This window comes from Excalfactoria chinensis, chromosome 24, assembly GCF_039878825.1.
Source record: "Excalfactoria chinensis isolate bCotChi1 chromosome 24, bCotChi1.hap2, whole genome shotgun sequence".
Classification (NCBI taxonomy): domain Eukaryota; kingdom Metazoa; phylum Chordata; class Aves; order Galliformes; family Phasianidae; genus Excalfactoria; species Excalfactoria chinensis.
Window position 1 is genome coordinate 3,486,894 of NC_092848.1, and position 277,237 is coordinate 3,764,130.

General features: G+C 48.3%; 17 protein-coding genes and 1 pseudogene across 31 annotated transcripts in view; 10 read left to right on the forward strand and 8 right to left on the reverse strand.

Annotated features, from left to right (window-relative positions):
- The window catches only part of NMT1 (N-myristoyltransferase 1), a 10,344-nt gene extending 343 nt beyond the window's left edge, over positions 1-10,001 (reverse strand). Inside the window, exons 1-13 of one of the 2 annotated variants that reach the window (XR_011905824.1) lie at positions 9,792-10,001; positions 6,846-6,957; positions 6,142-6,286; positions 5,172-5,290; positions 4,894-4,985; positions 4,361-4,477; positions 3,787-3,957; positions 3,308-3,416; positions 2,544-2,714; positions 1,818-1,985; positions 1,527-1,664; positions 522-771; positions 1-333 (exon numbers count right to left, since the gene is read on the reverse strand). The exon at positions 1-333 is cut by the window's left edge and continues 329 nt beyond it. Coding sequence is in view for 1 of the 2 variants with exons in the window: in XM_072356531.1 (XP_072212632.1) it covers positions 751-771; positions 1,527-1,664; positions 1,818-1,985; positions 2,544-2,714; positions 3,308-3,416; positions 3,787-3,957; positions 4,361-4,477; positions 4,894-4,985; positions 5,172-5,290; positions 6,142-6,286; positions 6,846-6,957; positions 9,792-9,919 (1,491 nt within the window). In the remaining variant the exon portion in view is untranslated. Of the gene's footprint in view, positions 772-1,526; positions 1,665-1,817; positions 1,986-2,543; positions 2,715-3,307; positions 3,417-3,786; positions 3,958-4,360; positions 4,478-4,893; positions 4,986-5,171; positions 5,291-6,141; positions 6,287-6,845; positions 6,958-9,791 lie in introns of both variants that reach the window. The other variant, XM_072356531.1, reaches the window with a different exon arrangement.
- Positions 10,002-10,072: 71 nt separating this feature from the next.
- On the forward strand, positions 10,073-19,417 carry DCAKD (dephospho-CoA kinase domain containing). Of its 4 annotated transcripts, none has more exons than XM_072356532.1 (7): positions 10,073-10,212; positions 11,772-11,882; positions 12,185-12,302; positions 13,760-13,963; positions 15,470-15,557; positions 15,640-15,894; positions 19,218-19,417. In XM_072356532.1, exons 3-7 carry the CDS (start codon positions 12,191-12,193, stop codon positions 19,279-19,281), a joined length of 723 nt encoding a protein of 240 aa, XP_072212633.1. In that variant the 5' UTR covers positions 10,073-10,212; positions 11,772-11,882; positions 12,185-12,190; the 3' UTR covers positions 19,282-19,417. The 4 variants fall into 4 exon arrangements, with proteins under 4 accessions (XP_072212633.1, XP_072212635.1, XP_072212636.1 ...); XM_072356533.1 differs by lacking the exon at positions 10,073-10,212 and adding an exon at positions 10,331-10,464; XM_072356534.1 differs by lacking the exon at positions 19,218-19,417 and having other exon boundaries at positions 15,640-16,107.
- A 3,073-nt stretch (positions 19,418-22,490) lies between these two features.
- On the forward strand, positions 22,491-27,028 carry C1QL1 (complement C1q like 1). The gene is made up of 2 exons (XM_072356644.1): positions 22,491-23,375; positions 26,570-27,028. Exons 1-2 carry the CDS (start codon positions 22,818-22,820, stop codon positions 26,747-26,749), a joined length of 738 nt encoding a protein of 245 aa, XP_072212745.1. The 5' UTR covers positions 22,491-22,817; the 3' UTR covers positions 26,750-27,028.
- A 683-nt stretch (positions 27,029-27,711) lies between these two features.
- On the forward strand, positions 27,712-35,553 carry KIF18B (kinesin family member 18B). Its single transcript, XM_072356881.1, has 15 exons — positions 27,712-28,373; positions 29,354-29,511; positions 29,942-30,046; positions 30,233-30,343; positions 31,056-31,253; positions 31,329-31,505; positions 31,841-31,915; positions 32,057-32,145; positions 32,313-32,427; positions 32,616-32,719; positions 32,839-33,032; positions 33,405-33,903; positions 34,009-34,104; positions 34,225-34,310; positions 35,507-35,553. Exons 1-15 carry the CDS (start codon positions 28,058-28,060, stop codon positions 35,551-35,553), a joined length of 2,370 nt encoding a protein of 789 aa, XP_072212982.1. The 5' UTR covers positions 27,712-28,057.
- Positions 35,554-36,001: 448 nt separating this feature from the next.
- On the forward strand, positions 36,002-40,798 carry GFAP (glial fibrillary acidic protein). The gene is made up of 9 exons (XM_072356713.1): positions 36,002-36,696; positions 37,460-37,520; positions 37,691-37,786; positions 37,855-38,016; positions 38,138-38,263; positions 38,375-38,595; positions 38,729-38,772; positions 39,432-39,517; positions 39,671-40,798. Exons 1-9 carry the CDS (start codon positions 36,245-36,247, stop codon positions 39,710-39,712), a joined length of 1,290 nt encoding a protein of 429 aa, XP_072212814.1. The 5' UTR covers positions 36,002-36,244; the 3' UTR covers positions 39,713-40,798.
- A 709-nt stretch (positions 40,799-41,507) lies between these two features.
- Positions 41,508-43,581, reverse strand: FAM187A (family with sequence similarity 187 member A). The gene has a single exon (XM_072356714.1). The coding sequence runs from the start codon at positions 42,915-42,917 to the stop codon at positions 41,673-41,675; it is 1,245 nt and encodes a 414-aa protein (XP_072212815.1). The 5' UTR covers positions 42,918-43,581; the 3' UTR covers positions 41,508-41,672.
- Positions 43,582-44,141: 560 nt separating this feature from the next.
- Positions 44,142-47,547, reverse strand: DNAAF19 (dynein axonemal assembly factor 19). The gene is made up of 3 exons (XM_072356624.1): positions 47,173-47,547; positions 46,394-46,526; positions 44,142-44,649 (listed from the first exon to the last, which is right to left on the reverse strand). The coding sequence occupies exons 1-3, from the start codon at positions 47,313-47,315 to the stop codon at positions 44,191-44,193; spliced, it is 735 nt and encodes a 244-aa protein (XP_072212725.1). The 5' UTR covers positions 47,316-47,547; the 3' UTR covers positions 44,142-44,190.
- A 14-nt stretch (positions 47,548-47,561) lies between these two features.
- EFTUD2 (elongation factor Tu GTP binding domain containing 2) lies at positions 47,562-63,634 on the forward strand. 2 transcript variants are annotated; one of them, XM_072356621.1, is made up of 28 exons: positions 47,562-47,673; positions 48,446-48,551; positions 48,795-48,960; positions 49,128-49,206; positions 50,427-50,502; positions 50,771-50,836; positions 51,037-51,072; positions 51,974-52,064; positions 52,369-52,451; positions 52,901-53,067; positions 53,658-53,782; positions 55,419-55,482; positions 55,828-55,918; positions 56,313-56,448; positions 56,728-56,855; positions 57,363-57,556; positions 57,906-58,017; positions 58,226-58,366; positions 58,615-58,716; positions 58,931-59,013; positions 60,051-60,137; positions 60,406-60,532; positions 60,942-61,029; positions 61,223-61,341; positions 61,839-61,933; positions 62,021-62,174; positions 62,731-62,838; positions 62,927-63,634. In XM_072356621.1, exons 2-28 carry the CDS (start codon positions 48,447-48,449, stop codon positions 63,020-63,022), a joined length of 2,919 nt encoding a protein of 972 aa, XP_072212722.1. In that variant the 5' UTR covers positions 47,562-47,673; position 48,446; the 3' UTR covers positions 63,023-63,634. The 2 variants fall into 2 exon arrangements, with proteins under 2 accessions (XP_072212722.1, XP_072212723.1); XM_072356622.1 differs by having other exon boundaries at positions 47,665-47,684.
- Positions 63,635-66,363: 2,729 nt separating this feature from the next.
- On the forward strand, positions 66,364-79,815 carry GJC1 (gap junction protein gamma 1). 5 transcript variants are annotated; one of them, XM_072356800.1, is made up of 4 exons: positions 66,364-66,654; positions 74,682-74,795; positions 76,049-76,123; positions 76,249-79,809. In XM_072356800.1, exon 4 carries the CDS (start codon positions 76,268-76,270, stop codon positions 77,450-77,452), a length of 1,185 nt encoding a protein of 394 aa, XP_072212901.1. In that variant the 5' UTR covers positions 66,364-66,654; positions 74,682-74,795; positions 76,049-76,123; positions 76,249-76,267; the 3' UTR covers positions 77,453-79,809. The 5 variants fall into 5 exon arrangements, 4 of the variants coding, with proteins under 4 accessions (XP_072212901.1, XP_072212900.1, XP_072212903.1 ...); XM_072356799.1 differs by lacking the exon at positions 66,364-66,654 and adding an exon at positions 66,812-66,932 and having other exon boundaries at positions 76,249-79,815; XM_072356801.1 differs by lacking the exon at positions 66,364-66,654 and adding an exon at positions 67,101-67,143.
- A 6,384-nt stretch (positions 79,816-86,199) lies between these two features.
- On the reverse strand, positions 86,200-95,326 carry ADAM11 (ADAM metallopeptidase domain 11). Its single transcript, XM_072356556.1, has 26 exons — positions 95,131-95,326; positions 93,677-93,867; positions 93,399-93,475; positions 93,112-93,175; positions 92,405-92,490; positions 92,255-92,321; positions 92,112-92,160; positions 91,961-92,031; positions 91,527-91,601; positions 91,395-91,466; positions 90,879-91,036; positions 90,725-90,809; positions 90,532-90,622; positions 90,403-90,454; positions 89,868-89,967; positions 89,437-89,508; positions 89,273-89,365; positions 89,120-89,200; positions 88,799-88,849; positions 88,324-88,387; positions 88,157-88,256; positions 87,956-88,075; positions 87,188-87,356; positions 87,005-87,119; positions 86,823-86,913; positions 86,200-86,387 (listed from the first exon to the last, which is right to left on the reverse strand). The coding sequence occupies exons 1-26, from the start codon at positions 95,192-95,194 to the stop codon at positions 86,342-86,344; spliced, it is 2,304 nt and encodes a 767-aa protein (XP_072212657.1). The 5' UTR covers positions 95,195-95,326; the 3' UTR covers positions 86,200-86,341.
- Positions 95,327-95,793: 467 nt separating this feature from the next.
- On the reverse strand, positions 95,794-105,739 carry DBF4B (DBF4B-CDC7 kinase regulatory subunit). Of its 2 annotated transcripts, none has more exons than XM_072356640.1 (11): positions 105,532-105,739; positions 102,798-102,983; positions 102,004-102,054; positions 101,370-101,439; positions 100,552-100,616; positions 100,009-100,039; positions 98,762-98,807; positions 98,100-98,216; positions 97,805-97,913; positions 97,065-97,174; positions 95,794-96,937 (listed from the first exon to the last, which is right to left on the reverse strand). In XM_072356640.1, the coding sequence occupies exons 1-11, from the start codon at positions 105,634-105,636 to the stop codon at positions 96,256-96,258; spliced, it is 1,572 nt and encodes a 523-aa protein (XP_072212741.1). In that variant the 5' UTR covers positions 105,637-105,739; the 3' UTR covers positions 95,794-96,255. The 2 variants fall into 2 exon arrangements, with proteins under 2 accessions (XP_072212741.1, XP_072212742.1); XM_072356641.1 differs by having other exon boundaries at positions 98,762-98,804; positions 105,532-105,733.
- A 64-nt stretch (positions 105,740-105,803) lies between these two features.
- Positions 105,804-113,882, forward strand: CCDC43 (coiled-coil domain containing 43). The gene is made up of 5 exons (XM_072356561.1): positions 105,804-106,054; positions 110,198-110,285; positions 111,397-111,532; positions 111,833-111,891; positions 112,456-113,882. The coding sequence occupies exons 1-5, from the start codon at positions 105,833-105,835 to the stop codon at positions 112,641-112,643; spliced, it is 693 nt and encodes a 230-aa protein (XP_072212662.1). The 5' UTR covers positions 105,804-105,832; the 3' UTR covers positions 112,644-113,882.
- Positions 113,883-116,015: 2,133 nt separating this feature from the next.
- On the reverse strand, positions 116,016-130,954 carry MEIOC (meiosis specific with coiled-coil domain). Of its 2 annotated transcripts, XM_072356370.1 has the most exons (8): positions 130,880-130,954; positions 129,311-129,433; positions 127,607-127,764; positions 127,392-127,496; positions 124,108-125,923; positions 122,745-122,879; positions 118,939-119,119; positions 116,016-116,201 (listed from the first exon to the last, which is right to left on the reverse strand). In XM_072356370.1, the coding sequence occupies exons 1-8, from the start codon at positions 130,883-130,885 to the stop codon at positions 116,026-116,028; spliced, it is 2,700 nt and encodes an 899-aa protein (XP_072212471.1). In that variant the 5' UTR covers positions 130,886-130,954; the 3' UTR covers positions 116,016-116,025. The 2 variants fall into 2 exon arrangements, 1 of the variants encoding a protein (XP_072212471.1); XR_011905818.1 differs by lacking the exon at positions 116,016-116,201 and having other exon boundaries at positions 118,983-119,119; positions 122,745-122,869.
- Positions 130,955-133,553: 2,599 nt separating this feature from the next.
- On the forward strand, positions 133,554-188,198 carry NSF (N-ethylmaleimide sensitive factor, vesicle fusing ATPase). 3 transcript variants are annotated; one of them, XM_072356372.1, is made up of 21 exons: positions 133,554-133,684; positions 140,777-140,862; positions 145,763-145,862; positions 147,738-147,777; positions 151,301-151,467; positions 152,038-152,145; positions 152,766-152,841; positions 156,002-156,157; positions 165,033-165,232; positions 166,941-167,106; positions 167,367-167,441; positions 168,726-168,913; positions 171,461-171,556; positions 171,766-171,922; positions 172,470-172,603; positions 173,780-173,846; positions 173,986-174,065; positions 180,119-180,253; positions 180,756-180,869; positions 186,149-186,204; positions 186,713-188,198. In XM_072356372.1, the coding sequence occupies exons 1-21, from the start codon at positions 133,673-133,675 to the stop codon at positions 186,720-186,722; spliced, it is 2,223 nt and encodes a 740-aa protein (XP_072212473.1). In that variant the 5' UTR covers positions 133,554-133,672; the 3' UTR covers positions 186,723-188,198. The 3 variants fall into 3 exon arrangements, with proteins under 3 accessions (XP_072212473.1, XP_072212475.1, XP_072212474.1); XM_072356373.1 differs by having other exon boundaries at positions 133,678-133,803; XM_072356374.1 differs by lacking the exon at positions 145,763-145,862 and having other exon boundaries at positions 133,642-133,684.
- On the reverse strand, positions 158,455-160,000 carry LOC140262354 (oxysterols receptor LXR-alpha-like; annotated as a pseudogene).
- A 1,266-nt stretch (positions 188,199-189,464) lies between the features above and the next one.
- WNT3 (Wnt family member 3) lies at positions 189,465-210,946 on the reverse strand. The gene is made up of 4 exons (XM_072356613.1): positions 210,803-210,946; positions 197,303-197,544; positions 191,896-192,161; positions 189,465-190,614 (listed from the first exon to the last, which is right to left on the reverse strand). Exons 1-4 carry the CDS (start codon positions 210,880-210,882, stop codon positions 190,135-190,137), a joined length of 1,068 nt encoding a protein of 355 aa, XP_072212714.1. The 5' UTR covers positions 210,883-210,946; the 3' UTR covers positions 189,465-190,134.
- A 13,464-nt stretch (positions 210,947-224,410) lies between these two features.
- WNT9B (Wnt family member 9B) lies at positions 224,411-235,073 on the forward strand. The gene is made up of 4 exons (XM_072356732.1): positions 224,411-224,502; positions 229,286-229,542; positions 233,561-233,826; positions 234,597-235,073. The coding sequence occupies exons 1-4, from the start codon at positions 224,411-224,413 to the stop codon at positions 235,071-235,073; spliced, it is 1,092 nt and encodes a 363-aa protein (XP_072212833.1).
- A 23,964-nt stretch (positions 235,074-259,037) lies between these two features.
- On the forward strand, positions 259,038-271,374 carry GOSR2 (golgi SNAP receptor complex member 2). 2 transcript variants are annotated; one of them, XM_072356786.1, is made up of 6 exons: positions 259,038-259,144; positions 261,397-261,461; positions 263,078-263,186; positions 264,092-264,224; positions 266,093-266,233; positions 268,193-271,374. In XM_072356786.1, exons 1-6 carry the CDS (start codon positions 259,116-259,118, stop codon positions 268,352-268,354), a joined length of 639 nt encoding a protein of 212 aa, XP_072212887.1. In that variant the 5' UTR covers positions 259,038-259,115; the 3' UTR covers positions 268,355-271,374. The 2 variants fall into 2 exon arrangements, with proteins under 2 accessions (XP_072212887.1, XP_072212888.1); XM_072356787.1 differs by lacking the exon at positions 266,093-266,233.
- Positions 271,375-277,237: the final 5,863 nt, after the last annotated feature.

Sequence of the window (277,237 nt, forward strand, 5' to 3'; positions counted from 1 at the left end):
ATGGACACGTGCAGCTTTGGAAACCTTTGGCGTGGAGATTGAGAGCGATGGGCTGATGGAAACAGACGTCTTCTTGGGAAAAAGGCTTCCATGGAAGAATCTGATCCTGATTCTGAGCCTGTGCAGGAGGCACGCAGGTGGTGGGAGAGGCCGAGCCCCCAGGAAGGCTGATGGCACGTTGTAGGGCATGCAGACCAGACTTGGATGGCGTGGAGAGAAAAGCATCCAAGCACAGCGTGTTGAGGTGGCATGGGGTGGCAGATGAGGATGTGCTCCAAGCTGGGTCCCCTGCATCTTCGCCATGGTGAGCACTGAGGGTTTGAGACTCCGAGGCTGGGGAGGAGAAGGGACAAGGCATTGCTCGCACAAATAGCCCTTAAAACCAAACATCGAGGTGTTCCCGAGCAGGGCGGGATGGCACCAAGGAGCAGGTAGTGGCCTTCAGCAGCTGAATGCACTCGTGCCAGTTTGGAACAGGAAAGATTTAAAATATATATATAATATATACTTTTATTATTCACCCGTTAATTCCATTATATGCCAATCATGAGCTAGTTTCAGCAGTTACATTCCCTTGATCACGTCTTTAGGAGGATGCAATTAATTCAAAACAAAGGAGAGCACTGCCAGTGCCTGGGGATGCAGTCGGTGACATCGGGCAGGGCTGGCAGGGCTGGCTCACTTCCACGTGGGGCCACGTTCAGCCGGGCCAGGCTCCTCACTGACACCGCGCCATCCTCACAGGGTCACTTACTGCAACACCAGTCCGACCTGGGGAGCAAAGAGATATGGGTTGCAAGCAACAAGTGACCATCTGCTACCTCCAACCCAGCCCAGATGGATGCAACTCCCTCACTATTGCTGCTGGGAGGGCTCCAGCCCCAAAGCCACCAGCTCTCCCGGTGAGGAGCTGCTCAAACAGCTCTGCAGAGATCTCTGGGAGCTCAGTGATGGAGCTGCACTGAGGTGCGTGGATTTGTACCCTGTGGGTGCTGCATGACTCCGATCAGCCCAGAATTCACGGCTGCAGGAGGTGGCAGAAATCCCTAATTCCACACCTGTCAGACCCCACACCTCTAACGAGCTGCCTGCAGGCTCTCCTGCCTTCGGGAGGGCAGAGATCCTAATGAATGCCAGAAGTATTAATGAGCTGTCGCGATGCCACATGGGCAGCCTGCAGGAGCACGGTGCTACACAGCAGGATGGATCCTGGCTCTCCAGGGCTGCTCCCAGTAATGGTTCCCAACCCACACAGGACTCCCAGTGAGTGGGATGGATGCTGACCCACAACGCTGTGTGGTGGAGCAGTTCTGCTTCCTCCAGAGGGGCCCTTGTTGGTATTGTCCCACCATGGTGTCCTGCACCAGGCTGACACATAGCCCATAGCGCTGCACTGCGGCAGACACAGAGAAGGGACTGCTGTGCCCACTGGTGTGTATCTGCCAGCCCACAACCTCCTCTAAGCAGCAGATCCCCACCTCTGGAGCCTGTCCCATACGTCCTCTGGGCTGGAGGACCCCACTCACCTTCTCCGGTGCCATGCTGGGACATTTCCAATTGTACAGGTAATACTGCAGGTTCCCGTCCCCGATCCCAAACTTCAGCTTCTCCAGGAAAGTTTTGTTTTCCATGAGATCCAGTGCATTGAAGACGTCAAATCCTTTCTGCACGAGCAAAACAAAAAGCCATCAGCTTCTGTGCTGGTCAGTTCTCCCGTGTGTGTTTCACTTCCTGATCCCCCCCCCCCCCCCCAGCCCTCTGCACCCCAAATAATGAGGATGATGAGGCTCCATGCTGCCCAGCCCCGCTGTGCTCACCGACTTGGCGAGGATGAGAGCGTCGCTCATGAGGTCGATGAGAGGCGTTTTGGTGTGGACGTTGTAGAAGGAGTAAGCAGCTTTCAGGCTCTTGTGGGTCGGGTGGTTCATGATGGTGGAGGGCAGCGTGTAGAAGCTCAGGAAGTCTGTCACCTCCCCTGGGGCGCTCTGAAAGTCAAAGGTGTATCACCACAGTGGGTAAGGACTGGGTTAAAGCCTGCCCAGAGCCTTTAAACTATAGAATGGGGGCGCCGATCTGTTCTATCCTCTGCTCTTGGACCAGCCAGCTCCTTCCTGGAGGGGTGAAACTCCCTACATTTCCACATGGGGTTTTCAGTTTCAGACTGCTGTACATGTATGGGTGTATGGATGGGTTTGAAGTTACGGCCTTGGACTGGGTTTCATACATATCACTGCATTTCTGCCTCCTCTGCAAATGCCCTTTTAGTTTCCCTGCCATAAAAATGTGGAGATGTGGCACCTGGGGACGTGGTTGATGTACATGGTGGGGATGGTTTGGGACCTGGTGATCCCAGAGGTCTGTTCCAACCGTAATGGTGTTGGGAGTGGGCACAGTGGGGATGGGTTGGGGTTGGACTCAAACGGTACCATGACTCTAAGAGCTCACTGAGAGCTGGGGCAGCCCCTGCATGGGAAGCAGCACCTGCAGCAGCTCACACCAACACGACCCCAAGACAACAGCCCTGCCTCGTTCCCCCCCCTCACCTCCACCACGAAGGTGTCGATGATGTTCTCCTGAGGTAGGAACCAGTGCTCCACCTCCTCTCGGCTCATGACGGGCGTCAGGTGGAAATGTTTCAGGTACTCAGTCAGGAGCTTGTGCACTGCAGGGATGTCTTTGTGCTCCATCGGCCGCAAGCCGGGAGTCTTGGGGGTCTGCAGAAAGCAGAAGTCATTTGCACCACTTAAAGGGCAGCTTTGTCCCCAAAGGAATGCCTTCACCCCCCAGATGCCTCTGAGCTGAGATGTGGGTCAGACTTTCTGCTCAAAACAAAGAAAAACAGCCTTCTCCAAATGAAACAAGCAGCTCCCACAACCAGAAGGAAACAAACAAGGGCAGGGCAGGTGGTGGCAACCTGAATGCTTTGTTTGTCTCCTCTATCCAGATGGGGGAAGTTCCCCAGCAGGAGAACTGCGGTGACAGAACCCATCGGTGTGAGTGAGGAGTGAGGGACTGACCCAACTCCAGGTCACCGTGAGGCTGTTTGGACAGATGAAGGCTGTCACATCTGCATTCCTGTTCTACCAGGAGGACGGGATATGAGTCAGCGCGAAACAAAAGATCACAGGGGTCCTCTGGTTGTGAGGATTTGCCCTCAAAATGCAGGTACCCAGGTAAAATAAGCAATGACTCAATAAAACCCAGTGGCTTGATAAAGCCATTTACTACATAAGCCGATGCTATTTCTCCATGCAGAGGATTCAGCCTCAGCTGAGGTCTGTGCGTGCCCAACTCCCAGCTCACCCACCTCGGGCAACCGGTAAAGCTTCATGGTGCGTTGCATAGTCATGTTCCTGCTCAGGTGGGAGAATTTGACCTCGATGAGTTTCCGAGGATTCAGGGAGCGGTGCCAGTACCTGCACAAACACATCTGCTGGGGGAGATTGTTCCTGGGCAGCGAGAAGGAGCATAAGGTTCTCAAAGCTGCCATGAGAGGGCAAGCAAGAACACTGCAAAGGGGTTGGCCAGGAGTTGCCAGAGAGAAAAACAAGAGCGTGTGCAGCAGAGCCTCCAGCCTTGTGATAAAGGAGCAGCTTAAGCTTAAGCTGCTGGATTAATCCCCGAAGGACACTGCAGGGAGGAGAAACCTGGGCTGGGGTTGTCGTGTGCTGCCCCAGGGAGTCCCACACCGATAAGTGCAGCCATCCCCATCCTACGCAGCACGGCAAGGGGCGGTCTGCAGAGCTCTTCATCGGTCCTAAATCTTGTCAGAGAACTGGAGCTCACCTGCATGTCCCCACAGGCTTTGGCAGCACCACTCCTGCTGTGTAAACAGCCTGAAAGATCCCCTCCAGGTGAACCCTCCGCGTGATCTCGCGGATCAGGACCGGAGCCACTCGTTTTGAGCGCAGCTTTTTGTGGACACACAGGAAGTTTATCTCCACCATCTTCTTCTCTCTGAGGAAGGAAATAATGCAGAGCGTGAGACCTGACTGTGCTGACCGGGGTCCAACGCCCTGAGCAATTTAATTCCAGCTCCCCTGAGACACAGACGGGTCCCATGGGAGGCCAAGGGGAAGGCCTGGCTTTGGAGAGCTCTCCTTGAAGCTGCCACACAAAGTTTTCCCAGGAAATATGGTCTCCAACCAGCCCTGGAGGATTTCTGTAGGGCAGAGCTCCTCGCTGATCTCACTTGTGGTGAAAACAGCCCTCAGGGCTGATAGATACATGGCACCCTTGCAGCCCATCCTATATATCCCCATCTTGTCCTCCAAGCAGCCAAGCACCTCCATGGCTGAAGGCCATTGCCCTGGAATGCCACCAAGGGGCAGGATGAGAAACTCATCTGAGCAGCACTTACGTCTCGTAGATGTGGATGGTGGCAGGAATCGCGCTGATAAACCCAACCAGCTTCTTGCTGGAGACCACTCTGACACCACAGTGCCACTGGGGCAGCCAGCCTGGGGGACGCAGCGCCCTGGAGAAGAGACACACATCGGTGGTCACAGCACACCCAAGGTCCTACACGCACCTCCTGCTGCCTACGACCTCCCTGGGACACCCCAAAACCTGCTCTGGGCCACTGAGACACCCAGGCACGAGGAAAGAGGCAACCACAAAGTGACAGTGCAGGAACACTGGGAGGCATTCCTGCACCTTCTGGCCAAGGCCACCGGTGACACAGGAGGAAATCTGCATTCCTCAATTCATGAACGCCCCGAGGAAACAGCAGCTCAGCTGTAACAGGTCTCCAAGTGCTCCTGCTGGCAGCGTTACTTGGCAGTCACCTTCATCCTGCAGCTCTGGGTCACTGCAAAGCAGCTGCAGCGCCATGGCCGGGGTTAAGCCCGCAGCATCCTGCACCCCCTGCTCTGCGGCTGCTCTGCCACTCACCACAGCAGGAACTCAGGAGAGTAGTCGAAGCGGAACATGTTGTCATCATCTTCCACATAGTTCTCGTTCAGCAGCGTGTACAGCTCCTTCAGCTAAAGGAGAGATCAAGGAGGTCAAGTGAATTATTCAACCAGCACCGTTCAACTGCTGAAGCCAGCAGCCCTGAACCAGGACCCAGAACACTTCTGGTGTGGCTTCAGCGCTCCAAAAGTCACTTCCAGCTGTCCAAGCACTGAACTACACGATGGGGACTCACACACCGAGCTGCCCCTACTCACCACGCCTCTGTCCCCAAGGTCCAGCGCATCCCAGGTGAAGCCCTGGGGCAAAGTGTATGGCTCCTGGCGGATGTTGTCCTTGTCTGGTTCAACGGGGCCGTGGGTGTTCACCACTTCTCCTGCCGAAGAGAGCAGGGAACTATGAACATGACCTCCATCCCCACGGCATCTTGTCTGACCATCCCCACGGCATCTTGTCTGGGCACTCTGCACCTCAGGCAAAGCAGCCACAGCAGCGTGGCTGTCAAGAGAAGCACACCCCAGTGATGAGGAGCTGCCTTTAAACGGCACCAAAAGTTTCCAGGCAATGAGGAGGCCAACAAAGCCCACAGCAAGAACTGCTCCCGTCACATCTCTGCTTCTGGAAGCGCTCACTCGTGGCAGCGCCCTCTGCTTTGAGCAGAGATCTGAAATCTGGCCCCAAAAAGCTGCTTGCTACCAGACCCTGAACAGCCTTGTGCATGTAACACTGCATGCCTAAAACACCGAGATGGGCAGCGGGGCAGTCAGCCCGAGCACAGTCAGCAGTTTGGTGCACTGTGGCTGTTTGGTGCCTCTCCTTCCCCACCCCTCTCACACTGTACCTCCCACCTAATGGGGTTTACAGGCACAGAAGCGATGTTTGCCACGTCAGGATCCTCTGGTGAAAGGGGCAAACACAAACCAGGCTTTGCTGCCTCGGTAACCCCGTGCCTGCAGTATCCCACAATGATTCCCCAGCACAAGCACAAAAAGGGACCAAAGCTGGGTATCACTTCCAGCAAACAGCCCTTTGAGACCAAACAAAGCCTCGGACAGGTGCTGACAGAGTGAAAAGGGAATCAAACGCGGTGTCTGCAGCAAGAGGGGCTGGGAACTGCCCCATGAAGATCGTGCAGACAATCTGCAGGCACAGCAACTTCAGAACATATGATGCTCCCATCTCCTGTGAAGGCTTCTTGGGACAGCATGGGGGCTACAGGGCACGTACCGAGCTTGGGCACCGGCTGCGTGTCCCAGAACTGGTAGCTGCGCTTGCTGGCCTCCTCCATGGTTTTGGCAGGGCCCTGGCCTACAGAGAAGAGCTCAATGGCTTTCTGAATCTCCTGGATCCTCTCAGCGGGCAGAGAGTTGACCTGAGGGTAAAAAAAGAAAGGACAAAATGAGGATGCTGAGCTTGTAGGCCTGTGTCAGCTCCTCGTGAGGAGGGCTGGGGGATACCAATAGGGTACAGACAAATCCTGCACTCCCCACGCTCCTTCCCAAGGCTCTGGCTGCTAGTCCAGGGCAAAGCCAAGAGGGGCAGACAGCCCCTGCTGCTGTTCTTATGTTAATTAAGCAAAAATCAACACGGGGGAATGTCATCCAAGAGTAGGAAAATGGGTTTGTTGTGCTGGCAGCCGGGCTCGGTGGCACAGAGTGGCCGTTCCCTGCCATCCCTGCTCTGATTTCGGGAAGAGCAGCTGAGAGGCGCCAGTCTGAGCCTTTCAGTGGAGCTGGCTTTGATACCCAGCTACGGGCTGCATTCACCCTGCAGCAACACCTCCCGCAGCAGTGGGAATTCCCATGCACCGAGCCAGCAAATCGCTCTAAATCTGAAGGCTTTTCAAGCAGCCAAGTGGCTGAATACAACAACAGCAGGCAGTGTCAGCACTGGGATCACTCTGATTGCTCTGAAAGGTGTGAGCTGCTCACCTTCATTGGCTGGTCCTGAGCCTGGTCAGGCTGATCTCCTCCTTTTTCTTTCTTCCGTTTTGGTTTCTTTTTCTTCTTTTTGGCTCCGCTGTCATTCGCTGGACTCAAGCCACTAAGGAACAAAAGAAACATCACTGCAGCTTCTGGGTTGGTTTGGTTTTGTGTCTTTTATTTTGGGGACACTTACACGGTCTCTGAAACACCCAAAGGACAATAAAAGCTCCTTGTTCCATGCCCTGACCTCACAGCCCCCTTCCTTCCCTTGTCTTCCAGCTGAGGACCATAACATTGAGGTTGGTACCTCTGGATGCACTGTGGCCACCTGAGCTGGTGGCCAGGACCAAGCGCTCCCTGCCCCCATGGTTAGAGGCTCCAGCAGCTTCCACACCAGGAGAAACCCCATTGGCAAAGCCAAGAGATCTCTGTGTGTGGATACATCCTCAGTCCAGGGACCCACACAGCATCGCTCCAGTCCAAACTCCTGCTAATGAGTTCAGCCCCAGTGGCATCATTTAACCAACAGGTAGAAGAGGGGAGAAAATCCTCCCTGATTTATGAGTGAAGATGTTGTGAGCAGGAGGAAATCAGAGCTGAGTGTTCTGCATAAGCAGATTTCAGCTGGGAAATGAATGCAGCCCATCAGGCAAAGCACGGAGGAAACGTAATGTGGTGAATGGGAGCTATGCCTGAGTCCTTGGGACTCACAGCCACACTTGGAGGGATGTTCAATTTTAAACCCACTTAGCAAAGCAAATACCAATGGTTAGAGGTGTCGTCTATTTTAAAGTCCATTTAGCAAAACAAATACTGTGCCCAATCCCCTCTAACTCCCCAAATTAACCCCCGTGCCCTGCGGAATCGCAAACATCCCCAATCGCAGCACACAGGGCTGCTCTCCATCCCATCTGTCAGCCAACAGACAGCTCTGCCCAGAGCCCATGGCTCCCCCAGATGTGCTCACAGCCTTTTTCTTCTCCTATCTCGTCAACCCCAGAGCCGCTCTGACAGATAACATGGGTGGAGAAAGGCACACAGGGCTGCACTACCAGAACTATCTTAGCACTTGGGGATGTGGGTTACTGACATAGCAAGGATGGGTTGGGGTGGGACCTGGTGATCTTGGAGGTCTTCTCCAACCTTAACGACTCTTGAAAGAGATGTTAATGCACAAGATGAGGTGATCTGAGGCAGCCAGCAGGGTGTCACTGCGGGCACAGCCTGCCTGAGTGGTGCAGCTGACACCACAGAAAGGACTCCATCCAGAAGGACCTGGACAGGTTTCACAGGTGCCAAAGGCCAGGCTGGATGGGCCCTAAGCAGCCTGACCTGGTGGTTGGCAACCAGCCCATGGTAAGGGGAGGTGAACTGCATGAGCTTTAAGGTCCCACCAAACCATGATTCCATCTCCTCAAACTCCTCCGCGCTTAGAAATCAGAGGTGACAGATGAGGAGCTGTGTCTGTCCCACATTTAGACACTGGAAAATCCTCCTGACGAACGTGTGTGGCTAATTGGGTGCAGGTAATCTCATTAGGCTGTGGGGGCGGGCAGCTGGCAGGGACGTCACAGTGCAGGGCAGCAACACACCATCACCGCAATGTGTTCTGCAGCAAACCAGAAACAGCAACAAAACGCTGCTTCCACACAAAGGAAATGAGAATCAACATGAAAGTGCGACTCTCTGTTGGAAAATGAACTCTGTGCTTCACCAAAGAGAGGCACTTCCCAGCGCTGACACTGAACCAGGGCGGGGGATCTCAATTCCTCTTTCCTGTCCTTAAAAGGAAAGGAAGTGCTGCTATCGCTCAGTAATAGCGCTGGGTTCCTACAGCCCCGAGCCAAGAGCTGATGGCTGCGAGCACGAGCTGGGCACTGGCAGAGGGACAGCCCTGAGCACTGCTCCCAAACAGCCCCTTTGTGCCCTGTGCTGGGGACAGTGCTCACCTCGTGCCCTGATGTAGCACTGGGGGATACGGTTAGTGGGCATCAGGATGGGTTGAGGTGTGACTGGATGATCTTAGAGGTCTTTTCCAGCCTTAATGTTCCGTGAGTGGGCACGGTGGGGATGGGTTGGACTGGATGATCTTAGAGGACTCCTCCAAACGTAATGACTCTGTGATTTGCTCAGCAGCACCCAATGCTTCCTAACCCACGGCTCACCCATCAGCCACCATTCATCTGAACAGCTGGACTGGGAAACCACACCGAGGAGGCACAGTGAGTGGATGCCAATGAGTGGATGCCAATGAGTGGATGCCAATGAGTGGATGCCGTGCCTGCTCTCTGCTTGGCTCTGGTTCCTGCAAAGCTAATCACGATAGAGCAGAGCAAAAGAGAAACCTTCCCAAGCGTGGCTAAACCCATTGCAAGGAGACATGGTGCCACACCCAGGAGGCAAACAAAACAGAACCGCACATCTGTGCTGCTGCAAAACAGCTTCTGCAGTACGTCCTGCACGACATTTATTACCCGACATGCTGATGACGGGCAGAGAAAAGCCCTTCAGACGATGCAGGTGGGAGCCTGGCCAGGCTCGGATGCGCCAAAACCTCAGTGTGAATGGATTGAGATCACAGCCCGTGTCACCGCCATCACTTCGCACCTCGTGCCCCCCGACCCGGCCGTGCAGTCGGAGCCAGCAGCAGCAGCACGGCACACAGCACGGCACACAGCACGGCACAACAAACCCGGCACGAAGCCGCACGACCCCCCGAGGCCTCCGACCCCCATCCGGGCCCGGCTCCGCAGCTCCAGCACACGCTCTCACATAGGAGTGAATGGACGCCAAACGGCCCCGCCCCCGCGCCGATCGACAGGCGTCTCGTTCAATCGCAGCGCGCGATATTATCTGTCGGCCAATCAGCGCGCGCGAGGGGCGGAGCGGCGCCGACTTCCCGGCCGCTGCCCACCTCAATGGGCCCCGCCGCCGCCCCCACGCCGCGCTCACCCCCGCTTCGAGCCGCGCTCCGCTTCGTTCTCGCAGTCGCTGCAGTGCTCGTGGTCGTTCTCCTCCGCCGACGGCCGATGAGGCTTCGCCGGCGGCCGCCTCACTGCTGTCTCACTGTCGTCCGCCATCTTGAAACGGGGCCTCGGCGGCTGCCGCACCCCCACAAGAAAGCGCGCTGTGACTGGGCGGCGGGCCGCGGGGCATGCCGGGAGCGGTAGTCCGAGCGGGCGGGAGGGGGCCGGGCCGGGTGTGGGCGGGAACTACAACTCCCGTCAGCCTTTGCCGCACCCCGAGCTCTGTCTACCCGAGGGGTCGGACCGAGTCCAAAGCGGGCGGCGCCGATTGGCTGAGAGCAGTACCCTCAGTTCCTCCCAGCCAATCCGCGTGCTTGATACTGCGTGGCGCGCGAAGCCGGCAGCGGGTGAGTGCGTGAGGGGGCGAAGCTTTGGGCCTGGCTCAGCCCGGCGGAGGGGCTGCGGTCGGGGTTTGGCTGCGGGTTTCCACGCTGAGATCGCGGTTTATTTTGGATTATTTTGGATTATTTTCCCCTTTTAATTTCATTTTCTATCATCGCCGAGCGGAGCTGGGCTCGGACTGAAGTTGGTGCACTTTGGCCTTGAAAGCCTTGGCTGGTTGGGATGTTGGGCCTCGTTAGGCCTCTCTGCTCCGTGTGGTAAAATCACCCCCCTCCTTCTGGTTCTGGTTTCCCTCTCTTTCCTTGGTGTGGAGTATCACGACCCCGCGGTGCTGCTCGGGGAAGGGCAGCGTTTGGCTCAGGGAGGGATGAGCATCCCGTGTACAAATCAAACCTGTGTCGTTAAACCACAGGCCTCGTGTGGTCTCTGTGGCGGTACAAGCGCTTACAAACTCGGTTGCAAACAGCCTTTCGTGCTCCTTTACCCCTCAGTAACTCCCGCAGCTGACATAGGTCTGTAACAGAGGGGCAGTAAGAGGTTTGTTGGGGCTGCTAACAGGGGGACAGAAATAGATTCATTGGGATCACGTAGTGGGACAGAAATAGGTTTGTTGGGACCAGGTCCCAGCTGGGGCCACAGCTTGGGGCCACGGCGCTTAGAAACGCTGTATTTGCTTTACGTGGGCAGGAGAGTTTTGTGTTTCTAAACACAGAAGTTTCCTCCCTACAAAGCTGTGTACTCATGGCCTGAGCCCCTTCCTCTCCCCCGTCCTCTTCCCCACACCAGCCCTGCCCACCTCACGGGGTGTAAAATACATAGAACATCCAGGGCTGGATCCTAACCAGCTCTGAATGCGGGGGGAGGGAATGCCCCGTGGGGGTCAGTTGCTCGCTTGGCAACAAAGCTCAGGATTTACATCAGCTTCTCCGAGATCGCTGATGTTTGTTGTGGCTGCCCTCTCTGAATTCCCCCTTCTTGCTGGAGTTAACCCCGTCTGTTTGCCAAAAGGAAGACAAGAGTGCACGTGGTGCTGCTGTGGGCTCTGTGTGCTCTCAGCTGCCATGGAGTGAAGTTGCTGGCAGGTGCTGCTGGCTTTCCTCTCCCTGCTAACTCCCACTCCCGCTGCCTTCAGCTGCTGCTGAGAGCATCCAGCTCTCTCTGGGTCCCATTTGTAAGACTGAGTCGTGACACAGGTGTCTTTTTCTAGCAAAAGGAGGCACTGAAATCACACAGATCATCAGGGTTTGGGGCAGGTGCCTCTCCAGGAGAGGCTGAGTTTCCCCTGGTCTGGCCAGGAGGAGGATGAGGGGTAGCCAAGAGCAGCCCACCACTCCAGGAATGTGGTTACTAAGGGGATGGAGCTGCTCTCAGCTGATCAGATGAACCGGTTCCAGGGCTATCAGCAGGCACAGGGCTGTGTCTCTGGTGCCTCTTTGTGAGCTGACAGCCACGAGCTCACTGCTCAGAGCCGTGACTTCTTGCATCCATCGCGGTGTCCATGCGGTGCGTGCTGTCGATGACAGTGCTGGCTTCCAGGTAATGCAGAGATGTGATTTATTTGCAGGCTCCCGTGGTCTGCGTCCCGATTATGTCAGAGGTAGCTTGTCTCCTCTTGCTCCCCATCTGCTGAGATCAAGCAGGGCTCACTATCTGTCCTCCTGGGCTGAAGTGCTGGGTGAGTTCTTGTTGTCACTGATGCTGTGTCACCCTGCCGGTTGCACTGGGTGTCCTTTGGTTTGGGATGCTGTAGGTGAGGCACAACCAGAATCCCTACGCTGTGGGGAAGCCTTGTTTAACCTGGCTGTGTTCTTCAGCGTGGGCACCCAGCTCAGAGCGGTGCCAAGACTCTAATAATGTCTCGGTGACTCCCTGCAAATGTATGACCGGGCTCTGAATGAAGTTGCCTGTTGGTATAAATATTTGATGAACAAAACAGCCTCGTCCTGGCACGTTTTCAACTCTCTCTTTCTATTTCAGAGCACAATGTTCCTGGTTGGGCTCTCGGGTGGAATCGCATCGGGGAAGAGCACGGTGGTGGCCGTACTCCGGGAACTGGGCTGTGCCGTGATTGATGCTGATGTTATTGCCAGAGAGGGTTCGTTCTGCATAGCTGATCTTTCTCCCCGATGTTCCCCTGACAACTGGGATTGATGTGAGGTGACGCACAGACAGCAGAGGGTGCTCTGGGTACATTGGATCTGCTTCCCTCCCGTTCCCCCAGCCCATAGGGATGTGTGGAGCAGCTGTCTCAGGGGATTGGAACTGATATATTTCTAATTAAAAAAAAAATAAAAAAAAATCATGTCTTAACAACAGATGCTAGGGGAGATCTTGCCCTGAGTTTCCCTCTCCGGGAGTGCAATGCAGTCAGCACATCCCGGCTTTGAAAGCAAGCGGGTTCCATGGGCTGTTCCAACCTCCTGAGCCCCAGGACCTCACCCTGTAACTCAGTTACGCTGGGTGGTATCACTGAGCTGAAAGAATTCCCCCGGTGCTGTGTTCATACAGAGAAATCCATCCACGAAATCATTTGTGCCTTAATGTGCTCAAAAAGAAAAAAGAAAGGAAGAAAAAAGAGGCTACAAAGCTCTCAGCTCAGAGGGAATTCAGGCTGTGCTCCTGCACGTCTGCGCCTTGCTGCTTAGCAATCCAGGCGTTGGGTCTGCAGCTGAGCAGCGATGCAGGCTGTATCATTTCAAAGTGCTTTTCTGTTTGTTGAAGAACTTACCGTGTAGCCACTCGAAGCTGCGATGCTCTCATGTTTTATTGCACTATAATTCCCCTGGAGGTGCTGGAAATTTGCTGGAGGTGCTCAGAGCCCTCGTAGGCTGCAGGAAAACACTATGGATGCTTGATGTCAGTTTTTTACCAATCGCTTCGTTTTTCTCCAATTCCTTTTTTATGTGTGTGCTCTCACTGTATGGATCTCCCCCACCCCGAAACGGCCTCAACGTGAAATTCCGACGGAGAAAGAAATTGGTCTTAAAGACTTTTATTAGGTTGGCCCACGGTTACAACCTGTGGCAACGTTCCTGGATTTCTGAGAGGAAATTACATCTGGTCTGCCACTCTCTGTGGCCAGCCTCAGCTTGATCTTAATTACGGTTTTATTATTTCATCCTTTCTGTTGGGGCTTTTGATGCCCGTTTAACGTCAGAGTCCCCCCCAGATACCTGCTGGGAATTGATCTCTGAGACGGTTGCCGCATTCGTTCTCACAAAGAATTTGGTGGCTGAGGCTAAAAGCAGCAAAACACCTTTGTGACAGCCGGAGCCGATGGTGCAGCACGTCCGAGGCGGTCGTGGCGCTGAATTAATGTCCCCAAAGCACTTCGATCCCCAGGTGTCAGCCCTCGGAGGGACCTTGGGCTGAGAGTTTGCAGAGCGCTGCCTGCAGCGCTGGTACCAGGTGTCTGCTGGCGCGTGCTGGCAGGCAAATGCGCTCTCAAGCTCTGTTATTTAATGAGCAAACCTCATTTGAGGCCGATCGCTGATGCAAAAGCTGCCTGTGCTGTGCGATTGTCTCTGACCTCTGGCTGTTTAATGTTATCAGTGGTGCAGCCCCGCCTGAAGGCCTATCAGCAGATCGTGCGGTACTTCGGCCCTGAGATCCTCCTGGAGAGTGGAGAGATCAATCGCGAGGCGCTGGGAAACATCATCTTCTCCCACCCGGAGAAACGGCGGCTGCTGAACTCCATCACCCACCCCGAGATCCAGAAGGAGATGCTGAAGCAAGTCTTGAAGTACTTTGTGCTAGGTAAGGGCGTCAGGAGCTGCTGGCTGTCCCCAGTCACTCCGCTCTCCATGTCAATGTGGAGAAAGGGACGGGAAGGGGGCAGAACCAGCGCTGAGTGACGGCCTTTGTGCTCCTCCACTGGTGGCCTTTAGCATCGGCGTTTGGACTATTCATCACTGCCCTTCCTGCCTTTCACTGCTGCCCTTCGCATTCTTCTTCTGTGGTTTAAAGTACATCTGCAGGGCTTGAGAAAGGCATTGTGAGGCCTCTTTGGAGATTGCTCTTTGGATAATGTCATACCTTCTGAAATGGCCAAATATTATTCCCCGCTCCCAGCCTCTCTGGGCTTCGATGAAAGCTGCAGAGCACTTGTAGCCTCGATAAGGTGAGAAATGGGCTGACAGCTGTGCTTTCCAAAGTCCCGCTTTCCCCCCTGATAAATATAACAAATACAGCTGTCAGACTTGGTCTAATCAAATGCCAGATAAGATCACCAGCTGTTTTGGAGGTCTCCGTGTAGACAGAAGGATGTCTTAATAGAGTCGGTCTGGTTTTGTGGAGCTTATCATAGCTGAGCTGCATGACAGCTGAATAGGGCTGTGCAGGGACCCCACGATTTGGGGTGGAAGGAGCAGAAGGCAAGAGAAACAACAGGCAGGAGAGCTGGGAGCCAAAACACTCCGAGTTCTGAACCCAGGCTGCAGAGGCGGAAGGAAGACCCTGTCCTGCCCCTTGGCGAGAGTGCAGTGTGTGTTCAGCAGGCTGCTTTGTCCTCATTAGTCAGGTTTTAATGATTTGGGATAGCTGGATGCTGTCTCCGAGGATTGCTTTGTAAGGAAAGCTCTATTGATCAAGCCATAGGGCAGCGAGAAGCATCTCTATCTAGAGATGCTGGTAAAATGGTGGTTTGTTGGGGGATTGTGCCTTTGTCAGGCTTTAGTTGCCATGGCCTGGTTGGTAGGGGAGCACTGGCTTTGTTTGTAAACCAGCAGACCTGTCTGCAAGGATCTCCTTGCTCTCTTTGGGGAAAGTGGAACTGCTTTGCTAAAGCTTTCTGAAAGGGAAGAAATCTAAGCTGGAAAATGAGCCGGGAAACATCAGCTTTACTGAGTGCAGCCTGGCAAAGCCTCGGACAGCTGAAAGAGAGAAGAGCAAATTCTGCTGTGGGCGCTGCTCCCCTGGAGAGGTCGGCGACGACGTGTGACTGCTGCTCCTGCCAGCACTGCGCTGCCACTTCCATTTGAGCTTCTTGTTTCATCTCCTCATTATATTTCTGCAGCTTCACCTTTGGTCTGAGATCATCCAGGTTAGGGTTTGGGGTTTGTGTTGGCTTTTATTTTTTTCTCCCCTGCAGAAACTTGGAATGAAACCATTTCCTCTGTCAGAGAGGGAGGAGGGCTGCTCTTCTCTCGGAGCAGCTGCACTCACGGAGCTGCAGAGTTTCGCTGGAGCAGCTGCAGTGCACGTGTGAGGCTGTTGGGAATCCGTGTAATGCTGTTCCTTTTGGGGGTGTTGTCATTCCTGCAGGCTACCGCTACGTGATCCTCGACATCCCCCTGCTCTTCGAGACCAAGAGACTGACCAAGTTCATGAAGCACACCGTCCTGGTTTACTGGTAAGTGCCGTGCGAGCCGCAAGCGCTGGGACAACCTCCGCATCCCTCCGTGCTCCTCTCAGTGCCACCCTCTGCCCTGCAGCGACCCGCAGACCCAGCTGGCACGCCTGAGGAAGAGGAATGGGCTGTCCCAGGCTGAGGCTGAAGCACGCATCGCCTCGCAGCTGCCGCTGGATGAGAAGCGCAGGATGGCCGCTCACGTCATCGACAACTCCGGCGACCGCGAGAGCACGCGCCAGCAGGTGCTGAGGCTGCACGCAAGGCTGGAGGGCTCCCTGGACTTCCTCTGGGCACGCCTGGTGGTGGGAACAGCCGTGGCTGCGCTCGGAGGGTTGCTGTACGTCCTCCTCCAGCATTTCATCTCTTAATTCACCTTTTTAGGGTGTTTTTTTTTTCTCCTCGGTTGTTTTCCAAAGGCCTGGATTTCCAGGTTTGAAAAGGGCACTGAAAGGCCATCTGTTTTAATGAGCTTTGCCAGCTGAATGCAGACAGTGGGGTGAGGTTTCTCCTACTGACTTCCCAAGGTGAATGTGAGTTTTCCGGCCCCGTCTCCCATCTGTGTTCTTTAACTTTCTGCTCAGGGTCTGGTGCCCATCTGTGGGGTGGGAAAGGTCCCACAGAGGGGATGAGGCCTTTCTTAGCCCCATGGAGATGTGAATGGTGGCACTCCAACCTGTGGTGAATGTAGGCACTTGAGCCTCTTCCATGGCAATCTCTTTATGGGGGGAATAGTTGGGCTCTCAGGTCTGGTTCCGGCTGCTGGGTGTCCCCAGGTTGATCCGCTGGGATTGGATGTGGGATTTCCCCTTCTTTCACCTTAAATCTGTGGCTGGAAACCAGCAGCACGTCATTCCCAAGGGCTGTGTGTACGGCTTGGTGCTCACAGCCCCTCTACCCTGTGTTTCTGCAGCCTAAACAACCCCGTGAGCATTACCTTCCTAAGGGGGATGATGCACCCCCAGGGGGGCTGAGACCTGGGAGCTGCCCCATGGCAAGGGGAGAGCATGAGCCTGGGCGAGGCGGGTGCTGGCTCTTGGTGTTTGTTTTAATAAAGCACTGACCAGCAGACAGTTCCCCACGGCTCTGAGGTTTCTGGGCTGCAGTGCTGCTCTTTTCCTGGCCTTCTCCCAGGCTGTTCCTATGCCGGGGCACGGCTGTGCTCTGTAAAGTTCACTGTGTGCAAGCAAAGCTTACGAGCACGCTCATGCGTTCCTGATGCAGAGCTCGGTCCTGGTCCCAGGAGGTCTGCAGCCTCGGTTCCTGCAGGGCTGTGGCTCAGCCCTGGCCCTGAGCTCTGCTCTCAGCTCTGGGCTCCTGAGCACTCAGTGCAGTGGGGTGTCCGGGTCCCACGTTTGATGTGGCTGTAGGGCCATGTGGGTCCCAGCCCTGGGCTGCTTAGTCTGAGCATCCCAGCACAAGCAATAACCCTCCGTCATGCCCCTCTCCTGCTTTTTAATGTGCCTTTAATTGCAGTGGTGTTGTCGGGGCCGGGAGTCCCTCCCAGCAAGCCATAAATCAGGGCTGGAGCAGGACAGGCTAAGCCAGAGATAAGCACTGATTGCGTTCCTCCCTCCCGGCTCAGTGCCTGTGCGATAAATGGGGCTGCGATGAGGCTGGGGGGAGTCAGGCTGGCACAGTAATCACATTTGGAGCTCCGCTCCCGCCCCGCTGACGTTTCCCAGGCACTAATGAGTTTAGTAGGGCCGAGGGAGGGCTGATTTCGGGGGGGCTGAGAGGCGCAGCGCTGCCCGGGGTGGGGATGGGGATGTGCGGTGCCCGGCTGAGGTGGGCTCACACCTTGTGTCCTGGCTGCACGGCTGGCACCCGTGGGGAGGATGCCGAGCGCAGTGCTTGGCTTTGGAATTGGGTTCTGCATCCCCCATGGGGCACCCAACTGTGCTCCCCCACCGCGGGCGCCTTTCTCTGGCCACCATGTCCCTCAGCCTTGGGGACGAGCTGGGGACACACCTCATGGCCACATCCCTGACCCTCTCAGGGCACCCTGCACTCAGCGGCTGTCCCCACCGGTGACAAATGGCTCAGCTCTGTGCCATCGACAGCTCAATCGATGGCTCTGGAGGGAACCCGAAGGGCAATGCGCATCCATCCGGGGACGAGAGGCCTGCTTGAGACCTTCGTGCTTATCACACTGGTGGCTGCCACCCAGCGTGGGGCCGTGGGGACGGTGCAGTGTCCCTTTGTCCCCAGGCATGGGCTGGGACCCAACACCAGGGGGGTCCTTGGGGACAGGAGGAGGGGGCTGAGTGGTGTCACTGCGGGGCACGGCTGTGTCACAGTTGTTATCACCCCGCAGCGCTGCACAGTGTCACCATTGCCACACGGTCCCGCACGCGTGGCACAGTGCTGCAGCACAGCCCTGCAGCGTCACCGCTCCGTGGGTGTCACACGGTGTCACTGTCAGCATGCAGTGCAGGGGGTGTCACTGTCACTGCCTGGCCATGGGGTGCCACACAGTGTCACTGCAGCTCCCATGGGTTGTCACACAGAGTCACTGTCACTGCCTGGCGCATGGGGTGTCACACAGTGCCATGTCACTGCGTGGCCCACGGGTGTCACCCAGCGTCACGTCACTGCTGTCCCGCAGCACATCGCACAGCGTTGCCGTCAGCGCGTGGCCTGCGGGTGTCACCCAGCATTGCTGTCACTGCATGGCCCGTGGGGTGGCACGCAGTGTCACTGCACAGTGCCACGGCCACTCCCCTGCGCATCCTGTGGGCTCTCACCCTGTCACTGCACCGTCCCCAACCCTCTGGGGGATGCGTCCCCATGGTCCCCGATGCACTGGGGAACCCGTCCCCATGGTCCCTGAGCTGGTCCCATCCGCCCGCCTCGTCCCTGTCCCCCGCTGCCAGGCAAGCAGTGATTTTCCATCAGTCACCGGCTGTCTTGATCAGCCAGGCTCTAATTAAGTATCGGTGTTGGCAGCCCTTAATTGCCGAGCGGTGGGAGGGTGGTGGCCCTGCTGTGCCCACAGCCTCTGTAATGAGCGGCCGTGCGATGGGGACGAGCTTGGGAGATGTACTGCCCCAGCCTCACCCCAAAGCTGCGCTGGGGTCACCCCATAGGATGGGGGGCACTGCCCAGCGCTGGGCTGGGTATGAGGGTTAGCTCAGCTGGCCAGCTAGCTCCGAGTCATCCAGCTGGTCTGCTGGCCAGGTGACCACCCAGCTAGCCAGAAATCCTGATGGTCAGCTGGCCAGTTAATAAGCAGCCAGCGTGACGGCCATCAAGTCAACCGGACAGCTAACCAGCGCAGTGCCCAACCACCCACCAGCCAGCCAAACAGTTAGCTGACCATCCAGCCAAACAGCTAGTTGACCATCCAGCCAAACAGCTAGTTGACCATCCAGCCAAACAGCTAGTTGACCATCCAGCCAAACAGATAGTTGACCAGCCAGCCAAACAGCTAGTAGATCATCCAGCCACCTGCCGGCTAGCCCACGCGCTAACAGCCAACCAGCCAGCCCCACCAACCACCTCGGCCAGCTCCAGCCAAGCAGGAAACCAAGGAGCCAGTGGGGTGTCTGACCTGCAGTGGGTGCGTGGTGGCTGGGACCGTGGCAAAGGTGCTTAGCAGGGACAAGGGAGCGCTGTACTAGAACTGTGCCTCAGTTTCCCCTTCTGTTTCTTTCTCTCCAGCTCCGTGCTGCTGTCACAGTGCCCAGACACCACATCATCGCTCGTCTGGAAAACTCCTCATTAACACCTTCATTTAATCAGCTCCGCTGCCCAATGAGGCGGTCACGGTGCCCTGTCTCAGTGCTGGAGGGGCTGCAGGTCTGGAGGGATGGAGAGCTGGAAGGATGCGTGGTGGGATGGATGGAGAGATTAAGGTATGAAAGGATGGATGGAAGGATTGATGGATAGAAGGATGGATGGGGGGATGAATGGAGGGGTGGAGGGATGGGTGGAAGGATGGACAAATGAGTGCATGCATGCGTGGAAACGTGGATAGATGCATTCATGCATGGATGTATAGATGTGTGGGAGGATGGATGGATGGATGGATGGATGGATGGATGGATGGATGGATGGATGGATGGATGGATGGATGGATGGATGGATGGATATGCAAACAATATGGGGTTAAATTGATGCATGGCTGCATGGGTGAGTGGATGTGTTTATAGATGGCTGCGAAGATGAATACAATTGTGTGCATGGGTGGATGCAGGTAGGGATAGAGGGAAGTGTGTGTAAGTGGAAGGATGTATAGAAGGATGGATGAGCGGATGGAAGGAAGGGGGGAAGGGAGGAAGGAAGGAAGGAATGGTGGCCATTTGGATGGATAATGGATGGGTTTGTGGGTGGATGGGTGCCCCCAGGGCAGTAGGCAGCAGCAGGGGAAGCCCTACACAGGAGCTTTTGCAGCCCATTGGTCACATGCCCACCTCGTTGAGCACATGGGCATTGCACAGCTGTGTGCACATGTGAGCTCACCCATGCACACAAGCACCTGTACCCACGCACACCCACATGTGCACATGCATCCCCACACAAACGTGCACCTCCACACTTGTGGAGGGGAAACTGAGGCACGGAGCAGCTCCGACCCCATCCCACAGCCCAGCCACCGCCTGCTCTCTCTCTTCCCCAAATCCCAAATCCTCCCTAACGAGCTCCAAGCCGGCAGCAGGGCCGTGCCCAGCCCCATGCCCCCGCACCATCCCCGTGCCCCACAAGCATTGATTGTGCCCCACACCACCGTGGCCCCTCCGCGCCCCCCGGCCGCCCACCTCCGCCTCGCTCTGCAGAGCAAACAGCCGCGGGCTCGGCTGCGCATCGATTCAGTGAGAGCTGCTGTTTGCTTAACCTTTGCAGAGAGCGGCAGGCGCGCGGCACGAGGAGATGCTGCCTCTCAGCTTTGTCCTTCCCCATCCTTCAGCTGCTAATGGGGCTTTGCTTGCTTGGCTGAGGGGCTGCAATGGCCCACGAGCAGCGGATGGGGACAGGGATCACCCTGGGGTCTCGGGCCATTCAGGATGATGTCCCCACTCGCACGGTGCTGCACGTGTGGGGTGATGCTCCTGGTGCTGGCACCATGGGAACGTGGCACTTTGGGATGGTGGGTCTGCTACGGGATGGGGTTGTTTGGGGTGGTGGCCATGCTGGTAGGTACCTGGTTGTATGAGGTGGTGGCCGTGCCTTGGAGATGAATTGATTTGGGTCCATGGCCATGTCAATAGGGAGGAGGTAGTTTGGGCTGGTGGCTATGCCATAGGGATGTGGTGGCCTGGGGCTGGGGCTGTGCCAATAGAGACATGATGTTTTGGGGTGGTGGCCATGCCGTGGGGACCTGGTGCCCTGGGGTGGTGGCTGAGCCATGGAAATGCAGTGCTTTGGGGTGGTATCCATACCAATAGGGACGGTTTGGCTTGGGTGGGGACATGGTGTCCATGCCTGTAGGGGCAGGATGGTTTGGGATGGTGGCTGTGCCGTGAAGATGTGTTGTTTTGGGGGTGATGGCTGTGCCGTGGGGACATGCTGGTTTGGGGTGGTGACTGTGCCATGGAGATGCAATGGTTTGGGGTGGTGGCCATACTATGGGGACATATGGGTTTGGGGTGGTGAGTTGGCCTGTAGCGGTGGCCCTGCTCTGGGGACAAAGTGACATCAGCACGCCTTGTCTGCACACAGCAGAGTCCCATTATCCCTCTGCACGAGGCGAGTGCTGTGATTCAATCCGGGGGTGTCCAACGGGGCCCCTCCGTGGCCACAGCACCCCAGTCCCCATCCCCGTGCACAGCTCTGTGCCACCCGTGGGAGCGCTGTGCCGGAGGGTGACTCACGGAGCCCGTGGCCTCGCCGAGGCGTATTTTTAGGAGCTCATTAAAAAAGAAAAGAAAAGGAAAAGGGAAAGGGAGGGAAGGAGCGGGGAAGCGGCGGCGCGGCGCAGTTTTCCTCTTCGTGGTGACCCGCTCGTGGGGAAGCGGGGACAGCGCAGGGGCGGCACCCCGACCCCAAATCACTCTGAAAGCCCCCAAGTCTCCCCCAGCCAGCGCCACGGCTGCGTGTCCCGGGGCGGTGGTGTCGCTCTGATGGGTGTCACCGCTCCCCGCGTCCCCATTGCGATTCGGCCGCGGCGCCCGCGGGCGGCTGTCAGTTCCCATCGCGTCGCAATGCCGGCTGTGACAAGCGGGCGCTCGGCCCCGCAGCCCCCGGTCCTCGGCTGCAGAACGCGGGGTGACACGCGGCGGAACGCGGCCACCAAAGCCCCGGGCACGGAGCTGGATGTGCCGCAGGGCTCCGGCCTCGCCGTCACCGTCGTGGCCGCGTGTGTGTGTGTGTGTGTGTGTGTTTGGGGTTGGCATTGCTGGGGACGGTGCGCTCAGCCCCACCACCGGCGGCCCGTGTGGGTCACAGCGCGGTGCGTGCGTGGGGCTGGAGGGGGGGGGAGAGGTGTTGGGGTCGCGTTGGGGACGTGGAGGGATGGTGGCCGCGGAGGGGCAGCGTGGCACTGGGGCTGCATCGGGGTGTCCGCAGTGCTCCGAGCTGCGACAATGGGACGCTCTGGGGACCATTGGGGTGTCCTGTGGGGTGGGAGCTGTGCGGCGCTCAATAGGGTGGGCCTTGATGCTGGGGCTGCCGTACGTGCCCTTGGTGTGTGACCGCGTGTCCCCATGTACCCATGTGTCCCCTTACTGCCCAGCCGCGCGTCTCCGTGTGACACGCGTGTCCCCGCGGGCTGTGACCACGCGTCCCCACACGTCGCAGGTTGCGGTGCTTCGGGCTGAGCCGCCCCTCGGCCCAGCGGGGAGACGGATGGGGGGGGTGGGGGTCAGGGGCTGGCGGGGCTCCTGTTCTGACCCCCCCGTGTCACTCGTGGGCGCCCCGAGGCTGCACCCCCCATGGCCGCACCGGGTGGGGGCGTGGCAAGACGGGGGGCGTGGCTTTGCGCTCCCGGGACGGCGCTGAGGGCGAATCAGCGTGCAGAGGGGGCGTGGTCTGTGGGGAAGCGGGCGTGTCTCTGCTGGGAGTGGGCGTGGTCAAAGACCGCTCGGGCGTGGCTACAGCGGCGGTGGGCGTGGTCACAAAGGGCGTGGGCGTGTCCGGGCGCGGAGCGCACCGGAGCTCAGCGGAGCGGATCGGAGCGGAGCGGCACCGCCGATCCCCGAAGCCCACCGCCCTGCCCGCCCCCCAACCGGCACCATTCCGGCCCAGCAGCACCGAGCAGCCCCGGCCGGGCGTCGGCTCAGCCTCGGCCGTAAAACTTTGCTGGCGGCCGCCGCGGGCGTGGTGATGGTGCTGGTGCTGGTGGTGCTCATCCCGGTGCTGGTGAGCTCGGCGGGCACCGACGGCCGCTACGAGATGCTGGGCACCTGCCGCATGCTCTGCGAGCCCTACGGGGGCACCGCGCCGGGGGGCGGCCCGCTCCCACCGCCCTCCACGCTGGTGCAGGGGCCGCAGGGCAAGGCGGGCAAACCGGGCAAACCGGGACCGCCGGGACCCCCGGGCGAACCGGGACCGCCGGGAGCTGCGGGCCCGCCGGGGGTGAGGGGAGAAACGGGCAAACCGGGGCCGCCCGGGCTGCCGGGTTTGGGGGGTACCGGGGCGGTGAGCACGGCCACCTACAGCACGGTGCCGCGCGTCGCCTTCTACGCCGGCCTGAAGAACCCGCACGAGGGCTACGAGATCCTCAAGTTCGACGATGTGGTCACCAACCTGGGCAACAGCTACGATGCCGCCTCGGGGAAGTTCACCTGTGTCATCCCCGGCACTTATTTCTTCACCTACCACGTCCTGATGCGCGGCGGAGACGGCACCAGCATGTGGGCTGACCTCTGCAAGAACGGGCAGGTACGGCACGGAGGGCTCCGGGGGGTCCCGGGGGGGTCCCGCGCTTCTCCTGCCCGCGGGATGCGCGTTTTTGTGCAGCCCCGGCCGTGCCCCCGCGATGCTCCGTCCTTCCTTCGGTGCTCCAGGTCCCTCCCGGTGGTGCCCCGTCCTTCTGCCCATGACGCCTGCAGCACCCCGGGATGCTCCATCCCTCTTCCAGCCGTGGGATGCAGACCCTCAGGCTGCTCTGCCCTCCCAGTGCCAATGATGTGCCCCGGCCGTGTCCCCGAGGTCCTCTATCCTCCCAGGCTGCTCCATTCCCATTCCAGTTGTGGGATCTGCGCCTGCAGGGTGCTCTGTCCCTTTTCCAGCCATGGGATGTGCAACCCACGTTGTTCCTCCCCTGCCCGTGCTTAAGCGCATCCCCGAGACGCTCCATCCTTCTCCCATTGGCAATGATGTGTCCCCATAGGTCCCCTGTCGGTCCCTCTCCGGCCCCAGCAATGTGCCCTGCTGTGCCGTGGGGTGTCCGTGTGCTCCCTGCCGTGTCCCCTTGCTGTGCCCTGCGGACAGCTGTGCAGGGACAGCAGCTGTGGTGGCCTTGTGGACCCTGCTGGGGCTATGCAGCGCTGAACCCACATTGAGGGCAGTGTCTGCTGCTCCTCAGTCCTAGTTGGGCATCCCCAGCTGGCTGTGCACCCATGGGACGTCCCCTCTGCCTGGTGACACACGGTGGGGCCGCTGCCCCGGTGCTGAGGCTGCCTCTGTCCCCAGGTCTCCACCATCCCCGTGGTTGAGGCTTCCAGGTGATGTCGCATCCCCGCAACACAAACACTTTGCTGGAGCTGTGTCTGTCACACTGCAAATGTCACACTGCACCGAGGGGCTCCGGGCTCAGCGGGGTGACACCTCCCCATGCTCTGAGCCGCAGCTCTGCCCCAGCAGCTGGGTTTGCCTTTTGGCTGTTGGGTTCTCCCTCCTTTCACTCGCAGCCCCAAATCCGAGGCATTAGGGATGCTCAGCACTCAGCCCCATGGCGCTGCCTCTGAGCATCGCTGCACAGTGCGCACTGCACTGAGCATTGCCCCGGCTCCTGGATGGGGCTCTTCCTTCCTGAGGAGCCCCACAGAGGGATTTAGGAGCCCAGAGTCCAGCTGGGAATGGGGTCACCACCCCAACCCTTTGCCATCGGCATCTCCCTGTGATATGAGCCTTGCCTTTGCCCCACCAGTTGGGTTTGGTTTTCAGCTGTTGGATTCTCCCTCCCTGTGCTCACAGCCCCACATTCAGGGCGCTGGGGATGCTCCTTGCTTATCCCCACGGCAACAACTCCGAGAGCCCCACTCGGTTCCCATTGTGCTGAACATCCCCCCACCACTTGGATGGGGTTTTTCCATCCCAAACAAACCCCACGCAGTGATTTAGGATCCCAAAACGCAGCTGGGAGCCGGGTCACAACCCACCCCTTTGCCATCCCCGCTCCGTGGGCTCGTGCCGGCACTAACAGCCGCATTTCCCGAAGCTGCAAAGCTCCTGTCAAGTGTAAATAAACCCATTCGGGCGTGCGCCTGCAATACAGCTTAATCATCGTCGCGGCCGTCCTCGTCGGGCGCCGGCTTCGCAGCCGTCCCCACGCGCCGGGTGTTAATTGGCAGCACGATGGCCCGGCTCTAATTGGGGTTTGTGTCATTGAAATGCGGCCCCGGAGTGAAGCCGGGGTGCTGGGGTTGCACCGCCGCGGTGATGCCCCGATGTTTCCCTATAGAGAAGTGTCCATCACAACGCCGGCCGCTCCGCTCGAGTTAATGAGAGCCAGGGGAGCTGCTCCTGGTGATTAATTAGCATTAATTCTGATTATTTGTATTAGCTTGTCGCCGTTTCAGCCTGCGCCGGGTGACGAATCTGTGTTTGGAAGGAAGATGGATGGATGTTGTCCCTCGTGGTGTTGTCCCTCGTGGGGATGTGGGGCCGGTGGGGGATGGTCTCCAAGGTGCGGCCCCACAGAGGGATGTGTCCGTGGGGTCACAACCCGGCTGCACCCAAAGGTGACGAGTTTGAACCCAAAGGCACGGGGTGCCCCCACGTCCCTCTGCACCGGGTGGGCACAGAGCTGCAGTGCTCACAGTGGACACTGCTGGGAGCAGCTCCCAGCCATGGGGGCAGCGGGGTTGGTGTCAGCTCTCCCCCAGCTGCCACGTCCCCATTTTGGGCATTTCTTCACGCACCCTTTGGGTGCAGGGGAAGCTCCCAGCCATGGGGTTGCTTTTGTTGACATCCCCATTTTGGGCTCTTCTCCTTTCCCGCGGGCAGCACCTCGGGGATGCTGAACCTTAGAGCTGCTGCTCCCCATCTCTGCATCCCCTCCGGTCCTGGGGACGTGGCTGCTGGGACAACGCGGTGGCTCTGCTGCCATGGAGCCATTTATCTTCCCTGGTTAGCCAAGGGCTGGCGGGAGCGCGGTGACGAGGCGGCTCCTTAACGAGGGAAGACGGATGGCAGTCGCTGCAGCGGGGACGGGCGGTGTGCTGGGACATCAGTAGGTTCCAGAGTAAACAGGGGCTGATGGGTGGGATCTGTCACGGCCGTGAGCTGCCCGTGGGTTTTACTGCCTCAGCCCCGTTGGCTTCGGTGGTGGCAGCACCGCAGGGGCGGCCGTGGGGCTGTGGTTGTGTCCCTTTGGCTGTGGGGTTGGGGCTGCTCCCTGTGAGCCCGTTCTTGTCAGTCCTAATTAGGAGCTGCTTCTCCCTGCTGCGCCGCTTTGCATTTCACATGGGATTTTTTACCTGCCTCCTTGTCACTGTCACCCGGCGCGCTGAGATCTCGCTGCAAGGCTCCGGCTCAGATTTGATTACCCCAATAATTCCCCATCAGCTGCAGCCGCACTGACACTTCCCTGGGCGGCCGTGGGGCCGTTGGGTACGTGTGGGGTTTTTACAGATGTGGGTATCCCTTCCCGCCCCACGCCTGGGCCGTAACCCCACGTTCAAACCTATGGGTCAGGGCAACGCTTGCTGGCACCACAACGGCACCACCGTCCCCGTGCCAATGCTGCCGCTTCCATCCAGGTCCCACCATCCCTGCTATGGGTCCAAAGAAGCCCGGATGGAGCCGGGAATGGAGCCCGTGGGTGCCCCATGGGGTCGCAGTGTATGGGGTGACCGCAGGGCAGTGGGGCCGTGGGACGCAGTTGGGCTAAAGCCGTGTCCCCTGTGCAGGTTCGGGCCAGCGCCATCGCGCAGGATGCGGATCAGAACTACGACTACGCCAGCAACAGCGTCATCCTACACCTGGATGCGGGCGACGAGGTCTTCATCAAGCTGGATGGGGGCAAAGCCCACGGCGGCAACAACAACAAGTACAGCACCTTCTCGGGCTTCATCATCTACTCGGACTGAGCCTGGACCCACGGCATCGCCCCACGGCATCGCTCCATGCTCACCCAGCCCCACGGCGTCCCCATGTGCAGCCCTATGGCCGGCTGTGGGGCCCGGGAGCCCCCTTCCCCATCACCCGCTCACCCCATTGCTGCTAATTCGGGGCGGGGGGAGCACAGGGACGTTCCTCTGGCTGTGACCCACTCGGTGCCCCCAGGATGTGGGTCTGGATGTGGTGCCTCACGCCGGGGGAGCTGCCCGGCCCCGGGTGACTCCATGGTAAAGCAGAGCTGTGACCTCCCCTGTGTGCGTCTTTGTCCCTGCGCCGGGGGGGACGTGGCCCCATGGGGGGATGTGGCTCCGTGATGGGATTTGTCCCCAAGGCAGAACTTGGCCCCACAAGAGGATCTGTCTGTAGGGCAGCACGTGGGCAGACACGGCCCTGGGATGGGATGGTGGCCCCATGTGAGAGCATGGGCCCCATAACAGGACATGGCCCCATACAGGACATATAGGACATGGCCCCATAACAGGACGTGGCCCCATATAGGATGCAGCCCCGTAACAGGACATGGCTCCATATAGGATATGGCCCCATAAAGGATATGGCCCCCTATAGGACGTGGCTCCATATAGGATATGGCCCCATACAGGACATGTCCCCATGTCAGGTTGTGTCTCCATGGCAGAGGTGACCCCGCCCCCCCCCCCGGGCTGATGTGACCCTGGGGAAGGGCCGCGATCCCCCTCCCCCCCAGCCCCGCGGCACAGGACTACAAGTCCCGTGATGCCCCGCTCGGAGGCTGGATTCACGTGACTCGGATGAGCCAATGGGAGACAACAGACCTCGCGGCCAATCAGAAGGGCGGGAGGGGGCTGCCGGGAGATTTGAACGCGGAGGGCCGGAAGTGGCGGGTGAGTTGGGGGGGGCGGCGCGGGGCCGAACTGCGGCACTGAGGGGCGGTACGGGGCCTACGGGGGGCTGTGGGGCCTACGGGGGGCTGCGGGGCCTACGGGGGGCTGCGGGCCTCAGGGCCGCAAAGCAAGGCTGTATGTAAGGCCGCGGGGTCGGCCCTGGGCGGTGCTGTAGGGTCTGAAGGGGCTGCGGGGGCTTCGCGGGGTCGGCCCGGCCAACAAAGAGCTCGTAGGGCCCGGAGCGCGGCGGCTGCGGAGCGCTCGGAGTCAACGCCGGGCCCTATAGGCTCTAATTGGGGCTGTAGGGCCGTTGGGGTCGTACTTCGTGAGACCTCCTGCTTCCCGGCTGTGTCCCGGCGCTCCTCAGCCCGCCGCGTGGATCCCAGGCCGCGTCCCGCCGAGCCCACCGACCCCATGGCCGCGGACCCTCCGCCCGAGGACGGCTCCGTGGCCGTGGTGGTGCGAGTTCGGCCGCCCGCCCCCAACGAGCGGGACGGAGCCGCGCGCTCCGTGCTGCACGTCGTCGATCGGCACATCCTCGTCTTCGACCCCGACGAACCCGTTGGACCCCCCGGCACCGCGCTGCCCACCCGCGGCCCCAAACAGCGCGGCAAGGACCTCAAGTTCGTCTTCGATCGCGTTTTTGGGGAGGGGGCCACGCAGGAGGAGGTGTTCCAGCACACGACGAGGGAGGTGCTGGATGGAGTCCTCAACGGCTACAACTGCTCCGGTACGGCCCGGGGGGGCTCAGTAGAGCTGGGATGTGACCCTCGTGCTGTGAGGGACGTCCATAGGGTGGGAAGGAGGGTCTGCTGGCATCTCATACCTTCATTTTTGGCAGCGTGGTGGAAAACCCAAAGGATGAGCCGGGGATCGGGTCATAAAACAGCAGCGTGGGAGCGGACAGTGCTGAGCTGCCAACAGCACTGAGCTGGGGGTTGCAGGTGTGGTCGGGGTGTCCCTGGCACAGGGGAAACACAGTGAGAAAAGCCTGAGTTGCTGAGCAGGAGGTTGGGTGAGACGGGTGTGTGCTGGGATGCTCCGGGAGCTGCCGTGCTCCTCGCACATCACCCAGCCCTGCAGTGCATACAGACCGGGTATGGACGTTCCTTGCCCAGCTCTGCAGATCCTCGTGCTGCTTGCAGGCTGTCAGCAGCGTAACGAGCTGCACCGAGCCGGGCGCTGGGACTGCACGATGCTATTCCTGGCTCTGTCACCGTGCCCACCTGGCAGCGTCTCCCGTCTCTATCTGTATGAAATAACTCCCAGATCCTCAAATGAGACATTCCCAAAGCTAATGGGGAGAAAGGCTGAGGTTCTCTAGATTAGCGTCCTGTTCTGGTGCTAATGCCTCAGAGAGGGTGTTGAAGGGTTGGGGAATGGGGATGAGTTGCAAGGTCTGGAGAAAGAAGCTCCTTTATTGAGATGGAGACCTGGGGCTGCTCGGCTTGTAGGGTGGCTCAAACGTGGCCTCAGAGTGTTTGAATGGGTGACAGCACTGGGACTCGTCCTGTCTTTATCCGCTAAATTAGAGATGCTGACAGCTGAAATGAGGAGAGAAATTGCACTGGGGGATAGTGCAGAGAGTGCCGAGGGTAATTAACTATTGAACCGCTCTGCCACGGCTGCGAGTGACCCGCTCTGCTGCAGCCTCTGCTGCAGGGACGTCACGCTGCTGACAGTTTCAAACACCCCTCTCCCTCCTTGCAGTGTTTGCCTACGGTGCGACTGGAGCAGGGAAAACCTACACCATGCTGGGCTCAGAGCAGAGCCCGGGTATTATGTACCTCACCATGGCGGAGCTGTACAGGAGGATCGAGGCCAGGAAGGATGAGAAGAGCTGCGAGGTGCTTGTTTCCTACCAGGAGGTACGAGTGTCCCTGATGTGTTTTGGGGCTGGTGCTGACCCCATAGCACTGCGGTTTGTGTCCCTACTGTTTGGTGCACCTGCTGTCCCAGCTGGATTCAGGCTCACCAAACTGGTGTGGAACTGGTGCTGCTGGTTCCTCCCATCTGGGGAATAGGAAGTTTTTCTGCCTTACTGAGCTGCCGTGGTGCCTGCAGTCTGCTTAGCAATCTGAAAGGGCTGAGCAGGAGGAACAGTGGCACAGTGACTTGCAAGTAAAGCCCTGGAGGGCTGTCCTCTGCATTTAGAGCACTGTCAGCCTCTCCGTGTCATGCCTGGGCAGTGCCCTGCAGGGTGTTGGGGTGGGAGGGACTCATCTGATCAGGCTGTGTGACCCTCATGTGCAAAGCTCCTCAATGCTGGGGTAACAGGCTGTGTGTTCCCTGCTCCAGGTGTACAACGAGCAGATCCACGACCTGCTGGAGCCCAAGGGGCCTTTGGCCATTCGGGAGGATCCAGAGAAAGGAGTCGTGGTCCAGGGGCTCTCGTTCCACCAGGTGGGTGTGAGGAGTGGGCACAGGCTCTGTGCAACACTGTCGTAGCAGCGTGACCCTGAGCTGAAGGGGATGCCCCAGGGCAGCGGGATGCCTTGCATCCCCATTGTCATTGCTAAGTGCTGGGTTGTTGTGGGGGTTACGTGGGGCACCCAGCCTGCTCATACCCACCCCTCTGCTCGATTCCAGCCCCAATCAGCAGAGCAGCTCCTGGAGATGTTGGCCAATGGCAACAGAAACCGGACACAACACCCCACGGACGCCAACGCCACCTCCTCCCGCTCTCATGCAGTCTTCCAGGTGAGGTCTGAATCATAAAACCACAGCATGTTTGGCTTGGAAAAAGCCTTAGAGATCTTAGAACTGTGGAATTGCAACAGGTTGGGTTGGAAGGGACCCCAAAAGCCCCCAGCCCTACCTCTACAGTGGACTGGGTGCCCTCCACCAGCTCGGGCTGCCCGGGGCCCCACCTGTGGCCTTGGAACCTCCAGGGTTTATCTGCCCCATCGTCCCCCTCAGCGCAGAGCCAGGATTTATGTTCCCTGCTCTCTTTGTCCTCACCGTGTCACTGCTCTCCCCCACAAACCTTCCGATTGATTTCAATTCCAGCCAGGCCCTTCCCTGAATTAGCAGGGCCGTCACGGCTGCGTGGGGAGACTGAGGGCTCTGCCTGCAATTTCTGTGTGAACCTGGTGGCTGCGTGCAGGGGAAGTCCAGGTGTCTGGATGCCTTCCCAGCCGGGTGCGTTGCTGGGTGCTGGACTCCTGCCTGCTGCACATCCCTTAGCAGTGCTGGAAATGTGCCCTCCCTGCTGCTAGCTCTGCCTGCTGGCGAGCCTGGCACGGGCTGGTGAGGGTGCAGGATTGGGATACAACATGGGAACTGGGCTCGGCAATGAGAACGCAGCCTGGGTGCTCCCCAGGCACTGCAAGGCGATGTCCAGAGGACTCCACCAGTGTTGGGTTTGCCCGTCCCCGTTGGGTTGTGGCCTCACCAGTCTCTGTGCTCACAGATCTACGTGAAGCAGCAGGACCGTGTTGTGGGCCTCGCTCAGGACCTGCGGGTGGCCAAGATGAGCCTGATTGACCTGGCGGGCTCCGAGAGAGCTTCTGTCACCAAGACCAAAGGAGAACGTCTCCGGGAGGGCGCAAACATCAACCGCTCACTGCTGGCCCTCATCAACGTCATCAATGCCTTGGCTGATGCAAAGGTAATGCTGTCTGGTGTGCCCTGTGAGTGCCCAGGTGCCAAAAGCTGAGCAGCTCCTCACTCTCTCTTGTTGCAGAGCAAGAAAACCCACATCCCGTATCGGGACAGCAAGCTGACGCGCCTGCTGAAGGACTCCATCGGTGGCAACTGCCGCACCATTATGATTGCTGCTGTCAGCCCCTCCTCGCTGGCCTATGAGGACACCTACAACACTCTCAAGTACGCCAACAGGGCCAAGGAGATCAAGCTGTCGGTGAGGAGCTCATCTTCTGCTGAGGCTTTGGGAGCTGGTGGGAAGGGGTTGGGTTTCACAGCCTGCCCTGGTGTGTGGGGTGGGTCAGCAGGTGCCTCCATGCTGTGGGTTGGGTGATGTGTTGGGTTTTGTTATCCAGCCCCTCTGGCCAAATGAAGCTGAGGACTCAGTGTGCAGTCTGTGCCAAAGCCCCTCATCCCAGCAGGGCTGCTGGCAGGGACAGCAGATCCCTGTGCGTGGCTTGTGCCATCTGCAGGCTCTGCTCCAGCATTGAGGAGGGATGTGTGCTTAGCCCCACTTCTCCTCTGACCTCTTGCCCATCCCTGTCTCTGCAGCTGAAGAGCAACGTGCTCAGCCTCGACTGCCACATCAGTAAATACGCCATGATCTGCGAGCAGCTGAAAACAGAGGTGAGGTGCTCTGACTTTTAGCTGTGCTTCGGTTGGTGTGTGCACCTCTGAGCTCCTCTGTGAGCTGTGTGGTGGTGCTGCCTGCTGGGAGAGCTCTGAGCTCCGTGGGGCAGCCGATCCAGCTGTGGTACTTCTCTGCAGGTGGCAGATCTGCAGGCAAAGCTCCGTGCCTATGAGGATGCTGCCCGGGATGCAGGAAAACAGATACCAGCGCTGCTGCCTTCCCCCAGGTGAGGTTGTGGGGCTGGGGGGGAGGAGAGGAGGCAGAGTTGGGGTGAGCCCTGAAGGAAGCTGGGCTGGGAATCCCAAACGTTGATCCAAACTTATTGATCCAACCCCAAACCCAAACATGACTGTTTTCCCAATGGATTTTTTTTCTCCCTCCTCATATCTGTAGGATGGAAGGAGCCGTCCCAAAGAGCTGCTCAGCCCCGAGTGTTTGCAGGGAAAGTGATGGGGAGCAGCAGGAGCTGGAAGCTGGGCAGGATGCTCAGCTGGGAGGAGAGGAGGAGGTGAGAGGAGGAGTGGGAGAGTTGGTGATCCAATGCCCACATGGCACAGAGGGCAGGAGCTCAGTCCTGGGGTGCTGGCTTAGCGTGAGCTCCATATTGCTAGCAAAACCCCTCAACAAGGAGTTTGGAGGATGAGACTCGGCTCCCATTTGGGTCAGATAAGGGATCACTTTGGGGTATTGTTCCAGGTTCCCCCCAGCAGCCCCAGCCCCACGCAGGAGGCAGATCTCCAGCTGGGAACGAAGAAACCAAACCGCCTTCCACAGCGTTTGTCCCGCAGCCACACAGACAGGCGAGTCCTTCCTCTGTGTGCCCCCTCCTGGCTCAGGTGGCCCAAGCTGACTGACTTTGGAAGCTGAGGGGCTTCTCCTGCCCAGACCCATTTATCTGATGCTGTTCCCCCTGTCGCAGGCTCATAGCTGCCATTCTGAGCGTTGCCCAGAAGCAGTACTCCCTCCTGAAGGCTGCCAACCTCCTCACTCCTGGCATGGTCACTGAATTCGAGGAGCTGCAGCTCTTGGTGCAGCGGGAAGCAGCTGTGAGCCCTCAGCCCACAGACACCAGTGGGGCCACTCCAGCCCCGAGGACACAGCAGGGCTGTGATGGTGAGCAAGCAGCAGCTCATCAGAGTCTGTCCCTGTCTTTTCTGGTCTCACGTCGTGGTTGCTATCCTTGCTCAGTCTGTAGTTTTCCCTCCTCAGCCCCAGTGCCACAACATGAACCCAGCAGTGAGGCTGAGGGCTCTGCAGACTCTGTTTTCCAGGGACAGGCTGAGCCTTGCCATTGCCCTTTTCCCTTGGAACCACTCTGGTGCTTTTAGGATCTGGGGATTTGCAGTAGCTCCGTCCCTCTGGGTTGGATGTGAGCGTGGTTTGGTGATAGCTGCTGGGAAATGACAGCGTTTGGGGCGATGCTGAGGGCTGGGGATGTATGTGAACACTGCAGACGGTGCTGACTGTGTGTTGCTTCTCCTTTAGCATCACCCTCAACGCTCAGCACCGAACCCAGCATCCCCATGACGAGGGCTGCCCTACGCCGCCTGCAGCAGCTCACTCCACTCTCCAGCCCTAAACTGGCAGCAAAGAAGAGGAGGAGATCTGAGATGAGCAGCACTTCCAGACTGGAAACGCCGCGCAGCCTCAACACGCGGGCGAAGCGCCAGCGGAAATCCTCCCCACTGAGCACCGGGGGAGAAGCGGAGGCGCCGCGGAGCCCACACAGCCCGTGCCTTAAACAACCCCAAACCCCACAGCTGCTGCCGTGCTGCACCCCCAGAATCTGCCCTCTGACCGTCACCAAAAGGCGTGCGCCCCTCATGACGTCAGCAGCCCAGAACTGCTGCACCCCAACTGTGTGCGACCTCAATGTGACCTACAGCCTCTCTGAGGATGTCACCAAGCTGGGAGCCCTCAGCCTGCCCAGCTGGGAGAGCGCCCCGCGTGCCCTAAAGAAGCAGGAGGGCCCCTTTGCGCCCAGGTCAGTGCTGCACCACTCAGACACAAACAACATCCTTAAGAACCTGCTCCTCCTTTTCCCTTTGGGTTTGGTGCTGTTCCCTCTGACCCTTCTTCCTCCCTGCAGGGCCTCCGTCCCGGTGTTCTCCATGAAGGGTTCCTCCATCCCAAAGCCATCCTCTGTCTCCAAGGGGTCTGTGCGGAAGCGGAGGGGAGCAGTGAGGTGAGATGGCAGCCATTTGCTGCTGCGGATGCTTCCCTGTGTGGCTGGGACCCCCTTTTTTCCTGCTGACAGCCTGGGGTTTCATATGGCCATCCCCACGTGTCCCCTTTTCCTTCACAGCACTGCTTCCCACTCGCTGGCTGGGATCCGGAGCTGCATCACCTCAAACAGCAGCTGGCGGTCTGCGCAGCCCCAAAGCATCCCAGGTGAGTCCTACAGGCACTACTGTGTGATGCCCCATCCCTGATGCAGTTACACCAGGGGCAGAATGCCTGGTGTTGGTGTGTTGGTAAGTCTGGTGGGATGTGCTCTTTGCGTTTGCTGCTTCCTTCCTATGGCCCCATCCTTGGGAAGGGGTGTTGGTCTGGGCATGGCTGTAATGCTGGGGCTGGCAGTGAGTTTGTAGTTTTGCCTTTTCATCCCCTTCCTCCCTTTCTCTCCTGTTTCCATCTCAGAGCATCCTCCTCCTGGGCTCACCTGGAAGGGTCGGAGCAGCTCCAGAGAGCTGGCAGCGCCTGACGGTGCCCCCACAGCCTCCGCATCACAAGCGATGAAGCTGCTGTGCTGATGTCCCTCACGTCCAGGACCCCTCACATGCAGCTGCCAGGGAGGTAGAAGGGCCACCACCCCAAACGTTGCCCTGCTGTTCCCTGGCTGCTGTCCCTGCTCCCTCCTGCCCCCTCCCTCTGCACAGCCCCATGTATTCTGTAGCAGATGGATCGCTGCTGTTCCCTCTCAGCCCCTCTCGGGGTGTCGAGTGCTGACAGATGGGCAATGCTAAGCAATACCACGCGCTTTTAATAAATCTTACAGCTTAAACCCAAAGGAGTGAGGGAAGATGTGGGGCTGCTTCTCCCCCCTCAGCCTCAGAGTGGTGCTGGGCTCCCAGGGGTGGCTTCCTATTGTCCCTTTGGGGCTTCAGAGCATTTCTCCCTCTACTGTGGGGTCCTTGGGGCCACCAGCAGAGGTGATGACTTAGCACCGAGGCCCCAAAAGCTGCGTGGCTGCCTTCACCCCACAGCCCCTGGTATGTTCTGGCCCTGTTGTCCCATGCTCCGCTCCCCATAGGGGCTGGGGTCACCGCTCTCTGCCCTACTTTGCTCTCCCCTCTGTCTTCTCTCAGGCTGGAAGCTTCTAATTAAAGCTTCTTCGTTCGTTTGCCTCATTAAGGCGGGGGGGGCGGCTCTGTGTCCCCGCAGTGACAGCTCCCTGCTTTGATCCCGCTGCGTGGGAGCAGGGAGAAAATAAATCCTGGGAGACCACAGTGGGGGCGCCCTCTGCCCTATTATCCCTCCACGTGGATTTCGGGAAGGGAGGGGGATCCCAGAGGTATCCCAGTGCAGCAGCACAGCTGTCCCTGCCCCAGTTGGGCTCTCAGCACGTAGGGGTTCTGGTTTTGCAGCTGTAGAACCAAACCTGGGGCTGAGGTTGCTGGAGGGCGATGCCTGATGCCGAGTGGGAGGTATTAAGGGGGTCCCCGGTGTTCCTCCCTATTGCTCTGGGTTGGGGCCCGGCCGTTGTCCCCATCCCAGTTGAGTTTTCTCAGCTGTTGGCTGCCACCTAGCTGTCACCTATGGGCTTTGTCCCACTGTGCTGATCCTGGTTCATCCCCGGGCTGTCCCCATGCCCGTACCCCACTGGGGCCAGCGGTGGCCCTGTGCCCGCTGCCATCACCCTCACCCCGTGCCCATTTCCCGGCGCTGCACAAAGGGATCTCATGGCTGTGCTGGGCACACTGAGCCCTTTCAAGCAGCTCTGGCACCACTGGGCTGGGACGGGCTCAGGACATTTCGGCTGCCTAATTAAATCTGGCCTTAATTAGCAGCCTCCCTGCTCTGCCAGGGCTCCTGGGGTGCACCTCATAGTGCCCCATGGCATCGCACCCGAGACCCACAGTGCCCCACACACCACCACACCCACGCTGCCCCATGGGCACTGCATCCCTGCTCTGTCCCAGCTTTTACCCCCCTCTCTCCAGGCAGTGCCAGCACACAGGGCTGGCTGCCAGCTCTCAGCCCCCCCCCGCTGGGTGCCACAAAGCCCAGCTTTGTGCTGCGTGGCCTCCAGCCAACACTGCGGCCATAAAACCCCACTGCGGCCATAAAACCCCACTGCGGTGCACATCGCGCCCACCTTCACCATGGAGAGCCGCCGCTTATCCTACGGCCGCCGCTTCGGCCCCACCGGCTCAGCATGGAGCCCCATTGGCCCTACATGGAGCCCCACGGAGCGGCCCCGTCCCCGCAGTGCTCACCCCACACCCCGCACGTCGGGCAGGATGGATTTCTCTTCGGCCAACGTTCTCAACTCGGAGTTCCGGGAGACCCGAACCAACGAGAAGGTGGAGATGATGGAGCTGAACGACCGCTTCGCCAGTTACATCGAGAAGGTTCGGCTGCTGGAGCAGCGCAATAAGGTGCTGGTGCTGGAGCTGAACCGGGCGCGGGAGCAGGAGCCGTCCCGGCTGGCTGATGTGTACCAGGAGGAGCTGCGGGAGCTGCGGCGCCGCGTGGAGCTGCTGGGCACCGCCAAGGCGCGCGCCGAGGTGCAGAGGGACGGCCTGGCTGAGGAGCTGGGGAGCCTGCGGGAAAAGTATGGGAGGGTCCTGCAATGGGGGAACCTGCAATGGGGGGTCCTGCAATGGGGGGACCTGCAATGGGGAGGTCCTGCAATGGGGGTCTGGGGGAGGTGGGAACTGAGGTTGCCACCAGGATAAGGATGGGGATCAGTTTGGTGGTGGGGACCAGAGCAGTGATGAGGCTTTAGGTGGTGGTCATGGTGGGGATTAAGGCAGCCGCTGTGACTGGGGATAATGATGGGGACTGGGGTGGCCAACAGGACCAGGATGGGGAGCGGTGTGGTGAGGGGTGATGAGATGATCAGCAGGGCCAGAGTGGTAACGGGGAGCAAGGTGGCCACTCAGGACCACAGTGGATGATGGGGACTGGACCAAGGTTGAGAATGGGGACCAAGGTGATAATGGGGATTTAGGTGATACTGGGGACCAGAGTGGCCACCACAATCAGGATGAGGACCAGGATGGTGATGAGGACCAGTGTGGCCACCATTACAATAGTGGTCCCAGGGACAAAGGTGTCCACTGGAACAAGTATCAGGGCGCCCAGCAGCACTAACAAGGTCACCAGGACCAGGATGATAACCAGGGTAGTGATGGGGACCAAGGCGACCATCAGAACTAGGAAACAGCTTCTGGGATGGTATAAGTGCAGTGGGGCTGCTCTAGAGGGGTTTGTATATGGGGCTGAGCTGCAGGTGGCCACCATGAGTAATGGGCAACTGTGCCTAACGAGTAATGGCACCTAATGAGTAACAACGTGTCACTGCTCTGTTGAAGGCTGCAGCAGGAGGTCACCCTGCGGCTGGAGGCTGAGAGCACCCTGGCTGCATACCGGCAGGTGAGGGCAGGGGATGAGATGGGGAGTGGGGGCAGCCCTCCTCTTGGGCTCTGCGGACAGGGCTGGAATGGGATGGGATGACAGGGATGTGATGGAGGCGTGGGCAGGGATGGGGGCACAGACCCCTATGCCCACCCTGGGGACGATCCCTCCATGTCACACGGTGGCAGGATGTTGATGCTGCTGCCCTGGCTCGTCTCGACCTGGAGCGTCGTGTGGGGACCCTGCAGGATGAGGTGGCCTTCCTGCAGAAGGTGCATGAGGAGGTAACGTTGCTGTGATGTGGGGCTCCAGGGGTGGATCCCATGGCTGTGCTGACCCCACTTCCCTGCAGGAGCTGCGGGAGCTGCAGGAGCAGCTGGCCCAGCACCGGGTGCACGTGGAGGTGGATGCCAGCAAGCCAGACCTGACGGCAGCGCTGCGCGACATCCGCACGCAGTACGAGGCCATGGCTGCCAGCAACATGCAGGAGACCGAGGAGTGGTACAAGTCCAAGGTGCAGGTGGCACCCTGTCCCCATATGTCATCTCCATGGGTTGGGTTGGCTTCTCCTGTGGCTGGGTGGCTCTATGGGGCAATGGCACAGGAGAGCTGACCCTACGGTGCATCCCTTCCAGTTTGCAGACCTGACGGATGCAGCTGCCCGGCATGCAGAGGCCCTGCGTGCGGCCAAGCATGAGGCCAATGAGTACCGGCGGCAGCTCCAGGCCCTCACCTGTGACCTGGAGGCTCTGCGGGGCTCGGTAAGTGCCAGCCATGGGGCGTGAGGTGGGACACATCCTTGGGTCATGATGCCATGGGTGCCCATGGAAGGAGGTGGCATCGAGGGCATCACGTCCCACAATGGTCACCAGAACGAGTCCCTGGAGAGGCAGCTGCGGGAGCTGGAGGAGCGCTACGCGCTGGAGACGTCCGCCTACCAGGACACGGTGGGGCGGCTGGAGGAGGACATCCGCAGCCTCAAGGAGGAGATGGCGCGGCACCTGCAGGAATACCAGGACCTGCTCAACGTCAAGCTGGCCCTCGACGTCGAGATCGCCACGTACCGCAAGCTGCTGGAGGGCGAGGAGAGCAGGTGATGGACCCCCCCTACCCCGAACCATCCCGGGGTCTTTTTGGTGCCGCTGGGTCTGGTGAGCACCCTGCAGTCCTCCTGCATCACCCATGGGGACCCAGTGCTCTCCCCAACGTTCCCGTTGCTCCCACAGGATCACCGTCCCTGTGCAGAGCTTCTCCAACCTGCAGATCCGAGGTGAGGCTGCGGCTGTGCGTGGGATGGGGGCAGGATGGGCTGCCAGGTCTCTGTGCCTGAAGGGTCCCCCACAGTCCCAAGATAGAGGGATGTGCACGCCATGGCCACGTCCTCAGTGCCAACCATCCCCCAGGGTTAACCCTGTTGCTGAGGCCAACGATGTCTCTAAGGCCAACCTCACTGATGAGGGCAATTGTATTCTCAGTGCCAACTGTGCACCCAACACCAGCTGTGTCCCCAGTGCTGCCCTCATACTCAGTGTTGACCACAGCCCAGTGCCCATCATTCCCCAGCACGATGCTGTCCCAAGGCCAAATACATCTCCATGTCACCAAGGCCAACACCACTGATGAAGCCAATCATATCTCCAGTGCCAGCTGTGTCCCCAAGGTCAGCCACATTCCGAAGCCAGACACGTCCTCAGTGCCAGCCATGTCTCCAGTGCCACCTTCATCCCCAAGGTCACAATCTGATCCCCAGCCACAAGGTCCCCAACCACAACCCAGTGCCAGCATTCCTCCTGAGGCCTATAGTGTTCACTCCCACAGATCAGGATTTTCCAGCCCAACTAGTTCCTTTTGGGCCCCTTCAAGGTGTATGGGTGGGGGGGCCATACTGGGGGCTCTGGGTCACCAACCTGTCCCATCTGTGTCCCCTAGAAACAAGCCTGGACACCAAATCTGTGTCAGAAGCTCATTTGAAGAGAAGCATTGTGGTCAAAACGGTGGAGACAAGAGATGGAGAGGTGGGAAGTCTTCAACTGAGCCTTCCACAGCCTTTCCCTTCCACCCTCAAGGTGTCCCCAAGGGGGGGACTCTTGTCATGTGCACAGGCTCTGTCCCCAGACATGCTCAGATGGACCTGAGTGGGGTGACAGTCCCTCTCCTTCTGCTTCCAGGTGATCAAGGAGTCCAAGCAGGAGCACAAGGAGGTGGTGTAGGGTGTGAGTCACAGACACGCTTATAGCCGTAGCTCCGTAGATCCCACCCGATGCTGCGAGGGAGCCCTGCGGTGGGGCTGGAGCCACAGGAGAAACCCACCCTCACCTTTCCCACCACCCCATGCCCCCAGGATCCCTGTGCTGGTCTGGCCAGGACTGAGATTTGGGGGCATTGCTCCACACTTCCCACCTTGCTGGTGCCACCTTGAGTTTCCCAACCACGTCCTGAGCATCCCTGGGAGGGCTGGAGGGGACACAGTACCGCATGGCCAGGGATGTTTGCCTGTTGCCAAGCAGCAGTTGGGCTTAGCCAAGAGGTGCAGGCAGGAGGAAGATGAGGATGGATCACATGGGGAGGCAGGTTGATGCTGTGATGGGGAGAAGGGTGATGGAGAGGGGTCTGAGGAGGGTGCCTGGGGGTACAGAGTGGTTGTGGGGCTGGAGCAGCAATGGGCACAGCAGGGTGGGAGTCTTTGTTGGCTTTTCCAGGGCACAGTGCCGTGGGGCTGTTCTGACCCTAATGGTGTGCCCCCTACCATGATGCCCCCATCTCCAGACATGCAGAGACAGTCAGGGGGGTCATGGCCCGAGCCCAGCTCTGCATGGGCATTGTCGAGGGGCTGGAAGAAATCTGTTGTCCCTTGGCTCCGTGTGGCCCTGTCTCCTGTGCTCTCCCCCAGTGCATGTCACCCACCTGGGGCCCCCGCAGACCCCATACTCACTTTATTTTAGCCACTGACCATCAACTAAACGTGCCCTGCTGCCACCTAACATGGCAGCACCCACTCACCAGCAATCCCCTTACCCTATAATGTGTGCCCATAGGTTGCCACTTGGATACTGCCTCCTCACCCCACTTATCTCCACATCCTCTAGCTCAGTGCTGAGCTTTGCAGCTCCTAATTCCACAGGCACCATTCCCAGGGCAGGATGTGTTATAGAGCGGTAGTGCCGCGGGTCACTTTGTCCCCCATGAGCTGGATGGAGCTTTGCAGCCCTTATTGCTACTGGATTAATGCCCTAACATTGCAACAACATGAGATACGAAATAAAGCCTAACACAAGTGCTATGTCTGCGGTCGTGACTGTAACCTGCAGGACAAGCTGCAGGGTGGTGTGTTTATGGGATCAGCCAGAGCCAAGGGCCCTTTTGGGTGCCCAAAGGCTCCTCACTGTGGGACCAAAGCTCAGCCCTGAGCCCCAGGGCGTGTGATTCTGTTATCACAAACACCCCCAGCTGGAAGGGGGACGTGGATCTGAGCCCAACTCCTGGCTCTGCACAGCACCACCCAAACCTGAACCCAAACCCTGTGTCTAAGAGTGGTGTCCCAATGCTCCTTGAGCACCACATTCTGGTGCAGAAAGAAAATAGAAATGCTTAAACTCAGCTTCTTAAAAATGAGATCGCTCCAGCTGAGGATCTTGCATAAACATCGAGTGAGTTGAAATGTTGGTGCCCTTTGGGGCACAGTTGGCACCGGGAATAGGAGGGTCCTTGTCACTGATGTTGGCCTTGGTGGGTAGCTTTGGCTGCGGTTGGCCGTGAGGAACTCATTTGGCACTGGGGATATGACTGGCACTTTTTGAAAGGTAAGGGAAGCCAGAATTAATTGGAGTAGAACAGTCTGGAGGTTTACAGTGGCCTCTTAGAAAAACAGCCCCAATAAATCACCGACATGGCAGAAGAACTTCATGGTGCTTAGCCAGAAAACACTGCGACAGCTCCAGCTATTCATTCAAAAAGGATTACACCGAGGTTAAAACCCCACCACAAGCCTTCAGTGGGGCCAGGAAGCAACACAGTGGTGGGAAATCCCTGCCACAACACAATGGGACTTTCCACTTTGGTCTTCATCACAGCACAGCCCTGAGCAGAGGATAAGAGGGGCGTGAGCAGCATTTCTAGTGGTCTAAACCATAAATTGCCCATAAGGGAATGGTGCAAGGTGTAAGACTGACGCTACGTCCTCGCTGAGGACCGCAGCATCCGCCAGCAGCAGCAGCGGCACAAGTGGATGCCCATGAAGATGGCTGCAATGAGGATGTAGCTCACACTGATGGCCTTGATGATGTAAATGGTCTCGGGGTCATCGAGCTTGCGGCGGCGCTTGGCCTGGTAGAAGACCCTGAGCCGCAGGCCGGCCACCAGTTTGCCCTCCCTCCAGCAGAAGTAGGTGCCTCTGTCACTGAAGCGGACCCGCCGGATGTGCAGGTGGTTTCCGTGGTCGATGAAGACTCTCATGGTCCTGTTGACACCCACGAGGTAGCGGGAGCGGTAGAGCCGCTGAGAGTCCTTGTCCCACGCCACAGCATGCTCGGGTCGGGCCCCGGGGCAGGCAATGACCAGATCCCTCCCAAGCGGGTGCTTGTAGTACTGCGTGGGGACACTGGGCAGCCAGGGCTTCTGGCCCAGCTTGTAGATGATGTTGGAGATGGCCTGCACGCCCTCCTGTGGGTTGTCCTCCTGCTCACATGGGGTCATGCAGCTCCGGATCGCCACCTCAGGCTTCCAGCGGCGGCCGGAGCGCTGGAACCGTGCAGGAACAGCCCTGGAGCCACAGGAGGTGACGTTGGGCAGCACGGTGCGGTAGCGCGGGTTCAGCCGGGTGCTCTGCATGTAGCAGAGCCCGATGCGCCGCTGCTCACCTCGCACCCCGCAGCGGTCGCATTTGGTCCAGTCCCAGAAGGTGGTGAAGATGCTGAAGGCCTTCCTTGTGTAATCATCCTGGACGTGCTGTCCTATGTCCAAGAATGCCACTGTGATGTGTTTGGTGGGCTGCACATCCACGTCGTAGCCATAAAAAAAATCCCCTTTCTTGGTGCCACACAGGTAATGGCCTGAATCTGACATCTGGGCGCGGAAAATGATGAGGCTGAACATCCGGATGGTGAAACGCTTCAGCACGTCAGTGCCCACGTGGATGTGGCCTGAGTCGAGCACCATGTTGCCAGAAAAGTCTGTCAGGACGGTGGTTTCGTGGCCTCCCATGCTCTTCTGGAAATACCAGACGACGTTGGAGACCTCCTCGGGCTTGCAGTTGCAGGGGAGCTCGAAGGTCATGTCGGCCAAGTAGGCAGCATTGTCAAACATCAGGAAAGCAGGACATACCATGCGCCGGAATACATCTTCTTTCTCCTCAATCGCAAAAGAGTGGAGAACATCAGCCATGTAGAGGAGAACAGCTCCCAGCAGCCACATCTCCATCCTAGGTGTCTGAGACACGGGCTCTAGAACCCTTCCGGCTGCTCTAGAACCTTTCCAGGTGTTGTAGAATGTGCTGTGCTATGGGGCAACCAGCAGCGAGCTCCATCGTGTAGCGCAGCCATGGAGGGAAAATGGAGAGGGGAATGAGGGAATCACTGTTGTTTTCTTGAAAAGAAGTAAACATTAAGGATTGCACCAACTCTTCTGTAGATGATGACCATGGAGAACCTCCCTGTTGGCAGCTTCATCTGTAGTCCAGAGCCAGAGGTTTCACAAAAGATATTTAGAGTTCTGTATCCTCCCTGTTGTATCAATATCCCCCACTCTGACTTTGGGAGCCCTCAGGATCTTCTCTTTTTGTTTCAGACATTACCTCTTGGCTTTCTGCTAGCCTCCAGGCTGGTAAGTGTTACACAAAGGCAACAAGAATGGCACCTACAACAGATTGCAGGGACACACACGTCCCCAAGATACATGTCACTAAACCCTACACTCAAGTGCCAAGAGAAGCCTGAAATAAGGGGCCTAGTGTTTCTACAGAGAAGGTGGGAGAGGGCGAGTTATAGCCAGACAGGGCTGACTCTGCCTTTTGCTCTAACTGGGTTTTTGAACAAAATGGACTTGGTAGTTGATTCTAAACTGAATTCAAGGGAATCTGAGCAGTGTAGTAAACACTGTGCTCTCCAGAACTCTTGGGAGATCTTCCCACACTAGACCTGCAGGAGAGTGTGGTGGGCAGGTGCTGAGCTGTACCATATGAGAGCCTTTCTGAAGTCTGCAGCCTAAGCAGAATGGCTAATCAATCCAGACATGATAATACATAGCATAGGAGAGTCCCTCCATTGCCTGACAGTTCCTTCTAAATTTCAGTTTATGTAGAATCCAGGCAGACCTTGGTCCAGGACCATGGGGTGACAACATCTCTGAGGTTTACACCAAGCCCTGCTTAAAACAACTGGTTGGGTCGGCCCCTGGGTTACCACCTTGCACCGCATTCCCACCCCCACCAGCTCTGGTTGTGTGGTTAAGCGTGAAATGTCCTGGATTACATTTCTTAAATACAGAGTGACAATGGACAGAGATGATAAAGGGAAGGGATTACTTGGGTTTTGGTCTCTCCTCCATACATGCCAGCCTAAATGTTCTTTCTCTCATTTATTCTCCTCTTCTAAGAGATTCTCACAGATCTGTCCTGTGAGGACACCGACCCAGAGATCACAAGGAACGCAATGTCTGTTGCTAACCTTTATTTGGCAGAACCTCTGCTGCTCCCTCAGCTGACCTGGTAACACCTCATCAGCTCCATCACTCTTCTTTCCTCAGCTTCCTCCTGCAAACTGGTGTTGGTGGGGTGGGCTTCCCCCTCTACTTCGCCACAGGGATGGCCAGGGCTGCAATAACCCCCACTCATGCTCTGCAGCTTCCTAAACAGATCCCTGGTGCTCTCCTTCTCCGACGTGCTCAGAAGATCCAGGTTTAACCCAAAGCGTTTGGTGCCGGAAAGGCTGTGTAAGATCTGAAGGACAGCATCTCTGTCTTCATGGCAGACGTTCTCTGCCAGCACGGTAAGGAACTCACCCAGGAGGCCAAAACCCAACTCAGCCTGAAAGATTCTGCTCAAGGCCTTCCCCTCCAGTTTAAGCAAAAGCTGGTATTTTTCTTTTCCGCTTTGGAAGCATCTGCGCCAATCTCTGTAAAATTCGGCAGAGGTTCTGGGCAGTTGCTCCAGCTCCTGAAGGAGAAAATAATGGTCAAGTTTTGTGTTTTGTTCCTCACAAAGGTTTTTATTCCCCCCTCTCTTATCAGTCTGTGGATGTCTGACAGATGCTTCTTGTACAAAGAGCTGCACAAAGCTTGTGAAGCAGCAACACATGCAAAGAGACAAAGGGATATCAGGTTCATCGAGCCCAAGAGAAACCAGAGGACTTAAGAGAAAAATAAAGGAAGAGTGGGTGAGAGATGAAATGCGATGCACATGAACACAGGAACCCAAATGCACTGCCCACTCTGGATCCACCATCCACTGAGAGGGATCTCACAGGGACTGTGATAATTACACAGAAATTTGGGTCCCTCTTGAGCAAACCAAACAGGTGAGGAGAAAAAAAGCTAAAGGGCTTAAAGCCCAGAAAATGCATTAATTTATATACCCTATATATATATACACTAACCCTATTTAAACACCCTACCATGCTGTAGGGTGTAAAATACATATTGTAACATACACACCCGCAGTAGAGCACTTGGACTAAAAGAGATACCCGGCTCAATGTGGCATCTCCAGATAAAAAGAAATCCTGTTTATACCATATGTAATTGAACTGCTGAACTCATACTGCTGACTGGAGAAGGATTAAAATGCTTGGGCTTTTATACAGATCCTGAGAACGAGGCGCAGCAGCATCAGGCAGTGTCTAAACACGAAACGGAGAGGCCCTGGAGATCAGAGCCTGAGCATTAATGGGATTAGGAACAGCATTTGCTCTGGGGAGATCACTGCTCAGTCCAAGAGAAGACAAAGCTGCCTTGGAAGAACTGCAAAAAGGATCTCAACATAAACAGGGAGATGAAATTCACAGTCAAAAATCTCATGCAGAACATCTCCAGCTGGGGAACAGCGCAGAACAGACCCCAGTGCTGCTCCCACCAGGCTGCAGTACCATTGGGCTGCCAGGAGTCACCAGGGGCTGAAAACACCAAAATGGCAAAGCCAGCACTGGGGGCTAACAGGAAACCAATTGAGAGTAAAGTGACCATTCTTTATCTCTGCAAATCCAGTGGGTGCCTGAGCCTCAAGTGCTGCCTGCAGCAAGACAACCCAGCACCAGAGAGGGAAGTGAAAGAAGGGCTGCTGGAAGCACCTGGAAGCATCTTCCATTCCAGAAGACATCCAGCTGACCAGGAGTTGGAAAAAGCCCACTGATGGGAGCAGGACAGATGTCAGTCCCATCATGGGTAGAAAATGTTTTTTCACCGTTTCCCAGCTGCAGAACTGAGGATAACCCAATGAACTCATCGGGCAGCAGGTTGAAAACAAAATAGTGCTTTTCCATATCATGCATAATTAAACTGTGGGGTGATGAAGAATTGGCTCCGTTCACAGAAGACGTGTTATCTGAGGCCATTAAACTGCAATCCAGATGCACAGCTTGGCTCTCAGTCCCCAGACTGCAGCCAGCTGGAGGAACGCGGTCAACGGAGGGCACTCTTCCCCAAGAATCCATTTCTGGCCACTGTCAGACGCAGGGCACTGAGGCTTTGGTTGTCTGGTATTTGACTCTTGATGCAGACACATAGAACAGGCTGAGATTGAACCCTGCAGCTCAGAAGTGGGGATTCTGAGGGCTTGTTTACTTGTAGAAATAATTCTGAATAGCTCTTGTGCATTAAAATAACACCCAAATTATTCTGCAGTAATATTTAGGTGTGGGTAAGGCCCCAGAAAGGATCTCCCTCACCTGGGGTATCCCCCTCACCTGTGTTATCTCCACCTCAGTGGCTTGCTGGTCCCTCGTGTGGCCTGCACAAGGGTTCCACAGCACGTTTCTCTTGTTCCCCATCTTGTCCTTCTTCTCTAGAGGCCTCAGGTGTGATGCCAGCACGATGTCCCTGCAGGGAACAAGAAGAGGACACAAGGTGAAATACACGGGTGATGGAGTTAGCATTTCTACCCAACAGCTCCTGCAGCAGCCAGGGCTCAGGGACTGGCAGGACACCTTTTCCTCCTGCGTTTTTCCTGGGTTACAAGGAAGATTTTATGTCTTTGGGCCTTCCGCAGGAGAACTCTTTCACTCTTATAGTGAAAGATATCTTATATATCTTAAATATATCTTACTCAGCCATCCCATTACACTGACGGCTGTGACTAATTGCAGCAGCCCGGACTCAGCAGCTCATGTCATTCTTCTCATCCCGTGGGATGTACGTCTGCCGTTCTCAGTCCTCCCAGCAACGAGACCTTCAAATGGGTTCAAGGCTTTGCTGGCCTTTGTGAGTGGGGGATCTGCACCCACGGAGAGAAGCTGTTGTGCTCTCCTGGCTGCTGATAGCGCACTGCTCTGCAGGCTTTGTACTGAGCAGGAATGTGTCCTTTTACACGGACAGGAGAAAGCAATGCCATCATTAATGCCACGTTAAAGCTCTTCCTTTGCTCAGCTCTGACAGCAGGACCACATTCACAGTGAGGCAGCCGGCGCTACGTGGATGCTACAACAGCCCGGGATCATAAACCTTCCAGCTGCCGGCCGGGCCCCACCTGAACTCCCGGTATGAGGCCAGGCGTTGCCGCACGGCGCGCAGCTTGGCGCTGTTCTCCCTCTCGTGCTTCTCGTCGGCCTCCAGCGCGGCCCGCAGCTCGGCCCGCAGCGCGGCCATATCCACCGCTCCGCCCGCCTCCATCCGCCCGCTGTCGCGACAGCCACGACGGGAGGCCTCGAGCTGCGGGGATAAAGCTCCTGTCGTGACAGCGATACGAGCCGAAGCGCCTCAGCGGCAACGTGGGCCCCGCCGCCCTAACGGCTCGCGGCCGACCCCTCGTGTCGCGATAGGCCACCGGGCCGCCACACAGCGCTCCCCGAGGGAGTCCCGTCCCGTTGCCATGGCGACAGCGCCGCGCGCCGCCTCCAGGACCCGCCGGGGCTGTCCGCGTCGCGCCTGACGGAACCGCGCCGGCAGCAGCGCCGCACCGCACGGGACAGGCGCAGAGGGCAGCCCGGGTCCTTCCGCTGCGCTGTCGGCGGCGCCAACGGCGGAGAGTGTGAGGAGAGCGTGAGGAGGGAGAGGGCCGAGACGGGTGGGTGGGGGGGGGTATGGGATAGGGGTACGGGGTAATGGGTACAGGGTAATGGGTACGGGGTGAAGGTCAGGGAACAGGGTTTGAGCCAAGAAATAAGGGCTAAGGGCTGGAGCCAGGGCCTTGGCCTGGGATTTGGGCTTTGGGGCTTAGGACTTAGGACCGGGGGCAGGTTCTGTCTGTGAGGCATGTTCTGTACTGAGAATGGACCTGTCTGTGGGGCTGGGCCTGTCTGTGGGGCTGGGCCTGTCTGTGGGGCCGGGTCTGTCTGTGGGGCCGGGTCTGTCTGTGGGGCCGGGTCTGTCTGTGGGGCCGGGTCTGTCTGTGGGGCCGGGTCTGTCTGTGGGGCCGGGTCTGTCTGTGGGGCCGGGTCTGTCTGTGGGGCCGGGTCTGTCTGTGGGGCCGGGTCTGTCTGTGGGGCCGGGTCTGTCTGTGGGGCCGGGTCTGTCTGTGGGGCCGGGTCTGTCTGTGGGGCCGGGTCTGTCTGTGGGGCCGGGTCTGTCTGTGGGGCCGGGTCTGTCTGTGGGGCCGGGTCTGTCTGTGGGGCTGGGTCTGGCTCCGAGGCTGGGTATGGCTCTGAGGCAGGTTCTGGATGTGGGACCCGTTCTGGATATGGGGCCAGTCTGGGCTCTGGGGCTGGATCTGGTTCTTGGTCAGGTTCTGGGGCTGGGATTGAGGCTGGGTTGTAGTTCCAGGGGTTCTGCTCCCAGCTCTGACCACGTCTCTTTACCCCCAGCATGGACACTGACCTGTATGACGAGTTTGGGAACTACATCGGGCCAGAGCTGGACTCTGATGATGAGGACGATGAGTTGGGCCGGGAGTCCAAGGACCTGGATGAGGTGAGTGCGTGGCTGTGCAGGACTGTGCTGTGCAATGCAGCCACACACAGTAGGTGTTCAGCGTGTCCTGCTCCGTGCCTGGCTCCCATTGCAGGGAAAGCTCTGGAGGATGGAGCGTGCCCTTTCTGCTCTCAGTTTCCTGTCTCTCCTGATGTGTGACACCAAGACTTTACCTCCAGCCACAGTTAAGGTTTATGAAACGCTTTGATGCTGGCAGCAGCTCAGTGTGAGTGTTGGTTGCAGCTCGAGGATGATGATGATGATGATGATATGGGGGACCACGATGAGGACCACCCTGGGATGGAGGTGGTGCTGCACGAGGACAAGAAGTACTACCCCACTGCCGAGGAGGTCTATGGGCCTGAAGTGGAGACCATAGTGCAGGAGGAGGACACACAGCCTCTCACTGGTGAGTGGGGTTTAAGTCATCTCAATTGGGCCTCCCATAGAAAGAGAAAGGAATCTGTCTATATAAAGCTGTGTTTTTTATCTGCAGTAAATCCCCACTCGGTGTTTGGAGGTGCTGGGTTGAGGCCACCAATAACAGCGTTTTATTGTTCTTTCTTTTGTTTTCAGAGCCTATTATTAAACCTGTGAAAACCAAAAAGTTCTCTTTGATGGAACAGACGTTACCGGTCACTGTCTACGAGATGGAGTAAGTAATGTGCAGAGTTTGAAGCGCGTGCTTTGGTTCAGGCCATCTGTGCTGCAATTTCCTCGCTTCTCGTTGCTTACAGGCAGGGTGGGGAGGCAGAGGGGTGAGCTGTATGGAGGCGGGAGCTTACAGGGGGACACTGGGTTTGTTCCTTACTAACAGCAGCAATATAAGCTAGTACAGCTGGCTCCCTGAGTTTGAACCAAAAAGAAGAGGAAGAAAAGCACAAGGGCAGCCATTTTACAGCTATTTTACTTTCCTTGTAGGCAACACAGTGCATTTCCTACTGGTCTTTCTGATCCCTTTGTCCTCTGTTTACTCCATCTGTAATTAATTCTTAGTCCTGCTCTTCCTTGATGGAAATGGTTTGGATGGGACCACGCAGAAATCCCAGTGGGACTTAACCAGAAACCTGCAAGCTTGTTATTGATTTCACATTTAGCCTTGCTTTAAGACCAATAGGCAAGCTTTTAATTTGTATTCTTATCGATTTTTGTGTTTTTTAAGCTCTTAATCAAAATCTTGTATGCTAAAAAGCCTGCTTCATAAGTGAAAATTAAAGTATTTTTTAAGAAGGAGATTATTTGACTGGACTTACTATCCGCAAATCCATAATAATTGATCCTTGGTTGATAGCTTCCCATTATTTTGAAGAGTAGCTGCTAATTTAGGATCTCAATTCCATTTTGGCTGGGATCTCTGCAGAAGTGACCAGCCCGTCAGTCCTCAGCTCGCTGGCGATTCAAAAACCATTTAAGTTCTATGACCGTTTCCTTGGATCCCTGGGAACGTCGGTGTTTTAAGACCTGAAAGTCAGAATTAAGACCTGCAAGTTAGAATTAATAGTCTGTGGAACCCCGTGGCTACCTTTTAAAAGTGTGTGGGGTGTTGTTATCCACCTCTGTGGTTTAGTTGACTACCTGCCACCATTGGAGCGGAAGTGTTTCCTCCTCCGAGTTGCTCTAATACTGTCTAGAAGAGAAGAAAGGCGTTTGGAGTATTTAATCTCTTGCAGTTTTACCAGCTCCGTCTCCTCCCACCCACTGCCATCTGTCCAGGACTCCAACTCTCTTGTCCTCCCCATCTGCAGAGTGGGATTCTTCCTCCGCAGGGCATGAAAGTTTGGAGAGGATTCAGAGGGCCCTTGGGTGGAAAGCGGCGCCTACTTTTCTTAGACACAGCAGAAGCCTCCAACAGTCTTTTGTGCTTCATCCCTCCAGTTTCCTGGCAGATCTGATGGACAACTCCGAGCTGATTCGGAATGTGACTCTGTGTGGGCACCTTCACCACGGCAAGGTAGTGTGAATATCCCACGTGCGTTGGGTAGCAGTAACGATCTCCCTGTTCCTTACTTTGACTGCTGCTCTTTTGACCCCCTGGTCCCTGCAGCAGCCTTCTCTCCTGCTCCTGTTGCTCTGCAGTTATTCGTGGCTTTTCTTTCCGTCATGTGGAAGTATTTCTGTACCCCCTTTTCTATGCGCCCTGTGGGAGGGCTGGGATTGTGCTGCTGTTTATCACTTTGAGCAAAGTCCCATCTCTTTGCCCGTGGTTTGGTGTTTTTCAGACTTGTTTTGTCGACTGCCTGATAGAGCAGACGCACCCAGAAATCAGGAAGCGCTATGACCAGGATGTAAGTGAGCTGTGGGCTTCTTCCTGCCTTGGAATGTGTGGGGAAGTGTGGTTTTGTGATCAGAATGAAGGACTGGAAAAGCAGAGTGCAGCCCTCATTCCAGTTCTGTCATTTGCCCTGCAAAGAGCTGTCATGACATGCTTCAAACGCAGCATTCAGTGCAAAACCATGATATTCTGACTCTTGTTTTGTCTTTGCAGCTTTGCTATACTGATATATTGTTCACAGAGCAGGAGGTAAGTGAGCCTTGGAGGACAAACACTGACTTCACCCAGCTGCCTCATGCTTTACTCACAATTACTTACAGTTCCTTCTTTCATCTCATCATCTTTATGTGCCTTCTACAGCTCGATTGTTTTCTTTATCAGGAGAATGAGCTGCTCCTCTTGTTTTGCCAGATCCCTTGTCCAACTGTCTTCCATTTACTGCAGCCCTCACCTCTGTGTATGATTTTATCTACCTTTGTGATGCTGGAAATCCACACCAGTATTATTGCAACACATGGGTAGCCTGTTAATCCATATCAGTAATATCACGACATGTGGGTGAACCATTTATTGTTTTTGAGGGGAAGGAGGTGGAAGGGATTCATAGCAGTGGTGGAAGAGGAGAAAAACTGTCATTGCAAATGCACACCTTTCTGCAAGGCTTCCTGCGGTGGGAAATTGTAGCTGGGTGCTTTGATTGCTTTGATGTGGTTGGGCATGGGTGGCGATTTTGTCCAGTCCTGTGCACTGAAGACTGCCATGACCAGAGCAGTCCTGGGGAGCTTCTCTTTCTCTTCATCTTACTGCTGTGCTTTACGCTCTGTGTGATTGAACCTTATGTGCTGAGGCATAACTTCATAGCAGATGAGTGAAAACACAGAAAAATACAGATCTTCTGTCTCTGGCATTTGTATTTCCTTAGCTGTAATCAGACTTGGGTTGCGTGGCCCCAAAGTGGTAGCTTGCTAGTCTGCACCAGTATGGAAGGAGGAGCTGGGCTGCTTAGCGCAGTGATCTGAGTGCAGGAGGTTGGACTGGAGGGCTGCTTTCTTCCCTCAGTCCTTCTGATGGATTCTTCCTCCTTCATCTTTTATCTGGGAGTTTTTCATTACATTCCTTTAACCAGTAATCCTGCTTTCCTGTGTTTCAGAGGGGAGTGGGGATCAAGAGCACACCAGTGACCATTGTTCTGCCAGACACCAAAGGAAAGTCTTTTCTCTTCAACATCATTGACACCCCAGGTATAATCCTGCAAATCCTGTTTTGGGGTGCACTTAGCTGAAGGCAGCTTGATGTGTAAAGCAGATGTATGACCGCAGATATATGGCCACATGTTCCTTCCTCTGTGCTCCTCTGGGCAGTGCTGTTGGTGGGAGCAGATCAATGTGTTGTGGGAAACTGAGGCCAAATTTTAGGGGGAAGGCATCTGTGTTCTGCCTTGCTGGGTGACAGTGACCAGAGCCGAGGGACAGCCCCAAACCTGCGCTCAGGTTTAAGATTACTCTCATTCTCTCTTTCCCTTTCGTTTCTGTTTGCTTTCTGAAGGTCACGTCAATTTTTCTGACGAGGTGACAGCTGGCCTTCGCATTTCGGATGGCGTTGTGCTTTTCATCGATGCAGCTGAGGGGGTGAGTGTCAGCTCCTCCTGGGGATTCATTCTGAGCTCACACCAGAGCTTTGACCCTGCTTTATCACAAAGGGGATGGGCTCAGCTTGCAGTGCTGAAGGGTTTTTGGAGGTCACTTTGAGAAACAGCCAAAGCTGAGACTCAGCCCTTCTCCTCCTATTTCCAGGTCTGACATAACATGTGTGACCTGTAGGCTCGTATCTGATTTATTTGCATCACCACTGTATGTAAAATCGCGCAGGTTATTTATATCAGAGATGTCCGAGGGGTAGAATTCAAGCAATTCAGTTTGGTTATCACCTACTTTAAACTTCAGGAAGATCACTGATGGTTCAGCTGAGGCTTTCCTACGGGCTGCAGCCCTGTATGTAAGGGTCACTGCCTGGCATGCCCTACATAGCATTTTGCAGAGGGCTTTTGCTAGGGGTGTTGGTGCTCATTTCCCTGCAGGTGATGCTGAACACAGAGAGGCTGATCAAGCACGCAGTGCAGGAACGGCTGGCGGTGACTGTGTGCATCAACAAAATAGACCGCCTGATCCTGGAGCTGAAGCTGCCCCCTACAGATGCTTACTACAAACTCCGGCATATTGTGGATGAAGTTAATGGTCTGATCAGGTACAGATGGGTGCCCACAGTGGTTGTGTGGGTTTGTGGGTGGATGGGTGCCCCCAGGGCAGTAGGCAGTAGCAGGGGGAGCCCCACACAGGAGCTTTTGCAGCCCGTTGATTGCACACTCACCTCGTTGAGCACATGGGCATCACATTGTGTGTGCACGTGAGCTCACCCATGCACACAGGCACCTGTACCCACGCACACCCACATGTGCACATGCATCCCCACACAAATGTGCACCTCCACACTTGTGGAGGGGAAACAGGCATGGAGCAGCTTTGACCCCATCCCACAGCCCAGCCACTGCTTGCTCTCTCTCTCCTCCAAATCCCAAATCCTCCCTGATGAGCTCCAGGCCAGCAGTAGGGTCATGGCCAGCCCTGTGCCCCAACACCCCACAAGCATTGGTTGCTCACCACACCATTGCAGCCCCTCCCTGCCCCCTGGCTGCCCACCTTCTAATGATCCAGACAGTGTAAACTGCTTGCCTGTTCCCTGCTGCTGTTTGGTGTGGGAAATAGATGTAAGCTGGTTCATAGCATTGATTTATGTTGTTTTTTTTCCCCTTGTCTCCAAATCCTGTCTCCTCTCAGCATGTATTCCACCGACGAGAACCTCGTCCTGTCTCCCCTTCTGGGGAACGTGTGTTTCTCCAGCTCACAGTACAGCATCTGCTTCACGCTGGGATCTTTTGCAAAGATTTATGCAGACACATATGGTGAGGATTATCCAGAAACCTTGCATGCTTTAACATCTCATTTCCTAACCTTTTTGTTGAGGCTTTCTAAGCTATTCTGCTTCAGCTTTCACTGCGTATCTATGCGGCCAGTTTATGCACACTTGAACTTCAGGAAATTGAGAGGTACTGCAGATCGGAGCCCCGAGTGACTTTATTATAGTCTCGTATACTGCAGACTGTTTATATAGCCTTTCCATGCTGGTAAAAAGTAAAAATAAGGTTCTAACTTGTTTTTAGGTAAATAGTTTCTCCTGATAAATATTTCTGACTCCAGAAGTTGGTGTTTGATGTATACCCTTCATCAGAAAAAACAGCTGGTTCTCTGGCAATTGAAGACAAGCGTTGTGCCTTGCAATCCATATACCTGGACAGTGCAGCAGTGAAGCTGTTAAGCTCTGCCTGCCTTTTCCCAGTAGGATCCCGAGTCGGAGGTTCAGCCGCAGCCAGGCAGAGCTCAGCCCACGAGGTTTTGCACTTTTGCCCTTCGATCTTTTTTAAGCAACCATCTTTTTCTGCCTTTGATTTAATTTTCTGTTCCCCAGGTGCCCCCTCGAGGCAATCTGCCCCTTGTAAAAGAGGGCCTTTGGTTTGCATTGCTTGCATTAGTCAGTGATCCAGCCAAGTTCTGAAGTTCCACGTTGGGGGATTTGGGGTGATCTGTAGGAAAGAAGGATGTTGTAGATCAGCTCTTGCAAAGAAGTTGGCCTGAGGGAGGAGGAAGTTGTAGAGGTCAAAGACTGATATTTCAGGGCTATTGTGCACCTTCATCAGTTTGGAGAAATAAATGAGCTCCCTGGGCATCAGAGAGTGAACGCAGGATGGTGCCCTGCTTTTGGAGGCTGATAAAGCATTCAGCACGGTGGGTGGGAGACGTCATCCATGAGCTGAATGGTACTGAAGTCAGTAACATCCGGCGGTGGTCACCAGGGATTTTGTGTTGCAGCCACCACTCTTCCAGTAACGTGAGTTATGGTGGTTTAACTGTCAGAACTGCAGCCACCCTGAAATTTCTGATGTCTGCACATCTGCCCACAGCAAAAGCTTGTTTGGAAACCACTGTAAATTACAACCGCTGTCTTATTATTTGTAAATCCACCATGACAGCCAAGTACCGTTCCTTCAGCACTTGGGTACTTGGAGATGCACTTAATGCATCAGCTCAGCTCAAACAAGAACCTGGAGGTGTTCAGCAAGGCAGAAAATGCTGTGCTGAGCCGGCAGGGTGTCAGCCATCCCAGCACCTTGGCACCGCGCAGTCGGGTCGCGGTGTTACCGGTTGGGAAAATGAAGCAGATGTAACTGGGTTCCTGCAGAGCTGAGTCTGACTCCTCTCAGCTGTAACCTCGTGTGTGATCAGGACAGCTGAAATGGCCCTGAGAGGGACATGTGCAAACCCACAGTGCTCCTGGGGGCTGCTGCTGCAGTCCTTGCAGGGCTGTTTTCTGGCCACTTCTCTGCCCAACTTCCCCAGGTCAGGATTTAATCACACTGAATGGGGACCAAGTGTTCACTCACCAGCATTGCACCGAAACCTCAGGGTTGCTTTAAAAGGCAAAAATCAGACCTCCAAAATGAGAGAAACACTGTGTCTCTTATTCTTGCTTCTTCCTTTCAGGTGATATCAATTATCAGGAGTTTGCAAAGCGGCTTTGGGGTGACATCTACTTCAACCCAAAAACGTAAGAGTCCTGTTTAGGTGTCTGTGACTTTGTTCCTGTTTCTTTTTCCTCTCCCTCCTCTGTAAATCGGCCTGGGTAACCACCTCAGGTCCCTTCCAGCCTGAGCTGCCCTGTAATGGGAGGAAAGGTTGGGTCAGGCCTCCTGCTTGATGTGATTCCATGTTCTCCTGAATCCCGAATGGGAGCAGAGAGCTCTTCTGACCTTTGTTTGGAGTAAGAGTGGCTCCATTATCCATGAACACTTCCTAGGGAGGTTGGGAGGAGTAGATAACTCAAGAAGAGCAGTGTCTGCGTGCAGGTTGTGTTGTGCTCGCTGCTCACCGCTCTCTTTTTGTCTCCCAACAGGCGGAAGTTCACTAAGAAGGCCCCAACCAGCAGCTCCCAGCGCAGCTTTGTGGAGTTCATTCTTGAACCCCTGTACAAGATCTTGGCTCAGGTACGTGGTGGTTTGTTGTTACTGCAGCTCCAGACCGTGAGCTTGCAAGTACTGAGTGGTCACTAGGTGGTGGTGTGTGGTGCCTGCGGGACTCTTCACACATTTCTGGGTTTGAGCATGCATAAAAGTGATGGGCATCTCCTTACAGCTATTCCTTGCAGATATGGCCCTATGTCTGTGCAGTTAGAACTGCTTTTGCTCTTTGTCATTTGCTATGATAGCAGCCAAGTGATAAAACGAGCTGCCCAGCCTGTTTTGTGTGAGCTCAGTTGTGTGAGCAAGGCAGGAGCTGAGAGCAATACCTGGCAATACATTCGGGGCCTTCAGCTGCACCCGGGAGCCTGGGACGTGGGCACCTGCAGCAGAGCCAACAGTGGTGCCTGTCATCCTGCAGGTGGTGGGGGATGTGGACACGACCCTGCCTCGCACTCTGGATGAACTTGGCATCCACCTGACCAAAGAGGAATTAAAACTGAACATTCGACCGCTCCTACGACTTGTCTGCAAGAAGTTCTTCGGGGAGTTCACAGGTAAATCCTTCCCTGACACAGTGTTCCCAGTAGCTTACCCTCATGTGGACAGAGCCTAAGGACTGTAATGCAAACACAGAGCGTCAGCTTGCACAGATTCCTTTCCCAGCTTTGTTTTTCCATGTATAAAATACAAACTGTTTCCTCAAAGAACAGCTTGAGATGCTGCTCACATCTTCCCCTTGCTGTGGGTGCTCTGCAGTTGGGTTTAAGTTGTGTTTATTGGGGTACATTTTTTTTTCTCCTACCCTGCTTGATCACGACGTATTACTTTTCCAGGCTTTGTGGACATGTGTGTGCAACATATTCCCTCCCCAAAAGTGGGAGCCAAGACGAAAATTGAACACACCTACACTGGTGGCGTTGACTCCGATCTCGGGGAGGCCATGAGTGAATGTGACCCCGACGTAAGGAAGCTCTTTTATTTTGTTCTGAGCATCCAAAATGTGGCAAATACACCCTCCTTTCACTGCTTTGACAGAGCAGCTGCCTCCTGGACAGCCATCTGCACAGATTTGACTTCCAGCACTCTGAAACCTCTCATCCGATACTGAAACAAATCTCTTCACTCTGAGAAACTTTAGTGCCTGTCAGGGCAGCCCTTGGGAGATAGAACTGTTTGACAGTGTTCAGAGCAAGAGTCTGGGTCAGGACTTTGGAGCATGTGGGCGCTGCAGGGTGATTCTGTGTCCTTTTGCTGCCTTTTGTCCCTTTTCCATGAAGTTTTATTCACTCTCCAGGCTCAGAGAAAACTGGCCTGCATGAGGCTGATAAGAATAATGCTGTATTAGCAAGTCAAAAGAAGTATTTTTATGCTCCGTCTCTTCGATCCAATTGTATCCACAGGTCCTACCAGGTCTGTGTCAGTTTTCTGGCTGTCTACTGAAAACGGTTTCTTTCTTTTCCATGGGAAGGGTCCTCTGATGTGTCACACAACAAAAATGTACAGCACAGACGACGGCGTTCAGTTCCATGCCTTTGGCAGAGTGCTCAGCGGTACCATCCATGCCGGGCAGCCTGTGAAGGTCCTGGGAGAGAATTACACCTTGGAGGATGAGGAGGATTCCCAGATCTGCACTGTTGGACGGCTCTGGATCTCAGTTGCGAGGTAGGGAGAGCTCTGACAAGGTGCTGGTTTTTGAGAGAAGTGACTGGGAGTCATGGCTGCCAGGAGGAGGACGGTGCTGTCAGGGGCCTGAGGTGCAGTGATAAAAGAGGGTGGATTTAGTTTAGATATAAGGAGGAATTTCTGTACTGTGAGGGTGGCTAAATGCTGGAACAGGCTGCCTGAAGAACTTGTGGATGCCCCATCCCTGGAAGCATTCAAAGTCAATTGCATTGGACCTTGACCAACCTGATCTGGTGGGAGATCTTGGCTTCTGAATAAACAAATGATCTTTAAAACCCTTTCCAACCCACATTGCTCTATGGTTCTGTCGTCCTCCCACACCTTTTAGGTATCACATTGAGGTTAACCGTGTTCCTGCTGGCAACTGGGTGCTGATAGAAGGAGTGGACCAGCCCATTGTGAAGACTGCAACTGTCACGGAGCCACGAGGCAATGAGGAGGTACTGTGTGTCCCTGCTATCACTCAGCACTGCAGGAATTCAGGGTGTTGGAATGTATCTTAAAAGCTGAGCAGGTGAGGTTAAATAAACTCTGACTGCCGAGGGCTGGGGTACAAGAGCCACCAGTGGAAGGAGAACAACTCAGATGCTCTGTCAGACCCTAATGTCCATCTATGATGCAAAGCTCTTTGTCCTTACCTGATTCCAGGCTCAGATCTTCCGCCCTTTGAAGTTCAACACTACGTCTGTCATCAAAATAGCAGTAGAGCCAGTCAACCCCTCCGAGCTCCCCAAAATGTTGGATGGTCTCCGCAAAGTCAACAAGAGCTACCCATCGCTTACGACAAAGGTATTTCTGGTGTATGTGTGCTCTGGGATACCTCATAGGCTGATCTTAAAAACAAATCAGTTTAATTGTGAGGTGTTTTATGTGTTTATGTGGGGCTCTGCAAGACAAGGGCCTGTGAGCAGTGATGCTGTGAGCAGTGATGCTGTGAGCAGTGATGCTGTGAGCAGTGATGCTGTGAGCAGTGATGCTGTGAGCAGTGATGCTGTGAGCAGTGATGCTGTGAGCTGAACCCTTCTCTTGTTTTTCAGGTGGAAGAGTCTGGAGAACACGTGATCCTGGGGACAGGGGAGCTCTATCTGGATTGTGTGATGCATGATCTGCGGAAGATGTATTCTGAGATTGATATCAAGGTGAGGAAATGGGAAGGGGGGGTTTCCCAGCTGGGGAAGGGTTTTGTCCCTCGAACTCAGAAGGATGGGAAAATAAACCTTGCACAGCTGATGGGTGACTGTCTGCCTCTGGTTCCTCCTCACTGTGCTGAGGTTGTTGCAATATTGTAGAGGAGCTTCTGTATCAATCTAAATAATACAGACTCCCCCTATAAACTTGATGCTGTTATTCCAGGTCGCCGATCCGGTCGTGACGTTCTGTGAGACAGTGGTGGAAACGTCCTCCCTGAAGTGCTTTGCTGAGACTCCCAATAAGAAGTAAGAGCCCAGGGCAGCCCTGGCAGCAGTCAGTGGGGACAGGCAGTGCAGGGGTTCTCTTAGGGGGCTGTTCCCAGGCAAGTGGCAGCCTTCCATCTGCTGAGCCTCCAGTAACACACCAAGTCCCACAGATGTTTGTGTGCTCTTTGTGAGCTCTCAGAATGGAGGGAATAAAAGAGAGATCCGCATTCTCCTTTAATTGAATTTCACACCCTGTCAGCAGTTCTCTGTCGTTCCCAAGACTGGGAGGTGTATTGGGATCATAAAGCAGGTGCCAAAGAGCCCATTACTGCCTTCAGTAACTCCCCAAACTTTGTGAAAAGTTTCATCTTATCCATTTTTCATCTTGAAATTAATAGACTCTTTTCTAGAGCCTTACAACCCAGTCTTGTCTTCATGCTCCAGCAAGGTGTGAGGAGATGTGCATGTTGGAAGGAGGGAGGCCTGGCATGGAACATAGATTGAATAGCCAGAATGGAAGTACAGCATTACAGTTTTAATTTACAGAATTACAGTTGTAATGCCTGAGTTTTCATGGAAATGGTGCTCTATCGTACAACGGAGATGGTTTTCCTGTATTCCACTGTGCTTCCTGGCTCTTCTTGCCTTCTTTTCTACTGATATACTGTGGCTGGAAGTCTCGTTTTTGGGAACAGATGGGTTTTGCTCTTCGGACTGTCTTAGAGGTGCAGGGCAGGTGGAGTGACGTGCTATAGGGCCAACGTTCCTATGTGAGTGGGGTTGTCCAAAGCAACATCCCTTATGTCTGATGCTTCCTTATGCAGCCAGGATGAGCTCTGGACATCTGGCAGGGAGGGATGGAGGGCACTCCTGTCCCTTAGCAATCTGCTGCTAGAGGTGAGCAGACTTTGGAGAGCAGTTGTTAACAGCGTGGGTTGTCTTTACAAGCACAACAGTAATGCTGAAAGACATGGATGGCTCCATCTCCCCGGCTGTGTTGCACAGTCCCCGAGGTCCTGCCAATTACTCCCATTTCCGTCATTCTCTGGACTAATTGCAGCTGTCTCTCTTCTCAGGAACAAGATCACGATGATTGCCGAGCCTCTGGAGAAGGGACTTGCGGAGGACATTGAAAATGAAGTGGTCCAAATAACGTGGAACAGGTACGGAGGGTCTGGGGGGAGCGAGAATCTGGAGGGAAAGAATTGGGAAAGTAGGGAGTGCTGGGATCCACAAGGATCAGTCCGCAGCTCCCAGGCAGGGATCCTGGCTGCACCATTACTACCAGCGAGTCCAGGAGCATCCTGGCCCAGCAAACAGTTTGCTCTGTGTAAAAAGCTGAGGCTGTTTTTATGTGGAGCAGGTTTATACATACGTTCTGAGTGCAGCTCAGATTCCGCTTTCCTAAACTTTCTTCTGTTCTTCCATCAGAAAGAAGCTGGGTGAATTCTTCCAGACCAAATACGACTGGGATTTGCTGGCTGCTCGTTCCATCTGGGCCTTCGGGCCGGATGCCACTGGCCCAAACATCCTGGTAGATGATACTCTGCCCTCAGAGGTGAGAAACAGGCACAGGGGTTATATTGGAGTGAAACGTTCATTCTCTTCTGTCCAGAGGTGGCAGTTCCTTCCAGGACCTGCAGCAAGGTCCTAACACTGTAGGAGTGCTGGTTGGTTTGTCGTATCTCGGATACATTGAGCTTCTTCCACTGAGCTCATATTATAGCTGGTGAACTACCTGCTGTTTTTCAGCCTGTAGTTTGGGCCAGCATCCTCAGAACTGGCAACTGAAACGGCCTGTGTTTAAAGATTACCAAAACAGGCACTCCTCACTTATGACTATAGATGTCAAACTCTTAAAGATGATGATTCAGAGCTGTGAGAAGGGTGCAGAACATGGCTGTTCATCTAATAACCAACTGCTAAACACTGGGGTCTATCTGTTCTTGCCTTGTCTCTGTCCATAGGTGGACAAGGCGCTGCTGGGCTCCGTGAAGGACAGCATTGTGCAGGGATTTCAGTGGGGGACCAGGGAAGGGCCTCTCTGTGATGAACGTAAGTAGAACCTGTGTAGAAATGGGGCTGATGAATGGATTCTACCATCTGTAAGTGGATGGCTGAACTTTATCTGATGACTCTGTCTCTTTTGTGACCCCTGTGCTCAGAGTCTTTGGGGATGCATGGCTGGTGCTGCTATGGCACAGGGCAGCTGCTGAGGTCACTTGCTGTTGTTTCTTCCTTTCCTCAGTGATCCGCAATGTGAAGTTTAAGATCCTGGATGCAGTGATTGCTCAGGAACCCTTGCACCGAGGTGGAGGTCAGATCATCCCAACGGCACGGAGGGTTGTGTACTCAGCTTTCCTGATGGTGAGCACTGTGCTGGTGTCATGGTTAACCCATGACAACTGGGCATGGCAAAAACTGAGCCTCGTGCAGCGCTGGCTCCTGTGATGGCTGAGAGGCTCCAATGAGCGCAGGTTGTTCGTGTGCTGCAGCATCTGCCTCAAGGATGGTGGTTTAAACTGCCTCGTGAACGTTGGCAGTGCCTTTTCAGGCTGGCATACAGGCTTAACAAGTGGTCACGTTCCAGCCTGGCTGGAAGCCTGCCTGCATCCGCTGTCTCCTGTTGTGCAAGTGTTAGACTTGCTGGGGAAGGTGGGAATGTGAGAGAGGGAACACATCAACGTGGGCAGGAGGAGGAAAGCACAGAGCTCCTGTTTGTTGGGGTTGGTTCAGGCACTCGAGGGGCAGCAGGAAGCCTCTCGTCCCCACTCGGGTGCCGTGTTTGAGCGGTTTGGCAGCTTCTGATCCTCTGTGTGCTGCAGCACGTTGACGCTCATTGCTGTGTGCCTTTCTGCCCCCAGGCCACCCCTCGTCTGATGGAGCCCTACTACTTTGTGGAGGTGCAGGCCCCAGCTGACTGCGTGTCCGCTGTGTACACTGTGCTGGCGCGGCGCAGGTGAGCTGCTCGTGGGGCTGTTGGAGTGTTGGGAAGGAGCAATAAAATGGGACATGGAGGAAAAGGAATGTTTGGACTTTCTGACAGAGGCCACGTGACGCAGGACGCTCCGATCCCGGGCTCCCCTCTGTACACCATCAAAGCCTTCATCCCTGCCATCGATTCCTTCGGCTTCGAGACAGACCTGAGGACCCACACGCAGGGACAGGCATTCTCACTGTCTGTCTTCCACCACTGGCAGGTGAGTCCTGCTGGGAAGGATCGTGCTGTGCTCTGTGCTGCAGCTCACACAGGGCAGGCCAGACATCTCAGAGGGTCTCCAGTGCGGGCATTTGGAGCTGGTGGGGCTTTGTGCACCCGCTGTGAAGTGTCTGCCAGAAGCCTGAGGCTTTGCTCCGTGTCCCCCAGCATTTCCCCTAGCAGGAGTGCTGAATGCTGCTCGCTGAGCTCAAAGGTCCCTCAGTGCCTGAGTGGAAGGTGTGCTCTGCTGGGTGCTGTTTGGGTGCACTGAGTTCTGCTGCTTGTGGGTTGCAAGGCTTGGACTTGTTGTTCTGCTGCGATTGCCACCCCTCAGCTTTGTCTCAGGGAAAGCTTTTTAGCCACACTCTATGAGCGACTTCCCACAGGGCGGCTGACAGGTGGCAACGTGACTCTTCCTCCCCACCTGGAGAACAGATGCCACGTTGGGGTGAAGGTGTCACACCTGGGGGTGTCTGCGGGGCCCGTGCATGTTTCCCTTTGCAGCTCAGGCTCTCCTGGAGCTCCCAGCGTTGCTCTCAGCCGTGCTCTTGTTGCAGATTGTGCCCGGTGACCCTCTGGACAAAAGCATCGTCATCCGCCCCCTGGAGCCTCAGCCGGCCCCACATCTGGCCAGGGAGTTCATGATTAAGACCCGGCGCAGGAAGGTACGTCTGGATCCATGGCAGCTCTGCCAGGAGGGCTGGATGGGTTGTGGCATGCAGTGCAATAACACACATGTGGGTTACTCTGCAGGGCTTGAGTGAGGATGTGAGCATCAGCAAGTTCTTCGACGACCCCATGTTGCTGGAGCTGGCCAAGCAAGACGTCGTTCTCAACTACCCCATGTGAATGCATCCCCAGTGAGCCCAGTGAGCCCAGTGAGCCCAGTGAGCCCAGTGAGCCCAGTGAGCCCAGTGAGCCCAGTGAGCCCAGTGAGCCCAGTGAGCCCAGTGAGCCCAGTGAGCCCAGTGAGCCCAGTGAGCCCAGTGAGCCCAGTGAGCCCAGTGAGCCCAGTGAGCCCAGTGAGCCCAGTGAGCCCAGCACTTCCCCACCTCTCGGGGCTCCTCATGTTGCTCTTGTACGGCTGGAGAAACCTCTTGGGGTGTTTGTGCACCACGTGCTCAGCCCCACACCGATGCTGTATGTGTTATCAGAGCTCTGTGTGCAGTGAGGAGGTTGTTTTCCCTTTAGATCCTCTCTCTGCAGGCACACAGGTGAGGTCTGGGCTGCAACGCATCAGCTTGAGTCCAATGTTTGGACTCTTGGGATGTGAGGTTGCTGGGTCAGCTCCCTGCCTTTGCTAATGCTGCCCGTGGGTGCTGTGCCTTCCTTTAGGGCGGGCGCAGTGCTGGGGATGGGGCCGTTCCTACCAACCTCCCCAGGAAAAGGGGCAAGTCTGGATTTTTACCCTTATTTTTGTACGTGTTTTTGGAACCCTGCTAAACACTGAATGCAAACTTCCACCCGGAGCTCGGTCTGATCCCTTTGGCAGAAGGACGAGGGGGCAGCGCCCTGATTGCCTCCATCCCAGCGCTGCTTTCTGTCCTGGTCACTGTGTCTCAGCCAGGACGAGTCGTGCAGGGCTGTTCTTTCTCACTGGGCTTTGGGCTGCTGCTGTGTTTCCTGGGGGTCCAGAGGGCTCAGCTCTGTTGTGCAACAAGGGCTTTGTCCCTGGAGAGTGGAGGGGGGGTGACATCCATCATCCTTCCAACACAGCTCTGCCTTCAGCCCTGTGCTCCAGGCCGGGATTTTGGCTCTGTGGGGCCGTGCAGAGTCTCCCTATGGGCAGACCCCCAAACATCGCCCCACGTGTCTGCCCACCCCATATCTCTGCCCACCCCATATCTCTGCCCACCCCATATCTCTGCCCACCCCAAGGGGGTGCGGGACGGGGCCGGCAGCGTGGGAAGCAGTCAGTTCTCACATGGGCTGCTCCCAGTGGGATCACAGCTGGAGAACATTGACCCGCAGCAGCCGGCCCCGCGCACCGAGTGGGAATTTTCCATGGATGCGGTCACTGCATGGGAATGGGGGATGTGCGTGCGATGGGGGGGCTGCAATTCCTCCCTGTCTGCCTGGCCGTGGGGTGGTGCAGTGGTAAACTGAGGCACGGCAGCATGGGGAGCTGGGAGCGCGGCTCTGTGCATGGCCTGAGTTCATCAGGGCTCAGCAGTGGGGCAGTAGGACCACAAGGCACAGCAGCAGCAGTTGGACCATCAGCTGGGATGGGGCCGCATTGGTGCACCACTCACAGCCCCACTGTGGTCATGGGGTGCTGAACAATGGGATGAGCCCCATTCCCAGTGTCCCTGTCCCCATGTTTCCTGTCCCCATGTCCCCATTCCCAGTGTGCCTGTCCCCATATCTGTTTCTACTGTCCCTGTGTCCTCATCCCATTCCCATTATCTCCACATCCCTGTCCCCATCTCGTTCCCATTGTTCCTGTCCCCAGCCTGTCTTCACATCCCTGTCCCCATATCCCTATCCCATTCCCAATGTCCTTGTCCCCATGTCCCCATCCCATATCCCCATGTCCCTATGCTCACACCCCTGTTCCCATTCTGTGTCCCTGCTCCCAACCTGTCTCTATGTGGACATACGTGTCCCCCCACCCCTCACCCCATTCCCCCGTCCTTGTCCCGGTTCCCATCCCGTTCCCCATTCCCCTGTCCCATTGTCCCTGTCCCCACATCCCAGTTCCCAGTCCCTGTGTCCCCATACACCCCCATATCCCCATACACCCCCATATCCCCGTACACCCCCATATCCCTATACACCCCCCATATCCCCATCCCCCCCATATCCCCGTACACCCCCATATCCCCATACACCCCATATCCCCGTACACCCCATATCCCCATACACCCCATATCCCCATACACCCCCTATATCCCCATACACCCCATATCCCCATACACCCCATATCCCCGTACACCCCCATATCCCCGTACACCCCCCATATCCCCATACACCCCCCATATCCCCGTACACCCCCATATCCCCGTACACCCCCATATCCCCATACACCCCATATCCCCATACACCCCATATCCCCATACACCCCCTATATCCCCATACACCCCATATTCCCATACACCCCATGTTCCCATACACCCCCATATTCCCATACACCCCATATTCCCATACACCCCCATATTCCCATACACCCCCCATATCCCCGTACCCCCCCCCCCCATTTCCGTGTCCCCGCAGCGCAGCCGCCCCTCCGAGCGCCGGGGTGGGTTTGGGGCGCCGCTGTACGCATGCGCAGCGCCGCGCCCCCCACCCGGGCCGCGCTGAGGCCGGCGGCGGCCGTGAGGGGTGAGGAGGGGGCGGCGTGGGGCGGCGTGGGGCGGCGTGGGGCGGTGTGGGGCTGGGGGTGAAGCCCGTGTGGGGCTCCGTCCTCCCACGCGGCCCAAATCCCGCCGTCGCGGTGGGGCCGCCCGCAGCCCCTCCGGGCGTGAAGGCCGCGGCGCGGTGACCCCGTTGTCCCCGTTGTTGTCCCCGCGGTGTCACCCAGCCGAGCAGCCCCACGTCGTCACCAGGTGAGCGTCTGAGGCTGCACTGCCGCCGGCTGTGGGACCTACAGGGGTATTGGGGGTCGGTGGCACCCATAGCTATGGGACACATGGGGTTGGTGGGGCTCCATATTCAGCTATGGGACATCTGGGGTTACTGGTCTCTTCATAGCCTGATCTGAGACAGCTGGGGTTGGTGGCACCCATAGCCAGCTATGGGATGTTTGGGGTTTTTGGGACCCCATATTCAGTTATGGGACATCTGGGGTTGCTGGTCTCTCCAATAGCCTGGTCTGAGACAGCTGGGGTTGGTGGCACCCCATATTCAGCTATGGGACAGCTGGGGTTGGTGGCACCCCATAGGCTGATATGGAACAACTGGGGCTGGTGGCACCCCATATTCAGCTCTGGGATATTTGGGGTTGGTGGCATCCCATATTCAGCTATGGGACATCTGGGGTTGGTGACACCCCATATGTGACATCCGGGGCTGCTGCCCTATAGCACAGCACTCTGCTCTGTGTGCTCACGTCCCTCGGCAGCAATGTCTCCCTTAGGAACGTTCCAGCCCCTGTGGGGCCTTTCACCATCGCTTTAGGATTTCACAACAGTGACATTTGCACATCTATTTTTAGGGCTATTTTTTCATCCCTTTCTCCATTGGGAGGAATCAATCCCGGCTCTTTCTGCCTGCTCAGCCCTCGGCTTCCCAGGGAAGTGCTAATTTTTGTTCCCACCATCGCATTGATTGCAGGGAGGAGACCAGTGGGGCAGGGATGTAATTAGGGCACGCTGGTGCTGTATGGATTCTTGAGCAACAATTGGGTTCAGCTGCTGCGTTTGTCCTGAGCTGGGGAAGCAACGTGAATAACTCAACCACCCGTGCTTCTTTCTAAGAACGCCGTCCTTGCTTTCCTAGGGGAGAAGCGAAGCGCCGCTGTGATGGACGAAGCGGAGAGCTTGGTACGTACGCTGCTTTCTGTTGTAGGATCGCCACGCCAGGAGCGCGGCTTCCATTCAGCAGGACGGCAGAACGGGGAGCGATGCTGCAGCGCTGGTGGCCCCTCGGCGAGCAGAGCGGGGCTGGGGGCGTGCGGGGCTGGGGGCGGTGCCGTGCGCTGGGTGGGCTGATCCCGGACATATTTTCTGCCTCTGACGGATGCGCGGCTGCTCCGTCCCCTCCTCGCCGCTCGGCAGGACGTGCAGGCCGGCTGGGAGCTGCTCACCATGCCCGGCTGCAGGTAAGAGCTGCGCTGCAATCGCTCTCAGCGCTTCCTCTCGGGACCGGCCGCCTTTCTGCTGTGCTTTACCCCCCCATCCGCCCCTATAAAGCAGCGCCTCGACCGACGTTTCTCCATCGAGATGGCGATGGATGAGGCCGGACGGGACGCAGGGAGCGTTTTGCTGCGCTCTCACATCGCGGAGAGGCTTTTCTTTTCAGCCGTGTTGCAGGTTTGTTCCGCTTGCCGCCTCTCTTTGTCACCCTTTGGCTTTTCCAAGCAGCTCTGTCAAGTTTCCATTCAGCTGGAGTTACGTTACACCCCTCCCAAAGCGGTTTCCTTCCTACTTTTAGGGCTGGAATTAAGTTTTGCTGTCGCTGGTGCCTTTGAGCAGCAGCACCTCGGTGTCAAAGAGCAGAACCAAGTTCTCTTTTCAGTATTGCTTCGTGGTTTAAGCTGTGTGTGTTTGTCTGGGCCACCTTACAGGTCCAAGTGCACGTTTGTGGGGGAGGAATTGTCTCTTTCTGTCTGTTTTCTGGCTGGGTTCGGTCTGTACCCACTTGTAGCCCGTGGTAAAGGAGCATCTCTGTTTCTTGGCAGGAAATATCCAAACCATCGCTGCTAACACAGGGTGAACGTAGCTGGGAGCTGAGGGTGCTGGGCTGAGGGCTCCGGGTGGGCTGGGATGAGGAAAAGAGCCCAGGAGGGCTCAGAGCTCCACATTGAGCCCGTGTTTAAGGATCTGGAGAAGGATTTGAGCGCACTTTGAAGTCTGGAAAAGCTGCATCTCTGAGGGATTTCCTGCAGTTTGAAGAGATAATGAATGAGGGTAATTAAAGAGGGAATTTCACGGCACGGGTGAAATATTGAAGGGTCTCATTTGAGTTTACTTCTGGCAAGGATGGGGTTCAAGGACGGAGGTCTGTAGCTGTGGAGCCTGGAATGCAGCGGGTGAAGTTGGCGGTGGATTTTTAAGGCGCACTTGTTGGCTTGGCGATGTGCTGACAGCCAGCGGGTCTACAAAGGCAAAAACAGCCCGACTCTCCTGAAACACCACTTTGTTCCATCCAGCCCATGCTTGGGTTGGGGTCCTGAGTGCTTCGGCAATGCTTGGAGGTGTCCTTCAGGCAGCCAAGACCAACAAGGAATGGCTCCAGTGAAAAATACATGGCTGTTTCCTATTCTTTGCATCTCCCTTTCGCTCCCACCACAGCACTGTGGCCAACTGGTGGGGATTGCTACAGGCTTCTTGTGCTTAAATAAAACCCTGGCTTAAGGTGAAAGCTGGGGGGTAGTTCAACAAATGGGCTCATTGGGGGCCATTCCTCTGGCCAGCATCGATGCTGTGGTCCCGAATCTTGGTAATAATCCCTTAAAGAACAGCACGGGGCTCTGAGCGACGAGGCTGTTTTCCCAGGCTATAAATAAAACGCTATATTTGGAACAAAAAAAAATAAAATAAAATAAAAAGAACCAAAAAAATGCATAGCGTCTTTATAGGAAAAATTGTACGGAGGGGAAATGTGATGGAAAATGTGAGTCAGATGAGCTGATGTGTGAGGCATTTCCCTGTGGGGTCACTGGGCTGAAAAACGTTTCATGTGCCTAAAGTTGAACAGATGTGTGCTGAGCCCCCAGCCCGTCCCCGCCGTATTGCGGTGCTTCCGTGACACACGGAGCTGATCCGGTGCGTTTTCGGGGCCGTATTTTGGATCATCCCAATACTCAACACGTGCCCGCAGCCCGTTATTAGCAGGATTGCTTTCAAGCTTGAAATTAGGCATGTGCTGAAGCGATGGCTTTGTGCAGGAGTGAGGGATTTCTCCCCATTAGCTTTCTTAGATGAAAATCGCTGCAGTCGGCCAAGCGCTGTGCCTAAATAAGGGCACGATACCAGCTTTCGGCTCTTACGGATATTAGTTCCACCTTTTTAGGTAGGCATTTGTTAGGAGGCAATTATGATTGCATGTGCTTGACCTTGTTTAAGATATTGCTGAGAGAGGACATCTGTTGTGGGCGATCAGCAGCTTTTGCCGTTCCTTCCAAGCCTTCCAGGTTGTGTTCGGTGTCACTGCAGAGGTGGATGATGGTTCTGTTCGATGATTTTCCTTTGCTGTGTTCCTCTTGGCCATTGATCTGCTTTGCCCAGGTGGTTTGATTTGCCTCTGTGCTCACACGCTGCTTCTGCTGAAGTCCCTTCCAGAAGCTACGGCGTTGTTTCCACTTTGCTCTCCTGATTGAGTCTTTGTGTTGGTTTCAAACCCAAGGATGGCTGTGGTTTGCTGCTGGAAGATGTGTGCAGTGATGAGCCGTGCTTGTGGCATAAGGTTGTGTGGGCTCTGCCCATAGCGACGTTCAGGGAGCACTGAGCTCCAACGAGGGTGGTTGAGCTCCAACGAGGGTGGTTGAGCTCCAACGAGGGTGGTTGAGCTCCAACGAGGGTGGTTGAGCTCCAGCGAGGGTGGTTGAGCTCCATTGAAGGTGGTTGAGCTCCATTGACGGTGGTTGAGCTCCATTGACGGTGGTTGAGCTCCATTGACGGTGGTTGAGCTCCATTGACGGTGGTTGAGCTCCATTGACGGTGGTTGAGCTCCATTGACGGTGGTTGAGCTCCATTGACGGTGGTTGAGCTCCATTGACGGTGGTTGAGCTCCATTGACGGTGGTTGAGCTCCATTGACGGTGGTTGAGCTCCAACAATGATGGTTGAGCTCCATTGACGGTGGTTGAGCTCCAGGAAATGTCTTTGAGCTCCAACAGAAATCACTGAGCTTCAGCAAAAGTCTTTGAGCTCCTACAAAGGTGGCTGAGCTCCAGCAGAGGTCTTTGAGCTCTAACGAAGACCGTGGAGCTCCAGCAGAGGTCACAGAGCTTCAACAGGTTGCCCAGAATGGTGGTTTCTTGTGCACACCGATGTTTTTTCCCCTTTCTTGTGGGTGTTTCTGACTCCTGGTGACCTGCTGAAGCCTGGCTGAGCGCTCAGCTGCCACTGGTGGTGTGTATTCTGGGGCCTTGGGCTTAGAAGTTGGGTGGTGGGTGACGTGTGTTGTGTTGGCTCTGTGTTTGGGTGCTTTCAAATGAGGGTTAAAAAGAAAACAGTCGGGTTTTTACATCTGGAAGGTGCAAAAGGCTTCCAGCGCCTTGCTGGTGTGCTGCCTTCCATGCAGCGTCTACCCCTGAATTTACTAAAGAAAGGTAATCTGGATTTCACAGCGGACATTTCTTAGGTGGTTAACTAATGACTCAGTTTAACTTAAAGCAGGCATCCCTCAGCTGACTTTCAAATAGTTGAGCTGTTTTCAAAAGGGGACATATTTTCATATTGGAAAAAGATTCCTGGGATATTTTAAAGGAACATTGAAGGGTTTGGGAAGCAGCTCACACTGATCTTCTACGTGGTCATCTCTGCTCCCTGGCTCAATGGAAGTCTTTGCTCCCACTGTACACAGTTGGAATTCTGTGACACAGGCTGTGCTGTGACCTCTCTCCTCTGCAGGAAATGACTCTTTACTCCCACTCTGTTGGTTGTCACTCGCCCAGCTGTTTCTCCCCATAGGACAGTATCTGTCCCAGTATGGCCTTGTGGTTTCCTGGCAAGAAGCCTTTGAGAGACAGCAGCAAGTCTTGTAAATGTCAGCAGTCCGCTCTGCCTGTTGTGTGCTGGAAGTCCCCATACAGAATCCTGTCTGACTTTTTCTCCCGGAAAAAAAAGTATTGCCTGATGATTCTACCCTATATTTTCATATGGTCTCATTTGTCCTGTATGAGTGTGGGGTTTGGAGACATAGAATTTGCCAGGCTTTGCTTTGGAACCGTTGTCTTGAGGAGTCCCTCGAGGAGTGAGGACTGTGCCCATTTCTTGCACTGTGAGTACAGATATGGGGAAATGGCTTTGTTTTTCCCACGTGTCACTGTCCTCTTTTAGCAGCACCAAGCAGCCAGCCTGTTCTGGGCATTTCTTGAGGAGCCTCTGAAGCAGCGGAGTGGTGCTGGAGTAGCTGCAGGGATGCTTTGGTAAGGGAATCCCTCAGATCACACTTGGAGTTGCCTTATTTTGTCAGTCCCCATTTCCCCAAGTGGATGAGCTGCGGTCCAGCATATGCTGCTCAGCATCCTTTTGTGCTAAGAGTATTTTGGAAAGCAGAATTTTGCTTGCCTCTCCACGAGGCCACAATTGGCCACTTGTGAGCTCCCATTGGGAGAGGGGTACAACGCGAGCCAAAAGTTCGTTCAGTGCCTTAATGAAGCTGTGTGAAGATGTGCCTGCCCTCCTCAAGTCCTGAAAGCCTGGATATAAGAAACTGGGGGAAGTTTAGCGTTGCTGAGTGATTCTATCAGTAGAAGTCAACTTGCTTTTTCCCATCTGTCGTAATCCAGTGCTGGTGAATGAGGTGTTCCCACCCATCGTCTCCAGCTCGGCTCAGTGGGAGCCATCTGACTTACAGGAGCAGACAGCGCTGCTCTCTTTGGGCTTCTCTCTTTTTTCTTTTCCTGAGATGGCCGTGAGAGTGATATTAGTGATATTAGTGATATTTGGGTCAGCTGCCTCCAGCGTGTCACTTTCTTTTTGACACTCATGGCTGTGAGCGAGCAGGAGGAGCGCGGTGGGGAAGCGCGGCAGTGGGATCGGGAGTCGTTAAAGGGGAATTGTGGTTATCTGCATCACTCAGGGGGAAATCTCTCTGATGGCCACCGGAATGTGTTTTCCTTCTGATCTTAGCACTGTGTCTCGGTGTGGGAGTCCCCAGCCATCTTCAGGTCTGCTTTCAGGTGTGGGGACATCAGTTGGACACTGTGCCTGTCTGGGCTGTCATCCAACACGGGATGGAAAGGGTCACCATGCTGCTCTCCTGTGTGTTTCCAGTCCCTGTAACACATCCCCCCATCACTGTGTTCAGTCTTACAGGAAAAGTAGTTTTGCTGCTTGAGTCTCAGCCTGCTCAGCAATGGGATGGTGGGCATGGATTGAAACGCAACAGTCCTGCTTAAAGATTAAGAACAGCCTTTATACCATGAGCGTGGTCAGATGCTGGAAAAGGTTGACCCAAAGAGCTTGTGGATTTTCCATCCTTGGAGGAAACCCAACTGGACAGGGTCCTGCTGACCTGCACTGGTTGGTAGCAGTGGGTTGGATCTGCCTGCCTGGTCCCTGCCAACCCTGCAGGTTTGATGACTGCACTTGTTGGCTCCTCTCTGTCCTAAAAATGGAGCAGCGGGGGTTTGTCTGCATTTGTAGCCAGAGCTTGGGAGTCTGCCCTGGGACTCTGTCAGAGTTATAGTCTAAAATCAGGAGATAGAATTTGTAGTGTCAACTGCCAGCTGGTAAAACATTGTACGTTTTTGGGGTAACATTCATTGGTACAAGAAAAACTGGTGGTTCTCTTGCTTGGTGTTGGGCTTGATGGGCATGCTTATCTTGGGAGTGTTTTGGAGGGTGGTAATGCTTTGTGTCCCAGGCTGAGGAACACGTGGCCCCATCACGAGGTGTGCAGGTGGGAGCAGCTGCTGGAGAGCATTAATTGGTGTCTGGAAGATGAGAGCTGAGTGTTTCTGATCACAGAATCATTAAGGTTGGAAAAGACCTCTAGGATCATCACGTCCAACCGTGATCATCACGTCCAACCGCAGTCATCTTGCAGAAACCCCATGGAATCCACCCTGAGAGGAATAAAGGGAACTAAGAGCTTGATCAGAAATATTTTGCAGCCCTGATTCTGTACTCACCCAATGGGTTCATCATTGGTGTTGGCAGGCTCACTTTAAGGATCCGCTGCTGATCTTCGGATGCCGTAAGGCTGTGCTGTTTGCTGGGTATTGGTTGCACACCTTCATGTTTGTCTGTTTGTTTTTGTCAGACTTGAGGTTCAGATTCGATCTTATTGCACAGAGGCATTGCCCTTTTCATACCCTGCCCTGTAGTCTTTGCTTTCAAGTCATGCAGAGGCAGAGGGGCAGCTCACGTGGCAAGCTGCAGACCCAGCTTTGGGTTATGCTGTGTCTCGTTGCCCCCAGGACCGGCTGTTCCATCACACAGACTGTCAGATCACACCCTGCCTTCTCGTGAAATCTGCTGACCAACTTGTTTTCTCCATTATTACATTTCACATCATCAGAGTGCCAGCATCACCTGGGGCTTGCTGCTGATCTTCCATGTAATCTCAGGTCTGTAGGATCCCAGAACTCCATAAGATAGCACAGACCCGACAGCTCACCTCCACCGCCTTGGAAATACCTCTTCCTGGAGCTCCCTGTTGCTGTAGGTGAAGTAAATGCCAGTTTGTCCAGCACAACATATCTCCCAGTTCCATTTGAGTCGTGTCACTGCGGGGGAGCAGTGCTAAAACTGTCACTTGGCTTTCCATGCTGGCATTACCTAGAGGGCACTCGGAGGCTATCGGGGGTTTGAGTCTCATCTCTGAGCTGAGTGCTGGGGTGGGTACATCCGTGTTGGTTTTCCAAGAGACGCGTCTTTGACATCTTTATTTTTTTGACAGCACAAGAATCTTATTATTTCTCCACCTCTCCTTCAGCCCGCTGCTCTGCTCAGCCCAGGATCTGTGGTTCCATCATCCGAGACGCTTTGCTGGTGATGGGTTTGGCCATCGCTTCCTTCCTTCTTGAGAAGTAAAAATCGAGTGAATGTAAATGAGATTTGAATGAATAATGCTAGTTATGCATCCATCCTAATTCAAATCCCATCTTAATTAGCTCGGGGGCCTAATTTGACTTTCATGCAGCATGAAACCACTTTGGATTATCACCGGAATTGCCATGCATTTTATTCCTGACTTCTTTCTTTCCGTTCAGTGCACATCTTTTTACACTGCTTAAAAACAAAGCAGAGCAAATATATCATTAATAAATTAATCACATTTAATTAGGGTGACACGGAAGGATACATTTTAAGGGGAAAAATGCTGTAAATACATTCCCTGTACCGATTGCTTCTGTGCCGAGTGTGGGGATGAGCTGATGACACAGACACAGAGTGAAAGTCTTCCTCGGATGCACTTTCTGCCGTGACTTAAACGAGCTGAAATTGCTGACATTCTGCCTTTCTCAGATGTGTGTCAGCGTCCATAGACTTCTCCTTCAAACGATGGAAGATTATTGAGTTAAATATTGCCAGGACGACAGATCTGGGAGGCGCTCGGTGGACGTGGGGTGAAGGTTGTTGTCGTGTATCTGGTCCTGCAGCACATTTGTGAAGGCAGAACTGCTCTCTAGCTCAAAAACGGACGGATTCAGCTGTGTGAAATGATGGAATTCTGCTTATGACTTTCTTCTTTCCTTCTAATTAGATTGAGATGAACATTTCCAGTAGGACAGCGGGTTAATGAGAGGTCGTTTCATTGAGCCTAAAGGTTTCCTTACAGACAGAAGGTGCTGCTGGTGTGTTTTCCCATATTTGTATCCGCAGCTTTCCTCTGGACTGGGGCTAAATATAGAATAAATGACGTTTTCTTGTCAGGGGGAAGCAGAGCTGCTCAGCAGCTTCAAGTCTGAGCAGTGAGAGCCTCCTAATCAACGCATGCCGTTAACGCGCAGCTGATAAGCCTTGCACATGTGAAGGCTGTGGTTAATCTGAATGTCAAGTCAGTGCTGTCAGTGTCTGTAGGTGAGCTGTGATGCTCTCATTTGTATAATCGCTGGAAGTCAGGATGGAAAACGATCTCTGTCCTGAAGTGAGTTCAGGGAGGGGCTCACAGCTCTGCTCTGTTTCTCCCCGTGTTTCCCAGAGAAACAAATGGAACTCTCCAATCTCTTTCAGGCATCTTCCCCTTTCTTCAGATGGACTCGAGGCTGATACGTTCATACTCTGACGTTCCTGCAACTTCTGAAGGATGCACACACCGGCACGGCATGCTGTCTTGCTAACCAGGAGGTGAGATCCCTTATGCATTAATTGCTTTTGCTGTGTTGCAGCTCATCATTAGGATTCTGACTCCTTTTCCTTTTAACTGCAATCCAGAGTGACTGCTCTTACCCAATGACTCGTGCTTTTCTTATAATACGTCCTTGCACTGAGCGCAGCCAAAGCATTTTGTTTCAATGGGCTCAGCCTCCAAAGCAATGTGTTTTTCTGCATCAGTTGTACTCCGTTTCCATTTGTCAGTCTGCTGGCTTCTGCACCACATGTGGCATTTGTCAGGTCTGGGTTGCTGGGGAGAGGCAGATGGGGTGCAGACCTGTTTCTGGTCTTGGTGGAACACACTGTAATGAGGAGCAGATCTTTGTTCTAATGTGCGAATTGTTTTTCAAGGTCTTTAATGCCCACTTCGTGTGCTTTTCTAATGCTGTATCATGTTATTTTTTTCTCATTGTATCATCAAGTAATGAATCAAAATACCCACCAAGCCCAGCCATGTTGTGCTGTGCTGATGTCTTTTCAATTAAACACTTAATTTCACAATAAAAGGTAAATCTGTATCATCTGAGATGGTACATTTCTTGGTATTCATTGGTGATACGCTGATCACATTGATGGTTGCACTGATGGTGCATTGGCTGCATGGATCATCATCCATGCATTGATGTGTAGGTGATGCATTGATGCACTAATTGTGTTCTGCTGTGTCAATGCATTAATTGCAGTGCCTCAGATCTCAGTATGCTGCCTGTGAAAGTCCCTGTTGTTGCATGAAACAACTTGAAGAGCTGTAAATTGTAGACCTGCAAGGCAGCACTGCTCAGCTCGTGGTCCGTATTGGGTTGTCCTGTCCTAAAGCAAAGTCAACAGCGGTTGCCTGCTCTCAGGTTTTGGCTGGGTGGCTCATTGCTACCTTAAGACAGCTGGCATTGCTCTGTAGGGTCCTTTCTTCCCTTTTTAGTGGCTCTGAAGTATGCAATATAATTAAATAGTGTTTCTCTCTGTTGGCTGTGGGTGGTGGAGGCCAGCATTGTTAGCTCAGGTTTCAGCATTGAAAACAAGTCCTGGTGTCAGCAGTGGGATGTAGCCAGCAGTGCCCATAAAATGTCACAGGAGCTGAGCTTCTGATTCTGTGTTAAGGAGATATCAGTCCGAAGTGTAAACATTAGAAATGCAAAGCAGCCATGCCTTTCTCTTCTACGTGGAAGCAGCTTTGGAAGCAAGATTTGTTTGTGCAGTGGCAGAGCTGCTACTTTATTTCTTGACAGGAGACTTCCCAAAAGCCTGCAAAGGAGACATAGATCTTCGAGCAAGTCCTGGCGGCTGGAGCTTCCCGATAGCAGGTGATGCCACAGAAGAGTTCTGTGTTGGTTGTAGATTTGAGCCTTTCTCTCCTGATTGCATGTTTGCAACGTGCAGGCTTGAGCTCATCAGCTCAGCTCTTTTGGGGGTTTTGTCTGTTTTCTAGGTAAAATAATTTGACCACCATGAGTTGGAGCTTCCTGACCCGTCTCTTAGAGGAGATCCACAACCATTCCACCTTTGTTGGCAAAATCTGGCTGTCGGTGCTGATCGTGTTTCGGATCGTCCTGACTGCTGTGGGAGGCGAATCCATTTATTACGATGAGCAAAGCAAGTTTGTGTGCAACACAGAGCAGCCCGGCTGTGAGAACGTTTGTTACGACGCTTTTGCTCCTCTTTCTCACGTGAGATTTTGGGTGTTCCAGATCATTCTCGTCGCCACTCCATCCGTCATGTATTTGGGCTACGCCATCCATAAGATTGCCCGGATGGTGGAGCACAGTGACATTGACAGAAGGTTCAGAAGCAAAAGCATTTCGATGCGCTGGAAACAACACCGCGGCTTGGAGGAGGCTGAGGATGACCACGAGGAGGATCCGATGATGTACCCAGAGATAGAGCTGGAAAGTGAACGGGAGAACAAGGAGCAGCAGCCTCCCGCCAAAGCCAAGCACGACGGGCGGCGGCGGATCCGTGAGGATGGGCTGATGAGGATCTACGTGCTGCAGCTGCTGGTGAGGGCGATGTTCGAGGTCGGCTTTCTGATCGGTCAGTACCTTCTGTATGGTTTTGAGGTCAGCCCCGTGTTTGTGTGCAGCAGGAAGCCCTGCCCCCATAAGATAGACTGCTTCATTTCGAGGCCGACCGAAAAGACCATTTTCCTGCTCATAATGTATGGGGTGAGCTGTATGTGTTTGCTTTTGAATGTGTGGGAGATGCTCCATTTAGGGTTTGGCACGATCCGGGACTCGTTAAACAACAAGAGGAAAGAGCTGGAGGACTCTGGTACCTACAACTACCCCTTTACCTGGAACACACCCTCTGCTCCTCCTGGCTATAACATTGCAGTCAAACCCGATCAAATGCAATACACAGAACTGTCCAACGCCAAGATGGCCTACAAGCAGAACAAGGCCAACATCGCTCAGGAGCAGCAATACGGCAGCAACGAGGAGAACATCCCCACCGACCTGGAAAACCTGCAGAGGGAAATCAAAGTGGCTCAGGAACGCCTGGACTTGGCGATCCAGGCATACAACAACCAAAACAACCCCAGCAGCAGCTCCAGAGAGAAGAAATCCAAAGCAGGCTCCAACAAAAGCAGCGCCAGCAGCAAATCGGGGGACGGGAAGAACTCTGTCTGGATTTAACCTTGGCTGAGTTTATATGTTGTCTTTTTTTCTCACAACCAGCAACCCGTTGAGTAATGGCTTCCATTAAGTAAATATTTGGTTCTGCTTATTTTCAGGGATACAGTCGGCTAGCGATTCCAGCTCTAGGAAAGTGTTTATACACATACTGTAGGACTGTACAACTTTATTCTTCTGCCTTCCAAGCCAGGAGACAAATAGGTATATTTAAATCATTCTCATTGAACGGTTTACTCTGTATGTACAGTACTATCGTACACTTATTATGCACAATTTTTTGTATTTGTACACTGGATCTCCGAAGTTACCCATTTTTTTATATGAAAGGAGGAAACTGTAGGTAGCTGTTAGCATTTTGCTGGTTTTATTACTGTGGTTCGTCGTCGTTTTCTGTTTGTTTTCAGTGTCAGAACTTTCTATGCTGCATTTGAGAAGTGCCTTGAACACACAGCGCTGGGGAGCCCGGTTATCCGCTCTCTTAGAGCAGGGGGAGGTTCAGAAAACGTCTTCTGATGGTGCTTTTGACTGTACCTTTTTACAGAACTGATGTGCTACTTACAAGCAGAAGCGTCACACTATAGCTGTTACAGGCTACGTTCCTTCATCCTATGGAAAGCGACTCGTGATTCCATATATTTATGGATTTAAGAGGTTTCTGAGGTCTCTCGTTGCATAACATCCCGCTCCACGTGTCCCATAGCTGCATATGTGGGGGCCACCGCTTGCCTGTCTCACCCAGATGGCCCCGTGTCCCTTGTCCCCTGGGCTCACTGGGATGCTCATTCCCCTGGTCTCTCTTGTCCTCCTTGCCCCTTGTCCCTATCCTGTGAGGTCACAGGGATACTCAATCCCCTCATTCTATTTGTCCCCTTTGTCTTATGATCCCTTATCCCATGGGGTCATTGAGATGCTTGTTCCCCTGGTCCTTTCTTGCCCCACGTCCCCTTCTCACCTGGTCCCATGTCCCATGAGATCATGGGGATGCTCATTCTCTTGGTCCCATTTGTCCCCCTTGTCCCCTGGTTCTGTTTGTCCCTTGGGGTCACTGGGATGCTCATTCCTCTGTTCCCTTTATTCCTCCTTCCCCGTGTCCCCTTGTCCCCTGTTCCATGAAGTCTTGGGGATTCTCATTCCCCTTGTCTCCAAATACCTTCATCCCCTGATCTACTCTCCCATGAGATCATGGGGATACTCTTTCCCCTTGTCCCTTTTATCGTTTGTGTCCCCTGGTCTGTTGTCCACTGGGGTCATTGGGATGCTTGTTCCCTCAATCCCATTTGTCTTCCTTGTCTCCATGTCCCCTGGTTCCCCGTCCCATACGGTCATGGGGATTCTCCTTCCCTGGGTCCCATTTGTCCCCATGTCCCCTGGCCCCTTGTCCCATGCTGTGACTGGGATGCTCATTCCCCTTTTGTCCCCGCATCCCCCGCTCCCTCACTGTGTTTTTTCATCCTATGGAAAACGACTCCTAGCTCCACGTATTTCCATACTGAAGATGTTTCTGCGCTCTCTCGTTGTGTAACACCCCGCTCCCCCCGGGGCTCCGAGTTGTTCCAGTACCTTTTGGGGAGGATTTCTGTGTTTCTGAAGTGATGTGGTTGGATGGAGTCGTGGCCGTTCTGCTCCCCTGGCCCTGCGCACACAACGTTGTCTGTACAGGTTTTTACCAAACCCTTCCGAATATAAATGAATAGAAATGATAATGCCTTATCCCCGACCCCTCTTCCTCCTGTCACGTCCGAGGGGCCGAGTTCAGACGGAGCAATATATGTACTGTTTAATTTCTGCTCGAGAGGCCGGTCAGATCCGTGGCATTCTGCGCTTTTGGCATTCAACTTGAATTTATAATTAGAACAACAACAAAAAAAGATTGGGGGGGGTGGAGGGAAAAAGGAGGGAGGGATGCGGTATTTAGTGCCCCTGGCTGTGTCTTTTTGGCCAGGGTGAGCATTCAGATCTGAGGGATGCAGAGAAATGGCTGCTTGTTGTTACTCTGGGGAATGCTTTGGGTCTTTGCTCCGCTTCCTCTGTTCCCGTGGCAGTTCCAGCTGTGCACCTTCGCTCTGAGACGGAGCGTTCCTCGCGGAGGACGTGCGTGGAAACCCCCCGTGTTGGTGTCTGTGGCTGTAGTTGGTTTCAAGGCTTCGGGTTTGGTTCCTTTTTCCTTCGGAAGAAATGATAACGCATTACTTGAAAATGCTCTCTTGCTTTGGCTTGGTGCAGGCCGTCCTGAAATAAACACCCAGAACTGATTTTGGACCAAAAAAAAAAAAAAAAAAAAAAAAGAACAAAGAAAAGAAAATGAACGTACCTTGAGTTTGTGTTAACCTCTGGTTCTGTCTATTAAATGCAGTCGGTTGCAGAAAACTGGGCTGAGACGGCGTTTGTGGGATGCGCTGTGGGTACGGCGGGGAGGAGGAGGGGTGTGCAAGGGTTGGGATTTCAACCTGTTTGACCTCAAAGCCACTTTTTAACGGCGTCCAAAGGGAGGAACGTGGAGAGCCAGCCCTGGAGGAGCTCCTCCTGACCACCCGGGATCTGCATCGGTGCATGTGAATGAGCGCTGTGCGGCCAAGCGTGCGGCGTCAGCTGCCCCGAGCGGAGCAGACGGGGCCGACTGCCCGCTGCCTTTGCACGTTGCAGCTGAATGCCCGTCTGTTTCGCTGTCACAAAGGGTCGCTTTGTGAGCGTGGGCTGTTTGCGGTGCAGCAGGACGTAACCCACCTCCTGCAGCAGCCGTTCGTTTCCTCTCCATGCGGGTTCCTGGTTGCTTGGAAAGCAGCACTTTGTGTTCTGCAGGGAGATGTCGGTGTTGGGGTGCTGCAGAGCTGTGCCGTGTCAGGAGGGCTGGTCTATAGGGAGAAACCCTGGCCCACATCTCTTGCAATGAATGATTCCTCATATCAGTGCTGTATTTCAGCTTTGCACACAGTGTGCCGACTTCCACCCTTTTAGCTCACCCTTGTTTAAAGCTGTGTGGTGACTCGAGTGAGTTCCTTTCTGTCTGAGTGTTTCTTTTGTCCAGGGCAGAGCCAACAAAGCCCCACAGCTCAGAGCAGCACTGCTGAGTGCCAGCCTGGAGGATGAGGGATGGCACCCAAACCTTCATCCTGCTCAGCAAAGCGGCGCGTGGTTAATCAGCCCCTGCACTAACTGAGGGCCCTGAGGTCACTGGGCTGCTGCCTGGTCTGTAGGGTGCCCAACCAGCTGCACAAAGAGCCTCAGCTGGGAACCCACCCCTTTGTGCTGAGCTGCCAGTCACCCCCGGCGCTGCGCCCTTTGTCTCACGTGCAGAGCGTGGATCAGCAGCTGTGCTTCATCCGTCGTCCATATTTGGTAGCAAACTTGTTCCCAGCTCAGCAGCTTCTCTTTGCTGCTGAAAAGTCGGTTTGATGACATCAGCTGCGCGCTGAACCTCGGCGGGCTCAGAGCTGGGCCATGGGTCAGCATGTGGGCTCAGCACATGGAGTTGTTCACACATAGGTTTGGGAGGGGGAAACCTGTGCAGTCTGCTGGATGCATTTTGGCCTCAGAGCCAACCTGCTTCATGCTGCAGAAACGAGCGCTGTCTTGCTCTGCCTTAACACCCCCTTCAGCGCTCTTGCCTTGCCATGGAAGCTCAGCACATTCCCAGTATCACCAGCCCTGGTGGCCAGAAATCCTCCTGCTGAAAACCAGAGAGAAAATCTGTTTGTGGGGACTTCAGGGTGCAGCTGCAGAGAGGAGAAGCAGCTCCAAACCCAGCAGAGCAGCCGCAGAGCTGCCCTGCCGCGGGCACGCGTTGGGAGATGCATGGCCAGGAGGTAAGAAACGTCTAAAATAAGAGCAGACACGTGATGGTATCCAACAGAAAAGGGGTTTATTCAAGGAAAAGCACAGGGAGGGAGGTCTGAGGGATGCTGTGCACACAGCATGAAGGCCATTCACCCGGCGCCGTTCAGATGATGTTCAGCTTGGGGAGATCCTCGCTGCCGGTTGCACCTTGGTGCTGCAGGGCAGGCTGGTGCTGTGCAGGCACAGAGGTATCCACCTCCCCTTAAACAGGCAGGGTTCTGAGCAGAGGGCGAGCAGGATGGCTGCACGCACTGCTCACCCAGACCGTGATAAGCTGCAAGATGCCATCATGAATATCCCCCCTGGATGTTATTTCCCCACGGCCCCCAGGGGAAGGGGAGCCGTGCGCTGCTGGGTGAGGCGGTGCTTGGTTCAATGAGTCGCTCTGAGACGCGGCTTCCCATCACCTCTTCTCACTGCTGAGCTGCAGTGGGGTTATATAACAGATGGGTTTTATTCCTTGCTTTCTTTTTCCCCCATAAGGGAAGTTGTGATCCTCTGCAGTGTTGGGACATCTTTGCGTTTCCTATCCATGCACATCCTCTTCATATCCGATGCGGAAGGAGAAAAGCCTGACAGCCAAAGGAGATCCCAGCATGGAGGGCTGGTCGCAGCACGAGGGGATGGGAGTTACATAAACTGCTCTGACCCGGAGTGCCACAGAGCTGCAGACATCCCAGCAGACCTTCAGGAGCTCCACGGCCTTCAAAGCTGATTGAACAGATCGCCGCCTTGAAATCCTAAGGAGAAATCTGGGAGCTGTGCTCATGGATGCTGAGCACCCTCAGCCAGACACCCGGCCAGCTCTGATCCCCACCTGCAGCTAAGTGGGAGCTGGAGGGGAGGGTTTAACACCCGCCTTGGAGACACTGCAGGGCGCTCAGTAATGGCCTCGGCTCCGCAGGGGTTAAACTCAGAGTTCCAAGGGAAAAAGCAGCAGCAAGGCTGGCCTGTGGAGTGATGGGATCTCTGAGCTGGAAAAGACCCCCAAGGCAGCATCCCGGCCAGAGGGGCTCTTCCTAAAGGGCAGGGGGAGATTTCTTGCATGGCAGACTCTGGGAATTGGGCTTCCCCCATTGCCCCCAGGGGGCATCAGGGGGCAGGGGGGGATCACTGGAGCCTTGCAGCACGTTTCCAGCTCTCCTGGGCTGGCTGTGTCCCTTCCTTTCCTTTCTCCTCGTCTGAGCCCTTCCTGCTGCAGCAGCTCCGACACGCGATGCCCCATCGCCTGCAGCGGGTGCGTGTCCCATTTCCCAGCAAGGCCAGCAGTGGGTCAGGGCCCGGTCGCTGCCTGCTGGCAGAGCTGCTCCTTCCCATGGCTGCAGCACGGCTGCTTGGAGATGCTCACTGCTCCCCCTGATTCCCTCCTGTCCGTTCACAGCCGTGTTCTGTGCTTCCAGATGGGGCCTCGCTCTCAGAACCTCAGCAGCAGGCACCAAATAGCAGCTCCTATTTGTCAACACAGGGAGGGAACAGAGTGGGATGTGGGTGATGGACTGGGCCCCTCTATGGGGCTGAGGCTGAGCCTTTGCTGTCCCCTCATAGCCCTCGTTCTCCCACCTGGGTGCAGCCCAGATGTGAAGCACGCAGAGCGTGTGGCTCTTGCTTTCTCTCCCCTCTTCCTTAATCCCCCTTCACACAGGACGGCATCCTCCCATCCCAGCCCACATGGCAGCGTTGGCTTCCAACCATCTGATGTTTCCCTCTGACCCGAACTTCTCTCTTATGGATACAAGAGCTGAAAAGCCATCGCCTCCCTCTGCTCCTGCAAGCTGCTGCTCACGTGGCACCCTGCGCTGCTGGGGAGTTCCAGGAGGACATTCCTCCTTGTGTGCACCCTAAAAACGAGCTCTGCCTCATTAGATTATTGCCGAGAAATCACAGCCAGATGGTCCACCATCAGCTCCTGCAGCACAAGGAGCCGAGGGACGCGGGTTCGAGCGGCTCTCCTTTACGTAACGGCACAGAGGAGATCCATCCTGTTGGGTCTGCTGATGAGCTGCAGATCTCTTCTCCTCCTCGTGGGCTTTATGATGGGCAGGACCTGCTGCTCTGTGCCTCGTTGCTGCTCCCAGGCAAAAAGATGGTAAAGAAATCACTGATCTTTGTGCAGTGTTCCAGCAGGACGCGGCGCTCCGGGAAGGACCTCGGAGGGGCTGGGAACTCAATGCTGTCTCCATGCCCTCCTGACCCCAAAGGCCCCGAAGGACTCAGCATTCACTGATGCTTCCACATCGTTTCTGATGCTCTCGGCACACAAACATCAGCCCCAAGAAGCTCCTCTGAGCTGCGCCTCCGTTGTGGCTGGGAGCAAAACTGCGCCCCAAAGGAACATCCCGAAGGTGGGAAGGTGCTGCTGCCCCACATTGCGACTTCAGCCTCCGGGATGGGGGGCGAAGCGCCGGCGTGGACCTGCCGTGCAGTTCCTGTGCAGGGAGAGCCCTCTCGTGGCTGATGCGGAGATGAAGGCGCTGGGAAGGGGAGAACGGCAACGTGGGGCTGAGGAGTTCCAGATGGGAAGTATGGCTGGGAAATCGGGATGGGCGACTCAGTGAGCCCGTGGGACAGGGGAGCAGGGGACAAGAGGACAACAGGGATAAATGGGACCAGGAGAATGAGCATCCTAATGATGGCCCCAAGGGACAGGGGAGCAGGGGACAAGAGGACAAAGGGGACAAACGGGACCAGTGGAATGAGCAACTCAGTGACCCCATGGGACAGAGATCCAAGGGACAAGGGAGATAAATGGGACCAAAGGAACGAGCATCCCAATGATAGACCCAGGAGATGGGACAAATGGGACGAAAGGACAAGAGAGATGAATGGGACCAGGGGAAGGAGCATCTCGGTGATCCCATGGGACAGGGTAGTGGGGACAAGAGGACAACAGGGATGGGACCAGGGGAGCGAGCATCCCATTGATGGCCCCAAGGGACAGGGGAGCAGGGGACATATGGGACCAGGGTAATGAGAAGATCAATGACCCCATGGGACATGGAGACGTGGCCACAAGGGGAAAGAGCATCCACATGACCCCATAGGACAGAAGAGCAGGGAACAAGGGGAACAAATAGGACCAGGACAATGAGCATCCCAACAACACCAGGAGATGAGGGGGCCAAGTGGGACCCAAGGGGAGAGAGAATCCCAATGATCCTATGGGACAAGGGACCACAGGACAAGGGGGACACAGGGAACAGGGGCACAGATGGGACTAAGGGGAGAGATGGGACCAGGAGAATGGGTTCTATCTGGACTTAGGTGTATGAGGATACGTCGGGTTTGAGCATGCAGCACTGCCCGGCCTCGTGCTGCTCACCCAGCCGTGCAGAAAAGGCAGAACCCCACCAATTTTCCAATCCTTTATTGTAAATAAACCTGTGACGTTGCAGGAGGCGGCGCGGGGGGGGCTGGGCGATGCACCCGGTGACCCCCCAGCACGGGTGAAGCAGGCACACGAGCAGGAGGTGAGGTGTGCTGTGGGGCCCTGGGGTCAGCTCACCCCATCCCTGGGCCATCCCGGAGGCACCGCAGGGCCGTAAAGCATTAAAATCATTAAGAAAAAAAAAAAAAAAAAACCCTTATATTTATATATATATATATTTATAGATATGTTCACGTCCCCCAAAGCGGCGACGAGTGTTGGGACTGGGGCACGGGGCTCCCATGGGGACGGCGGCGTCCTCTCGTAGGCACTGCAGCTGTGGGGACATTGTGATGACAGACTGAGGGGTGGGGGGTCGGACCCCCATACAGCACTCCGTGCTGCCCAGCTCCCCACAGCCCATCACTGTGGCCATGGGGTGTCACACGGGGACACGACCACGGCTGAGTTTGGGGCCATCCCATCCTGCTGCCACCTCCAAGCTATTGTGCTGGGACTGCCACTCGTGGTCGCCCTGTCCCACACAGGGGTCACCTCCTGTCCCACTGCTGACCCCATAGCAGGAGACACGTGAGGGGGAGAAAGGGGGACACTGCCACCCCACTGTGGGTGTGGGGTCCCCACTGTGCTGCGTGTCACTGTGGGGCTGCGGTGGGCCCTAAGTGCTCCGTGGTGTTGTGAGATGGATGGCTGGGGGTGATGTGGGGCTGTGGGGACAGGAGTGACATGTGCCACCCCCTTGTCCTGAGGGTGACACATAGGACATGCGAAGTGCCATGAGGACCAGGGGACCAGGAGAAAGAGCATCCCAATGACCCTAAGGGACAAAGGGCCGGGGGAATAAAAGGGGCAAATGGGACCAGGGGAATGACCCCAAGGGACCAGGGAACAAGGGGACATGGGGTGATGCTCCCCTGGGCTTACTCTGCCCCCCAGCCCCATAGGGTGACCCTATTTTGGGGTGCACCTTTTGGGATGGGGGAGATGATGGATGGGGGATGTCCTTGTTCCAGAGCCTGGCACCCATGGGTGTGGGACCCCACTGGTGGGGATGTTAGATAAGGGGGACAGGGGTGGCCCCCAGGCCCCGCTCTGGGAGCATGGAGGGGACAACTGGTCTGGTACTGAGGGATACTGGGGCATACTGGCCTGGTATGGGGGGTACAGCCCCCAGAGCTGGAAGATGCTGACATGGAGTGAAGGGGGGGTCCTGACCCCCACCCCCCCCGGGGCCATGTGGGGTGGGGGTCCTGGTGCGGCCCCCCCGGGTACATTCATGGCGGTGCAGTGACCCCAACCCCAGAGGGCCCGGGGGGTCCAGACATTCGTGGCGGTGCAGTGGGGTCGGGGGGGATCCCCCCGTGCTCTCCTCCCTCCTCGGGCGGACCCGCTCAGGTCCCCCCAGACCTGCAACACAGAAGTGAGGAGCGCTTTAGTGCAGGAGGGTGACACGAGGTATGGGATGGGGGGGGGGGACACAGGGGACACCAAGCCCCAAAGAGCCCCCCCCCACCGCCCCGCTGGGCTCTTTGGGGTGGGCACAGAGATGGAGACAGCACGGGGGCAGCCGGACAGACAGTGACACGGACAGACGGGCGGCGGTTCCGGCCCGGGGGGGTCACCGCTGCCGCCGGACGGTGATGGTGACGAGGAGACGACGGGGTGGGGGGTTACACTCCCTGCTGCGCCGGGTCGTACCTTCCGCGGCGGATGTTCCTGGGGACAGTGGGGACAGGACAGCGGTGTCAGCGTCCCCAGCGCCCCTCTGAGCCCCTGGACCCCCGGGGACAAGGAGGATAAGTAAGACCGAGGCAGTGAGGATCCCCATGACCTCATGGGATAAGGGGACAAAGGGGACTGGGGAACGAGCATCCCAATGACCCCAGGGGACAAGGGACATGGGGACATAGGGTCAAGGAGGACGAATCGGATCAGGGGAATGACAGCTCCGTGACCACAGGGGACAATGGGGACAAATGGGACTGGGGGAATAACGTCCCAGTGAGCCCGGGAGGCAAGGAGACGTGGTGATGAGGGGGACAAATGGGGCCAGGGGAATGAGCATCCCTGTGACCCCATGGGGACAAGGGGACATGGAGACGAGGGGAGAAATGGTACCAGGGGAATGAGCATCGCGATGACCCCGCTTACTTGAATCCCCATCCCGTGCCACCAAGGACGATGGCTGCCACCAGCACGGCCCCGGCAATGGACCCGATGATGATGTTGGTGCCGCTGGGACCTGGGACAGGAGGACAGGGACGTGCGTCAGAGCTGACCCGGCCGTGGGGCACCACGGGGAGCAGGGTCAGTGCCGTGTGCCCCCAGCAGACCCTTGTAGCGCTCCGTCTCCCCCGTGGGTTTGGGTTCAGGAATGGGGTCGTAGACGCTGCAGTCCTTCCCCGTCCACTCGGGCTGACAGATGCACTTCCCCTCATTGCTGCACACCTACGAGGGGACACGGTGTCACCCCGTGTTGTCACCCCACCTCCCCCAGCCCTGTCCCCACGTCTCACCCCGTGCTCAAAGCAGATCTTCCCATCCCCGCTGCCGGGGCAGGAGCTGAAGTTGAAGGCGGTGACCGGAAGGCATTTGTGGTCGAGGCACAGCATGGCAGGGCCGCACGGCGTGCCGTCCTCCACGTAGCTCAGCTCTGAGCCATCCGCCAGCTGCACGTGGCCGCCCCTGCAAGTTGGCAGTGGGGTGACATGGGGATGCCACCAGGTCCACGTCCCTATCCCCTACGGGGTGGCAAGGGCACACTGCCATGTCTATGTCCTCATATCCAGAGGGGTGACATGAGGACACAACCGGGTCTATGTCCCAGTCCTCAAGGTGGCGACACGCTGAGAGGGTGGCAAAGGGACCCCACTGTGTCCATGTGCCCATGTCCCCATCCCCAGGAGGTGACGCACAGATCCCATTGTGTCCACGTCCCCAGGGCTGTGACACAGGGAATCCACCACATGCCCATCCCCAGTGAGATAATATAGGGTCAGCAAAGAGTCCCCAACAGGGTGATGCAAGGACCCAACCATGTCCAGGTCCCGCAGGGGATAACACAGAGACCCCGTGTCCGTATCCCCAAGAGGGTGACACTTAGAACCCAACATGTCCATTCCCCTGCCCACAAGGGGTGACCCAGGACCCCACTGTGCTCACGTCCCCATCCCTTAGGATGTGACACAAGCACACCACCAGGCCCCATTGGGGTGACACGGGGACCCTGCAGAGCCCACATCCCCAAGGGGGTGGCACTGTGACCCCGAGGCAGCGGCTCCGACCTGCAGTCCACGTAGCGGTTCTGATGGAAGAAGGTGGTGGTGGCCACCTCCCCACTCAGCTCTCCCAGCCGCGGTGTCCCCGAGATGTTGGCGCACAGCAGGAACCCGCACAGCACGTCCCTGCGAGCAGCGGGGCCGTGACAGCAGGTGACAGCGGGTGACACCAAGAGGGGACATGGGGCGCTCAGTGGGGTCACTCACTGCTTGTTGCACTGCGTCCACCCTGAGCCCTCGTGCCCGCAGTTGCCCCTCTCGGTGCCCTCCACGTTGAGTTTCTCGTAGCAGAAGCGCTCGGCAGAGCCTGCAGGGAGCCGTGTCACCCGCTGCCCCCGATGTGGGGACGGGGCTGTGGGGTTCTGTGCACTCACCGCGGCCCCAGAGCGCGTTGCACTGCCGGTCTCGGGTCTTACAGCGCCCACCATAGCAGCGGCCCTGGGAGCGGTTATAGGGTCATGATTGGCGCCCATGGGAGTAGTTATAAGGTGGCACCCATGGGAGTACAAATAGTGTCATGGTGGCACCCATGGGAGTGGTTACAGAGTCATGGTGGCACCAATGGGAGCGGGAATAGGGTCATGCCTGGCACCTGTAGGACTGGTTATAAGGTCATGGAGGTACCCATGGGAATAGGAATAGGGTCATGGCTGGTACCCATGGGAGTGGTTACAAAGGCATGGTGGCACTCATGGAAGCAGGAATAGGGTCATGGTGCCACCCATGGGAGTAGGAATAGGGTCATGGCTGCTACCCGTGGTATAGAGTTGTAGGGTTGGCACCCATGGGAGCGTGGCACCCACGAGCACCGTGATCCCATGGATGTGCCATACCTATGGTGCCACTCACCTGCTCGTTATCACAGAAGTACCCGTCCAGTTTGTGGAGGTTGGGGGGACACTGAGGGCAGGAGAGGACACTTGGGATCCTGCTGTACCCCAATGACCCTTCTGTGCCCCCATAATCCTACTGTGACTCTGCTGTGCCCCTACAACCCCACAGTACCACCACAGTCATGCTGTACCTCCAATGACCCCACCATGCCCCCCACAGCCCTACTGCACCCTAGTGACCCCACTGTGACTCCCAAAGCCCCACTGTGCCCCCAGTGACTGCACTGTGCCCCCACTGACCCCACTGACCCCACAGTTCCCCAGTGCCCCCTCTTACCTGGCTCGAGTCCCCGGTGCATGTCTCAGGGATGTCACACTCATTCACAGCCTCCCGGCAGGACACACCACGCGGTTCATACTGGTGGACAAATCCCACTTCAGGACCTGACCCCACAGACCTCCCAGCGCCCCACACTGTGCCCCATAGCACCTTGCATCCCCTACAGCACAGCCCGTCGCTGCACATGGCATCGTGTGTCAGTGTGCACTTCTTGCAGCAGTTCCCTCCGCTCCTGGCACACTCCTGTGGGGCAGAGCAGTGTTCAGCCCCACCCCGGCCCCATAGTTTCCCCCCATGGCCTCCATCCCGCTCACCGTCTGCGATCCACAGTCGCACTCCTCTCCTGCCTCCACGAACCCATTGCCGCACTCTGGTGGGTCCAGGAGCTGTGGGGAAGAGCTGTGGGGTTGTCCCTTCCAACCCAAACACGACCCCAAGGGACTCCCCATCCCATTGATACACATTGGCCCCGTTGATGCCCCCAGGGACTCCCCACCCCATTGATGCTTGTTGGCCCACTGATGCCTCAGGGAATCCCCATCACACTGGTATCTGTTGGCTCCCCCAGTGCTCCAGAGACTCCCCCACCTCATTCATGTTTGTCAACTCCGTTGATCCCCCAAGGGACTCCTGACTCCACTGATGCCCATTGGCCCCGTTGATACCCCAGGAACACCCCACCCCATTGATACCTATTGGACCACTGATGCCCTAAGGAGCCCCCACCCCACTGTTGCCCCATTACCTTTAGGGGTTTGTTGAAGAGACAGCTGCCACCGCCGTCCTGCAGGAATTGGTTGTACTCATCAATGCTGCAGCGGGAGAACTTCTGCGGGAGGTAGTACCTGTGGGGGGACACGCTGACACCGGGTGGCACCTCCAGGGGTGGCCATGTGCCACGTGGGGGCAGCGCTCACCCCATATCCCAGTAACCCCCCCCGTCCCCACCAATGACCCCGCTGTGTTCCCACAGCCCTGCTGTTCCCCAGTGGCTCCACTATTCCCCCAGTGACCTCACTGTGTCTCTACGACCCCACAGTGCCACCACGGCCTCACTGTGCCCCACTGACCCCGATGTGCCCTCCACCATCCAGCTGTGTCCCAGTGACCCCACTGTACCCCCACTGACCCCACCATGCTCACAATGACCCCTCTGTGCCCACATGGCCCACCCCTGTGCCCCCAATGACCCCGCTGTGCCCTCCACCACCCCACTGTGGGAGCACCCCACGGATGGCACCTCCTGGGGTGGCCGTGTGCCACGTGGGGACAGCGCTCACCCCGTGTCCTCCATGATGCAGCCCAGCCACACATCGGGGCAGCGGCAGTCCCCTATGGGATGGCAGAGCACTGCGGTGCCAAGGAGGGGACATTGTCCCCATGGGTGCCACCCCTGTCCCCATTGCTACCTGCCGATGTGTGGTGCTTGTTCCACATCATGCCCACATTCTGCCCCAAAGTCTGCGCCAGCGTCACCGCCATGACCGCCATGTTGCCATACTGCAATGGGGACAGTATGGTCATCATGGGATCTCCAGTGGGGACAATGTTGTCACCATGGGGTCCCATGCCTGCCATCCATCCTACACCCCCATCACCCACCTCGTTGACCCCGCCAGCGTGCCCGGCTGAGCAGATACCCCCAACGAAGGCAGTACCACTGCGGCTGCTCTGGAAGGTGTGTCCCCTACAAGGGATGGGGCAAATGGGGATGTGGGCATGCGGCCATGGGGTGAGCTCCTGGCCCCATGCTCACGAGAAGAGGTGGATGGCGTCGCTGTGCTCCTCACGCCGGTGCCGCATGAACTCGTTGAGTATCCCCATTGAGTCCTCCTCCATGCGGATGCGGTCCCCGGCGGCCCATGTCTCCATGGCCACCAGCACAATGCGGGTGTTGAGCTGCTCCTTGTAGATCTGCAATAGGGTGACCATGGGGTGCTATGGGGCACAGTGGGGCACAGTGCACCATGGGGATGGCAATAGGGTACACCATGCCATATGGATGGTAGTAGAGAACAACGTGCCATGGGGACGGCAGTGGGGCATGATGGGGTACAATGGGGCACAACTCACAGTGGGGATGGCAATGGGGCACTGTGTACCATGAGGATGATGATGGGCTCAATGTGCCATGGGGCACAATGGGGCAAATCTCACAGTGGGATGGCCATGGAGTACAACGTGCCATGGGAGCAGCACCACAGACAGCACCACACTCAGCACCCTATAGATGGACCCGCAGTCCCCACCCCATGGATGGACCCACGCTCACCATGTCAGCCAGGTTGACCACAGACTTGGCGAAGTTGCTGGTGAGCACCACGGACCTGCGGAACTGTTGGAACTTTGGGGAGCAGGGGGTGGGCGGCCGCCCCATTGCCATCCCCCTGCCCCACATCCCTACCAGCCGATGGTCGTTCACCACGGCCAGCTCGATGTACTTGGTCTCACTGTGCACTGTGTGCTGCGCCCGACGCACCTGCGGGTGGGGAAGGAGGTGGGCAATGCCCATGGGGATGTCTGGGTTAAGGGGTTTGGGAGTTTCTGGCCCCATTTCATGGCTGTGAGCCCCAACGTGTGCCCCTGTTCCCAGCCCCATGTCTCCAACTCCATGCTGCTGTAGCCATCCCCACTCCCCTGTCCCCAGCCCCATATCCTTTGTACCCAACCCCACGACCTTGTCCCCAACACTGTATCCCTGTCCCCAACCCTGTGCTCCTGTCACTGTTCCTTACTCCATATCTTTGTTCTGTGCCCTTCTCCCCAACCCCACACCCCTGTCTCCAGCCCTATATCCCTGCCCCCAGCCCCATGTCCTACCATGTTCCCACCACTCACCTGCCTCCGCCGCCGCCGCAGCCTGGCTGAGCTGCCCAAGCCAGATTGCCCCATGGCACCCAGCATGCAGCCTGCAGGGAATGGGGACAGTGGCATCGGGGCACTGGGCTCACTGGGGATGACATTCACAGTGCCAGAGCTTTGTGCTTACCTGGCTGGGCACAGCTTGGGGTGCGCTGGATGAGATGTGGTTGGAGACCCTATTGCAGGGAGAGTCATGGGTGTTCCACGTCCCCATGTCCCCAGCGTCCCCTTTAGTGGGAAAACTGAGGCAGGGTGAGGGTCCCCACTCACCTCCCCGTGCTCGGTGCCCTCCTGGGGCTCAATCAGGAATATATCCCGTCCATCTGAGAAGACCCCACTGCAAAGGAAGCCCCCAAAGGTTCTGCCCACAGCCCTGCTCTGTGTGCACAGCTCTAACCCAGGGTTGGGGTCAGTACTCACTGCAGCCCCCAGCAGCTGGAGAGCGCTGCGAAGGAGCGGGGCCAGCCACGAACCCGGCCCTGGTAGTAGCAATGCTCACCCACACCCTAAGAGAAGGGACAGGGCTGAGCCCATGGGGCACTGCTGTGTGGTCTGGTGAGGCACAGCATGGAACAACATGGCACCACGTGGCACAGCACGGCACAACACAGCATGGTACGGCACAACATGGCACAGCATGGCACGGTAGGGCACGGCTTATCACAACATATCACACGTCACAACATGGCACAGCGTGGCACAACACGGCGTGGTATGGCACTACATGTCACAACACAGCACAGCATGGTATGGCACGGCACAACGTGGCACTACATGGCACAACATGGCAAAACACAACATGGCACAACAGCATGGCACAATATGGCATGACATATCACAATATGGCACAACATGGCACAGCATGGAGTGGTAGGGCAAAGCATGGCACAATATGGCACAACCTATCACAAAATGGCACAACATGGCACAATATGGCACAGCATGGTGTGGTGCGGCACAACATGGTGCAACACAGCAGAACTCAGCATAACATGGCATGGTGTGGCACAACATGATATGGCAAAACACAGCATGGCATGGCACAACATGGCACAACATGGCATGGCACAGCACGGCACAACATGGCATGGCACATCATGGCATGGCACGGCATGGCACAGTCTCACCGTGCTGCTGCTGTTCTGCCCAGCGCCGAGGTGCCGCTCCACATAGTGCGAGGCGAGGAGGTGGCTGTGGGGGCAGCAGTGGGGTGAGGACAGTGGGGGCTGCCCTGCCACCTTCACCCCACCGTGTGCCATGCGCTGCACTCCAGCCACTGGGAACCCAACCCAAGGGGACACCACGATGCCACAACCTCTGTGCCCTGTCCGCATTGAGGAGGGCCCCCACCCAGCCCCATAGAGATGCCCCGCGGCAGGTGTCACCCCACAGCAGGGCTCACATGGACACTCACTGGTTGAGCTCCAGGTCCAGGATGAAGACTGACCCAAAGGCACGCACCATGAAGCTGACCTGCGCCAGATGCACCCCCTGCAAGAGAGTGGGGTCAGTGCTGGGTGCATGGGGCCACCCCAAAGCGTGGCTCGGTGGCACGTGGCACAGCACCGGATCCATCTCCCCAGCGCTGAGTGGGGGCCATTCATTATTCATGAGCCGTGTACTTGCACGTGCACCTCCGGAGCTGAGCTTTAATGGGAACCTATTAGGGTGATGGGAACGCGGTGCACTTACGGGGCCGCCTCCTGTTCCAGACTCATTCCGGACTCTGGTGTCCAGCTGATGCTTTGGGACCTCTCCACCTGCACTGTGCCCCACCAGCCTGCTGGGGTGGGTGACCTCGGACAAAGCCTGTCTCTCTAGCCAGCCGGACCGTGGGAGCCTCCGCTGTGGGGCACTGGTCTGTGGGGTGGCACCTGCAGGGCCTGCGGGCCAGGAGTGGTGATTGGTGGTGGGACCTGTGGGTTGGGTACCCCAAGACCAGCAGTTGGGTCCTCCACGGTCAAGAGTTGGGTGCCCCATGGATATGGGCTGGGTGCCCCATGGACAAAGGTTGGTTGTTCCATGGATGTGGGTTGGGTGCCCCATGGACAAGGGTTGGTTCCATGTAGGCACACACTGGATACCCCATGGTTAAGGCCGTAGGGCCCCAATGGACGTGGAGGGACTGCGACGAGGACACATCCTGGGGGGACCAGGGAGACATGGAGAGGCAGCACCAGGGATGCATCTGGGGGACACAGGGTGGTGGGGACCTGGTGGATGTGGAGGGGACTCAGTGGGGACACGCTCTAGGGGGGACCTGAGGCCATGGGGACACAGAAGGACTTCAATGGGGATGTTGCTGGGGGGACTCAAGGCCATGCTGAGTCCCTGAAGGGACAGCTGGGGGACACAGAGGGGCTGTGATGGGGACACGTCCTGGGTAGATCTGATGCCACGGGGACCTGGGGAGCACGAGGGGGCTGTAACAGGGACATATCCTGTGGCACCCAAGGCCACGCTGCGTGCTAAAGGGACACCTGGGGGACATGGAGGGGCTGTGATGGGGACATGCTCTATGAGGACCCAAAGCCACAGGAAGCTGGGGATCCGGGGGACACGGAGGGGACCCAATGGGGACAGGTCCTGGAGGGGAGCTGAGGCCATGGGTACCTGGGGCACTGCAAAGGGGATCCGTCCTGGGGAACCCAAGGCCATGCTGCATTCCCAAAGGGACAACTGGGGACCCAGGGTACACGGAGGGGCTGCAATGGGGACTTAGGGCCTACTACATATAAAGGGGACATGGGGGACATGGAGGGGCTGAAACGTGGACACATCCTGGGGGTCCCAAGGTGACGGGGACACGGAGGGGCTGCGATGGGGACACGTCCTGGGGGGACCCAAGGCCATGCTGCATCATGAAAGGGACACCCGGGGCACGGAGGGGCCGCAGTGAGGATGTGTCCTGGGGGGGTCCCGAGGCCGTGGGGACGCGGAGGGGCTGTGATGGGGCGGGGGCACACAGCATCGTGGCACTGCATCCCAGGGGACACCCAGGGGACACCCGGCGAACACACACGGGGGCGGTGCGGCACCGCAGCATCCAAACACCGCAGCGGTGGGGCCGGAGGGTCCGGAGGAGGGAAGGGGGGGATGGTTCCGGAGGAGACGGGGATGGACCGGAGGGGACCGGGGAGACCTACCTGCACTCGGGGTCAGCGACAGCAGCGCGGCCAGCAGCCACCCCCAGCCCCGCAACGCGCTCATCGCTCCCGCATCATCCGCCCCTCCGCCCCCCGGGGCCGGGGATGGAGCGGTGCGGAGCGGAGCGGTGCGGAGGGGCCGCCCCCACCACCCGCACAGCGCTGCACCGCACCGTCCCCGTCCGCAGCACCGCCCCTCCCCCCCCCCCCTCTTCTCTTCCCCCCTCCCCCGGCGGCTGCGGATGCGGCGGTGCAGCGGAGCCGCCCCCGGCGGTAACGGGGTGCCCCACTTTTAGGGGATGCTGCGGGGAAACGCAACATTTTGGGCCGGTTTGGGGGTAAATGATGGATCCCCCCGGATCCCGCAGCGCTGCAGGGACACGCGGGAGGCAGAGGGGATGGAGACGGGGTGCTGAGCCCGTGGAACGAAATCCAAACCCACATTGAAATACAGTTGGTGCGGGTTGCGGCCCCCCAGGGCTCTCCCATCCGTCTATGCAGGGTCTCCCCACCCACCCCAATACACCTGGGTGACCCCCCAGCCCAGGACGGAGGGCAGCCGTGCACCCCCACGGAGCAGAGCACTGCAATCCCCTGCAGCTCCTTCACCCTCCCCCCCCAACCCACCCATTAAACTGGCGCTATTCAGAGTTCGACACAGCTCAGGCAGCACAGAGCTCTGTTCCTTCATTTTAATACAAGTTCACTAAAAACAGGGGGGAAAAACCCAATAAAAAACCAAACCCAACAGTTTAGGGGCAGTAAAAACCATCTGTAAGTACAACCAGCCCAACCACAGCCATAGTCAGGAGGGGAAGATGGTGAGGATGGTGAGGGGACCAGCCACCCCATGGATCCCAACAGGAGAGAGGCACTGCAGAGCCCAACGGCTGCAAGGAGGATGAGGATGCATGGCTGCCCTCCTGCTGATGTGGGGCGATGGAGTGAGCTCAGGGCACCGCTGTGTCCTTCTCCCAGGGGCTGGGGCAGAACGTTTCATCCCATATCCGACTCCTCACTGTCAGCCCCCAGGGCAGCAGGTTGAAGATGTATTTGCCCCCAGGAGCTGTGGGGCGCTGCCCAGCTCCCACTGAAGGCCAGGGAAGGGGCAGGAGGTGGATGGAATTAGTCCAGCTGCCAAAAAAGGTCTGAAACTGGGGGCAAGGCAGCTCTGCTCCCCACACTGCAGCTCCTGTCTGACTCCGAGTTCCGCCGCAGCACAAGGCAGAGCTGGGAGTCGTACCCGCTGTCCCGCACGCTGCTGTGTGTCCTTTGGAGCAGCTCTTTGTCCACAGAGCGGATCCCGCTGTCCTGGAGCAGCGTGGAGACCAGTGGGACATCCCAGTCTGACTCAGAGCTCACCCCAAAGTCCCGGGGAGCTGCTGTGCTGCACGGACGGGTCTGTGGGAACGCAGGGCTCGGAGCGGGGGCAGCCGGCAGCTCCACTCGGGGCTTCTTCCCCAGCGGGGTGGGCTGAGCGGGGCACAGCGGGCGCTTCCTGCAGGCAGGAGGGGTGTGCAGAAGTCTGTGGGGTTCAGATGGAGCAGCAGCTGCTGCCCTGGATCCAACAGGCAGCTCTAAAGGGCAGCTCCCAGTCAGCTCCTCTGCTTCTGTGGGATCGCTGGCCCCATCCCCGGGCAAGCAGGAGGAGCAACCCTTGATGTCAGGGCCAGGATCAGCACTCAGCAGCCCCACAGCCCCTTGCTCACACTGCTGCCTCTCCTCCCCCAGCACCGCTGTCAGCACCTCGGCTCCTGCAGCACGTTGAGGCATTAAGTGTTCATCCATCAGGCAGGACAGCAGCACCCTGAAAAGAACCATCCCTTAATGATCCATCTCAATGCCCAAAGCAAGATGAAGTCTTTTCCTGCCTCTCCTTGGGCAGTTTCAGACTGATGGGGCTCAGCACATGGTGACACGGACACACAACGTACCTGGGCAGCTGCCCTGTGATGCTGTTGGTGAGCTGTGCGATGACACGATCCACCAAGGCGTAATGAGAGTCATCCAGGGCAAAGCATCTGTGCTGAGGGCTCTGCAGGTGCTGGAAGGAGGAAAAGGCCCTTTGGAAACGCTCATCGTTCCACAAGAGGGATATGTGCCGGACCAAGTGGTCCCCACAGCCCTCTTACCAGACACAGCCCCACTGCTTGGGAACAGGTGTAGGAAATACAGGCAACGCTGTCACCCCTGGCTGCTTACAGACAGCATTCTGTTCCCATAGACACCTGATGATGAGGGGCTGTGCCTGTATCTAACAGCAGCCCACAGCTTTCCCAGCAGTTAGTAAAATGCAGATCCCAAATACATGCTGTCACTAAAGGTTGGGCTCTGGAAGCCATACTGGTGTTCTACAGGAGATAAATCCCTGGCTGATCAAAGAGATAAGAACAACGTCCTCCAGCTGCCATGGAACAGCTCCTCACCTTACACACCAAGTGGAGGGTTACACCTTGGAGGTTCTCCAAGACCCACGGATGAGCATCTCATCTCCAAAACCAGGAAATCTGAGCAGCTCTATGGCTTCTGCCTGCAGGGCAGATCCGATCACATCGAGGCCAGATGAACCCATCTCCTTCCAGACTGTACCAACAATGGGCACATTACCATCACCTACAGCACCATGCAGCCCCCATAACTGCTGGGATGAGGCAGGACATGGCAGAGCCTTTACCTTCTGCAGCTCCTCGAATGTCTCCTGGCAGCACTCACAAAATCCCTTCCTCTTCTTCGGCACTGCTGAGGACCTGGGGCTCTTCTCCCCATTGCTGCCCTCCACAGCCCTGTAAGGTGACAGCAAAGCTCTTCCCTGCCCTCCAGCATGCACCCAGCTGTCAGACCTGGGGCTGAGGACACAGCATTGCCTTTGAGCTACAGATACTGAGCCCAGAGCAGGGCTTCTCTCACCCAACAAGTGCTTCTGTAAGCCACCAGGATTAAAAGCTTGCACTGAGGTGGCTACAACCTACCTGGCCCTGCAGGAATTGGAGAGGTTCTTCGGAGGCTCAAAGGGGCTGGAGCCTTTGGGTGCCAGGAGGTTGAGGTCAGGAAAGCTCTTGAACTGATGGTGGAAGGGCCGGAATTGCCTGGAAGAATCAGATTAGGAAGCAATGGTGGCACGGTCAGGAACTGTCCCTCCCTCAGATGGGTATTTGATACAGTATTTGACCTTGCAGTCACCTTAAATGTTGTCTTCAGAGCAATTAATTAGTGCTCTGAGCACTGTTAGAAACACCGCAGAGATCCAATCCCCCCCGGGCTGGGAGCTGTAATCGAGTTACAAGCTCTGACCTCCTGTGCTTCAATCTCTTTCCCTATTTCAGAAGGCTCGAGCAGATTAAGTGACCTGCGAGGATCACATGTAGAATCTGAGCAAGGAAGTAACGGCTGCCAGGTCTCTCAGAGCACCTTTTTCCCCAGTGACAACACAAACTGCAAAGATTATTTCTCTAAACCTATTTACTTCCTCCTGGGAAATGCCATGGAGAGCATCACCTTCCTTCAAAGAAGCCACACTCCGCCCTGGGGACAGAATATCCACCATCCCACAAGTGAGGAGAAGCAGTTAAGGGTTCCTCCCTTAGGAGCTGTATCGTAGCTTGGCTGTGATGTTTGGAAAGGTCTCTCTTACCTGCTCTGGTCTTCAACCTTCAAAAAAGGGGGCTTCAGTTTTCCTGCTGGAAAGACAGCTGGGTTAGGAGTCATAGAATCACTGAATGGTTTGAGCTGGAAGAACCTTTGAAGGTCCTCTAGTCCAACTACGGACCCCACAGGGTCACACACAGCCCCACCAGGAGCTCAGAGCCCCTCCAGGCTGCCTTTCCCTGCCCATCCATCCATTCATTCCCCAACAGAGCTGGGCTGCCAAACTCATCAGTGCTGCTCACAGCTTTAAGCACCACGCCTGAAAATCCGAGCTGAGAGCTGGTAAAGAACCAAACACCAAGCTGTGCCTGCTGGCACCTGCCTGATCCTCACACCAGCTCCCTCATGCCTCCCTTACTGCCTCTAAAGGAGGTTTTTGCTCCGTGGCATCTCAGTGATATTTGCTGTACGGAAGTTTCAGCCTCATACTTCAGAACACTGACCCCACCCGTCCTCAGCAGCACATTCCTTGAGTCTCAGCCCTGAGCTCGCATCAGACGCACCCCTACGTCACCAAGGCAGCTATTTGTGTGCAGGATCAATGCTTCTGCATCAGTGCTGGTGGCAGAGGGCTGAGCGGAGACAGCTATCACCACACATCCCCAGGAAGAGCTCAAAGTGTGCCACGACCACGAGCTCTGAGCTTGCAGCACACACTACGCCTTATCTGATAACTTCTTGTACCCTCCCCTCCAAGACTGGAAAATCATACTGCAAGAAACCAGGTTGGATTCTGCTCTATGATGCTCCCCAATAAGCCAAATTCACGAGTCACAAACCAGCTGGCATCACCAATGGCAGTCCCAGCACTGCACCTCGCTCCCATCTAACTGCAGATGACAACCTGGGCTTCCCACCCCCCTCCTCAGTGCCTCAGCTGCATATTCCAGCCCAGCAGAAGTGAGTGGGCTGTGAGGAACGTGCTCTCTGCTGGAGGATGCATTATTAGACTTCACAACTACAGTGGAGCCAGCGGGTTGAGCAGTGCCAGCAGCACAGCTGCTAAGTGCCTTGGGATGATGGGAGTTAAGCTGCAAACTGTGGGGTTTTAAGAACACCGCCTGTATTTGAAGGCACAACGCCCTCAGCTGCACACAGACAAGGAGCTGCAAAAACCACCTTGGTCGGTCACCATAGTTTTGTTTGATGAAGTTTCAGATGGATAATCAAATTCTGAGGCGTCTTCAAGTGGCTCTGAGTGTGAACGTGCAGGGAAACAACTTCCAGGCCTACCTTTGTGAGCTCTTGACACGGGGCACGGTGCCTGGAGGAGAGAGTGACACATTCAGCATGGGAGACAGAGCAGACAGAGCAGAGATTACTGATCCCAGAGCAGCAGTGAGATGACAGCACTCACCCACCACCTCCGCACTACAGACTGTGTCCCTTCTTCCCCCCCATATATTTTGGCTGTCAAGTTACCGAGAGGTACTTAAATACGATATCCAGGTTGCTGCTCTCATCTTCTGCCCTACCTTCACATTGACCCCTCCATTAGCTGAGAGAATCACACAGAATCACAGAATTATCAAGGTTGGAAAAGACCAAAGATCATCCAGTCCAACCATCACCAATACTCCTCAGCTAAATCATATTCCTCAACACAACATCCAAATGTTTCTTGAACACTCCCACGATCAGTGACTCCACCACCTCCCTGGGCAGTGCATTCCAATGCCTCACTACCCTTTCCGAGAAGTAATACTTCTCAGAGCTATTGAGGGGCCCTGAGCTCCATTCCACCCACTCCAGCTGGGTGGAACTTGGGTCACTCACCTCTATCCTCTGTTTCTGTATCCCCGAGGCAGCACGCAGCAGCTGCTGAGCATATGACAACATCTCTGTGGGGGTGGGCTGTTAAGGAGCTCAGCAAGGCACAGCATCACCACTATGAACTGTGGTTCATGAACCACATCATGAACTGTGTATCACCACTATCATGAACTGTGGTTCATGAACACAAGAGCGAGCCATGGAAGAGTCGGCGCGCTGAGGAAGGCGCCCCATCTCATCCTTTGGCTTTAAGCCTCTGCAGTGGATGCCAGCAGGAATTGCTCAGCACGTGGACATTGGAAAGCCCTGACAGATCTGCAACAGTGCTGCAGCTCAGAGCTGGCTGCTCGCAGCCTCGGCTGCACATCCAGACAAGCACAGCCACAGCAGTCTGTCAATGTCATGGGCCACTCAGGAACCTTTTACTCCAGACCTATTATTAGAAGCAGAGTTTCATCATCTGTCTGCCCCATCACCCCTTCCCCATCCATCACTGAGGCAGGAAGCACCTTCCAGCACAGGTCCTCAACCAGCAGCACCTCCTAATTAACCAAGTCCTGCCATTATCACCATCTGTATTTCCAGGCCAATTAGTAAAAATGGTGAATTTGGGCACTGACTGAGCTATTCACTTCCCAACAGTGAACGTGACAGTAGCATGCCCTATGCAAGCAAAGCATCACTAAATACCACATAATCCTCACAGTTCCTCCCATCTTCCATCCCACACTTGCTGTACCCTTCCTGCACGGCCTCTCTCTAAAATAATAACAATAAATTCACTGATTCCCACTGAATTCCAGCATAACAGAGAAGGATACCATCCACATGCACAATCTGGACTCCCCACATGCGAGCGTTGGCAAGGATGCTGCTGCCACTGCAGGTGTCCTGTGCAAACAGAGAGGTTTGGCAGGGAACAGCTCCAAGCAGCAACAAACCCAGTTCAGTGGGGTTTTCTTGTTGCCCAACTGACAGAGCAAAGCGTGGGAGCTCTTAGCATGTGAGCTGCAGGGCACAGAAGGTTCAAACTCCTCTCTACCTACCACAAATCAACAGCAGAACACAGCTCAGAGTTTTAATTCTTGCTACCATGTGAGTTTCCTGAGTGGTCACTGGCTGACTCCACTGCTCCAGCAATGTGGTTTTAGTACTAAAATTTCACCTAATTATGGTCCTGTGTTAACAATTCTCTTGTGTGGAGAAACCAGATTGCTGGGACAGACCCTAGGAGCAGCTAACAGGGGAGGATGGCGTGGCTCTGGGAAGAAGCACTGCACAGCATTCTGCAGAGCCACCAACTTCACAGAATCATCGGACACAATTGTACCTTTCCCAGCCCCAGTCTGCTCCCCTCAGCAGGAGGGGCTCCGAGAGCACCTGGCACTGGTTCTGCACTGATCAGCAATCCTTTGAACACTCAGCTTAAGGAAAGCCAGGCCACGTGCTGCTCACCTGATTCTTCATGGCCTTCTGCAGCAGCTCCCTTCCCCTGCTGATCAGGGCCTGCAGAGAAAGCAGCCGAGCATTATGTTCCAGCAAACAGCTCTTGGGCAGCAGCGAGCTGAGGACAACGAGGCTGCCCAGCAACAATGATTTCTAGAGATGCCTGCTCTGCTGAGGAATCTAGCCAAGAATTCATCTCAAAGAGAGCAGGACTTGCATTTCCAGGGAACACAAACCGCAGACACCCTTCACATCCACAGTAGGCAGCCAGTCAGCCAAGGCTTGGCTTTTATTGAACAGCTTCAGAGCGAGCCAAGAGGAAACAGCAACTCATCTCTACAACCCCACGTGCCAAGAGGCTGGCAGGGGCTAGAAATGTCCTTGCTAGTCCTTCCTGGGGAGCCAGCTGCTGTGCCCTGCACCTGTGCCTGTCAGCACACAACTACAGCCTGCAATGGTTCGGAAGCAGATTTAGTTTGCTTACGATCCTGTTGTGGTTTTTTTTTTTCCTAGACATATTCCTGCATTGGGATGGACTGCCTGTTCTGTTGGGAAGCCAGCAAAGCCCTCAGTTTCCTCTGCCATTTCAGTAGATATCCTTTGCTTGATATCTCAAAGCTATGACATGCACATTAGAGGGAGCAATGAAGCAGACACCAAGGGCATTGGTACAAATGAGACAGGAGGGAAAAAAAGAACACCACAGTTGCTCAGAGCAGCAACAGACACCTTCCAACACCGGTTGTACTCTATAAATCCCTTGGGATAACCTTTGGGTTGGCCTTAACCCAAATAGTTCTTACAGTGTCTGGTGGCTTCTGCTGAGGTTTGGTGTGATTCTCTTTGGAGGAGGAAGGTGCTGAGCTGTGTGCTTTTGTATCCTCTGAGGTCACGTTGCCCCTCTTTTCAGCCCTGGATCTGCTTCGTTTGGCTTCTTTTTTGCTGGACACCACATAGCTGACTTCTTTGCTTAGGAAGCTTTCGGTCACCTGCAGCAAAAGACAGAACAAAGCAGCTCTAAAATACTCCAGCATCACATACAGACCTTTGCACAGAAGGCAAAGATGAAAAAAGAGGTTAGAAACAAAAAATCCTCATTTAGGGCACTAACAACAGGCTTAGCAGAAGCTCAGTGGAAGCTGAGAGATATAGGGTATGAAGTACACAGGAGGATACAAGTCTGTGCAGCCTGAAGTCACAGCTGCTAAACAAGGCCATCCTGCTGCCCCACAGCATGCAGTGCTACCATGGCATCACTCACTGCCCTACAGCAGTGACTTTATGCTGCAGGAAAAAGAGTGCCTCCAAATCTCCCAGTGCAGAGGTTTGGGCTGTGACTGCTGACAAATGCTGCTCTCAAATACAGCATCTCCATGAAGGGGCAAGGAAGGAGAACTCTGCTACAAGAGGACTGCACGTCAGGGGGTAGTGACACAACGAGATGTCTGGGCAGAAGCCAGAGGGACAGCCAAAAGGATAAAGTTATTTCCAATTATGATGGCAGCCACACAGAGAAACACCCAACCATCGGGAGTCTTCAGGCTGGAAGACACAAAGTGAAAAGAGACTTGCAGAGCATTCCTTGGAGGGCTGGCAGCACATTGGCAAAGGTTGTCCAGAGAGGTGATGGATGCTCTGGAGATGCCCAGGTCAGGCTGGATGGGGCTCTGAGCACTGATGGAGCTGTGGGTGCCCCTGCTTACTGCAGGCAGTGGGACCAGGTGGCCTTCAAGGATCCTTTCCAACTCAAACAGTTCTATGAAGCAGTGATATTTGATGCACATAACAAGCCAGAGAGGAAACACACAGCAACAGCTCAACCAGAGCACAGCTGTGGGCACCTCAGGGTCACTCTGGTACCAGCAGGACCACGTCCAGGTGGGTCTGGAGACCTCCATGGAGGAACCCCCACAGCTCCCTGGTTCCTGTGGAAGGGCTCAAGTCACCACCACTGTAAATCACAGTGCTCTTTTCCAAACTTAATCTAAGATCACCAAGTCCAACCTCAACCCACCTCCATGTCCCCTAACCCATGTCCCCACTGAACAGCTTAGGCTGGAAGGGAACTCTAAGATCATCCATTCACAACCTCTTGCCATGAGCAGGGCTGCTGCCCAACACCTCAGGCTGTCAGGGCCCACCCAGCTTGGCCACGAATGCCTCCAGAGATGGTGCACCCATGGCCTGGCTGGGCAGCCTGCAGCAGCACCTCTGAGTAAAACACTTCTTCCTAACATCTCATGTAGGTCTCCCATCTTTGAGCTTAAAGTGATTCCCTCTTGTCTTATCTCTATCAGACTGTGTAAAAAGTTGGTGCCATTCAAGCATTGGAAGGCTGCAATGAGATCTCCCCAGAGCCTTCTTTTTCCCCAAGAGAAACAAGCCCAACTCCCTCAGCCTTTCTTTATAGCAGAGGTGCTTCAGCCTGGGGCCTCACAAGAGCAGAGAGGGGCAGTCACCTCCTCTCCCTGCTGCCACCCCTCTGTTGATGCAGCCTGGGATGCTGTTGGCCTTATGGGCTGCAGGTACGTGCTGCTGGCTCATGTGCAGCTCTTTGTCCACTTGAATCTCCAAGTCTTTCTCTGCAGGGCTGCTCTCAAGCTCTTTTCCCAGTCTGTACTCCTATCTGGGACTGTTTCAGTCCAGCACCCTGAACCTGGCCTTGTTGAATCTCATGAGGTTCTTATGTGCCCAGTTCTTGAGCCTGGATGGTGTACCTTCCTTCTGTGGCACCAGCTGCTCCTCTCAGCTCAGTTCTGTCTGCAAATTGCTGAGGGTACACTCCATCCCATTATCTGTGTCACTGATAAAGGTGCTGAAGAGCACTGCTCCCAGATGTACCTCTGGAGGGCTCTGCTGATCACCACCTCCATTTGGACAAAGCCATTGACAGCAGGCCTGTAGCTGCAGCCACCCAACCAACTCTTTATCCACTGAGCAGTGCGGCCTTCAAACCCATCTCTCTCCAACTCAGGGATAAGAACGTGGTGTGGGACTGTGCCAAAGGCCTTGCACAAGCAGGTGACATCGGTTGCCCTTTGTCCACTGATGCTGGCTCTCCATCTGTGAAGGCCACATCAGGCACAGCCTCCCTTGGTGTCCACATGCCGGCTGTCTCACATCACCTCATCTCAGCAGCGCCTCCATGTGCCTTCCCGTAGGATCTGCTCCATGGCCTTCCCAGCACAGCGCTGACACAGTATCACAGTATCACAGACACCCCTCAGTCCGCAGCTCCACAAATCTCCCCTTCTCTCTTCCTTAACGAGTCCATCTCCGAGTTCCTCTGCCACCTCCACAGACACTGACCCCAACGCAGCCCACACCAGCGCACCACCACGGCCTACAAGCACACAAGTCTCTCAGTACCTCATATAACCTCCCCTTACCCACCCCAAGGCCGCAGGTGGCGCTCAGGTCCCCTCACAGCCCCTTCAAACACATCTGACCACCCGAGCCGCCCCTCAGGACCCCCCCATCCCCGAGGCCCAGGCCGAGGCCCGAGGCCCACCCACCGCAGGCCCGCGGCCTACTCACCCCGCCCAGATGCCGGATGACCGCCGCCAGCTCCCTCGCCGCCCACCCGCTGGGCACGTCCAGGAAGAAGCTTTTCCCACGGAGAGGCCCTTCAGGAGCCGCCATACCGAGCTCAATCCGCCCCGCGGCGCTCCGCCGCCGTTTAAATTTCCCCCCTCCCCGCTCCTAACGGCGCTCACTACGGTGGCCGTGAAGGCCGCGCGCCTCGCCATAAGTTTGGCCTTCTCCGGCCGCCGTAGCTTGGCTTTTTGCGCATGCGCTACCGGAAGCGACTTCTGCGGGCATCACCGGAAGTCGCTCTATGCTCGTGCGCCACCGGAAGGGGTGGAAGCGCTGCAAGATGGCGGCGCCCAGCGTGGAGGCGACGGGACCGGGCGCTTTCGGGGCCTGGTTGGCGACCCGACTCGAGGCGCTCGGGTTGGACCGTGCGGTGTACGGAGCGTACATTGCGGGGCTGCTGCGGGAGGAGGAGAGCGAGGAGGAGCGACTGGAGGCGCTGCGCGGGGTGTTGGCGGCCTGCCTGGTGAGGGGCTGCGCTGCGGGACCGGGCCGAAACGGGGCGGGATAAAGCCGTTATGGAGCCAGTGTGGAGACAGCATGGAGACAGTATGGGGGTATAGAGTCATTATGGAGTCATTATGGGGGTACAGAGCCATTATGGAGCCATTATAGGGGTATAGAGCCATTATGGAGCCATTATGGGGGTATAGAGCCATTATGGAGTCATTATGGGGATATAGAGCCATTATGGAGCCATTATGGGGATATAGAGCCATTATGGAGCCATTATGGGGGTATAGAGCCATTATGGAGTCATTATGGGGATATAGAGCCATTATGGAGCCATTATGGGGGTATAGAGCCATTATGGAGCCATTATGGGGATATAGAGCCATTATGGAGCCATTATGGGGGTATAGAGCCATTATGGAGTCATTATGGGGGCATAGAGCCATTATGGAGTCATTATGGGGGTATAGAGCCGTTATGGAGCCATTATGGGGATATAGAGCCATTATGGAGCCATTATGGGGATATAGAGCCATTATGGAGCCATTATGGGGGTATAGAGCCATTATGGAGTCATTATGGGGATATAGAGCCATTATGGAGCCATTATGGGGGTATAGAGCCATTATGGAGTCATTATGGGGATATAGAGCCATTATGGAGCCATTATGGGGGTATAGAGCCATTATGGAGTCATTATGGGGGCATAGAGCCATTATGGAGTCATTATGGGGGTATAGAGCCGTTATGGAGCCATTATGGGGATATAGAGCCATTATGGAGCCATTATGGGGGTATAGAGCCATTATGGAGTCATTATGGGGATATAGAGCCATTATGGAGCCATTATGGGGGTATAGAGCCATTATGGAGTCAGTATGGAGCCATTATGGAGTCAGTATGGGGATATAAAGCCATTATGGAGCCATTGTGGGGGTACAGAGTCATTATGGAGTCATTGTGGGGGTATAAAGCCATTATAAAGTCAATGTGAGGGTATAGAGCCATTATGGAGTCATTATGGTTGTATAGAGCCATTATGGAGCCATTATGGGGGTATAGAGCCATTATGGAGTCAGTATGGGGGTATAAAGGTGTTATAAAGTCATTATGGTTGTATAAAGCCATTATGGAGTGTCCGAAAGGGAAACGATGGGGGCGAGCAGTGGGGGTTGTGCACATTGAGGTGAGCCAGGTGTTGGACTCTGCTGCTGCAGCGGAGGACATGAAGGAGGTCGGGGAGCAGCTCCTGTGTGAGGAAAGGCTGGGAGTCCTGGGGCTGCAGCATGGAGAAGGGTGGGAGGGGGTTTCAGCGTTGCTTATTAGTATCTAAAGTGGGGGAGACAGGCTGGAGGGGGGGAGGGCTCTTTTTTGGTGGTGTGCAGCGATAGAACAAGGAGCAATGGGCTGAAATTGGGACACGAGAATTTCCACACTAACACAAAGGAAAAAGTTCTTTACTCAGCGGGTAAAGGAGCTTTGGAACAGGGAGGTTGTGGGGGCTCGTTCTGTGGAGTTATAAAGACGTGTCTGGACTCCGTGCTGTGCAAAGACAGGAGGTGATGGGCACCGGTTGTGCCAGGGGAGGTTCAGATTGGATATTGGGAGAAGTTACTCTCAGGAAGAGCAGTGCTGTGTTGGCACAGGATGCCCATGGGGGTGGGGGGGTCACCATCCCTGCAGGTGTACAAGAACTGTGCAGATGTGGGAATGGTGGGGGTGGGTTGGGGTTGGGGATCTGAGAGGTCTTTATTTAACCTTTATGGTTCTTTGGTTCTGAATGAATATTCAGGTATGAAGTGCCGAGTAGTTAATGCATGCGGGTGTTCATCAGCAGTCTGCTCAGCTGCTGCCACTGGTTTTGTCCCAAGTGGTCCATGTGGAAGCATAAAATCCAACAGGAACTTGGTCATTGCAACCAGATCTTTGTTCTTATAACTACAGTTCCTTCCATTAGGTGACTGCTCACCATTAAAAATCATTCTCCCTAAAGTTAAGGTCATGGTTTAGTGGGAGCTATTGGTAATAGGTGAACGGTTGCACTGGATGATCTTTTAGGTCTTTTCCAACCTTGGTGATCCTATGATTCTAAGTACAGAGCGCCTCTTCACTACCTTCCATCACCTCCCCACCCTGCAGCACCAGCAATGAGGTTGTTTCTGAACGAAGTGTAGCTGTGTCAGTGTAGCTCTATGCTGGGATTAACAGGAAGAGCAGACACCAAATCTTGGTGCTGCTGTTGCCTGTGTTACGTTCTGATCTCTCCTCTTTTCCCTTCAGTGCTGAGGTGCCATCTGTGCTGTCACCAGTGTGGGTTTCATATGCAATATGCATTCGGTCCCGTGTCTTCTGTTTTCTCCTGACAGGGCTGACTCTTGCAGCTGAGTTATGCTTCATTCACAAGTTCTACATGTTTTTTTGCCTCTTGTACCCTCTGGCATTCTTTTACTCTTTTACTGTATTTGTAGACACTGCTTATTTCTGTACTGATTTTGAAACAGTTTTCATGTGGTTAATTGGGGGCTCTTTGATCTATGTACAAATTCCAGACTTTCTTTTTGTTTGCCTTTGCCATCTTCGCTAGAAGAAATTTCATGTCCAGGCTCCTCAGTGCTGACCCTTCGTTCCATTCGTTCCCTGCCTTTATTCAAACCAAGTTCTGTTTCTGCTCTTCTCACCCTCTCAGACTCTGGGTCACTTTGTCTTTATGTATTTTCCAGTTATGTTTTCTTGTGTTTACTAACCTCTAAAATGACAGAATTCCTTGTTTCTTTAGAGAATATTAGGTGAAAACTGTAGTATCCACAGCAACCTGATCTACACCAATGTTAGGAGCATCCGTTCTTTGGCTCTGTACATGGAAAGTGACTCTCCCATAGGCTGTTAGAGGTCCTTACCCAGACGGGGCTGAGCTAGGAGGGTTATTTAGTGAGTGCCCTGTGTGCTGTGGTTGTACCTCTCTTTGTTTGCTTGCTTTGTTTCCTATTGCTCAAATCCTCGTTAGCAGGTACAGGTATCTGCCATCATTTTCAGCCTTCTTGCAGTTTGTTTTCCTTCCTGTTTACCACTGTCCATTTGTCATTCTTTACCTAATTTTCTTCCTCCTGGATACTGAAACCAGGTGTGCAGGAAGTGTGTCTTTCCCAGCCTTCATTCTTGGCTGAGATCTTAAAGCTGCTGACCACTTTCCCAGCTCTGATTCCAGTGTGCTTGTGCTCCCAGTGCTCAGGGCATCCACCAAGGGATCCATGGTACTGTGGGGGTTGGGAGGGTCCTCTGGAGACCATCGAGTCCATGCTTGATCTTAACAGGTTGAGCATCATCCTGCCCTCTGGGTTTACTCTGCTTAAAAGCAAGTGGTCGTCTTAACATGGTGTGTGGAACTGATGCGAGTCACAAACCCTTCATCCTTCTGCTGTTTTGCACATCATCACCTCTCTGCATGTCTGTCTTAATAGCATCTCCCCCCTCACCCAGGGTCCCCCTTCCCTGTGTTGTGCTCATGGTCTCCATGCTTGGCACTCTGTGTGATGGTATTACTGTGTGGGATCTCCTGTCACCTCACTGGCTTTTTGTGCTTAGCTGTGGGAGGTTCGGTCGGAGGTCTGTGCAGGGGTTTGGTGTGCTGGCTTTGAGATGCCAGCTGCATGCGAGGCGGGGTAAGATGGAGAAAGACAGACAGCTGAGGCCTGGCTATGGCATGCTTTCATAGGAAATTCGCTTCTGGGCAGAGGGTATGGAGCAACCTGCAGCCGTCAGAGCTCACCTTTGTCATACAGAGGGCAGACAGAGGTCATTGTGGGTGGTAGAACAGGTCTATGTGGGTCATCATTGCTTTGCTGCCTAATTTGACCCCTAAGTATAGTGCTGCTGCCAGAGGAGAGCAGGGAGGCTGTGCTGCTTGTGCAAGCAGGCAGGGCTGCCTCTAGTCCTGAGCTGAGGAGTTGGTGCATCTCGTGGCATGCATTGTGCTGCTGCCTCAGGTTAACGAAAGTCCCACTGTGCCTTTAATGGTAGATTTCATGTGAAAGCTGTATCACGTGAGCCTGCTGGTGGGTGTGCTGATCCTTTGCAGCTGGTACTTATATCTGATTTGTGCTTGTTTACAGCAGACCAACTCTGTTCCAAGACTGAGAAGTCTCTTTTTCCCCACTAGGAAGAAGATCTCTTAAGCGATGTGTGCAGGGAAGTGGTGGAGAAATGGTCTGAATCTCAGATCGTTGACGCCAAAGAGGAAAAAGAAGGTAGTTTTGCTGCTCACTGTGCCTTTCTGTGTGGTATGAGTGCTGTGCTGGGCTTGGCCAAGATGAGAGCTGCTCGTCTGTTCTGTTAGGAGCTAAACTCAATGCTGCTCATTATTTGCAGAGCTGACTTGCTTCTTGTTGCTGTGGCTTACGTACTGTTTCGTCTTGAAATACAAATGGAAGCCGAATAGTTTTGCTTGGGGCTGCCACCAGCATTCTGCTGCTCTTGGCTTCATAATCCTGCAGAGGAAATAAGTTCTTGTTGTTAGTTTGTTTTTTCCTCCGGAGCACAACGAAATCCCACGCTGAGAGATGCGCAGGTTTAAGTGTAGTGTGTGGCTCAGTGATCTCAGTGATCAGGGCCGTGTTGTCACAATGTAATGTCCCATTTGGATAAAGCCCTTTTTAACTTGCTTTGCATTTTCTTGTCTGTTCTGGTGCAAACAGAGCTCTGTCGCTGCCCGATGCTGTGCTGGAAATAGTTGTCCCTATTGGGCTCTCATTGTGAACCCCACATTTATGTCGTGCTTCTCTTGACTGAATCTCACGAGTTACAGCACAGAGCTGCTGAGTGTCTTTGCCTGAAAATCCATGGACGCAGTCTGTCCTTGGCCTGACTTTGCCTTGGGCTGAGGACAGGAAAATGTGCTGCTCCGTGTGTTAAAAAATAACCCCCTTTCTGTAGCCAAGAGATGGCAATTGCTGAAGATGCTGCTGGGTCCCTCTGGCTCCTACCATTGGCTTTGCACAGTAAACGAGGGATTTTTCTTATTTGGCACAGAAAGATGAGAGCAATATGTCCTTCCAGCCAGGCTGATGGAAACGTGATTGCACAGGAGGATACATCCCAAGTGAAGTCCCACAGACGCAGTGTTGGAGCTTGATCTTTAAGGTTCCTTTCCAACCTAAGGCATTCTGTGATCCTAAGTCAGTGCCCACTAGAAAACACATGTGGGACATTCGCTCTTGGTAGGAAATTGAAGTGTTTGAAACACAAAACCTGAAGGGCATCTTCCAGCTTTTAAATGGAGCACAAAAGCAAACCCATGTGCTGCCAGCAGGGCTCTCACTGTCAGGGCACCAACTGAAGCTGGGGTTCTGTTCTTGGCAGATGAGGTCCAGGCGATCACCAGCATGATGGAGAAGCAGGCCAGGATCATCGTGAAGCCAAAGGAGATCTCGCAGGAGGAGAAGCAGAGGAAGGAGGCCCTCCTGGCCCAGTATGCCAACGTGACAGATGAAGAGGAATATCCTTTTCCTGTTCATTTAAAATCGCCTCCCTAGCTTTGCAATGTCTGGGGGAGGAACTGGAGAAACTCATCCATCTTTTTCCCATCGAAGGGGTTTCCATGGCAAAAAGCATGGGAGGTCCCAGCTTAGGGAGCTGAAGGTTGGGTTTTATGCTTCTCTTGTTCTCAATCATCAGTGTTAGTTTTTAGCTTCTTCCTCCTGGCCTGGTAGAGTTGTTATCTGACACGTTTTGATCCAGGTGTGGCTGTAGGAGCACAGATCCACGAGCAGTGTCCACAGTTCCTTAATTCTTTCACTGGCGACGATGAGCAGGACAGCTCCACTGCGACAGCAGTACATATTGGATCAGAAAAATGTATCCTTTCAGTTCTCCAGGTTGGGGGTTTGGGGAGGGCGGCAGCGTCTGTTGTGAATTTCCCATTCTAAGACTGATCCTTTTCTCTCTTTTATTCCTTCCTTTCCTCTCTGAAGCTTCACACGATGTTACTGATACAGATAACTCTCTCAAACATCGCTTTAATTCTGAGTGGTGTCCAGAGAGGCAAATCATGTCAGGAATCATCATAAGTGCAATTGAAACAAGACTACTGTGGTACACCTGAGGACATGGTTGCTGAACCAAAGACCTCATGCTATTTGGGTTTTATCACAGAGGTTCTTTTTCCTTTCTACCTTCCTCATTTTACCTCCATTTACCTGCTTGGTGAGGAAGCAGGGAGGGGAGTCAGAAATGTTCCTTGTCTTTGAGCACCTTTTGTAGAGCTGGTCGCTGAGGGATTTCTCTCCCTGCAGAGCAGCTGAGATTTGTTGTAGGTGGATTGTGGCTGATCCTATAGAGTCCGTGTATGGCCCCAAACCACCACTGGAAAGCAGAAGCTGTGTGTTCAGAGCACGTTGTCTGCCCTTAGCTCGCTACCAGCGCTGTTCCGAAACACCAACGTGGAGGATGTCCTGAATGCCAGAAAGCTGGAGCGGGAGCTGCTGCGAGACGAGTTCCAGAAGAAGAAGGAGCAAGACAAACTGCAGCGAGAGAAGGACAAGTTGGCCAAGCAGGAACGGAAGGAGAAGGAGAAGAAAAGGACACAGAAAGGAGAGAGGAAGCGATAGCTGGGGTTTGATGCTTGGACTTTAAGGGGATACAATCAGTTACAAATATGGTGTGTGTTTAAAAGCAGCAGAATTTCTGGGCACGTGGCTGGTGACCGGTTCTTTGGAAGCATTTCCTTTATTTTACGTAGCAAAAAAGAATTTCAAGCACCTCTTAAACTCAAGTTTTGCCATGTGCTTGTGGTGTCAAATGTCCCAGTCATTCTTGTGGCCAGTGTTGTACCAAAGAACAGTGAAGTGATGATGTTTGTGTTTCAAATTGATCAGTTTTAACTTCTAACTACTTAAAGCAAAGCAAGATGTAGGAAAGGGCTTCTGAAGGGGCTGTATCCAAGGACTGCAGCAACAGCACGTTACGACTTGAGAACAGAGCAAAGCCCCTTTCTGACATGCAGTTAAGGACTTGCTGCTGCAGGGTGAATGTGAATTTACACTAGCCTCGAAAGATGCATTTGCAAATACATTTATTTGTGCCGCCAAGAACAACGCTACGTTTTCATTCTGGCTGAAACAGCAGGGTTTGGCTCTGCCCTCAGCAAGGGCAAGTGCTGTTCTGCAGCAAGAGAAAGGAAACCATATGAAATATATATGAGCTCCAGCTATGAGGCTGCTTCACCCACAGACTCTTGGTAAGGGAAATGCACAGTGATTTGAGCGTCAGCTAGAGCAGGAGCAAATCGGTCAGGCCCTTATGCTGTTCTGAAACCTAATGCTGGTGGCTGGAAAATGGTGCTCCGTGATGTTCTGTGTGGGTGAACATCCACTGTTATTTCTACAGTAGCTGCCAGAGCAAATGCTTTCATGCAGGCTGTGACCTGTTTGGATGCTCTGGCTTTACGAGCAGTTGCTCCCATCTGGCCCAGCCCCACTCAGGAGCTGCGTGGAGGGGCTGAAGGCTTCTCTCACCCCACAAGGGCTCTTTTAGCTGCCATTTCCAGCCTTCTTTGTGGCAGCATCACCTGAACTCCCCTCTGTGTGTGGAGGAAGGACCCGTGGTGCTTCCAGGGGTGCAGGGGAACTGCTGCACCTCATCCCTGTGCTGCTTCATGTTCTGGCCACTGTGTTCATGTGCAAGGCTGGCTTTTGGCAGCAGGCAGCTCCTGGCCTGGTGGTGGTAACTGCCTCTGTTGCCCACTTTCAGCACCAGTCTGATTCAGGGGCAGTGCATCCTATTTAACTATTTTTGCAAGTGTGAGTATCTGCTTTATCTTTGGACTTGAACAATAAAGCTGGCTGGCCAAGAAGCTGGGCTCCTCTCTGTGTCTGCAATGGCAACGACAGCCTCACTTTCTCTTACCCAACAGCAGTATTTCATAGGGCTGATCTGCTGCTGTTCCTCTCATTCACACCTCTTTCGATGGCCCTGCAGGGCAGTACCTGTGTGGTGCTGCCCCAGGCTTTTGGGGCCAGAAACACAAAGCATAGTAAGTCCTGTGTATGAGCACGACTGCATGAATCAATAGTATTGAAGAACGTAAGCTCTGCCCCTGGCCCTCAGCCTGCTTCAGCACAGTTAATGCTTCCTGGCTAACGATGTCACAGGTCTTCCTTGAAGCCACAGAGCTGTTAGTGGATGCTAATAAATCCTGCTGCTGATGCAGGGAGCTGAGCACTGATGGCAGATAACTTTCAGGAGCACAGACCCATGGGTCTCTGGTAGGAAGTGCCTGATAGCAAATGTTACTTCACTCTCCTTGTCCTGGCATTGAGACCAAAGGAGATTTCTACTGCAGGTGCTGAAATCATTGCATGAGCTCTGTGACAGTGCAGAGCTTTTAACTAAGATACACTTTGTATTCACTGCACTGAATCAGTTTTGCCATAGTCTAAAGTTACAGCCATTTCCTGTATTAATATCTGCATACCGCTGCTTTGTACCTCATATTTCAGTAAGTAACTGAAAATGAGTTCTCGTTACTGGAGAATGCTTTGGGAACTGAGACACAAAGAAAAACAGAACAAATTTTCTCCAACGAAAGCTAATTTATTTCTTACCAGACAGACTAAATTCCGTTTGTTTTTAACACCAACACGTCCTAGTTAACAAATCTTAATGCAGTGACTTGTGGTATGAAATGTGCTTTGTCCTCCTGCCCCCATAAATTCACGCTGGCAGTACTTCTGGCCATACCAGTGATCAAAGTGGTTACTTTCTCCCGCATTCTCATTCAGTGTTTCTCTCATAATCCCCAATGACAATTTATGTGGTGTGATTATACCTCGTACATAGCAGGATTTCCACAAGTAGGAAGAACACAGACTGTGTTTCAAACATCAGTGCATCTAGGCAAGGAAAACTGAATAAACTTAATCCACACGTTATAAACGCGATGCTGGAAGTGTTAAAACCCCTTATCTCCTAAGTCACATAATACCAACGCTTCCTATCGGTGAATAAGTTATTTATACTCAGTACAGAGATTGAGATAAGATGTGCAGATAAGCACCAAGTTTCAAGAGCTGTCAAAAATACAGATGCAAACCAATGTATCTAAAATAGGACAACCAAATCACAAACCAAACCAGTGAAAGAGTAACTTTAAAAAAAAACACGAGTTTCAGAACATTGTGATGCCTACCCTCCATTCTAAGCTTTCAAGTGAAGGCATTAAAAACAACAGTCATTATTTCAGCTGCTGTACAGCTTTTTTTAGAGGTTAACACCGTGTGCATGTCACATTTTGATTAGGTTTAAGTACTTTAAAACAGGTTTTTTTTCTTTGCCTGAGGGCACGCCCAAATGATTTGAATACATTTACTAAATTGCAAGAGCAATTTTATCATCATTTAATTTAGCAGAATCTGGTGCATTTTCTTTCACAAACGTGGATTCTAAAATCTCAAATTCATAAATACTAATATTTTAAATATTTAATTTTACATGAACGTCGAGTACTTTGAGCATTCTTCCTCCTGTTTACAGGTACTGGTTTGATAAAGAAAACACTTTTACGTCACAATCTTGTCTGATACCACCTGGACACCACAGTAGACTACAGTCTTGAAGACTCGATATTTTAAAACCCCTTTTCTAAAGCAAAACCAAACAAACTTAACAGAAGAATTTTACACCAAGGCTCACCTGCAGACGTCAAATAATGTCTTGGGTGTTCGTTGTTTAAGTAGTAAGATTACTTAATATTCATCGGTTAGGCTTCACAATATTATGGTCCTGCCTGTAATTTCAGCAGTTTAAGTAGAAACCGAGAGCCCCTTATGAAAAATTCAACTTCTCGAGATACAGCTTTAAATACGAGTAGCAGTAGTTTCAACTTTACAAATAATAAGAAAGAATTAACATCATCACCTCTTCATACAGACACACCTCAACCTTTTCTTTCGCATGTGGTTTCTGCCATCTGATCCGGGCTGTCACTGCCGTTCAGGTTTTGGTACGTTTTTCTTCAGGCCGTACCCTCTCCCGAAGAGTTTTTGCTGTGAGCAGCTGCCCAGCTGCAGGTTTTGGCAGGGTCACCTGCAGCGCACACCACAGACTTGTACGCACGTGACGTGTTGCTGCACTCATCTTGTTAATTGCCAGCGCGAGAGCTAAAACATCTGCAAGGGAGAAAGGAGCTTTAATCACTGCACTGCTGATGAAAAAGCAGGATCTTTTAGAGCCTTTTGAGTCTGATTTTGTCTCTTCCTTTACAAAGTTGTACAAGTTCCATCTGAGAAAGCAGTGTTTTTAGGCCCTAATACAAGGAGGTGGGTATGTGGAACGGAGGTACTTGTTTTGTTAAAAATCCTACTTAGCTCTCATTGACTGTCAGGAACAACTAAAGCCTTACAGCCACCTCTGTGTTGGAAAATATTCTATGGACACACTCCATCCCTGAGCTCATTGCTCAGTGTTCACAGCGAGCCCTTCAGATCTACAAAATGGATCCTCTGCCCATCTGGCCTAAGAAGCTATTCTGGCAAAACAAGTGAAGGAGTAGCTTGTTTAGCACATTTTATTAGAGCATACAGGCAATGTTCTGCAAAACTGTGACAAAACCCACCATTTCAAAGTAAAGAGAAGCAGAGGTGGTACAGCGGTACACTGATTCAGCAGCTCAGTGCTTACAACAGTCATTAAATGTGTAGATAATTACTGGATTTCAATCCCAGTCTCTGTGAGGAGACATTTCATACTCTCTCCTAGGCACCAGCATTTTTACCTGGCACCTACCTTCAACCAGCAGCCTTGGGTTCACTGTTCTAGGTGAAAGCATACTGCTCCTAGAGATATAAAGGGAATCTCAGGGAAGGACAGGATTTCAAGGCCTAACTTCATCCCCTCATCATTTCCCTCATCACCAGCTCGTCTGGCTCTCATACAATGGCTGAAGAAGCTAAGAATCAAGTGACGCTCATAGAAATGCACATCTCAAAGCAGAAAGATACAGCCGGTAATTGGGTCACAACCAGGTAAGAAGGGAAAATCTCACCAGAATAAGCAAGAGTTGTTCTAAAGTCTTTGGACGCAGTACCCAAGAGCTACAGACATTAAAGAGGTCTTTTCCTGTCCTCAAAAGATCATCTGTAACATCTAGATTATTCTGAGAGACCTTGAACATCGAATCTAAGGCAACAGAGGTATGGTTACAAATGGCTCTGAATGATGCACTGGAAGGCCTGATTGTTGTTCTAGGTGGCAGAGTCAGGAAAAACTTTCTTGCCATCATCCCGATTTCTGGCAGAACTGCATTCATGAGCTGGTCAAAATCATTTACAAACAACTGCCAGATTTCATGTACAGTTCTGCAACTCTTATGTGTAGTAGCAGAATTTTCCAGACATGTTGCACATCAATACAGCAAAAATTGGGCAGCTCAGATCCACCTGCTACCCAACAAAGCAAATTTGTGTCCAAAATAAAGAGAGTCAGCTAGGAGAAGAGGAGTCCATGGCTCAAGTACCAGTTTGGTTGAAGTCAGACCTCCTAGAACACAGGACACAATGGTCAGATTCTGCTTTGTAAGATAGGCAATGCTGTATGAGGTGGAATATAAAGGTGCTATGGGAACAAGGTAGAGCAGAGGGAAACCCTTCCGCAAACAGAACAAAACTAACACACTAACAAGAAAGCTCCATCAAAGAGAGGAATTGCACAGTTTGCAACATTTTCCTCAAAGCTCTCCCATACACACAGCAAAGGTAGTTCCTAGGTTGAGTATTCTAACACTGGAATGTCTCACCAGCTGCTACAACAGGCTGACACATCTCACAGCCAGCCAGCATGGCAGAGGAGAAGCAGATGTAGAAAGCACAGCCCGTCTGGTTCAATTATCAGATCCCATTGTGTAAGGCCACTTCCTTCTCTTCCTAAAGAAGCTGGGCCAGTGAACAGGTCTCAAAGACAGCTAGTTGTTTTCTTGTCTACTCAGCTGCAAAGAGCTCACTGACCTGGTTAAGGTGTAGCACTAAAGCCAATGCCAATTATTTTCATGGGCTTAAAGACCAAAAACATCACATGACCTTCAAGATAAAGAGAAACAAAAAGGACTGAAGAAGTGAAAAGGAAAATAGCTAGAGTGTATCTTTTGAAGTAATCTTGAGAATTGCAGAACTGCATGATGGGAATCTCAAAAGGCATAAAATAATCCATTTTGGGAAGAGAGGCAAGAAATGAACAGAGCAGTGTCAGAATTGTAACAAAGCTTGCAATACAAAGCCATGGAACAGAGCATCACAGGTGGCAGGGCTTTATTCTGACTCACATCTGGGGAACAAAGAGAGGAAAGAACCTGCCGTTCTGCCCGTGCACTACTGAGCGATTAAGCTGAACGTTCTGCATATTTTGGATACCATTAAGAATAAAACCATTCTGAATGGTATATCTTTACATATCCGTCCAAAACACTGCCCATTTTTATTTATTTTTTGTCAGTCTTCAATAGAAATACTTAAAAAAAAAAAAAAAGTGCATTTATAACTCAAGGACACGTTGGTCCCTCTTCACAGGTTCAATGTTAAGATACTATGGAAGTTAAATGTAGAAATACAGACAGAGCTACAGAGATGATGGTTAAAGTATTACAAGGGACAGAGAGAATGAGGCAACAGCTTAAACACATCTCCAATGACAAGCTGCTTTACATAATCAATTGAATTAATGCTATCAAAACTGATTTAACTTATCACCTAGAACAGATGGCCTGCTTCTCTCAGAGCTGAAAAATAACATGGTTATAATTTGTTGTAAAACAAAATAAAGCTGTAGCATCAAAACTTTCAGACGTTTTAACACAGACTTGCAATACATGTAGAATTTCAGCTACTTCACTGAAGTATATCAGCACAGTAATACCTCTGTCATCTTGGCATCTGGGAGTTCCTTGCTTCTGTTGATGGGAAGCATTTACAATCTCATATTTTCTACGCGTCTGCACGACACGAATTACCTCCAGATATTTGTCCAGAGCAGTAGAAATGTTGACATGAAGGGGAGAACTGCGAAGACGCTCCATTTTTCCCAGTAAAGTCACAACCTAATGAACAGTTCACACATTAACAAGAGTTCAAGCTGTACTCATCTATGCTTCCATGAAAAACAAGATTAGGAAGAAAGGATTAACTATAACCATTATTTTCTCTTGAGAACTGTTCATAAAGTTATTGGTGAAGTAGTTAAAATTCTTACCTGGAATTCTTCTCCAAAAACAAAGCTGTAAAATACCTGAGTATGTACAGAATAGCAAAATGCACAGTAACAACACCAGGAAATCCAGCTTACCTGTTAATAATGGGTATTACAACTCTAGGACAGCTCCATCACAGGAGCTGTTTTCCCTGACAACATTCTAAACCGAGATCACTTGGTTTACATTCCATCAGCACTGCTGCAATCACCTGCGTGAGAACGAATCCTACAGAAGCTGCCCAGTTTTCACCCAGATGATTTCCTCATGCCAGTGCAAAGCCAACATCAGCATGTGAGAGCAGCTTAGATTGGCAAAAAGCTGCTGTAGCCACACCCATAGGCTGACTTTCAGGATACACATTCAGCACAGGCACTCAAAAATCACTGCTTTCTTCAGACAAATGAAAATCTGTGCTTCTGCTGTCTTGTTTATCTCACAACAGTTACATTACTAAGAATTTCCCTTCAGTGAGTGATTCCTCAGCTGTGGCTCACAGGCCTCTGGAGAACCTGGCTCCTTGTTTGCAGATATGGAACACAGAATTCCAGAATTGTAATGTTTACTGGACAATGGCTGCTCTTGGTGACCTATAAAGAAACCTGGTGATTAATAAGTTAAAAAACAAACAAACAGGGGCTGCAAGCACAGTGCAAAGCCAAGTTCTTAATGCTTCCTTACAACAGAAGGACTGGAAGCTTTCCCAAAAGGATAAATACTCATTTTTTCTATCAGCCGGCTGGGAAACAGAAGATGTGAGGCAGGACAATTTGTCCAACCCGCCTCAAGTATCCTCAGAGCAGACTGTTGGCCAAGACAGTTATTTTGGCAGGAGCACACAGAGCAGCAGAGCAGGGCAGCCTGCTCCATGACACTGGGCTTTGTAGAGAGCACTCAGGAAGAGCAAGCTCCTACTGACAAGATAGTCTTGCCTCCTCTTACATCTTGTGAAAGCCTGGAAAAAAAAACTGCAGGCATTAATAAATTATGCAAGTTTCTGTGGCAGCAGCAACCAGTAAACTCAAAAAGTGACAATCTACATTTATAAAGTAAAAAAATAATAAAAAAAATTGAAGGAAGCAGGGTGAGTTCCACATAAACAACTGAGGAATCACTCAGTGGGAGAGGAAACAAATGTTGCTAACATTGTTTGGAAATCACTAGCATGGCTTCTGAAGGACAAATGTTAAAGAATGGCAGAGCAGGATTATGTAAGCAAGTAAAGCACATTAAGTTGAACCTGACAGTCATTTCACATCTTAGAGTTGTTGATGGTTGGACTTGATAATCCTTGAAGGCCATTTTTGTATTAAATTAGGTGCTACAGTGACATACAGACCCACAGAAGGAGTTAGGCTCTCCAAGATCTGGTTTTCAGGTACCATGACCACACCTAACGTGACCCACTGCAGTATGTCAAATGCCTGCATTCTTTATAATAAGCCTGGAAGAAGCAACGGGTATGTAAAATCAGAATCCATAAGACTCATCAAAGCTGGGCTGCCCTGGAACCCAAGGAGAACCACTAAAGGCTCAAATGTTCGACTTCCCACCTCCTCCCTTGCCTGCCACAGGGCTTGCTCAGTCACTCAGAACCCTCAGTGGGAACAGCAGGAGGCCAGCAGCTTCCCCTACAGTCCAGGGGGAGAACGTACCAGTGAATAAGGACTGAAGTCTCAGGTCCAGCTTTGATGACTGCTTATCATACAGAGACGCGTGTCCAGCAGGGACTATTCTGTTTTACTTAATAACAGGTGAGACTGAACATCCAGCCTCAGCACATTCCACAGTGGCATTCTCCAGTTACAAAGGAGCTGGAGATTTACCAGACACAAAGGAGATAAGAGTCTGTACAGGGTAGATCTTAGCTTAAGAGCTTTTAGTAGCTACTGACTGGCACAGTGAAGGAAGCTACTGTCTCTTCTTCAGCTACATTTTGTTCTGGAAATAAAAGCAACTGTAAATCGGAGTCTCAAATGAGAAATGAAAAAATGTCTGCAAGCACCAAGACGTTTTTAACCAGATACGCTGCACTAACAAGAGTTAACCCCACATCCATCCAGTCAGCTTTCACTTGGGCCTTTGTACTAGTTTTTCTCATTGGCTGTCCCTGTGCTTTTTGATGCTACAATCCAGGTTCAACTGCCTACTGTGCTTTTGAGCATCCTTGAAACTACCTTTCAGTTGCTGTCCAATAGGCATTTGAGGTTCTTTATTCTGAAGTTTGGTTCCTCAAATAGCTAGGCAAGATTAAGTCCTCATTTAAGCGCAGTCTTAAAGACGAGGACAGGCATGCTATCTCAAATTAAAGAGGTAATTCCCTTACACTGTTCTTTCGAAGTTCAGTAATTTGAAAATGGTGCACTAAGACTTCAGCCTATTGATAGATTTTCAACTTTACTCTCTACTCAGCTTTAGGAACAAAAGCAGGCAGCTGCAGAAGACTGATCCCGGCAGGCAGTAAGTCAACGTGGCTCCATGGTTTATTTCACCTGTACGAGACTGGTAAGAAAGACTGAGCCTTAACACTGCTGCCTTGAGAGCTGGTCTCTGCAGCATCGGTTCCTCCAAGAACCAGCATCTTTTAGCACAGCAGCCACTGCCTTTCATCCTCCTGCAGAGACAGGCTCCGGCAGCTCTGTTGTTCAGCCCACATCTCTCTTCCTTCAGGCACAGGCAGCCTGGCTTTGGCCTCTCAGACCCAGACGAAAGCCCGCCAACCACCACTATCTGTGGCAGCACAGATCAGCCCCTGCCTGTGTTCACCTCCTCCCTCTGGTCTCCCTTGCAGGATTCTGCACAGGCTGCTGCCTTGCAAAGCAGCATGATACTGCACACTGGCACCATCGTTTGGCCACAGAGCCACACATAGCCCAGAAGGCACAAGTCTCACAGGCTGTAGTTGCTTGGCTTAAAAAGCAAATTAACAATACAGACATTCAAGCTGAAGTTGCACAAAATACACATTCCTCACTAACAAATACAGCTCTGTTATGCAAATATGCATCACAATGTCTTAAAAACATTAATAAATATGTTTGTTTCTTTTTTCCCCACAACTGCCTCCTCTACTATAGTGTGTGCAAAGCTGTATTGAACATTTCTCTGCTGAGCAGGAACACAAGAGGTGCTCAGCACAGAACAGCTCAGAATGCAGGGATATTTTAGAGCTGTGCGAGCAGTTTGGCTACATGGCTGGTTTCTGGCATGCCATGAACACCGCTGTACTAGAAAACACATTGTCCTGGCACAAATATACGTAAATATGAGCCTGAGATACTCACAGGGCTCCTGGCTAAGAGCTGGGGTGAACCTGGAGCTGTAAAGATTCCAGCAGGGACTGCTAAAATATTTCCTGCATAGCCTTGAAGAACAAAACTACCTGGACAAAAGCTGCTCTGACAAACTTATACATCTTCTACTGTACTCTTATGTAACAAATTCAACAGATTTTTACAATCGTTTTACAACTCACTCTGGCTTGTTCACGTAGCTGATCCACAATTAAGCGATCAACTCTTGATGAGTTTGATGTCAGCCTTGGAACCGGAGCATTGTTATTGCTGGAAATGCTTTTCCCTGGGTAACTCTTAGCAAGAGCTGATTCAGCCTGCAGGAAAATGAAAAGGACATCTCCTTCAGAACAGAAGTTGCGAGGTGTGCTTTATTACAGGAGTAAGAAGTTTATGATATACATTTTTTTCCCCTTAGGGCTTTGGGTTTTCTAAGTAGATAATATGGATTAATCAACTTGGGATTTAACCATTTGGTACAAAAATCACCTATTTCAAATGAACAACCAGTTCACTCAAAGCACTTCAAGTGGAGTAATTATCACAAGATAGTGTGATTTTCTTCAGTTCCCACCTACATCTCAGCTCGTCCTCTTTTGTCTTTTACATCTACATACAGACAATAACATCCCCTTCTCAAGTTGAGCCCTGCCTTCCTCTAATTATTCCATTCAAAGCAACGACTGGCTTTTGTCAGGAAATGCTCTGGCAAAAATTAGTTACATCTCTATTAAATTTCTTCTACTGGACCTCCACAACAGCTTCCACAAAGACAACAAGCAAAGGGCCAGCTGCCACAGTCCCCTGGTAACCTTTGATCAAGGTTCCTTCACACAAAATGATGGTTCCAGATCATTTCTGAATCTCCATGCCGCCTAAACTGCTGAAATCAAGGCAGATTTTACACATCACAATGCGAACCTGAGGCACTTATGCTAATTAACAAAAAGGGCAATTGCTTTAAATGTGGAAACTGCTTCATGCAGGTTGTCTGAAGCTTTTTCCTTTACATGTTTTAATATTATTATATTTCTCCAGCTTGTTTCTGGGAGAAAAAAAAAAAAAAAAAGAGCCTCTTCCAATATATATTGGGCTTTAAACTTCAGGCAAACTGGAGGTGAGAAGGAGAACCCTTAGAGAGAACTAGAGTAGAGGGCATTGTCTTAATTCTTCATGGGACTCAAGTTCAGTCCTAATTTGAAATATAATTAATGGATTTGCTTTGAAAGTTTCCAGATACACTGCTCCTTGTGCTGCACTGTAATTATGATTTTTTAGCCTCACAACATACCTTTCTCAGGCCCCAGTGCAGAGGCTGAAAACATCACTGAATTTTGGTGTAAGCACAACATTCACTATGCTCCAAATCAGGCTATCAACCTACAAAACTTCTGTTTTCAATCTCAAATACATGGGAAGCACAGTCTTCTCTCACAAGTCCCATTATTTCCAACTCTGACTAGGAGAATTACCCATGTTCTCAAGCTGGTCTCACCCTTGAGTATGCTCAGATCCATGACACAGAATATTAATATATATTTTTACCTCCTTTCTTTCTTTCTCCAAAGCTCGGCACTGTTCATAACACTCTTCTAGTTTAACACGGAGCTCCCTGGCAGACCCACTGTGTGTTTTAGTTTGCTTTTGATATCCCAGTGCCGGTACATCACTCATCATATCATTAGCATAAGGATAGAAGCAATTTAAACTGTCACTGGAGAACATGTTGTAGGACTCCATCAGAGGGACAACCAGACGGCCAAATGGACGAGCTGATCTCGAGGGGACTGCACCTGAACCGAGCTGATGGTTATGCTTCCAGTCACCCACCACACAGCTGTTGGCAAAGCTTGATGCCTGTACGTGAGTAGTGTGATTGACAGCGTTATTGCCTCTATTTCCCTGCCTGAGATTCAGCTGACCCTGAGACTCCACTGAATCTTGGTACGTGTTCTGCAACAACCCGTCTGTGTGTTTTTGTCCTTCTAGATCATAGTGCCCGCTCTGTGGCTTCAACTGGAAACAGTGCTTGTTCAGATTTTCAATGGTCCCAAACTGCTGAGCTGAGCAGCCTCTATCTGGTTGCATTAATTTCTTGTCACTTAAAAACTCAATGAGATTTTCTTCTCCAGTCTTAGCCAGTGCTTCTATAAGGGCAGCCGACTGAGCTCGTTCTGAAGTGTTATAATCAAAATCAAGACTTGAAAAAAACAAAGAATTATCTTGACAGTTCTTGTGAGATAAATTACCATTTAAAGGGACATTTGAAGATGATAACGGTAAGAAATCATTGGGAATACTGGAATTTTTTTGTAAAGTAGATAAATGATTATTCAGCTTCACCATACTTGAACTCTGAGATGGGACAGCGGGTTTAGTTTGAAAGTTCATCCAAGCCTGCCTCACATTGGCACCTGCTGACAAGGTTGCTGAGTTTGATAACAATGGAAGTGGTTTACAGTAGTCAGGATTCTGAAGATCAGACTTGGAAAACTGTGGCTTATCCACACCATTTGCACAGTCACCATTCCCTGGTGAAGCTGGAAGAGAATTTAGTCCGTATTCAAACTTTTGCCCCAGATCACTGCAGAATGGAGGCTCATTTGCAAACTGCTTTTCTGATAGGAGTCCTGCAGCCTTGGTGAATGTAAAGTTTTGCTGATCTGGAATGGCTTCTATTTTTCTCTGAGTACCTGATTTGAATTGAAACAATTTAGTATAGGGTTCTACATCCAGAGATGATGCCTCAGTCACTTCGCTTAATAATTTTTTACTTTCTTGGAAGCTACAATTGATGCTCTTGGTAGGCTTTGCTTTGGTAAAATGAGAATATTCAGAGTATCTACCATAATCAGCATTTTCATTGCAACCGTGAAACTGTGGGAGTGTTTCTGCCTGCTTTTGGTGCAGCTGCGCATCTGCTCCTTTGGGACACGCATTCTCTCTTCTGTAGGAGTAAGCATCGGCTCCTGAGTCTTTGATTACTTCTAAATAACCAGGTGGAGATGCAAAGGTGTTTTTCACACATGGATAGTTCTGACACACAGGTGTTGTCTTAATATTCTCATTAGCCTGCATGTTGCAACAGTTGGCATGATCATTCCTAGAAGTGCACAAACATTGCTCCTCAAGGTCTGTAACAGGAAATCCGTGATAACATTCCTCTACTTTTTGCTGTGGTGCAAGATTAGCACCCTGCAAGTACTGTTTTTCAGCAGCAGATGTTGATTCACTACTATAAAAACTCTGCTGGGAAACAGCTGCAGCAACTGGTCTTTTAGTTTCTGACAGCAGGTTGTGGTGGTCTGCAATTCTTGTAGCATTCATGGGCCACACAGACTTTAAGTTGGAGGAGCAACTCCTTGACAAAAACAAGAAGTACACAGTTAGATTCTGCCTGCAGTGCTCTTCTCCTATTCCCAAATGCGGAAAGAAGTTTTAAAGCCCAGTTTACCACCAACCAGTTCTCTTCACTGTGGAAAGAATTGCTTACTCTGAACATTATCTACTATTGTCACCTGTTCATCTTCCTATCTCTGTTATTTTCCTAAAACTTGACTAGAAAGATGATTCCGGTTTGCCTAAACCAACTGATACACATACAATGCCTTTAAGCTGCAGGTCATGTGTACATGCCAAATGATGTTCACTCAGTCCCACCAAAGGATTCACCACCATCTCCATATTCATGATAGAGCAGGTGGTTAAGACCATCATGTCTTAAATTCCCCATAACCCTTCACAGCCATGTCCTAGTTCCCTACACAAAATGTTTCTGTGCATCGCGTTGCCTATTGCTTCAGAATCACCTGCATTTTACACTGGCTTACACTGCTCCCTGCATTTATTAAATCAACTCACTAAAAACAGGCACATCCTTTCCTTCTAATTACCATGGATTAACAGTAGAACAATTACTATGTAAACAGACCAAGTGAAAAAGTGGAACTGTAGCTGGAATGCATTGCAGTCCAGATTGGATTTCTGTTTTCAGCACTGTCAGATCTAAACTATCTAAAGCAAAAGAACGAGTAAGTACATCTTTTGATCAAGACTGACTCTCTTGAGAGCCTCACTTTGGCCACATTAGCCAGCACACACACAGAGAACTGTGTGGGGAAGATGAAGGGTGAGTGGCTTGTGAACAAGAACTGGGCTCTTTTTCTTATCTGTGAGAACTAGAATGATTAGAATGACTAGGATTCAGGCAAAAGACAGTGAGCTGCCTTGGGGATACAGTATCTGAATCACTCTGTGTCCAGTTATTACAACTATCAAATGGTTTATTTCAGCACTAGGATACAGGTGTAATGACATTTCGATCTGCAAGTACTGCTCAGATAGCACAAACATCAAGGAATACTCATTGCTTATAGAACTCTTTCTTCATGCCAATTCAGGAGAGTGCAAAGGAACACTATTTCTTCTTTTGTGTATGCCTCCTATGAACAGAAATTAAGAAAGAAACCTGAAGTCTGAACTCAGTCATGATCAAAAGTTAGGCCAAGGCCTAAACTGAAGGAGGCCTACTTGAATATGGCCCTTCCAGGCTGCTTATGGATTTATTTAAAAACTTCCAATAAAAAGGTTGTGTAAATACCCAAAAACCAAAAGCTACCAAGGTACTGTCACAAGTATAACATGATCAGATTAAGGGGAAGGAAAGGAAACTGCAGAGGAGGAAGGCTTGCTAACACTACATATGAAGCTAAATAAGAGAACACAGACTGAGCTCAAGTGAGGGCAGTTTTAGTCAGCAATAAGAATGACAGCAATAAGAATAACAATAACAATAACAATGTCAGCAATAAGAATAACAGCACACTCACCCCTCAGCACAATATGGCTGTGATTTATCCTGTTCTTCCAAGATGTTAGACACAAGCTCATACAAATCTGCTTCACTGCCATAGTCATTCCTTTCAGTTTGAATTCTGGAAAGGAATTACATCCTGGTTAGTTCATTTTCAAACAGTTCATTAAGTTAAAAAAACAAATCACCCAATCCTTCAACACAAATGATCAACCAGTCAAAACTGACTACCTGGACTTCACATTCATCTGAGGAGTAATGGGCTGCTTATTGTCATCTCCACACACAGACCATGGCGTGTACAAAAGGGAAGAGTCCACAGTTGCAGAATATTCTGGTGTTGAGAGGGAAGAACTGTAGGTCTGAGGTGGGTCTACATTTTCTTCATTCTGCATTTTATATGCAATAAGAACATCAATTTCAATATGAAATAATATAAATTGTAATACTGAAATTAACCCGTCGTTTCCTCATTCTGCAAGGTTATGAATGACTTTACCCGTGGAGCAATCAGCTCACCAGAAACGAGCACACCACATACTTTTGGGCATAGAGCCACAGGGCACTGCTCCTGCTGACTACTCAGGTTGTATCCCTGAAGGCACTGGGAAAGGGTTTTCAATTCAGACTTCTACCCTCTGCAAAAAGCTACAACTACGAAATGCAAAATGAAAAGATTTAATGTATTTCACTAGCACAGCATTTGCTGCTGTCAGACTAAGCAAGTCCTGCTTGACTGCTTTACCCCTTTATTTGGACAATATCTCTTCTCTGTGCCCCAAGAACATATGCTGGGAGACCAGACTCCTCCATCTAAGTTTCCCTAAAAATAGTAATTTCTTTCTCACTTTGCTACAAATGTTTATACCAACAGAAGAACAAAACACTGAAACACTATCTTCCTCATCACCACATTTTCCTTCACCTCTCAAATATGTTGCACTCTGCACTGAGTCTTTAAATACTTCTTTAATAGATTCTAATCCCTTCCCTCCCTCCTCAGTTTTTTGTTGCGTGTGTTTTTATTTTAAACTCAGTTCTGAGTCACAACCTCTTGGTTTTGCTGTCATGTCTCTTTATTTCCCCTGATCTCTCACTATTCTCACTCTTCCCATAGGCATCTCCAACTCCTAATTTCTTCACATTACTCATTTCCCAGAACAGATAACTTCAATGACTACACTTGCTTTACACACCTCCCTTTACTCTAAACCCATTTCCCTCTGCTGGCCCTAATTACTTCCATGTTTCAGTATGCCAACAGTTAACTCTTCCTCAATGTATTCAGCTCAATTTAGCACATCTGCAGCTAAAGTCCTAATTTCTCTTCCCCCCACATTTGCTCATGCTCCCTCTCACCTATTTATCAGCTTTCTACGTAAACATCTGTCTTCTGTCACTCTTCCTCATAAATATGAGAAGCTCAAAGTGGACTCATCTACTCTTTCCTTCTTTCCATTACTGTCAGCCCCCTTTCTGCTGTGATGTTCAGTCACAGGACTGAGAGAAAGCACAAATCTTGTCTGAAATTCGCACACTACAGAGGTTACCAGAGGGAGGGAAAGATGGGGACAAAGTCCTGCGTCACACTGTAGCACTCCTCCAATTAAAATCTCTCTCATGGATGAGTTCTCTTGACACTGTGAGTACAGCAGTGATGACTGTTGATTTCAAAATCAATCACAACACAGCAGATGGTATTGGGCAAAAAATTACAACAGAAGTGAGACAACAAAAGGTGAAACACACAACAGGTGAACAGCTTTTATTGTGACTATGTTTAAGTTCCTGTCTTCTCTGATGAACCTTACACCTATAATATAACTTACGGCATTTCATTTATAAATGGCAAGCAACAAAAGCAGAAATCTCTTGGACCATTTTGCTTACAAACACCTACAAAGACATACAAATCTCATTTATAACCAACTGAACCTGTGGTTTGTAGCAGCCATGTGAGCCGGACTCTGCCATCACACTGCTGAACACATCTGCCAGCCTGCTGCCAGCCTCTGCACTGCTCCAGCAGCAGCTGCCTCCTCTGCACACTACTTTAGGCTACAAAAGATGAGGGGGAAAAAGTGGTAGAAGGACATAATTATACACAGACCTGAGAATTGTATATCTTATTGGTATAAGTAACTTATTTAACATTAACTTACCTGCAGATTCTCCCCCCTAAGAAACACCCTTCTCCCCACCATCTACTGGATGTGGTCAGAAATAGTTGCCCAGTGGGAAAAGACAATGAAAACAAAGCGATAATTTAGTTTTTTTCTTCCCCTTTTCAGAATGCTGAGGCACACAACAGAGTTAAAGTTAAAATAAAATCGACTAGCTAAAAAAACAACAACAACACAGCTGAGAAATAAAGCAGTGATATCACTCGTGTCATATTTAATACACAACTGTAGCACCTACGGTTACTTTAGTAGGAAAGGAAGAAAGAAAACTTCACTAAGCCCAACCACCTGCCTGACCAACCCAGCCCCATCGCTACAGCACATCCCAGACAGCGCCAGGGCTGGGGGCTCCACCTCCTCCCTGGGCAGCCCCTTCAGTGCAGGACCACCCCCACCATGAAGAAAACCTTCCTAGCCTAACCCAGCTCACCCAACCCAGCTCACCCAACCCAGCCCACCCAACCCAGCCCACCCAACCCAGCCCACCCAACCTAAACGTCCCCTGGCACAGCCTGACACCATCTCCATGTATCTCATCCAGACCAAGGGATGGAACACCTCCCTATGAGGACAGGCAAAGAGCTGAGGCTGTGTCTCCCAGAGAAGAGAAGGCTCTGGGGAGCCTTTAATTATCCCACCATTTCAGATGATCCTATCATTGTATTCTACAATCCAGCTCCTCCTGATCCCTCGAGAGCCCAACCCCCACCACCCTGCAGCCCTTCAGGCAGCTGTGGAGAGCAATACGTTTTCCTCTCAGCCTTTTCTTCGGACCAAACAGCCCCAGCTCCCTCAGCTCCTCCTAGTTCTCCTTTTCCACATCTGAAATCCTTATTAACTTCGGAAAGAGCCCAACTTTCACGGCACTGACTTCTCCTCTCTAACAGCCGTTTATTTGTAGCTCCATAGGGCAACAACGCGGCCCACGGGGGCAATCTCCCCACTCAGTTACACAGCACCCATACTGGTTTCCTCAGACACACACACTACACGCACACACAGAAAATTAGTGCGAAAAACAGCAGTTTCATATACAAATTATGCCACGTTGTCTCCTTTGGCCGTGCAGTTGTATGGCTTTTCATCTCAAAGCAACAAACACCAGCACGAGGAGCCCCAGCCGGCGGTGACATCCAGCCTCAGCACACAGCCCTCATCCCAGACGGCAGCTGAGGGGACGCTCTCCTGACAGAGGCACAAGGCCGCAGCTCCGCTCGGTGACCGGCAACCTCAACCGCTCGCTCCGTGACGCTTAGACGGCAACATTCCCTCAACCCAACCGCTCACTCTCCGCCTCGCAGCCCCTTCAGCCGCCTCTCACCTCCATGACGCCCGCAGGCCGCTGACACAGCACGAACCGCCGCCAGCCCCTCCGTCCCCCCGCAGCGCCCCAACAGTTCTGAGGCGCCGTTACCTCAGAGAGGAGCAACCGCCCGCCCCGCCCCGCGCGCGCAGCGGGATTGGCCAGCTCCTCACCCAGCCGACCAATGAGAAGCCGCCGTACTCCTCACACCTCCCCGCGCCACGTGACCGCCGTTCTTTTCCACGCGGCTCAACGGACGCCGGTCGCCGGTCACGTGGCAACTTCGCTTTATTTCTATTGGCCTTCGTCCGTCGAGGTGTAGCCAATGAAAAATTACGCTGGCATTCAGCCCGCCCTCATCGGCTCGAGAGCAGCCAATCAGCGAGCGTGTAGCCGTTGTCCGCCCGGAGATAGCGCCTCGCCTTCAGACGCCTCAGTGTCTCCTCGCGGTTTGGGGCGTGCGGGAGCGCTGCGTTCAGCCGCCTTTAGCTGCCTTTATTTGTCAGTCCTGCGGGCGAACGGGTTATAAAGATGCTACAGAGATGGGGACGGGCTTGAGGGTGCGGCTGTGAGGAGTGCTGAGAACCCGCGGTGCGTTGGGCCCGGAGCAGGAGAAGCTGAGGGAAGGAAGGCCTCATGGCGGCCGCAGCTCCTCAGAGGGAAAGGAGGGCAGCGCTGGGCCGTGCTGGGCCGTGGGGCAATTTGAGTGCTATCTAAATGTTTAAGGTTTGTGATATCCTGTCCAGAGCTCCGCGAGGCCCTGTTTAAGCAGGGAGATGGTGTGTTGCTGGGGCACGGGACCAGGCAGAGTGTGAAGAGAACTGAAGCAATTTGGTCACCCAGGAGGGCATCCCATCCAGACACATTTGTACATCTCCAGAGAAGGAGACTCCATAAGATGCCACTTTGAGCAGCTTGTTCCAGCGCTGTCAGCCTCCTTTGCTGCCCGTTGTTCTATTGCTGCATGCCACCGAGAAGATCCCACCCTTACTGGGGGCTCACACTCTACACACCCCATGTTGTTGACTGAGGAGGGTTTTACCCGATTTACTTGGTGTTCTGTGTCTTTGAGACTCCAAATTCCCTATCAAAATGAGCTGCACGCCATCAGGAACCATCCATCAGGAGATAGGAGTGCATTCGCTTTAGGTAGGAAGTGGTGTTGAAAATGAAGCCTGTCAGGGCAGCTTGGATGTCAGCTGGGCTCTTTGGTGTTACAGAGCTCCTGAGGGGGTGGGCTCCGTTTTGCAGGAGCTCCACATGCCCTGCCTTGTTAGCACTGAATTGCTACATGCTGTTAGCACTGAACTGCTACCTGTCTGAGGAGGTTCAATCAATGAATATGTCATGATGTTATCAAAGCCCTGCTCGGGAAGATGAGGTAACAGGCTGCTGATGCACCGCAGCTCGTGCCCACAATTGATTTCCAGGCTGTTGAGGCCAGCTTTGGAGACAGCATTGAACCTCACTTTGGAGTCCAATCACTTGCTTGCCTTCCTTACACAAAGCGAATTCAAGGCAGGAGACCACAATAGGGATTTCATTCTCCCACATAATGTTGCACTGGGGGGATGCAGGGCTGGTCATCTCTCAATGTGAGACAGCTTGTCCAATGTGATCTGTTCCAAAGAGCAAAGCATTGCTACAACCAAATCCCAGGAGGTGGAGCCTATAAAAAATCCACGTCCAGAAGTCTGGCTGCAAAGAGTCAGTGGTAAAACTGACCATGGGGAAACACAACCTGCAAGGGCAGGATATGGCTGCATTCCAAGCAAAGGCTGAGCAATCGATTGGTCTTAAAGGCTGCCAGGCCTCCCATCCAAAGGATGAGCTTAACTCGTGGCTTGGTATGTGTTAGGAGGCTGGGAGAGCAGCTGTGGGCTTTCAGATCTGTATATACCTCTAATCTGTAGGCACAATAAGATGCCATTAGCACATTGAATAGATGGTTTAACAAGGCCAAGTGCAAGGTTGGGGCAGTCCCAGATAGGAGGACAGGCTGGAGAAGAGCTCACTGAGAGCAGCCCTATGGAGAAGGACTTGGGGGGTTATGGATGCTTCAGTGGCATCCATGGCTGGGTTGGATGGGGCTCTGGGCAGCCTTGTTCTGCTGGGTGGCAGCCCTGCATGTGGCATTGGGGTTGGAACAGGGTGGTCTTTAAGGTCCCCTCCAACCTGAGCCATTGTGCTCTTGAGTGAGTCTGTGATGTTATGGAGATGCTGCTGAAATCCAGATGGATGTCAGTGGGGGCTCTGCCCTTGTCTGCTGGCACAGAGCATCAAAAAAAGCCCTTATAAAGCAGGTCCTGAAGGATGGCCCCTGCAATACGGAGCTGTGTTGGGGCAGGTTGTAGGGTTCCTTGGGGTGGGGTGTGGGGTGGGTTGTAGGGTACCTTGGGGTGGTTTTAGGGTGGGTTTGTCACTTTCCTGGTTGTTAAAGGAGACTTTGGGCTCTCAATTTCAGGCCTTGTCCTGCAGGTTGAAGTTTGTGCTGCCAGAGGACGCCATGGACACCCAAGAGGAGACTTTGTGCCATAAGAATAACGCTTTGGGCACTAAAATAAGACTCCACGTGTGAAAAATTAGGCATCAGGTGAGCAAACAGTGCCTTTGGTTCCCAAATACGGGCCCTGGAAATGACGCTGTGGTGCTCAATAACGACGCTGTGCTCTATAGAACAGATCCGCCTTACCCCGCAAACGGCCCCGGTCAGCCTCGAACCCGCAACCTCGCAGTTCCAGTCCGTTCCTCCCCTTTCTGCGCATGCGCGGCACCTCCCCGTGGCTCTGCGCTGCGGTGTGAGGCGACAAGATGGCGGGGCGGGTAAGTGAGGGGGGGAGAGGGGGGATGGTTGTTTCCTGTCTTCTTGCCGGGCTGTGGGATGCTTCTCCCCATTACCTCCGGCCTTGTCCTGTCTCTTCTGCCCCTCGCTAGGTGTTGGGGTGCGTTCTCTCAGCCTGAGGGGTACCCGAAGGTTGCCGTGGTGATCCCCTTGTGGTTATGGGGAGTGGAGATTTGGGGTCCTCGGGGGGTTCTGTGTGGGCCGCTGACCCTGTAGGGCCCTCGAGGAGCGCTGTGATCCCCTGCGGGCTGCTGGGTGTGGTGTAGGGTGCTGCGAGGTTCCTCTTGGGTTATAGGGGATTTTAGGGTCCCTTAAGGGTATCGTGGGGGCCCTTTCTACTCTGGGGTTGTGGGGCAGGATTTGGGGCTCCCTGACGCGATATGGGCCAGGCCTGTGGGGTTCATTGGGGTGGGATGTGGGACAGTGTGTTGGGTTCCCTGAGGCAGGTCTGTGGGGTTCCCTGAAATAAGATATGGGGCAGTTTGTAGGGTTTCCCGAGGTGGGATGTGGGGCAGTTCTGTGGGGCAGTTCTGTGGGGTTCTCTGAGGCTCTGCTGGGATATGGGGCAGATTTGTGGGGTTCCTGCTGGCTCCTCATCCCCATGGGCACTATGAGCACTGAATGTGGGTCCAGGTTATGTTGGATTGAAACACATCTTAAGGACTGTGCAGTGGTTTTATCGTGTATTTCCTAAAGATAAATAAATAAATAGAATCCTGTTGGTGACTGCTTAGCTAAAATAATCAGCAAAAAGGCCTTAATGTGTAAAGGAACGTGGGATGGCAGCAGGAGAATGATGCAGAGGTCAGGTGAGCAACCAACAGCACACAGTTCAGTGTCACGTTGGATGCTGGTCTGTATAAATAAGGAGCAGTGTGTGGGAGGATGGAGGTGTGTGATATCCCCATTACAACAGGTGAGCCTGATGCTGGAGCACTGATGCTCTCCCCTGCCTAATGTGATTGAAAGATACTTAAACCTGGAGAATGCATAGAGAGAACTGCAGTGGCTGCAGGTGGCTCATGCAGAGCTTGCTCTGTCCTGTTCCAGCCAGCATCAAGCTGTTGGTCCAGCGCTGTGATTCAGCTCATACTGCACCAGAATGGAGAGCTGCATGGAGAAGTGGTGTTGGAAGCAAAGCAGAGCTGTGTGGCTGCAGTTATGCAACAGCTGCAACTTGTATAACCCCAGCATCATTTTCCTGTGTGCTGTTTGGGATCTGGGGACATCATGAAGTGCTGTTCCCATCAATGCAGGGCTGGGAGGCACTGGCCTGTTTGCTTCTTGTATCTGTGGCTGGAAATGATTTTGGTTTCACTCTGTTAATAGCAGATGTTGGTGTACCTTGCAGAACTGTACCACAACCCCTCCAGAAGCATCAGTGATCCGAGCAGGAGATGCATTGCAGATACCTGTTGAAATCAACTATCAAATAGATAGGAACTGCAGTGAAGGACAGACTGTGGTCCCTCGTGTTACAGAACTCTGTGCTGATGCTGCTCTGCTCCTTGCAGTGCATCAAAGGGCAGTTTTAGGTGGGATGCTTTGTGAGCCTGAGTCTGGGATTTGTGTTTGTTTTTAGTCTACATTCTGATTTCTCCTCCTTTCAGCAACACAGGGAATCATTCTTTGTAGGTGCAGAACCATTTGTCAACTTAGTTCTTGCAGTGTGGCAATCATTAATCTGTTGCTGACACTTTTGTAGTGCTTCCAAAGAAACAGGGGAGCAGGAGAAAACTGAATTGAAATGTCTTTGTCTGAGGTCACTTCTGCAGCTCTGTACCATGCTTTGCAAAATCACTGCAAATGCATTGAGCTGCTTCTTACAGAACTTCTGCTTTACAGAAATCCACGATGGATTATTTGGAATAAAATGGTCGGCCATCGGAGTTTGTGGGTGTGGGGTGTTTGTTTGTGGGTATGGGATGTCTGGCCTTGTCATCTGTGATTGATTTGCTGCTTGGCTTAGTGTTGCAGGAACAGCATCCCCAAACTTTGATAGTTAAAAGCAACAGGGAAAAATGTCAGTGTGATACTAAGGAGGATCTCTGCCCTTTACTGGATGCGGAGGGGGATGTGACCATTGTGGGTAAGGAAAAGACTGGGGTTCTCAGTGCTTTCTTTATGTCTGTCTGTAATGGTCAGACCAGCAATCCTCGAGGTTCTCCGCTCCCTGATTTGGAAGTCTGGGATGGGGAGGAGAATAAACCCCCTACGATTCAGGCCTGCTGCTCCACCTGCACCACCACAGGTCTGTGGGGCTGGATGGGATCCACCCATGGGTGCTGAGGGAGCTGCTGGCGGTGGAGTGGGCAGTACTGGTGGTAGGTGGATGGCTGGACTGATGGTCATAGTGGTTTTTTCCAACCTTAATGATTCTGTGATTCTGACCACTCCCAACAACCTCAGTACCAGAGAATGTCAATTCTTGTCTCACCGCAGGCAGTCGGGATGACTACCTTAATTAAGAATTTCCCTTCTCTGCTCAGGGGATGCAGCAAGATCTTTCTTCTTATCTTTGGTTCTAGCAGGTCATTTAGGAAAGGATCCTATTTGGGAGATCTGGTTTGGGAGATGCCTTAAGATGTAGCTTGGAGTGAGTTCATGCTGTCATAAAATCAGCTCTGTTTGAGCCTGCAGAAATCCAGTCCTTAGGAAGAAGCTAAATATACATTTTGCTGGGATGCCCATCGGGCAGGACAGGGTTTTCAGTCAAATAAAATTATTGATGTTGCTATGGCTGATAGAAAAGCCTTCTTAACAAATCCTGTCATTGTGAGCTGCAGCCATCTGATGCTGCATCTCATTTAAATCCGGGCAGAACTTCAGGCTTTCTGACCCTGCTGCAGTGCTGGAACGCTCTTTCATGTGTATGTAGGACAGATAGTTCAGAAGGGCCAAGTGTGAGCTGTGCAGGAAGATGGAGCACGTTGCTCTGCCCTCCTGGGATGCAATAAAGCAATGACCTTCTGCCACAAAATCTGGAGTAAGTTATGCCCTCAAGTTGTGTCGAGTTATTTCCTTCTGCTGGTGAGGCGTTGGGTCTGGAACGTGGGCTGCTTATAATTGGGTGCAGCAGTCGGTGTCCTGGAATAATTAGTGCTGGTGCAGCCCATCGGGGGGGGTGTGTGGATAAGCAAGGGGTGGCAGCACCTGGAGCCAATTCCAAGTGAAGAGGGTGTTTTTGACCTCATTATTTTTTTTTTCTAAACAAATAATAAGAAACGTGTGTCCAGGTGTCGTCCTCATTTACTTTTTAATCTGACAAACATCTCAGTCTTGAAACTGTGATCTGTGTTTCTGATAACACTGCAGAGTAATGGATAGAGTGCATCCAAGACCCCGAAGCCACGTGCACCCAGTGAAACAGCATTGCAGTTAGCAGAGCTGAACATGTTGGGCTGTAAACCTTACAAAGTGAGAGCAGTCTAATAAATACAACCTTAACCCTGCTAATAAATACAACCTCTCCTTGCTGAGTTTGCCACTTCTGTGGCAATAAAATGGCTTTTGTGGGGGAAAGGGAAGTGATTTCTAGATTGTCTTGACTCTCCATGGAGGCATGTCCATGTCTTGGCAAAAAAGGCAATGCTTATCCCGAGATCTTAACTTTCCTCTCTTAACAGGAGAAGAAAATTGCTATTTATGAGCTTCGTACATAGAATGCAGCTTCTCCCCACCCAGAACCAGAGCTCCCAGCAGACAGAGGCTACATGGAGCAGACAGAAGGGCCTCCTGAGCTGCAACTCTGGAAGCTTTATTTTTTTGTGATGTCCAGGAAAACCTTCAGCAAACTGTGAACAACTTTAATGATTCGTCTTCACTTTTAATTTTAGAAGTGCAGCATTTAGGGCATCTGTTGCTGAGTGTGTTCCCTGCTAAATGTGTGCCTCGGGGTATATCAGCATGTGCGTGTGCTGCCTTGGCTGCTAATTGGCATCTCTGCAAACAAGAAGTTTGCACTAATTTTGTAAAATTTGAATGCTGTGTCTTCTTTTTTTATCAACTAAAGCTTTACTTTTTGCTTGCTTGTTGTTTTTGCTTTGTAATTGCAATCTGCAGAGACCTGCAGTGACTCCTTAGGCTGTGTCTTCCATTAAGGGAGCTGCAGTCATTTGCCTTTGCAGGTGCTCAGGGTGTGTTTTCAACTGAACCATGTTTTGTTCTGCGAGGTGTGATGGGTCACTGATGATACTCAGACAGAGTGTTCTTACAAAGGTTAAAAAACCCAACAGCTCTGACATTGAGGGCTGTCTGTTCCTCTATAGGCTGTGGTAGAAACGGGGCTGCTGCGGTGATTTCAGAACTGTTAGGTCAGGAAGGTTAGACTCTGTTTGTATCTAAAGCTGTAGATTAAATGTTTACAAATTCTGGTTATGCTGAGATGGTGAATATGCTTGGAGCGTGTGCTGCCAGCCTTGTTCTGGCCTCAGTGCTCACCCGGAGGGTCTGTGAATCACAGGCTGCTGCAGAAACTATTTCGAGGGCAGCTCTTGGTTATCTCAGCAAGAACAGAGCAGAAGGATGCCCCATGGAAGGACTTGGTTGGCCGCTGTGTTTTCAAGCATCCTGTGCTCTGATGTGGCTCAGGAGAAGGTATAAGATAATCCTGGTGACCTGGATTACTCCTGGTGCAGCTGCGTGTGGTTTTGGTCACAGAAGGAGAATGCTTTTTTCTCTATGGACTTTGCTGTGTTGGAAGAGAATCATTTGTCTCCTCCCAGGCCATTGCCGACCCAGCTCTGCTCAGCTCATCTTCCTGCACGCTGTGCTGGTGTTTGCCATCTGTGTGCAGCAGTCTCCTGCTGCTTGTGCTTCCCCTGCTCATTTATTCTCACTTCTTTCCTCAGGTTCAGTTGCCACTTGATCCATTGGCACAAACTGTACTGGGTGCGATGCTTCATGCGTGTCTGCTTTGCAGAAGCAGTGCAGAAAGCAAAAGCTGCCTCGGCTGTAGGAGCTGCTTGATAATCTCCTGGGTAGGATTAGGAAATTAAATGAGTTAAGCTGTTCCAAACGAAGAGCGTCTTTGCCTTACCGTGTAATGTTTTAGCTCTTATATTCAGCTGACAGGTAGCAGTGTGCTTCTATTGTGTACCACCAACGAATCTCTCGTGGGCTTTCAGTAATGGGAGATGTGTTTTTCTTCAGCTTCCTCTGTCATCAGCCTTACAGTTCACAAATATTAACCATCGTGTTGTACTTGGTGCTCAGTATTCTGCAGTACTGCAAAGATTTCAGGATTCGTTCTGTTTCTAAGTGAGTGCAAGGCTTTGCTTTTGCCTTTGGTTAGGATGCTGGTCTTGAAATTCAGGATGAGAACGGGTGTTTTTATGTGTGGATGAAAGTACCCAAATAGCCTTTCATTTTGAGCTGAGCTCTCCAAGGAGCAGGGATGATTCAGTGTTGTATTTCATTGCAGGAAAATAGGAATCCATGGAACTTTGGAATGGAAAAAAAAAACAGCCCTCTCTGATATTGAGGACGTGATGGTGTTTTATTGTTATGGAGCTATTTGTTTGCTAAATATGCTGGGATCATTGAGCATGGCACTGATTTTCATGCCCTGGTGCTGGATTCTCACATTGTACATCAGTTCAGTAGTAGAGGAATGGAGGCAGCATTGCTGATGTCTCATAAATCCGAGGGTGAGGTCCTACATGTTTGTCTCTCCTTGTGACATTTATCAGTGCATCACACTGTGTCCTTTCTCTCTTGGCAAACAGAGGGGCTGTTGGTGTGGATGCAGATCTAGGAGCAGTACTGCAGTGTTGGAGCTGCATGATGGATTTCTTTGGCTCTAGGAAGGAGACGCAGTCTGGAACATGGAATCACCTCCCCAGAGGTCCTCTGTCCTTGGAGTCTCGTCCTTGGATAAATCAGGGCAACATCTGGAGGCAGAGAGGGCTTCTTTTATTCCTTTAAGCTTAAGTAGCATTTGGAACCCCAAATGTGGGCAGTGGGGTGGCTGGCACGGTGCTGCTGCAGGGGGAGCTGCATTTCCCCACACCCCTATCACGTTGTACAGCTTGGCAAAGGAGCACTTTGTGCTGGGTTTGCAGTGCATCTCTTCATGTTCTGAATTTCCTTACAGCAAAGCTTGCACGTTCCCAGAAGCAGACAGAAATAACCCAGAGAAGCGGCGCTCACAGTTCGTGTAGGAAGCGGCGTGTCAGGAAGGATTAAAAATGCATTTGAGGACTCGTGCTGTAAAGAGTCTTAATCCAGGAGCTCTGTTTTGTCCAGAAATATCCTACCTGCTGCACTGCTCTCAGCAAATTGAACAACTGATAACCTGGTGAATAACCCTGTTTGAAATGCGACGTGCTTTACCAGTGTGTGTTGGAAGTCCACTGAAGTCTATTACTACAAGAATATTTAATTAAATTTCTCACTACTCTTCAGATTTGGGTAGATAAAACTGTTCTCAAGGCTGAAAGCAGAATGTAGCTCTGTTGTCACATATGTCAAGGGCAGTTAAGCGTTATAAAATAAGGAATAAACCCATTTCCAAGTAGCCATGGCTCTATAGAGGAATCACACTGTTAGCTGAAAAGCTGCTTCAATCCACGTGGAGACGAATTCACCCTGGTTCTTTTCTCACATGGCTCAGAGTTACGGGGTGTGATGGGCTGGGTGCTGTGTGTGATAAGTGTGTTGAGTTTTAAGCGTGTCTTAAGAGAAAATAAGTTGATGCTGACAAATGGTTGCTCTGGCTGCAAAACTGAGTCTGACAGAGAAAATAGTTGGGTTTGGACTCTGAAAATAGCATCGTGCAGGATCGTATTTAGTGTGGCTCTGAATTAAAGCTTTCAGTCTGTAGCTGGCCATAGGGATATCATGCCTTCTCCATCATTTTCTACATTTCTAGAGGCATTCTAGACAGAGGTTTTGGATACGCTCATCTTTGTTGATTGGAAGATTTTGGAGAAACCAATGGAGAGAAGAGCACATCAGTGACAATGGACTGTGCTCTCATGGGACTTAATTTCTTAGGGATTTACAGAAGTTATGAGACATGAAGGAGAAATATGGTTTCATTTGATGTATTCTCCCACCTCTCTCTTTCATAGCCTATGCAAGCAGCACGATGCCCCACTGATGAGCTGTCATTAACGAACTGTGCTGTGGTGAATGAGGCGGACTTCCCATCTGGACAGTAAGTGTGTCTTTCAACTTTTAACCAAAAAGGAGTTGTTTTCACAGCTTGAGCAGAGATGGAATTGAATTTCAGATACAGTAGGTTAATTAAAAATTGTGTGTCTTTAGAGACCAGAACTTCAGATGTGCTTTCTCAGAACTGGAGATACTCAAAAATGGTAATTTTTTCTCACAAGTATTTCCAGCTTGAGAGCTGCTGAAGTAATTATAAACACTTTTTAATGTAGGAACTTGGGCCCTTTTTCATCTTCTTTTTTTTTTTAGTTGGTCCTGTTACATAGTTGAGATAATTTTCAGCTAGATTGGTATCATTTAATTGTGTTACTGGGGGCACCTTCCCATTTTCACATCACACTGGGGTACTGAGCAATGTCAGTAGAAACCACCTCTGCTCCTAGAGACTTTCATGCATGAGAACAACAGGGCAGGACAACCAGAGTGTGGGCACAACAATTTGGGTACTTTAATTATAAGTCCATGCAGCTGAATTTGGATTTGATTTGTCTGAGAAAGACAAAACTTGTTTAAAAGTAATTTTTTTGAATGGGAAGCACTGTTAAGAAGTAATACTGAATGATATCCTTAGAGCTCAGATAAAGTCTGCTGAGGATGGAGAATGAATGGCCCTGAAGGGAGGGTGGGAGGTAGCAGCATTTCAGGACTTGGCTCTGTCTGTGCTGTTCTGTCACCCTGGAGAGCTCCTGCACTGCACCTTTAGTGCCAAAGAAACATCAGAACCCAAACCACCTCTCCCTCCACCCCCAAACCAGGAAAACATTTAGGATTGGAAGCAGGTGGTGTTGTCTGCTTGGATGTGATCTCTTTCAGTCTGAGAACACTTTCATTGCATTTGTTGAAATATACAGGCAGCAGTATACTGGGACTTGCTTCGGAGCCTCCTATTTGTAGAAACTGGGGCTTACAAAGCAGGCAGCATATGTTTGACTGTGAACAAATGCTATAAATTGTTTTGAAAAGTAAAAGGCTGCAGTATAAACGTCTCAGTGTTCAGCTAGCGCTGAAAGATGTAGTCATTCTGCTGCATTGCAGATGCACTGAGCAAGACCATCCCTATGATCTGCTGCAGCAATGTGTGTGCTGTCAGCAGTTCTGGTTTGTATTGCCCTAATCAGGATTGGCTGCAGGGATTTTTTTTTTGTGAACTTTTACAGGTTTTAGCTTTAACTCTTACATTTGGTTCTTGTGGTCTAGAGCTGGGACCTCGACTGTGGATTAGTGAGATTGTTTAGCTCCAAGCTGCCGCCATAGCTCTTTTCATGCTTCGTTTTCCACACCCTGTGTGTTGGAGAAGTATGAGTCATGATTTTATGACGCATGAGTTCATGGGATGAGGTACATTGTTGTGGTCCCATTCTTGGTTTGATATGTGACACTGTGACATGCTGCTGTCCCAAGGGTGTCTGACCTTTTGGCTTACCTGGGTCACACCGAGTGAATAAAACTGTCTTGGGTTGCATGTAAAATACATAATACAGTTTATTTATGTAAGTAACAAAACTTCTATTTTTTTTTCTTGTTTTAGTTAAAAAAAAAAAAAAAAAAAGCAAGAAAGACATAAAACTAGTGGGACACGTGATGTTTTTTTTCTGGTTCTATAGAAGTGAGTGCAATCCTTGATGAGTTCTCTACTCATCAGAGTGTTCTGATGACATTTTACTCTTCTTGTGACTCATCCTTTGAGAACTGTTGTTTACAATGTACGTACTGCCAAAAAGCGATGACATGAATTAGGCTTGTGGCCATTCTCTCAGTTACAGGTTCCAGGGTCCTTTTTCAAGGACCCAGCCCCTCAGTTTGGGGTTCAGAGAGTCATTCTCAGGGTCCATTGTAGGGTCCAGAGCCTCATTTTAAGAATTAGGACTTCCTTTTTATGGCACAAACAATCTCTTAAAGCTTTAAACTCTCTATCTTGGTGTCTAGAAAGGGCACTCTATTTTACAGGCCATAGTCTTGTGGTTAAGCACCAAACCCTTCTTTTCAGAGCCTAGTGTCTATAGTTTGGATCTGAAGATAGTTTTATCACCTTCAGCCTGATTTTTCAGACCTGGAGCCTTATTTTAAGGCTCAAAGTGTTCTTTTTAGGGGTCAAAGCCTCCTCTTGGGTGTCCGTGGCATTCTCTGACAGGACAAACTTCATTTTAGGGGCCTGAATTTAGTGCCCAGAGACTCCTTTAATGGTCAGCCCCTCTCCCACCCATTAACCACTACCTTATGTGAAGGCTCAAAGCTTTATTTCAATGCTCAAAGCCTCCTTTGTAGTGCCTGAAGGCACATGCCAGGAGCCAAAGACTCTTTTGGGAATCAAATGCCTATTTTAAGAGATCAAAACACTCCTTTGGGATGATGCAGCCCCTGAGCTGGAGGGTCCAAAGCCCGATTTTTGGAAGATTCAAAGCCTCCTATCAAGGTCCAAACCACCCTCTGTAGAGCATAAGTCCTCTTTTTCCAGAGTGAAACGTTCTAATAGTGTTTTATTGCCCAAAGCCTCTTTCTGTAGGTCATATTGACAGTTGGAATTAATGATCATAAGGTTTTTTTCCTATCTAAATGACTCTGTGTTCCTAAGGTGAAGATGTGAGCAGGTGCCTCCTGGATCCTTAATGTACTTACAGTGTTCTTTGCAAAGACGTGTAAGGTATCCTCTCCTGCACGAGTACTATGCTTTTTCTTCACCAACACTAACCTGTGTATCCATAAGCTTTTATCTATTATAGTTTCTATTGTGCTCAGCCTGGCCAGAAGACTTACTAGCTGATGGTTTCCTGGGTCAGTTCTTGAGCCCTTTCTAATAACTGGCATTTCAGCTATATTTTGGTGCTGATAGTTTCAAGCAAGATTTTGCATGGGAATTACTGCAGCAGTCTCATCTGGCAGAGCTCTTGGGGAATATCTGATGACTCGTTGCTCCTTTAGTTTGGTTCTAAGCAGAAGCAATTAAAGAGATTGAGGTTTTCCCCTTGTGTCTCCGTGAGCTCTCCAACTTCCTCCTGGTGAACACAGGTATCAGAAGGTACATTTTATTTTTCCTGCTGTTGCCATATTTTGGATATTCTTCTTAATGCTTCAGTTGCTTGAAGCCTCTGGAATTCTTTCTTCTGCTGTCCTCAGAATCACGGGATTGTTAAGGCTGGAAAGACCAGTAAGATTCCAGTCTGACCATCAGTCCCTGTGTGTGACCATCAGTCCCTGCCTGTGACAGCTGTCCTTGTAGAATGTCAGGATTTGACCTTTTCTAATCTTATAACTTGGCTATAATTTTTTCAGAGAGCTGATTTTCCTTTCCCCCCCACCCCCAATCCATTTGACTGCAGGGCCATCATTCTGGAGGAGTTTTCCACAAGTGGAGCGCTCAAATGTAATAGCTGTAATTTGTTTCTTTGTGGGTATTTCCCTTGCAGTGCTGCTGCAAGGGTTGTTCCTCCCCAGCTGCAGGATGTGGCGTTTCTATTTGTTGGGTTTGATGGGATTTGTGCCAGCCCATGTCTCCAGCCTGCAGAAATGCTTCTGGATGGCCTCACAGTCATCACATGAATCAGCATCAGCCTGTCACTAACAAACCATTTATTCAGTATTGTCCCCAAGATGGGGGCTGTGACTGGTGGCTGAAGGTGAGGTGGTGGGGCCAGGATCTCCCTTTGTCTATCCATGTTGACTATTTTCAGTTGTTTTCTTGTCCTTTAGTAGATTTGTCTTCCAGGATTACTTGCTCCATCACCTTCCTAGGCCTAAGGTGAGGCTGAACAGCACCGTGGTTCCTTGGATCCTTCTTGAATGTGGAATTAACAGCCACTTGTTTACAGGGAACAAGGCTCTGGATTTCTGCTTGGGGCAGGAATAAATGGAAGTGTGCACGTGCCTGCAGTGAGGTTTTAGGCAGCTCATGGATAATTCGGGGCCAGAATTGGTAAAGAATCAAACCACTTGTCCACCTGACTGAGAAGATACGTGTTAAAATGCTTCTGTGTTGTCAAGAGCTCCTGGAAGGGTGTCTGCCGTGGGTGTGTAAGCAGTGACTGGCAGTGTCTGGTCATCTTGGCTACACATGCCATACATTTTCTCTACTTCTAGAGGGCTGTATGTTCTTTGTTAGCATGTAGCTGAAACTGTTATGCAAACCCAATGCAGCCAAAATATATGTCCCTGTTCGTTGCAGGGGAATTGAACTAGATGACCTTTAAGGGTCCCTTCTATCTCGAACAGTTCTGTGTGCAGCACATCTGCTGTTCCAATTCAGTGCTCCTATTTTTGGTCTTCAGATCTTGAGCAAGTTCCAAGAGAATCCGCAGGTCATGAGCAAACAGGAGGGGCAGCTGAAGTGCTCCTGATTTTACTTCTTGGGCTGGAATTCCTTCTGTTTTACTGCAGTCAAACTTCTGAACAATATGCTAAGATTCATTTATACTATTTTTTTAATCATCTATCTCATTTGGGGGAACATTCTTTATTGGAGTTAAGGACTGCAGTTTTGATCTGACAAACTTGAGATGTGAAAGTGGTGTTGGTTTTATGGTTATAGTTTGGTTCTGTTATGTCTGTACTGTGCAATTCCTGAAGCAAAGAGCTGCTTTTGGGGAAATTTAAGTAGCAGTTATGTCTTGCAGTTGGGCTTTGAGATCATGTTGTATTCACTGAAGGTATTGGACACTTATGTGCCAGCATTGTGGCATAGGTTTGAAGTGCAGAATTCCTTTCAGAGCCCTCTCCATAGAATGACTTGGGGTGGTAGGGACCTTTAAGACCATCTAGCTCAACGTGTGTCTAAAGTCCTCTTGGTTTTTGCTACAGGTATAGGCTGGCTTGTTTCTTTTTAATTCTCAAAGGCCTGGGAGCAATGCATATGGGCTTACGTTGGAGTAAAATCCTGTTCTCTCTTCTAGACACGTTGTTGTGAAGACTTCTCCCAACCACAAATACATCTTCACACTGAGAACACATCCCTCTGTTGTTCCTGGCAACATCGCCTTCAGCTTGCCCCAGGTATAAACCCTTTCAATAAAGGAACCATAAGCAACATCTCCTTTTGTTTGTGAATTTGTAGCATTCCCTGCTTTTCCTCTTTTTAGAGCATTTTCTTTGTTGTGTTGCAGGAAGGTTCCTCAATTTATGCTCATCATTAATATTTCTAGAGGAGATGTGCAATTAAATGCATAAAATAGATGTAACTATTCACTCTTTCTTAATTAAGTCAAGCTACTGCATGTTAAATGATGCTTAGGGTAAATAATGGATACAATTAGCTCCTCAGTAGAAAAATGAGTCTTTAACTGACACAGTGAATTGCAACACATAGAACTGCAACAACTGGGGTCACTGATTTATTGCTTTCCTATTTGCCTACTGGTAACCAGTCAAGCAGCAGAGTCCATGCTGCACACACAAGGTTTTTTTCCTCAACAGATGACTTGGCACAATCCCTAAAAGTACTTTTTTTTTTCCTTCTTGATGGGTTGTTCACATTTGTCCGGATGAGTGGGTGAAGGGAGTGTGAAGTTACTGTCTGTGCAGTTATGATTTAAGCTGCCGAGGCTGAAAACCAGTTATCAATAGAAGATATTTGTATCACAGGGCTGAAATGGATGCATTCACTGTTGAGTGGTCATTTTTATAGATTGCAGTAGTTATTGTAGGTCTGGGGAAGCTCTCCTGGTAAGGAATTAAGTAGGGTGGTACTTCAGATGAAGGTGGGCTTTTAGGATATCTTTTTGCTGGGGAACTGCAGTGTCAGGGGAAAGGAAGGATTCTTCCTGGCCTTGCAGATGAACAGTGGAAACTGTAAAGAATGAGATAGAATGTGGAAACATGGTTTGTTTTCACTTGCTTGGAAATATCAAAGTGTACATAAACTTCCAGTTCAGGGCTTTCATTTCTAAGGGTTGATCCCTCTTATGCCAAGGGAATTCCTTCCTTATCTCTAATTCTGGTTTGGATCCATGAAGATATTGAGGAGGGAGTTCAGGGGGAAATGTTCATTTTTGAAAAAGGTCATCGATCCTTCCAGGATAAAAAGCCAAACATAATTGACCACAAAGCAAAGCATTTCAAGTGCAATTTTACCACAGCCCTGTGTAATGATACTTACATACTTGTGTGATTCACTCCTCTCTAAGGCTGAGGTATTTAGGAGATGGTGGATATTCCCTAGCCTGAAAAGCGGGCTATAAGTATACAATAGCTGATCTGTGTCAGGACTGTTCACTGGGAAAACACTGTTTTTTGCAATTATTAAGCAATAACTTTTGACATTGTAAAGGTCATAGATTTTCACATCTCATATTAGTGAACCGTTTCTTATTTCTCATGCAGTTCTGTGCTGCACAAAACTTCTTAAGGGCATTTGAAGGAAACCGATGGGCTTGAAAAATTCCCTTCTTAGTAATTACCTGGACAGGTTTTAATTGCTTCAAGTTTTAATGTAACTTCAAGCACATTGTAGCAATTTCCTGTATCTATTGTCCACATTTAAGCTACTAAAATAACCAGGAAAAACCGTTCTTGCCCATTGCATTACTATGAATAGTACTTGACCTTCAGTAGAAAAGGAGCAGAATGGGGGGGAAAATAACAACAAATATCACCAAACGTATGCAGTGTGATAACTTTGGTGTCCAAGGCAGTGGGGTGATTAGTAATATGTAGGAGGTTGGACAGAATTACTTCCCAAGGTCGGAAATTGGGGTTATTAATAGAACTGATTGACTCGCTATTAATTCTGGGGCCTTCATCCAGGTCTGCCCTCTTTTTCTTACGGTTTTTATGGTGGGGAGTTAAGGGATGATTTTTTAACAGTAAATTTTTATTAGATGTGTTCTATTGAAGGTCGGGCTTTCTTAAGTTTCTGTCTTATTTTTACAGAGAAAATGGGCTGGACTTTCCATAGGACAAGAGATAGACGGTAAGTCAGACAGCAGCACAATGCTGACGTATAAGAAATGAGTTCCATGTTTCTGTGCTGAAGTGAAACCGAATTGGAAAATCCCACACCTTCAACACTTCTTCAAGTAATACGGAACCCCCATTTCAGAGATGAGCTGCTCTTGTATTCACTGGTTTCCTGTCTGCTAACGTTTTCACTGGGATATTTTGTCCACACCTGAGTGACAACATGACACACTGAACATGTAGTCTGGCCTTGTGGCTTTAGAGAACGTGATTGTTGTTGTCTGGGTGTCTCATTGTGTTCATTGCTCAGCTCTTGGACACACCATCTGTAAGAGATCTACAGCTTCTTGCTGTCCCTCCCCTTTTGAACAAGATCTTTCCCTGTTAAACAGTGCGTTTCTACTTGGGGCTATAAGGCCAATTTTGACAAGAGGTGAAGGATTCTGCATTTTGATGAAGGGAAGGAGATGCATCTCGAGTTCTTGCAGACTGAAAGTTTGTACTCCACCATTCAAATAAATGGAGCCTTTTGAGCCATTGCCAGTGTTCAGAGACAGATTGCATCTCTCAGCTTGTATGCTCTTTCATTTGCTTCTACTGCCTTTCACCTCTACCTGTGAATGCCTGAACAGTTGGCATCACTGTTGGCTAGAGGTGCTGCTCTTTGGTCTGTCTGTAGCTTCTGAAGTATTGCCAAACTCCTGGCAGCAGCTGCTGTTATGGGAAAGTCTCCACTTTCTTTGCAGCATTGATGAAGGTAATGGATTATACCCATTCTTTTGACCATCAGGAATTACCTGTGTGCTCACGAGGGCTGCCGTCTCATGCTTTTCTTTGGTAAGGTTGTTGTGTTGAAGCCCATTCTTTGGCTGATCACCTTCCCAGTTGCTTTGATCTCAGAAGTCTGTGGGGAAGGATGGTTACTTGCAGAAGTCTGAAGTCTTTGTGCATCTTCCTCTGTAGTGACAAGTAGGAGGGGATATGTCTGCCTCTATCCACAACAACTGCTTTTTAGTACTAACATTATTTGGAGAGTTACATGCTAATATTTAGCACCATCAGTTGTTGGGAGTGATTTGTGACTGTGCTTATTCTAGATGCTGCTAAAAACTTAATGCTTTGAGAATGTGCATTAAAAAAACAACAGTTGAAGTAATTTCATGCAGAGTGACTAAATATCATATGACTGCCTGCTGAGAATAAAGGATTTGCAAAGCTATTCTGCAGATCAGGAGATATATTCATAAAACGAGTGACTCACCAGGGCTCCCTTTTTGTCTTGTTCCCCTGGTAATATGAAAACTCTCCTTTAAATGTCAGTTTAAAATGGAGTCCTGCACATAGTGGTACAGTGATGTTGAGCTCTCTCAGGCTCCTGTGGCTATGGGAAAGGTTTTCCAGGTGAGTGAATCTTGCAACTTTGCCTTTGGGCAGAGGGTGCTGGATGCTGAGTTCCTCACTGGCATCTAGCAGAAGTCTCAGGATTTGCCTGGAACCATACCATTGCCAAGGGGCTTGGCAGCAAATAGGGGATTGTGTGAGAAATGCATTTCCCTTATTCAGTTCCTACTGCTTTACATTAGCTGGTGGCTTCTGTATCAGACAAAGCTTCTTTTCTAGATTCAATGCAAACCTAGAATCATAGAATGGCTTAGGTTGGAGGGTCCTCAAAGGTCATCCATTTCCATCCTCCAACTATGAACAAGATTGCCAGCCACCAGATCAGGCTGCCCTGGGTCCCACCCCAACCTGGCTGTGAATGCCTCCACAGCTTCTCTGGGTGGCCTGTTCCATTGCCTCACCACGCTCTGAATAAATAATTTCTTCCTAACATCTGACCTAAATCTACCTTCGTTTAGTTTAAAGCCATTCTGCCTGGCCCTGTCATTATCTGCTGGTACCAAAAGTTGCTGTACCTCCTGTTTGTAAGTTTTATTCAATACTGTAAGGCCACCTTGAGGTCACCCTGGAGCCTTCTTCAAGCTAAATAAGCCCATCTCTCTCAGCCTTTCTTCATAGGAGAGGTGCTTCAGCATTTGATCATCTTCTCAGTCCTCCTCTGGATCTGCTCCAACAGCTCAGCATCTTTCCTGTGCTGGGGGACCCAGGCTTGGATGCAGTCCTCTAGTTGGGGCCTCACAAGAGCAGAGGGGGGCAGTCACCTCCTCTCCCTGCTGCCACCCCTCTGTTGATGCAGCCTGGAATGCTGTTGGCCTTATGGGCTGCAGGTACGTGCTGCTGGCTCATGTGCAGCTCTTTGTCCACTTGAATCTCCAAGTCTTTCTCTGCAGGGCTGCTCTCAAGCTCTTCTCCCAGTCTGTACTCCTATCAGGGACTGTTCCAGTCCAGCACCCTGAACCTGGCCTTGTTGAATCTCATGAGGTTCTTATGTGCCCAGTTCTTGAGCCTGGATGGTGTACCTTCCTTCTGTGGCACCAGCTGCTCCTCTCAGCTCAGTTCTGTCTGCAAATTGCTGAGGGTACACTCCACCCCATTATATCTGTGTCACTGATAAAGGTGCTGAAGAGCACTGCTCCCAGATGTACCTCTGGAGGGCTCTGCTGATCACCACCTCCATTTGGACAAAGCCATTGACAGCAGGCCTGTGGCTGCAGCCACCCAACCAACTCTTTATCCACTGAGCAGTGCGGCCTTCAAACCCATCTGTCTACAACTCAGGGATAAGAACGTGGTGTGGGACTGTGCCAAAGGCCTTGCACAAGCAGGTGACATCAGTTGCCCTTTGTCCATTGATGCCATCTCTCTACCATAGAAGGCCTCCAGACATGTCAGGCATGGTCTGCCCTTTGTGAAGCCATGCTGGTTGTCACTTCATTCTTCTGTTTCTGTCCTTTTGCTGTAGTCTCGTTTATGAGTTACTTGGGCAGTTTGCTCTGTGAGATCCTGTGTTTCCAATCAACGGTGTCGAGGCAGTAGCTCTGAAATTGTGATTCATGCATTTTGTTTTCTGTCCTACTTCTAGTGGCATCAGCCCTGAGTTTTGACATGAGATAGGTGAGACCTGTTGTAGGTGATGCTTCGTTCTGATCTGTGAAAGCCTGATAAATCACATGTAGGTTCAAGTGCAGTAATATAGTTTAACGTTTCTATTCCCCTGTCTGGAGAAGAGCTAGTCGATATGTTGAAAAAAGTGACTTCTGGTAGGTGGTTTTTCAGGCTTAACGTGTTTCCTTTGATCTTTCTGAAGTCATTCTCCAAAGCTGCAGGCATTGAGGAAGCTATTGTGGTGCTACCATTCTCCACTGTCCTCTTTCCCTAGGCTTGTGTGGTGTTTGAGCTGTTTTAAAGGATGTTATTTAAAGGATATTATTGAAGAAATGTCGGATTTTCAGCAGATATACACTTGCTCTGTTTTTGATGTTATAGTGAAAGAAGGAGCAAAGGGAAATAAAATTTTCTATTAGAAATGGGGTATTCAATTTCGTGGAATATTCAGAATAGAAGAATGTGTGTTGCAAAACTAACAGCGTGTTTAATTGGTTGTGCATTCTGAAATGTTTTCTTTTTTTTTCCAGTTTCCCTGTACACTTTCGACAAGTCTAAGCAGTGTATTGGCACGATGACGATTGAGATAGACTTTCTGCAGAAGAAGAGCATTGACTCCAACCCGTATGACACTGACAAGATGGCTGCTGAGTTCATCCAACAGTTCAACAGCCAGGCCTTCTCTGTAGGGCAGCAGGTGTGCTTTGGTTTTGTATGTCATATCCTGAAGGATGAAAAGACCTTAAGTAAAATGAATGCTTATATAAAGAATTATATCTAAATAATGAGCTATTAGCTGCAGAGGACAACGGACAGTTGTGTATTGTGTGAATGTGGTCTTCATGTTCAACAATCCTGACTTCCACTGAGAGCAGGAGCAGAGTGATTTAGCGCGGCCTTTTTCCTTAGCTAAAGAAATTCATCTTTGTGAGGAAAATGGAGGTTTGAGAATCTGTGTTCTCTCTCCATTTTAGTCTGAGTGGTTATAGACATGGGAGATCCTGGAATCTTTCGATTAGTACTGTATATCTTCCTTGTGTACAAAATTAAAGTGAATGTTGGCTTTGATTAAAGCTCAGTAGCATAGTATGGGACAAGAAAAGGATGTATTTGTTATGCTCAACCTTTACAGAATGAAAGTATGTGGAATTTGGTGCTTTGGAAGGTTAGTCCTCAAGCCTCTTTCTCTTCCAACATTACTAGCTTTGTCAAAATCCTTCTTAACACTTAATGACTTTGTATCTACTTCTGTTTCTTCTTTCCTCAGCTTGTGTTCAGTTTCAATGACAAACTTTTTGGCCTGTTGGTAAAGTCCATGGAAGGAATGGATCCCAGCATCCTCAAAGGAGAGTCTGGAGCGAGCAAAAAGCAGAAGGTGGGGACACAGGAATTTACTCCCTGGGTTCTGCAACGGCTCAAGTACAGATAAGGTGCTGCTACAGTGAGGAATGTAGGCTACTGTCGTTTGAGGAAGTTGCTTTGTTTCATCTGGCCCCTGCTTTTGCCATGGAGGTGATGTGTGTTCTCAGTTTCTTGAGGTCTGCTGTGCTGGTGTAGTTGGCAGCTTGGAGCTGCACCTACTGAAGTGTAGAGCTGGGTGAAATACGAGGAATATCTTTCAGAATTCATATGTTAACTCATGAAAACCTTCTCTCTTGGGCCTTTTAGCTATGCCCAGTTTTGATTTTTCCTTTGCTAAGAAGTATAAATATTTTATTTGTTCTCCTCCTGGACCTTGCCATAATAGAACAGTTAGTTTTGAACTAAACAAATAACTTTAAAGAGCCAAATTATTGTGCCCACTGAAATCCCACATTCAAATTGTTTCCAAAGGTGTTTTAGAGGAGGTGTTGCTATTTCACATTCCTTCCAGTACCTTTTGTAGCTGAGCTCTTTCTGGTCTTTCCTCCTGAGATCTGCTTGGAGATGCCAAAGAAGGATCTGAAGTTGATTCTAACAGCTTAATGTAACTATTGGACTCCTTCTCTTTTTCAGATTGAGGTGGGTTTGGTTTTTGGAAACAGCCAAGTAGCTTTTGAAAAAGCTGAGAATTCCTCTCTCAATCTGATTGGTAAGTGCCATTTTATGTGAAGAGAGAAGTACTGCTCAAAGTTTGCTGCTTTGCAGGCCTCAAAGACTTGTATACTTAATGATTGTTTTCCTTGTTATATTAGTTGGCCATTGAAAATTGCCTTTTAAAATGTCTTAAAAGATTGAGGCTGTACTTGACCCCTTAGGAGCCTTTCACAGACCCTTCAGAAAGGAGTTAGTATGTATCTGGGTGTCTGTGGGAAACCACTGCAGTGAGATGACACTGTTCATCTTGCAGACTTGGCTGCGCCTTGCAGGGACTGAAAAGAAGTCACTGTGTCACCCCAGTGTGCAGCTCCACAGCTCTGGATTAGTCCTGTGGACTTAACACCACGACGTATTTAAAATGCACAGATAGAGATTGGGAAAGAGAAGGTGACCAAGAAACTGACAGTAGAAAGTTGAATTAGAAGAATAGAGGTTATGCTAACTGCTCTGCACTCCATAGAGCAAATAAATTAACAAAGCTATGAAGATTTTGTCATAGGAAGCACTTTATAAACCCTTAATAAAACAAATCCTTATGTGTAATTTCAGACTTTACTAGCAAATAAATCAGGGAATAATGAATGTGTCCTCTTCACATTCACCTAGAAGGGAACTCATGTAGAGATTTCCCATAGAGTCATCAGCTTGGACGATGGGGACCTGGTCTACAAAGTGGGCAGTGAGGGAATCTTCTGGCAGTTGGTTTTGTATGTGCCTGGAGGCCATGGTGGTTTTCCTATACACACATATATGTATATATATATATATATATATATATACACACATTAGTCTGGCTGTTCCCTTTCTTAACTGTGTTATGAAGCAGACAGCACTTAGCAGGTAGTGCTTCCCTTGTGAATAGATGGCTATAGGCGTTCCCTTCTGGGTATGATTAAATGACTGTAATGTCTGTACTTAGCAGACATTCTTCCTTTTCTTCTTTCTTCTTTCCCTTTTTTACTTTCTTTTTAGCTCAGAGACTCCAGGAGAAAGAAATAAACCTTTTTGTTTTGCTGCTCCTCTTCCACAGCCAAGTGGCAGAGGAGGAAAGGCTGCTGTTAGCAAGGGCTCAGTGGACGTGGCCAGCTCAGCTCAGCGACTTCCAGTTTTTGTAGTAGGTTTGTGCTCAAAGGACAGTTCTGCTTGGCTCTGAGCACTCAGTACTTTGAGGGCTTGGTTCAGAAGTGAAATGTGAGGCTAATAGCACTCAGGACAATAGAATTTAACTCATTGACCACTAAAAATGCTGCAGCAAGAGCACTTTTGACACTGTTCTGAAGTATTCTCTTTTCTCAGCGTGAGGCTGCGACTTCGTGCTCTGTAGTTGTCCACTGTGTTTTGTTTGGACAGCTTGGGGTGAGTGTTAACATCACCCAATTTATTGCATCTGAGCAAGCAGTGATATCTTATTTGCTCACTATTCAAAGCCATAAAGTCATAGAATCGGAGAAGGGTTTGAGTTGGAAGGGACCCTAAAAGATCATCTAGTCCAACTGCAATGAAATGACCTGTGACTTTCCTCCTGGCCTGGGAAGGTGTGGGAAGTGGTCCTGAGGGAGGGTTAATTGATTGGAAATAGAATTCCTTTGCTGTGATCCTGTTTCATTGCCTGCAGACAAGACAAAAGAGTTGCTTATGCCTCAATTTACTTCTGTCAGATTGCTCCTTTATTTTATCTCCTGACTGATCTGAGGCAGAGCTCCTTAATGTGCTTTGTTAGTCTCAGGAGAATTGTGAAGTTGTGAATAATTAAATTCAGGGTGAGAAGATAAATAAAATGTCACCGAGGGCTGCTTCAATAAAGGGCCTTTATTTTCTTCAGCAGATAAGAATTGTGATCATTAAAAAATAATGCCAGTTCTGTTTCTTCTACTTTGCATAAAATGATGTGTTATGAAACCAATGGATGGTGGTTATGTGGAATGTGTGAGAATTTCACTATGGCCAGAAGGGGGGGATATAGGCTTAGTTCAGGATAAGTAACAGGATCATGCCTGGCTGAGTAGTCTGATGTAAACCTACAGTGGAGCAATGCAGTAATAAATACAAAGCAATCAGTAAGCCAGATGTTCACTGCTGCCCGGCATGGCTGTGTGTTTTGCATGCTAGCAAACACACCTCTAGCTAACACATTAGAGCTCTCATACATAGCACTGTGAGTTAAGGTGTTGATTCCAGGTGCCTTCAGACAAAGGTTCATAGCAATGTAATTCATTTAGCTCCAGAGTTTTATTTGGTGTCCTTACTGGACTTCTAGATGCTTGAATGTCGGGGTTAATTGTTCCCAGGGCCTCTGTATAACAAGAGGATACAGGACATTCAAATTCAGCAAGGATTAATGAGTATTTTGGGAATCTTTGTTTCCTCCCTGGGCTTTTAGTGTTAGTTTCTAACGAGAAGCTGTTTGGAAATACTGATCCAGCTTGTATGAATGAATGCTTGTCTATAAGTTCACCTCCAGCTTAAGGCAAGACATGTTTCTGTTGTTGGCATCTCAGCTGCATTCTTACTGTAGTATTTGTGCTTATTGTCAGTCTCTTAAATGGACTGAGTACTTTTAAGCTTACGTTTTAAAGCTCTTCCAACTGTTCTTATCAATATTTATTTGAAGGAAAACTGAACAGAAGTGGATGAACAGTGAAAGGCAGAAAATAACCAGTGCCACTTGAGTTCAGTGTGAATCTCTGCCGGGGCCTTTGCTTTTCATTATAAGTACTGAATAAGGTGGAATAAAGGCTGAGTAACAAGGTAACAAAGCATGCTCTGATGGGGCTGAGCAACTAAACAGGAAAATGGCAGAGGAAATTCAGTATAAATAAACATAAAGTGATGTTTGGGAGGAGCAGTGCTCTTGAGTTCAGCCCAATATGATTGCTGCTTAGTCCTGAGATGCCAGGTATGAAAATGCAAGGAGAGTTTGTGGACTCTCCTTCTGTGGAGATGCTCAGAACCCATTTGGATGCCTACCTGTGTGACATCTTGTAGGGAGCCTCCTTTAGCAGGGGCTTTGTGCTCGATGGTCTCTTGAGGTCCCTTCCAACCCCTACAGTTGAGTGAATGCCGGGTTCCCTGGGTAGAACCAACCTGGTATTTGTATGACATTTACTGTAATTCTGCTTTGCCATGAGTTTGGTTTCTTTTTTTTTTCCCAGGTAAATCAAAGACCAAAGAGAACCGCCAGTCCATCATCAACCCAGACTGGAATTTTGAGAAAATGGGCATTGGGGGCCTCGACAAAGAGTTCTCAGATATTTTCCGACGAGCTTTTGCTTCTCGAGTTTTTCCACCTGAAATTGTGGAGCAAATGGGTAAGTACAACACTGGCTTGAGAAGACTCAAGGATATTGTGTAAGAGCTTAATGCTAACACGGCAATTGCTCAGAGAGCTAATGGACTGACAAAGCCTTTTCTTCTACTGTTGCTCCCAAATGTCTTTCGTAGTTCTGGTACGGGGGACAGAGGAGCAACTTGGATGTTCAGCACTGTACATGAAATGTCTGAGCAAATGAGATACATGGTTTAACTGAATACTTTTCTGTTGAAACCCAAATGCTGCCTGTTCTCCTGAATGCATCATTTGTTCACAGCAGTGAGACCAAATGCTCCCATTTCTGACTTGCTGGCAGTGGGCTTTCTGTACAAATCAAAGGAAATTCTGTCCTTAATGATCCTGCATTATGTGTAGTATCTATTGTCCTGGCCGCTGCACTGTGAACTTATATCCTTCTCAAACTGTTAGCCCGAAAGAGAGTATTATTTGTGATCCTGGATCGGTCCAATTGGAAGTGCTGGAGGGGATGCAGAGGCCATGGCATGTCTTGGAGTTGGTGAAATAAAAGCACAGATTTTTAAATAGCCTTTTGGGGTCCGGGGAAGCAGAGGCAGTGCCATTACTTTGTAAACTTGTGCTGGCAGGCAGATAAATGGGACTGATTTAATTTTATTAAGCAATGTGCAGCTGCAAATATCTTATTTTTTCCCATAACGTGGCTGAGGATGTTCTAGCTCGTCTTCATTCTCTGAATATAATCTCTGTGGGATCGTATTTAAACTTGGAATTCAGAGCTACATAATTTCCAAGTATGTTTATATTTCTTGATCCACCTTCCCTCTTCCCACAAATGAAGCAATCACAATTCTGATTACAAAACAGATTCTCATCAGAAGATACGTCCTGTTTGTGTGTGCCTGCGTGATGCGTGTCCGTTTCCAGTGTTTGTAGAATTAATATGAAAGTAAACTTCTCTGTGAGGTGTGTTAGGTCTATTCTAGGTGATTTAAACACTTAGGGAGAAGTGTTGAAGAACCGCTGTAGGCTAAAATCAATTAGTGCACGATTCTCTCTCTGCTGCCTAATTTATTTCATATCGATCTGTTAGGGAAGGCCTCCTAGGGGCTAATTTGAATTAAAGGTGTGCCATGTTATTTATATAAATACATATACCCTTAACTTGTGCGTGTTTACACACATACTAGACAAAGAAACATTTTTCTGGTAAGGAGTTTGACTCCAAACAGAGCTCTGATTAACCCTAGGGCTAAAGAGCTTATCTGAAATTTGAAATAACAAAACTTTCTGACATTCATTTTCTTTGCCTTAGTTATAACTTGCTCTTAACTATATTTCAGATCTGAAATGTCAATGTGACAGCTGTTCACCTTTGTATATAATTTATTGGGAAAGGAAAAGAAAGAATTTGCTTGCTATCTGGTGCTCTAGTGTTCAACCACGTCTATTTTTTGCTTACAGACTGCAACTTCCATGCCAAATGCAATAAATATTTCTGTCCCGTAACTACATAGAGACAGTATAGACCCTTCAGAAATTGCTTGCAATTTGTGTGTGGTTTATCTAACTTCCAAGGAATGTTCTGGGTTTGGAGCATATAAATCAATGTTAGTTAACCATATCATCCAAGGATGTAAATACTATTCAGATGCTGCAGTCTCTGGTTTATCCAAGAAAAGAAATCTAAGATCCATTTCAACTGGTCATCAAACATTTCCATAGCTGTCCTGGAACGGGACAATTTCATTTTCCCTACCCACGCCTTTCCCATGTTCATATTTACCACCTCTTGTTGGCTTTGGGATTGGATGCCTCTGAAAAGAGCTAATACAATTGAAAGCAAAAAAACCTACCCCAAACCAACCAACCCAGAAGATAGTTCAATGGTTGGCTTGATGTGACACAACTATCTGGACTGTAGCAGCAGGAGAAAGGCAGCAGACTTTGGGGGACTTTAATCAATTTAAGCTGATTGCTTTTAGGACTGCAAGAGTTGAAGTCTCACAGTAAAGAAATAACAACTACTTGTCTTTGAATCTTTGTAAAGGGCAGTATGTGCAAGATATTTTATTTATAGGAAACCCTCTGGAACCCCTAGAACATCCACATTGACTTTTGTGATCTCCTCAGATCCAGCCACACTGGGGACCCTGCAGAAGCCTTTTAAGTTGGGCTGCTCTCAATAGAGTTGGCATCCTGCAAATTCATTTTCATAATCCCCAAGAGAGGAAAGGGAACAATGAGCAAATCCCCAGGACATGCTTAAAAAGGAGACAAGAGGCTCTGAAGAAGAGTTTATATGTCTGGGGAGGGTCTTCATTTCAGGGAGGGAGTTTTTTTGTCCTGCAGCTGAATGGCAAACCCCTGTTTGGAGTGGACACTACTGAAGACTGACCAGCTTCATTAACATCCTTGGAAACATTAAGCGGTCATTTGGTCTGTTGATGCAAATGTAAGAAGGAAGGTTGTGCTGCAGCCTGTTCACCACAGTCTGGTTCTGCACATTTGGTCATTCTGTGGAGAAAGTGTTGATGGTGATTCAAAGTGTATATTCAGCATCATTGAGTTGCAGTTCTTTCATTCCCATTGAGAACTCAAAGGCTGTGGTAATTAAACTCAAACTGCAGACCTGCTTGTGTCAAGTCATCCTAATTGTAGCCCAGGTCCTTCTTAAAAGTGATGCTCTCCATCTCTGGACTGTAGCATGGGGATATCTCCAACAACATCACTGCTATGGTAGGGTCTTGTATAAAGTGTTCTGATCTTCCCTGGTGAGCTCCCAGCAGCCAGGTGGTTGCTTGGCAGAGTCCACAAGCTCTTGCATAGAAATAAATGCATGTTCTCTAAAGTGAGCAGAACGCTGCTGCCTTGCTTTGTGGTTGTTAGGGTCAGGAATTCGGGGCCACAACATGCTTACTTTTTACCTACTGTTCGACTCTTGGTGATCTTGTGACATTCAGCTCAGGTAAACCCACGCACCTACATGATGAACCACATGTGGCTTTTCATCCCTATTAGTTGTTTAGGACTGGTTTTGGTTACTCTTTTTTGCTGCGTAAGGCATCCTCTTGTTGAAAACAATGCTTCTTTTTATTTGATAAATGTCATATTATGGAATACTGTAACATTCTTTTTTGTTGTTTATTTTTCTATCTGAAACAGGTATTTCACTACATGGATAACTCCTCATATTCAGTTTCTGTTCTTGAAGAGCTCAGATGCTGTAAGAGCATTAGGATCTCATCCAGTCTATTTTTAAAATAGGAATTTTTTTAAGGAAACATCGCTGTCAGAGATGTCTAACCTGTAATTGAGGTGATAACACAAGAACTTCCTAATGCAGCCTGTGCCACTGCTTAGAGTATCTTTAGTGTCTGAACTTTCCAATTGCCTATTCTCAACCTTGCAGCAATTTATCATATAGAATTGTTGGAGTTAGAAAGGGTCCTTTAAAGCCATCCGGTCCAACTCTCCTGCACTGAGCCTGGACATCTACAGCTAGATCAGGTGCTCAGAGCCCTGTCCAGCCTGACCTTGAATGTCACTAAGAACGAGGCACCCTCTGCCTTTCTGGGCAACCTGTGTTGGGGTTTCACTGCCCTTGTTGTAACAAAGCCCATCAGGTCTTACCTTTCCAGTTTGGAGAGAAGGATGTTCTGGGTGCCATGTGAAAAGCCTCACTCAAGTCCTGATAGATGACACTGGTGGCTCTTCCTTTGTTCACTAACACTGTTATGTCATCACAAAACGTCTGAAGATTGGTCAGGCAGGACCTGCCCTTACTGAAGCCTTGCTGGGTGTCCTCTGTCACCTCCTTCTCTTCTGTGTGCCTTAGCACAGCTTCCAGGAGGATCTGCTCCATGATTTGCCCTGACACTGAGGTGAGACTGACAGGCCATTGCCTCCCTGGGTTGTCCTTTCTACCCTTCTTAAAATAAATAAATAAATATATTTATCTTTTTGAAGGGGACTTTTGTTCATGTAAGGTACAGATCTGGTAGGTGATCCTGCCCCTCCGCTCTACCCTGTGGGAGCTCACCCTTCCAACTCAATTCCATCATTCTGTTCCATCTTTCAAGCCATCAATAAAAGCAACATATATTGATGCTTCAGAGTTATTGGTTTGGTGTTTTCTTTCTATCCCCTGTTCACTTACCTTTAGCTTCATTTGGGCACTGTTTTTTGTACATGTTTATAAAGCACAGAGTTATAAAGAGGTCCTACATATCTTTATGAAGGTCTGAATCTCTCTTCATTGCTCCTTTTTCTTCTCTCTTCTCCCTCTTTGTGACCTCATACCCTTTCCTAGAGGGAAGTTGTTTTTAGATGTATATACTAAATTTCTTTTGGGTATTGCTCCTATCCTTATTTTCTTCTACCTGGTTAAAAGGGCACCATACCAGAATTCTCTAGGAGTTAAATTAGTGTTAGGTCTATACAACAGTCAGAAAGTAGTTTCTTCAGTAACACGAACAGTGGTGACCATGTTCTTCCCCCCAGTGTCTTACTCATACTGTACAAATCCTCAGTGACTTTGAGATGACTTGAATGCTTATGGGTGAAGTCCAAGTCTGGGTGTAATCTCTAAGTATTTAGTACTCCTGTGAGCTGTCTCTTATTCTTTTCCTGTTCTATGCTGAGAACTTCCTTGTTTGTCTTTGATACGACTGTTGACTGCCGCAACTGGAGGAGCTGAGGGTTCTTCTTGCAGTTCCTGGGAAGGTGGTGGAGAAGCTCATCTTGGAAACCACTTCCAGACATGTGAAGGAGAAGGAGATGATAAGGAATGTTCAGCATGGATGTATAAAGTAAAAATTATCTTTAACCACGTTTGGAAAAGGACTCTAAGATAACCAAGTCCAAACACCCACCCACCACCTATACTGCCCAATAAACCATGTGCCTCAGTACTATATCTCTGCCATTCCTGATCTCTTCCAGAGGTGGTGGCTCCACCACCTCCCTGGCAGCCTGTTCCAATGCATCACTACTCTTTCAGAGTAGTCTAATAGCCAACCTGAACCTCCTCTGGTACAATTTGAGGCCATTCTCTCTCATCCTGTTGCTGTTACCTGGGAGCTGAGGTTGACTTTACCTTTCCACAGACTCCTTTCAGTCGTCCTATGGTTAGAAGATCAGAGGATTAGGAGAGGAGTGTGGATATTATTTATTTCATATTTAGTAAGGCTTTCAGCGCTGTCTCTTATAACATCCTTGTAGATGAACTGCTGTAAGACAGACTAGATAGGTCAGAAGCCCAGTGGATTAAGGTCTGACTGACCTGCTAAACTTAAAGCCGTGTGAAGTCGTGCTGCAGAGGCCTGTCACTTATGCTGTATCTTGTGTGTTCATAGTGGGGCCATTATTGTTTAACTTGCATTATTGTTTCACCCAATGACTTGGGTTGGAAGGGACCTTAAAGCCCATCCAGTTCCAACCAGAAAGGGTGCAGTAGAACTGGAGAGCTTTGGAGCAGGGCGTTGGGATGATGGGATCAGAACAGCTTCTGTAGGTGGACTGAATTGGCTTGAGGATCTTCAGCCCTGGAAGGAGATCAGTGGGTGTTTGCTCATTCAGCACAGGAAATTTGAAATGCAGCTTACAAAAGGCAGGTGTGTAACAAAGGGAAGAGGTGTTTGTCATCAGAAGTGCCGCTTTGTTGATGGCCGTCAGCACCAGATAATGAATTATAAGGTATCTGCTCTCACTTCTTTTGGTTGCAGTTGTGGTGTTCCATAGCAGGCATTTCCTCTGCTTGTTAAGTACAGCCTTGCTTTTACTGGAAGCTGGCTTTGGTATGTCCCAGTAACCCCGTTAGTTTGACATTTGTTTAATCAGCTCCGTAGTGTTCCATAATGTATTTACTAATTACATCATGCTGACTTTAAGTAGACAGAAGCGATCCAGCTTTACTCTAAAAAGTAGAAAATGCTGATGAGATTTATGGCTCTTAACATCCAGGTAGGATATGGCTGTAAGAATCAGCTGTTGTGTTCAGCGGTCCATCCAAGGACTCTTCATAATCTTTGTCTTAAATTAATGATGTTTTTGTAACTCTGTTTGAGAGAAAGAGGCATTTACTCTTTTTGTTGTCGTTGTTGCAGAGAAGACTTTTTGATATGGGTTTGCATGTCCCATCTCTGAACTCAAAGCAGGGACTATTTCCTTCAGTCCTGCTGCTTGTCAGCAACACATAAATCCTTCAGGAAGATTAACGGGAGGCAGTGATGTGGGCTGAAATAAAGCTGGACTTACAGCTTGAGAGGAGGGGGAAATTCCACTCAGGTATGTTTTGGGAAGATCTTGTCCATGTAGCAGGTGAAGTCTGGGAACCCTGATCTTACTCTAACCTGCTTGGAGATAAATGTGCAGAGATAAGCATCTCTCCCTGCATTCAAGGTCAGTGCTTTGCTTTCGATGCGGATTCCTGATAGGTGCATCTGAGTGATGCAATTACAACAGAATGCTTTCATTTTAATTAAAAGGGGAATTACACTTCCAGGTAGAAAATCCCTATGATGCTAAAACATTGCTTCTGATCTTTCAAAAAAGTGAATAATGGGAGTTGAACGAATGAACTTCATGCTGTTTCTGGTTGTGACATTCTGGTTCAGAACTCCCATTCTTACTGTTTCTTGTGACTTTTCCCTAATATTTTGTGTGGAAGAGTGCCTGCATTGGTGTATTTTGGTTCCTGTTAACATCTCTATTCAGCCTGTAACCACATGTCATTTAATTAGAGTATCCCATTACAGGAATGACCTTTGATTTGGGCTCCTAATTGTAAGCTTAATGAGTTAGTTGTCTGCACTGCTAATAATTTGTGTTTCTAAGGTTCTCATAATAGTATTGACATTTGGCGACACTGGTGAAATCAGCAAAGGGGAGATAACCTTACTCCAAATTCCTTAGCATCTCACTGTGATTTGAGAGCTCACATTTGTGGTTTGTCATCACTTGTCTATTTTAAAAATACCCAGAGTTGGTATTTTTGCTTTTTCTTTTTTTGAAGGTGTGCTACGAAGAGATAAGGCAATACAGTGCAGCTTTCCTACCCCTATCGCAGAGCTGTGTGCATGTGCCCTGACTTGTTGGTAGCCTTCGGATGGCCTTTCCTGCTTGAGCACTTTGGAGCTTTCTGAGCACCTCTGACTTTCTTTCCTCAGTATTTCCCCTAAAAGCGTCACTCATCATCGAAGCCCTGCTTTGTGCTGTTTGGCTACATAGGTGATCATGTTCCTCTGCAAAACATGCTCACAATACCTCTCGTGACATTGATTTGACAGGAATAGCTTTTAATTTACCTGAGCCTCATTCATTCCTGTGCAGAACTGGTTCTTCACTGACAGTATGTGTTTGTGTTTCTTGACTCGTAGATGCCTGAAAGTTGACTGATGGATTCTTCTTAACCAGACCTCTTGCTTTTTCTGCAAGATTTTCTCTTCCTTTTCGTTCTTTATCCTTCCTTTCCCATGGAGAAATCTCTGGGTTTACCACTGTACTTAACCAATGGATCACTATCTTTGTTTAAGGTTGTGGTAGGGATGAGAAGCTCCTCATAGTGATGTTCTCTTTAAACTCCAATACACTAACAGCCTGAAAGAGAGAGAGCAGTGTGCTGATATTAGAAAGTACTCTGTATTGAGCTGTTTTTCATGTTGAAGTGTGAGTTTATCACTGTAACATTAAGGAGTGAATGAAATAAAGTCGCCATTGAGCACTGGTGAGAAAAGTACTTGTTCTCTAAATGCATTAGAGTACCTCAGGATTTCTGAGGTTTTAGATCAAACTAATATTCTTGAAGCAAAACAGTTTTTCATCTTCAAATCTACCAAAATTGGAAGGAGCAAGAGAAAAGGAGAAGGTGGTACAGGACTCTGTACCCTTCAATTCACCACTTGTGTTCAAAGTGGAGACTTGTGCTGATGAAAGCTGCTCTGGGCACAGACCAGATGTGCTGTTTTCTCATAGGCTGCAGTGGATGCAGCTTCCTCCTGGTCTCTTTCCTTGGGGTGTCCTGTAGGGCTGGTGAGTGGGAGTGACTGTGGCGTGAGTGGTTGTTCTTTGTCTTCAAAACAGAATGGAAAATAGAGAACAGATCTGCTGCAAACACAAGGCTCTATGCAAAGTAACTTATACGTTTCCTCTCTTCTACTTCCTCACTAACTTTGTAGTAGATGTGGACTAGTACTGTGACTTTTCTTATTAAGGCAGAGCATAAAATATTCCAGCATAAGGTTATTGAAATTGTTGATAAAAAACAGCTGGGGGTTACATGCTGTTTATCTAAAATTCTGTGAGTCCAAGGGAAAATTTTCTTGCTTTCACATTGACATGTGAAACTCAGAAGTTCTCTGCACTCTTGTGTGTGTTGCAGGTCAAGTTGCCCAGGGCTCCATCCAGCCTTATCTTTTGTGCCTTCCTCCATATTTGTCCTAAAAACGTGTATTCAGAACTAGACTCATTAAAGCTCAATGCAGGGGTAGAAAGTTAAACATTATTACCTAATATTCCATGATTTCTGATTCAAGAAGCAGCAGTCTCCACTATCTGCACCTACATTGGGAGCTGACCTTCAGTTGGGTAATGTTGACAGTCATCAGTACTGTGATGGATGCTTCATTTCTCTTTATATATGAAAATTAAACTCAGCTGAATCCTTCCTGTAAGGGAAGGTTGTCCTGACCTGGGGAAATGAGAAGTCATAGAATCATTATTTTGGAGAAGATCTCCAATATCACCAAGTCCAGCCCCAGCTCCTGCTCACCATACCCACTGACTGTGTCCCTCAGTTCCACATCTCCACGGTTCTTGAACCTCCAGAGATGGTGCCTTCACTTCCCTAGCTCTTTCCTATGTAGCCCTGTTTTTAATCGTGTTCTCTCTTCTTCTAGGCTGCAAGCATGTAAAAGGCATTCTGCTATATGGACCTCCAGGCTGTGGTAAAACTCTTATGGCCAGACAGATTGGCAAGATGCTGAATGCCAGAGAACCAAAAGTGGTCAACGGGCCAGAAATCCTCAATAAATACGTGGGCGAGTCTGAGGCCAACATCCGCAAGCTGTTTGCTGATGCAGAAGAGGAACAAAGAAGGGTAATGCAAACACGGATAAATAGCATGGTCAGGATGAATGTGCCTAAAGAATGCCTGGAAAGGAAGTTTGTAATCAGAAAATTGCTGCTTGCATTAAAAGACTGAGTCACAGCTTCGCTTGTGATTATAGTTATTCCTTGCAAGTCACTGAATATTAGTGTTCTACAGATTCACTTGGTGTTGGATCAAAGCAAAAAGAATATTGTAGGACTGAAGAAGGTAGTGGGTCTTCCAGGTAGTTGTGCTGCAAGTGAACAGTTTGCTTAACTTTCACTTTAAGGTAATTAATTAGTGCCCATCCTGCTGTGTTTTATGTTACACGGTGTGTCAGCTGTTCAGAAAGTGCTTAAAAATAGGTTTGTAAACATTTTGCTCCATTTCTTTTTTGCTTTTTTCTTGTTTTAGTTTGGAGACAGTCCAGCTGGAGGTAGGACACGTAAAATAGGATGGATTTCAAATAAGTTTTCATGACTTAAGTTTTTGAGTTACAGGATTACAGTATGAGTACATAAATCTACACTATAGACCATTGATTTTTCCTCAGCAGAAAACTAATGGATAAGAACAGTTATGGATCATTAGTTACGGTACTAATGGACAAAAACTCTATGTCAAAGCTAGAGAGCGTGCATCTCCCAAAGTGTAATTGGAGGCAAAGGTTGTTTTTCCCAGATTTGTTGTTTGTGTCCATTACTTCAGCAGGTTACAGAAAGCCCAGTCTTTAGTTTGAAGCTGTAAAAACCTTTTTTCCCCTTTGTGCTGTGGCAACTCTTCATATCACTTTATCTTCATAAGAGTTTCTGATAAAGAAAACAAGACATCAGGTAAGTCAGAGTTAAATATAGGAAGGTCTTTTCAGAAGACATCAGCCAAGGGTGTTGTATCTTCTACTATTGTTTATGACAGCACTGCAGATTGTGATGGTGCTTGACACGGTTTTATTCAGCACAAGATTTATTAATCAATAAGCCAGCGTTATATGGGAGCCCACACAGATGTAAACAGCCTCCTTTTCTCCGGTAGTTGCAATGTGACTGGAAGCTGTGATCTTCTTTCCTTTGCAATAACACACCTGTTAAAATGGGGGATGGTCCTGATGACAAGTTGTGAGATTAGAAAGGTCTCCAAAAGGCTGGTATTGTAATGACTTGTGTCTGAGCAGATTGCCAGGGACAGCACATTCACCTGGTATTAATGTGGTCCCCACTGACCACAATAGATACTTTAGAGGTGGAATTTGAAGGGGGAAACTTCATAACATGGTCACAAGAAAAAGTATCCTGTTCTGTTACCAGCTGCATCTGCTTCACCTTGGGTGAACCTGGAAATAAACAGTTCTGTTCTGATTGGCACTGAACAAATGGACTCCTTGAAACATGGAGAACAAAGTTACATGGCAAGCTGTGTGTTTACTAACTTCATTTTGACCTGGGATGTTTCTCACATTGGTACATCCATCCCATCCATCCAACACATCCACTGAGTGCAGCCATCCCACTTGGGTTGGTTGGATGTACCAGCCAACCCATTTTGATGAACAGCAGGATGTTACTGGGAAGGGATCTGATGCACAGCATGTGATATCCAAATCACTTGAAGAAATCAATGTTTCGTATTTCGCTGACTGATCTTCTTTTGAAGTTATGTTTTGTTAAATGGCTTTCAATGATGACATGTGGCATTCCTGACCTGCTTTTCTCTCCAATAGCTTGGAGCAAACAGCGGTGTTCATATCATCATTTTCGATGAGATTGATGCAATCTGCAAGCAGCGAGGAAGCATGGCGGGGAGCACTGGAGTTCACGATACTGTTGTCAACCAGCTGCTGTCTAAAATTGATGGAGTGGAGCAACTCAATAACATCCTGGTGATTGGTATGGTGGTCTTTCTTGTTATGGGGTCAGGTTGAAATTTGCTGCTCTGTTCATTGCAGGAGCAATGCAGGTTTGATCTCTATTGCCCTTATTCTAATTTAAGGCATGACTTTACACAGTGTTTCTGAAAATGGGTCTCTTTTGTCTCTTTTCTTGAGAGTCTTTGACGTCTCTTCTTACCTCTACAGACTGTGTTCAGCAATTGAAGTCCTATTTAGAAAGCTCAGCTAACGCTCTTCTGGTTTTAATTTTGCACTTAGGAATGACCAACAGACCTGACCTGATTGATGAAGCTCTGCTGAGACCGGGGAGACTGGAGGTGAAAATGGAGATTGGTAAGCAAGCTGTACAGCTCAGTACATCAGCTCACAAAGAGCAAAGCAAATATGTATTGTAACGCGAACACCTAACCTGGATGGTAGGGGTGCAACTCACCACATGATAACACCTATAAATTTATTCAGCTAATTAAAACACTGTTTTAGATTTACCAGCTGATAAACCATTGACTAGATATCAGGGTCTATCTAACAGTAGGTGTGAGCTGGAAAATGTTAATATCAGTCATTAATTTAAAAGGTTCTTCTGTAGTTGTACGCATCTAACTGATACCAGCTCCAGATTAAATAAGAGTTATCTGATGACCTAGGATTTTTCAGGAAATGAATCCCAAATCAGCTTAGAGCCAGTATTATCTTCCTATGAGATCAGAACGTTTAACCAATAACAATTATGATGGAGTCCAAAGGATGTCTGTAGTTTGGTGCTCAGTTCTGTTAACAGTTCTCAGAAGGGAGTCTGAATGCACTGAGGACAGTCTGGGACTGATGGATGGCGTAGTTCTTCTGTCTTGCAGTGAGAAATCCAAAGCAGTGGAGATCCATGTTTAAAGACTGGAAATACAGTTTCAGATCTGTAGTTTTTGTAAGAACCCATAAAACATTTTCCTATTTACTTCCACAGACACTCGAATGTCATGAAATACTTTGTGTGCTCTGAGCTAGGCACCGTGTAAAGGTGAATAAAAGAGCTGTAGCGATATTTACTGAGAAAACAGGCAGGGCCATTGGTATTACTAAGATATTTTTCCTTTCAGTGACAGAAAATTAGATGAGTAAGTAGAGTTTGTCTACACTAAGAGAATGTTGTGCCACTGACTTAACTTTCTTTTAAGAAAAGGCATTTTCTGTATCTTACATTATGTGCATTTCAGAAGGAACTTGCTAAGGGGAAAATAATCACCTACATCTGAGAAAATCAAGGCTGTATGAAAATGACAAGGTGGAAACTGTGCTTAGGGGTGCTAGGGCTGACCAGATTGCTGTTTGTGTAAGGTGAATTCCTGGTATGGAAGCCTAAGAGCAATGAACTTGTAGGAAATTGAGCCATCTGCTGTTTCTTGGTGTAGTTTGGGGAAGATGCCAATCAATTTGCCAAGGGCAATTTTTAAATATTAAAATATTATATTAAATATAAGCATTTTAAAACATTCTACTGACATGAGGGAATTGCTTATAGTGAGAAAGAGCCTTTGGATGTAAGACCACTGAGGGGCAGGGAAGGCTTTGCTGCAGCTGTGCTGAAGCACTGATTAACATGCACTCTGTGTAACATCTCAGGTTTGCCAGATGAGAAGGGTCGATTCCAGATCCTCCATATCCACACAGTACGGATGCGGGAACACCAGCTGCTGGCTGAAGATGTGGACATTGCAGAGCTGGCAGTTGAGACAAAAAACTTCAGTGGTGCTGAATTAGAAGGTTTAGTTCGAGCTGCTCAGTCTACTGCAATGAACAGACATATCAAGGTTAGTCCTGTCATCTCACAATGGGGCAAAAAAAGAAGTGGAAATAGTTATTTGTGGAGTCTTTTCTTGTATATTCCAAATGGATAGTGGCATCTTAACATGGCTTAGGTGATTTTTATATGGACAGCATCTTTTCACATCATTCTAAATTTTACCTCTTTTATCTCCTTACATCTTTGCTGCTCTTTCATAGCTCAGTGAGAATGGAAGATGAATGTCTCTCAGTGTATTGTGGTGAAAAGTGAAAGGCTTGATTTAATGGATTGGATGCAGGAAACAAGAGGTGGAAGTGAGAACAGTCAGTGATATTGCAGAGGTCTCTGCTGGAGCATGGGCAGTTCAATATCTTCATAAATGATCTAGTAATAGAGAGAACAGTGAGATCGCAGGCTTATAGCTTTTCTGTGGCCATACTGACTTGTAATCTTTTTGGCTCCCTCCATTCTAGAGGACCAGCACCTTTCTTTCCCAATGTTTGCATTGCATCTTTAACTAGAAAGAAGTTATAAGGACCATGAAATGTCAGGTTATATTAACCCAGATGCAAAACACAGTATTCAGTGGTGTTGAAATACGAGATGATTAGTTCATGAAGAAAGAGGCTGAAAGATGTAACCTCTCTCGTGGCCAAGCATTGGTGTGAATTACTGCAGAACGGAGCCTTTAACGTCAATTGCACAGCACTGAGACATTTATTTTAAGTAAAAAATCTGTTCAGCCTTAAGTACGAAGCAAATCTTTTTAATTTAAGCAAGAAAAATAATTTGATTTTTGTGATATTTGTATCTATTGGAAGTGTTGGTTCTTTCTACTTAAATTTCTTATGTAGCCAGGAAAAGTTATTTATTTCCCATGATAAAAAGCAGAAAGATGAATGTTTTCTCATTTTCTTGTATCCTGTCTCCAAAAAAGACAGGTATTTTCATCCCTTCATAAACAAAGCATTTTCCTTTAAATATTTAATTCCACTTATAATTGATGCTTTTTCATGGCTTGAATTTTGCTTGATTTTGGAGGCTGTTAGTGTTTTGATATATTCCCCATTGTGCCAACTTTTTGCAGTGGGAGAGAAGACAATGGTGATGTCTGAATATAAAAGAGCTGTTCCCTCCTTGACATCTCTGTAATAGATGTCTGTGTTTTCCATATGCCAAGCAATCACACCCTGTTTTTCTTCTCAAACACATGCAGCATTTCTGGGTAATCTTCCTGTTTATTCTGAAGATATCTTCAGCCAAATGATGTTTTATTCTCTCCTGTGAGTAGTGCAAAACTTAAAATATACATCAGACGCCTGACCTAGATTTCAGAAGTGTATGTGAAGCTACAAATTGCATTTGGAAATCAAATGGAACTGTTCTTTTGAATCATTTAAGCTCTTCTTGTAGATCATCGTAGTTAGCAGGTGATGCCTCTGAGATGTGTGTTTCAGGGGGAGTGTTAATTGATTCGTCCATGTAGGGAAAAATGTTGGATGTTGCTGTGCCTTCCAAGAAATGCCTTGAAGTCCCATTTTTTAACCTTCTGAGCAATCAGATTATGTAGGGCCCTGGTACTCTTAGGATAGAACCACATGCTGATGTAAGACGCTGGTGAGGTTCAATGAAAATTAGGCTTGTTTTGGAATCTAGAGAAATTTCTCATGGTATAATGGGGAAATTTCCAAAAGCCAAGGTGGAGAAGAATGAAAATCTTTCACCTCATTGCCAAGTTACTTAAAGTGGATTTTTGCCGTATCATCTTGCAGTTAGATGGATTGCTTTGCACAGATCAACTCCTGCCCCTTTTGTGACTAATCCTCTTTCTGATATCTGTAACTCCATGCAGGATTGTCAGCAGACTGCACAGATGGGATTAGTCTGTAATGGTGAGCGTTTGTGTGACACTCAGTGGGAAAGTTGCTTCATATCCATGTAATTCCTGATTGCTGCCTGAGGCAATCCATATACTTGCAGATCTAGAAATAATCACAGAAAAAGGAGCTGCTCCACAGTGTAGAGTGCAGCCACAGTCAACAATACATCTGAATTTGGGAGAAGCAGAAGGAGAAAGGTGCTGTCTTCAATTTAGAAAGGAGAGCAATGTGAGCTGAGCTAATTGTAGTGTGTTTTTTCTAATACTGGCGGTACTGCACTGGGACTGAGGCAGATGAAGTAGAAAGAAATCTGATATTTACCAGTTGCCTTGAAGAGTTTTGTGTGTGGAGAGGAAAATGCTCTGTTTGAAGTTGCCAAAGGAGGAGTGGGGAAACGTGGTGTTGGGTTAAACCAAACTTTCTGAAAGAAGTCACAAAATGAAGGTTTCGTCCCCTTTTTATACAGCACCCAGAATCTGCAATGAAGTATTTCTGCAGACTCTGAAGGGAGAGAGCGGCTCCTTACTTTAAAGGGAATCTACATAAGTTCTAATCTCGCCTAAGTCTAGATTAGGACTTGATGATCCTTTTGGGTTGCAGCCGAACTGCAGCACTGGATCCTTGCATTGAAGTTGGTAAAGGGGTCTTCTACAGTTGTGTTGTACTTCACTGTGTTTTCTTACCTTATTTAGGCCAGCAACAAGGTGGAAGTAGACATGGAGAAGGCAGAAAGCTTACGTGTGACAAGAGGAGACTTCTTTGCATCCCTGGAGAATGATATCAAACCAGTGAGTAGGCGCTGTGTAATTGGGAAATAGAGTCACCCAGAACAGTTAACGATGCAAGGAAGCAAATTCCTTTTGTAATTAGGAGGTTTAAGCCCCATTTTTGAGAATAGTCTTTAAATGACACGGATTCAAAACCCACGAGCAACTTTCAGTGATGAGAATTTGTGCTGACGATGTGTGTGAAGTAAACGTTCCCTCTGTTAAAACAGGCATTTGGAACCAACCAGGAGGACTATGCGAGTTATATCATGAATGGCATTATTAAGTGGGGTGATCCAGTGACAAGGGTGTTGGATGATGGGGAGCTGCTTGTTCAGCAAACCAAGAACAGTGACCGTACTCCGCTGGTTAGCGTTCTTCTAGAAGGTAAACTTAATAATATCTATGTAAAAACAAACAAGCAAAAACACCCTTCTTTAAACTGTTCCTATCAGTTGCCCAAGTGGTGATCTGTTATCATACTCCAGATTGATTTGGACTGGGTGTCTGTATATTATACTGGTGTGAATTCAGGCGAATCATAAATCATCTTTGTCAATGTTTCCTGGGCACTCAGGCTGTTCGTTCGGTACCTGCAGACATCGTATCTTTAAGAGGCACAAACATGATTCAGAAATGTTCTGCAAAAGAGGAAGACATGCTTTCTGCAGTGGCCTATCCTACAAAATGTGTCCTTTTCCTTTGTGCTGATTTCATGGCAAATCAGGCTGCGTGTGCTCCAATAGCTGCATTAATTTCCTTCATCTGGAGGACTGGATTGCACTGTTTTTTGTGCAAGTGGAGGAAAAGGTCATTTCATTTCTCAGATATTCTTTGGAAGAAGTTACAGGCATTTTAATCTATCATTCATGCTGAGCCTTATCAGGCCTGTTTTCTCCCTTGTTTTTTTTCTAAACGTATTTCTTTGTTTCAGGTCCCCCACACAGTGGGAAGACTGCTTTAGCAGCAAAGATAGCTGAGGAGTCCAACTTCCCTTTCATCAAGATCTGTTCTCCTGATAAGATGATTGGATTTTCAGAAACAGCCAAGTGCCAGGCCATGAAGAAGGTATTTCTGCACCCTTTCTTTTGATGACAATCCAACTCCTCCCTACAGTGGATGAGGAAGGGACTGTCCTGTGATTGGGCTCTCTGTAGGCCCTAAATTCCTATACGTTATGAAGCTGAATGAATGTTTTTCATGCTGACACTCAGTGACTCATCCTATGATAGTTGAGTGATTTAGCACTTACACAAGGACTGCTCCAGAAGTAATGCCTCCTATTTATTTCCATGGGAACTCCAACATATATGAAGAGCACAATAACACTGTTTCACAGAGCACATTCTCAGCTACAAAATACTATTTTTCAACATAGTTAAATTTGCATTTTCTTTTTCTTTAACTTTGCATTTTCACCAGTAGTGGAAACTCTGTGGCGGAATCAGTAGTAACACAAATTCTTCTAGCTTCAGGAAATCTAAATTTGCATGTATTTGTTTATTTTGGTCAGCTGTAGTTATATTTTCAGGGTGCTTGATAGGGTAGACCCAAAAGAAAGCAAGGATCTTGCTGAAGGTGGCAGGTCTAAGCTTGCAACTCACAAGCATTTCACTCGTGTTCAAAAAAACTTCTTTTGCTTTGCCCCAGCTGTGGAAATTCCATGTGGTTTATTTGAATAAAGTTTGGGACTCATCTGGAAGGGAAAATATCACGATTCTGGCCCAGCTGGTTCTGATGTATAATCATCACTAACAGTGACACAAAACTCCAGGTCATTGATGAGCAAGTCTGGAGCTCAGTCTTTCAGGATAAAAGCAGGAAGGGCTCAGAGCTGTACATGGAAGGAACAGATCCTGCCTGAATGAACAGTTTTGAGTTGGTAGGTTTGTCTAAACAAGGGTTTTAACAACTTGGGGCACAGGGCAAATGCAGACAAGTTGAACTTCTTAAATCATTTCAAGTAGCCAGGTGGAAGGAAGGAGATCTAATTTACAGAAGCAAGCCAGCACTTATTTTTCTTCTAGCTGAATTATACTGGATTAGTCATGTAAATGAGGGATGTTACTCTAAGAACAGAGGAGCAGTTCATTGCAAGATTTGCATAGTTTTTAACTTTTTCATTCTCCGTTTATTCCTGTAAATACTGCTGTGCTTAGTTAAAAACAGATCAGCAGTTCCTATCGCAACTAATTGTGTTTTTGCTGCTGAGATTTAGCAGTGACTCCTTTTGCTGTTTTTCAGATCTTTGATGATGCATACAAGTCCCAGCTCAGCTGCGTTGTTGTGGATGACATTGAGAGACTTCTAGGTGGGTTGGGATGGGGTCTGTGTTGTCTGCCATGGCAAACCAAAAATGATCCGGACCTGTTTACTTTAGGAGCCTCAAACTGCTTTTTTGATACATGTGCAACTACTCAACGGGCATTAAAATATATTTTTCATTTCAGATTATGTTCCAATTGGACCACGGTTTTCTAATCTGGTGTTGCAAGCCCTTCTTGTGCTGCTAAAGAAGGCCCCCCCTCAGGTAAGGAGGTAATCGAGGAGTGTGATGCCCTATTCCTGCCGTAATTCTGACAGTGGAAGGCTTTGTGTCTTGCTGATAGCTGCTGTGCTGCCAGTGGTATTACTGCCATTGTCTCTGATTCAGTCAAGTTAATCCCAGCCCTGCTGTTCATTCATTTAGACATTTCTAGGATAACCACAAAGGATTCAGCTTTAATTATCTCATTATTTAAGGCTGAATCTTATGAAATACTAAAGGAGGAAACAGGTTTAACCTTCACCATGTAAACTGTAAACATGCAAGCAGTCTGCCTTGATTTAAATAAGGAGCAGCTCAGCCCAAATGAATTCCTGGCTCAAGCATGTGTTCCCTCCTTATTTAGAAACTGTTTTCTGAGTCATGTCTGATTGAGAATGTTGGGGTTTTAATTTGTTCTTGATACCATCAGGTGAGTATAGCTCAAGATTTCTGGCCCTGTCAATTTGTACTTTCTGGCTTGATGAGGCTCAAGAATGATGATGCTTCTGAAGCTTGTACTGAATGAGGCAAACAGGAGGGACTCCCCCTTTTTGTTAGACATTTTTCCTCTCATTTCTGCTGTGTGTGAAAGTATCTGCATGAATAAGTAACGTTCTAACAGGAAAACATTGAAAGTTCATGTCAAGGAAAAGTAGAGAAACGTAGCCTGGATGAAGCCTTTTTGCTTTTTGTGTCATTTTTAATATCCTGGAAGCAATCGTGTATGCATGAGTATTCTTCTCACTAGATGGTTTGGTGAAAAGACCTTTCAAATCCAGAACTTTGAATTAAATTGTAATGCCACAGGCCCTGAGGTTCCCCTTGTGACTGTCAACATGGGAGAACAAAGATTTTCTCCCAGACCTGCCCGTGCCACATGAAGTGCCTAATATCAGACTCGGATTCTGTTATCCTATAGTTGGAACAGAAGGTCTGACTGCATGCAGCTGCACAACCATTTCTGATGGTTGTAATCTCATTGACCTATTGCTAGATATTTTAGTAGTGCCATTGTTCCCATAAATCAGTAGAGAAAAATAGAACTTGATTTGGCTCAGTAGTCCAAAGTACTTACAATACTACATTTTCCTTTTTATTATTGTGTCCTCTGAGTGTATTTTGCTGCCTAGCTGCACTTTTGTTGGCACTCGTGTCTCCTGAAAGAAGGATGCAATGCTTGGAGCTTTCAGATATTTGCCAAGTTTATGCATGTTGCTGGAGATTTGTGCTCTGCAATGTTTGAAATGCCCTTGAGGCTGAAGACTTCGGGTTGACAGCCAATATTATGGTGACTTAAGCCATAAATTGTTGGAGGGTAGAGAGTTTTCTGAGGAAATGTCACTCTCTGATTGATGCTTTTTTCTTCTTCTTTTTTTTTTTTTTTTTCTTTTTTTTTCTTTCTTTTAAGTGTCCACTATTGGCTACTGTAGAAATTAGGACGTTGGATCAGATGGGCTTTTAGGGCTGACCTAGTTGGGTAGTTCTGTTCATAGGGTTCTTCCTAAAGTATTTTGTTTCCCATGAGCTCCCTGTGATAATTGTGACGTGTGGGGATTTTTGTTTATTTTTTTCCGTAAATAACCCTGTGTGTAAGATGTTGGTTCTTGCAGGCCAAGAGTTTTCTTTTTCCCGTGAAAAAGATTGTATCTGGGCATGGAGACTCTCCAGGCTCTCAAGCTCAAGTGAGAAATCCACAGGGAGGTAAAAAAAAAATCTGGTTAATCACTGCCCTTCCATGTTTCCCCTGGGATCACCAGTTCCCTTGGGGAGCAGTTTACTTGGAGGTAATGGCTGGTTCCAAGGGGTTTGGTTGTAATTTGAGATGCAGATCCGTGCTGTAAATGCACATGAGTAGCATTAGTGGTGCTAACTTGCTCCATGAGGTCAAACCAGTGCCAGCTTCTTGGTGTTAAGACTCATCCTGGTCCCAGCCAGGGATCCAACCCCTCCAGCCAAAGACCCAAAGCCCCAACCAGGGTCATGGTTAAGGTTAATTCCCCACAAAAATGGAGCTCACACTGGAGCTGTTCCAGTGCTGCAAGAAATTAATGTCAAGTTGTTAGGGATACAAGTCCTATCCTCTTCTTCTACCAGCAGGCAGAGGGGGTCCAAGTATGAGCACAAGTGGTGTGAAAAGCTCGGAAATGGAAACAAGGAAGTGCTGAGGGTGGTGGGCAGCAGTGTTCCAGCGGTTGTGCTCTGCCTCGCCGTCGTTGTGGCCCAGATTATGTATTCACACAGTGTTGTCACATCTCATGCAGAGTTTACTTACTGTGCAGTCAGCTTCCTGCAGCCACTGTAGGCTATGTGTGTAAGGAGCATTTCTGGGATGATGTCTCATTAATTATGCATCGAGGTATATGTTACGTTGGTTGATGAAGGCTGCTTCCTGGCCTCCCCTCTTCCTATTGTGAGTACATTAACATGGTGGTGTGCAAAGGGCAAATGCTGGAACCTTCTGGTACTTTTGCAGAAGTTTTGGGAGTAAACACAGGCATTAAAGAAACGAGAAACGTTTCTGGGTGTGCTTTAAATTCATGACTGTGAGCTCCTCTGAGCAATGCTTAAATAGTGGTATCTGTTACCAGCCCAAAAACGCTGCATTTTGTTTGGCATCTTCTTTTTTTTTTTTTTTAAACCAATTAAAAAGCTTTTCTAAAATGGACTAAGAGAAGAAAATAAACCATGTTCTCTTGGGTCTTTCTTTCAATTGAGTGCAGGAGAAGAGGCTGGGGGGGATAGAAAGCCTGAAAAGGACTGTCGCAGCGGGGAGCCAAGCGGGAGAAAAGGACTTCTCTGAGAACTAAGCAGCAGCAGCTCCGAAAGCCGAAGCTGCTTCATCGACATGCAGAGTCACACAAGGCATGGAGACGCTCACCAGCCCCACAGAGGTTTCACATGTGCTTCCCTGCTGGTTCCTGTGAAAAGCTAACAATCGGCTCAAAGGGTGAAAGACCATTGCAGCATCCCCGCGCTAAGCTGGACATACAATTTGTGCAGTGTTATGAGATGTCGGGCTTAGTGAGATGCTCTTGAACATTCCTATGGATGCCCTTCCACTGCTCCCAGAGGCCCCCAGCCCCTTTCCTCTCCTCTGCATTTTTCACATTTATGAAAGTTGACGGAGAAAAGGGGAGAGTAATCTCCTTGTTTGATATAATCCCATATGCATTCCTGATTCCACATCACTCAGTGCGAATTGGAAGCTATGTGAGTCAATGGGGATGTTACATTTACACCTGTAAACCTGGGGAACTGCATTTTCTCCCATAACGTGGGAAGAATTGTTGATATCTCAAAACTTAAAAATAAAGAAGGGGCCAAATTGGAAGTGATCAGCTAATGGGTGTCCAACAGAGGCTATTTAGTACCCACTGACACTTGTGTTTTGAGCTCCTCTTGCCTGGGGCTGGTGAAATGCACTGAAATTAGGTAATTTGAGACTCTGCTGACATGTTGAGACTTCATTTGCTTGTAGCAGTCTACTACATTCTTGTATGATCTAGTTTGGTCGTCAGTGCAATCATCTGGTGCCCGCTAGGAAGCAAAAATGAGGTTGGAAGAATCAGTCTCATATTGCTTGAAAAGGCCATCACTTAAAACGACATCAATTTATGAACTTGGAATCTCATACCTGTCTAATTATGTCCTTTATTCAGATAAATTCAGTATAGTAGAGAGAGGATCTGGGGTTAGTCCACTTCTAAAAGGCAGTGGGGCAAGTTACATCCCTCACTGAGGATCTCGTGATCAATATGGATGGACATTGAGATCAAAACCGTGCACTTTCATTACCTGAAAATGGGCAGGAGAAAGGCAGACTTGGGTGCATGCCTGCATCTCATCTGTGTTGATGGAGGAACTATTCTTAATACTGACGCAATGATGACTGAAATCATAGATCTCAAGCTGTTGGGAAGCCAAGTTCCTTTTTATTTGGGGTTACTCTGGTTACGCCTAATTTTTGGAATTTCACTTCTGTCCTGATCTTCTGTAGCCTTTGCAATGGCTATTGTAGAAATTAAGGGTCAAAATAGGTAAGATGTCTGGAATCAGGGACACTTCAGCAGTACATCTTAACATCAAGAAGAAGTCCAGTGAGACCTTGTGGCGTATTGTCACTGCAGGGCAGTGGGATGAAGTCAGCCTTTTCAGTTTGCCTTCATGGCTTTGTGTGCTTTTGTAGTAGTGCCTGGGGCAAAACATTTCTGACTTGTAGGTCTTGAAGTTGTTTGCTGAGCAAGTTGCCTGAAACCTTGAAAAGTACAGGGGGACTCCTGACAATTTTTGTTTTAGTAATTGGTACAGCAGAGATTACACTTGTTTTATAGTAACCTTTTCCAGTGGTTGAAGTTCAGAGGTAGCAAGTTGAAGTGTGTATCTTCTTTTGAAGAAAGCAAGGGGAAAAGGAAGCTTTGGGTGGAGCAGTTAAAAGCTTTAAGCACTATTTTGCAGAGAAGCCATCTGTTTTGATGAGTTTTCTACCATTCAGTGGTTGAGAGTCTTGAGTGTGGATAATGTAGTCAACACAGAGTCAGCACTGGGTCAGCATAGAATTGTTTAAGTTGGAAGGGACCTCTAAAGGCCATCCTGCATTGAACAGGGACACCTACAGCTTGATTGGTTGCTCAGAGCCCCGTCCAGGCTGATCTTTGATGTCACGTAGTGCTCTGTAATTTTTGTTATGAGAAACAGGAGTTTACGCCCTCATCTCACGGCTCCTGCAACTTCATAGACCTCTCTATTACCCTTCTTGGCTCTGTCAATTTATCAAGTCTTTTTAGGGAAGTTATCCCATATTTCTGTGCATCTTTGTTGCTTTTCTGTGACTTCTCCAGCTCAGGACTATATTTGATATAGTATTTGAACTGACAAGTGTCCTTAAAGTAAGAGCATTAAAACACTTTGATTTCATGCAGTAAAATAATTATTTCTGTTTTCCTCTTCTCCCATTCCCAGTGTTTGTATTTTGAGTAATTTTGCTTAGCTCTGGGCTGATGTTTTCACTGAACTGGCCACAATGAGTGATTCCAGTGGCTTTCCTAAGTGGTCATAAGTCACTCAGAATCATTCTTGTGAGCGTAGTAATTGTCTGCTGCCCTGATTTACAGCAAATTTGGGATTCATCTGAGTAAATGTGTCTGTCAGCAGTTTTGTTTTCTACAGCTGAGCTAGAAAATGGGTTGCTGTGGGAGTTCAGAGTAGAGGTAGCTTTGGGTGGAGGTAAGTGTCATCTGGGCTTTGTTAGCAAAGAAGGAAGTATCAATAATGAGGTCACATGTGGACACCTAAAGTTGGGGTCGGTGAAACTTACCAAATTATGTTCTTGTAGTGTTTATATCTCTTCCTTGTGAGTTCTTTCAGGCTCTAATGAACCCTCAAAAGAGATTCCATTTTTGTTATAACCAAACATGCTCTTCGTCTATACAGAAGTTGCTCGTGTCACATCATTCAAGGAGTTATTTTGCAGGTGGTTATTCCTGGGGTTGATGTCTTATCTACTACCATAAACATTACGTGTCCTTGGGTGGGAACTCCTGAGCAAATGCTGTAGCACTCCGTAGCATTTGTTTTCAAACTTCTGTGGCTCACAATCAGATGAGAGTTTTGGTGTCCCTGGAGAACTCACTTCACGTTCTTTATAAGCATTGGTTGAACTTCTGGCCAGCACAGTGAGAAGGATACTTGGCCAGCCAGGTATCTTCCTGGCCCATGGGCTTTGTGTGTGCTGAACTGGACAAGGGACATCTGATGAGTCCAACAGATCCTTCCATCAGCCAACATCAGCCAGGTATCTGAATCTGCATAACAGAATGATCCAGCAGAGGTTGATTTTTGTTGGCAGTTGATGTTTTTCATTTTGTCCCTAACTCTTATAAAACCTACTGCTGGACTTCTGGAACGTGATCCTAGATTTGTATGATTGATGCTGATAATGTTGAGAAGTGTAATCTTGCTATTTTACACGTCCACTTTCTGTTACTCATTTGTAGCATTCCCAGGATGCTTCCTCTCTTGTTTCTCCCTTCCTGACACTTGCTTTGTTGTGTTGACAGGGTCGCAAGCTCCTGATCATTGGAACCACCAGCCGCAAAGATGTCCTGCAAGAGATGGAAATGTTGAATGCTTTCAGCACCACGATCCATGTGCCCAACATTGCAACAGGGGAACAGCTGATGGAAGCTTTGGAGGTGAGAAAAAATTAAAGGATGACAAATAACCTTAAAATTTGCTGGAAATGAATGATTTTGCAGTAGGTCTGAGTTACTCTCATTCTCTGAATTACTTGCTCATATGTAAATTAATGAAAATGAGAGAACAGCAGATTTAAGAAAGAAGTTTGTGTAGTGGGTTGGAAGATCCCACTTTGCACACCTTTGGAAAATGAATATAGTTGGGGTAGTTAAAGTGGAGGATGCTAAGCTTTCATTAATTGGAATTACGTCAAATGAAGGGGTTTTGGTGCAAAAAAAATTATAGATTCTTCACAGATTTGTGCTCTAAATGGCTTCTTGTCTGTGCCATAGTGGAAATCCTAGAGAATGCTGAAGGATGTTTTGCCTTGTCTGGATATATTGCAACAAATTGTGCTTCTAAGCTAGAAAATGCATTCTGGCTTCTCATTCACTTTGCTCTGTGTTAAGTAATGTTGTTCCTACTGGCGGTGTCCTGATTTCTTTATTTCTTTTCCAGCTCCTGGGTAACTTTAAAGATAAGGAACGCAGCACCATTGCACAGAATGTCAAAGGGAAATCTGTTTGGATTGGTATCAAGAAGCTGCTGATGCTGATAGAAATGTCACTACAAGTAAGAATTTTTCTTATCCAGGCAGGACTGGAGTAAATGCAGCAGTCTCAGAGGTTCCCAGTTGTCTGCAGACTCTTACTTTGAGAGTCTTTGAATAGGTTTAATTGAGAAATGAGCTTCAGTGAGAAGAAATTCTCCGAACAAAGGAATCGCCAGGTCTTGGTCTGGGGAGAGATCTTTAAAACCACAGTGCCCATGGGCTGTTTAGAGCTGCACTTCAGAGACAAGCGTCTGGCTACGGGAGGGATTGGATTAACTCACTTTTCATGGAATTTCTTCTCTACAGTCAGCGTGTTAAGATTGCAGATAGCAATCGCTTAGGATTTTTATTACTTTTTTTAAAGAAAAGGTGCCTGTGCAGGTGTATGTGCTCCTTCCCTGAAGAAGATAAATCTGTCAGGCTGTTCAGCTGCTCTCCTCTTTATTTTCCACTTTCAGCACTTTAAAGAAAATAATTGCAGAGGGCAGAAATATGCAGTTCTTAACCCTCCCCCGCACCCATCACCCATGCCTGCAAGCAGCCATCAAGCTGCTGCTCGACAGTATGTGCATGCTGAAAATGAGAGGGTGTAGCGTGCAGCCCTAATCCTCTGCGCTGACATTTCAGCGCCCTTCTGAGTCCTCCCCCCTCCCAACACGCTCTCCTTTCACATCAAATGGATTTAGTGCAGCTGAGTGAACTGTCCTTAGATCTTCCTAGGAGAGGCTGAGCATAAGCTAAGAGGCATGTAGTTCAGCAGCATATAAGTCATGTATCCCTCTGTTCACTATTCACAATTCTGTTAAAACTTGCACAGCACTGAGGATATGCTCTGACTGGATGTCACCTCGGGGAATAAAGTCATTTATCTAGATTACTTTTTCTTCTTCTTCCTTGGCTTTTAATTCCATACCTACAGGCAAGTCGGTAAGTCATTGCTCACATGTATTAAATGTATTTAAGGGGTGCAGGCCTTCGGGGACTCTGCTGCAGCCCATTTCAGTTCACCTTGACAATGGGTTCCTTCTTCTGACGTAGGATGTTTTCTGTTGCTGCTCTGACCTGAAGTGTTGGTTCTTGTCAAAACTGAAGGTTACGGTTATGTAAATTATGGGTGAAAGTGCTCACCCAGACCTACCCATGGCATGACACTGTGGGTGCACACCTATGATGGTGTGATAGGGAGTCTTCATGCTGCTGTACACTGTGCAAAGTGGAGCTGTGCATTTTTCAACCATCATAGTAGGCAAGTCTGTGACCAGTCAGGCTGGGAGAAGGTGGGCAGAACTGTGACACTATTGATGTTGTTCCTAACAAGTGACTGTCAGCTTAGATGTCTGATGTCCCACCTGTGTTACTGCGCATAGATGGCTGGTAGCAATGTGACTTACAGTCTTCACCCAAACTGAATGTAACAGTGTATGGAAGCTAAATGCAAGGATGTTCTATTGCAAAATATCAGAGCTGTTTGCATGCTTCCATCTACAGAATTGATATAAAGAGCAATGCAGGCTGTCATTAAAGAGAAGAATATTGGTACAATATCTAATTTAACTTGCTTTACAGGAGAGTGGAATTTTATGAGATGAGATATTCTGATCCTTTTTATTTTCCACCAAGGTAGAACACAGCTTTTTAGAAAAAGCTTCAATCAGAAACCTGAAATTCTTAACAATTCCAAGTGAACAGTGCTTCCCAAAATGCAGGCAATTAGATCCCATGGTGAATGCGTTCTCTGCAAGAAAGCCATTTACCCAGCTTCCTTCTCTGCACTCCCTCAGTCTGTGTTTTGTTTTACTGGATGAGTAAACCCAACACGTTCTTTTTGTAGCATTTCTTACTCTGTTTAAATGATTTTAGTTGTTTTAAATTTAAGCCTTGCTCAACTTCTTTCAGTATCAGAATCTTTTCATGGCGTATCGTGAACCACCACATTGCTTTGATGCCTTGGCTTGCTTTGTTGCCACGTGTACAAACCTTGTAAACCCACACTTTCTGGCAGTGCGATTTCCCTCAAGTTATGTTTATTGCTATTCCTGCCCTTTAATGTTGAACTGTTCACATCCAGTGTCTTATGCTCTGGTCATCTTGTTTATACTTTGAGTCCTGGCATGATGTTGAGTTCTTATTCAAAAGAAGCATTTGATGAATGGATACACTCATTATGTGCCACATGAATCCAGTTTAGTTTTGCAGTGTTCTTGGCTGCAGTACATGGACCACCTCATAGTGCTGTCAGGTACTACCTTCACATCCAGGATCAGTCTGGACTGACCGCCAGCACCTGATTGAGCTGTGGATGTCTGTTCATTGCAGGGAAGTTGGACCAGATGACATTTAAGGGCCCTTTCCAACTCAAATGATTCTGATTCACCTTGGCCGTGCAACCCCATCCTGGATACGTGAGCCTTCTTTTCCTCTTGCAGGGGACTGGTTCCTGCTGCTTATTTTCCCTGCCCATCTTGTTGCTCTTGGATTTAATTGTCAGCTCTTGCTCCTTCTCTCAGTAGGAACCCAACGGAGCCAGGCAGCTTTCCAGAAAGCCCTTTTTTGAACCTCCACTATTTCCTGATTTGGTAACTTCTGTTTAGCGTAAATAAAACTTACATTGCAGACAAACAGCTTTGATTATTTTAACATACTAGGGAATTTATTTTAAGAGTCATCTTAAAATACTGTGTATATTATCTTATACTAAGTAATACACCCAGAGTGTAGGTTTTATGGTAGGTTTACAGGAGTATCCAAGGACATGCACGTCTTGCTGGGTTCTCTCTTCTCTGTACTGAAGTTCAATAAAGTCTCTCCAGTTCCTTTTTCTCATAAGGACTCCCAGGCATGTCCTGGCGCTGGTACTGCCTCATGTAGAGAGAAGCAGCCTGTTTCTTTCCAGTGGTGGAAACTGTGTCACAGAGTTGGTCTCAGGTTTGTTCTCTTAGAAGATCTTTCAGCTAATTTGATAGAAGCATTTCTCCTCTCACGGGTTGCCTGAAGTTTTACTCAGGAGTCCTGAATCTGCTTCCCCTTTGCACTCTGCTCATCTTTCAGAACAGATCAGCCTTTTCATTTTTCATCTGCGTTTTGTGAATAGCTGTTTGCTTTAATTGTTTGGCTAAGAAATTGCAGGCAGGTGCTGTTCCTCCCAAAAGCCTCTGTAAAAGCTGTGTCAGTAAAGATGATGGACAGCTTTTCCATTACCACTTTCTTGTGTCTAAGCAAGAAGAATTGGGATGGGCCAGCATCTTTTATTTAGAAAATGGAGCACTGGCATTGGCAAGTGTGAATTTCAGCAGATTGCCCTAGTACACTTTCCTGGTAAAGAAGAACTTTGCTGCTCCTTTGCTGTCATTTTGAGGTTGTGATGAGCTTTGAGTGTTCATCTGACTTTTCTGTGGTACCCTGAGATTGCACCAAGGTCCTGTCAACAGGACCATCTTCTTCGCAGGTATATAATACTCTTGGCAGGACCTCTGCAAGTCATTGAGATAAGTAGTCTTGGAAAGAGCCAGGCTGTTTTACTGTTCTGTTTGAGATGTTTTCTTCCAGCTTTGTGCTTTTTGTTGGTGGTCAGAAGTCAAGTCTTGCACTGCCCCAGTGTTCAGGGTTCCTTGGGTTAATTGGGGATGTGAAAGGTTCTTGCTTCACTCGGTAAATTGGTTATTTTTTGGGCTTTTTGGCTCTGCATTACTGCTTTGTGCATTATACTTTTGGGCACTGGCATGCCCAGCAGTGTAAACATCAGTGATGGTTGTGTGGATGTTGCCTTTGGCCCTCAGCAGTGCTTTGCTTTGGGGTGCAGGTATCGAAGAAGAGAGTTGCACTTCTTCCAGTTGTCAAAACTGCAGCTCTCTGGTTCATCCTATTTGCAGAGTACTGAAAATCTTCCAATCTCAGAACCATTCTGTTTGGAAAGGGCTTCAGGATGCCACCTGATAACAGCCATCAAGATCAAAGCAAAGTCAACACTGAATTTAGACCTTCAGAGATTGTATGTGTTGATGATAACAATCATCCCACCATCCTTTGTGACATCAGTGCTTTATGGGAACCAGGCCCTTCTGGGTCCAATATGAACGCAAAAATTTTGTTGTTTTTTTTTAAGTATTGCTAGCATGATCTGCTTCCTAGCAGCTCATTTGTCCATCTGTTTTAGTCTTCTCGTGGATAATCCATCTGTGAGTTTGGATCACACATGAGACACCAAGTCTGTGGTCTTGGTGGGCTGCTCTTGAGTTACTTCTCCAAAGTCCTTTTGGAAGGAGACATCTCTACAGCCATTATCTACAGAAATGGTGTAGGTTTTACCTGACAAGATCAGGGATCTCTCTCAATTGCACTTTGTTACTCTGGTCAGAGATCAGATGTATTTTGTCCTTTCTCTCAGATCCATTTGGGTTTTGAGTATCTCCAAGGATGGACGCTCCATAGCCTCTATGGGCTGTGCCTAACAGGAACACCCTAAAAGAAAAAAACTTCCTCTTACATTTCCATGCAATTTCCTGTATTTTACTTCTTGTTTTTATACATGTTGAAAGAGTTCACCTTCAGGATCCCAGTGCCGGGTCTTTCTCCTAGCTCTCATGGCCTCTCCTTGTATGACAGATGCTCAAGTCATCCTTGTGGCTCTTTAAACTCTCCAATGTGTCCCTCTCTTAAGGTTGCATATTACACATTTCAGACACTGCTTTTGGTTGCCTTTTGTTTCTTAAACCCTGAACAGTACCAGTGTTCTGTTGCATGTTAAGAACCCATCATCATAGCTCATTGATCCTTACTGAGTTCCTTCAAATCATCTTTTTTTTCAGTGATTTATAATAATAATCCAGCAGTATTGAGGTACTGACCTTTCTGAGCTATTTTAACATGATAGGAAGTTGCACATTTTTAGCTTTCCTTAGCACAAATTCTCATTAGCTGTTCCTTTCCTGCCTGCATCGCTGCTAATACTGCTGTTGATTTAGGATTTATTCACTCTGGGATAAGTCCCAGTTCTACCTTCTAGCAGAGACACTTGCTTGTTTATCACCAAGAGGGTAGAAGGGTTGCAATGTTACTCGTCAGCTTCATAGTACCATTAATGCTCTCAGGATGAAACCGCTGTATTGTTGGCAGTGTATTAAAGATACAGCAGAATATACAAATTCAAACAGAACAAAGAGCTTCTGGACCAAATGTCTCGTTGCAGCACAACACACTCTGAGAACCAAACTTCCAGTTGTCTTTGTGGCATTATTTTCATGCTGTGCTACCTGGGAGGCTGCATCATGTACTAAAGAAGATCTGTTTTGTTTGTGTATAGATGGATCCTGAGTATCGGGTGAAAAAATTCTTGGCTCTTCTGAGAGAAGAAGGAACGTAAGTTCTCTTATTTTAAAGCATTGGTTAAAATTCTGTTCTCTGGTCAGAAATAAGGCTGCTCGTTCCCATAAGGGTGTATTTGGTGTCACTGTTGACCCCTCCGGTACAGAAGGGTTTTCAGATCAGTTTTCCATACAGGTTATGGGAGCGGGAGGTTCTGAAGACTTTGAGAACCTGCATGCCCGAGTTCTCAGATGTCGGGCCATAAGTGAAGTTAAATGAAAAGCGAGTCTGCTAGAGCCGAAATCCATTTATTTATCTAAAACTTTGAACTTTGATTTCTTATTTTTTTTCCTCTCCAAGAGGATGCCCTGCCCTTTCCCCTGTAGGTATCACAGGGAGTAGTTGAACACAGTGGCATCTACTAGAAAATGACTTTCTAATGCACGTAGAATGCTGGGGAAGCTCACAGCAATGCTTGTCCTGCATGCCTTTGTGTGGGTCCCAGTGCTTGATGCTTTTATACCTGTGTGTGCTTTTTGATGGATTTTGTTTCTTTTCCAAGAGTTCCCTAGACTGAAGACGGACCAAATGCAAGATCAGCAGCTGGAAAAGTGACCAACCTGGAGAATATACACTGGGATCTTTACTCTTCTGTCTTCAACACACTGGACAAAGTGAAACGCTCCCCTTTTTCCAAGAACCCAATGTGGAATTTGCATGTTTAGTGCAATACAGTATCTTTATTCTTTGTCTTTAATATACAGATATCATGTGTCTTCTAGAACACCGTGCTTCTGTCTCTGTGCAGGCAAGGCTGCGTTCTCGTTTGATTTTAGCATGGGGGAAACGTTCTGTAAGTTTTGAAGCTAACGCTCACTTATGTCCAGCATCCAGTTACTACAATAGGAAAGAAAATGTGACTTCTAGTAAATCCTGTGGTGAAGGCTTATTAAAGTACTCCTCCGTGTTCTGATTTGATGAATGCTTTCTTGTTCAGTTATGCCATTCTCTGCCTCACCCAACACTGAGCAGGGCTGCTAACCCAGAGTCAGTGACCACAGTATTGAAACTCCAGAATTTCCAGAATGCAAATACCCATTTTCTTTTATGCCCAGGTGTTTTCTGGCTAATGATAATAAGGACTGGAAGGAGGCAGGGAAGTTTGTTGGTCAGAATGGAGGAAGAAACTTCCAAATCTATTTTTTAAAGCATTGAAACTTGTTCTTAATTCAAAAACAGGCTTAGTGGTGCTGATTCCTACCTGAAAGCTCTGCATTAGTATGCTGTATACGACGGTTTTGGCACTAGTTGGCCTCACTACATCCCAATTTTCTGCCACATTACCAAAGGATGAAATTCCTCCTTGGAGATGAAGCCAGGCTCTGTGGATGCACAAGATGTGCACTGCCATGTTTTCGCACTTAAACTAAGGAATGTATTGAACTTTGCTACGTGGTCTTTCCCCAGTAGTCACTTTGCATCAATGAGGTGCTGCTATGATGACTGCACGAGGATACTCCCCTCTGGTTCTTTGGCTCCACACGTTTAATAAGGTTCATGGAACATACCTCAATTTGGTGGGGCATGGAATCAAAGCCATTTATGAGGTGTTAGTCAGTGTAGCTTCCTTGACTTGACAGGACATGCTGTTAAGGGCTAGCAGCTTGTATCCAGCGAGGTGTTCCCAGGAAAGGAGGGTGTTTTGCATTTTTTCAGGCCCAAAGGTGAAGGTACTGCAGTCCTTATTGCATACGTACGGCCATCAGAGTCACTCCACTCTGGTTCCTTTTTTCCTTTGGCAGTGCTGTTGTATTGTGATGACATTGCGAGTCCCAGTGGTTATTATTCCCTCTCATTTTGTGTATGATCTTGTGAGTTTGTTTGTTCCTTTCTTTCCTCAGCTAGTCCTTGTGACAGCAGCACTCGTTAACTTATTTCAGAGTAAATGATGTAAACCTTATTGTGTCTATGTCCAGAGCTATATCGATGAATAAATATCTTGATCAGTTGCACATGAATGGATTCAATAAAAAAGCACAACTGGGAGACATCCGTGTCTTTGGTGTTAGTCAAACAGAGGTATCTGTCTAGAGTGCTTGAAGATGACTTGCTTATCTCCCTTGCATCAAGGAAGGAGTCTGTTTGTAGCAAGATGGGGTCAGTCTGTTTAGGGAAATGGTGGTATGTTTGGGCATGGTGGTAACGGCTCAGTGGTTGAACCTTAGTGAATCTTAGTGGCCTTTTCCAACCTTAATATTCTAAGATTTTAAGACAGAAAAATGAATCCCAGGCTGCTGCTAAACAGTTTGTACTGAACATGGATGGAACAAATAGATCCCAAAATCTGGATAGCTTGGCCACAAGTAGACCATGAAGTGTTAGAGCTGGCCAAGAAGGTGATTGTAGCCCACCCAACCTATTCCAGTTGTATGGACCACGCACTGCCTAGGAAGCCTCAAAGGTGTGTGTGTGTGAATGGATGCTGCATCACTCCTCAAGAAGTCCAAGTTGGAAAACGTGAGCAAAATGATGGGCTCAACTCTTCTGTGGGTCTCCATTCAAAGAGTTTCCTGCAGGTGGCAAAAGAGAATGATTTGCTGTGCCTGGGCAGGAGTGGTTTTGTAGTGAAAACTGGGTTGCCTTGATCTGCATTGGCCAAATTCTTCATCCCATTCCTTATCCTGCTGGAAAGTGCTGGGGTGGCTTTTCTGGGAATGAAAAGATGTGAGGGATCCAGGTTAATCTAGTGGTGTATGCATGCTGTGAGGTGCCACTATGGCTGACTGCTAAGGTTTCTGTTGATAATCTCGTGTATTGGCTGTTTTTTACCATCAGTGTCTTTTGTGTGACTGTCACTGAGCATAATGGAGGAGAGCCACCATTCCCATCATTGAGCAGAACTTAAAGGACTTTGAGGCAAACGACACACGCTGGGAAGTGCATTTTTGGGTTTTTTTTAACCTCCTTTTTAATGATGTACCACAAAAAAAAAAAAAAAAAAAAAAAAAAAAAAAAAGCAAGTTGAAATATATTTTTCTCCAAATATATATATTTATATAATATATAATCTTAGTTAACTCAAGTATATACATTGTATAATAAATAATGCTTATAAAAAGAGAAATTTTCTGAATATAAAATAAAAAAACAATCAACTTCTACAACTTTATACAAAACTTTGGATACAGCAGATTGATGGAAAAAGATCTTCCATTCAGTGCTAGAATACCTGACTACAGTAAAATAATTACAAGGCAATAAATGTTCTATTTTAATATTAAATACCTTTTCTTGATTAAAAACAAAAAGGAACAATGAAACAACAACAACAAAAAAAAAAAGAACAAAAGGGATTTTGTTGACAGTCAGGTACTTGGACTCTTTCCAGACACAGAGTTTTAATATATACGTTAAATAGAATGCAGATCAGATGGCTGATTGCTGAAACGTGGAGGCTTCGTGGAGCTCTCCTGTGGTCTTTGATTTAGAAAACAAATGCTTTCAAATCCGGTGGCTGTTCGTTTCTGCGGAAGAGGGACTGTGGATTTTGGTCTGCTTCACTCCAGACATGGGTTTGAGTATTGCGCTCTCTATACGAGGAGGGGTCTTTCACCCATTTTATTGCTCTTTCAGGAGAACGTGCTTCTCTTTCCCACGGGCAAAGAAATGAACGAGTAGAAAATGCAGCTTTAATGTTTTTAGATATTTTTTTGCAACTTCTCTGTCAAACCACTGGCACGTGAGAGTCGGCACCAGAGCTCTGTTAACGTTATCCTTGCTGTAGAGGAGCCTGCCAGGAAGGGTCAATACACCACGTTAACATGAGCCCCAAACTTGGAGGGATGTGACCAAGGAGCACTGGGAGGTCCAAGAGCACTTGGGTTTCTTTCTGCCATCCTCTGAAGTGTGAGGCCACCGTGCTGGGGCGAGGAGCCCCTGGCCCTGCTCTGGATCAGCCTCCCAGCAGCTGCAGACCTACAACATTTACTTGCAGGTATGGACATCGTAGACTCGTATGCATTCCTGGCAGCTCACGTAGCAGCACCAGTGGAAGATGCAGTGGCACTTCTCCTTCCTTTTTTCAGTCCTGGTGTTGTGGCCCCGTCCGCAGCACAGCAGGTCACAGCCATCAATCCCATGGGAGGTGACATTGCATGTTCTGTCCCTTGTCCCGAAGGAGCCCGTCTCTGGGTTGGGCTCACAAAAATTAGGGGAGTTCTCATAGTAAACCAAATCCCGCTCTGTTGGTGGCTTGAAAAGAGCATATTTAGCCCGAAGAGTTTCTACCCAACCCCGGGATTCCCGGTGCTTCTCCACCACCATCTCGGAAGCGCTGTCGTATTTATCCTTCAGGTAATCACCGATTGCCCGAAAGTCGGGCTGTGCCCACCAGCAAGTCTTGACTTCGCAGCTTCCCGAGAGCCCGTGGCACTTGCACTTCAGGTGCATGTGGTCCAGAATGGTCTGTCCAGGAGAGAAAACACAGTAAATGAGGGATTGTGCTCCTTGCGTTCTCTATCTCAAAAGGTTAACTTGGATCCTAAACTAAACCTTAAGGGCAGATAGTGTTTCTTCTCCTCTTTATTGTTACAATACATACGGAATATTTGAGACTAAATGGTTGTCCAAGCTTAAAATACAGCAATTACCTTCTTTCTCCCGAACCTCCCTTGAAAGATATCATTAATTTATCTAGTAAAGCAGCTATTTGTGTCCCATCCTAGTATGTCTCAGCATACACTGACACAAAATGGGTTAAGAAATGATGTGCTTCTTAATGTTTTTCCTTACTTTAATATTGGAGTGTGATAGTCATTAGACAGGGCTATGTTGCTCAGTCTTTGCATGTGTGAAGTAGTATTGCTTTGTGAATAACTGGACCTATTGGTTAGTTGATGTTTCCATTCGTAATTACATGGAGGAGGCTCGTTGCCCTCTACAGCTGCCTGGAAGGAGGTTTTGTTGGGTAAGGTTGGTCTCTGCTCCAGGTGACAGCAAAAGGACGAGGGGAAATGGCCTCAAGTTGTTTTCATGCTAAATTTTAGGAGAAACTTCTCCAAAAAAGTATTGATGTGTTGGCACAGGCTGCCCAGGGAGGTGGTGGAGTCACCATCCCTGGAAGTGTTAAAGAACTGTGGAGTTGTGATAACTAACAGATACGGCTCAATGGGATGTGTTGGTGGTAGGTGGGTGGTCAGACTGGACAATCTTAGTGGCCTTTTCCACAACCTGAATGATTCTATGATTTACATTCCAAGCCTTTTTCAACTGGATTCAAACATCTGAGCTGAGCTTCGTCTAGAAAGCATAGGCTAATGCATGGAAAAGACCTCCAAGATCCCCAAGCCCAACCCTGCCCACCCCCACCGTGCCCACTGACCACTTCCTTCAGTGCCATGTCCCCGTGGCTCTTGAGCACCTCCAGGGAGTGACTCCACCACCTCCCTGGGCAGCTGTGCCAACAGCCCGCTGCTTTTTCAGGGAAGAAATACTTCCTAATACATCCTGATACGGGCGGTTGTGAGTGGGAGCTTTGGTGGGAGGCATAAACATCTCTGTTGGGGTATATTTCACTGGATATGAGTGGTGGAGAGCTGCTCTAATCATCTGTGTATATATCCACAGAATTTTAGGGGTTGGAATGGACCTCTGGAGCTCCCACAGACCAGGTTCTGTACATCAGAGCCTCGCTGAGGCTGGCGTTCATGAGCTGCCCATGCAGCTCGGTGCCTGTGGAGCACTCACCGTCCTCCCCGCCTCGTTGTTGTGCCTGTTCATGGCCGAGCGCGCGTCAGGACGGTTCTCTCGAGCATCTGCAAACTCCCGGGACACCAACACCCCGAAGTCGGCATCCTCACTGCATCCACCCCATTTCCAGCCTTCTCCTGGAGGCCCTTTGTGGTGGGAGTCACAGCCGCAGATGGTGGACGTGCCCTCAGCGCAGGAGCGGGTCACAGCAAAGGCAACGCCGGCTGATGCGATGGCGTGGACAAACGCAGACTCTCGCGTGGCTGGGAAGGAGCAGAACCATGTGGTTACATGCCAAGTAACGCTTTGTTCCTTCCCAACCTCTTTCAAAATCTCAGTAAGACACAAGGCATTATTTTACTTCTTTTTCTCTGAGCTGACCTTTAAAACACATGGGTGAAAGTGTGACTAGCTGAAGGAAAAAGTTTCCAGAGTCACTAACAGATTACTTGGCCTACTGGGAGGTGTCCCCATTCATGGCAGTGTTGGAAGTAGATGACCTTGAAGGTCTCTTCCAATTCAAACCACTCAAGGATTCTGTAGCTATATTCCATATTTTCTGGTGTGGAAACCCAAAGAGGACGCAGGGACTCAGCCCAAGGAGAGATGAAGTATAGAACTGTAGATTCATAAGGCTGGAAAGACCATTGACATCATCCTCTCCAACCATCATCCCAAGTAGGATCATAGAATTGTCGAACTGTAGAATCATCGGAGTTGGAGGGACCCTTGAAGGTCATCTAGTCCAACTACCCTGCAGTGAACAGGGACACCTACAAGTAACTGCTGTACATTAGGAATGAGGAAAAGGCTTCAGATGATGCAGGGTAGACCATAGCAGTGCAAAGCCTAAGGGCTCGTAATTACAGTTAAATGTGTCTAAACTAAACCAAGTAACTTCACAGAAATGGGTGCTGTTAGCCACTAAATTAACCTTGCAGCTGCTCTTCAATTAGTGATTAATCCCATAGGGAATCAATGCAGGTGAAACTTCAGTGTGATAATCAGACAAAGCTCTAGTCTGTGGCTATTGACATGCTCCAGGTGCACAGTTGCAGTGAGTGGATTTTGATAGGCTCAATGAGAAAATCCCGACAGCAGTGAATGCTGAAGATGGGGATAAATAAGTTGCCCAGTATGGCTGGTTGGATGGGAGTTAGGGGTGAAAGCATGTGTGGGCCTACAGAGATGAAGGTGCAATTGGTTTTCTGAACTGGAATAGGTCCATCACCTCTTCTACCCATGGCCATGACCTTCAGGACCTCCCCTTCTCTTTACAAAATGTTGTGACCCAGAAATGATGGGCAGTTTGGATGCAGCAGCCAAAGTGCCATAATGGGTGGCTCTTCAGCACACCCAAATCAGCATCTGGCATGAAACCGTCAAGACAGATTTTCTTGTCCTACTGCTTCCAGACAAAACATAGAAGATGTTAGAAGCATTAAAACCCAATGCTATATTGGAATGCGGCTCTGTTGAAGTTCTCTTCGACTGTTCTTGGTTGAAATTGCAGAGCGCTTTTTGGAAAAGAAGTACAAAGCTCTTCAGTCCATCAAGACTTGGCCATGGAGAATGAAATGCAGGACATTCCCTGCATCCCTTGTGCAACACAGGTAGGGGTCAGTAGGCTGTATGGAGAATGAATGCAGAGAACTGGGAGGGGCCACCAACAGTCATCGAAGACCATGGCATAGCTTTAGAGAATGGAAAGGGGGATGGCCTTGTACACTCCTGAGCTGGGAAATAAATGGTGGCTTTCCCATCATGAGGCCCTTGAATTTAATGTCACCTCATGCTGGTGCCAGGCTTCTCTCAAAGTGCTTTCCATGTGGATGGGTGGAAGGGTCTGTCTCTCTGGGTGCTGGAATAGCTGAAGGTGAAACTGGACTGCCTTGGATCACTGAACCATGGGACTGTAGAATATCCCAAACCCGAAGGGACCCACAAGGATCAGAGTCCATCTCCTGGCTCAACCCAAACCCAAACCCTATGGCTGTGAGCGGTTCTGTGTTTTTCACTTTCTATAATTCAGATTCTTCTCTCTTTGCCCTCACTGGCTCCAATACCCCAGCAGAGACCCTGCCTCCACCTACTGAGGGAGACACCACTGGGGGCTGTGGGGCCACAGGTTGAAAATCACTGCTCCAACTCCAGTTTTCCAGCCCAACAGAAGCTATTTGGGTGGGCTGTGGTCTACAGCAGATCAAATTAGATGGGCTGGTGAGCTCTCCTGGTCCCAAGCCAGGACAGAAGGGGAGGACACAAGCCCTTCTCCTTGCTGACATGCCATCGTGTTCAATCATGGGGTCGAAGAGCAGTGGGCATGGGATGAAGGGCACGTTTAGTAGGTCTCGCCCTAAGGAGCGCGGTGTTGGCGGGGTTCCTACATATGAGCCCCTCAGCACCCACCCTGCTCCATACCCGACCCCGGCCCATGGCAGCTCCTTGTTTGGGCAGGGAATGAGCTGCCAACACAACCGCATCGCCTGGAAATTCTCCCCTTGGGTCCGGGCAAGGAGCCGGGAGAATTTCCCAGAGATGAAATGAGGGAGCACAGTTCCCAGAATCAGGGGAGGGGCTGGCGAGGGAGGATTAGAGCGATCTTGACAGTGCACCACTGCGACTGTCTCCCAGCCGGGCCCGTTACCTGCTGGGACACTCAATTTGCCATTGTTCCCGCGGTGTCACACTGTATTACCAGCATAATGCAGAATGTTTCCGCCGGCCAGCGTACCCACGGCACAGAGCACTGGCATTCCCCAGGAGCACCTCGTAGCAACGGGGCAATGTTCCCCTGTCCTGCCGTCACCCTCCAATCCCGCCAGCCGGGCTGGGAAATCCCTATTGATGGCTCTCCCCAGCCCCCCGCCACCGGATCAGAATGGCTAAAGGGCGTGTGAATGGTGCAGCAATTTGAAACGACCGCAGTGCTGGGATGGTATCGCTCGCCCTGCCTCACAGTAGGGGAGGAAGCTTAGCTCTTTCTCATCGGTATAAGCTTATTTTTCTCTCTCCCTCTTCTCCTTTCCCTCCCCCTCCCTTTAAGCTGTTGAGTTTATATCAAGACAGCCCCTGATCCCACACACCCCCGTTTAGATGCAAATGACTGCGAGTGTCATGGCTGAGAAAAGCCATGGGTTATCTTGGTGCGGTCTGCCTTTTCACTGCTCGTGTCAGGGGCTTAGCCAAGCACAAGGACCCCAAAGGCAGCCCAGGCCCAGCTGCCTTTCCTGCACCTGGCCCTGCTGCACTGAACTGAGGGGTTGGTGCCACCAAAAATGGGCTGGAGCTGCCCCAGGGCTGAGGAGCATCTTTGGTGGCACCTGGAGAGGGACAATGAACACTGCCCTGAGGAGTCAGGGAGAAGCACCAATCCCTGCTGCTCACGGCATGGAATCGTAGAGTCATTAAGGCTGGATGAGGCCTCCAAGGTCATCAGGTCTGACTGTTCACTTACCGCTGCCAGGTCTAAGTCACAGAAACATAAAGTTTGGGCACGACCTCCGAAATCACTTCAGTCCAACCCCAAGCCATCCCCACCATGTCCACTCGCAGAATCATTACAGCTGGAAAAGACCTCTGAGATCACCAAGTTGATTCCCAGCCCATCACCACCATGGCCATTCATAGAATTATAAAGGTTGGACAAGACCTCCAAGGTCATCAAGTCCAACCATTAACCTCTAAAACACGTCCCTACGTATCTCTTAAATACCCCCATGGATAGGGACTCTATCCAACCTCAACCTCCCCTGGTTCAACTTGAGGCCATTTCTTCTTGTCCTATTGCTTGTTCTTTGGAAGAAGAGATGTGCCCCATCTCACTATGACCTCACTGAGGCTGTTGTAGGGAGCAATAAGCTCTCCCTGAGCCTCCTGTTGGCTCAGCCTTGGCTTTGGTATAGGACTTGGCTGGAAGAGACATCATCTTTACATAAAAGCTGACCTTGTTTTAAGAAGAAAAGGGAGGGAGGAGAGGGGAAAGCAGGTTTTTCCTTCCTCCTTGTCCTAACGCTGCCCCAGACTGCACACCTGCAGAATAAATCACGTCGGAGGATTTGCTTGTAAAAACATGATCTTAGCCCAGATTCTGGGGTTGCGTTGTGTTGGTTTTTCTTTTTTTTTCTTTCTTTCTTTTTTTTTTTTTTTGGTAGAAAAAGAAGACATGCAAAAAAGCAAACCTGTAGAAAGCTACCAGTGGCCCTAGGAAATGAAAGGCTCGCCAGCTACAGCAAAACCCCCACGAGCTGGAATTTCGGGTAGGGCTGTTGGCACATGGATGGAAACCGGGTTGATCTGGGCAGAGCTCTCAGCGGGTCGGTGTTCAGCAGCCCATCAGTGGGTTCATTTCCATTGATAAGTCACTATTTGATCAGCTCTACACCAAATGCGCTCAATGATTTCTCTCTGTCAGAATGAGTTCAGAGCTACGGGTGATATTTTGCTTTGTCAGCTCAGAGTACATGGAGATGTTGAGACATGTCTGCATGTGGGGCTGTGCTCCAGTCCCCACAGCTGAAAGAACCTTAAAATAATCTTCATAAATTCAAAGTTCAGCTTGCTCATTAAGGGGAGAATAGTTCACATCCAAATTTTTAGTGCTTTAATAATGACAGAAGTGGTGGTGAGAGATTTTTTCAGTGCCTGAGTGCTATAATAGTTCTTTCATAATGTGCTTAAAGCTTTTACAGTAGTTTGAAGGAAAGTTAAAACCTTCTGATCTTGTAAGTGTTGACATTTAGGACATGTATTTATTAGGCAACAAGTTGCGGTGTAAAAAGGCTTTGTGACATTTGATTGTAAATGTAGCAGTTATCTCAAAATCATCCTGGCAGTGCACAAAGGAAATGAATCTTATGGTCACTATTAGCACTGAAATGGGATGGGATGCGATGGGATGAGATTGAAAAGGGGGGGATGAGATGAGATGGAATAGGGTGAGATGAGATGAAATGAATGGGATGGGTAAGAAGGAGATGGGATATGTTGGGATGAAATGGGTTAGGATGAGTTGGGATGGGATGGGATGGGATGGTGTATGATGGGATATGATGGAAGTTGTATCTACTATATGATTCTGTTTTATGGGAGGTCTTGGTTTCTGAGCTGGATATCATGTGAGATGTGGAATCTGACACCAAAGTCCTCCAGCAGTCTCGTTTCAGACCACATTTGGCTGCTGTGTTTCAGGTACACCCAACATCTCACTTTTCTCAGTGTAATGCCCAGGCTGTTGGGATTTCCAGCCTTTTTCTGCAAGTTTCCAGAGTACTTGGTTGGTGGATCTAGGAAGATGGGCATTCAGTAGGGAAATTATGAAGAAGAGCAGGAACACGTGTTTGGAAAGCCAAGTGGAGATGAGAGGACTCTGCCTTCCCCCCAGCCCCCTGGCTTTGCTGTTTACCTTTGTCCAGGACAGGTCCAAAGATGGCCAGGCTGTCATCGATGGTGGTGCAGTTCCAGCGGCGCCCTCGGAACTGGTGCTGGCACTCCTGGATGCCCAGCTTCACCCCCTCGGCCACGCTGGGCATGATCTCAATGTAGTTGCGGCAGAAGCGGAGCTGCTTGGGGACGAGGCCAGGGATGGAACCGCAGAGGATGGGCTGGGACCCCAGGGAGCTGTACTGCTGGCCGAGAGCAAGGGACCTGCAAAGGAGAGAGGGCAGCGTGAGGGGTAGGAAATCAGCTGGCACTTGTGCCAAGGTAGGTTCTGGTTGAGTTTTAGGAAGAGCAAAGGCACTGGAATGTGAAACTGGTGGAGTCAACACATCTGGATGTGGTCAAGAACTGTGATTATGGCACTGAGGTCAGTGGGGACGGTGGGGCCGGGCTGGAGTCTGACTTGGGGATCTCACCAGCCTTCATCATTCTATGATTCTATGACTCTATGAATGGGCATAGTGGGGATGGGTTGGTGGTTGGACTTGGTGATCTTGGATGTCTTTTCCAACCTAAACAATTCAATGATTTGATGAATCTGTGATCCTGATACCCAGTTCAAGTGCCATGACCGTACAGGAGCAGCGATAGTTCAGAAGTCTCATCAGCCAGTTCCCAACATCATTTCTCCTGTTGTCAAACAAACAGATGAGTGTCCTCAAAAGAGCAGGGGGAGAAAATACAGCAAATAAGGGCTCGTTTGTCCCCATCCACCCCAAGTACCCAGGCTCAGGGTGCTGCAGCCCTTCTTTGACATCCTGGGTCCCATGGACCGATGACTCCCTGTATAGTTACAGACACAAAGATGGAACAAAACCTGTTCCAAATCTGGATCTGAGATGCCAGGGGCACATCCTGGTGGGCTTTTGTGTGCGTGTGAGAGAGCACGGTGCACGACAGAAGGAGCATGAGTGCCTATGGCAAACACATGGGAAATCCCTTTTTTCTTTCTCTGCTTAATCCCTTAAATCTCTCAGGAGTCCTGACACTGTCTGTCAGGCCAGTGACTCCTTTTGTTCCAATGGCCCAGAGTTAGGATCCAGCTGACCTCCATGGCTCCCATTGGCCAGGGACGAGGTTTAGGAGCCCTGGAAGGAAATGGTCTTGTGCAGACCAAATGGCATCATTCTTCCTACATCCTTCCCCTTTTTTCTCCTCCCTTCCCATCCTTCCCCCTCTTTTTTCCTGTTTTCTGCTTTTCTCCTCTTCTTTCCCCTCTTTTCTCCTCTTTTCTTTCCTCCCCATTCCTCCTCTTTTTTTTTCCTCCTTGTTTTGCCTTCTTTTCCCCTGTTTTCCACACTTTCCCCCAATTTTCCAAACAAACTCATCTTCTATTTTGGCCAAAGTTTGGAAAAATCCATGATATCGAGAGAAATTTGACCTAAGGGTATTTGAAAGGAACAGGGTTTGGCCAGTTTGGAGCTGCGCTAACGCATATTATGTCAAGTAGAACATGAATATTTTTAATTCTCATAATTTGCTGACAACAGCCCTTTGTGAACACAAATTTTTGGGTTTGTCTAGAGATCAAGAGCAGCACGAGGGATATTTTTGCAAGTAAAAACATGCCATATATATGCACATATGAGCTTGAGAAACGCCAGGTCTCGACTGAATAGGCAGAAAGACAACAAAATTAGAATACACAATAATGCAGTTTGCTAGTGAGCTGCCTAATATAAGTGAATCTCATGCCTTTGCTCATAAATCACTCACTATTTAATCTTTGCTGGACGTGACTTGAGTTTTGATCTTTTCTGTAGAGCGTCCAGGAACCTTTTCTTAAACCCTTACAAATGCAAATGTTCACCCAGATTCACTCCCAACACTGTGGTTGGGTATAAGCAGGGAAAGAACCATCTGAGAGCTCTCCCACAGGGACAGCTCAGGGTGCTCCAATCCCTCTTAGTCCCCAGAGCTGCGGCCTTCTGGGAAGTCCTGCAGTGATGCAGGGACAGCCCAATCAACACTGGTTGAACCTGAACTGCTGCACTGCTAAATTCTCTCATTTTCACATCTGTTGGGAAGGGGAGAAGGAAATGTCCTTCCAAAGCTCTGCATCAAACAGGTCCAGAGCACTCAACACTGGGTGGTTGACCTCAGCTTCAACATCAACTCCAGGGTTGTCCAACCTCACAGGAGAGGAGAAGACCTGAGGTCCACATCTTCATGGGTCCATGTCCAAGGGTACACCAGCCAGTTTCCTAAGGACTGAACAAGTCCTGTGACAGAACACTACCCTACTGCTAGTAGGGTGGTGGGTCTGAAAATGCTGGGTTGACCCAGACAGTGTAGCAGGGAAAAAAATTAGTATATCTATAGAAGGCAGATTTATGTGCTAAAATGGGTCAATTCAGGCAATGTGGACAAAGTACCAGTAGTGAATGGATAACAGAGGAGGCAAGAAGAGGCTGATTTGCTTGGAGTATTTAATCCCAGGGAGACATGGGTAATAAGAATGGCAGTGGATGTAGAAGATGACAAGAAGGGAAATCTAAAGAAGGAACAACCAGGATGGCTGGATGTTGGATGGGTTCCACAGAGATGTAAACTCTGGTGTCTGTGGACAATGTCCTGGTTACAGAACCCTAATTCTGGGGCAGGACCATCTCATTCTGCCGTTGCTCCTGAGTACACAGCCCACAATGGTCCAAGCACTGCCAGACAATAACTATACTTATTGCTCATCTGACACTTCACAAGTAATGCTCCCTTCCATCACACATGCTGGCCATTAGATAATCTGTGGGGACAGCAAATAGCACAGTGTGACAATGGTGCCATCTGATGTCATGGTGGAACTGAAGGACTTGCCTTAGTGGACATGGTGGGATGGACTGGGGTTGGAATTGGTGATCTTGGATATCTTCTGCAACCTTAATGTTCTTTGATTCTGTGCCTGGTCTGTATCCAGTCAGTGGTTGCTCTCAATATCTACAAAGCACATCACTTACTGGCCTATCCCAGTATGGACTCAGCACATCAAGGATAATTACTGTCCCCTCTTCTTGGTGTTGGTGACACCGGACCAGAAAGTCTGTCCTCTAGTGGGCAGTGCCCAATAGATGTGATTGTGATGATCAGACTGAGAGCATGTGGTGCAGCAGGAGAGCATGAGAGAACTGGGCTGGGGCTGTCTAAAAGCTGCGTACAACTCCATGTGATGAAGTTGTAGATTTGATGGAGCCAAGCTCGTGGAAGTTCAATTGACATTAGGAAAAAATTCTGTTTGCTGGAAGGTGTGTCCCTGGGCCAGGTTGCCATAAAAATGGAGGTCTCCATCATGGGTTGTAGGGTTCAGTTAAACACCATTGCTTGGGATGGTGCAGGGATGGCACTGCCCCAGGGGCAGATTGGCTTTAGAACCCAAAGGTCCCTTCCCATTGGCACAGTTGCTGGGAGGATTGTAGAGGCAGCAAATCCCCATAACCCAACAGCTGTATGAAGGCACAGGGTGATGAATACCTCTAAAATAATTCCATCAGGGTCTTGCTGTTGTCCATCCTAAGGATGGTTTTGTATTCCTGTTGCTATCATTGAGTTCTGGCCAAGTGTGTGCTGTCTTATCCAGTCAAGAGCACATGAAGCCGCAGAAAATAGAGTGTTTTAAGCCTCCTCCTTGTTGTAAATCGGATGTTAAACATGGAGAGGGGACAAAAGAGCAATAGCAGTGAGCTGAGGCAGTGGCTTATGTTGACAGTTTGATTGGTCTATTGGAAAGACTTCTGAGAGATTATTGAGTTGAAGTGAGGAGAGCGGTGAGATTAAGACTTTCTGTGCAGCAGAAGAGGGCGAGACAATGGCTGGTGAGTGGGAATTCAGAGCAGCAAAAGGCAAAGCACGAGTGTAGAAGAAAAAGACAGATGTCCAACACTTACTGCAGATTCTCTAACGCTGGATGTCCTCAAATCCACTCAGTGCTTTTCTATTTGAGCCAATGCAAATGAATTTCTCACCCGCAGGGTAAAAGGACCGAATGCAGTGGGTTTTTTTGGGGTTAAAAGTCAGCTTAGTAATTGGAAACAATATGATAACTACAGACCACGAATGAACCTCAGTGCCCTTAGTGCAGGGGATGGAGAAAGGATGCTGTGTTCCCAAAATGACCTTGCTGGAAATCCTCCCAATGCATGCTTGCTGGTACGAGAGGCTGAAGTGTTTCTCTTAAATTCAGACTGAGGAAAGTTCATTTGTTCCTTGTTTTTTGCCCAGTAGTTCTTCTAGACAGAAAAATATGTATTCCTGGACACTGGGATGCCATAAGGAGAGTGGAAAATGTGGAGCAAATTGTCAAGTGGAAAAGCACGAAATACCAAGGTGGGAAGAAGGTGGTCTCCTCAGAGAGATGTGTTTCCTAATTATATCATCATTAAGGTTGGAAAAGATCTCCAAGATCATCAGTTCCAACCATCAACTCATCCCCACCAGGCCCACTCATAGAATCACAGAATCATAGAACATTAAGGTTGGAACACTAAGATAATTTATTCCAACCATGCTAATGATAAACATGACTCTCAGAATAAAGTATATAGATGTAATTCCTTTCTTATTCTCCTTTTATGTCCCATATTGGACATTCTTGAAAATACTGTGTCATTCCATCAATGCTACCCACGTTCCTAAGGTTTCTGAATAGGTACTATTGCAGATTTCTCTAGGTTAACTGACATTTATGTTTGGGAATGCTTTCTGCTCACCCTCATAGCACTCCACGGAGAAGGTGGCCTAGGGTCTACCCATTGGGTGGCCTTGAACATGATCAGCATTGCATCTTGCAAACTTGGAATAGAACTGGAACACCAGATTCAATAGTTACTTTTGGAAAACAGCAGCATAGAATGTAGAAGATTATGGAGAAAATCCTCTTCAAGAATTGTCCAAACACATCACAGACAAGAATATGTCTGGGAACTGCCAATGTGGATTTATCAATGGCAAATTCAAAAGAATATCCTCATCAGACTGAGAAATGGTATGGGAGCGATGGGTTGATGGTTGGACTGGATGGTCTTGATGATCTTCCCAACCATTCCATGATTTCATGTGCTGGTGGGGACTGCCTGAGGCTCAGAAAAAGCCAAGAAAAGTCCTATTTCTGGGTTGAGATGGTCCATACAGCTGGACACGTTGGGCTCTGACTCAATAGAATGCACCTTTGCATCATGCTGTATTGTGGTGGGCAAGAAATCCATTACGGACATCTCCATTTCTGCTAGTCACTCAGGCTTCCTTTGTTACAAACAGAAAATTATTCACTTTTAGAACATGATCCACTGACCCACTTTACCTGTTTGCTTCTGGATGAGATTCTCTGGAGCACAGTCTGGACATGCAGTCAGACACCTGGCTTTAAGCTGTGCCTACACATGGCTTTTACTCACTTCTGATTTACACAAATGTTGTCCACAAACCATGAAGAGTGGTTTGAAGCCAAAGAGGCATTTCTCACACAGGCTAGCACAGGAAAATGTACCTTACCCATAGAGCCAGAACCCTACCCACTATTTACAAAGCTTTTCAGAAAAGCTGTTTTGGAATCCTTGAATGGTGTGGACTGTACGATGCGTTTCTCATTGCTCAGGAAGAATTTGACTATGACACCATGGATGGAGATGAAGGAGTCCATCCACTGAGTGTTCAGCTCTGCCTTTATGCAATTCTGTGTGGGCAGGAGAGTGATAGTGATAACCCAACTGAACAGGGTATCAGACAACCCACTCTATCTAACCCTGATTTGGGCAGGAGGGTTGTGCTTACCACTGTCTCCCATTTCTCCTCTCTCCTCTCCATATTCCCCCCAGTCTGGAACTGTCCATACAGAGATGGGGATTGTTGAGGCCAAATTTCACAAAGTCATGAGGCTGAGCCAAAATTGAACTTAGTCTTCCCCATAAAATCATAGAACTGTAGAATCATGAAGTCTGGAAAAGACCTCCAAGATCACCAAGTCCAACCCTGACCCATCCCCACCATGCCCACTAACCCAGTGCTGCAACTCCATGGCTTCTGAACACCTCCATGGATGGTGACTCTACACCACCCTGGGCAGCCTGTGCCAATGCCTGACCACTCTTTTGGAGAAGCTTTTCCCAACATTCAGCAAACACACTTTTCTGCTTTTATCACCTGACATTACCTGTCAGGAATCCTATCTTCTTATTGAGGGAATATCTCATTCCACAGTTGTCTTCCCTTTTCACACACTTCACTCATCCACATTCAGTCCACATTCCAGTCCCTGGAATTGCCTCCTTTGAAGCAACAACCTTATCCTTTGCTACTGTCAGCCCTCCTTGCAGTCTCCATATTGTCTACTACCTTGAAGCCAGTCTCTTTCTGCATGACCCTGACCTCCATATCTGTTGTTCTCAGTGTTCCAGGAATTCTCATTTCCACCAAGGAATCAGGGGCAGGACCTGCGTGCATGGACATGGTGCATCATCCAGCTGGAATGTAGGGTCTCAAGTGATCTTGTGTGAGCAATCCCTCCTCTATCCTGGGCAGGGAATTTGGGCAGGTGGTGATATAACAGCCCATGAGCTTGCTCAGAGTGCAGGGATCAGGGTCAGACCTGAGCCCTCCGCTGTGCCAACATTCCTTCTAATGTCAGAAGCCTTTGCTGTAGGACTCACCACAACAAAGGGCTTCAAAACAGAGCAAGAAGATCCCTCCAGATTCCTATAATTTCCTCTTGTCTGAGCATGGCGTGAAGCAGACGAATCTGCTGTTGCATCCCTGGCATTATCTCTGCTGACTGCCCTGTGGATTAGTGTTGCTGCAGCAACAGCACTTTTGTGAGATGAGCCCATTTCGGGAGAGCTGCTCCACTTTGGGTGACTCAGGGCTCTGTCATGGACTTGAAAGTGATTTGGCATCTGCCTCCACCTCTTTGTTTTGGCATCTCCCAAGGTTCGTCTCTGAGTTATTTGCTAGCCAGGAGGGTTGGAGTTGGGGGCAGGGCTGGGAGTTGGACTCTGCTTCTCTTCCTAACGATGCAGCCTGAATAAAGTTGCTGACGAGGATGCGTGTCCAGGCACTGGGCTCCTTTATGCCCTGTGTATCAGATGTAAATGTTATGTTCAGCAATGCCTGCTCAAAGCCATGTCACTCTCCATTTAGAAAACACAATCAAGTGATTCGCCATGGGAGAGAATGTATTCTGCAGGGGCCGCGATAATATGATTCACCCACAAATTTGCATAAATGCATATGATTTGCATATGCAAATCGGGGCTTCCAGGCTGTGACCGTAATAAACACAGCAGTATTTTCAGCACTGCAGAGAGAGATACTGAAATTCATCTGAGATGCTCTCCCTCTCCATGGCTGGGTGCTGGTAGGGCCCTCCGGTTGGGTGATGCTTTTAAGAGCCCTTGGCAGTGGTGAACCATTAAGGGTTAAGTGCCTGATGTCTGGAAATCACCCACTGCGAGGCACTGAAGCTATCAAAAAGCATTTACCGAATGCATGGATGCTATAAGAACATCGATTTTAATGCTGCGGATTGGAATGACCGCATCCACCCAACTGTCCCACAGTTTGGGGTGTGGTTTGGAATGGATGTTGTTGAGAATAAGACACCAAACTCTGTCACGTCTGGATGAACTGGATCTTAAAGTGTCTAATGTCAGATGTACCAGGGAAAAGAAAAGAGCTGAATCTTTTGGAAACAAAATCTACTACTGGTGATGGTGGTTTATGGTGCTGAAATGTCAAGCTTCATCCTGATAATCTCACTGGCAAGCTTGGGTTCTTCTACCCTGAGCAACAAGCTTCTTAGGCACACTCCATCACCATTCAAGATCTGTTTTACACTCACTGTATTACACACTGAATTTCCGCAAGCTAAAAATACAAGGTAAATATTGTCTCCTTATCTGAAGCAACTCAGCACTTCTGGTTGCTTGTTCCTGTTGGCTTGTCCCTAGGATTTTCTCATTTTGTATTCCATCTTTGGATAACATAATGATCAGACTGCAAACAGACCTTGGGATCTCCTCTTTCATTGCCCATCAACCAACGTGTCCATAGAAATCTGACCAAGTGACTGAGCAGCAAGCTGCAGAGCTTACAGATGTTGATTGATTCTACACGTCAGTCACTGAGCACCAACTGCAGAGAACTGTTCATAATAGAATCATAGAATCATATAACCATTATGGTTGGAAAAGACCTCCAAGATCACCAAATCCAACCATCCACCTACCACCAATACTGCTGACTAAACCATGTCCAAGTAATGTCCACCTCTAAGATAGCTGTGATTAAATACCTAATCTATTTCAACTCTGTGAAGATTAGGAGTTCTTAACCTGGAAAATTCTATCCATTCTTAACAGGCTGATTATTGCCCAGAAAATCTACTCTGAAATGTCTTTAGAATCACTGGGGATCTGCCATGCTTTCTGGCTATTAGTGGGTATATTGAGCTCAATTGAGTTTAAAGCATATTGGGAAACTGGGTGGAGTTACAGGGACTTTCTATTAGGTGGTACAATATGAACTGCCAGGTAGAACTGGGATGTTGGCTTATTAATCATAATCCTGGAGCCTGATATTACTCAAAGAGAAGGCTGTGAATGGTGAGGATGGGTTGGGGTTGAACTTGGTGATCACAGTGGTCTTTCCAGTCTTAATGTTCTATGATTCTAAGCAGGAATCATAACCAAAACCAGGCAGAACTGGACACCAAAGATACAAATCCATAACCAACAGACCATAAAACAATGGGTGCTTGTTAAGAATGTAGCTTTACAACTTTGAGCCAGGCCACAATAAAAGTAATAAAATAAAAGTAATTATTACAATGCAGTTAAGTACATTAGTATGAGTGATACAGTGGGGGATACCACAAAACAATGCCAGATCTATCTTGGTCTTACACCTTGGTATAAGATTTCAAATGCTGAGTGATGGCATGGGACCACCATTCATGTAAAGACTTAGTGTAGCACACAACTCATTAAACATAAATCCCGTGTATTTGAATAAAACTTATTAATCTGTTCATTACCAAAGTCAATGAGCTCAGAGTAACAATCAATCAAATATATGATTGGAAATCTAACCAAGAACATAAAAGCAACAACCAAACTGCTGAAATCATCATCAGTCAAGGGAAAGAAATCAAGTGGAAAACAGGGAAAAGGGAATGGCATAGTTGAGGTACGGAGTATCTATGGTAGATACAGGAGAAATGGATGGTTATGAGACATAGAAATGGAATAGGGACAAGAAATTGGGTTTATCATCGACTATTACTGACTCCTTCTGTTCTAAACTTGAGAGATCTATTTATTGGAAAAATTGCCAGTGCCTCACCCAGTGTGATGCTCAGTGGCTCAGAGAAAGGATTTCTCACTCAGAAATAGAAGGTTCAAGTACTGAAAAGTGCCAGTGAGACTTAATTACGTTACTTGATTGTAAGATTCATTAAAACCAGAAAGGTTCAGAGAACTGAAAAAAGACAAGTTAGCAAATCAGGAAACCCATCTTCATGAAAGAAAGGAAAGAGTTTAGTTCCTTTATCATGGAAAATGTGCTGAGTTCTTTCTTCTGAAGTGGCAAATGAACTGTCCCAACTATCCATTAACCTGAAAAATTCAAGGAAACAACCTGAAATAATACAGCCTGACACCCCATATCTGACATTTCTTATTACACCCATATTGCTGTAATATTATCTCAAAACTTGAATAATACTAAACCACATCTATTTGTAGATACAAAATAAACCTTAGACCAAACTAGCAAAATAAAATAAAATAGAAATAGTAATAATAATAATAATAATAATAACAGAATTACATCTACCAGCAGAAGGCTAAAATTAAGGTATTAATCTTTGGGTAATTTAAGGAACTTAGGCTGTAACTGTTTATATTGGATATGTGAATTATACAGCCAAATCCTTCCCATTTCAGACCCCTTAGGAAAATCACAGGTGATGAATGAGGTTATGGACACATGCAGGGGCTGATCCACATCAGATTTACCTCAACCCTGAAACAGCCCCTGGAAAACAGGTGTTTAGATGGTATAAATGGTTTGGCTCTGTCTACAGGCAGAGAGGTCAGATCACAGAGTCATGGAGTTGATTGAGTTGGGAGGGATCTTTAAAGGTCATTAGGTCTGTTATCATCCTTTCCAAGATCAGACTTGAGGTAGATCAGTTTGGTCTACTTTATATCGAGGCAGCATCTTTCCATCAGCAGCAATTCTTTGGTGATTTGCATCCATCTGGATCATACCTCCCTGAGAGGTAAAAAATCCCTTTGCAATTCTTTCAACGTTGTATTTTCAGAAGTGATTTATAATTCTTTAGAGCTACGTTGGTCACAATTTCCATTTCCAGCTCTGTTTAGAGCCATTTTCTTTAGGAAACTGAGAGTAAAAGTGTGCTTACAGAATGAACGCCAACCCACTGCATTTCAAACCAGGCTCAGTATGAGCCACAGGCTGCTGCTGGACCCTCTGTATCCTCTTGGCCAGAGTTAATGAGCCCCTGGTACCCCTGAAGCCACCCCTGAATTTCCCATGCTGTTGCATAGGTTCCCTTAGGCAGGCACTTATCTTTATCAAATAGCTGTTTTTAATGAAGGATTCAAATGGAAAGCAATCATCTTGCAATTAAAGGCAAGCGAGACGCTGAAAGCAAAAGAAAACAAGTCACATGTCACCTCAAACTGCACCTACGTCTTAATGGTTTTCACTTAAGTGCTTTTCCTTAAGGAGGAAGTTTCAGTGGGATGAGTGAGGGCATGTCATTAAATTTCTATCTGCCTCTTCCTAAGGGCCCAGTGCCACTGGGAGCCCCAGAGAGCTGCCAAAGCCTCCAGACTCTTTTGATAAGGATAGAATTAAATCTGATAACCTATGATGGGAAAATCCATTCTTCCCCCTGCTTAGTGATGAACAAATATGGGGCAGGTATACGTGTTATGTGAGTTGCAGTTATGGGCAGTGGTCTATTGCATGTTATTGACACGGTGTCCTGGGGAGCCACGAGAGGACTGGGGCTGAGTTTTTTGCCTCCTGCTTTCACCTGTGGCTCTGGATGTGGCCCCTTTCTCCAGGATAGACCCCTGCCAGAGGTCTTCAAGCATCCTTGCCTCATTCAAAGGTGGATAACGCTGATGGAAGAGGTGGGCATTCAGTGTTACTTACTGGAGTTGTCTTCTTAGGCCTCTAAGAGCTCCTAAGAGGCACCTAAAAGATCTGTTGGTGTGACCCAAGGCTCTGCATGCCAACTATGACCTTGCTGCACACTTTTCTTTCATCTGAAGGGACAGGAAGGGCAGCAGTTCTGTGTCTCCACAGCCTCTTCACTTCCCTCCATCTCCTCCATCTTTCCTTTAGAAATAGCAGTGCAGGCAGCATAATTGTTAGACATATATCTGAGGAAGCGTATCCCCTGTTCATTGCAGGGGAGTTGGACTAGATGACCTTCAAGGGTCCCTTCCAACTCAAACAGTCATATGACTCCATGCTCACTCCCACAGGTAGCATATAGACAATTTTTCCCTTATCTGCCCCATTTGTTCTTTTCCACTTCTGTATTATTAGGGTCAGGTGTAGAAGAGTTGGCCCGATGGCCAAATTGCACAAATAGCTCCATCTATCTCATATCCCACCCAACCTGGATGGGTGTAGGAGCCCAGTGCAGGGCACAGAGCTGATGCTGTGCTCCATCTTTGCTTCCACCCCATGTCTTGGGCTGTGAACAAACCGGGGTTCACCACCAAAAGCTGCCTGAAGACCAATGGATTGGGAACACCACATATCATGGGACCCATCCCCTGCCCTTTGGCCCTCTGTGGATCTCTCACTTTAGTGCAGTAGAGATGCTCTGGCACTTTGGATAAAGCCTTAATTAAGGGGAAAACAAAAAGCCAGATGCCAATGTATGTAACAAAACAGCACGGATATCTTGTTTGATCCAATCCTTTTCCATGGACTCTCCTTGCCCCTTCTATTTCTGTCCACCTTATGTGTCCTGTGCATTGTTCATTTTAGTCTGAACTTCAGGGATTGGAAGCAAGGCAAGGACATGGGGCAGGCACCTTTCTGCACCATCTTCTCCTGAAAACAGGGGGAGGCATTTTGCTACCGGGGATATTTTCATAGGAAAAATCAGACCTTTTTGTCCAGGAGATTTGGGTTCCTCACTCAGAGAATCCCGTTGCCCCACGCGGTTCTGGGGCGTTTCATTCTTTGGGAAAACATGCTGTGATTTAGCCATTTCATGAACCTGCAGAGCTGTTAAATGCTTCCTGAGCGTTCTCATTGTATTCTTGGTCTTTCTCTTTGGGAACTGCGTATTTTCATTCTCAATAAGCAGATTATTTTAAACATCAGCTTTCCGTCCGCATCCCTAAATACTCCCGGACATGGCAGTCCATTTCCAAGTTCACTCCCACCTACTTCTTGCCATCTCCATGTTGGCACTGAAACGACCTCCTTCAGGAATTTATATATAAAAAAAGGACTTTTCTGGAAAATGATGGAAATAACCCAATGATCTCCATAGCACCAATTCCAACCTCTCCTTCTTTGCTCTGTGGATCATTAGGTCTAAAGCCCCCACTTGGCACACACAGAAACTTAATGAGATATATTCCAATGAGAAAATCCTACATGATAAAGAGGGAAATTAACTGATATATTCTGTTACGCAATTGCTTGCTTAAAGGACCTCAAATGTTTTATTCTCTGTTTCTTTTCTGTTTTTAACTGCTTCCTTTTGCAAATGTGTTTATTCATATCGTTATTTTTTATTTTTAAAATAAGTGACTCAGGTTATTTATTACAAGATACAACCTATTCTTTTATTGTGACCATTGTTAGTGCCAAAAAAATAAGTGACATTTCCGTAATTAGAAAGAACAAAACCCATCTTGGAGGAATTCTGCTAACGAACATTTTCTCAGGTGCCATTTGCGTTCTCAGATCATTTGCTGGACTAAATTCACAGAACGGAATGCAACAAAAGAAGAGAAAGAAGTCCAAAAAACTGCAGTGGCCAAAAAGAAAATAGAATTAATGTATTTTTTTCACCCCCCCCCCCCCACCCTTTTTTGAAGGATTATTGGAAAGGAAGGAAACAGCTGCTAAACAGCCACGCAACAGCCAGGATTCCTATTGCACAAGAAAATAAAAGCACATCCTTCAACATCTCAAACAAATGCCTATCGCTACAGTGACGAAAATGGAGAAATTAAGAGTGGTGGGGAAGACTCCATTTGCGCAAGGGGAAATGTAGGCATTACCCTTTCAAAATCACCCCCAAACTTTTCATTAATTACCAGGAGAATCCGGAGAAATTAAGCTTAGAATTGAACATGCAATCACGGCCAGCTCGGGGTGAAAAGAAACATGCATGCACACACAGATCCCATAGCTGATAATTAATTAATTCATTAATCAATCATAGAGAGAGGGAAAAGGGGGGAAGGAATCTTACCACCAAATGGGGTAACCCGCTAAGACCTTTGTGCCATTGAAGAGAAAAGACAAAATTAATCCAAGCAGGTGGTAATCCATCAGTCCACGCTGGTGCAAGGGGAAAAATCGCCGCGAAGTTTTCAGCAAAACATTAAGTGTCAGAATGAAGAACAGCCCCCCTTCCAGAAAAAAAAAAAAAAAAAAAAAAAAAAAAAAGAAAAAAAAATTAAAAAAAAAAAAAAAAAAAGAAAAAAAAACAAAACCAAAAAAGAGTGAAACAAAGTCCCTTGAAGTGCGGATGACTTTGTGGCTTGTCAGAAACACACCTCTCCAAGCCTCTTCCCCGTAGATCATCCCAAAGCGTCTATTAAAAAGTGCAGGGCTCGGGGATGTCAGCCGGCAGCCAATCAGACCGCATGGCCCAAGGTGAGGGATGAGTCTCCGCTCAGCGCTGTCAATCATCTTCTCCTCCCCCTCCACCCCACAACTTTGTTCCTCGCTCCCACCGACACACCATCCTTGCAAGAGGCAGTGGGATTGGTGGTGGGTTTTGCCTTTTTTTTTTTTTCTTTTTTTTTCTTTCCTTTTTTTTTTTTTTAACCTTCCATTCCTCCCCCCTTTCTTTTTCGCCTCCCCCCCCAAAAAAGAAACTCAGGATGCACAGACTTCTGGCCAAGACATTGCAAGGTAAGGATGGACGGCAGCTGTGGTTACACTTAATTTCATGGTGGAGGTGAGATAGACAACTTATTCTTTAGAGGGATGTGAGCGTTAACCCTTGCAGGAGCACCAAGGAGGCAAAATAACCCTCTTTTCTCCATGCGTTGATACGAGCCACATGGACAAAACTGTTTGCAAACTTCAAATGAATTTTGCAGTGCCCACTGTGGGGTGGGATGGGTGCAGGAAGGAAGCAGTGGCAGCATGGGTTTCTTTTGGGAAAATAAAGATAATAATCATATGTCAAGAGTGAGGAGATGCCCCGTTATCCTGTTTCTTGTGAAGTGCATCTCTGGATGCAAAAAGATGAATCGTGGAATCATGGAATTGTAGAATTGTAGTCGGAGAATCATGGAATCATTGAACCATGGAATTATTGCAGATCCTGAACTGGAATCATAGTGTTGTGGAACCACAGAATATCCTGATTTGGAATCATAGAATTGTGGATCTTAGAATATCCTGAGTTGAAATTACAGAATTCCCAGCCATTACGGCTTCATTGCAATGGAGCTGCCCAGTTTATAATCATGTAGAGGTGCTGGCAAATCACTTTTGTGCATGGCAATTGTTGTAGCAGAGGTGCAAGATCTTGGGCAGCCCAATGCATCTCATGGTTGTGAAAGTTATAGAGCTTAGCTATAAACTGTCCCAGCAAATTTCTTACCCAACACCAGCTCTGTTTTACTGAATTCAAACACTGTAGTTAAGCAGTGATTTTCCAATGGGAGCTTTGAGGGCACGGATTTAATCCACTGTCTGAGTTTTGAGATCTGCAGCAATAATCTGACCTGGCCAATGTTTTGGAGCTCCACAGACAGAACAGTGATTGAAAGTAATGAATGGAAGCACTTCAGCTTTTAAAATGTAAGAGAAAAAAAAAGGGGAGATTGAAGTTTGATATCTCAGATGATACCACATGTCATTGTCATCTCATAGGATGGGCGAGGGGGGAAGGGGTTGAGGATCCAAAACATTCAGTTTGGGAAAGCTTTTGAAACCTGAATTAAATGGTTGGTTGGAGCATGTGTGGACAAAGAGGATCTCCCCATCATCAAGGTCTTGGTGGGATATTTCTTTCCATCAAGAATAACAAGAAGTGCTCTTTATCCATCAAGACAATATCAAGTCATGAAATCATGACTCTACATATTACCAAATGTAGAAAAGTGATCCAAGACCCCAAAACCTGGAGATTTTATTTGCTATTTACCCTGAAAAGTTGTGCATTGGGCAGAGATCACCCAACGAGCAGAAAAATGAGAAAAACACTGATGGGTTTCAAAGATGTCTTCATTTGTACCATCAGTCCATGAAGTCATAACCAAGAATGGTGCTCTAACTTTTGTCACTTCTTGTCCTTTCAGATACTCTTCCTTTCTCTTCCAGAATACACCAAAGTAAGAAACAAAATGTCTGGGGAAGTAGACGGGACTGTGGATTCTCCTGGATTGGTTTTCACCCTGAGCCTAGGAATTAAATCTTCTGGCGCAGTTCAGCTGCCGTGGGTGGATTTATCACACGGCCAACGTGATGCAAAGAGGCTGACTGGAGGCACAGAGCAAAAGATGGACAGTGTGGGGCTGCTGCTGATGGAGAGGGTTCAGGCATTGTGTTGGGCAAGTCAGAGGACATGCAAGACCTGTGATCCATGGTGCAACACTAAGCAATGGCAGCAGAGGGCTTGGCTTGCAAATGGGCTTGACTTGCAGATGGGCTCTTGGGCACTAAATGTTGAACTGCACATTCTGGCAGCTTCTGGACATGGCCATAAACTGAGAGTGAGAAGATGGGTTCCTCAGTACCAGTGGGGTCTTCGGAGGTTTCAGCATCTGAATATATTGTTTTGAAGACCTAAATTTTGATCCTGGAATTTAACTGGAGGTAAAATAGAAAAATGGCTTTTTGATGGTTCTATCCATCAGTCCTAAAATAAAACATTATTGTGAAGAATGTAAAGACATGAAGAAATCCTTCCCCAAAGCATGAATGAGCCAAGTCCCCTCTATTTTAAACTACTCAAATCCTCTGTATTTCTGTGGGCAGTGTTTGCTGCTAACTTATGGTTGACCATACTAACTTTTCTCAGTTTTCTTGGTTAACAGGGCTCCTTTATGTTCCCTGCCTCTAAAAAACTCTCCTCCTTTGCTCCCTGTGGTTCTTCATATCTCAGTTAATTTTAGCTGGACACACTAAGACAGTGTGTGCTTACCTAGCCTAGAGACAGCAATTTGTATTAATGCCCGAGCAGTGATCTAAAGAAGGACCTCCACAGATATTTGATCATTGTTCTTTGGAGAGGAACATCTCTTTGTATTTCCCTGTATCCAACATGCTCCATCACCTGTGATGTGGGAACATGATCCATAATGTTGATATTGCACGCACGTACGTCTACTTTCCTTCTTGTCACAAGCTCTTCATAACCTCTGTTATTGAAATCCTGCATCACTCAACTGACATTTTCTGTCTTCCAGATAATGCTACAAGCATTTTTATACTAAGCTTCTGCTGAGATATCTCAGAAGGTCTCGTGGCCAAGGGGCTGGGATTTCTATGTTGGCTTTTGTTTTGTTTTCTATAGTTTGTTTATTTAAAAACAAGAGATTGTGTTTTCAAAACATTGGTACCTGCGGTAGCTGTTGTCATTCCCAGACTCAAGACAGCTGAGTTTTCTCTTGGCTTTGCCAGTGACTTCTTGTGTGATTTTGTCTGCTCAGGTTCCTTATCTGTGGCTGTATTTATTGCCTGCAGAATCTGAGACATAATTAGTTGCAGGTGTTTCCTATTAGTTCCTTCAGGAAGGAAGCATCTCACCCTCTATTTGTGCAGACCAAGCTAGAACATTAAGGAAGAACGATGAATCACAGAACTGATAATAAAGATATTTTTGTCATTAATGGTACTGCTGTTACTAAACATACGAGCAAAACTGGAATCTTAGTGCTTGTATTTGAGGGGTAGAAAGAATGACAGATGGTTCTGCCTGTGGTTTAGTTTTTCTCATCATGTGATGAAGCCCTAAGCCATGTATTCTTTTAGAGACAATGACAACTTAGAGCAAAGAGAGCCAGCACAGAAACCTATCTCAATCTCTGGTAAATATAAGGCCATAAAGACCATCTTTAACATAATTTTTTTCCTGAAATAGCATTGGCCCATTATGTGGAGATACAGCTTAAGCGACAGGCATAAAAAGAGGCAGTTATTGTGTGAATCTTTAAAGTCTTCTCTATTAACTTTCTGTTCTTCTATACAAGTAAACCCTATTCTTAAAGGGGAAATCTTTTCCAGGAATGGGTGGGCACTTGTCTCATCAGTTGGTAATCAGAACATTATTTCCAGATGACTTCCAGGATTCTGTTCTGACTTCACCTGAAAAGAAGCATCTCAGGAGTATCTCTTGCATATAGTTGTGATTTTCCATCATTTTGAAGCTCAAGATACAGGGCAGACAGGAATAGAATGGCTGAGTGTAGCCAGCATACATGTAAGTGGTCTACACATAGGGCTGTGTGAGCAAGGATAGATGGCAGAGAGTGAAAGAGCATACATAGCTCTATGGTCATTGATATGTGTGGTCTTGCTGATGGGAAAGGAGCCTCAAGGTTAAATTCAGAGCTTTCAACAAGTCTACTACAGAAAGCACTTCATTGACAGTGTATGTTATGTCTCTGAAATTATATAGTGTTGAGCAGTTTTGCAGTTTATAAACACATAAGGTGTAAAGCACAAGGCCAGCCGTGCTCTGCAGGAGAGGCAGAGCTCCCTTTCCCAGCAGCATTAAACCTGACCAATTGTGCTAGCTGAGCACACAAAGAAACTTTGCCACAGGTCTTGGGCTTGTTTGAAGATGATTCTGTCTACCCTGACATCTGGAGGAATGCACCACAGGGATGGGGGAAGGGATGGAGAGAAAAGGGAATGGAGTCATTCCTCTTTTTTCTTTCTTCCCCTGGTGTGCAACCTGGCAATATCCTGGAGGCTGGAGAATACATAGCGAAAAAAATGAGGGCAGGTATTTTTGCTGCAGGCTGAGCTTCCAAAAGTCATGGAAATCCTGAGGCCCTGTGAAGCAGCAAGTTCTTGTGCCTTAGAAGCAAAAAGAGCCATATGCATTGGGTGAACGCTATGTGTTCTCCTGGGCCTTTGGTAGGGTAGTGGTAGGCCTGAAAGATCAGCGAATCACCACTTTTCTTGATCCTATAAGTAGTTTGGAACATACTTTCAGAAGATGAACTAGCAGGTGGTGCAAGAAGGGATAGAAAAATGTTGTAAAGGGAAGCCCATCTGAGGGCTGAGTTTGGGATGTATTCGTACCTTGTTGGGCTGGGGGTGGCTTTAGGATGGCTTTCAGATGACTTTAAGATGGCCTTGGGCATTGCTGGCCTGTGGTGCAAGCTTTGGGATGGCTTTGGTCTTTGCTGAGCTTGTTTTGAGATGGCTTTGACCCTTGCTGAGTAGATTGAGTCTGGCTTTGGGATGAGTTTTTGTGGGCTTTGCTGGGTTGGGACTGTCCTTGGGTCTTGCTGGGATGGGGCTGACTTGGGGCTGGCTTTGGGATTTGCAGGGCTGTGCTGGGGAATGAGTGAGACCAAGGGCAGCTGGCTGGAGGCGGGCAGGAGCCTGGAGCAGTGCCTGGTAGGGATTCAATCCGGGCCTTTGGCAAGGGAAGTTTTAATGACACAACAACAACAACAAAAGAGGAAAGGGGGGGAAAGGAAGAAAAGGCTCCTGCAGGGCCCGTTGCCACGGAGACCCCAAGGAAGTTTGAACCAGTCCTGCTCTTTTCACAGCCGCCTTTCAGCCAAAGAGGGAATTATGGCTGGCGATAAAAGGAGACATGTGGCCCTTTGCTCACAGGGACCGGCCTCTGCAGTTACGAGTCTTCAGCTCATTTTCCCCCTTGTCTCCTCCTGCAATTATACATTCAGATCTCAGTTAAAAAAAATAAATCTAGGACAAGTTGTGCACCCTTTGCCCTGGGGACCCCTCCCCGGAGGGCAGCCTGCTATCTCTTTCAGCCCATTCTTCCCCGGCTGCCGCGCGCTGCCCGTTTCCTCCATAGTTATGAAAATGTTACGTGCTTGGGGCTAATAAACAGCTCACGCCTGCTGTCGTCACATCAATCTGCCTCCTCAAGCAAGGAAAGCCTTTTGCAGGGGAGCTGCAGAGTGTTTTCTTGCTTGTTTATTGAGGGGAGATCTTTTCTAGTTGACCCATGGGTCTGGCTGACCAAACGCTGGAAAGTAATGGGATGAATTTGTCTTGATTGAGTTTTCCTTGAGATTGAGTGCTTGGCACAACCTCAGTGAAGTCTTAGAGCTGGGCACCTGGGGACATGGTTTAGTGATCAATATTTGCGGTAGGTGGACAGCTGGACTCCATTATCTTAGAGGTCTTCTCCACCTGTAATGATTCTATGAGTGGGCATGGTGGAGATAGGTTGGGGTTGGACTTTGTGATCTTATAGGTCTTTTCCAAATAATTCTGTGATTCTGTGAATTGCAGTTCATAGTTTAATACGTTACTAGAATTCCTGCTTGTGACCACTGAACACCGTATAGGTGTTCAGGACAAAAAGGCAAAGGGAGATGCCAGAAAGAGAAATGATTCTCTGACAGTCATGCACAGAATGGGATCAGAGTGTATCTTTGCTTGCAGCTGTCATCTCCTTTCCAGCTGGACTCAGGTGGGTTAGCAGAGACCAGTTCTCCTTTTCTATGTGTTGACAGAGGTATGCAGCTCTTCTATCCAACCCTTGGACCTTCAGTGCTGGAAATGCCATGGTGAGCCATGAAATAAGTAAGCAAGGTTGGGCTCTTATCTCCCTACCTACACCCAAGACGTTGGACGGGGCCCTGCACAGTGTGAACTGGCTGGGGGCAACCAGCCCATGGCAATGAGATTGGAACTGAATAGACTTCAGTGTTCCTTTCAACACAAACCATTCTATGACTCCATGATTCCATGAATCACAGTGTAACTCACGGAGTGATGTCTGGTCATCTACTCATTCCTACTGATGAAAAGAGGAACGTGCCCTAAATGAAGGGAAGTTATTAACTGAATTGCAGCTGGAGTAATTGAGAATTATTTGGACAAGTGTTTGAAGATATGTTTTAGCCTGCCTTTGTCATGCTCTGGGTAACTACAACTCTTGTCCCCTACTCTGTTCCTTCACTGTGCATAGCCTTTGTAATTTTCCTTATTGCTTTCCACTGAGCAGAACAGATGATAATTTCCAGACTTTGTGCATTCAGCCAGTGTGGACTCTGTACCCAACCACCTTACAGCATTCCCACTCCCAGAGAGAGCAGTGAAGGTTTCTCAGGCCCTCAGGAGGGAGTGGGAGAGTAGAGCACAGTGCCATCCAGTGGGCCTGCTACAGCTGACCAGTAGAACTAAAAAGTGGAATATCCCTTCGTGGTGTGGGTTGAGCCACTGAGCTGTGTGTGATGTTTCCCTGGTCTTGTTTTTTCAGCGCAAGGAAGCACAGGTACCAGATTATACCCCCGAAAATCTCTTTCCCAAAGCCTTAGGTACCCAACAGTGCTCAGCACACTGTTCCAGCTGTGAGGATGCAGGGGGACAACTACTCTGGGTGAACATACATGGGGTACAGGTTAGTGTTACGGTTAGAGGCTAGGGTTAGGGTAGGTCTAGGGGTTAGGTTTAGGGTTGGGATTAAGGTTAAGGGTTAGGTGTTAGGGTTATGGTTAGGGGGTGAGGGTCATGGTTGGGGTTAGGGTGAGGGTAAGGGACTAGGATTAAAGTTAGGGTTAGTGTTATGGTTTAGCGTTAGGGATTAAGGTTAGTGGCTAGGATTAGGTTTAGGGATTAGGGTTAAGGTTATGGCTAGGGATTAAGGTATAGTGGCTAGGATTGGGGTTAGGGTTAAGGTTAAGGTTATGATAAGGGTTTGAGTCAAGGTCAAGGGCTAGACATTTGGGTTAGGGGTTATGGTTAGGGTTAGGGTTAGAGGTTACGGTTAGGGGTTAGGGATTAAGGGTTAGGGGTTAGGGGCTAGCGTTAGGGTTATGGTTAGGAATTAGGATTAGGGTTAATGTTAGTGTTATGGGTTAGGGTTAGAGATTAGGATTTGGGATTAGTGTTAGGGATAAGCGTTAGGGGTTAGGGTTTGAGCTGCTCCAGGGGCTAGGGTGAGATAGAATCCGTGTTAATGCCCTCTTGTGAAGGAAACTCCCTCTGAAAGCAAAAGCCCACATCTCATTTTGTGTAGCTCACTCCAAAAGTATGCCTCCTATTTATTTGCATGGAAACTACAACAGCTACAAGGAGCAAAACAACAACACTGTCTAATGGAGTGGAAACTCAGCTACAAAATACTATTTTGCAAAGTAGTCTCCCCTGTTATGTTATGCATTTCTGCCAGTGATGAACTGGCAGTCATGCTGTGCTCATCAAAATCTCCATCAAGAACTCCTATTATGAGAAGGTGTATAAAGGCAGAGCAAAATAGCAAGAATTTGGTAAGATTCCTCCTGGAAGAGCCCTTCCGAAGTAGGTTTTGCTCCCTGTGTCATTCCTGGGGGCACAGTACCACCTGCTGGCAAGGAGATGGATGATAGCATAGCCAGAGGCATGGTGACACGGCACAGTCTTGTTAGTCTGTTCTACAGAATTAGAGCAAAATTAATGTTTGCTGTTCACTGTGCTTAGTTTGAAGGATCGAGGCTATAAACGAAGTTAAGCTTCCCTTTTGAGGGACTGCAAATAAAGTTTGGTGCATTTAGTTACTAGCCCACACAATGTGGCCAGGAAGCTGTGGTTTAAAGCCAACCCAGAGATTCAAAACACAACTTTTGAAAGTGTTTATTAAGCTATGTGGGCTCGAATATGAGCTACAACTCAGTCCTGCACTTGGAACATGGTTGAAGATTGGGAAGGGGCAGGATGCTCCATGCTTGGCTGCCCTCCCCAGATTTTATTTTCCTATGCCTGACAGCCTATAGAAGTGTACCTGTCTGATGTTGTATGTTAAGTGACTTGTCCACATGTGCAAAATTATCAGCTTATAGCAAACTATCTCCCAGGTGTTGCATATATATCTATCTGAACTGAGAAGGGGACCAAACCAAAGTCTGCAGAGCTAATTGTAAGATATTTCTGGTAAGCTCACATCAGCTCAGAGCTCACAGTGAAGGATTCAGTTTGAACAGGTGGTGGCTCAGATTTTACCTTATTGGCACCTGCAAATTCTGCTGTTGAAGCCCAGCAATTCTACATGGGCTGTGGTATTTATTATGACCAATAGCTTTTTTTCCACCCATCTCAGACACCTCTTTTATGGCTCTTCTAAATGGTTGGCTTTTCCTTAGGACCCTGGTAAGATCAGACCTTCCATGGGCAGCCCTTGTGAAGGCTCTGATCCATAACCCTGTACCTCTGTGCAGATAGTAGAAATTCCGTCTATGGAAGTTGGGTTTGGTGGGTCTTACTAAGAGTGAAAAATCCTCAGGTAGGACTGAATGGCTTCTCCTCTACTCTACCCTGTTCTCAAGGACTACCTTGACTCTGCTATCATCTCTGATTTTGAGGAATCATAAAGAAGCTCAAGCTCTGCTGATGCCTTGTTTTTGGTACTGCATGTTTCGTTTTGGACTCCAGTATCACCAGCCTTCCTGGCTGGCCCAACATACCACTTAATTTTGGACAAACAACACCCAATTTTCCCAATTTTCTGCTTAGTTTTTCAACTTGGGCTCACGTCCAGCAGGGACGTTGTGCAAAAGCAGATTCCTTGGGAAAAGTACAAGAACAGAACGTGCAGCAGAGACATTTCCCCTTGATGCCAAGAATTTGCAGCTCAGGGACTTCTTCAGCCCAAGGTGGTGTTAATGGTTTTAGTGACAGTGTTTGTTCTCCTCCATAAACCTATATGGTTTCCCAACTTAAACCACAAGCAAAATTCTTTGCTTTGATGACATGGTGTCCATCAGTCCCACAGCTCCTGGTGACAGTGTCTTGGTTGTGTGAGGAATTGCATCCAGTCTTCCTTATCCTTTTCCTCTTCCTTTCCCTTTTCCTTTTCCCCTTTCTTTTTCCCTTTTCCTTTTCCTTTTTTCATTTTACTTTTTTCCTTTTTCCTTTTTTTTTTTTCTTTTCCTTTTCCTTGGTTATTTCATTTTCCCTTTTCATTTTCCTATTCCTTTACCTCTTCCTTCCTTTTCCTCTTCCTTTTCCTTTCTCCTTTTTCATTTTCCCATTTCTTTTTCCTTTTTTTCTTTCCCTTTCCTTTTTCCTTTTCCTTTTTTTCCTTGTCCTGTTCCTTTTTTTTCCCTTTTCCTTTTGCCTTTTCATTTTCCTCTTCCTTCACCTCTTCCTTTTCCTTTCCTTTGCCTACTCAACTCAGTAGCTTCTTCTACAAGTGCCCTTACCTGTCTTTTATCAACCTTGATGTAATTCTCTCAGTCTTTCCTCATTCTATCACACCACTATTTGAGATGGAAGTAGGAGGTGGCATGTGCATGGAACTGGTCTTAAAGCACCATGAAACCAGTCAGACTGAACACAAATGTTACAGTTTCTTGCCATTCTTGCTTTCATGAGCTAAGGAAGAGAAAAAGCCATTCAGATAAGCCCAGATAAATGACCAGCTGAGTGGTAGTAAAGGCATACAGTAATGCTTAGTCAAGAAGTATAGAAGCAGTCAGGGCCCTAGAATATTTTCTGCAACGGGCTGAGGGTTTGATCACTCATGATGGTCATCGTGGTGAACAGAACACCAAGAATTACAGCTGGAGTCCAAGACAGGAAGCATATCTGGAATACACACTGTTCTGCTCTCCCCACTGATAGCAGAGACCCAGTGAGCATACACTGGGAAAAATGAAGACAATCAAGGATAATAATGCCATTACTAAAGGAGAGCCAGGACTCTTCAGCTGGAAGACCTCTTGATCATGCCAGGGTTTGATGGACTAATTTACAACTTAGATGAAGATTAGCATCGGTTTTGCAAAGCCCATATAAAAAAAAAAAAAGTAAACATTGGCTTTGCCAATACATGTGATCAGGTTCTGAAGATGAGAAATTCCTGTGAAACCAAATTACAACACTAAAAGATACTGAGGCAGAATTTTTCTTTGGTTCTCATTTATCCCATTAAAGTCAACTGGCAGCTGAAAATCAATTAAAAGCTTCTTGAAACTTTACAGATGAAAAAGTTATGTGAATTGTGGGTATTAAGTAAGTATTAACGTAGAAGCTTGCTCAGAGTATTTAAAAAAGCAATGAAGTGAGCAATGAGCAGTTGGCTGAGTTGACTAAAATTATTTGTTTCAGAAAAAATATGGCCATTGTGCCCTGAATCTGCTTTCAAAACCATGCAGATCAAATCCACCACCACGTTCTCCTCCAGGTCTACCCAGTAGTTCCTAACAAAACTTTCTCTGCTTCAGTAAACTTCGTTCTCATTTTATTCTCCTTCAAGACCAGCTCTCCTCAATGACAAACCCAAACCTGTGGTTTTATGGCCACAACTCCAACATAACATAACTATAATGCTGCCCCCTCCACTTGCCTTATGTTCCCCATCTCCTCCCCTGGTGGATATATACCATTTGAAATTACGCCCTTCACACCAACCAGAAGGCAAATTATCTTCTGCCTACCCTAATTCTCCCAGTATAAGCAGATACTTTCTAATATGTGAAAATCTGGCCACGGTTGTGGCCTCCAGACTGTATGGGAAGACATGCTCTTCATATTAGAGACACTTTTCAGGAGGGACTAGAGATACGTTTGTGTCCTCTCCATCATCACTGCTTGTCTATCTCTCATCTGAACCTTCTATAGTTCTCTTCATTCTTACTCAGCAGTTGTCTGTAGGGTTGTACAGTCCTATGAGTACCTATGGCTCTTCTGTCCCCAGTCTAGGCCTCGTAACACACCTGGGGAGCTGTCCAAAGGCCTTGGACAGTGCAGTACTGGATTCCAAGAACTGGGATTCTTGTGCTCAAAAGCAACCAAGTTCAGAGAGCAACTCCCAGCTCAGGAGGACTGCTCAGGAGGCTGAAGCCTTCTTTGACAGAGACATCAATTGTTGATCTCTATACTGGTGACCACTGGCATTCTCTGTGCATTTCCAGCATCAGATCTTGAGACAGATGTCTGTCTTCTTCCTGACCACGGTCTGGTGGTGTGTGACTGGGGGTATCTCTGTGCAGTGACTGAAGATTCTGTCTGAAAAATGACAAATTGAATTCTCCAGTGTGCTCTGAGCAAATGTTAATATCCACGCTTCCTCGATGCCCAAGTATTTAACAGCAAGAAGTGAGTCAGTAAATGACAGAGCTATAAAAAATACCTACCTACATCTACCCCGGTAATTTCCATACAATCTAATTCAATTTGGCAAAAAATAGCATCAGAAAACGCGATTTGGTGAAAAGTAGCATCAGACAATGTTCTCTTACAAACACCCCTAAAAAAACAAATCACTGAGTCTTCGTGTTGCATTTAGAGAAGGATGGTCAACACTGAACGGATGCTCTTTGAATATTTGTGCTACAAGATTAAGATTGTAGCAGAGCAGGTGTGAAGGCAAGCCTCTTGTGTCCTAGGAATACAGAGGAGAAGGTGTTGGGAGCTTTGTAAGAGATGAAGACAGCTGGGAGGTTCATACCATTTTCGTAGTCCCTTAAGCATGGGTTGCACCCTGCTAACATAGGTCCCTGTGGTGTCAGTTGTGTTCTGGAAATTTCTTGGTATGTTCCTCCATGAGTGTGTAATTGCACTTGGGAGTCACCATCTCTGGAGATGTTCAAGAACCGTGGAGATGCAGAGCTGGGACACACAGTCAGTGGGCATGGTGGGTATGGATTGGAATTGGGTTTTTTCAACCTTAATGATACAATTAAACAGTCCTTCCCCAGGAGGGTTGTGTAGCCTTAAGCAAGAGTCCAGAGAACTTTCAAAATCTCCATCTTCAGGAATTTTCTGGACAAAGTTATAGCCATCCTTATCTAAATTTGATAACAACCTGTTCTGGGACAGAAGCTTGGTCTAGAGACCTGTAAAGTATCCTTTGCATCATCATTTCTCTGGGAAGCCCATGCAGTGCATGATTGGTTAGACATGCTTACATGCAGTATGCTCCATATCTGTGGACACTGGTGCTCTTGGTAGTAAGACCAAATGGGAGCAGGGCATGGGGTGAAGACTGGGTGCCTGGACACAGTTGTTCCTTTCTGTCTTTTCCTTGATACATCAGTTTGCAAAGCTAACTGTAAGGCTTGGAAGCAGGATGGTCCTCCTGCATCCACTGTTATTATGCATGGCACTGACATGCATCCTCAAGCCCACTATGGAGACAACCCATGTGTGCTCTGTGAGGCCTGTGGGCACCAGGTGTGGAGGCCCATAGAGCCCATCAAAATCTCTGGATGCCCCATCCCTGGAGATGTTCAAGGCCAAGTTGGATGCAGCAGCCTTAACTGGTGGGTTGGAGGGGGGTTGGAGCAGGGGGGTTGGTGCCTGGTGATCCTTAAGGCCCCTCCAACTCAACGGCTCTTTATTCCATGGTTCTGTGATCTGAAAGGTCCCTTCCAACACAAACCCACCTTGATTCCATGGTTCTATGATCTGTAAGGTCCCTTCAAAACCAACCATCCTATGATTCTGTTATTTTTCTTGGGGTCGGCAGCACCCAGTGGGACCCAGCTGTCAGAGGACTCCCAGCCCCACGGATCCCACAGCGATCGACGGGCCCCCTTGGAGCGCTGAAGGTGCCCGGCGCCGTCCTGCACTCCGTGCCCGGGGGCTGTGGGACGGGACGGGACGGGACGGGACGGGACGGGACGGGACGCATGAGGGGCCGCCCCGCCTCCCGCTTAAAGAGCCTCGGCGCCAGGCGGCCGCTCATCGAGCTGCTCCCGGCACCATGCGAGCTGCCGTCTGCCGCCTCTTCCTCCTTCTCCTCCTCCTCCTCCTCCTATTGCTGCTGCCACCGCCACCCGCCGCCGCCTACTTCGGGTCAGCGCTGCGGGGATTGCGGGGAGGGAGCGTTGCGGGGATGCGTGGATGATGCGCGGGGAGTGCACCTGCGGGTCCGGCACTGCGGGGTCTACCTGGGGAGAGGTGGGACAGAGGGGCTCGGTGCCCCCGCAGGAGGGTTGGGGTGCGGGGGGGAAGAATCAGCTGGATAGAAACTGGGTGGAAGATGCTGTTAGCTGGGTGCAAATGGGACGAGAGCAGAGTTTCTTAAACTCTGCTTTGTTTCTGCTCTGGTCTTAAAATTAGCTCTGGATCGTTACTGGATATAATGCCTCTTCAAACTGCTGTCCTGGGGGGAATGAGATGGGAGAAGAGGATGGCAGGGAGAATTGGGGGGGCAGTGTGAGGGATGTGCTGACACTGCGGGGTGCCAGGGTGGTGTGGTCTGGTGAAGAAGGATGTCCCTGGGCACAGAAAGAAGCTTCAGCTCAGAGAACTGCATGGGTTCACGTGGACCTCCAAAGGCACATCTCCCTAATCCACATGCATCTACTGATGTGGCACTGCTTACCAACAACCATGGTTGCTATTTCATTTCTATTTCAAAGATTACTCAGAATATCTGATTCAAAATTTATTAATTGTATCATTTGGCTTATCTCATATCTGAAAGCCTTTTGGGAGCAGAAGACTCTGTCTTTCTTGGTTACTTCATGAAGGCATCGGGTTGGGTTTGGCTTTCCAGTTAAAGGGGCACATACGTAAGACCATACCCTTTGGAAGTGAACATATTGGTGTTTCTCTTTCAGATTACTGATACAAAGCAGCTCCCATTGCTCCAGTTGGACTTGTTTCTTAGACCAACCTGAGTGATTCTTCACTCTATGACAGTGGTCTGTTTGGTGTGAGCTGCTTCTTGGTCATAAGAAAGCTGAGTGTTCTGCCTTTTGACTGTGCATATCTCAGGATCTGAGGCTGGGGTTTCTTTCTTTTTTTTTTTTTTTTTTTTTTTTTTTTTTTTTTTTAATGGCTTTTCTTTTTTTGAGTGTTTTGAAACAAGTATGTCTGGCATGTCTTCACCTTTTCATTTTATATTGAAGTTCAAAAAAGGAATACAAGAAAGTCAAATCCATGAACTCAGTGAGTGTTGATGATGGTTAATTATGAGATACATGGTTGCTTTCAAATAGAAAGTCAGCAGTTAAGGGGGGAACTTGAACATCTTGGAAGTCCTGGTGTGAGTATCTGTGTGACTCAGCCTGGGATAGGAATATCTCATGTCCAAACTAGTACTGGATTGGAGGGACCCTTACACCCTGGTTTAGGGTTAACTTTGCAGAGTATTAGAGATGTAGGGGTGTGAGCCAAATCCTTGCTTTCCAAACACTGAGTGAGAAAAGCCTTATAAAGATGTAATGTGAAGTGAAGGAGGCATTTGGGTGGCTGTCCAAAGAGACAGGACTTGAATCCTTTTGTGAGTTGGTACCAGAGAAGAAAATACCAAATTTTGCTCCATCAGGACAAAAGTAAGGCAAGTATAGAGGGATCCAGCAAAAATAACCAAAGGCTCCAGGGAAAGATGTGGATCACCTATTGGGCAGCAGTTGTCCTCTTCCTAGAACTAAGAGCAGAATTCAGAAGAGATCCAGCTCAGGTAGGATGTTGCTGGGTCAGCAGAGCAGCAAATGTGATTAAAGTCTTTGCCTGGGGAGGGAGATACACAAGAAGCGGGCTGCAGCATGTCTTGCTCATTGGCCAGTGTGGCTCATGCTCTGTGGGCAGCCAGATCCACTGGAGCAGTTCTTTAACACTCAACCTGAAATACCTGTGGTAGGTACAGAGGCGCCAGGCTGCCCAAAATCCCACATTTTGTGTTGTCTTGTTTTGCAGCTGCTCTTAATTCAGCTCTCAGTGACTGACACTGCAGAGTGGGTGGGGGACTGCAAATGCAATGTAGGAGGGCTGCCCTGAAAGTCATGGCCCACATCATAAAGTGGTGGATGTTGGTAGTATAGCAGTAAAGGCTGAGCCTACCCACTGATATTTCATTACATTTTGTTGCCATGTGAGGGGTGGTAGAAGAGGAGAACAAGTGGTATCCAATATGGAAGTGTGTATGAAGCACAGGTGTGGAATTTAATTCCTCCATGATGAAAAAATGAAACTGATATACATTAAAAAAATACTGCTTTGTAGCTGAGAATTTGCATTACCAAATGATGTTCTTATGTGCTTTGTACCTTCTGAAGTTTACATGGAAGTAAGTAGGAAGCATTACTTTCGGAGCAACCTCAATAGGTGTTAGGGCTTTTCATGGATGCTTTCTGGACTTGATTTATTGGCTTCTCTTTAGGCACTATCTCAGAGTGCCATATTTTCTAGAAAGTCATCCTGCTCAGAGCTGAGTGTCTTATGTGGGCTGTGGCCACCCCAGAGTCAGACTGAAAATCAGATCTCCTGTGTAGTGATGGATGTGGCTGCTGGTTCAGGTTGGACTGTCAGTAGAAGAGACAGCACTGTCCCAAAAACCAAGAGCTACACAGAGCTTGTGTTGCTTCTGAAAGGTTGAAAACTCTATTCCATGGAGCTGCCAGGAAGAGAGGAGAGCTGAGGACCCACAATACACCTTAGTGGCCTTGATTTGATCTGTCATCATTCAGTATTCTCTTTGCCTTGCCTGAACGCTTGTTGCAGCAATCTATGGGGTGTGTGTATTTCTGTGCAACATGAAAGGCTGGTGAAATCAGATATGGAGTACAGTTGTGGCTCCCTTTGATTTCTCTCTTTTCTTGGGAGAGAGAGAAAAGGCATATTTTAAAGGTTTTTAAGACCTTTCAGATCCAGGGGACATTAGGCATTGCACAGGAACAGGCCCTCATTAAAAGACTCTTAAGCAGCTGGAATGTGGCTGGAAGGAGATTAAAGGAAAACGATGAATTTAGCAAAGTGCTTAGACAGAAAAGTAGGAAGAAATAAAAGTTTGAGATCCTTATTGTTTTTCCAGATTGCGAACAGGTGTGCATTAATTCAAAGATTTTATTTTTTTGGTGTGTGATCTATAGATAATAAACTCTAAATCACCAAGAAGTGACATGCGGTTTGCCCAACTGCAGCGTCAACTGTGTGACCTTGGGAAACTCCAGTTTCTCTGCCCGCTTCCCTACACTGAAAGTTATGCGAGATTAGTTTTGAAAGTTGCATGTATGCACCAGTCCTATGGAATGAAGATCTCTCAGTAGTGAGAAAAAGAAAAGACCTTGATTCTATGCAAGCACTGGTTGGAAAAAACGAAAACATTATCAATTTCATCACAAATCATCACATCACCATATAAGCTACTGTGTCTAAACCAAAATCAGTACAGTGGTGCCATGGTACTTTCGATGTGCAACATTCAGATTGCTTTGAAAATGAAATCAACCTCTTGAAAGGCTGTTTTTTGGCACCTCTTGTTATCCTCTTTGAGATTTTCATTAATATTAACATTTAACATCCTTCAGGATTTGGAGAATGGATCAGGATCAACTTCTTCCAAAACTCATTGGCAGGTCATGGGGTAGCTTTGAGATAATCTCCATCCATGACTATAGGAACAGCTGTCCTTTGTCAAGCCAAAGATTCATATAGCCTCACAATCTGGTTTCAACTTTTATAACTTGCCAGATGTCAAGGTAGTCACATCAGGACACTTCTATATGGTTTCTACAAACTTGCCTGGTTCAGTTTTCTCCTGTTTGGTGTAGATCTTCACATCTATTATAAAACTTTGAAGATCAATTTAAGCAATAGTTTCTACATCAGAACTGTCCTTTTTGTACCATTCCTGGGTAGACTGGATTGGTAACAGGGAGATCTAGACAATGAGCTCAGAAAGAGATGCCTACAGAATATGTGAAGAACTAAAATACAAGCTGTGGTACTTGATTTACATCCTCCATAGTGAAGGTTATGTCACCAACAAGAGTTTGGTCTTGCTTTAACAGTTGAGACCGTAGTGTTAGAAATGTCTGTCTTTTGTGGAGCTATGAAGGGCTTCACTTGGGTCTTCTCCATTGGTTAAAAGTCTTTGCTTGTGAACTGGGCCGTGACAGATAATGTCCTCTGGTGATCAGGAGTGGCACTCCAGGTTAATGTTGTGCAAATCTGTCACTCTTCCCAGTTTGTTTGCAGCCTTAAAATCTTGCATTGACATAAAATAACGTTATCAAACATCCTAAAGACACTAATGGAGATAAATTTTCAAATAAAAAGGTCATCTTGCTATGAAAAGTGAAACATTTTTTCTCAAAATCAGTGACGTATTTCAGCTAAATCATGTGTAATATATAGTACATGGTTGGAACTAGATGGTCTATAATGTCTGTTTCAGTCCAAGCCAATCTGTGATTCTATGATGCTACAGTTCTAGGACTGAATGATTTGGGGTTCTCTGGTTCTCTGGTTGATTCCATATTTCTGTTGTTCTGTGATCTAATGGTTTGGTGATTCTATGATGATATGATTCTGTGGTCGAAATGTTCTTTGATTCTGCCATTCTACAATACTATGATTCAGTAAGCACATGGAGTGCTTGTAAGAGTTGGTGCTTTTAAGGGACATTTTGAAGCACAACTATTTGTTTTAGCTCTTTAGTTATTTTCAGGTGTAAATCTCTGCTTTTCTCTGACATGGAATGGAACCCCTCTTTACTGTTTAATAAACCTACTTATCAGCCAAATGTAGTACATTTCAGCTGGCCTCTCTTTCCTTTCTGACAAGAGCTGTCCTTGCGCTGGAAAGGTATTTCTCTTCTATGACTCACAGTTTTCCTGCTTTCTTTCAGCCTGACTGGGAAAGAAGCCCTGACCCACTTCCCCTCCTTAGGAACCTCGACAAATTCTGCCCAGGGGAAGGCTCACATGAAGCAGTGTGACTTGCTGAAACTGTCCCGCAAACAGAAGAGACTGTGTCGGAGGGAGCCTGGCTTGGCGGAGACGTTGCGTGATGCCATCCGCCTTGGGATCATGGAATGTCAGTTCCAGTTTCGCAGTGAACGCTGGAACTGCAGCCTGGAGGGAAGGACCAGTCTGCTGAAGCGAGGTACAAGGTAGTCTTTGTTTGAAGTATCAATCTCACTTGGTGCTGGATCACCTGGAATTTGCATCCCACTGCCATTAAGGGACACATGGTGGTCATCAAAGTGCAGAGGTCATAGAATTGTGGAATCATAGAACTCCTGAGGTTCTCTAAGGTCACCAGATCCAACCATCATCCTATCCCCACCATGCCCACTCTTAGAATCATTAAAAGACCTCTAAGATCATCCAGTCCAGCTGTCCACCTACCGCCAACATTGCCTACTAAGATCGTCTGTTTAGGAAAGGGAGCTGGGAATAAGAGTGCCATTTGGCCTCCTATCCTCCAGTGTTTTATCCTCATCTTTCCTGTGTGGTTTGTCATGGTTTGGAAAATGGAAAGAAGTTCACACCATTGGTTTACGGATTTTTGGCCAAGAGTTTTCTATGCTAGCCATCTTTCTTGTCCCGCAATCAAGGCTGATGCTTAGAAGATCATTTAGAAGACATTTTAAGACAAGTCTTTATTTCATCTCTTTGTATCTTTTCACATATAAAGCTCAGTTGTTCACTGATACAGAATTTAATCCCAATTAGCCATTTAAAGAAGGTATTTAGCTTAGATGCATTTCATTGCATATTTACAAATATCTCCTAAGACATTGTCTCATATATTTGGAGATTCCACAAATGTTCAGCTGTAGTTGACAGAAGGGTCTTTGGCTTCTGTTTCACAAAGGCTTTAGAGGAAGAAAATGTTCTCTTAGTGATGTCCTTGAGGTAAACAAGCATAACACAGCAGCTAAAAAAGCCAGCATTAACCTGAATTAAATTAGAATTTTAATTGGCATTGCAATTTAACCATTATAACATTATCAAATGTTATTAAATTAAATATTACATTAAAATTGTGGTAAGCTTCAGCACAAACAAGATCAAATTTACTTTGTTGCAAGGCAATACAATGAACTTTTTAGCTCATGAATGTCCACAATCATTCTGAGTGACTTTCTGACATGTCTGCCTTCATCAGCCTGAAAGAACTTGAAAACGACAATTGAATAATCCTCATCTTCAAATAGCTGGGAAACATTTAATTATCTGTTGGTGGCATGCCCTGACATTTCCAAGGACTCCAGATTGACAAAATAAAATATCACCTGTAATTTAAAACCTGTTTTGGCAGATGGGGATAAGCGTTTGAATACTTTTATTACACCATCTTAAGGATCAGATGATGATTTAATACAGTAAAGTATGCTATGTATATCCCCTGTGTAAGAGGACAGTTGGATGAAAGCAGTTATTAGCTCTCATTTTTCCCTTTCTTTCATAAAAATGAACATTTTCAGCTGGCGTTTTTGATCTGTTTCTCACAAATTCAGAACTGTGTTGCTGTTTGGAAATCATCGCTCAGACAATAACAGTTTTCCTTTCACTTCTTATTTTCTGTAATTCCATATTTTTAGTAACAACAACAGAAAATTGCAAATATACTGAGGACTTTCTGCTTTTATTTTTATTTTGTTGTGCTGTCAGCTTTACTTTCTGCTTCACTTGTTGGTTTACACCGACTGTCCTCCTCCCATCAATCCATTTTTTGCTTCATGTTGACCAGGGTAATTTATTTTCTACCAGTGTTTTCAATGACATTACGAGGAATCTGGAAATGGTGCAGTGCAGAGAAGTTGTACAGTTTCCATCCTTGGAGGTTTTTGGAACTCAAAACGCTGAGCAACTTGAGCTGACATTGGAGTTACTCTGCTTTAGGCAGAACTTGAAAAGACTTTCCTTTCTAAATCTTTCTACTGTTCTGCATCCCTCTGCTCTACAGTTTGTGTTGCTGGGCAGAGAGATATCTCTTCCACTTGCTTTGAAATGAATCATAGGATCATTGAAGTTGGAAAAGACCTCTAAGATCATCTAGTCCAACCATCCACCTACCACCAGAACTGCCCTCTAAACCAAGTCTCTTAAGTACTACATCTACCCTTTCTTTGAACACCTCCAGGGATGCTGATCCCCACACCTCCCTGGGTAGCCTGGTCCAGTGCATCACCACTCTTTCTGAGCAGATGTTACCTAATATCCAACCTTAGTCAACTCTTGTACAACTTGATGCTCTTACCTCTCATCCTATCAATAGGATAGTGCTCACACTGTCTTTTCTGTAACACTGAAAAGTCTTTGACCTTGAGCATTTTGCCTTTGACAGAACCACCACACAGCTCAACTCCTCCTATTACAGTTTTCATTGTGGTCTAAAGCACACCATGCCACATAGCAGTGCCTTACCATCACAGCAAAGGTTGTTCTGTAGCTGTAGGCTGGTGAGGAAGAGGAATGATTCAAGAGGAATCAGAGGATGACAGTTTAGAGGGAATCACTGTATGCTTTTCAGGCAAGAGTCTGACAATTTAGAGACACTGAATCTCTGCCATAAAAAGAGATAGGAGGGAGGAGAGGAAGGACGTGATTTGGAAGTATGCTCGTTATCTTGCTGTCTGCAATGGTCTGACCACAAGCAATGGTCTCTGATTTCAAGTGGGTTGATATCTGGCCAGCAGTTATGTGGAATGCCGCAGAAGGAACCAAACTATCACCAGTCAGAAATAGCAGAAGCAGTGTGGTGATCCACAAAGTCAGATTTAGCAGAGTGTGTGGGGCTGAGTGGTACTGCTAGCTTTATATGGCATGGGAAAGCGTTTCTGAAATGCACTCCACTCTGCTGGTGTCAGTAGTCAGATAGGATACAGGGAATCTGGTAAGGATTTGGGGATCTGGTGAGAATTTGGGGATCTGCTACTGAAATTTTTTGCCAAATTTAGGATCTTACATGTGTGGGCATCATGTCGCTGTTCATAATCTGCACTGACTGCATCCCATATGTTTTTCCAAAACTTTGAATGGATTTGGAGATATTTTTTTATTATTCTTTTAGTCCCTTCTGACATGAGATAGAACGTTGTCAACCAGAAAGTCTAGCTGGTAGTTACTTGTCCTGAATAGCTAAAATGGAGGGACAGGAAGTTTATTGATTGGCCTCATTGACTTCCTCAATATTTTTTCATCCCTCATCCATATCCAGACTTACTGCTAAATATTTCACATAAAATTTTGGAATTCCAACAATTGCAAATGAAATTTGCCTTGAGGTTGCAGACACAGCCTCTGTACAATCAGTTATTTTTTTTCCTTCTTCTTGCTGATGAGTTATTTGTCCTCTTCTGTCATCACATTTATGGTGGCTTCACCTGGATCTCAGCGGTCAGTGATCTGTTATTAGGACTGGATGAGAGCTCCTTGAGGGAGTAGAATCATAGAATCATAGAACTGTAGTGGCTGGAAGGGATCTTTGGAGATCACTGAGTTCTGCTCCCCTGCTAGAATGGTGGAAGGATTTGAGGCTGGGCTGGATGGATTCCACATGTCCCTTCCAACCACTGCTCAAAGCAGGACTAACTGCAAGACTGGACCGGATCTCTGTGTTCTCTATTTCATTTTTTTTAGGGAAACAGATTTATTTTCTTCTTTTGCAGAAGGAAAATAGGAATTTTCCATTGTGTAATACGTGTTTCCCTCCATGACAGGTACAGATGTATTTTTCCTAAACCAAAATTTAGCCCGATTTAAAAAGCAGAATGGTTTCAGAAAACACCACCGCAGTCACAGGAGGAGATACTTTACAAAGAAGTCAGAAAATATGAAGAATCTGACCTTCCCCAGGGTGTTTTTCCAACATAAAGCCTATCCCAGTCAAACCACATGTGATCTTTTGATAAAAAATATTACTATCATATCAACACAGACCCAACTAAAAACAGTTTGAAATAAGGGGGTCTATTTCTTAAAATATTTTTTGAATCTTTTTTTAGTCTCTACTAAATAGTTCCTAAGTTTGAGTCACAACATGGTTTCAGTGACTGCCTCGATTCCTATCAGCTCTCTGTGGTGAGGATGTGGCCAAATAGAGTTTTTGTTCTTCAAAACACCTCATTTTGCCTCCCTTGCTCCCACCCTCTCCTAATCCTTCTCTTGTGCAGGTTTTAAGGAAACAGCCTTCCTATATGCAGTGTCTTCTGCAGCTCTCACCCATTCCTTGGCCAGAGCGTGCAGTGCGGGGCGCATGGAGCGCTGCACCTGTGATGATTCTCCAGACCTGGAGAACCGCAAGGCCTGGCAATGGGGCGTGTGTGGGGATAACCTCAAATACAGCACCAAGTTCCTGAAAAAGTTCTTGGGTCAGAAGAGGATTGGAAAAGATCTGCGGGCCAAGGTGGACATCCACAACACCAATGTGGGCATCAAGGTGAGATCTAGAAGAAAGTTAGGGTTCAGTGCAAGTCTTCCAACCCATCATCTATGGTTGAGTATTCACTGCTCCTGTTGAGAACCCAGGCTGGTTTACCTGTGTGTTTTGGACCTTGTGGTACTGACAGTCTCTTAAACTCTGACATGAGGAGTTGCATGTTTGGATCAGGAGAGCAGCACAGGCTGGCACACTTGAAAGCACTTGTGAGTCACCTGGTGATTTGCAATATCTGTATGATTTGCTATGGATCTGGTTATGCCACATTTTTGGGTTAGGGAGACCATTAGAATTGAGCATTTTGAACTTTATGTTACATTCTACTGACTTAACATTTTTTTTCCATTTATTGAGACCAATTACTTGTTTAATTAGAGCACCATCTTGATCTGATTATACTAAGAATGGGAACTGATAATGCTGGAGGTAGTTTCATGGTTGACTACTGATGCTATTGTACACATCTGCTTAGAGAGGATTTGACTGGCCTCAATATTCAGGCACTCAAACTGTCACTCTTTGGTGAACTCTGTAGTCATTCCTTTGTGTTCTTTTTAGATTCCCCTGCATAAAATAGGAATAACAGCAGTAAATCCAAAGTAGAATCATAGAATCATTAAGGTTGGAAAGACCAATAAGTCTAACCACCAACCCATGCCTGTGACTGCTTTAGACCATGTCAAAGCCTGTCTGCTCCTGAGGTGATCTCTCTATCCAAAACAAGGCTCATGCTCCTGGCAGGTATTGATACTGCTTCTCTTCCTCATCAGGCTGTCAAAAATGGACTGAAAACTACATGCAAGTGCCACGGTGTCTCCGGTTCATGTGCCGTTCGGACTTGTTGGAAGCAGCTTTCTCCTTTCCATGAGATTGGACGACTGCTGAAGCTGCGCTACGATGATGCTGTCAAGGTCTTCAGCACCACCAATGACGCTGTGGGACACTCAGAACTGGCCAGCCCACAGAGACACAGCCATTCCACCAAGCACCATGCTTCGCCCCGTGCCACCGACTTGGTGTATGTGGAGGATTCCCCCAGTTTCTGCCGTCCCAGCAAATACTCTCTGGGAACTGCTGGGAGAACGTGCTCTCGAGAGGGCAACTGTGACAGCATGTGTTGTGGACGAGGCTACAACACCCAGAGCCGCCTCGTTACCTTTTCTTGCCACTGTCAGGTGCAGTGGTGCTGCTACGTTGAGTGCCAACAGTGCATGCAGGAAGAAGTGGTCTACAGTTGCAAGCAGTAAATCTGTGCTGGAGGGTTAAGACAAATCCTATAGTACAAGAAAGCAGTATTGAGAGTGGGATGTGATTCTCTAAGGTGGCGTAAGGGAGAAGACAAGCACCAAAATGTCCTGTTATCTCAGTGCTGAGATCCCCCAGTCTGGGGACAGGGTGTGAAATGCAGAGGTTTGCCAGGTAACACATCAGGAAGGAGAGAGTGGAAGTGGTAAGGGGACAGTAGGAACACTGAAGCAGTCAAACTCTCTTGAGCTTGTAACCACATCTGCAGGAGTATTCCCCTCTCCCATCCCTCACTTGCACTTATGGAAATGCATTGGGGTGGCTACACCAAAATACCAAGGGTTTGTACTGTGTTGCCTGGAGGAGAGAAGGACTGGAGGGGCAACTAACCAGAGACTGCATGCTGATGCACCAATGCTAATGATTCTGCAGCAGAGGATCTTACTGTTCTCCAGAAACTGTTTGAATCTTTTCTGCTCTGAACACATTGTTGAGTAGCATCATTTTGAGGCAAGTGTTGTGCCTCAGAATACCACTTTGCAAACAAATGGAGCTCATGTCCATCATCTCCCAGGTCTACACTTTGGGCACTGGGCTCCAAGCACATTGTAACCGTAGCTGAACTTGGCTGCACACAGAAAACCTGGAATTGCCTCTGTTACGAGTGATCTTTTGCAACATGCAGCCTTGCAAGGGATTGTGTTATGGTGGTGGATCCAGGGTGATGGTGCTAATTATGCATCTATTTTTTTATTTTATTTTATTTTATTTTATTTTATTTTATTTTTTTCCCAATCAGAAAGCCTCTTTTGCCTTATGTGTACTGCTCTTTGCCCTTGCACCCAAAGTGCGATCCTACCCTGTGCAAATGATACACAAGATTTCTGAAAAGGAATTACCAACCACAGTAATTGGGGTGTCATAAGAACTTGCAAATCATGAATGACAATGGTAAGTCAGATATATCTGGCCAGTGCAGGGATCTGTCATGAGGAAGGTGGCCTAGGGGAAGAGCATGGACCAGAGAACCATGGAACCACAGACTGATTGATGTTGGACACGATTGTTTACCCATGCTTTGGGTAAACTGACTTGGCAGTGATGAGTGTGTACTCACTTTACCTTGTTGCTCTCTGTCTTATACAACCATTCTCACTTTCTGCTTTATGAAAGGATGGGAGAGGGCTGACTCAGAGCAGATCAAGCGTCTAACTGGCTCTGTAGATGCCATTAACACCTTCCCATTGGCTACCTACAGGACTCTTAATGGGCCTATTCCTTTTTATCCCTTTTTTTTCTGGCTTAAGTTGTCTTGAACTGAATTAAAGTGTTTATGACAGACATAATGCTGCAAATTGGGTTAATTGGCCTTTTTAAATACCCCAGAAATTAATATTGAGCAGACCGCTATTTACATGTTACTCTTAATCCTGTTGGGGTTGAAAACTTCCCACGAGTCTCAACGTTCTCAATGAACAAGCATAGCAGTGAGCTAAAATTGTTAGGAACAGGAATCATAAGTGAAGGAACAAAAGAACTGACTTTGATCTGCACTGATTCCAGTCTGCCCAGCTTGTACAGGAGCTGAGAGAATGGTGGTACCATGTCACTGGATCCCACATGGAACATTCTCATATAAACAGTGACTGGGACTTGGTGGGTGGAGGCTGGAAGCATTCTTAGGGATCTCATTCTTTGGGAAGAAAGGGGAGAAAACACCATTCTGTCTTCTTGCCTTACTGAAGCTACACTTCCCAGATGCCCGCTGGCCAACTGCACAATCCATTCTCCACACCCAGATCTCATAATTTGAAGGCAGATAAGATGCTCCTAACTGGCAAGCGTTCTTGATGAGCTCAGTCCTTTTTATTGGTCTTTGTAGGGCCCTTGGAGTCCTTTCTGTGTGCCTAAGTAGTGTGGTCATCTCAAAGTAATTTTTTTATTTTTTTTTCACTACTATTCTTGTTAAAAAAAAATATATATATATATATATGTATATATATATATAAAAGAGAAAACCATACAGGAACAGAAATATATGTAAGTCATTTGGTCTTCTCCAGTGATATTGTCCTGCTGCACTGTAAGCATGGAAGGAAATACTATCACCTTTCATTTTCTTGACAAGAGCATTTCAAATTGGTAGGCTTCTTTCACCCACCCCAAAGGCATGTCTGGCTTTCACAGAGTGAAAAGTGTTATTTTAGTAATATCTCTTTTCAGGCTCCAAGTGTTGTGATGATTTAAGCTGGAGACGAATGCATTTCAAGGGCATGTTAGGTGTTTTGCATAGCAGACTGAAAAAGAAGACCAGAAAGATGGTAAGATGGTTATTTAGACAGAGAGGAATATGGTCAGCCTAGTAGAACTTGCAGCATTGGTTATTTTGTGTCTTTTGTGGCTGAAACACTGATGTCAGTGGAAAACAAAGGAGAGGTTTGTGGCAGGACTAGATGCCCATTTTTAGGCAATATCAATGTGGATATTTTGGACTAAGTTGGTCCTTTGGCAGGGTATATTTAGATATATTTAAGACAGGGACTATCTACTGCATTGCCATACTGTGAAAGGATCTTGTTTTTTTCACCTATAGCCCCTGTCATATGGACATACATCCTTTCGAAATGGTGCCCCTGAGTCTCTTGTCATTGAAAATGCCTTATCCTTTGAAATGCGTAGGGATTGCTCCTAGTTATGGAGGATTTTAGCAGTAATCTGTTTTACCATTTGAGTCACAAGCTGCTGTAACCAGCATCATCTATGCAACATAGTGTTTTTGTCCAGTCTTGCTGTCATTCAGTCACATGACATAAGATGGAATGGTCCCTTCTCTTGAATGTTGGGTTGACACGATCTGATAGGGATCTCACATCAAAGTTTGTAGTTTTAGAGTCAAAGGAATAAATAAAGGAAAATGAAAGGTGAGGTTGTACCTGGAAGGCACACACAACAAAGTGTTGACTAAGAACTGGACAATAAGATACTTCAGTGGACAATTAAGTACTCGTTTCTCATGTTGATGCTGATGCTTCCAGGTTGATGTTCAGAAATATGCTTCACACGAGTGAGAACCTTTTGTGTTGACAGGAAGCAAAGCTTGGATTTGTTGGCTGTTCAGTATTCCCCATTTGAAATGCAGTGAAGAACAAACCCAAGCTGTATCATCCTGAGCAAAGCTCTTCCGCCACCTCCTGGAGATCTGGGATATGAAGAGTTGGGTTTTCATTTGACGTGTGTGTGTTTTTAAATGATGCTGCACGCCTTACGATGTACTACAATTCCAGGAGCTAAGCTGCCCTGGTTATGTATGTAAAGAAGAAACTAGATTGGTAGGATATAGATACTAAGGGTTCACTGGAAATCTTCTTAGTGGAAAAACATAAACACGTGGCATAAGACTGGAAGGGCAGTTTGCAATACTATAAAGTCCTACAGGAAAAAGGCAAAACAAAACAAAATAATAATCAAGAAAAGGCTGTACTTAAGGGAATTAAAATGTTTGACTACCTCAAGATGTACAACTTATGTGATGAGAAGTATAGTTGTTATTTATATTTCTTTTCTATCTTCTAGACAAATATTGGTGCTACAAATATTACAGTCCTGCTTGTACCTTGTCCTAATTTTTATGTAATCTGTAAGTGATTTCCTTTTGATTATAATGTGCATATCTGTGTAGCTGGCTCTGTTGTTCAGTGTTGCAGTCATGTCTGCTCTGCTGGTGTTCCTGTCAGTCAATAAATACCAGTTGATTTCTAAAAGTGTACACTTCTGTCTTTCAAGGAAAATCGCTTTAAAGAACTCCACTCCTCCATTGGTATACTTTTTTAGTTCTATACCTTTTTAGTTCTCCTTTACCTACACCCTCTCCAGAAGATATCTAGAAATGCCCATTTCTGCCCACCCAAAGGGCTGCCCAGGCTGAGTTCAGGTATGTACATTTTGAAGACTTTAGTGAGCCAGATCCCTTCAGAATTGTATCTAGTGACTCTTCTTGCCTTTCAGCATGGGCACATGGGAGCTCTGGCTCCAGTAGTGGCTGAGAGTGGGTTTACCACGAGATACCATATAGCTCTCCCAGTCCTTGGTCTAGCATCTGGTCACCACAGCATAGTGGCACCTCATTGAAATGATCTCAACAGTGACCACACAAGATCAGAGGAAGAGCCATGGCCACAGGCTGGGAATGATGCTTGGCACATTCTGATCTAAAAGTGTGTCAGAAAGAGAGTTCATAGCAGCTGCGTTCTCCTGGGTACCAGCAAGGTTGAATGATTCAAGACATTCATGGATCCCTCTACTGTGGCAGATCCTGTTGTCTCCTATGGTCTTCCATATGCAAAGGTACACTGAAGAAATGAAGAAGTTTGTGTAAAGTTAGATTGGGTATTAGGAAAAAAAAATACTTTCAGAAAGAATGGCGATGCACTGGAACCAGCTGCCCAGGGAAGTGGTGGGATCACCATCTTTGGAAGTTTTCAAGAAAGGGATGGATGTGGCACTGAGGGACATGGTCTAGACCTGCCACAGGCATGGCTGAGCTAGGTGATCTTAGTGGTCTTTCCAGTATTGGCCATTCTATGATTTTATGAAAAGCAATACCTCTCTACAGGCAGGCTTCAGGTCAGGTACATTTTTCTTGGGAATGGAATGAGCAAATCTAGCACAATGCTCATATTAGGAATGTCTATCTGCCATAAACACCAGTGGGATTAAAATGTCATGGGAAAGATTTTCTGGCAAAGGAAGCATGTAGGATGCCTGCTTATGTGTGCAGCCATGCTGAAAATCTCCACCTTTCTAGATGGAGAGAAGCTGGACCATCATGTCCAGGCAGAACTTTTCTTGATAGACTGGTGTCTTCTGGGTCAGATTGCCTCCCAGTGAAGCATTATGGATGGTCAGTGTCCCATTGCTTTGGGGAATCAAGCAGTTCAATGACAGCAATCTATAAAAAGCACAAATCAAGCTCTTGCTTCATATTAAGGGGACAAAATTTAGTGAAAACTTTCTGCCAGGACTCATTTTTGAAATGTAAAAGTCATGATACCTTTTGCGAACTTTCCTGGACCAAGTACGAGTTTCCTTAGTTCCATAGACCGACATTGTTCAAAGACTTTGATGGATGATATTCTCTCTGTACTCTGTTAGCAAAACTTCGTGTTCTTATCATCATCCCATGTTATACAGCACATTTTAAATGTTAGACCCTTTAGATATGACATCTTGTCAGCCAAACTTAATAGAAACTGACCTTCGAATGTGAAAATTCTGACGGCTTGGATCTAACAGATGTAGATGATGTGGTCAGTATCTGTGGGTAGAACACTTTGCATGCAGAAGTAAGCCCTAAGACTACATAGGAAAGACCCCTTTCAATATTATAACTGCTCAGTCTTGTTTTAAAGCCACTGCAGAACCAAGATATACCACTTCCAGCGATGCCTTTACCTGAATGTGCAATGTTGCACTTGGATTTGTCAGCTTTGCTCTATGTCTTATCTGTTAAGTTCAACAAGACTAAGTGTCGGGTCCTACACTATGGCCACAACAACCCCAGGCAATGTCACGGGCATGGGGCAGAGTGGTTGGAAGACTCTATGGAAGAAATGGGCCTGGGGGTGCTGGTTTGATGATTGGCTAAACATGAGCAAGCAGTGTGCCCAGGTGGCCAAGAAGTCCAATGGCATCCTGGCTTGTATCAGCTGAGTGTATCAGCAGGAGCAAGAGGTGATCATCCCTCTGTACTCAGCTCTGGTGAGGATGCATCTCAAGTACTGCATACAGTTCTGGGCTTCTTGCTGCAAGAAAGACATCAAGGCACTGGAGAGTGTCCAGAGAATAGTATTGGAGCTGTGAAGGTCTGGAACACATTGGGGAGCAGCAGAGGGAACTGGGATGATTCAGTCTGAAGAAGAGGCTCAGGGGAGACCTCATCACTCTCAGCAACTGCCCAAAAGGAGGTTGTGGTGAGGTGGGTGTCAGCCCCTGCTCCCCTGTAACTAGTGATAGGACAAGAGGTGAATGCTTCAAGTTGCACCAGGGAGGGTTCAATTTGGATATTAGGTAAAATTTTTTCTCTGAAAGAAAGGTCAGGCACTAGAATGGGCTGCCATGGATGCAGTGCAGTCACTATTCCTGGAGGTGTTCAAGAAATGTTCAGATGTTGTACTAAGGGATGTGATTAATGGGGAAAAATTGGTAGTAGGTGGACTATTGGACTGGATAATCTTGAAGATCTTTTCCAACCTTGGTGATTCGATCTGCTGCTAAGTACCTCCTGTACCACCGAAGGCAGATGGGAATTGATTTTAGATGTTAGATTCTGGGTTTAGCACCATGCATATTGAGCCAAATGACATTTACTTTAGTGCCAGATGCAATATCATTTTTAGTTGACATGTATGTTCTCATGTTTCAGCTCTTTGCACTTCCACAGACCACTGCTTATGCAGAGAAATTTTAGATGTCCATCCAAAATTCTACTTAACAGCTTTCCTCCTTTACTGGTCTGGCCCAAACTCACCTGCCTCTTCCATATCTCCATCCTCTCTTTCTTTTAGGAAAGTTATTCATGGCATTGCACTGCCCCAGGCAACCTCCAGTGCAAAAATACCTTGAGAGCATGCAGGCATGGCTGGGTGAGCACGGTGAGTTGGGCCAAATCCAGCCAAACCTTGCAAGCAGGCTGCTCAACCATGCAGATAAAGATGTATTATATGAAGAAATGAAGAGCAGTTGTTGGTGTCTCAGATCTCCACATGATTTGTACTCATCTGCAGATACTTCTCCCCAGGTTTTGGGACTTGTTCTTGTCTTGAGAAGAACTGTCAGCAGAGTGGAAGTTTGAGTACTTGTATGCTTGCTGCGATTCCTTGTATTTTAGAGCTGGAAGATATGAAAAGATATTTGTCCCTTTTGTGTTCCTCAGTTAAAGTAAAAAATCTACACCTATTTTGATTTTCCTCCCTTTCAGCGTTGGAACAAGTTATCCTAGTGTTAGAGCCTTTCCCTCAAAAAGAAATTGTATAAAACCTGGAGAACCACCACGGCCACAAGTGACCCATGGGAGAGCAAAAGTCAGGAGACAAAAAAATCCAGAACAAACAACACCAAACCAACACCAAAACAAGAAATATGAGCCCAAATACCAAAAAACAGAGAATGGGGAAAGTAGAAGGAGTGCGTTAAGCCTGACCAACCTCACCTCCTTCTATGACCAGGCGATGAAGGAAATACTGTGGATGCAATCTACTTAAACTTTAGTAAAAAACCCTTGACACCATCTCCCACAGTATTCTCCCCAGGGAAGATCTCATTGCCCTCTATAATGCCCTGAAAGGAGGTTTTGGAGAGATGGGGTCAGCCTCTGCTCCCAGGTAACAGTGATAAGACAAGAAGGAATGACCTCAAGTTGCACCAGGGAATACTAGGAGAAAATCAGTGTTGCATTGGCACAGGATGCCCAGGGAGGTGGTGGAGTCATTGTCCCTGGAGGTGTTCGAGAAACATGGAAATGTGGCAACATTAGTTGTGGGTAGAGGGTTGGACTTGATAATCTTAGTGATCTTTTCCAACATTAATAATTCTGTGAGGTGGAAAACCCTTTTCCAGTGATATTTGCCAGCAGATGCTTGCCTGTTTGCCTGGAAATGCCCAGTAGAATGCAATACAGAGAAATAAAGGTTGTCAGCTTGCTTTCATAGAATCACAGACTCATTAAGGTTGGAAAGATCAATAAGATCACCAAGTCAACCCATGCCTGTGACCACCTTTGACTGTTGTATCACTAACCTGTGAGAGGAGGAGAACGATCCCTTCTCTGCTATCTCAAAACACCCTGAGGTCACCTGAAACCAGCACATTTTTATGTAAAAAAACTCCTTAAATGAGCTTTCCCTTCCTCTTTGCTGCTCACACCCTACCTGCCCAGAGGCCCGTGCAGGTGTTGTGGATGACAGGGGGCTCTTCTCCCACCTCAGCTTTGGAAAAGATGGGGAAATTGCTGACGGGGAGCGGGTGACACACATCAGGAACCAGAGCTGCCAATGTTACGTCTCACATTTCCTCCTGCTCAGGTTGTGCAAAGAGCTGGGTCAGGTTTGAACAGGAGGTTCAGTCTGTGGCTCATAGCCCAAGGTCATATGAGATTTCTGCAAGACAGACAGCGGCATGTTGTGTGAGGTTGTTTTTACAGTGATAACCCAATGCCCTCCCAGTCCCCAGCCCCCAGCAGCCAAGTAAAGGCTTTTCAGGGGGATGGAGCAGTGTGGCCATCCTTTCTTTCAGCTGCTTTATTCCATGTGATGTTGTTCCAGTCTACCTCTGTGTTGGGGGTAAAATCCAGTTGGACCTACAAGCTTCCTGCAGCTTGGGTAGGGGGGAGGAAAGGTAGGGTTAAGGAAAGTGCAAGGACCATTTGTTTCAGAGCTGCCTTCCAACTGTATCAATTTCTTTTTTTCATCATTGGTGATAACAATTCATGTAAACTTCCAAAAATCTTTGCAAAGTCCACCATGCCATCTGCTTTTGATTCTGCACAGAAGCCTCTGAGAAGATACAGACTGTGACAGAACTGCTTTCAGAGTTGTGGCCAGTCAGGTTACTATGTAGGTTGCTCCAAAAGCAATGCCTCCTTTTTATTTCCAGGGAAATTACAACAGATACAGAGAGCACAATCACACTAATTGGTAGAGCAAATTCTTGGCTACAAAACACTATTTTTCACCATTAGCTATGCATTTTTGTCAGCAATGAACAAAAGCCTGCATGTTGTGCTCGTTATAATCTGTACCAGTGCAGATAAACCGCTGCTGCTGTTGCCACTGCTTAAATGCACCACCCACCCCACACTGTGCTCACATCCCCTGTTTGATCTCCATAAACATTCAGCATCAATGGATGTCAGTGGTGTATTTTTTTTTCACATGGAGAAATTCAATTCCATACCTTTGCTTCTCATGCACTTCCACACCAGATGCTATTTTGTTAGATTGCCCTTTTGCTGCCACCTGTCACACAGCAACAAAATGTAATGGAACACTGATGCAGAGGTTCAGACTCTGCTGACATCCCACCAGCATCTACCTCTGATGTCATGGGCTGATGTCATAAAATAGGAAGCATTACTTTTGGAGCAGCAGGCTTCATACACTCCCCTCAAATGTCATGCTGTTTCTTTGATGTCTGAGCTATCTGTTCTGCTTTGCCTCTTCTTTCCTCATTAATAATGTTCCTGTCAGCTTGGATTACAACCCTCTACTTTCTTTACTCCAGCTTAAGATACTTGTGGCTTCATGTTCTGTCCAAAGAGACGTATCAGAGAAGAGCTTTGCTCAACTGCAAATGATGATGGGAAAAGAATGTGTTGTTCTGAATTCCTACAGGAGTCTTTATTGGATTCCCCAGGAATTATTGAAGGACAAGTGCTTTCTTTCATTATATCTGCTACTCTTCTAGATCTCTGCTTCTTGTGAACGAGGAATGCTGGTCTTCACCGCATTTCTGTTTACCTTGCTAACTGAAACAGAAACAGTTGTTCCACTGATTTTGGAGTCCAAGGTTCTGATACTGACTTAGATATTATCCATCACTTGTATTTGCAGTGCTGGGATGGATTGAAGGCATTCCTACCAAACTACAGCATAACCTGAGATCAACAGAGGTGGCCACAAACAGGATTCTTCCCAATTCTGGGAAGAAAGGCAAGTCATGAGAGTAAAGCCAAGGTCAATAGCTAATTAGTTAATTTCAGAATTGGAGATGTGCAAATGTTTTTGATCTTCCAACCTCAGGGTGCATTTACTGAAAATAATTTCTCTCTAGTAGGTAAATCCAGCTTTTGAGCATAAGGCTGGAATAACTAAGAAGTGGAAGAGAAAGTTAGAGGAGACTTGAGCGAACTCCATAGGTGAAGGAGAAAATCAGATAAAAGAGCATAAAACAGTGGGCAAGTTACATCATCAGAGTTAAGGGTGGATTTATACTAGATAGTAGGAAGAAATTCTTTTCTGTGAGGATGGTGAGACACTGGAATGGGTTGCACAGAGAGGCTTTGAATGCACCCTCCATGGAAGCATTTAAAGCCAGGCTGGATGAGGCTTTGAGTAACCTGGTCTAGTGGGAGGTATCTCTGCAGGGGTTGGAACTAGATGATCTTAAAGGTCCTTTCCAACCCAAATCATTCTATGATTATATGATTCTATGACCTTAATATTTTTAATCCAGTATGGCTGACTCTGGATTTTGATTGCTCTCGTGTCTTGACTTTGGATTGAACCCGGACAAAACACATTTTCAGTATTGCTTGTGCAATTGCTTTCTCTTTCAGAAATTCTTCCCCTTAGAGGATTTTATCTTTGTTCTAGCTTCTAGGAAGGTGTATCACTGTTAATATAGCCTATGAGATATAATAGCAATGGATCCATCTCCTTCACTTCTGAGGTCCCTATATCACTGAATTTTTCTTTCTGATTTCTTATTTCACTGTTCTCAATCCTTCCTTTTGTTCACTCCAAATGCTCATTTGGAGTGGTGGTAGTTTTTTCTGTTGTCTTTCCTGATCTAAGTTCCCTCAGTGTTAGTAATTCTTGGTTGCTGGCAACTGCCTTCTGTTGGATGGCTCCAGCTTTGGAGAAGTTTCTCTTCAGTGAGGATCTTGGGAAGCACAAAGGGGCCATGTTCAAGATGCACTTGTCCATCCTTTCCCCATTCCTTATTATACTAGATAACTAAGAATAGCCCAACTGAGTCAGAGGAGCAAGAACAGGTAGGGCAGGTCTGCTGTGACTGTGGCTTTTTTATGTGCCTATAGCCAGGAGAATGAGAGGTATTGCATGTACCTCCATCATAAGCTGCTGCTAATGATTCCTTCTGCCCGGAGGACACGGTTGGGATCGATGGAGGGTCAGCCATTAGATGTACATTTCCCAATGCTCAGCATAGCACACAGGGTCAGGGAGCTAATCATCACTCCTATCTTGCTTGCCCCACTGTGGTGTCCAGCCTACGGCAATTAGAGGTGCATTAAAGATTAAACAAGAGGTGGGGGGTCTAGTGAGTGTGTTGGAGTGATTCCAGAGTGGGTGGGCAGTGGTTGGCCCAAGAAGTGCATTTCTGCTGCAGCGGCCCTTACCTTAGATCTTTCAGCCGAACAAACTGGCGGCATCTCTGTTGAGACAAAGAATGCCTCCAGCTAAAATTCCACTATCTGACCTCAGAAGGGCTCCAGCTGTTTCTGCCACCAACATAGCAGCAAGAAGAAGAATGTTAAAGATGCTGGCCATGCTGAAACAGAAGTCTACTTTGCCTTAGTGTGAACACAGCATGGCCCCAGTGTTGTCTCAGCAAAGTGTCATTTACCAACACCATATCATGTACAGTAGGACAACATGCAGATTTATTGCATGTCTTCTAAGGTGGGAAGGCTAAATTATCACCTTGCTTGACAAACTCATTTCTAATATCTCCAATCTCTAAAATCAGTATATTGCAATGGGAGTACATTTCTACTTGGGTATATATGCACTGTCACCAGCAGCTGTACACTTAGAGGATAGCTGCAAAGCTTAGCACTCAAGGGAAATAGGAAAATGGTATACAATACTGTCTAGAACTATGTGGGCTAAGCATGCTGTGGTTTGCTGATAGCCATCATATGGACTCTGCTCTTTGGTTTCCCAAAACATAGGTCTTCTTTGAGCCTCAAATTCACAGTCATCATTGTGTAATTAGCGAAAGACCCGTTGTCAGAAAAGTAATTCAGAACATGGGCTGCAGTTGCTATTAATATGAACCGAGCATTATGCACTTCGTGTGATACAAGGAAGTGTTATTCATTTACTGGAATTATCCTTTTATCAAGTCAGTTTCCTATTGCATTTCACCCTTCATTGCACTGGCAGTTCATTCTTTTAACAAGGTTGTTTCTATTCTTGAAAATATATTCAGGAGGTTTAGAAATTTTACTGTGAAATACAAAAGGCAGAGCAAAGAAATAAAGCTCACTCTGCCTCTCTTTTGGGAATGAGTCACGGGAACACCATGGGGACAGTACTGAACACATGAATCAAGTCAGGACAGGAATCAGCAGACAAAAGACAATTGTGTCAGGATTTAAGAAATGGGGGAAATTATTATCATAGAATCACCAATGTTGTAAAAGACCTCCAAGATTCTCTTGTCCAGCCACTCACCTATTCACAGTATTGCCCACTAAACCATGTCCCTAAGGTATAGCTTCATGCAGCAAGAAGATGGGATGGCGTTCATTTTAAGCTAAAAGATTAAGGTGATTGACCAACATGTGGAGCACAGAATGTTGGAGATTGTGAGTGTGGATTTAGTTCTAGCAGCCAAGCCATGACTAGTAAGTACATCCTGCGGATCTTCACCTATCCAGTTTCTGCATTTTATCTTGACCTTTGTCTTGAATTCCTTTTCAATCCCCTAAAATACTGCACTAGTTTAGCTGAGCCCAAATATAAAAGAGAAGTTTTAAGTATATTTGAACTAGCAGGTGAAATTAGTTTTGAAATAAAAACATGGTTTGCTGCACACTGCATAATAGAACACTGTATTCCTGAGGTGGATGGTAGAATTCTGCCAGATCTTGATCTATGAGCTGCAGTTTTTCAGTTGGTGGTCTAATGGGATGTTGTATAGTGACAGAAATCAAGGGACTGAAAGAGGAAGGCATCTCTGGATTGCCTGGAACCTCCTAAATAAAGAGTAAAAAAAAAAAAAAAAGATAACTTTAGTCAAAAGATCAGAAATGAGTAGATGGAATGAAATTGCCAGCAAAAGTTGATATTAAGAACCAAATTGATTGTTTTCTGTGGTTGGGGTGGCTGTAGAGAAGGGCAAAGTGGAGATGATTGGTACCAAGTCGACCAGCCACCATGCTGAAGGAAGGTGGGTTATCAGGATGGTACGAGACATTTCTGCTGTTTTACTGTGTTTGGTGGCTGACTGATAAACCAAAGTGAAACTTAGCAAGTGCAGACTAGGACAAATAGACCTGACCCAGATCTGGTCTTGTAAACTCAAAATGCTTTATGGATATTTGCTGCTCTGTGAGGACATTTGTCTTTTGAATATTTTTGGCACCCTTCAGGGGCTTCTTTGACCTGCAGGTCAATAGCAACAGGACATAATGATTTTATTGGAAAAATAGCACGGCCTCAACATCTTTTAGAATTTTACCATGCAAGACATCAGGTAATTTCTGTACATAATTCATTGGCCCAGAAGAGGAGGTGAACTACCCTAGCAGTTTGTCAATGAAAGGTGAAACAGAGCTTGTATTTACATAACTATTCTACAATGAACCAGACGTACCTAGCATATTGATCTACATCTCCTATAGTGAGGGTCATGTGGAAATCTGCTGATACATGGTTGACCCTTTTCTGTGTTGGTCACTTCTCAAATCTGGATTTACTGCATTAATGAAGGTTCCAGTGTCCCAAGTGCCACCTGCTATGCTGTGTCTCGTTGCTTCATTGACTGGCTTCATTCTCTACTCATCCTGCTCTTGTTCACTTTCCTTACAGACTTTTAATGATCACTGATGAAGGAACATCGCTGCACCAAATGGAACATGGACACCATTCATATAACACAGTGACCAGACAAAGTATATCCAGTTTTGTCTAAATGGGAGAGAATGGTTGGTTAATAATACAAGAGAAAAGCCTTTCAGTTGAATTGTATCAAAAATTAGGAGTTAAATGAGAGTAGTTTCTCAGGCAGGAAGGCAAACTGGGGCTCTCACATCTACATTTCAAAGACTTTGTTGTCCCAGGGCAAACCAAACAAGATAGTATTTGCATATACACTGAGACTGAGATGGTATCCAAAGGCATCAGCCAAACTAAGAGGGAAAGTGAGAGATGGGAGCTGAAACTAGCACACAATATATTTCCTCAGATGGAAAATGGGATACAGAAGGCAAGTTCTTTACAGAATCCTTTGATGCTTGCTTTTTCCTGAAAGTATATAGGGAAGCTGAGATTCAAAGCTGCAGTTTAGCGATATGTTACATCTAACTTGAGGGCTTTTAATGCTACTGTAGGAAAGCCACAGCCTTGTGATGCAAAGTGCTGATCTGGAAGAAATTTTCTGTGCCAGTTCAGATTTGTTCCAAGAGTGCTCCATACATAGCTTAGGGCCTTCTACGTTTCTTTCACTTTGGACATTCAACATCTTTGTTTCTGCCTTTGTCATTGACATTCCCATTGCATCTGCATCATGTTTCATTTTTCTGGTATTACTGACCTTTTGATACTACAGTTTAATGCCCTCTCCAAGTTCTATAGGAAAAACTCTAAAAGAAATTGAAGTAGAAGGATGACAACTGTGCTGCTGTGAAGGGACCCTTGGAATTCTCCAAATCTACCACCCCTGAAGAAGGATGTTCCCTAAGACAGATCAGGATAAACAGGACTTTATGCAAAGGAACTGTAATTACAGAAGGATAAAGACTGCTAACATCTGGCCAAGAAAACACATTTCTCTTATCTGAACAAACTCATATATGAACATACACACATAGATGCAGACGTGTGAAAACACATTTGTATATGAATATCTACAAATATAAGGGCAGGTTGGATGGGATCCTGGGCAACCTGATCTACTGGTTGGCAGCCCTGCCCATGGTAGGGGGTTAGCACTAGGTGACCTTTAATGTTCCCTCCAATCTAATCCATTCTATGATTCTGTGATTCTGCAGTCTATGCATCCCCTGCCCCAACATGCACACATGTACACCCAAGAGTGTATGTATGCACACAAGCATGGCTACAGTGATAATTTATTTCCTCTTCATTACCTATTTTCACCTCACTTGGTATAATAGAATCAACTGGATCCCAGTTATCTTGCTTAAGAGCTAAGATAACTATGGCTTGAGCCCTGAGTATGTGAATGTACTTCTGCAGTTACTGGTGGCTTCAGTTCACCTCCCTGAACCTAATCTTATTTCTTCCACTAAAAGTTCTCTCTGCTCCCACTGTTATGTTCAGGCAAACCCTACTGGGATAATAAAAGCAGGGTCAGCATTAAATCTGACAAAGAATGACTTCCATCAATTATTCTGGTTGCCAATTCATCTACTTACAGAATTATAGAATCACAGGATCGTTTGAGTTTGAAAGAACCCTTGAAAGACCATTCTAGTCCAGTTCTTCTCCAACGAACACGGACACCTACAGGTTGATCTGGTTGATTCAGAGGGTTGTATTGAGTAGAACCTGTTTCAGGGCTTGGGCGAGCATTTGGGGTCCTTGATCTTCAGCAACATGTGATAAGTGGCATAAATGAGAAGTAGTTGTTTGACAAAAGGAAGGAGGATTTTTCCTGTGCTCCCTATCATGTATATCCCTGTGAATTTATTTATATGCAGTTAAAATCTTAAGTGAATCAGCATATACATCTATGCTGAATTTCATAAGAGTATAAGCCCCATGGTATATCTTAAGAACAGAGAAAGCAAACTGTCTCCTTTCAAGCTTTATGGTAAGACCAAGTCAGGATCGAATCCTCAGACACTTAGTTGCTTCCTTAAATTTGTCAGAAATAGATGGAGATATTGGTAATGATTAAGGCTGAAACAATTTGGTTCTTTGAAAAATAAGGAAAGGAAAATAGTTTTGAAGGTACACAGAGATATGGCATCTTCTCCAACTAAGCAAGATGCTCTGGACCACTTTGTATGGAACGAGTGTGCTCCAAAGCCAGGTGTAACCCCTACTGTCATAGACTCAGTTAGCACTTGACAGGCAGGAGAACTCATTAGGGGTTAAGTAAAAGGGCTGACAGTTATTGTCCACCAAAGCAAGCAGCCAAGCCTAATGCGTGCTCATTCATTACCGACTTTTTGAATGGTCAGCTGCAGTATTAAAGCTGGTCAAAGGTTTCTCCAAACATTTACCCTCCATTAAAAGCTAACCTTTCTGTGTGTATATTTGAGCTTCGAGTTCTCAAATAGCTGCAGGCTATGCATAAGGCTCAGTGCTTCTCTGGGGGTCTATTACACTGTCAAACACAGTTCAGCCTTCCCAAACACCCCAACAGCATTCCTGAAGTGGACTCTCCCTCCCATCACTCCTCCAGGAGGCTGAGAGCTGCAAACAGCTCACTGGCAGCTGGGCATTCCTTCTGAGCACTGTCAAGTTTGCTGGTCTTCTCCTTCCAAAAACAAACAGCAAATGTTTTTGAGATTAGAGCTTGGTTGGAAATGGTTTTCTTTCCTTCCCAGGGCATTTTGTCAAGATTTGGATTTTTTTTCTCCATCATTCATTGTGCTTTACAAATGTGATCTCTTTCTTCTTTTTCCTCCCACTTCCTTTGTACTCCCTGATTTCTCCAAGTTTAATCACATCTTTCCTATCCCAAGGTTTTAAATATGCTTCTGGCAAACAGCTACTGTTCCATATTTTGCAGCACCACCTGGGTTTACATGTTTTGTAAGCTTGGATCTAGTTTGGAGCTCTCTTGCATTTGGTGATTTAGGGTTAGGGTTAAGGTTGGCATAATGAACCAGCATTTGCCTGAAAATAAAATATAGTATATATTTAGGGGTACTTACAAGTTAGAAAAGAGATCTTTTCCTGGCACAGTTACTGTAGGGCACTGTGAATTCACACACCATCTGGTGTTCAATGATTTCCTCATCTTGGCAGCTCTCAGACTTCGATGTAGTTTGGGGTCTTTGAGTTGATTCATTATTTCTACCTTTCAAAAATTTTGGACTTAAAGCATTTGCAGGGGTACAGAAAAAAAGAGTTTGAATTTCAAAGCTTTCTTCACACGGCTTTTATTGGTTCTAGCTTTACATGGAGAGGAGATAAATACGCATATCAAATTCTTCATGTTGGTTTTGCTCTCGATGAAGTAAGTTGCCATGTGTTTAAAAGAATACTCTTGCATCTTGGCAAATGGAAGCTGAAAGGAACAGAAAGTTTTCCATAATGATGAAGGTTCTTCCAGAGAAGTAGCACCTCCCAAAATAAAGGAGGTATTAAAAGCTGATGTACCATTGGTCAGAACCAGCATCTATTCAAGATCTGGCCAGGAGAGATCAGCAGAGTTCAACTGCAGGGACAACCAAGGCAGCCACAGCATTAAATCAGACTTACAAAATAAGTAGAAACTAACCCAGAATGTTCCCATTAAAGCCTAATTATCCACTGACTTCTTAGACATGCGAGAATTTCCCTTGTCTATTTGATTTCATGCTTATCATCAAACTAGTCATTAAATGGCTGAGTATTAGGGGAAAAATTCAAGGCTTTCTGGTCTGTCTTGTTTAATCCTTCAGCCCCTCCCTGCCCTCCTCCCCATCCCACTTTCTCTCTGGTATAGTCAGAGAAGGGAAAGGAGTGAGTTATGCTGGGCAGTGTGGCAGAACCTCTGCAAAGTGAGCAGTATGTGAAGTTGCATGATCCCAGATAATGGCTGGGATAGACAACACACTGGTGTCATGCTTCATGTTCCATGGGTATAGCAGAACTGAATGGGCCGAGACCTGGATTTCTGATCATGATAAGGAAAATCAGTGGTCTGGGAGTCAAGTAAATTGTTAAAACCACTACAAAAAATGATGAAAGAATGAACAATAGTATGAAAACAGAAAACAAAAACCTCTGGAAGACTTATATATGTAGGACTAACCAAGGATGTAGAATGGCTATTCTGGGCTATCTTTGAAAACAGGAATTCAGAAAATTTTTAGCAGAGATTGGCTATTTACACTGATGACAAAACTATCCCACTGGGACAAATTATTCCTTTTGGCCTCATCAGCTGGAGTGCACGGAGACACCATTTCTGCAGCAGCAGACTCCAAGCCTTAAACTTTTGACCTGAGCTAATTACTGAATTCGCTTTATAGAAGTAATGAGGTTCTGAGTCTCTGCAATGCCTTGGAGGCTCTAGAGAGTCTGAGCCAAAACCTGAGCTCCCTAATCAGTTCTGACTGTTTTTTATTCATTTACTGAGTGCCCTGAGGCACTGCCGCACCTTGAGTTCTCTGCGAGGAGACGCTGCTCCTCCCCAGTCTGCAAGTGGGCAAAATATCCCAGCACAGGGCTGCAGGGTGATGGATAAGGGCCATTTTGAGGGAAGATACAGTCTTCGGTTCTGCAGAGCTGTAGTGATTGTGAAGTCAGCAGCACCCCTGGCTCATCTCTTTGTTTACCAGGAACTAATGGGTTTCTGTGTTCCTCACAGCATGGGCGGTCCAAAGGCATAGGATCATAGAATCACAGAATCATTCAGGTTGAAAAAGACCACTAAGATCATCAAGTTCAACTGTTCACTCTCCACCAATACTGTCCCCAAAACCATGCACCCCTAAGTACCACATCTCCACGTTTCTTGAACACCTCCAGTAATGATAGCTCTAACACCTCCCTTGGCAGCCTATTCCAGTCCCCAACCACTCTTTTGGATAAGAAGTTTTTCTTAATAATCAGCCTGAACCTCCCCTGGTGCAACCATTCCATATTGTCCTATCACTGTTACCTGGGAGAAGATGCTGACCTCCACCTCACTATACCTTCTCCATACTGAACCATCCCATTTCCTTCAGTTGCTCCTCATATGACCTGTGTTCCAGACCTTTCACAGCATTACTGTCCTTCTCTGGACATACTCTTTGGTCTCAGTATCTTTCCTGTCCAAAACTGAACACAGCACTGAAGTGAGGTCTCACCAGAGCCGCGCACAGAGGGATGATCACCTCCTGCTCCTGCTGTCTGAGCTACTTCTGACATGAGCCAGGATGCCATTGGCCTTCTTGGCCACCTGGGTACACTGCTAGCTTAGGTTCAAACCCTACAGAGTGACCTATTAATTAACAGCCCCAGATCCTTTTCCCCCATGCAGCCTTTCAGTCACTGGAGGCATTCAAGGCCAGGTTGGATGGAGCCCTGGACATGCTGATTTAGTGGCTGTCAACTCTGCCCACTCTAGGGACTTGATACTAGAAGATCTTAAACGTCCCCTCCAACCCAAGACAGTCTACGATGATTCACTCTGCCCCATGCATGTAGCACTGCACAGGGTTGTTGTGACCAAAGTGCAGGACCTGACATTTCGTCTTATTGAACTTCGTCCCATTGGCCTCAGCCCAGTGATCCAGGCTGTCCAGATCCCTCCTCAGGGCCTTCCTACTCTCAGGCAGATCAACTCTTCCTCCCAGCTTAGTGTCACCTGCAAACTTACTGAAGGTACACTCAATTCTCTCATCAATAAAGATATTGAAAAGGATGGGCCATAATACCTACTCCTGGGGACACCACTCCGGGTCCACTTGAAGACTGTAAGGAAGTGTGGTGGTCTTGTTTCAATATGCTGCTGTATCTCATTGCACCATGATGGTTATGAGAGCACTCCTGAAAATTACTTTTATGGTGGAGTGATGGCACTGATGGACAAAGGGCCCAGTTTTGTACAAGGCCTTTTGACAAGGTCTCACACCACATTCTTATCTCCAATCTGGAGAGATATTGGTTTGAAGGGTGAACTGTTCAGTGGGTAAACAATTTGTTGGATCATCGCAGTCGGAGGGTTGTTGTCAATGGCTCCATGCCCAGATGGAGCAGATGATGACTGAAGTTCCACAGGAGTCCATCTTGGGACGAATATTCCTTAACATCTCTATCAGTGACACAGATGATGGTACTGAGTGCACCCTTAGCAGACAATACCAAGCTGAATGGTGCTGTGATATGGGGATGCCATCCAGAAGGATCTTGATAAACTCAAAAAGTCAGCCCATGTAATCCTAATGAGGTTCAACAAAGCCAAATGCAAGGTGTTGAGTTGGGGTCAACCCAGATATGTATACAGACTGGGAGAAGAACTCCTTGAGAACAGCCCCATGGGAAGGACTCAGTGATCTCTGAAGTACCTTCCAACCCAAGCCATTCTACAATTCTAGGAAATTCTTATTTTTTTTTTTTTTTCCTAACAGTGAAGACTGGTAGATACTACTTTGCAGAAGATCCCTTTTGTTGTTAAATAACCCTGCCTTGTACTGTGGCAAACACAGACCTGATGCCAATACAGCCAATGACTAGAAACCTGAAAGACTAAATTTTAAGAGGAGAGGTGCAAGGCTGGTTGCTGGAGGTAGACTTTATTTCAATTAGATGAGCAAGAGTGGTCAGAGGAGTTAGATAAGCTTTAGGAAAAACAAGGCTTTCTTTGACTTTGAAATGGAATTAGCAGACTAACAGATAGCTCAGGATAGTGAACAGAGCAGTACAACAGGGCCAGGCTTATCATTGGAGATAAGATCTGCAACACAGTGATGCAATAGGCATCAGCTCTTCTCTCTCCTTGCAGCCATCCTGGCAAGTAGGCAAATACCACTGCGCTGCTGGGGTTACCTCACTTCCAAGGAGATATCTGTGCCAGCGCCTGGCCTGCTTCTGCTGTCAAGAAAGCTGAAGTGATGCAAAAACTGTCCATGCTACACAAAGCCTGGAGTTCTTCTTTTGTAGCATCAATCTGCATTTTTTTGAATGACACATCCATAGTTTATGAAAGGATCAAAATAATTTTTATGGTTTTTAAATGTTGAGGTTCATATGAATGAAAGGTGAGCACTGGGCATTGTTATGGAGACACCATCACATACTATGGAGTTACTAAATCATAAACCAAACAAATAGTTTACTTTGGCCTAAGATTAAATGACTTCTGGTAGATGGACAATTGGATGACATGTTTTTTCAAAGACTATGGGTTCCAATGAAGATTATTTTTTATATAAAATATTATTGGAAATCTTGTGAGTCTTTCAAACATTAGGAAAATGGTTAGATTAGCCCATATAGTCATAGGAAAAACTGCAGAAACTGGAGTTGTTAAAAACTGAAAATTTAATCCCACAATAATTGTTTCTCTTTGAAAGTTTCTTTGCCCAACACTCAACATCCTAATTTTTCAGGAAATGGAAATTCCTTTAATATTTTGTTAAGAAACATTACTTATTTTTTTTTTTCCCAGTAAATGTGTCAACCATTTAGGTTCACCTTTTTCTGAGTATCGCATCTCTTCCGTGCCGCAGAATCTCCCACAAATTCTATTTCACTTTCCAGTTGAATGCAAAGGGTCGTGTTAGAGGGCAGGAACAAAAAGGCATTTCCTTCTGGAATCCATGTTTAGAGTCCTGCCAGAATGATTCTCAGCACTATCCAATGGAAGGGGAATTCCTATTTTCAGCCTGTGATGAATATTAACATATTAGGAAGAATTTCTTTTCCAAAAGAGTGGTAATGCATTGGCAAGGGCTGCCCAGGGAGGTGGTGGAGTTACTGTCCCTGCAAGTGCTCAACAACTGCAGAGATGTGACACTTGGGGATATGGTTTATTTGGCAATATTGGTGGTAGGTGGAGAGTTGGACCAGATGATCTTAGAGGTCTTTTCCAACCTTGAAGATTCTATAATTCTAAGTTTATGAACAGGGGAATGATGACCCAAGTATTTGTGACTCCAAGTCACTCTGTCTGGACAGGGATCATTTGTAACACCTGTAACATCCTGAATTCATAGCCATGAATCAGTCTGAAAACTGCATTAGAAGTACTATAGAAATATTCTTAATTTGGAAAGATAGAAGGACATGCATTGTGTCTTTAAAGGAAGATATGCAACCAGCACATCTCCAAACAGTTGAAGAAATTTGATAGATGAGTCTCTGACATTCTTGTCATGTCTCTTCTCTCTTTTTCTCCACTTCCACCATCTCAGAATGCTGCGAGGCGTGCTGTGAGGTCTGGCTTATGTCAGAGAGCCTGTCAAAGTCGGGACATACAGCCTCCATGGCCTGCAGCTGGGCTAAGCAAGGAGTCTACAGCAAGAATTAATCTCAATGTCTTGCTCCTGCAGCATGCCCTCGGGTTTGGCACTCCTTTGTTTTTAAAGCCACGGTTATTAGTATCAAGACAGCATGCAAAGAGCTGGGGAGAGGGAAGAAGGGATAGAGGAGGGGGAAGGTGAAAGTTTCTATGCATATCTGAAATCATGCTTAAAGAGAGACCTGTTATTAGGATCTGGTTTTAAACAGAACATTAGAGCTTTTCCTTACGAGGGAGAAGGGGAAAGAAAACTGCTAGAAGGAGAACAAAAGGGATTGTACAAGAATCCATCCTTTTGGAGCTGCAAGGCAAACTACAAGCCAAACAGGGCGAAGAGCGCATAGATGGCTGTTTGAACACCTCATGTCTGTAAAGTGTTTGATAAAGAAAATCCCCAATTGGGAGTTTCTAAGAGAGAACACTGGATATGAAATCCTTTTTCTCCTGTAGATGCTACACAGGAATGACCTGGGGACACATCAAGACAGTGATAAGTGTCTCTTTCCATCCCCTTTTATCCTGTTTACAATACAGAGGCTTTCCTTGAACAAAACCCTATTTATTTTTTGCTCTCTGTGCTTCTGGCTGTTGTGTCTAAATGAGCCAATTTGCTGAAGGACTCTTCCTGGAAGGACCTGAAGTCTGATGAGAACAGAACAGACTTGCAGCATGTTTTGTGGTTGGTTCTTTTTTTTTCCCCTAGCAAAAATGAAGTTAATCAGAAAAGAGCAGAAATTAATTCCTGCTTTTCAACACTTGCCACTTCATCAAAACTCCTGTGATACACCTCAAAGTCTTGGCCAGGAGGGAAGTCCCAGCATCTATCTCCATCCAAGGCTTCTGTCTACTGAAAGTGTTTGAAAACAGGGCATAATGACTCCGATAAAAGAGAGCAAAAAAAACCAAAAAAACCCCAAAATTGATTGCATTTGTTCCTGCAGCAGCTCATGTTTTTATAGATGGTTTATTTTTAGACTGATTTGATTTCTGTGGCTTGAGATATTGTTTGGAACTCAGTGGGATGGCCTCCTGCCAGGCCAGAAATGGTCAAAGAAAGTTTCCTGCAGCACAGAGATACAAGAAGGGGGATACACAGGAACAAGATTTTTTCATTAGTTACAGATTGTGTTGTTATTTCACTCATTCATACCTGTATAATGCTCAGTAACTTGTCCTCATGTGATTAGATTGCATCCTTCAAGTGCACCCCTTAACTGTAAATGAGCAACAGCAGAATACACTTCACTTTGGAGAGCGTTCCTGTCTCAAAGTGTCATGTTTTGCCCAGAATCACAGGTGACATCCTTTAACTTCCCCCCTCTTAAAATCTTTCCTGGTTTCAACATTCGTCATCCTTCAGTACCCTGAATTTGTACTGTAAGGATAATTAAGCTTTGCATAAGTGGGGAAAAAGAAGAAGAAAAAAGGACAGAATAGAGCTGAGACTGCTGAAAACTGATTATGATCCCAGATTGAAAACTTGAATTTAACTGTATTAGAGCAATAGATTCCTACTGTTAATCTGCAAATTCCATTTTCCCAGCAGGATGATAAGGAACGCCACTGAAATTCTTATGTTTGTAACAGAATTCCTCTGAAGGTGGCTTTGGAGATTCATCAGCTCATCTGCTGTCGTGTCTTGGGCGCTTCCAAGGACGGAGACTCTGGGCAACAAGATCAAGGATCACAGCACCATAGAATGGTTCAGGTTGGAGGGGATCTCAGAGATCATTCCAGGGATGGGGCACCCACAGCTGCTGCGGGCAGCCTGTTCCAGCTTTAAAGTCATTCCCCATTCTGCTGTCATTATGTGCCTGCATAAAGACCTGCTCTCCTGTTTTTTAGCTCCCCTCAAGCACTGGTAGGCCGCACTGAAGCCTCCCCGGAGCCCTCTCGTCTCCAGGCTCGTTCAGATCAGTGGACGCGGTTGGGGATGGATCAGAGGTTGGCCCGGATGATCTCAGAGGTGGTTTCCAACCTTAACGATCTCGCAGCTCTTCCACTCTCACACCTGGGGCCGAAGACGCGCTCCACGCCATCAGCTGAGGGAAGCGCTCCCCCCGGCGGCAGCGCCGGGCTCTGGTGAGGCCTCGGCCGGCGGAAGCGGATGTTGTGTGAAGCGGAAGTGGAAGCGACGTGTCCGGCGGAAGGGAGCTGGCAGCGGCGGCGGGATGGAGGCGTTGTATCATCAGACTAACAAGTGTGTGTGGGGCCGGATCGGATCGAACCGGGCCGTGGGGAACGGCTGAGGCTGCCTCGAGCTGGTGGTGCTGGGGGGGCAGGGACTATGTGGGAAGGTTGTGGGTCCGGTCCGGCCGCAGCGCGGTTTGCATGAGGGATGTGGGGAGGGTTGCTCTGTCCGGGTTAAGGGAGCTGCCAGGCCGGAGCTGTGCAGGGACGAATGAGTTTTGTCGCTGAAAGAAGCAGATCCTGCCGCTCTGGGGTGGCCCAGTGTCTGTGCAAAGTCCCAACCTGCCTTTTACAACGTCAGTCCGACACCAGGAAACCTCAAAACCTTCAGGTTGTAGTGAAAGGGATTACAGGTGCTGGCCGAGGAAGCGGTTATATTGCACTAGATGTGCTTACATTGAATTTACACTCGTTGGCTGGAATTGTTGTGGTGAGGGCTTCTGTGCTGGCTAGCAGATGGCGTTTAAACTGTTGTAGAAAATGCGTGGTGGATGGCATGAAATGATTTTGTAGGTGTTGGTCTGGGATGAGGATTAAGCACAAGGAAGGACGAAAATGTGATGGTTGATGTGAAAGATGGCAAAGCTGTAAAGGGGAACAGCTGAGGGAGGCGGGTTGGTTCAGTTTGGAAAAGGGAAAAGGCTCAGAGGAGACCTCACATCTCTCTGTAAATGCTTGGAAGGAGGTTGTGGCAAGGTGGGGGTCTTCCTCTGCTTCCCTTCTCACTAGTGACAAGTGACAGGACGAGGGGAAGTGGCCTCAAGTTGTACCAGGGCAAGTTCAGGTTGGATATTAGGAAGAACTTATTTACAGAAAGGGTAGTTAGGTACTGGAATGGGATACACATGGTTAGGTACTGGAATAGGCTCCCCAGGGAGGTGGTTGAATCGCCATCCCTGGATGTGTTTTAAGAGCCATTTAGATGTGGTACTCAGGGATATGATTTAGCAGAGGTTTTTTTAGAGATGGGGTACTGGTTAGGCTGCGGTTGGACTTGATGATCTTCAAGGTCTTTTCCAACCTGGGTAATTCTATGATTCTATGATTCTATGATTCTATGATTCCAGGTGACATCGATCAGATGAGAGGGAATGGCCTCTCGAGTTGTGCCAGGGGAGGTTCAGGTTGGAAATTACTAGAAACTTATTGTCAGAAATAATGAGTGGTGATGCATTAGCACAGGCTGCCCAGAGAGGTGGAGGTGTCACCATCTATGGAGGTGTTCAAGCAAAGTGGAAAATGTACTTTGGGACAGAGTTCAGTGGACGCTATTGGTAATAAGTGGACTGTTAGATTAGATATCTTAGAGGCCTTTTCCAACCTTAATGGTTCTATATGAAAAAGCTCATGGGAAGCAGGTCAAAGAATACAGTTATCCAAAAGTGCCAGCCTGTTTTCATTAAGTAAAGATCTAGAGAGACCGTGCAAGGAAAGAGCTGGAAATCCTATTGATCTAGAAATGCATATCCATGTTGATAGGGGCAATAATCCTGCCTTGTTTCAGTCTCCATATTGTCCTCTGTAATTCATATATTCCAAGGGACAGTGGAAGTCATTCTTTATTCACTTACTATGTGCAATTTATGCTCTCATAATAATTATGAGGCCAGAGTGAAAACACTTTTTTGCATAAAAGCTGTTCTGTGCTTTCCTTAATCTATATAGTCCTTCTCTGATCCGTCACCAGTGCTGCTGTTTTCTTTAAGAAGGAAGTGACGCAGCCTGCATGCAAGATGGGTACTTGCAGTGCCCTAAAGATGGTGTATGTAGGTACATGCATAGACATACATACACTTCAGTGGTTTCCTCTGTACCAACTTTTCTACCAGTTAGACCTTCCTTCTGCTGTACTCGCTATTTGTGAGTTCCTCCTGTGAATCTGATCACTTTTCTTCTTGGTTGTATTGGGGTAGGTCATGGGGATCTTAATGACTTTCAGCATGCCAAGTGTGTGACATGAGCAAGAGTCTCATTTCAGGTTCTGAATAAAAAAAGGGAACTAGAATTGGATTAGTATTCTTGAAAGAAAAGAAGCCCTGAAACTTTTAGGTATGTGTTAAGTGAAAGCACAGCTGTCTTCAAACGGAAGGAATTTGTTGGGTTTTTATGTGGTTAGTGATGGATTGTCTGCAGCCATTAACATGTATCCAGTTCCTACTGTGTTCTCATAGTAATAAAATCTAAAGATTGAGATACTGAAAATTGATTTTATTTTATAGGTGTTATCTGACTTCTGTTTCTTTACTCTTTGTCTTCTCATAGACAAGTCCATGAAGTCCAGTCGTACATGGGGCGTCTGGAGACTTCAGACAAAGAGTCTGTACACTGTAAGTATTTAATAAGAGGAAAGAGTCCCACTCTGGTATTGATTTGATGTAATGTGCACTTTGAACATCATACGCTCTGATTAAATGTACAGTAATTATGGGAACTAATTTGGCATTTCTGTCACTCTGATCCACTGATGATGTGGAATGCATTAAAACTTTCACTGTGTGGCTCGATTAAGGTGCTGTTTTGTAGGAAAGGATGGAACATACAGAACAATAATTGTCTTCAAAATCCTTTGGTAGTTCTTGAATTGAGAAGTAGTGTCCACTGTAAATGCTTCTACAAGTGTCTTGATGTGGCAGTGCTGGGTATTTTGGACTAGCTAAAGCAATTATCTGTTCTTTCCTGTTTTGGGTTTTTTGTTTTGTTTTGTTTTTTTTCCTGTTAAGTTTAGCTGTGGTAAATGGTGGATTTGGACAATTTGGTTGAGCTGTGTTTCTATACTTGACTTTGTTCCTCTTTGATTGTGTGAGATCAGAATGCAAACAGAAGGGGTTTAACATCCAGTTTCCTTTCTGGTTCTGCTGATTGGAATATTTTGGACAGTCCAGAGATAATGTGGAGTAAGCAGCAGTTGACAAATAATGCTTTTCTCTATACCCTTTTAGTCTTAAACCAAAATAAGAATAAACAGTGTCTCTCAAGACTTAGCCTAAATGTAAACTAAGAACAAATGTTGTCTGTAGAATTTGAAAATCATGTATTCTGGGACTGACCATAGCATCCTGAGATTTGAATTGGCTGCACAGACAGGATGGTGCTTCAGTGTTCTTTAAAACTCACTGTGTGGATGTTCTCTGGAGGCCATGTACTTTCAGCCTCTCAGCTCTCCCTTATGCACAAGAATATCAGATGATTTGAGGTCTCCCCATCAGTCATGAAATGCTGAATTGTGACACACGGCACAAGCAGGTTTTGCTTTATAGGGGTGACAGTAACTGAAAGTCCATGAGTCTTCTTTTTCCCTAATTGTATGCCTTTCCCACCGCATAACAGCTCAGGTATTTGAGTTTGCATTTTGATCTCTCATCTCTCTACTATTTCTACACACAGATTATCAGAAGCAACTGTTATGTAATTCATGTTTTCCCAGCTGTAAGGGCTCCCCAGCCCCAATTTGGGCTTCCTTTTCAGAGCTGTTTGTCCAGTCTGCCAGTTGGTCTTTTTTCTTTCCACACTGTGTCAACTTCTCCTGCTATAGGAGTGGATATTGCAATTCTTTGTTAACAGTTTCCATAAGTTTACATTACCATTGTTTAGAAAATCATTTTGACTATTAGCTTTTGTGAGCAAAACCTGGTTAAAGAACAAGAAGGGACCACAGAGAGGAATGGAGTGAATTTTAAGTCCCAGTATATAGAGGTGATAGGGAAATATGATTACATATTACTGAATAGCAGGGGCTTTCCCTGTTCCCTTTGCAGAGGAGGGGTGGGAGGCAATAGCCTCAAACTAAAGAAGAGGCTTTTCATGATTTGTTGGGCTTTCAGTTGATTTTTTTTTTAATCTAGTAAAGATTTGCATCTTTTGGTTTGAATGCTCTTGAGCTTCAGTCTTCACTCTGATTGCAGTTCTTTAATTCAAATCAAAATGTGTTTTTACTTCTTTGCAGTAGTAGAAAATGAGATTCAGGCGAGAATTGACAAGGTATTCAGCGACTTGGAACGCTTGGAAATCCTGTCCAGCAAAGAACCTCCCAATAAACGACAGAATGCTAAACTGTAAGTTCACCTTTGCTACAATAATGGAGTAGTCTAATTATTCTCATCAAGTTTATTGAAGCCCTTCACTTTTTCATTTGAGTGAAACTTTTCTGCCTTGCAACTTAAATCTTTATGCTTAGCTGTAGCAGAGCTGAAGGGCAGAAGCGAAATCACTTTCTGCACGTAGCTGCAGTCTGGTGATGGAGCTAGACTCGTGGCTCTGTTCTGAGATGAGTTGAACATTACTCTTTGATTCTTAAAGGCATTTCTACTCTGCATAGCATTTGTGTTAATGGTACTTGTGGAGGTAAGGAGTAAAATTACTTCAGTTGGTGTTATTCTTCTGGACCCTTTTCCAAGATGTTGCTGACTAAAATGAGGTTTCTAAAATGAACGCTGGTTTGAGCGGGTGATTGGACCACAGGCAACTTTCCATTCAGAATTGTTCTGTTAACTTTTAGTCCCAAGATACCTTTGTAGATATTAGGAGTGGATTTCATGACACTTGAAAGCTAGATCTTTTATATGTGTGGGTCATAAAATAGAAGCTGATTAAATCTCTGTTAATTGAACAGTGTGTATGTGTGTGTGTGTATATATATATATGTACATGTATATCACTGAGAGACTCTCTGTAGGATAGGATGTATAGGATGGCTCAAGAATTCTGCTTCACTTTCTATCTGTAGCCTGCAGTTAAATAATTGCCTTTTCAGTAAAAAAAGAAATGAGGCACAGAAGATCTAAGTTTGGAAGAGAAGCCTAACATGAAATGTCCTTTATCTTTTAGATAAGCAGAATCCATCATTTTTAGTATTTGTTGCTGTTAATCTATAATGCTCTGTTGTTCATTAAAAAATGCAACGTAAGGTTGGTATTTTTATCCCTGGGAATGTCTTCTTCCTGTTGTTGATCTTGTCTAGCCGAGTTGACCAGCTGAAGTACGATGTTCAGCATCTGCAGACAGCTCTGAGGAACTTTCAGCATCGTCGTTACATCCGGGAGCAGCAAGAACGACAGCGAGAAGAGTTACTAGCTCGTACATTCACTACTAATGTAAATATTCTTTACTTTAGATCTCTCTGTTCTAGAGGCTATTATCTTTCAGAGAAGTTTCAGAGAAGAAGCTTGACTATTAGGTTACTGCTCTGTGGTGATGTAAATGGAATAAGGATAGAAAAGAATAATAATTCATGAAAAAGTATGAGTCTTTGATGAAGAGAGGTTGGTCTACTAAGAGGCAGTTGTGAAAGACTGCAGAAATCGCTGCTCCGATTTTATTGAGTGCAGCTTTACCTGATTTTACATATCAGTTTCAAAAGGTTGAATGAGGTAGGTACTAAAGTATACATTTTTCTTGGATTTGTGTCAAATATCCATCCCTGTGGTAAGAAAATGATTTATCTATGAGTTATTGGCCTATCTGTTTTGGTTAGACATTTATCCAGCTATTTATATATGTCAGCTGAGCGTAAAAACATCCTAAATGAGTCACTGTAAAATGTGTAATAGCTCTTGAAAGCTCGAATGGTGTTCTGAATGTTTTGCTCAATTCAAAGATATATGCGGGCTTTATCTTTAAAGCCTTCCCTTGAACAATTCTGGAGAAAAAACACTAACAGCAAATGAAAAATATGCTGCCATCTAGCGTCCTTATGGGCAGCAAACAGAAGGCCAGGCTGGATGGTGCTTTGAGCAACCTGATCCAATGGTACGTGTCCCAGGGACAGGGTGGTTGGAACGAGGCGATTACTAAGTGTCCTATTAACCCAAACCATCCCAGGATTCTGTGAGCAAAAATCTACCTAGAAAGTTTTCTTGCTCCCTTGTGCATGAAAGAAAATCAACTGCAAACTCCTTGTACAGGAAATGGAACTCTTCTGATTTGAAGTTTAATAAATATCTGAAGGAATAGCCATTCACATGCAAATCCAAGTGTTTCTGCTTTGCGGATTCCTGTGAGGCAACATTCTTTTTTAACCTTTGTGCCTTATTAACTTTTGATCAAAGAGTTGTGTATGGCATCTAGAGTCTTCTTCATCCAGTAATTTTAACCTTGCAGCTGGGAATAGCTTTGTCTTTTATCCTTCATTCTTTCAAACTGTATAAACAGAACACACACCTAAGCAGACATCCAACACTGGATTATGCCTGTCATTCCTGTATTAATGTTTTTTCCTACAATAATCACTGCAAGTTCAGTGCAGAATAAACTGGAAGGCGTTGGAAGACAAAAGCAATGACATCTTCTGATCTCTTGTGTAACTCAGATTATACAATTTTATTCCAGTTATTTCCATTTCAAGATTTGTAATTTCTACTTAGGCCAATGCATCTTCTCTGGATTTTTTTGTTTTTTAAATTATAGATAAGGCCTTAGTTGGTGAGTGAGTTAAACCTTCAGGGAAATAAGTTCATAACTGTTTGCGCTTAGTATCAGAAATGGCATCTTGTATATATGAGTTCATAGAACGTCATCTCCGAGACATTGTTTATAGGTCTTTTGTCATTAGAAATGTGCTGTCGTCTTTCAGAAATATTTCACTTGTAATGATCAAATGGCTCCTTTGTTTAATCCCTTCTGATAGCTTTTATGTTCTCTATTGTAATACCCTTTTTTTGTGTCATAAAGAGATTATGAACATTCTCCGTTTTTAATTTGTTCTTTAATCTTCTGAAATCTAATTTTAGTTGAATAGCTAATCAACATTGTCTTTTGACTTGATTCCTATAGGCTTCTCTAAACTACATTTTTTCACTCAAATACTAATACTGATTTAACGTCCCTATAAAAAAAAAAAACACACCTGTTTAAAACATAATCCCTCAAGTCCTGTCAAGAACCATTTGTTTCTGTTTGTTCTCTTTCTGGATCTATGAGTATAAGTAGGCAAGGTAACCAAGACCCTGCATTTCCCCTACAGGACTCTGACACCACCATACCGATCGACGAAACATTACAGTTTAATGAATCCCTGCGGAATGCCCATCGTGGCATGGATGATCTTATTGGCAGTGGGACCAACATTCTACAGGGGCTGAGGGACCAGAGAGTGACATTAAAGGTCGGGGCATCGTTTTTTACCAAAAAGACCCCACGTTTCTGCATTTGTGCTGATGTGGCTAAGTAAAAGAAATAAATCAGTTTGTTTCAGTGCATTGCTTCAAGCTAAGAACACTTTTGAAGACCTAAACTCCAATTTAGCTAAGCCCAAAATTTTAATATGTTTTCATTTTACTAGGAACATACTTAAAATCTGTTTCTATGACCTGGTAGAGTAGCAGTCATCACACAGTCAGTATATAGAGCACTGAATATTATGTTTTGTTCTGTTTGTTTGTTTAGTTAATTTTGGAATGGGAAGTAATGTTTAGATCCTAGATAGTTTATCTTTTGCTACAGATAAACATCACATAGAACAGCCATGATGCTCAGAGAAAGTATTTAAAATTACTAATGAAGATAGTAAGTCTAATGAACATCAACAATATGTCTTCCCCCAAATGCTGTTCAAGAAAGCTGTATTGCTTTGAGACTTCTAATAGCACTTCTCTTTTGAAGAATGGTGTTAAATTTTGTGTTAAGAGTTCACAAGTATAAAAGGAACTTTATGATAAGAAATGTGTGTTGAGGAGGAGAGAGCTGGATTTCTGAAAAGGGGAATTCCTGTTGCTGTTGTTTTCATCTTACGATGGTGGTAACAATTACTTCTGCTTTTTTGTTTTGTTTTGGGATTTATTTGCCAGGGGATTTAGGCATTTTTAATTGCTTACACAAATCCTTCCTTGTCATCAGACAAATAACACTGCATAACTCCGTGTATAGACTAAGGTTCCACTGGCTTTAAAGGCAGTCTTGCCAGATAAAAACAGGTACTGAACTGTAGATGCAGTTTGGGGCTTTCCTCTCCGAGATGAAGGATGGCTTTATGGTTAAGGTTGTTTACTGACATGTGGAATAGATATTTATTTTTATACAAAGTCAATTACTAGGAAAACTTGATGGTTTAGGTTAAGTATTCATTCAAGCGGTGTATTGTAGCTAAATCTACCATAGATTTAGATAGAGAGAGGGGTTCTATTACCATCTCACAAAGCAGAGGTGAAGGAAAAGGCAGAGAAGGATTGGTGCTAGGAGGGTTGTGAAGTCTCTCTTGGAAAAATTCAATTCCCCTTGTCTAACTTACCTAGAATGGTGCTCTTTACCTGCCTGTACCGTTGTGACTGCAGCCATGAGTTCTTTCCCTTCTTCCCAGACAGGATGATACTGAGCTGTGCCCAGAGTACATCTGTGGCCTGTGTTTTGTAGAGGTTTCTTTGGACAGTTTCCCTTAAATAAAGTAGCAGTATTAGTGCTGCACTGCATAGTGACTGTTGGAGTGTTTCCTATTGCTTCCAGTTGTGCAACTCTGTTACATGCTTAGCGCTGATCTGGTAACTCTTGGGATCCACAGCCATTCTTAATAATACCAACTGCTTCATCAGTGAAATGAAACTGAATATGGACCTGTCTGCAGCATATCTGCTAGCAGTCTTGTTCAGTGCTTTTCTCTGGAGGGATTTCTTGAAATTGCATTAGTTACACTTCTGTATACCTTTACATCGGACATCACCGCTGGCATTACATTACATTCTGGACCTCCTTTTGAACTTGTTGATAAACTGTACTTTAGCAGGAGGGGATTTCTTCAAGAAAGGTTGTCAAGAAGCTTCAAGCTTTTAGACTGTCTGAAAGTAGATCAGAAAAATGTCATATTGCTCCAGATGGAGTGATTTTCTCTGAGTTGCTTCTGTCTGGATGCACTACTTTATGTCTTTAACCTCTTTCCTGTTCTTATGTATGAATTAGTCATATCATTGCAAGGATCCCATGGCCATCCCTTACGCTGTTGACTTAGAGCAAGTTCCATTGTTTTCTGAGGGACAAGAATTAATTGCATACCATTTATGATAAAATACTTCATAAAATAAGGATTGTACCATTGAGGTAATTGTTTCTTTGTTTTTTTTTTTTTTATTCTTAGGGAACTCAAAAGAAGATCCTGGATGTTGCCAACACGTTGGGCTTATCCAATACAGTAATGCGGCTGATCGAGAAGCGAGCCTTTCAAGATAAATACTTCATGATTGGGGGAATGATTGTGACTTGTGTAGTTATGTTTCTCGTCGTGCAGTATCTGACATGAGTTACTGAACTATTGCCAGAGGATACCATCTTTTGGAGCAAGGTGGACTGCCCTCCAAAATGTACTTTCCTCTGAGTGCTACTTTGGATGAGCCCTTCCTGAGAACTTCAGAGTTTACAAATCACACTCAGACATGTCATGTGGAAAGCACATAGGGGATCAAATTTATCTGGGGACAGCATTGATCAGAATGACCCTATAAAAATATCTGTGGCCGATACCACTTTCACCTTATTGTCTGTTAAGTGTAAGAATCTGATTAAGTAGGAAGCAGAAGTGAAAATTTTGTTCAGATGTTTTTGCAAGGTAGGAATAGGTTTTTTTGTTTTGTTTTGTTAGACAGGGAGAAGTGGATGCAAAGGCAGAGCATGAGAGGACACAAGCCTTTCCTTTGCAAGCTACAATTCATCCTGGTGTGTTTTCTGTTTAAGGATTTCTCTCACTGAAAAGATTTTTGCATTACTTGTGGGTGCACTCCTGCAGTGTAAGAGTGCGGGAAGTGAAAGATTCCCATCTTTCAGGGGAAGGACTTGTAAGGAGAGGTTCTGACTCTAAAAGCATGGTAATGACTTCTGCTAATATTTTTTGTATACCCACACAGTTCTAACCAGTGCAAACCTTGGTTCAGGCTGAAATGAAGTATGTTTCAGTACCTTTGCTCTGCTGCTTCCTAGTCGAAGCTGAATGCTGTACACTTCCTGCTTCCTGACAGCTACAGATCACTGAGGGTCATCTCAGCATGCCCAGTACCAAATCCAGCCTCCAAAACTGTAACACTTGACATTTCTGGTGCTAATGCACATCCTGCTTTGAATTTGTTACCTGAGATGTTTGAGGTGGTGTGGTCTGTAGCCAGTATTTTTGGATTGGTGAAGCAGGTAAGTTTTTGCTGTGTTCAAATTGAGATCCGTCATTTTTGTGTTCATAGAGCCAGAATGGGCTCTGTGCTGTTTTTGTTTGTTTTTAATTCAGAGTAGCAGTGGGATCAGGGCAACAAACTTCTCACTTAAAACCAAATGTCATCAGAAGAGTTTCCTGAACCTGTGTGTCTTTGGATGGTGAACATTTCTGTTGTCTCCCAGGGAAGGGCGGTCTCTGCATTATTCTTTGTACCTGCAAATTTACTGTGAAGGATGTTTTTACAAAATATCATCTCACAGAGATGATAGCCAACTTAGAGTTTATATTCCTTGGCTGTGTAGATACTTATCCACATATAAAGGCTGACGGTTATGAAATGCCGCATAGTTTAATTATGCTACTTTGTTTCCCTGCAAACTTTGGAAACTGTTAGAACGATTATCCTGAGATCTCAAACAGCCTTCCATCTCAAACAGTCTTCAGACATGTTCATACTTCATGTACAAGTCAGCAAGTCAGGAGCATTTTCAGGTGTTAGACATAAGCACAAATGTTTCACGTTTGGATGATGTGGCATTCTGCTGGGAATTCCTCCATCTTTCTGTCTGGAAGGGATCTTTTAGTTAATAACACTTTACAAGTGTTGTATTTGTTCCAATAAGCTTTGCTTTCATAATTATGTAGCTTGTTGCAAACCTGATTTTAACAGTTATTAATACAGTTTCTTCAAATTCTGCTAGTAAGGCCAAGTGAAACAGGCTTCAGCAGTGCTTGTTTACTGTTGCTTAAGTATTGACTGGTCTGTGTGCTGTGACAGATCTTTTAAGTCCAGATGAGACCATCCAATTTGATCAGCCATCTCCAACCAATCAGCTTCATATTTGGACTCCAGGAAAAGCAACGTGCCAGTGCAGACCCAACAGTGGAGGAAGCCAAGATGCCATCAGTGCCTAGGCAATCTCATCAGATGGTTCAGCAGAGGAAAGCAGACAGGCTTGAATGCTTATTGAACATCCTTTGTGCTGCACACCTTCTGATGGCTGTTTTATGGATGGTTTTCAAGAGCTTCACGCTCTCTGTGTTCTCAGTTTGCTGCACCTCCTCAAGAAAACACGTTTGCAGACCATGTACAGAATCAGTTTATGTGTAAGCCATGATTAAGGAATTTAAAAGAGGAAGTCTGCAGTGAGAGATCATCTGTCTTAGTGTACTTTATAAATTACCTTAAGTTTATTTAAATCTGAAATTTGTTATAACACACTCATTAGATCATTTTCAATTACATCAGTTGGGCACCTTGTAAAGAGATCGCTCATGAATCTTTTGTTCCTGATTAACAGCTCCATTTCCACTTTTATTTTACAACTTTACGGTTCAGTGTTTGTACAGTTGTGCCTTGTTGCAGCAGGATTTGTCTCATACCCAGCTGGGGACTCCAAGTCAATTTGTTTTCAGGTGGAATGGGATTTTTATTTTCCTGTTTTGAGATTAGAACAATATTTTGATACTTTCCTCTTCATTTATTTTTCCCCGTCTAGAATCTCCTCATGTAGGCTGATTTCATTGCTGTTTGTAGCGTCTTTGCTATTCACTGTTGAGATGTGGAGCTTGAAGAAATCACATGAGTAAACTGATTTGATGATGTGTAACTTCAGGCAAATTTGTACCACGTGTTAAGTGCAAAATGACTTACAAGAGTATCTGCCATCTCGTACAATTAATGTAAACCTTTCAAAACTCCTGTCATTACAGTGTGCCACAGCAAAAACAAAGGTAGGATCAACATTTCTGCTGGTATGAAATGACAGAACTGAAACTCTGCTGGCTTTACCAGCGGTGCTGCAACAGGTGTTCTCCATGAAGTCTCCTTTCCTGCTAAAGACATTTCTTTTGCTTCTGAACTTCTGTGGAACAGAAGGTGCGTAGCAGTTGAATGGACTGCTCTCTGCTGAGAGGACATCGTGGGAACTAACTTGGATAAAATACTCCTTTTAATCAGTATTTTATACATAATGGGACAAGGGTGAGACATGATGTGATTCAAATTAAGGACGGTGCAGGAAGAGCTCGGAGGGCAAAATGTGTCTGTTGATATATGGTTGATATGGCTGTATTTATAACGGGAGATCAAACTGATAAAGGATTAAATTACTTCTTGCAATCGTGTGTTTTGTTTTGCAGTAATTGAAGTTCCCCATATCTAAGAAACACTCACTAAATCAGAAAAGATCCAGCAAGGAATGGAAAAAGTTAAAAATGTCTTCCAGCTATGTGGGCATAACCTAGATAAAGAGATCAGATAGCACTTCGGCAGTCGTTTGATGCTTTGGAAAAAGAATTAAAACTACACTTAATAATCAGCTTGTGAGAAAGGTTTTCATGTTTTTTCTTCCAGGGTGGTCCCCTAAAGGGCTCCAACGTGCTAAGAAGTTCAGGTCTAGAAATAGTATTTAAGATTCATCAGTACGCTTTAAGGTGGTAAGAAATCTAGGAAGATACAAAACAGGTGAAGGCTTTGAAACACAGTAAGTGCAGTCAGTATTGCAACAGTTAAACTGTGGATAAAATATATGCAGATTGAAGGGGAGATAATGAATACAAGACTTTATGATTGGATAGGATAGGATCAATTTATAAGGAAGACAGTACAGATAAGTACTTGAGGTTGTTTTTACTTGTCTAGTAACCAAACTAAGTACTATGCCTATATACTTGCACTGTTTCTAAAGGTTAACCCTATGCATGATTTCAGCTGGTATGTGTTAGAAAGGAACACCTGCTTTAAAATAGTACAAAACAAATGGTAATATTAAATGACCATAGTAACAATACTGAATGCCTCAACCATAAAAGAAACACCTTTGTGAGCTGTATAGTCCAAAGGTTATGTTACCACATTTTCACAGTAGTAAATATAGCAAATGTGGTTGCATACAGAGGGTGCTATTGCATTGCTCTGCTCTGTCTTGCCTGAGGCTTGTGGGTTCCAAAGCAGTTCTTTGTTCCCCACCCCTGCCTTCTTGCTTTGCATTGATGTGAAGCCAAGATGCACCTTGAAACTTACCTGTTTACCTATCTGTAGTTCTCCCCATCTGCTGCATGCGCTTTTGGTGTGGGCAGGATGTTCCTAACAGGCATAGCTTGTCATGCTGTTGTCGTGCTCTTTATTTTTTTCACAACTGTTGGGTCTCTTGATTTATGAAGGTAAAGAACTAACAGTAAAAGAGAGGGAACAGAAGGAAATACAAAAGGGAAAGGGGACCAGAGCAGACAAAGTGATATCAGCACTCTGGAAAAAGGCTGCAGAAATGACAATCATGTATTTCAGACTAGCAAAGTGTAGGGCAGTTACTGTCACACACTAACAGCTGTGATGGCCATAGTAAAAGAAAGAGTGCTGCTGCCCTTGATCGTTGTGGTATGTGGTAGCTCCACATAATAAGGCCCTTCCCAGATACTTGGTAAGATGTCAATGGGCTGTTTTAATCTTCTCTGTGCTCTGGAATGTGCAAGTCAGACCAGCACAAAGGGACACCTCATCTGCATGGTTTGGGTAATGCTTCAAAGGAAAGATGTGGGCAACCCCGGGCAGTCACTACTTTGATTTCCAGCCTATTGCTGAGCAGGCACTTTAAAAAAACCTCCAGGCTGAACTTATGCTTTTGTTTTTATAAGTTAGAACCTTGATTAAAAGCCAGGCAAGGGGAAACAGCTTCTTGAATGTGGTTTGGTTGTGCAGTTGAGATCTGGGGCCAGAGCCTCATCTACCAGAAAAAGGAGACTGTGCTGCCTTTGGTAACCTCAGGCACACTTGCCTGCTCGAACTTGAAGCTCAGAAGCAGGTGGTAATTCTCTATGGAGGTAAAAGAAACACCAAATCCAACAAATCAACCCTGGAATGTGAGAGACCCCCCTTGTCAGCCTGGTCCCCCCATCTCTCAGCTCTCCACTGCCACATGGACCACATGACCACAGCACTGACAAAGGAGATGGATGAGCATGAGCTCAGAAGGCAAAACATGACTGGGAACTTATTCATCTATACACTGAAAAGTGAACACTTCTGTAGCTCGTGTTTCCCAGCCTCACCAAGCAGATCTGTTCCTTCTTTCTACCTCCAGCACTTTATGCTTGCTTGTGAGAAACCATTGACGGAAAGCCTTCCTTATTTCCTCTCATTTTCTCACCCTCTTGCCTTTTGCACTGGGTGGGAGCCAATGTAATTCAAGATTGAATTTATGTGATTAGGTTAAAGCAGTAACTAGGCAGGATTTAACTGATCAGATTTAAAGCTGCTTTATTCACAGTTGTAAGGAACCAGTGCTGTTTTCCTGGACGTCAACTGGAAACAAATGCAAATACCCCAAGCTCCCATTAGCTGAATACAACACTGAGAAAAGAGATCACAGTCTGAAACTGTGGGAGAGGCAGGGGAGTGTTTTCCAGGTCTGTGCTGGTGAGCATCAGCCTGGATGTGAAACCACATATACAGGTGCTGTAGTTGTGAGTACAGTCCTCACAAGTGGGATTATAGGTACCCAATGTTCATCTTAACTATTAGAGAGAGTGGAAGGGCACAAAAGAGGCTGTGAACAAGGATTGAGTGGACTTGTGTGGTCTTCTGGTGCCAGCAATAAAAAGCCCAGAGACCTAAAGAGACCTAGGTGGAGCAAAGTGCGGAGAGCCAGAAGAGCAGGATGTAAGAATCACAGTCACCCTCATCAAGATCTTGATCCTGAAAAGAAGTGCACACGGAGGCAGAGGCCCTCCCCCCAGCATCCTTACTTCTGCACAGTGAAAAAAATACATGAATGAGTGCAATCTGCTTTTAGCTACAAGATTGGAGAAGAAGGTGGTTAATCTCTTTCTGAGTGCTCTGCAGCTGGTGAAGAGATGGAGAAAGCTGGAGAGAGGATGTTCTTCCTGTGCTTGTGTGATTTTGCTGCTGGAAAGCATCTGCTAAACTGTGCAAGTTCCACAACAGAAAAGAATCCGTGTCTAAAGGTAAATGCTATCTCTTCCCTCCTGAGTCACCCATCACAATTGCAGACACAAGCAACCATTTATATCCCAAATTTCCATACAGATTTCTAGTCAGACCAGTCCTGTTGCCATTAAGCTGGTAACTCAGACAAGGCAGAAATGGCTCAGCAGGCAGGGTACAGCCATAAGAGTGCTCTCAGAGTTGTTTAACAGCACTTGTGTCACCACAAAACTCAAGCTGGTGGAAGAGACATAGAATCATAGAATAGTAGGGACCTTCAGGATTACCTACCTCCAATCCCCCTGCCTCCCTATAGGCAGGAATATCTCCCATGAGATGAGGTTGCTCTTTGAACAGATGCAGGAAGGGGGCATTCAAAGCCTCACTAGGCAACCTGTTCCAGTGTCTCACCACCCTCACAGTAAACAATTTCTTCCTAATATCTGCTTTAAATCTACTCTATTCCTGTTTAAAGACATTTTCCCTCATTCTGTTGCTACATGTCCTTCTAAAATGTCCCTCCCCAGCTTTCCTTTAGTTCCACTTCAGGTACAGGAAAGCTGCTATAAGGTCCCCCCACAGAGCGTTCTCTTCTCCAGGTTGAAGAGCCTGTCTTATGTGGCTGGTGCTCCAGCCCTCTGATCATCTCCGTGGTCCTCCTCTGGACCTGCTGCAACAGCTCCATGTCCTTCTTGTGCTTGGGAGCCCAAGAACTGGATGCATTACTCCAGGTGGAGACCCATGAGAGCAGAGGGGCAGAATCACCTCCTTGCCCTGCTGGTCACACTTCTCCTACTGCAACCCAGGATATGATCGGTCTTCTGGGCTGCAAGCACACACTTCTGGCTCACGTTGAGTCTTTCATCAGCTGACAGCCCCAAATCCTCCTCAGCGTTGCTCCCAAGCCATTCTCCATCCAGCCTCCATCTATGCTTGGGATTACCACAGTCCAGGTGCAGGACCTTGCACTTTGCCTTGCTCAACTTTATGAGGTTGGCATGGACCCAACTCTGAAGCCAGTCCACATCCCTCTGGATGGCATCCCTTCCCTCCACTGTGTCAGCTTTACCACGCAGCTTGGTGTCATCTGCAAAGCTGCTGAGGGTACACTCAATCCCACTGTCCATGTTGCCTACAATGTTAAATGGCGTGATCTTTCAAATATGATGGATAACAGCTCAGCAAATGCATCTGCATCAGAACCTGTGGATGGATCTCATCAAGTATCATGGACTTGTGCAGCTTCAGGTTCTTTAGATGGTCACAAATCTGATCTTCACTTAAAAGGGGTAAATATTCCTTTTCCCAGTTCTTACTTTTGCTTTCTGCAGCTTGGGCAGTGTTGGCTAGAGCCCTTGTCAGTGAAGACTGAGGCAAATAAGTCATTGAGCTCCTCAGCTTTCTCCATATCCCCTGTGACCAGGTCTCCAGTTAACTTCCTGAGAGGGCCTACATATTCCCTGGCCTATCTTTTATCACTGATACACCTGCAGAATTTCTTCTTGTTCCCCTTTACGTTCCTGGATAGATATAACTCTCTCTGTGTATTACCTTTCCTAACCTGATCCTTGACTGTTTGTACAACATCTTTGTAGTCTTGCCAGGTAATCCATTCATACTTCCACTCCCTATAGACCTTCTTTTTGTGCAGAATTAAGTGCAGGAATTCCTTGCTGATCCATGGAAGCTCGTCTTCCATGCCTGCATCCCTCTTTCTTGAGATGACTGCTTCTGGGCTTAGAGAAGATGGTCCCTGAATACTAATCAGCTTCTGACCAGCTTTCTCTGGCCTCTCTTTCCTCCAGTGCTTTATCCCATGTCACTTTTCCAAACACTTCCCTGAAGAAATCTGAGTCTGCTCTCCTGAAATCCAGATTAGCAAGCTTGCTATACACGCCCTCTTTCATGCCCTAAGGATCTTGAACTGCACCATTTCACGGTCACTGCAGCCAAGGCTGCCCTTGAGCTTTACATTACTCACAAGCCCCTGCTTGCTGGTGAGAACAAGGTCCAGCATAGCATCTTTTCTTGTGGGCTCCTGTACCACTTGGAATTAAAAATTATCATCAACGCATTCCAGGAAGCTCTCTCTTTGATAACTGGCGCCCTGCTGTCTTGTCCTTCCAACAGATATTCGGGCGGCTGAAGTCCCCCATGAGGACCATGTTCTGTGAATGCAAAGCCACTCCTATCTGTTTATAGAGGACCTCATCCACCCATCCTGGTTGGGTAGCCTATGGCAGACCCCCACTATGATGTCTCCTACCCCCGGCTTCCCTTTAACCCTAATGCATGAGCTCTATCAGCTTCATCCTTCCCCAGGTGGAGCTCAGTGGATTCCAGCTGGTCACTGATGTAGAGGGCAACAGTCCCCTCCTCTTCTCCCCTGCCTGTCTTTTCTTAAGAGTCTATATCCGTATATTCCTACATTCCAGTCCTGAGAGCCATCCAACCACATCTTATTGATGCCTCATCGAGGTAAGTGGTCAGAAACACTTCCCATCAGCTTCTCCTGTGAAAATTACACATCCAGCAGTGGCTAGAAAGGGGGGAAGGCTCCAGCACTGGACAGCCTGTCCATCACAATAGAGACCGAGGATTTAACAAAGGAATACAGAGCTGCAACCACAGTAATAGTGACATGAAAGCCTTTGGGTCTGTCACTTCAGAATAGGAGTCATTTAACACACTTTTTACATATTCCTTGCCCTGTGGTAAACACAAAATAATCAGAGGGAGCTTCATCCCAACAATCCAGCCACAAATGATACTTAAATAATCTTAATGCTGGAGGTAAGGTCATCATGCTGTTTTATACCCTTACACAGCTAGTTAATCTTGCCTTCCCAAATCACTATAGGGAGAGGCAAAATGACAGCTTTCCTGCTTGTTGTGGTTTAGGGTAAGGGAGTTACTGCACTAAGCCTTCCACCAAATGACAATTAAATGAGCTTCTTTAACAAACAGAACACACATTAATGGGGAAGAATTAGGGCATCTGTCTGTAAGATCACAGATGGCTTCCTGTGTAAGTTCCT

Bases quoted from the DNA above. Each gene is read 5' to 3' on its own strand.
- DCAKD (XM_072356532.1), top strand. From the start codon at position 12,191: ATGTTCCTGGTTGGGCTCTCGGGTGGAATCGCATCGGGGAAGAGCACG. The intron at 12,303-13,759 runs GTTCGTTCTGCA...TAATGTTATCAG, and splicing joins TGATGTTATTGCCAGAGAGG to TGGTGCAGCCCCGCCTGAAG. The intron at 15,558-15,639 runs GTAAGTGCCGTG...TCTGCCCTGCAG, and splicing joins CACACCGTCCTGGTTTACTG to CGACCCGCAGACCCAGCTGG.
- C1QL1 (XM_072356644.1), top strand. From the start codon at position 22,818: ATGGTGCTGGTGCTGGTGGTGCTCATCCCGGTGCTGGTGAGCTCGGCG. The intron at 23,376-26,569 runs GTACGGCACGGA...TCCCCTGTGCAG, and splicing joins ACCTCTGCAAGAACGGGCAG to GTTCGGGCCAGCGCCATCGC.
- KIF18B (XM_072356881.1), top strand. From the start codon at position 28,058: ATGGCCGCGGACCCTCCGCCCGAGGACGGCTCCGTGGCCGTGGTGGTG. The intron at 31,254-31,328 runs GTAATGCTGTCT...CTCTTGTTGCAG, and splicing joins ATGCCTTGGCTGATGCAAAG to AGCAAGAAAACCCACATCCC. The intron at 32,720-32,838 runs GCGAGTCCTTCC...CCCCTGTCGCAG, and splicing joins TCCCGCAGCCACACAGACAG to GCTCATAGCTGCCATTCTGA.
- GFAP (XM_072356713.1), top strand. From the start codon at position 36,245: ATGGAGAGCCGCCGCTTATCCTACGGCCGCCGCTTCGGCCCCACCGGC. The intron at 37,787-37,854 runs GTAACGTTGCTG...ACTTCCCTGCAG, and splicing joins TGCAGAAGGTGCATGAGGAG to GAGCTGCGGGAGCTGCAGGA. The intron at 38,017-38,137 runs GTGCAGGTGGCA...CATCCCTTCCAG, and splicing joins AGGAGTGGTACAAGTCCAAG to TTTGCAGACCTGACGGATGC.
- FAM187A (XM_072356714.1), bottom strand. From the start codon at position 42,917: ATGGAGATGTGGCTGCTGGGAGCTGTTCTCCTCTACATGGCTGATGTT.
- DNAAF19 (XM_072356624.1), bottom strand. From the start codon at position 47,315: ATGGAGGCGGGCGGAGCGGTGGATATGGCCGCGCTGCGGGCCGAGCTG. The intron at 46,527-47,172 runs GTGGGGCCCGGC...TGTTCCCTGCAG, and splicing joins GCCTCATACCGGGAGTTCAG to GGACATCGTGCTGGCATCAC. The intron at 44,650-46,393 runs GTGAGGGGGATA...TTTCTCCTTCAG, and splicing joins CTGAGGTGGAGATAACACAG to GAGCTGGAGCAACTGCCCAG.
- EFTUD2 (XM_072356621.1), top strand. From the start codon at position 48,447: ATGGACACTGACCTGTATGACGAGTTTGGGAACTACATCGGGCCAGAG. The intron at 55,919-56,312 runs GTACGTGGTGGT...GTCATCCTGCAG, and splicing joins TGTACAAGATCTTGGCTCAG to GTGGTGGGGGATGTGGACAC. The intron at 61,342-61,838 runs GTGAGCACTGTG...TTCTGCCCCCAG, and splicing joins TGTACTCAGCTTTCCTGATG to GCCACCCCTCGTCTGATGGA.
- GJC1 (XM_072356800.1), top strand. From the start codon at position 76,268: ATGAGTTGGAGCTTCCTGACCCGTCTCTTAGAGGAGATCCACAACCAT.
- ADAM11 (XM_072356556.1), bottom strand. From the start codon at position 95,194: ATGAGCGCGTTGCGGGGCTGGGGGTGGCTGCTGGCCGCGCTGCTGTCG. The intron at 92,322-92,404 runs GTGAGTACTGAC...CTTCCTTTGCAG, and splicing joins TCCAGCTGCTGGGGGCTGCA to TGGGGTCTTCTCAGATGGAC. The intron at 91,467-91,526 runs GTAGGGATGTGG...TGCTCCCCAAAG, and splicing joins TGGTGAACGACCATCGGCTG to TTCCAACAGTTCCGCAGGTC.
- DBF4B (XM_072356640.1), bottom strand. From the start codon at position 105,636: ATGGCGGCTCCTGAAGGGCCTCTCCGTGGGAAAAGCTTCTTCCTGGAC. The intron at 100,617-101,369 runs GTATCCTTCTCT...CCACCCCCACAG, and splicing joins CCAGATTGTGCATGTGGATG to AGATGTTGTCATATGCTCAG. The intron at 96,938-97,064 runs GTACGTTGTGTG...GGTTCTTTTCAG, and splicing joins ATCACAGGGCAGCTGCCCAG to GGTGCTGCTGTCCTGCCTGA.
- CCDC43 (XM_072356561.1), top strand. From the start codon at position 105,833: ATGCTCGTGCGCCACCGGAAGGGGTGGAAGCGCTGCAAGATGGCGGCG. The intron at 110,286-111,396 runs GTAGTTTTGCTG...TGTTCTTGGCAG, and splicing joins CGCCAAAGAGGAAAAAGAAG to ATGAGGTCCAGGCGATCACC. The intron at 111,533-111,832 runs ATATCCTTTTCC...TAATTCTTTCAC, and splicing joins AACGTGACAGATGAAGAGGA to TGGCGACGATGAGCAGGACA.
- MEIOC (XM_072356370.1), bottom strand. The intron at 127,497-127,606 runs GTAGTCAGTTTT...ATTCCTTTCCAG, and splicing joins CAGATGAATGTGAAGTCCAG to AATTCAAACTGAAAGGAATG. The intron at 125,924-127,391 runs GTGAGTGTGCTG...GTTTTTGTCAAG, and splicing joins CAGCCATATTGTGCTGAGGG to GAGTTGCTCCTCCAACTTAA.
- NSF (XM_072356372.1), top strand. The intron at 167,442-168,725 runs GTAAGCAAGCTG...GTAACATCTCAG, and splicing joins GGAGGTGAAAATGGAGATTG to GTTTGCCAGATGAGAAGGGT. The intron at 180,870-186,148 runs GTAAGAATTTTT...GTTTGTGTATAG, and splicing joins TGATAGAAATGTCACTACAA to ATGGATCCTGAGTATCGGGT.
- WNT3 (XM_072356613.1), bottom strand. From the start codon at position 210,882: ATGGATTACCACCTGCTTGGATTAATTTTGTCTTTTCTCTTCAATGGC. The intron at 197,545-210,802 runs GTAAGATTCCTT...TCTCCTTTGCAG, and splicing joins GCGGGTTACCCCATTTGGTG to GTCCCTTGCTCTCGGCCAGC. The intron at 190,615-191,895 runs GTGAGTGCTCCA...TCTCCTGGACAG, and splicing joins ACAACGAGGCGGGGAGGACG to ACCATTCTGGACCACATGCA.
- WNT9B (XM_072356732.1), top strand. From the start codon at position 224,411: ATGCGAGCTGCCGTCTGCCGCCTCTTCCTCCTTCTCCTCCTCCTCCTC. The intron at 224,503-229,285 runs GTCAGCGCTGCG...GCTTTCTTTCAG, and splicing joins CCCGCCGCCGCCTACTTCGG to CCTGACTGGGAAAGAAGCCC. The intron at 233,827-234,596 runs GTGAGATCTAGA...CTTCCTCATCAG, and splicing joins ACACCAATGTGGGCATCAAG to GCTGTCAAAAATGGACTGAA.
- GOSR2 (XM_072356786.1), top strand. From the start codon at position 259,116: ATGGAGGCGTTGTATCATCAGACTAACAA. The intron at 261,462-263,077 runs GTAAGTATTTAA...ACTTCTTTGCAG, and splicing joins AGACAAAGAGTCTGTACACT to TAGTAGAAAATGAGATTCAG. The intron at 263,187-264,091 runs GTAAGTTCACCT...GATCTTGTCTAG, and splicing joins AAACGACAGAATGCTAAACT to CCGAGTTGACCAGCTGAAGT.